The following is a 288,358-nucleotide window of genomic DNA, read 5'->3' as shown; positions in this document are numbered from 1 at the left end:
CCTGCCTCTCTTCACGCCTTGCTTGAAAATAGAAGAGATGGATTATATGTATGAACAGGGGTGGGCGGTATGGAATTGGCCTCTTTGATACAGGAGCAGAGTTAACATGCTTTCCGTCGGAATTCAAAAGGATATTTCCTTTGGATTACTATTAAACAATTAAAAGAACTAATCCTATGTCAATACAATTTGGTCCTCATGAATTAATTTCCCCAGTCTGGGTAGGCGAAGTGGATCAGGCCTTTCTGGGTTTGGATATTCTATCCCAACTGAATACTTCCCAAAGTTTCAAAGTGAAAAGTAGCATGGGCAGTTAGAACATTCAGGAAAGATCAGCCTTACGACCACCCGCTCTGGGCCAAAGGTAAGAATGATGTGGATTATTACTATGGAACCAGCATCATTCATTGGTAGCACTCCACCATGTACCAAACAATACCCTATCAACCCATCCTCAATTGAAGGGCATTTGCTTATAGTAAAACAGTTAGAAGAGGGGTATTGATCAAAATTACACAGTTCATCAAACAGTCCAGTTGGCCTGTGAAAAAGGCAAATGGCACATGGCGTTTGACTGTTGATTACCGAAAAGCAAATCAGTGTATTAATAAAAAAGCTCCTTTGGTAGCCAACCCCTTGACTATTTTCTATGTTCTAACGCCAGAACTTGAATGGTTCTTGGTTATTGATTTGGCTAATGGCTTCTGATCAGTAACAATAGCACAGGAAGTGCAACCTTGGTTTGCATTTACTATTGAACATCAACAGTACACCCGGACAAGATAACACTGGGTTTTCACAACAGTCCTATTGTATTTCATATAGCATTACAAAATAATTTGAGGGAATTACCTGAGATGCCGTCTACCATTATCCAGAATGTAGATGACATTGTGTTAGCCTCTATTAAGGAAGAAGATCATGAAAAGGATTTGCAAGGATGGCATGTGGCGCAGTGGATATCATTGGGACTGCGGCACTCATGACCCGGGTTTGAATCCCAGCCCTGGGTCACTGTCCGTGTGGAGTTTGCACATTCTCCCCATGTCTGCGTGGGTTTCACCCCCACAACCTAAAGATGTGCAGGTTGGTGGATTGGCCACGCTAACTAGCCCCTTAATTGGAAAAGAAAAATAATTGGCTACTGTAAATTTATTTTTTTTAAATGAAAAGGATTTGCATATGTTGTAAAACCATCTCAGTAAAAGGGGTCATAAAGCCAACATGGCCAAAGCACACATTGCTCAGAATGAACAGCATGGTAGCATGGTGGTTAGCATAAATGCTTCACAGCTCCAGGGTCCCAGGTTCGATTCCCAGCTGGGTCACTGTCTGTGTGGAGTCTGGCACGTCCTCCCCCGTGTGTGCGTGGGTTTCCTCCGGGTGCTCCGGTTTCCTCCCACAGTCCAAAGATGTGCGGGTTAGGTGGATTGGCCATGCTAAAATTGCCCGTTAGTGTCCTAAAAAGTAAGGTTAAGGGGGGGGTTGTTGGGTTAAGGGTATAGGGTGGATACGTGGGTTTGAGTAGGGTGATCATGGCTCGGCACAACATCGAGGGCCGAAGGGCCTGTTCTGTGCTGTACTGTTCGATGTTCTAAGTAATCTATTTAGGTCAGAAAATTTCAAAAGGCAAAAGAGAACTGACCCAAGATAGAACAGAAGCAATTTACATTGCAAAAAAAACCCACCAATATTGAAGAGTTAAGATCATTTTTGGGGTTATGTAACTTCAATAGAAATCAGATAGGCTCATATACCCAGTTGGCACAACCTCTCTTTGAGAAATTGAAGAGAAGCGGAAAATCAAAAGAGGAAATCACTCTTGCAACAGAATAGGAAAAACCCTTCAAGGATTTAAAGCAGGCCTTGTGTTCAGCACCAGCCTTAGGCATTCCGAATGGTGGAAAACCATTTCCCCTATTTGTTCATGAAAAAGAAGGATATATGACAGCAATTTTAACACAGGATCATTGGGATCAGCAGAGACCAATTGGGAACTATTTAGGAAGACTGGACCCAGTAGCCCTTGGATGGGTTAGTTGTCTGAGAGCTGTAGAAGCCACGTGTAAAGTTGTAACAGCAACTGCAGGCATTGTTCTGGACCAAAAATTGATTATTAAATGCCCACACATGGTTCATGCAATACTTTCAATAAATAGAGTCACAAAAATCACCTCCGACACCTTTGGCGTCTGGACGTGGGGTTGTTGGCTGATGAGGAGGTGTGTAGGAGGGTTCGGAGATGTATCGAGAGGTACCTCGAGGTCAATGACACTGGGGAGGTCCAGGTGGGGATGGTGTGGGAGGCTCTGAAGGCAGTGATTAGGGGGGAGCTTGATCTCCATCCGAGGCCCATAGGGAGAGGAGGGAGAGGGAAGAGACTGGTGGGGGAGCTTGTTGAGTGTAGATAGGAGGTACGCGGAAGGCCCCGTAGGAGGGATTGCTGGGGGGAGCGGCGTAGCTTGCAGGCCAAGTTTGATTTTATTGACCACCAGAAAGGCGGAGACACAGTGAGGAAGGCGCAGGGAGCGGTCTATGAGTATGGAGAGAAGGCGAGCAGGATGCTGGCGCACCAGCTTCGTAAGCAGGACGCAGCTAGGGAGATTGGTGGAGTGAAGGATAGGGGTGGGAATGTGGTGTGGCAGGGGGCAGAGGTCAATGAGGTCTTTAGGGACTTTTATAGGGAACTGTACCGGTCGGAGCCGCCGGCGGTGGGAGGGGGAATGGAGAGTTTTTTGGACAGGCTCCGATTTCCAAGCAGATGGAGCTTTAGGGAATAAAGATATGGGAATGGAGCTTAGATAGGGAATATTACTTGCAGTATCAGGAAATTAGAATCACCTGATACAGGAAAAGACTAATAAAATAGATGCATAAAAAGAAAAATTAAGATATAAAAACCGACTGGTAACTGGAGGAAATAGTGAAAGCAAAACTAGCAATAGAAAGAATGACACAGGGTTAACCAGCACACAATTCCAGCACACAATTCAGGGAAACCAACACAGGCCGTAAAAGCAATATCCCTTGACCAGAGGCGCCAAATGTGAGCTGGAGATAATGATCAAAGAGTTCAAACAGCAGGGAATCATTCAAGAAGTCACATATGCATGGACGAATAGCCCACTTCAGGCAGTTAGCAAGCTTGATCGTACATTTAGAATGGTAACGAATTACAAAGCATTAAACAAGGTCACAAAAAATAGGATGAACGGTATTTAATAAATTCACAAACTACATTGGAGAAGGTGGCAGGCAAAACTTATTTAACTACTATAGATTTAGCCAACGGTTACTGGAGTGTTCCGTTAGACCCAGACAGCAGGGAAGAGACAGTCTTTACCTTTGGCACTAAACATTGCGTATACTGTAAATCGCCACAAGGATATGTTAATTCCCCGAACCACTTTCAGGCAATAGTAAGGGAGCTGATTAAAGATGACTTGGCTTTAGTATATATTGATGATGTGTTAATTGGAGATGATGGTCAGGGGGACACATGTTGAAAGAGTGACCAAAATTATTAAAACATTTAGTGAAGTAGGATTTAAAATAGGGGTAAAGAAATGCCAGATTGGCAGGAGCGAAGTCGACTATTTAGGGTATTCAGTGTCAAAGGCAGGTAGGGAAGCCAGTGTTGGGATGAGAGAGAAAGTTACTAGAATCACAGCGCCCATTTCATGAAGTGGGGTTCAGCAAATCATGAGAAATTTGGGGTATGTGAGACCAGTAGTGGAAGACTTTAGTCTTTATGCTAGATCCATTTATGAAACTTTGGAAACGGGATTTTAGGTGGACCAGTGAAGTAGTTTGGACCAGTTAAAAACAGCTGTAGTAACATCCGGGCCATTAGAGGAGAGACATGAAGAGGACGATTTGAGCATTAAATTTGATCTGTACGCAAATGGATATGGTATGGTGTTTGCTAATCATAGTACTCAGTCACTTATCAAAGATTGATAGGAAATTGGGCAAGGGCTGAATAAAAGTTTTTGGACATCACAAAATGTCTGGCAGCCATAACAAAAAAGGATAGCAGAGGGTTACAACTGAATTTTAGAATTGACAAAGTCGACCAAGAGCCAGCAAGGCGCGAATACAGCTCGATGGGAAAGATGGGAAACCATTCTTTCACACCCTGTCTTAATGTTTATTCATAACATTACAAAGGGATAGAAACTTGATAAATCAGTTAGCAAAACAGAGTTGGTACGGATGGTGGTAAAGGTAAGGAGGACGAAAACAAGCTAGATGGGCATCCATTTTAAAAATTTCAGGAATGAAAATGGTGGAGAATTAGGGAGTAGCATAAAAACTGAGACACCGATGGAAGAATGGTCATGACAGTATGCAGGCCCTCTTTTTCCTAGGTGCAGCAAAAGTAATTTTAATCACTGCCGATAGAAGCACGGGGGAAGTTGCATTGGAGAATTGGTCCCCAGTTTAAAATGATTCATTATGAACATAATGAAACATCGTGTCAATGATGTGGCACGTCCTGTAGCCCAGTAGTTTGGTCAAGGAGTAATCATATGAAAGCTAGGAGAATGACAGATACAGCGTAGTCAGACGATTTGATATTGCATTTAGAACGATAGAAATGGGGAAATGCTTCGGCTCAAAGCAATACTGGTGATTGAAGTTTGTGACCGCAAGATACATTTTGACCATGGGATGATGTGCTAATGACAAATTGTAATTACTGCAGAGAAAACCTAGCTGACGGCAAGTGATTGGGAAAGGGTGTGCAAGCTTGTGGAGAAGTGACAAAGTTGTGCTATCGAATAGAGAGGGAATACGTAGTTTATGCTGTTGGGTGACCTGGGGACATAAAATTAGCCTAACAGTGCTTAGAGACTGTATCACTGCAATGATGCCGTGCCACAGGATCGATCATATCCCCAAACCGCTCGGACAAGGGAAAATGGAATATTTGGGTGTGGGTGTCAGGATGCCAGTGAATTGAAACCTGTTAGCAGCATCGATAGGGCAGGTGATACAGTGAAAATGTTATGTTCGGAACTTAGCTTCCAAACAAAATCCTGTCACAATCAGAATTAAAAACATTGAAGTAGATGCAGTAGGAATATCCGAAATGTATCAGGGAAAGTTTCGACCTGATTGAATCACTGAGTTAGAAAAAGAGGAATGGTGGCAATGGAAATCCAGAAGTCCTGGAGAGGGTACTTCTGGAATATCCAGGCAAGGATAGGAAGATAGGAAGATACAAATCAAGAAATAGGGCCCTCTCCGCCTTTGACCTGTTCATTTGGGTTTCAGATGAAGCAACAATAATACAGATGAAGAACCTGAACAACACTCCGGAGAAGAATGTTTCAGACAGTATGGTGGAAAAACTAATGAAACAATTGGCTACATATTTGAGGGAATTAAATGATAGAGCCCGGAAGAAAAACCTTACGGGTTAGAAACAAATCAAAATATCAAATTATTACTGAATAAGTGAAACCTCCAGTCAGACATCTCTAACTGGACGTTAGCTGATGGATGTCTGTGGTCTCCATGAGGCGCGTATTACGCGGTGGAGTTATTAAGGGTCTCGGCAGACAGCAGCGACTGACGAGGAACCCCCGTATTTTAAATGACAATAGTTTAAGAATCTTGGCAACTTGATGCCATGAGGGGAAATTTGTAACCAATGCAGCAACCAATATAGCATTGGAGAGTATAACAGTTATTACAGACGAAATGTCCTGTAAGTTGTTAGGGACTGTTATGTATGGATTCAATTGGGTTGTAACCCAAAATGTTAACTGCATTAAATGTGCGAGTAGTGTTATTGCAAAGTTTTAAAAAAGACACCAAACAAACAAATAATGGCAAGTATACACTTCATGCTGTAAGGAAAATGATAACGGACGAAAGGGGTTTGAAGAAAACTGAGCTATTGTCTCAAGTAAGCTAGGGCTGGCAAATTACATGGTTCAGTACAATGTTCGACGTTAGAGTAAGGAAGTCAGGAATAGAAACAGGATCGGTTGAAGCTCCTGCAATTAATAAAGCAAGTTAATCAGTGGATAATACATGATATCATAATTTGTCATTCCAATGAGAAACGGAAAGCACTTCCTAAAAAAATAACAGTGAGGGATGAAAGACCTTTTGGTCGCTGATGGACTGAGTTGTGTGCTGTTTCTAAGGGACATGAGGAAGCTTTTACAGTGCTGCTACCCCAAGGTAGTCAGATGCCTTGGAGGTAGTGGAACACACGGATATAGCTATTGTGTTACCTTCCTGAGCGGCGACAGCTAGGGTTCACGGTGATTGGACTTGAGGAAAGAACAATACAAAGGGTCTATCAACACTGGTCTGCGAGATGGATGCATTTACCATTGATTTCCGTGCACAGTTTACAAATCATGACATGTACATACGAATGACAAGGATGAGGGATAGTTGCTAGTCAGTACAACTATAAGAGGTGGCACAGTGGTTAGCATTGCTGCCTACGGCGCTGAGGACCTGGATATCGAATCCCGCCCTGGGTCACTGTCTGTGAGGAGTTTGCCCATTCTCCCCATGTCTGATTGGGTTTCACCCCCAAAGCCCAAAAATGTGCAGGTTAGGTGGATTAGCCACGTTAAATTGCCCCTTAATTGGAAAGAATAATTGGGTACTCTAAAAAAAAATTTTTTTAAAAGAACTGGACTCAGAAAGGGTTGGAGCCACAGTGAAAGGAGCCCTTCCAAGTTCTCCTTACCACCCCCACTGCAGTTAAAGTGGAGGGGCGGAGTGCTTGGGTCTACCTCCACCACTGCGAAAGGTCGGTCACTAACCTGCCTCCTTCTCCCAGTGCTGTTTTACAGGTGTGGAGCATGACGGATTGTGCTGTCCTCAGCTTCGCCTCACTTGGAACACCATCTATCCTGTAATCCCGACCAAACTACAAGGACATTTCACTTATGCAGAGGTGATGTTCTCCGCTGCCCCCATGTACGAGGGCATAGTATCGACTCATGGAAGGTTATCAAGTTAACGGACAATGAAGGACTCATGAAACAATTTATGGCCCCGGCGATGGAAAGGGAACATGCATGGACATTGCCTTGTTTTTGGAGTAAATGTACATTTGCTTTTGGATGTGATAAGACTGGTGCCATAAAGGTAAAATCAGACCATGTTGGGGGGGGGGGGGGGGTAGGAAAAGGTTGTAGGGGAGAGAGGAGGAATAGCAAGAGGACGGAACGAGTAAGAAGGGAGGCACGACGAGAAGGCAGGTTATCAGGAGGTATACTTACTTCACTTGGGACCCAGAACGAGGGAAACCTGGGCAGCATGAATCTCTTCTACTAAAATCTACCACCGCATGTATGGCCAGGGATGGGTTGTCTGCTACCCGAACCCCGCATCGGTGTCTAGGTTATTTTCCATCTCACCGCTTTGGGGAACTCCCCAAACGGTGGTTCACTGTCAGCGTTCCGAGCCACCGCCCGAGCAAGTTACTCTTACTTACGATCCGGGTTCGGCCCCACCAGCTATTTGCCTTCCCCTTCCTCAGGATAACTCCCATTCACAGTATGATAAGCTTCAACGGTGGAGGGCGTATATACCTAGCCACTTCACTCCCAATAGAGACCCCCAGTCGTACGAGAATTGTTTCAGCAGTGAGGGGTACGGCTGTTTGCTGGAAGAGATGGAAATGAATATAACATGTCTGTTCTCCACTTGTACTGATCGGAAGTGTCACATAACCCTGACATCAGGTCAATGCGTCTGTTACAACACTACCTGTGTCCCGCTGAAGGCAGGCCTCCAGCTCCTTTGTGGCTGGGCGAATGTCTCTCATATCACTGTTGGGACTAGGGTTCTCCGCATTGCTCGGAAGGCCGAATGGGCATTCCAAAGCTGGATAAACTGGGCTACTGAGGGATCCTTGCTCAACCGATATACTGATTGTGATGCTAGCCTGTATACGGATCAAGGATACTACTTCTTTAATGGCACAGCGACCAATGTTTTGTCACCTCCATTTGCCCGCAAATCGCCATCAGAACTCTAGTCCCTACCACAGTCCCCTGCCCCTCTGTGTGCGGGCAGTCTCAGAAGAATCCTGCGAGAGGGGAATCCTGAGCACAGCTAGGGATTGGACCAATAGGTTATCATGAAACGATAAAAGGAGGGAATGAGGAATTGAACAAATGAATGCGATACAAAATGGCTAATTGCTAGGATGAGAATGCTGAGTGAAAGGGGCCCCCCAAGGGCTGAAGAATGTGAAGTGAGCCCAGGGCTGAGGAATGTGAAATGAGCCAATCAGGATATATGGCCAGGTCAAGAAGTGTATAGGGATAGCCTATGGGAATTTTGCATTCATTACTGTTGCCTTATTTGGTCGTATGTATGTGAAATTTGATGCAACTTGAATGTATCTGTACAGAAATGTTTTGTGCCTTTGTGCACTCTGGCTGTTGAAGATTCAGGAGACTGGTTGTGTCCTGCTCTCCCAATAGAGTGAGTCACCCCAGCTAGCTGGTTAAAATAAACAATAATTGATACCTGCAAATCCGTCTCAAATTTTATTGAGACCAGACTGACAGCAAAAGAATCAGGATTGTCATTGAGACAACAGAGGAAATGGAGGAGGCACGTCTAGTAGAGGAAGAACCATTACATAACCCAGATCTAATATTATTTACAGGTGGGTCCTCTTTTGAGGAAAAGGATATTCAAAGGCAAGATGGGCAGTAACAAGTCTGTATACTATTAAGGCAAAAGAAAAATTACCCTCAGGAACCTCATCCAATAAAGGGGGCAGCACGGTAGCATTGTGGGGGCAGCACGGTAGCACCGTGGATAGCACAATTGCTTCACAGCTCCAGGGTCCCAGGTTCAATTCCAGCTTGGGTCACTGTCTGTGCAGAGTCTGCACATCCTCCCCATGTGTCCGTGGGTTTCCTCCGGGTGCTCCGGTTTCCTCCCACAGTCCAAAGATGTGCAGGTTAGGTGGATTGGGCATGATAAGTTGCCCATAGTTTCCAAAATTGCCCTTAGTGTTGGGTGGGGTTACTGGGTTATGGGGATAGGGTAGAGGTGTTGACCTTGGGTAGGGTGCTCTTTCCAAGAGCCGGTGCAGACGCGATGGGCTGAATGGCCTCCTTCTGCACTGTAAATTCTATGATGATCTATGAACAAGCTAAGTTGAAAGCCCTGGCTGAAGCATGTCAGGTGGCAAAGAATCAAACAGCTAACATTTATACAGACTCAAGATATGGCAGTGGAGCAGCTCATGATTCTGGTCAAATATGGAAAAAAAGAGGGTTCCTCACTGCTGTAGGGACACCTATTCGAAATGGAGATGAGGTACGGAATCTATTAGAAGCTTTAAAGTTGCCGAAAGAAGTAGCTATTTTAAAATGTAAGGCCACACCAAAGAAGACACGTCAGAAGCACAGGGAAATGCCCTTGCAGATCAAACAGCAAAAGAAACTGCTTCGTTATGCAATTCTTCAGAAAAGTTAAAACAAATCTGTTGACTCGGAGTACACCGCCTGATACAACATTTATGCAAAATGCAAAAAGATAGTCCACAAGAAGAACAATGGACCTGGAAGAAAAATACACCCCAGGGTTCTAAAAAAGATAGCTGAGGAGATTGTGGAGGCATTGGTGGTGATATTTCATGAATCACTGGGGGCAGGAAGGGTCCCAGAGGACTGGAAAGTGGCTAATGTAACACCACTGTTTAAGAAGGGAGGGAGGCAGAAGACAGGAAATTATAGGCCGGTTAGCCTGACTTCGGTCATTGGTAAGATTTTAGAGTTTGTTATTAAAAATGAGATCGCGCAGTACTTGGGAGTGCATGATAGAATAGGACTGAGTCAGCACGGCTTTGTCAAAGGGAGGTCATGTCTTACAAATCTGTTAGAGTTCTTTGAGGAGGTAACAAGGAAGTTAGACAAGGGAGAATCAGTGGCTATCATATCAAAGAATTTACAGTGCTGAAGGAGGCCATTCGGCCCATCGAGTCTGCACCGGCTCTTGGAAAGAGCACCCTACCCAAGGTCAACACCTCCACCCTATCCCCATAACCCAGTAACCCCACCCAACACTGAGGGCAATTTTGGACACTAAGGGCAATTTTTCATGGCCAATATGATTTATTTAGATTTCCAGAAGGCCTTTGACAAAATGTCACATAGGAGATTGTTAAATAAGTTAAGAGCCTATGGAGTTAAGGGTAAGATCTTGCCATGTATAGAGGATTGGCTGACTGGTAGAAGGCAGATAGTGGGGATAAAGGGGTCTTTTTCATTATGGCAGCCAGTGAGTGGTATGCCTCCGGGGTCTGTGCTGGGACCACAACTTTTGACAATATACATTAATGATCTGGAAGAAAGAACTGAAGGCACTGTTGCTAAGTTTGCAGATGATACAAAGATCTGTTGAGGGACAGGTAGCATTGAGGAAGCAAGGGGGCGCAGAAGGATTTGGACAGAATGGGCAATGAAGTGGCAGATGAAATCCAATTTGAAAAAATGTGAGGTTAAGCACTTTGGAAGGAGGAATTTAGGAATAGACTATTTTCTAATGGGGAAATGCTTAGGGAATCAGAAGCACAAAGGGACTTGGGAGTCCTTGTTCATGATTCTCTTAAGGCTAATGTACAGGTTCAGTCGGCTGTTAGGAAGGCAAATGCAATGTTAGCATTCATGTTAAGAGGGCTAGAATACAGGGCCAGGGATGTACTTCTGAGGCTGTATTAGGCTCTGGTCAGACCCCATTTGGGGTATTGTGAGCAGTTTTGGGCCCCGTATCTAAGGAAGGATGTGCTCGCCTTGGAAAGGGTCCAGAGGAGGTTTCACAAGAATGACCCCTGGAATGAAGAACTTGTCATATGAGGAACGGTTGAGGACTCTGGGTCTGTACTCGGAGTTTAGAAGGATGAGGGGGGGGGGGGGCTCTTATTGAAACTTACAGGATACTGCAAGGCCTGGATAGAGTGGAGTGGAGAGGATGCTTCCATTTGTAGGAAAAACTAGAAGCAGAGGACATAATCTCAGACTAAAGGGCTGATCCTTTAAAACAGAGGCGAGGAGGAATTTCTTCAGCCAGAGGGTGGTGAATCTGTGGAACCCTTTGCCACAGAATGTTGTGGAGGCCAAATCATTGAGTGTCTTTAATACAGAAATGGATCAGTTCTTGATGAATAAAGGGATCAGGGGTTATGGGAGAAGGCTGGAGAATGGGGATGAGAAAATATCAGCCAGGATTGAATGGCGGAGCAGACTCAATGGGCCAAGTAGCCTAATTCTGCGTCTTCGATTTTATGGAAAGCAATTGTTCATTTCTGTAAAGATGATATTTGGCGACATGCTGAGACTAATAAACCAGTCGCACCACAGTCACTAATGCTTTATTTAGGTCAGCAAATCCATTCATAGGGGCACCTAGCTCCTCAACAGATGATGGCTCGATTCCAAAGAGGTTGGTGGGGCCGAGGCTTTAAGAAACATGCTCAGATAGTAGCAGACCGTTGTGTCACTTGTCACATCTGCATTGTCTTTACCACCCACAATCATCAGGACAAGTGGAACGCATGAATGAACCCTGAAGGAACAATTATCAAATTATCGCCAAGAGGGAAGGCCATGGCCCCAGGCTTTTCCATTGGTCCTGTGTAGCATCAGAGCAGCACCAAACAGAACAGGCCTGAGTCCATTTGAAGTCATTATTGGCAGACCCATGTCCTTACCAGGAATTATTGACCCTGCGTAAAACTAATTGTCATTTAATGAATGATGAACTCCTCAAATATTGCCAAGGTCCAACAAATGCAGTTAGTTCTGCTTCCTTACAGGTATCAGCAGCGTGGGTGATCCTCCCGACGGCGGGCATGACCTTTTCGACATAAAGAAACTGTAGAAAGAACCACTGGGAGCCAAGTGGAAAGGACCCTACCAGGTGTTACTTACCACTCCAGTAGCTGTAAAGGTGCAGGAAAGAAGTCTTGGATCCATGCATCACATGTTAAAAGAGCTCATTATGGGCAGCACGGTGGCGCAGTGGGTTATCCCTGTTGCCTCACGGCGCTGAGGTCCCAGGTTCGATCTGGCTCTGGGTTACTGTCGTGTGGAGTTTGCACATTCTCCCGTGTTGCGTGGGTTTTGCCCCACCACAACCCAAAAGATGTAGTTAGGTGAAATTGGCCACTCTAAATTTCCCTTAATTGCAAAAATGAATTGGGTACTCTAAATTATTTCTAAAAGATCTCATTAGGGCAGCACGGTGGGCCTAGTGGTTAGCACAACCGCTTCACGGCGCTGAGGTCCCAGGTTTGTATCTCGGCTCTGGGTCACTGTCCGTGTGGAGTTTGCACATCTCCCCGTGTCTGCGTGGGTTTCACCCCCCACAACCCAAAAAATGTTTAGAGTTAGGTGGATTGGCCACGCTAATTGCCCTTAATTGGAAAAAATTAATTGGGTAATTAAATTTATTAAAAAAAAAGAAAAAAAAAAAGAGCTCATTTATGATTAAACATAGCCACTTAAAAATGTTTTTTGCCACCTTGATTTTTGGAAGTTTTATTAATCGGATGAATTATGGCCAGTTCACCCAGGCTCACAAGAGTTAAATGACAATACTTTTCTTCATATGTCTAGGGTATATGCGAAAATCTTACACTCTCCAAATGTTGGGTATGTATTGCAATTCCTACCCACTCAGGAGAGGGTATCCCTTTCTTATCTATTTTACACTTTCAGAAACAGCAGAATGGTATATTTTTTCAGAATCACCATCCGCTCTACACAGGTCCGTGAAGGAGTAAACACATTTTGAAAAACCAAGTATCAAGTTAATTTAAAGAAAAAGAAAGACATTATGGAAATCTGCAGGTTATTCATTAATACATTTTTAGGATGGTATCAGACAACTAACCATCATAGTAAAAAGTAGCTAATGATACCTTCTACTGCCCTAGTTAAAGTTTCTGCTGGGAAATGCTCGCTATCCATGTATTTATATCTCAGATAGTTCCAAAGAAACCACAGATTTGGCAACCACATCAAAGGGCAAGTTGGAAAAATTACGACAACCCGAGTCTAACACTCTTGGAGTTGGGCTACGGAGTGGTTGGGATCCTTGGGAGCCTCAGTGATGCAAGGTCTGGCTATATTTTGTGTACTGCTTTTGCTGTGTATCTTGTATTTGGGACAACCAAATGTAGTCTGTAAGAAAATGACAAGAAACGCTGAAATAGCAGTATCGTTACAGGGCATGAGAGGCACTTTTTATTGATTCCTTATTCCTGATATTATTTACTAAATCTATTAATATAAAGGTTTGTAACCCATTCCAATATTGAAGGACAGGGTCCATCAAAAATATAGAACATAGAACATTACAGCGCAGTACAGGCCCTTCGGCCCACGATGTTGCACCGTCCTGTGAAACCCTTCTAAAGTCCCTCGACACTATTCCCTTATCGTCCAATGACCATTTGAATGCGTTTAGTGTTGGCGAGTCCACTACTGTTGCAGGCAGGGCATTCCACGCCCTTACTACTCTCTGAGTAAAGAACCTACCTCTGACATCTGTCCTATATCTATCTCCCCGCAATTTAAAGCTATGTCCCCCTCGTGCTGGACATCACCATCCGAGGAAAAAGGCTCTCACTGTCCACCCTATCTAATCCTCTGATCATCTTGTATGCCTCAATTAAGTCACCTCTTAACCTTCTTCTCTCTAACGAAAACAGCCTCAAGTCCTTCAGCCTTTCCTCATATGATCTTCCCTCCATACCAGGCAACATTCTTGTAATCTCCTCTGTACCCTTTCCAAAGCTTCCACATCCTTCCTACAATGTGGCGACCAGAAACTGCACACATACTCCAAATGCGGCCGTACCAGAGTTTTGTACAACTGCAGCATGACCTCAGTGGCTCCGAAACTCAATCCCTCAACCATAAAAGCTAACCACACCGTACGCCTTCTTAACAACCCTCTCAACCTGGGTAGCAACTTTCAGGGATCTATGGACATGGACACCGAGATCCCTCTGCTCATCCACACTACCAAGAATCTTACCATTAGCCCAGTACTCTGTCTTCCTGTTATTCCTTCCAAAATGAATCACCTCACACTTTTCTGCATTAAACTCCATTTGCCACCTGTCAGCCCAGCTCTGCACCTTATCTATGTCCCTCTGTAACCTGCAACATCCTTCCGCACTGCCCACAACTCCACCGACTTTAGTGTCATCTGCAAATTTACTCACCCCTCCATCTATGCCCATCTAACGGCCCCAAAACGATCCTTGTGGTACACGCTAGTAACTGGACACCAGTCAGAGCATTTCCCATCAACCACCACTCTTTGTCTTCTATCAGCTAGTCGATTTCTGATCCAAACTGCTAAATCACCCTGAATCCCATGCCTCTGTAGTTTCTCTGCAATAGCCTACCGTGGGGAACCTTATCAAACGCTTTACTGAAATCCATATACACCACATCAACTGCTTTACCCTCATCCACCTGTTCAGTCACCTTCTCGAAGAACTCATAAGGTTTGTGAGGCACGACCTCCCCTTCACAAAACCATGTTGACTATCTCTAATCAAATTATTCCTTTCCAGATGATTATACATCCTATCTCTTATAAACCTTTCCAAGACTTTTCCCACAACAGAAGTAAGGCTCACTGGTCTACAGTTACCGGGGTTATCTCTACTCCCCTTCTTGTACAAGAAGACAACATTTGCTTTCCTCCAGTCCTCTGGCACTATTCCTGTAGACAAAGATGACTTAAAGATCAAAAGCCAAAGGCTCAGCAATCTCCTCCCCAGCTTCCCAGAGAATCCTAGGATAAATCCCATCCGGCCCAGGGGACTTAACTATTTTCACACTTTCCAGAATCGCTAACACATCCTCCTTATGAACCTCAAGCCCTTCTAGTCTAGTAGCCTGTAATCTCAGTATTCTCCTCGACAACTTTGTCTTTTTCCTGTGTGAATACTGACGAAAAATACTTATTTAGCACCTCTCCTATCTCCTCGGACTCTACGCACAACTTCCCACTACTGTCCTTGACTGCCCTACGCTTACCTTAGTCATTCTTTTATTCCTGACATACCTATAGAAAGCTTAGGGTTATCCTTGATCCTTCCTGCCAAAGACTTCTCAGGTCCTCGCTTGGCTCTTCTTAGCTCTCTCTTTAGAGCCTTCCTAGCTAACTTGTAACTCTCAAGCGACCCAACTGAACCATCACGTCTCATCTTCACATAAGCCTCCTTCTTCCTCTTGACAAGTGATTCAACTGCTTTAGTAACCCATGGTTCCCTCACTCGACCACTTCCTCCCTGCCTAACAGGTACATACTTATCAAGGACACGCAGTAGCTGTTCCTTGAACATGCTCCACATTTCCATTGTGTCCATCCCCTGCAGTTTTCCTCTCCAGGCGATGCATCCTAAGTCTTGCCTCATCGCATCATAATTGTCTTTCCCAGCAATAACTCTTGCCCTGCGGTTTATACCTATCCCTTTCCGGATCCATCTAAAGTACTCGAACTATAGTGTTTCCAGTCAATATTTGGAAAGTTAAAGTCCCCCATAACAACTACCCTGTTATTTTCGCTCCTATCCAGAATCATCTTTGCAATCCTTTCCTCTACATCTCTGGAACTTTTTGGAGGCCTATAGAAAAAGCCCTAACAGGGTGACCTCTCCTTTCCTGTTTCTAAACTCAGCCCATACTACCTCAGTATTCGAGTCCTCATCGAATGTCCTCTCAGCCACTGTAATACTGTCCTTGGCTAACAATGCCACCCCTTCCCCTCTCTTACCACCTTCCCTGAAAACACCGTGAATTCCGTGTGGAGTTTGTACATTCTCCCCGTGTTTGTGTGAGTTTCGCCCCCACAACCCAAAAATGTGCAGGACAGGTGGATTGGCCACACTAAATTGCCCCTTAATTGGAAAATGTAAATTGGGTACTCTAAAAAAATTTTTTAAACCACTCGTGAATGCGTTGTCCTTAGCTTATATTCCTTTCGCTTACAATTATTATTATTAATTTGTTAATTGATTATTTTATTAAATTTAAATAATAAAAGGGGGGGAGATGTTGGATTCAACAATTATAAAGGGGAGTCCTTCAAAATATCTTAAGATGATTCTTGAAAATTACTGCATTTGTAGAAATATGAGTAAGTTATAAAATTGGCTAATCTTTTGAATAATGTCCATGACTGTCTCAAATGTTGCGAATAGTGTACTGCTAGTACTCTTACTGATCTGAGGGTACATTCAACGTGTTTGAAACCATCTCGTAACTGAGACCAGATGTGATGTAGGGAGTTTGAACGTGGGACAAGAGTCGTGGGGCAAAAGTCGTGGGAAAGATGATTAATTAATTTGGAGTGATTGATTATTGTCTAATTAACCAATCGCCAGTTAAGACTGACACTTTCCTGAACAAATCAAGGGGGTCTCAGCTGAGAATTAGAACCAATGAACCTAAGTAAGGGGCTAAACCCAGATAAGGATTCCCTTAAGAATGTGAACCGTCTGACTGATTAGCAGAGGAATTTTAGCCGCCGGAGAATCCTTGAAGCACTGGTAAAAATTACTTCTTTTTTTAATGTTTTTATTTTCCATTTTCACATTTTCCTTCAAAATTTACACCCCACCCACAGACAGTAAACGGAAACAAATACAAAATCAATCCCCTTAACAATAACAATGATCCCATCCTCTCACCACCCCAAACAACGGCCCACCTGTCAATACATGCATCCAATAAAACGAACCCTCCCACGGAGGAAACAAAAAATAAAGGAGAAAAAGAAAAAAGGAGTCCGGGACCGCCCATGGTCACCATTGAGTCCACTCCCCCCCCCCCCCCCCCCCCAGCCCACTACACCACCCGCTTCTGCGTGGCCCAGCACAGGACCTTCTCCTTCACCCTGTACCTACGGAAGCACAGAGTCACTACCCTTGGCGGCTCACTCGCCTTTGGTACAGGCCTCCACAACCGATGAGCCTGATCCAGTTCATATCGGGAGGGATCCTCCCCCCTCCCCCAATAGTTTCACAAGTATCGCGGCAAAATACTCAGTTGGCCTCGGCCCTTCAACTCCTTCGGGCAGCCCCACAATCCTCAAATTCTGTCACCTGGATCTGTTTTCCAGGTCTTCCATTTTTCCTCGCAGATCCTTGTTAATCTCCATCACCTTCCGCATCTCCTTCCCCATCGAGGTAAGTTGATCATCGTGCTGCAATAATGTCTCCTCCACTTCCTTCAGCGCCTCCCCTTGCTCCCGCACCTCCCCCACTGCGGTTGCCACCGCCGTCGTCACCGGGAAATCGCCTCCTCCACCAGCACACTCAAAACCTCCCTCATCTCCTTCCTCATTGTCTCCATGTATTCTGTAAACTGCCTTTCCAATTCCGCAGCCATCACCTTAGTCATTTATCCAGCCGTAAGCAATGCGGCCTCCTCTGGTGCTCCAGCCTCCATTTTCCTTGGTGACCTTGCGGTGACCTTTCTACTCCCCGACGGACCTTCAGCTGTTTTTTACGGCCCCTTTTTTGCTCACCCTCTACATTTTTCTTTACTATCCCTTCACTGTGCCTCCTCTTTGCCTTCTCCCTGCTTTTGCTGCCTCCGTGGACCCTGGGACTGGGCTTAAAACCCCGAAAAAGACGTTCCCAAACAGAAGCCCTCCATTGTGCGGCTGCCTCCCGCCTGCCGTCACCAGAAGTCGCGGTAAAAATTACTTTTAAGGCCTTTGTTGAAATGACTTTTTTTTTAATTTAGAGTACCCAAATTATTTATTTATTTATTTTCCAATTAAGGGGCAATTTAGTGTTGTCAATCCACCTAACCTGCACATCTTTGGGTTGTGGGGGTGAAACCCACGCAGACACGGGGAAAATGTGCAAACTCCACACGGACAGTGACCCAGAGCCGGGATTAGAACCCGGGTCCTCAGCGCCGCAGTCCCAGTGCTAACCACTGTGCCGCATGCCGCCGAAATGACTTTTAATTTTGGAAATCTGAAGTCACCTTTATCTTGAAGTTTTTGCTTCAACTCAATGGTGTCTCAAGGACATTTCGAGACACACATGAAAAAGACTTTTCCAGTTAATTTTGTGTGAATGTACCAAAATAAATAAACATTACTAACATTCATTCAACCGAACTGAGTCCAGATAAGGCAAATCTTAATGCTGTTGTAATTAGCTTCCCCAGTCTAACACCATCACCTGTGGACCGCTCTTGTCCTTATCCATAAGCAGCTTACAACTTACAGAATTATGATCACTGTTCCCGAAATGATCTCCCACTGAAACTTCACCTGGCCGGGCTAATTTCCCAGCACCAGGCCTAATATGGCTCATTCCCGAGTTGGGCTATTTACATATTGTTTCAAGAAACCCTTCTGGACGGTCCTTACAAATTCTGCTCCATCGATGCCTCTCGCAGTATGTGTGTCCCCGTCAATATAGGAAACGTTCACATTACCCCACCACAAAAACCCTATTGTTTATGCATCTTTCCAAGATCTGTCTGCACATCAGCCTCTCTATCGCCCAGGCCTGAGGTGGTGGCAGCTGTCAACACGGGGAGTGTAACCAGGAGGACTGGCCTTCAGTGCAGGAAACAGGTCAACGATCTACACCAGGCAACACAAGTGAGTAAATGCAATGCAATGCCCCCCCCTCCCCTAATACCCCCATCCACCCCCCAACTCCCCTACAAACCCCAGCCCTTCCTTCACCCCCCTCAACCCGTCAACCCCTCCCTCACACCACCCCTCTCACCACTGTGAATCACACATGTGGCTAATGATGCCCTCTCTGTGTCTCCCAGACTGGCGGAAGGTTGCTGGATGTATAAATCCTCACCTCCTTTGAGGAGTGGTCCCTGGAAGTGACTGGGGCGGTCGAGGACAGATCGGTTAGCCACGCGGACGCTGGCGGATGCCACAGAGGTAAACACAACACAATTTACAGTGCAGAAGGAGGCCATTCGGCCCATCGAATCTGCACCGGCTCTTGGAAAGAGCACCCTACCCAAGGTCAATACCTCCACCCTATCCCCATAACCCAGTAACCCCACCCAACACTGATGGCAATTTTGGACATTAAGGGCAATTTATCATGGCCAATCCACCTAACCCGCACATCTTTGGACTGTGGGAGGAAACCGGAGCACCCGGAGGAAACCCACGCACACACGGGAGGATGTGCAGACTCCGCACAGACAGTGACCCAAGCCGGAATCGAACCTGGGACCCTGGAGCTGTGAAGCATTTGTGCCCCCCTTAGGAAGCACCTGGCTCCACCCGGAGGACCTGTCAAACGTGAGTAGTTATTGCCTTACTGACCGACCCATCCCTCCCACTGACCATTCTCCCGCAGGTCCTCCAGCCGCCTGGGCCCTAAGGGGACCAATCGGGTGCGGGGATGCCGGGTGCCAAGCCGGATCAGTCCCATGCATTGGGGATGTTGGCCACCCCTCTGATGAGGCTGTGTCTCAGCGTCAGCACACGGGACAGGGCAGCACAGCCATGCATGTGCCACAGACAAGTGAGCAGAAGGCCTCAGGCCCCAGAGGACACCCGCCATGGGCATCGAAGGCCACAGCCTCCACCTCTGATGTGCATCCTGGGTAAACACCAAGACATAGCGGTAGAGCTCGAAAGGCCAATACGTTGTGGTTCACTGAGGGCATCGGGGGAGGGAGGGGGGGTAGGTAGGGGGTGGGGGGAGAGGGGGTGGCACCATCGGGCATGGAGTTTGTACAGCGCATTAAATACCTTTTTACAAAACCATTATGATGCCTCTGTCACTTCCTTCCGCAATGCAGGCCGACCCCCGGACCCTTTGCCCATCTCTCCAAGCATTCCCCCCCCTGCCCTCCTTCCCATGGCGACCCACCCCTGTGGAGGGCCGCCCCCAACCCCTGGAGTGGCAAGCCCAGCATCCCCCGGGCCCTTTGCCCATCTCTCCAAGCAATCCCCCCCCCCTGCCCTCCTTCCCATGGCGACCCCCCCCGGTGGAGGGCCCGCCCCCAACCCCTGGAGTTGGCAAGCCCAGCATCCCCCGGGCCCTTTGCCTGTGAGTAAAGATGGCTGCTCACCTCCTCAGCTCCCCACTGAAACCCTTCTCAACCCTACTCAAAAGGAGTACTAATCGGCGCCAACGTGAGCACTTGCTGGAGGGCTGCTGAATGATAGGAGGCCGTTGGATAAGGGGTCGTTCTCGTTAATTGTTTGGAAATGGAGCTTAAGTGGTGATAATTGGTTTCTCACCACACTATGGCAAGATCCCGATTTGGCCATGGGAGTGGGCAGGTTGCATCGCAAACAGTTTGGCACTTGGCGCGGATCCTTATTATTGGCCTTTCCCACTATTCACTGGCCGCAATTCACTGGGCTCGTTACGCTTGAGCGGGAGCACAACGAGGCTGGCAAATCGCACCAATGTGGATGCTGAAAATCTGAAATGAAAACAGAAAAATGCTGGAAATTCTCAGCAGCATCTGTGAAGAGAGAAAGGTGCGTTACGTTTCTGTCAGGATTCCGTTCAGGTAGAGCTCATGGACACCAAGAGGCTTGTTCGGTTAGGTATGATCTTACACAGCAAACATTACTATGTAGCCCTCGCTAAGGCTGGGCCTATTTTCATCTGACATTCAGCAAGATTGTCACTGGATAACGGTCAGGTTTTCCTGCTCCCTGGCCTCAGAAGAACTGATTTACTCAGTCAGGAGAGCTAAAAGGGGTCACGAAGATCATTGGCAAATAGGGTTAAGGAAAATTCCCAGGGCGCGATTCCCCGCCCCCATGCCGGTGGGAGAATAGCGGGAGGGCCTCCCAACATTTTACAACGCCCTCCCGCTATTCTCCCCCCCCCCCACGCCCACCCACGCCACGAATCGCCCCTCGCTGTTTTAACGGCGGGCGGCGATTCTCCGAGGCCAATGGGCCGAGCGCCGGCCCTTCACGCCCGTTTCAACACGCAGCAAACACACCTGCTCACTTGCCGTCGTGAAACTGGCGCCAGGTTCCCGTTTGGGTCATCTAGAGGCCCGATTGGCACGGGAGCACCACGACTGTGCTCGGGAGGGACAGGCCCGCGATCGGTGGCCCACCGATCGTCGGGCCAGCGTCCAAACAGACGCACTCTTTCCCCTCCGCCGCCCGGCAAGATCAAGCCGCCACGTCTTGCCGGGCGGCTGAGGAAAAAGACACCAACTGCGCCTGGCGCGGTTGGCGTTGCCCAACCTGCGCAATGCGCGGCTGACGTCATCGGCCGCGTCAGCCGCCGTTGACTCTTGACGTGCGGCCTTGACGACCGTCGTCAACCACTGTGACGCACAGAGCCGCGCTCCTAGCCCCGCCCGGGGGAGAATCGGCCCCGGAAGTGGCCGTGAAGGCTGCCGTGGGTCACGGCCTGTCCCACGGCAGCCTTTACGATTCCCCGCATTTGCGGAGAATCTCGCCCCAAGGCTTTTTACACGTACATAAAAAACAAGAGGGTAGCCAGGGAAAGGGTTTGCCCAATGAAAGATGGGAGGGAATCTATGTGTGGAGCCAGAGGAAATGGGCGAGGTACTAAATGAATACTTTGCATCAGTATTCACCAAAGAGAAGGAATTTGTGGATGTTGAGTCTGGAGAAGGGTGTGAAGATAGCCTGGGTCACATTGAGATCCAAAAAGACGAGGTGTTGGGTGTCTTGAAAAATATTAAGGTGGATAAGCCCCAGGGCCTGATGGGATCTACCCCCAGAATACCAAAGAAGGCTAGAGTGGAAATTGCTGAGGCCATGACAGAAATCTTTGGATCCTCACTGTCTTCAGGTGATGTCCCGGAGGACTGGAGAATAGCCAATGTTGTTTGTTTGTTCAAGAAGGGTAGCAAGGATAATCCAGGGAACTACAGGCCGGTGAACCTTACATCAGTGGTCGGGAAATTACTGGAGAGAATTCTTCGAGACAGGATCTTCTCCCATTTGGAAGCAAGTGGACGTATTAGCGAGAGGCAGCACGGTTTTGTGAAGGGGAGGTCGTGTCTCACTAACTTGATTGGGATTTTCGATGCGGTCACAAAGATTATTGATGCCAGGTAGGGCAGTGGATGTTGTCTATATGGACTTCCGTAAGGCCTTTGACAAGGTCCCTCATGGCAGACTGGTACAAAAGGTGAAGTCACACGGGATCGGGGTGAGCTGGCAAGGTGGATACAGAACTGGCTCGGTCATAGAAGGCAGAGAATAGCAATGGAAGGGTGCTTTTCAAATTGGAGGGCTGTGACTAGTGGTGTTCCGCAGGGATCAGTGATGGGACCTTTGCTGTGGGTAGTATATTTATATATTTTTTAAAAATAAATTTAGAGTACCCAATTATTTTTTCCAAATAAGGGGCAATTTAGTGTGGTCAATCCACCTAGCCTGCACATCTTTGGGTTGTGGGGGTGAAACCCACGCAGGCACGGGGAGAACGTGTAAACTCCACACAGACAGTGACCCAGGGCCATGATTTGAACCCGGGTCCTCAGCGCCGTAGGCAGCAATGCTAACCACTGTGCCACCATGCTGCCCGTGCGTAGTATATATAAATGATTTGGAGGAAAATGTACCTGGTCTGATTAGTAAGTTTGCGGACGACACAAAGGTTGGTGGAATTGCAGATAGCGATGAGGACTGTCAGAGGATACAGCAGGATTTAGATCGTTTGGAGACTTGGGCGATGGCAGATGGAGTTTAATCCGGACAAATGTGAGGTAATGCATTTTGGAAGGTCTAATGCAGGAAGGGAATATACAGTGAATGGTCGAACCCACAAGAGTATTGACAGTCAGAGAGATCTAGGTGTACAGATCCACAGGTCACTGAAAGGGGCAACACAGGTGGAGAAGGTAGTTAAGAAGGTATACGGCATGCTTGTCTTCATTGGCTGGGGCATTGAGTATAAGAATTGGCAAGTCATGTTGCAGCTGTATAGAACCTTAGTTAGGCCACACTTGGAATATCGTGTTCAATTCTGGTTGCCACACTACCAGACGAATGTGGAGGCTTTAGAGAGGGGCAGAAGAGATTTACCAGGATGTTGCCTGGTATGGAGGGCATTAGCTATGAGGAACGGTTGAATAAACTCAGTTTGTTATGACTGGAACGAAGGAGGTTGAGGGCGACCTGATAGAGGTCTACAAAATTATGAGGGGGCATTAACAGAGTGGATAGTCAGAAGCTTTTCCCCAGGGTAGAGGGGTCAATTACTGTGGGGCATATGTTTAAGGTGTGAGGGGCAAGGTTTAGAGGAGATGTACGAGGCAAGTTTATACACAGAGGGTAGTGGGTGCCTGGAACTCGCTGCCGGAGGAGGTGGTGGAAGCAGGGACGATAGTGACATTTCAGGGCCACCTTGACAAATACATGAATAGGATGGGAATAGAGTGATATGGACCCCGGAAGTGTTAGAAGATTTTAGTTTAGACGGCAGCATGGTCGGCACAGGCTTGGAGGGCCGAAGGGCCTGTTCCTGTGCTGTACTTTTCTTTGTTCTTTGTTTTACGCCTATTGCCCTAGCCAAGAATAGCTCCTCGGGCATCACGGTGGCACAGTGGGTTAGGCCTGCTGCCTCACGGCGCCAAGGTCCCAGGTTCGATCCCGGCTTTGGGTCACTGCCCGTGTGGAGTTTGCACATTCTCCCCGTGTTTGCGTGGGTTTCACCCCCACAACCCAAAGATGTGCAGAGTAGGTGGATTGACCACGCTAAATGCCCCTTAATTCTAAAAATGAAATTGGGTACTCTTAAGTTTATTTTTTTTAAAAGAATAGCTCCTCAGCTGGAAGTTTCCTGTTCTATGTGTCAGGGAAAACACGTACTCCAGATCATAATTGCAACCACATCATTTCAGAAATGGCTGCTCTCAGTGTGACTTAAGGTGTCATTTTCAAAATATAAAATAAACTTTATTCGCTATGAAAGAAATATATAGGACTTCTGGTGGCGGGCTATGAGGAGTAGGTCGCACATTTGGTGGCTCCCGCTCGGGCGGACCTTTGGAAATTTTCTACCGGACTTGATTTGAAAAATTGATGGGTTGAGGCAATTGTTGATTGGATTCCCACATCGGTGCATGGAGAGGCGGACTAGAAGTGCTTGCAAAGGAAGAAACAGACAAACAGAGAAGGCTGGGCTGAAGCTGCAGTGGGAGAAAGCATGGCGGATGACCAGGGTCCTGGCTTGTTGACCCAGCAGATCGATCCGAGCAGTTGATGCAGTTTATTCAGAAGGGTTTCGCTAAGCAAGGAAGGCAGGAATGTTGGACCCGATTAAAGAATCAATTGCGCGGCTGGAACTCAGATTGGACGCCCAAGATCGGGCCATCCAGAAAGTAGAGAAGGCGTTGGCTGAGCAGGAGGAACATCAAACTGCGGTGGAGTTGGAGATGGGGATGCTGAGAGACCAGCAGAAAAGGCTCCTCGAGAAGGTGGAGGACCTAGAGAATAGGTCGCGCCGGCAGAACTTGAGAATCATCGGTCTCCCGGAGGGGTCCAAGGGAGCGGACGCTGGGGCATACATCGCAGATATGTTTGAGAAGCTGCTGGGGGATGGGGCATTCTCCAGACCCTTGGAGATGGACAGGGCTCACAGAGCACTCGAGAGGAAGCCACGAGTGGGGAAACCCCCGAGGGCAATGGTGGTGAGATTCCACAGATACTTGGACAAGGAGCGTATTTTACAGTGAGCCAGGCAGACATGGAGCTGTAAGTGGGAGAACAGTATCCTGCAGATCTATCAGGACCTGAGTGCGGAGGTGGCCAGGAGAAGATGGGGGTTCAATCAGATAAAGGCGAACCTTTTTAAGAAAAAGGTGAAGTTTGGACTGTTGTATCCGACCCATCTCTGGGTCACGTATGAGGAGCAATATTATTATTTCGAGTCGCCCAAGGAAGCGATGGACTTGGCTACAAGGAAAGGACTGGTGGCGGACTGAGGACTTTGAACTTTGCTGCAACGTTTACGTTTTAAAAAGTTTCTTGTTTTTCGTTTGTTGGACATTATTTGTAATGCCTTCTGTACTGATTTGGGGCCAGTTGCAAAGCTGAGTGAGTTAAACTTTACATTTGCACTGATGGGTGATGGAGATGTGTTTGTTTGATGCTGGATCATCTGTTTGATCTTTTCTTTGTTTGTCGTTTTTTTTCTGGGCAATTGGGTTGGGACTGTTTTTTCATTTGAATATGTGTGTATGAGCGGGGGGGGGGATTGGGGAGGGAACAATCGGTGGGAGAATGTATGTCTGGCGCCATGGGCAGGGGCCACCAAGCTAGCTGGGTGGGCAAGCTCACAGAAGCGTAGTGGGGGGTGAGCAAATGTTTGGCTTATCGAAGGGGTCGATTTACATTGTGCTGTTATTAGGGGGATGAGGAGGGGAAAATGTTCTGCTGACGAGGGAGGGACTTTTGCTGAGGGACAGAGAGGAGGTCGGGGGCAGAAATTGCCTGGAGGCGGGCTGCTGGTGGCGTGGGGCGCGGGCTGGAGACTGGCCCAAGAAAGGTGATGGCTGATCGGCAAGGGGGGGGGGGGGGCGAGGAGCCCCCTAACTAGGCTAATCACCTGGAATGTACGAGGGCTAAATGGGCCGGTTAAGAGGACACACGTGTTCACGCATCTGAGAGGACTGAAGGCGGACATAATGCTACAGGAGACGCAGCTTAGAGTAGCTGATCAGATCAGATTAAGGAAGCATGGGTTTGGACAGGTTTTTCACTCGGGTCTGGACTCGAAGACTAGAGGGGTTGTGATCCTGATCAATAAGCAGGTGGTGTTTGAGGCAAGTAGAATAGTCTCGGATGTCCAAAGATGTGCGGGTTAGGTGGATTGGCCATGCTAAATTGCCCGTAGTGTAAGGTTAATGGGGGGATTGTTGGGTTACGGGTATACGGGTTATGTGGGTTTAAGTAGGGTGATCATTGCTCGGCACAACATCGAGGGCCGAAGGGCCTGTTCTGTGCTGTACTGTTCTATGTTCTATGTTCTATGTGGGAAGTCGGTACATTATGGTCAGTGGGAAACTGGAGGGGGTGCAGGTGGTATTAGTAAATGTGTATGCGCCAAATTGGGATGATGTGGAGTTTATAAAGAGGATGCTGTGGAAGATACCGGACCTGGATTTGCATAAGTTGGCCATAGGAAGGGACTTCAACACAATTAACCCTGGGTTAGACCGGTTAAGGTCAAGGACAGGCAGGGTGCCAGCAATGGCAAAGGGGCTAAAGGGGTTTATGGAGCAGATGGGGGGGGAGATTTGGGAAGCTGAGGGTGAAGGAGTTCTCCTTCTACTCACACGTGCATAAAGTGTACTCCCGGATGGATTTTAGTATTTTGAGCAGGGCCTTACTGAACAGGGGTGGTGGACACGGGGTACTCGGCGATCACAATCTCAGACCATGCTCCGCACTGGGTTGACTTACAGGGTAGCAAGGAGAGTAGTCAGCACCCGCATTGGAGGCTGGACATGGGACTTTTAGCTGATGAAGAGGTGTGCGGGCGGCTGAGGAACTGTATTCAGAACTACCTGGAAGTCAACAACACGGGGAAGACTCGGCAGGGGTTGTCTGGGAGGCATTGAAGGCAGTGGTTAGAGGGGAGAAGGCAGATAGAGCAGAGATGAACCGACTGGTAAAGGAGATATTACAGATCAATAGGAGGTATGCGGAGACCCCAGGGGCAGAGCTTTTAAGGGAACGGCGGAGGCTATAGGCAGTTTGGTTTTGGACATCTATCAGGAACTACAGGAGGCGGAGGAAGCCCCAGTGGAGAAACTTAAGGGTAAATGGGAGGAGGAGCTAGGTGGGGAGCTGGACACGGGCCTGTGGGCGGACGCCTTAAACGGGGTAAATTCCTCCTCATCAGGCTTAGCTTAATCCAGTTTCAGGTGGTCCACCGAGCACACATAACGGCGACCAGGAAGAGCAAGCTCTTTGGGGTTGAGGATAAATGTACGAGGTGTGTGGGAAGCACTGCAGGCCATGTCCATATGTTCTGGGCATGCCCGGCTCTTAAGGGATTCTGACAGGGATTTGCTAAAGCAATGTCCAAGATCTTAGACACGCGGGTGGTGCCGAGTCCAGAGATAGCGGTCTTTGGTGTGTCAGAAGATCTGGGAGTTCAGGAAGCGAAAGAGGCCGACGTATTGGCCTTTGCCTCCCTGGTAGCCTGGAGGCGGATCCTTTTAATGTGGAGGGACTCGAAGCCCCCGAGTGTAGAGACCTGGGTTAGTGACATGGCTGGTGTTATAACCTGCCTGCTTACCACTGGCTGGGGACTAATGGAAATCCCACAATCCTTTGGGAGTTTGAGTTTCCCCAATGAGGGGGGGGCGGAGAAATCATTAGCAGATTCCCTGAGTAAATAAAGCTGGCCAGTTTGGAACCGGCTATCCGAGAGTGAGCAGCAAGGAAGTTGCTGCTGCTGTTGTATATATATGTTATTGTTAATAATGTTATTTCTTTCTATCCTTCAATTCGTGCTGGATTCTTCGAAGCCCTCACAAAACTGGCGACGAGGGTTAAAGTGAATAGCTGTCTACACTGCTGAAGCCACCTCCCTGGATTATTGTTGGACACAGGTTGGAAGTTGTTTTCTATTACACCATGCCTCTGTATGGACGTTTGGATGTTTTGATGCTGTGCTGGAAAGTTGGAACCAGTACGCCCAACGGATGCGTTACTATTTCCGGGCAAACAACATCCCCGAAAACGAGCGCCAGGTGGTCATATTGCTCACCGCTTGCGGCCCGCATACGTTTGGGGTGATCAGGAGCCTTATGTACCCAGCTGCGCCGGACACCAAAACGTTTGATGAACTTGTGAACTTAGTGGGGCAACATTTTAACCCAACCCCATCCACGATAGTCCAACGTTACCGGTTTAATACCGCTGAGAGGACCCCAGGAGAATCCCTTGCAGAGTTTCTATCCAGGCTACGCAGGATTGCGGAGTACTGTGACTATGGTGAGACCTTGTCAGAAATGTTACGCGACGGTTTGGTTTGCGGTATTAACAATGCGGCCACCCAGAGAAAGTTGTTAGATGAGCCAACATTGACTTTACAACAGGCCATTCAAATAGTATTGTCCCGAGAGAGCGCAGAACGAGGAGTGCAGGAGCTACAGGGAATGGAGGTGCATGTCTTGGGGCGCAACCCCTTCCGTCTGAAAGCGTCCCCCCACACCCCTGCGGTACCTTGGACGAGGCGACGTCCGGATCGATGGCAGTGGCCACCGGACGTTCCTCCCCGAAGGGAGCCTTCTCCAGAACTAATGGATGAGGAGCCATGTCCGTGTCGTGAACGCCGGTCCTGGAGGTACCAGAGGCGTCGCCGTTCCGACTGAAACTGGGGCCAGCCCAGGGGCCGTACCTTCCACCTGGATAAACCTGCGGCGACTACTCCCGAGGACCTGGAGACGGAGGACGACTGCCTGCAGCTGCATTGTGTGGCAGCTCCCCGTGTGGCCCCCATTAAGGTGACAGTACGGGTCAATGGTCACCCACTTGAGATGGAGTTGGACACTGGCGCAGCGGTCTCCGTGATCACCCAGAGGACATTCGACCGCATCAAACAGGGTATACAGACCCTTAACATTAACTGACACACAGGCCGCCAGGTTGGCCACCTATACGGGGAACCATTGGACATTGCAGGGACTACGATGACCCCTGTTGTTTATGGACACCAGGAGGGGGGTTTCCCACTTACCGTGGTGCGCGGCCATGGGCCCAGCCTGTCGGGTCGGGGCTGGTTGCGCCATTTGTGGTTGCAGTGGCAGCACATCCTCCAAACAGGTTCTGGAGGGTTGACTGAGGTGCTAAGACGGTACCTAGATGTATTCCAGCCCGGTTTGGGGAAAATAAAAGGAGCTGTAGCCCGTATCCAAGTCGAACCAGGAGCCACACCGCGCTATTTCCGGTCGTGCCCGGTGCCTTACACCTTGCTCGAGAAGGTAGAACGGGAGCTCACTCGTTTGGAGAATTTGGGTATTATCAGGCCCGTCCGTTTTGCTGACTGGGCAGCACCAATTGTACCTGTAATGAAGCCAGATACCACAGTTCACTTGTGCGACGACTATAAACTTACAGTGAATACGGCTTCCCGGCTCGACCGATACCCAATGCCTCGCATAGAGGATCTCTACGCGAAGCTTGCAGGTGGACCCTCGTTCACAAAATTAGATATGAGTCACACCTACGTACAGTTGGAGCTGGACCCTGCCTCCCGTCAATATGTAACTATTAATACATACCGGGGCCTGTATCAATATACACAGTTGCCCTTTGGAGTATCCTCTGCCTGCGCTATTTTTCAACGCGTCATGGAGGGCATCGTAAGAGGTTTACCGCGTGCCGCTGTCGACTTGGACAACATTTTGATTACAGGGACGCCAAGAGCAGGAACATTTGGAAAATTTGGTGGCTGTCCTTAGACGCTTTTCAGAGGCTGGAGTCCGTTTACGTCACACAAAGTGCGTTTTTCAGGTGAAGGAAGTAGTTACCTTGGTTATTGGGTGGACCGCGAAGGTCTGCACCCCATCGCAGAGAAGTTGCGCGCGATTCAACAGGCCCCGCCCTGACTGACACTTCGTATCTTTGTTCTTTTCTCGGCCTGGTAAACTATTACGGAAAGTTCCTTCCCAATCTGGCAACTGCGCTGGCCCCGCTGCACCTTCTGCTAAAGAAGAATCACACCTGGGTTTGGGGTCAGCCGCAAGAAACCGCTTTCCGGCGGGTAGAACAACTATTATCATCGTCTGGGTTACTAACCCACTATGATCCTGGAAAGCCTTTGCTCGTCACATGTGATGCATCCCTGTATGGTATTGGGGCTGTCCTGTCCCACAAGATGGAGAACGGGGCCAAGCGGCCGATAGCTTTCGCCTCCCGCACATTGACTGCAGTGGAAAAGAAGTACGCGCAGATCGAGAAGGAGGGTCTGGCGGTGGTCTTTGCGGTGAAACGCTTCCACCAGTATGTGTATGGCCACCACTTCACTATCGTGACTGATCATAAGCCTCTGCTGGGACTTTTCAGAGAGGATAAGCCAATACCGCCCATTGTTTCCGCACGGATCCAGCGCTGGCCTTTGTTGCTCGCGGCTTACAAGTATTCCCTGGAGCACAAATCAGGAACCCAGATAGCGAATGCCAACACACTGAGCCGATTGCCTTTATCGACCGGCCCCATGTCAACCCCCATGACCGGTGAGGTGGTTGCAACCCTAAATTTTATGGACACCTTGCCTGTCACAGCATCGCAGATCTGTGAGTGGTCCCAGATGGAGTCAGTCCTGTCAAAGGTTCGGCACATAGTCCTGTATGGTGGGCAACATAGACAGCTCCCAGGCGAGGTGCGGGCATTTTCCTCCAAGCTGTCCGAATTCAGCGTGGAAGACGGTATCCTCCTGTGGGGGATGCGTGTGATTGTCCCGGAAAAAGGCAGGAGCTGTTATTGAGAGACTTGCACAATAGGCATCCGGGTGTGACCAAAATGAAAATGTTGGCCCGGAGTTATGTCTGGTGGCCAGGCCTCGACACCGACATTGAGAAGGTGGCCCAGAACTGCTCCATTTGCCAGGAGCATCAGAAGCTTCCGCCGGCCGCGCCCCTACATCACTGGGAATGCCCAGGGCGGCCTTGGGCGCGCCTGCATGCGGATTTCGCCAGCCCTTTTCAAGGATCCATGTTCCTTCTATTAATCGATGCCCAGTCTAAATGGCTAGAGGTGCATAAGATGGTAGGCACAATGTCCTGCGCAACAATCGAGAAGATACGATGTCTTTCAGTGCGCATGGCCTCCCCGAGGTGCTGGTCACAGACAATGGCACTCTGTTCACAAGTGAGGAGTTTTTAAGGTTCATGAAGATGAACGGCATACGTCATATCCGCACCACTCCATACCACCCGGCTTCCAGTAGGTTGGCGGAGCGCGCAGCGCAGACATTCAAATGAGGCCTAAAGAAGCAGCCTTCCGGGTCGATGGACACGAGACTGGCTCGTTTTTTGTTTTCATATAGGACCACCCCACATACAGTGACTGGGGTAGCTCCCACGGAACTCCTAATGGGCCGGAGACTTCACACCCGCCTTAGCATGATTTTCCCGGACATTGGCGCAAAAGTACACCGCACACAAGAACGGCAGAGACATGGCCTTTCTCAGCATCGGCCGATTCGGCAGTTTGCCCCCGGTGACCCAGTGTTCGTTTGGAATTTTGCTGGTGGTGCCCAGTGGGCCCCTGGCGTTATCCTTTGCCAAACGGACCCTATCTCTTACCAGGTGCAAGCCCAGGGTCGTCTCCAGTGTCAGCATGAAGACCACGTTCAGTCCAGGAGACCATCTCTTCTAAAGATTCCCCGCCCCAGGAGCTCATTTCTACAGCCACAGAGACCAGACACAGTGGAGAGTATTCCTCACAATCTTCCTCTGGTGCCGCACTCAAAACCTGCGCAGGTCCTGACAGAACCGCGTGGAGATAGAGATGCCGAGATGACGGAGGCAGCGGACTCTGCCTCCGAGATGGAGACACAGGCTGCCTCAGAGGGGGACTCCTCGGGCCCACAGGCCGTGGATGTACAACCGTTACATCGTTCATCACAGAAGCGCCGTTTTCCGTCTCGTTACATACCGCCCGATCCAGCGCCTCATACAAATGGTGTCCGGCCTGCAGCAAAACAAGTTCCACGCCCTCCTTCGCCAGGGTCTTCAGTGGATTCCTTGGACTTTGGGGGGGGGGGGAGGGATGTTATAACCTGCCTGCTTACCATTGGCTGGGGACTAATGGCAATCCCACAATCCTTTGGGAGTACGAGCTTCCCCAATGAAGGGGTCGGAGAAATCATTAGCAGATTCCCTGCATCAATAAAGCTGGCCAGATTGGAACCAGCTAGAGAGGAGTGAGCAGCAAGGGAGTTACTGCTGCTGTTGTATATATATATATATATATATGTATATATGTTATTGTTAATAAATGTTATTTCTTTCTATCCTTCAACTCGTGCTGGATTCTTCGTGGCCCTCACAAAAGCTGGGTTTCTCAGTCTCGAGAAAATAAAGTTTGCCTTGAGAGGGTCCATGGCGGAGTTCTCTCGGAGCTGGCAGCTGTTCCTCGACTTTCTGGGAGAGCAGTAAAGATCAACAGCAGCAGCATCCCGGGAGGGGGGGGGGGGGGGGGGGGGGGGGGGGGGGGGTAATCGTTAGGTTGTATTGTTCCTTTCCTTGTACATACGGTTAACATTTTTTTCTTTTCTCTTTGTTCTGTTAATTGTTGCGAACGGTTATTCAAAAACTATGTTTTTCTGACAAAAAGTTGAATAAAAATAATTTTTTTTCAAAGTTCTCTGGGATATTGAGGCCGCTGTTGATGAGGACATTCAATGAGGCAAGGGAGCATGAGGTGCTTCTTCCCACGATGTCACAGGCCACGATTTCATTGATCCTGAAGCGGGACAAGGACCCGGGGCTGTGTGGGCCCTACAGGCCGATATCCCAATTGAATGTGGACAGCAAACTGCTGGCCAACATCTTGTCCTCTAAGATTGAGGATTGTGTTCCGGACGTTATTGGGGAGGACCAGACGGGGTTTGTTGAGGGAAGGCAGTTGGTGGCTAATGTAAGAAGGTTGTTAAATGTGATCATGATGCCCCCGGAAGGTAGGAAGTTGGAGGTAATGGCGCAATGGATTGCAGAGAAGACTTTGACTGAGTAGATCTGTAGGAGGTACTGGGGCGGTTCGGATTTGGGCGGGGCTTTATTGACCGGGTCAGGTTCTTGTATCAGGTTCCTGTGGCGGGCGTACGGACGAATAGGACAGCATTGGACTATTTTAGGCTACATCGGGGGATGAGACAGGGATGCCCCCTCTCCCCACTGTTGTTCGCGTTTGCTATAGAGCTGCTGGCAATTGCGCTGAGAGCCTCAAGGGGCTGGAATGGGCTGGTCCGGGAGGAAGTGGAACACAGAGTCTCGCTTTACGCAGATGATCTGCTCCTGTATGTATCGGACCCATTAGAGGGGATGGAAGAAATTATGAAGATTCTGGGGGAATTTGGCCGGTTTTCGGGATATAAACTAAATATGTGGAAAAGTGAGATGTTTGCAGTCCAAGCAAGGGGTCAGGAGGAGCGACTGGGGGAACTGCTGTTTCGAGTGGTAGGGGGTTGCTTTCGGTACCTAGGCATCCAGGTGGTGTGGGATTGGGAATGGTTGCACAAGCTAAATCTGATCTGACTAATAGACCATGTAGCCACCGAAGTTGGCCATTTCCCTGAATACAAAATGGAGGAACGCAAAGCATACAGGATAAAATGGACAATGTTTGCAGCCCCAGCAGGCTGCCCCTAGCAGGTGTGGATTCTGTCTGCTAAGAAAGCAGACAGCACCGAAACGAACATTCCGCATACTAATGAGGCAATCACCGGGATAATTAGCATGTTCATGGAACGATTCCAGAGACAATGGACACAATTGGGGAAGCAACTGCAACATTGGAAGGGATACCAGACACTCAGGCACCAGCAAGGTTCGAAAACAAAGAGCCTGAGAGCCTGCCCAGTAGCTAAGGAACAGCCTCAGTATTGGGGGGATTCAAACATATCGATTGGGAAGAGACCCAATCGATTCCAAGCAGGTAAGGGAGTCCGCCCAAAGGGGCGTGGATCCCTGGGACCTATAGAAGACAGGTCCCACACATGGTTCAGTCTTCTGATCCAGCCCTCCAGCCCTTCTCTCTCTTTGACCAACACTCCTCTGTGGACCAGCACCTCGACCAGCTTTTGCCAAGAAGACCTTGAACGAGAGAGAGGAGAGGGTTCGGACAGCAGCCGCCAGCAAGTAAGTGCCTCACAACGATCGCTACCAGAGATAGACACTCCTGACCCCTTTTAACTTATACCAACCTGAAGTCTGCAGACCAGAGCAGAGCAAGAGGCCTTGTTCCCTGACCCGGCAGTTCCTTCGAGATAAGTATTAGTTTATTTAGCGGTAGGAATAAGTTTAATCCTTTTAGCGTGTGCATGGGTAGTTATTATAATTGTATTATAATAACTCAGTTGTTTGGACTTACTAATTGGTGTATGGTTTTATTGCTTTGAACTTCACCTTGAACTTGTGGCGGTGTCTTAACGATACCTGGCAACTCCAGAGCTAAGTAAAGAAACAGAGCCAAATTGAGTGTTAAGCACACTCACCCAGAACGAGCAACAACCAAATGAAGGACGATTTTCAGAGGTGGTACGCGCTCCTGTTGTCACTGGCTAGGAGGGTGCAGACAGTGAAAATGACGGTCCTCCCGAGATTCCTGGTTGTGTTTCAGTGTCTCCCCATCTTTATTCCACGGTCCTTTTTTAAACGGGTCAAAAAGGTCATTACTGGCTTTGTATGGGTGGGTAAGACCCCGCAACTAAAAAAGGGGATGTTTGAGCAGAGCCGGGGAGAGGGCGGGCTGGAGCTGCCGAACTTCAGTAACTAGGCGGTGAATATAGCCATGATCAGGAAGTGGGTGGTGGGGGAAGGGTTGGTATGGGAGCGTGTGGAGGTGGCTTCATGCATAGGTACCAGCCTGGGGGCATTGATAACAGAGCCTCTGCCGTTCCCGCCGGCATGGTACTCCCCCAGCCCCGTGGTGGTGGCAGCCCTGAGGGTCTGGGGGCAATGGATGAGGCGTGTGGGAGCAGAGGGAGCATCGGTCTGGTCCCCAATCTCTAATAATCACTAGTTTGCAAGGAACTCATGAGGTCAGAGGGGACGCAGATGGAGGAGCTGAAGCCCAAGTGGGAGGAAGAGCTGGGAGGAGAGATAGAGGATGGTCTATGGGGAGACGCGTTGAGTAGAGTCAACGCGTCCACAACATGTGCCAGGCTCAGCCTGATACAATTTAAGGTCATTCACCGGGCCCACATGACAGTGGCCCGGATGAGCAGATTCTTTGGGGTGGAAGACAGGTGTGCAAAGTGTGCGGGAGGACCAGCGAACCATGTCCACATGTTCTGGACATGTCCGAAGCCTAGGAGATTTTGGCAGGGGTTTGCGGATGTCATGTCCACGGTGTTAAAAACAAGGGCAGCGCTGAGTCCAGAGGTGGCGATTTTCGGGGTGTTGGAAGACCCGGGAATCCAGGAGGAGAAAGAGGCAGACGTTCTGGCCTTTGCTTCCCTGGTAGCCCGGAGACGGATACTATTAGCTTGGAGGGACTCAAAGTCCCGACGATGGAGACCTGGCTATCGGACATGGCTGGCTTTTTCTGTTTGGAGAAAATCAAGTTCACCCTGAGAGGGTCACTGTTAGGGTTCGCCCGGAGATGGCAACCGTTCGGCAACTTCTTTGCGTAAAATTAACCGTCAGCAGAAGGGGGGGGGGCGGGGTTAGCTTAGTTTAGAGCAGGGTATTAGTAAAGATGGGACCTGTAAAGGAGTCAGATGGCTTTTGCATTATGTTTATAAAATTCATGTACATTGTTTATTTTGTTGTTGTTGTAAAACCATAAATACTTCAATAAAATGTCTATTAAAAAAAAAAGAAATATACAGAAGAACGGTCCAAATATCATGACCGTTACATATTGTACCTTAAGATCTCTAGGGGCAGCACGGTGGCGCAGTGGGTTAGCACTGCTGCCTCACGGCGCTGAGGTCCCAGGTTCGATCCCGGCTCTGGGTCACTGTCCGTGTGGAGTTTGCACATTCTCCCCGTGTCTGCGTGGGTTTCGCCCCCCCCAACCCAAAGCTGTGCAGGTTAGGTGGATTGGCCATACTAAATTGCCCCTTAATTGGAAAACATTAATTGGGTACTCTAAATTTAAAAAACATCTCTGAGGCGCAGAACTTGGCATGAATGCACCGCATTCTATCAACGGTGTTCGAAAGGATGCCACTTGTACATTTTAAGTGCAGTTTCTGTTGGTGTTCACGCTAATATATTGAATTTGAAACATGATACATAAGCAAACTAACAGCAGAACCATTCTCCATTCTCAATGGCAATCATTGAACCAAGCTTCACTGCATTCTTCAACACACAGTCAAGGACCATGAAATGTTCAACTCAGGAGCACTCACTCAGGGCAGGTCCTTGCACTGGAAGGAACATAGAACAGTACAGCACAGAACAGGCCCTTCGGCCCTCGATGTTGGGCTTGGGTAGGGTGCTCTTTCCAAGAGCCGGTGCAGACTCGATGGGCCGAATGGCCTCCTTCACTATAAACTCTATGAAATCCAACCCACTTGATGCAGTTTTGAGTAAAAGATGCTCCAGACTTGACTTCCGGTGATGGCGGGCAGGAGACAGCCGCGCATTGGAGGGCTCCCGTTCGGGAACGGCATTGTCTGGGGTTAACGCCCGGTCCTGAGAGCAGCGAAGGCAGTAAAAGCCAGGAGAAAGCACAGGGAAGGGATATGTCGAGGATCAATAAAAAAGCGGCCGTGAAAACAGCTGAAAGTCCGTCGGGGAGTAGAAAGGTCACCGCGAGGTCACCAAGGAAAATGAAGGCTGGAGCACCAGGGGAGGCCGCATTGCTTACGGCTGGAGAAATGACTAAGGTGATGGCTGTGGAATTGGAAAGGCAGTTTACAGAATACATTTCCTCCGGGTCCCCTTTGGCGTCACTAATGGGGTTTCGGTGTTCCAATGAACAATGGACCGAATGGTGGACCAGTACGGGCTGCGGGCCACGTTTCCATACTTGGACAATGTCACCATCTGCGGCTATGACCAGCAGGACCACGACGCCAACCTCTACCGTTTTCTCCAGACGGCTCAGAAATTAAACCTCACTTATAACAAGGAGAAATGCGTTTTCCGCACAAACAGACTGGCCATCCTCGGCTACGTCGTGGAAAACGGAGTCCTGGGCCCAGACCCGGACCGTATGCGCCCCCTCTTAGAACTCCCCCTCCCCCATTGCCCCAAGGCCCTCAAACAGTGCTTGGGCTTCTTCTCCTACTACGCCCAGTGGGTCCCTCAATATGCGGACAAAGCCCGCCCACTCTTTAAGGCCACACGATTTCCCCTGTCAGCTGCGGCGCGCCAGGCCTTCAGCTGCATCAAGGAGGACATCGCCAAAGCGGCCATGCGGGCGGTGGATGAATCCACTCCATTTCAGGTAGAGAGCGACGCCTCAGAGGTCGCTCTAGCAGCCACACTAAATCAGGCAGGGAGACCAGTCGCATTTTTCTCCCGTACCCTCTCCGCTTCAGAACTCCGACACTCCTCAGTCGAGAAAGAAGCACAAGCCATTGTGGAGGCGGTTCGTTACTGGAGGCACTACCTCACAGGTAGGAGGTTCACCCTCATCACCGACCAAAGATCGGTTGCCTTTATGTTTGATAACTCGCAAAGGGGCAAAATAAAAAATGATAAAATTCTTCAGTGGAGGATCGAACTCTTCACCTATAGCTACGATATTAAGTATTGACCCGGGAAGCTCAAGGAGCCTCCGGATGCCCTATCCCGCGGGACATGCGCAAGTGCGCAGATTGACAGACTGAAAGTCATCCACAACGACCTCTGCCACCCGGGGGTCACCAGGCTCGCCCACTACATCAGAGCCCGAAACCTGCCTTTCTCCAACGAGGAGGTAAAAGCGGTCACCAGGGACTGCCCGATCTGTGCGGAGTGCAAACCGCACTTCTATAGACCAGACAGGGCCTACCTGGTCAAGGCTTCTAGGCCCTTTGAACGCCTCGCGATTGATTTCAAAGGGCCACTCCCCTCAACTAACAAGAATGTTTACTTTCTAAACGTCGTAGATGAGTTCTCCCGTTTCCAATTTGCTATCCCGTGCCCCGACATGACCTCCCACACAGTCATTAGGGCCCTGCATAGTATCTTCACCCTGTTTGGTTTCCCCAGCTACGTGCACAGCGACCGGGGTTCATCCTTCATGAGCGACGAGCTGCGTCAGTACCTGCTCGACAAGGGCATCACCTCGAGCAGGACTACCAGCTACAACCCCGGGGGGAACGGGCAGGTGAAGAGGGAGAACGCGACGTTCTGGAAGACCGTCCTACTGACCCTCCGGTCTGGAAAGCTCCAAGTCTCCCAGTGGCAGGAAGTCCTCCCAGACGCGCTCCACGCTATTAGGTCCCTCTTATGCACAACGACCAATCAGACTCCTCACGAGAGGCTCTTCATTTTTTCCAGGGGCACTACCACGGGGGTCTCACTTACGGCATGGCTGAGGACACCGGGCCCGGTACTCCTGAGGAAACACGTCAGGGCGCACAAAACCGACCCCCTTGTTGAGAAGGTGCGCCTGCTCCACTCCAACCCCCAGTGTTCTTCCAGGGTTCTTAAACCCTTTGTTTAAGATGGGTAGCAGGGAAAATCCAGGGAATTACAGACCTGTGAGCTTGACGTCAGTGGTAGGCAAACTATTGGAGAAGATACTGAGGGATAGGATCTATTCACATCTGGAAGAAAATAGACTTATCAGTGATAGGCAGCATGGTTTTGTGCAAGGAAGGTCATGTCTTACAAACCTAATTGAATTCTTTGAGGAAGTGACAAAGTTAATTGATGAGGGAAGGGCTGTAGATGTCATATAAATGGACTTTAGTAAGGCGTGTGATAAGGTTTCCCATGGCAAGTTGATGGAAAAAGTGAAGTTGTTTGGGGTTCAGGGTGTACTAGCTAGATGGATAAAGAACTGGCTGGGCAACAGGAGACAGAGAGTAGTGGTGGAAGGGAGTGCCTCAAAATGGAGAAGGGTGACTAGTGGTGCTCCACAGGGATCCGTGCTCGGACCACTGTTGTTTGTGATCTACATAAATGACCTGGAGGAAGGTATAGGTGGTCTGATTAGCAAGTTTGCAGATGATACTAAGATTGGTGGAGTTGCAGATAGCGAGGAGGACTGTCAGAGAATACAACAAAATATAGATAGATTGGAGAGTTGGGCAGAGAAATGGCAGATGGAGTTCAATCCAGGCAAATGTGAGGTGATGCATTTTGGAAGATCAAATTCAAGAGCAGACTATATGGTTAATGGAAGGGTCCTGGGGAAAATTGATGTACAGAGAGATCTGGGAGTTCAGGTCCATTGTACCCTGAAGGTGGCAACGCAGGTTGATAGAGTGGTCAAGAAGGCATACAGCATGCTTGCCTTCATCGGATGGGGTATTGAGTACAAGAGTCGGCAGGTCATGTTACAGTTGTAGGACTTTGGTTAGGCCACATTTGGAATACTGCGTGCAGTTCTGGTCGCCACATTACCAGAAGGATGTGGATGCTTTGGAGAGGATGCAGAGGAGGTTCACCAGGATGTTGCCTGGTATGGAGGGTGCTAGCTATGAAGAAAGGTTGAGTAGATTAGGATTGTTTTCATTGGAAAGACGGAGGTTGAGGGGGGACCTGATTGAGGTATACAAAATTATGAGAGGTATGGACAGGGTGGATAGCAACAAGCTTTTCCCAAGAGTGGGGGGTCAGTTACAAGGGGTCATGATTTCAAGGTGAGAGGGGGAAAGTTTAAGGGAGATGTGCGTGGAAAGTTTTTTACGCAGAGGGTGGTGGGTGCCTGGAACGCTTTACCAGCGGAGGTGGTAGAGGCGGGCACGATAGCATCATTTAAGAGGCATCTAGACAGGTATATGAATGGGCGGCAACAGAGGGAAGTAGACCTTGGAAAATAGGAGACAGGTTTAGATAAAGGATCTGAATCGGCGCAGGCTGGGAGGGCCGAAGGGCCTGTTCCTGTGCTGTAATTTTCTTTGTTCTTTGTTTGTTCTAGTATGCCTTCGTCGAGTTCCCTGACGGCCGTCAGGACACAGTATCCCTCCGGGATCTGGCACCCGCCGGATCAAGTGCCCCCTCTACCCCCACAGAAGGACCCCTCAACCTACACCCCATGCTGCCGCCCCCTCGCGTTCCCGAGCCCACGAGCTCGCTCCACCAGTTCCGTGCACCCGCGCCGGCCAGCCGCCAGCGCCCTCAGTCCCCGGTCGAACCAGAAGAGTATGAAGCTCGGACACAACCCTCCCTGGAGTCCGCCATCATACCCCAGCACACAACAGCCATCCAGCCACCGCAAGAGGCTGCAACCCCGGTGCTCTGCAGATCACAGCGGACAGTTCGACCACCGGACAGACTTACGTTGTAGACCACCACCCCCGCCGGACTTTTTTTGCATGTGGTGAATGTAACTTAGTAATTCACACTGTAGTAATAGTCTATGGTTAGGGGGGGTAAATATTTTCATGTAAAAAATCTCTTCAATAAAAATTATTTTTAAAAAAAAGTAATTCACACTGTATTTACCAATACCATTGTAAGCGCAGTAGCGTTATCCGACCACTAGGTGGCGTAGCTATGGGAATGCTCAGGAGTTTGTACAGGGCTCCATCCTTGGCTCCGCCCATGACTCCTCCCCCTGGACTGCTGTATAAATTTCCTTGTCGAGAGCCAGCCTGCAGTTCATCGAGAGTTCAATGGTTAACAGGCTGGCTCTGTAGTAAGTAGATTAAAACCACTGTTCATATCTTAAAGCACGTGTCTCGTGAATTGATGGTTCCATCACCGTTGAAGTCCCTGAGGAATAGGTGCACCCGAGATGCTAGTGATCGTGGGTTTGGAAGGTGCTGTCAAAGGAGCCTTTGTGAGTTCCTGCACTACATGCTGTGCATGGCACACATCTGCTGCCCCTTTGTCAAGAAGCAGATTTATATTTGTATCGTTGAATTTTAGAAATAAGGTATAGGTTTATGTGGGTTTAATTTAGCAGTTCATGTTGGACAGGGTACAATTCTAGCTAAATTATTTTGAAACAAAGGTGTTGCATTATGGGGGTTTTGCTTTCAGTTCAAACTGTTTTTCTATTGTGCTTATAGAGAGTTTATAGAATGAAAAGTGAACATGAGCTTGAGGACAAAGTTGTTGTTTAGCAATCAGGGACCTTTAGGGTAGGAAGGTTTTTTGAGGTTTGTTTTAACTGGAATCCAGTGGAGAAAGAGCTTTGCAGCTAGAGAGCGCATATCTCTCTCAGCTTTGCTAGAAGAAAAGCTACAAAATGAAATAAGGAGCAAGCAAACAGATGCTGAAAAAATAGATAATAGCTAGTTAAGAGAAATTGTTAGGAAGTCCGAAGTTAAAGAAACAGAGAAAATTGGAACAGGTACTGTTCAAAGTTCTCAGACAGAGCTGAGAAGGAGTTGTCTAGTGAAAAGCCAGAAGGATTGGATTGGATTTGTTTATTGTCACGTGTACCAAGATACAGTGAAAAGTATTTTTCTGTGAGCAGCTCTACAGATCATTAAGTACATGAAAAGAAAAGTGAACAAAAGAAAATACATAGTAGGACAACACAAGGTACATAATGTAACTAGATAACACCAGCATCGGGTGAAGCATACAGGGGGTAGTGTTAATCAGGTCAGTCCATAAGATGGTTGTTTCGTAACAGCGGGGAAGAAGCTGTTTTTGAGTCTGTTCGTGCTTGTTCTCAGAATTTTGTATCTCCTGCCCGATGGGAGAAATTGGAAAAGTGAGTAAGCCGGGTGGGAGGGGTCTTTGATTATGCTGCCCACGTTCCCCCAGCAGCGGGAGGTCAATGGATGGGAGGCGGGTTTGTGTGAAGGACTGGGCTGTGTTCACGACTCTCTGAAGTTTCTTGCGGTCCTGGGCTGAGCAGTTGCCATACCAGGCTGTGATGCAGCCAGATAGGATGCTTTCTATAGTGCATCTGTAAAAGTTGGTAAGAGTTAATAAATTAAGTCCCCGTGTCTGCGTGGGTTTTCTCCGAGTGCTCCGGTTTCCTCCCACAAGTCACGAAAGACGTGCTGTTAAATAGTTTGGACATTGTGAATTCTCCCCCTGTGTACCTTGTGGTGAATGTAATATGATAATTCACACTATGTCTTTGTAAGCGCAGTAGCGTTATCCGACCACTAGGGGGAGTAGCTCTGGGAATGCTCAGGAGATTGTACAGAGCTCCACCCTTGGCTCCGCCCACAACTCCTCCCCCTAGTGCTGCTGTATAAATACCCTTGTCCAGAGTCAGCCTGCAGTTCACTGAGAGTTCATCAACGGGTAACAGGCTGGCTCTGTAGTAAGTCGATTAAATCCTATATTCACATCGGAAACACGTGTCTGGTGAATTGATGGTTCCATCAATTTAATCGACTTAAGAACAGCAAGATCGATCATGGAATCAGCCCTCAAGCCTGGACGCCTGGAACTCGACCCACAGGATGCAGAGGCAAAAGAAATCTTCTCCCACTGGCTGCAGTGCTTCAAGGCCTACCTGGCAGAAGCGAGCACAGCCAAAATGACAGAGGAACAGAAGTTGAGTCTACTGCACGCGAGGGTGAGCCACAGAATCTCTACACAACTAAACTCGGCCGGTTCATATACTGCGGCGCTAGCGATACTCGATAAGATGTATGTAAGGCCCATTAACGAAGTTTACGCTCGCCATGTGTTCACGACTCACCGCCAGCGGCCTACAGAATCACTCGCCGAATTTCTAAGGGAACTCAATAATTTGTCCAATTACTGTAATTATCAAGCGGTTACCGCGGCTGAACACAGAGAACTTGCTGTACGCGATGTTTTTGTAGCGGGCCTCAGGTCTAATTATGTGCGCCAACGATTGCTGGAAAAGTGGGCCCAAGACTTAGAAACGACTGTGGAAGCTGCTACCACGATGGAGGTCTCCTTCCGCAGCCTTAACTCGATCCCAGCGGGCCCCGCGACCCAATCATGGGCCCCCGACCAGCGACTCCCCCACGCCTGTGCTACGCGGCCGCACAGCCACCATGCTGCCCCAGCCAGCCACTATGCTGCTCCAGCCACTATGCTGCTCCAGCCTGCCACTATGCTGCTCCAGCCAGCCACCATGCTGCTCCAGCCAGCCACTATGCTGCTCCAGCCACTATGCTGCTCCAGCCAGCCACTATGCTGCTCCAGCCAGCCACTATGCTGCTCCAGCCAGCCACTATGCTGCCCCAGCCAGCCACCATGCTGCCCCAGCCAGCCACTATGCTGCTCCAGCCAGCCACCATGCTGCCCCAGCCAGCCACTATGCTGCTCCAGCCTGCCACTATGCTGCTCCAGCCAGCCACCATGCTGCCCCAGCCAGCCACTATGCTGCTCCAGCCAGCCACCATGCTGCTCCAGCCAGCCACTATGCTGCTCCAGCCACTATGCTGCTCCAGCCAGCCACTATGCTGCTCCAGCCAGCCACCATGCTGCTCCAGCCAGCCACTATGCTGCCCCAGCCAGCCACCATGCTGCCCCAGCCAGCCACTATGCTGCTCCAGCCAGCCACCATGCTGCCCCAGCCAGCCACTATGCTGCTCCAGCCTGCCACTATGCTGCTCCAGCCAGCCACCATGCTGCTCCAGCCAGCCACTATGCTGCTCCAGCCACTATGCTGCTCCAGCCAGCCACTATGCTGCTCCAGCCAGCCACTATGCTGCTCCAGCCAGCCACTATGCTGCCCCAGCCAGCCACCATGCTGCCCCAGCCAGCCACTATGCTGCTCCAGCCAGCCACTATGCTGCCCCAGCCAGCCACTATGCTGCTCCAGCCAGCCACCATGCTGCTCCAGCCAGCCACTATGCTGCTCCAGCCAGCCACTATGCTGCCCCAGCCAGCCACTATGCTGCCCCAGCCAGCCACTATGCTGCTCCAGCCACTATGCTGCCCCAGCCAGCCACTATGCTGCTCCAGCCAGCCACTATGCTGCCCCAGCCAGCCACTATGCTGCTCCAGCCAGCCACTATGCTGCTCCAGCCAGCCACTATGCTGCCCCAGCCAGCCACTATGCTGCCCCAGCCACTATGCTGCTCCAGCCACTATGCTGCCCCAGCCAGCCACTATGCTGCCCCAGCCACTATGCTGCCCCAGCCAGCCACTATGCTGCTCCAGCCTGCCATTTCTGCGGCCAGACCCAGCACCCGCGGCAGCACTGCCCGGCCCGCAATGCGACCTGCAGCAGCTGCGGGCTGAAAGGCCATTACGCAAGAGTGTGCCTCGCTAAAAGGGCCCCAGCTTCCAACTCCCCAGCTGCACGAAGTAACCGCTCCCCACACCCGCAGGCCCGGGGGGCCCGAAACGCTGCGGCCTATGCCCCGACTCCGCCCCCTCCAGCCACGTGCGATCCATGGGGTCCGCCATCTTGGCAAACCTCTACCACGCGGTCGGCCACGTGCGACTCATGGGGGCCGCCATCTTGGACGCCATCTTCCTCGACGCCCGCCATGTGCGATCCACGGGCCCAACCTACATCTCCGCGCTCGGACAACTCATCGAAAGAATACGACTATGAACTCAGAGGGCAGTCATCACGGAGCCACTCCAGCACAGCTGATCGAACCGCTGACTACCCGCAACTCAGCGCAGACACTCTGGACCAATCACGCCCGAAGCATCTGCGAAATTCGATGGCAGAGGTCCAAATCAACGGGTACAGAACGCCATGCCTCTTCGACTCTGGGAGCACTGAGAGCTTCATACATCCAGACCTGGTAAGACGCTGTTCGCTCTCCGTTTTCCCCATGCAGCAAACTATCTCGCTCGCTTCAGGCTCCCATTCGGTCCAGATCCAGGGGCGCACCGCCACAACACTCACAATCCGAGGCACTAGCTACTTAAAATTCAAACTCTACGTTTTGCCCGAACTCTGCGCGCCACTCTTATTAGGCCTAGACTTCCAATGTAACCTCAAGAGCCTCACCCTCAGCTTCGGCGGGCCCCTGCCCCCACTCACTATCTGCAGCCTCGCTACGCTGCGAATCCCCCCCCCCCCCCCGTCCACTCTTCGCCAATCTCACAAAGGACTGCAAACCCGTAGCCACGTGTAGCAGGCAATACAGCCTGCAGGATAGGGTATTTATCAGAGCAGAGGTCCGAAGGCTTCTCAGTGAGGGGTTTATAGAGGCCAGCAATAGTCCCTGGAGAGCTCAGGTGGTGGTCGTTAAGACCGGGGGAAAATTCCGCATGGTTGCCGACTATAGTCAGACCATAAATAGATTTACGCTCCTCGACGCGTATCCCCTCCCCAGGATTGCAGACATGGAAAACCAGGTCGCCCAGTACTGGCTCTTTTCCACGGTGGATCTGATGATCTGCATACCACCAGCTCCCAATCTGCCCGGAGGACCGCCACTACACGGCATTCGAGGCCGATGGCCGCCTCTTCCATTTCCTCCGGGTCCCCTTCGGCATCACAAATGGAGTCTCGGTGTTCCAATGAACAATGGACCGAATGGTGGACCAGTACGGGCTGCGGGGCCACATTTCCATATTTGGACAATGTCACCATCTGCGGCTATGACTAGCAGGACCACGACGCCAACCTCCACCGTTTTCTCCAGAGGGCACAGAAACTGAATCTCATGTATAACAAGGAGAAATGCGTTTTCCGCACAACCAGACTGGCCATCCTCGGCTATGTCGTGGAAAACGGAGTCCTGGGCCCAGACCCGGACCGTATGCGCCCCCTCTTAGAACACCCCCTCCCCCATTGCCCCAAGGCCCTCAAACGGTGCTTGGGTTTCTTTTCCTACTACGCCCAGTGGGTCCCTCAATATGCAGACAAAGCCCGCCCACTCTTTAAGGCCACACTATTTCCCCTGTCAGCTGAGGCACGCCAGGCCTTCAACGGCATCAAGGAGGACATCGCCAAAGCGGCCATGCGGGCGGTGGATGAATCCACTCCATTTCAGGTAGAGAGCGATGCCTCAGAGGTAGCTCTTGCAGCCACGTTAAATCAGGCAGGGAGACGAGTCACATTTTTCTCCCGTACCCTCTCCGCTTCAGAACTCCGACACTCCTCAGTCGAGAAAGAAGCACAAGCCATTGCGGAGGCTATCCGTTACTGGAGGCACTATCTCGCAGGTAGGAAGGTTCACCCTCATCACCGACCAAAGATCGGTTGCCTTCATGTTCGACAACTCGCAAAAGGGCAAAATTAAAAACGACAAAATTCTGAGGTGGAGGATCGAACTCTCCACCTACAATTACGACATTAAGTATCGACCCGGGTAGCTCAAGGAGCCTCCGGATGCCCTATCCCGCGGGACATGCGCCAGCGCGCAGATTGACCGATTGAAAGTCATCCACAATGACCTCTGCCACCCGGGGGTCACCCGGCTTGCCCACTACATCAGGGCCCGAAACCTGCCTTTCTCCAACGAGGAAGTAAAAGCGGTCACCAGGGACTGACCGATCTGTGCGGAGTGCAAACCACACTTCTATAGACCAGACAGGGCCCACCTGGTCAAGGCTTCTAGGCCGTTTGAACGCCTCGCGATTGATTTCAAAGGGCCACTCCCGTCAACTAACAAGAACGTTTACTTATTAAACGTCGTAGACGAGTTCTCCCGTTTCCCATACGCTATCCCGTGCCCCGACATGACCTCCCACACAGTCATTAGGGCCCTGCATAGCATCTTCACCCTGTTTGGTTTCCCCAGCTACGTACACAGCGACCGGGGTTCGTCCTTCATGAGCGACGAGCTGCGTCAGTACCTGCTCGACAAGGGCATTGCCTCGAGCAGGACTACCAGCTACAACCCCTGGGGGAACGGGCAGGTGAAGAGGGAGAACGCGACGTTCTGGAAGACCGTCCTACTGACCCTCTGGTCCAGAAAGCTCCAAGTCTCCCAGTGGCAGGAAGTCCTCCCAGACGCGCTCCACGCTATTAGGTCCCTTTTGTGCACAACGACCAATCAGACCCCTCACAAAAGGCTCTTCATTTTTTCCAGGGGCACTACCACGGGGGTCTCACTTACGGCATGGCTGAGGACACCGGGCCCCGTACTTCTGAGGAAACACGTCAGGGCACACAAAACTGGCCTCCTTGTTGAAAAGGTGCGCCTGCTCCACTCTAGCCTCCAGTACGCATTCGTCGAGTTCCCTGACGGCTGTCAGGACACGGTATCCCTCCGGGATCTGGCACCCGCCGGATCCAGCACCCCCTCTAGCCCCTCAGAGGGACCTCTCACCCTACACCCCATGCTGCCACCCCCTCGCGCTCCCGAGCCCGCGAGCTCGCTCCACCAGTTCCGCGCACCCACGCCGGCCAGCCCCCAGTGCCCCCAGTCCCCGGTCGAACCAGGAGTGTATGAAGCTCGGATACAACCCTCCCTGGAGTCCGCCATCGTACCCCAGCACACAGCACCCATCCAGCCACCGCAAGAGGCTGCAACCCCGGTGCTCCGCAGATCACAACGGACAATTTGACCACCGGACAGACTGACGTTGTAGACCACCACCCCTGCCGAACTTGATTTTTTTTGCAGGGGGTGAATGTGGTGAATGTAATATGATAATTCACACTATGTCTTTGTAATGCAGTAGCGTTATCCGGCCACTAGGGGGGGAGTAGCTCTGGGAATGCTCAGGGGATTGTACAGGGCTCCACCCTTGGCTCCGCCCATGACTCCTCCCCCTAGTGCTGCTGTATAAATACCCTTGTCCAGAGTCGGCCTGCAGTTTAGCTGGTTTAGCTCACCAGGCTAAATCGCTGGCTTTTAAAGCAGATCAAAGCAGGCCAGCAGCAAGGTTCGATTCCCGTACCAGCCTCCCCGGACAGGCGCCGGAATGTGGCGACTAGGGGCTTTTCACAGTAACTTCATTGAAGCCTACTCGTGACAATAAGCGATTTTCATTTTTCATTTCAGTTCACTGAGAGTTCATCAACGGGTAACAGGCTGGTTCTCTAGTAAGTCGATTAAAGCCTATAGTCATATCGGAAACACGTGTCTGGTGAATTGACGGTTCCACCATACCTGAACAGGTGCCGGAATGTGGTGACTCGGGGCTTTTCACAGTAACTTAATTACAGTGTTAATGTAAGCCTACTTGTGACAATAAAGATTATATTTAAAAATGTAAAAAAAGGATGGAGGCAATCTGGAACTCACTGCCTGAATGGATGATAGAGGCAGGACCCCTCGCAACCTGAAACGCCACAGCATATAGGGCTATGGGCCAAATGCTGGAAAATGGGACTAGGATCGGAGCTTGTTCGGCTGTAAAACTCTATGACTCTACCAATCGGATTGGTTTTTACAACAGTTGACCAAATTTTTGTCCTCTCCCCTTTAAGGTGAGATTTCTTTCCTCCTAGCGGGTCTTTAGTCTGTGGAATTCTCTTCCCCAGAAGTCTGATGGGGTCGGGTCATTGAATTTATTGAAGGCTGAGCTGATAGATTTTTATTGACAAGACCATCCAGGGTTAGTAGAAAGGGGGGGGGGGGGGGGGGTAGGGGGCAGACAGGAAAGGAGAGTTGAATGTTGGAGCAGATTCGACGGGTCAAATGCCTACTCCTGCACCCAAGTTCCAATAAGAACAAAGGAAAAACTCAGCTGGTCTGCCAGCATCTATGAGAAACAGAGTTAATGTTTCGAGTTCTATGTTGACTTGTTTGGATTATATGATACATTCCTGAGTGCATTGTTAAATTTTCTGAATAGATTCAAACATTGTTGGCACTCATTGAACTGACCCGTACAGGTACGATGGGCAGTCAGACCTCGTCCTTGCTGTAATCTGTATTCACCATTGAGGTGGCTGTGCCCAACCCCAGTCCTGGCTGGAGGGCAGCGCTGGAAAGGAGCAGCTCCAGCACCAATGGAAACACCGACAATGCGCAGGCGCAAGGGGAAACAGCCATTAGCCAATAGGAAAGCCGTTTAGGCCGGATTCCAGCCAATAGAAAAGCCGCTTATCCGGGCTCCAACCAATAGGAAAGCTGCTCCATTAGCAAAGCCGCTTAGCCGGGCTCCAGCCAATAGTATCCCTGGACGGTCCTGGCCAATTGTTTACCGACGACGCCCGTCCAATGGGATTCGAAACAGGCTTTTCCAGCCAATGGATGAGAGGTCCCTCAGCGGGCTCCACCAATCAGCGTGTGTGGCTGCGCGCACGCGTGGCCTGCAGCTCCGGCAGTCGAGCTCGAGCAGTCGAGAAAAAAAAAGCGGGCGGTTCGCGCGGCGGGAGCAACGGAAAATGCCGAATAAAAGCAAGAAAGACAAGGTAGAAAAATGCGGGGCTTGGCCTCGGCAGCGCCTGCAGCGGGTTTTACTGTGAGCGATATTCCCCCCGCGCCCCCTTCACTCCCACGGCCTGGACATCCACTCGGCGCAGCCTCTTTTCTTTATTTCTTTACCTGTCTCTCGCTCGGTTGACGGTCATTTTCTGTCTCCCACAGCAGGAGCCCAATAAACCCGGCAAGACTTCCAAAAGCGGCGGCAAGGATGGCGCCGAGAGCACTGAAGAGGTAATAAAAATGAAAGTCGGCACAGCGGCGCCCCGCCGCCCTCCCGCCCATCGCCCCTTCCTTCGTTCTCCCTCCGCCAACTCGCTGCCCTCCCTCTGCCCACCCTCCCACCTTCCCTCCCTCTGCCCACCCTCCCACCTTCCCTCCCTCCGCCCACCTTCCCTCCCTCTGCCCACCCTCCCTCCCTCTGCCACCCTCCCTCCCTCTGCCCACCCTCCCTCCCTCTGCCCACCCTCCCACCTTCCCTCCCTCTGCCCACCCTCCCACCTTCCCTCCCTCTGCCCACCCTCCCACCTTCCCTCCCTCTGCCCACCCTCCCACCTTCCTCCCTCTGCCCACCCTCCCACCTTCCCTCCCTCTGCCCACCCTCCCACCTTCCCTCCCTCTGCCCACCCTCCCACCTTCCCTCCCTCTGCCCACCCTCCCACCTTCCCTCCCTCTGCCCACCCTCCCACCTTCCCTCCCTCTGCCCACCCTCCCACCTTCCCTCCCTCTGCCCACCCTCCCACCTTCCCTCCCTCTGCCCACCCTCCCACCTTCCCTCCCTCTGCCCACCCTCCCACCTTCCCTCCCTCTGCCCACCCTCCCACCTTCCCTCCCTCTGCCCACCCTCCCACCTTCCCTCCCTCCCTCTGCCCACCCTCCCACCTTCCCTCCCTCCCTCTGCCCACCTTCCCTCCCTCTGCCCACCCTCCCTCCCTCTGCCCACCTTCCCTCCCTCTGCCCACCTTCCCTCCCTCTGCCCACCTTCCCTCCCTCTGCCCACCTTCCCTCCCTCTGCCCACCCTCCCCTCCCTCTGCCCACCCTCCCCTCCCTCTGCCCACCCTCCCACCTTCCCTCCCTCTGCCCACCCTCCCACCTTCCCTCCCTCTGCCCACCCTCCCACCTTCCCTCCCTCTGCCCACCCTCCCACCTTCCCTCCCTCTGCCCTCCCTCCCTCTGCCCACCCTCCCACCTTCCCTCCCTCTGCCCACCCTCCCACTGCCCACCCTCCCACTGCCCACCCTCCCACCTTCCCTCCCTCCCACCTTCCCTCCCTCTGCCCACCCTCCCACCTTCCCTCCCTCTGCCCACCCTCCCACCTTCCCTCCCTCTGCCCACCCTCCCACCTTCCCTCCCTCTGCCCACCCTCCCACCTTCCCTCCCTCTGCCCACCCTCCCACCTTCCCTCCCTCTGCCCACCCTCCCACCTTCCCTCCCTCTGCCCACCCTCCCACCTTCCCTCCCTCTGCCCACCCTCCCACCTTCCCTCCCTCTGCCCACCCTCCCACCTTCCCTCCCTCTGCCCACCCTCCCACCTTCCCTCCCTCTGCCCACCCTCCCACTGCCCACCCTCCCACCTTCCCTCCCTCTGCCCATCCTCCCACCCTCCCTCTGCCCATCCTCCCACCCTCCCTCTGCCCACCCTCCCACCTTCCCTCCCTCTGCCCACCTTCCCTCCCTCTGCCCACCTTCCCTCCCTCTGCCCACCTTCCCTCCCTCTGCCCACCTTCCCTCCCTCTGCCCACCTTCCCTCCCTCTGCCCACCCTCCCCTCCCTCTGCCCACCCTCCCCTCCCTCTGCCCACCCTCCCCTCCCTCTGCCCACCCTCCCACCTTCCCTCCCTCTGCCCACCCTCCCACCTTCCCTCCCTCTGCCCACCCTCCCACCTTCCCTCCCTCTGCCCACCCTCCCACCTTCCCTCCCTCTGCCCACCCTCCCACCTTCCCTCCCTCTGCCCACCCTCCCACCTTCCCTCCCTCTGCCCACCCTCCCACCTTCCCTCCCTCTGCCCACCCTCCCACTGCCCACCCTCCCACTGCCCACCCTCCCACTGCCCACCCTCCCACCTTCCCTCCCTCTGCCCATCCTCCCACCCTCCCTCTGCCCACCCTCCCACCTTCCCTCCCTCTGCCCATCCTCCCACCCTCCCTCTGCCCATCCTCCCACCCTCCCTCTGCCCATCCTCCCACCCTCCCTCTGCCCATCCTCCCACCCTCCCTCTGCCCATCCTCCCACCCTCCCTCTGCCCATCCTCCCACCTCCCTCTGCCCATCCTCCCACCCTCCCTCTGCCCATCCTCCCACCCTCCCTCTGCCCATCCTCCCACCCTCCCTCTGCCCATCCTCCCACCCTCCCTCTGCCCATCCTCCCCACCCTCCCTCTGCCCATCCTCCCACCCTCCTCTGCCCATCCTCCCACCCTCCCTCTGCCCATCCTCCCCCCCTCCCTCTGCCCATCCTCCCACCCTCCCTCTGCCCATCCTCCCACCCTCCCTCTGCCCATCCTCCCCCCTCCTCTGCCCATCCTCCCACTCTCCCTCTGCCCATCCTCCCACTCTCCCTCTGCCCATCCTCCCACTCTCCCTCTGCCCATCCTCCCACCCTCACCTCTGCCCATCCTCCCCACCCTCCCTCTGCCCATCCTCCCACCCTCCCTCTGCCCATCCTCCCACCCTCCCTCTGCCCATCCTCCCACCCTCCCTCTGCCCATCCTCCCACCCTCCCTCTGCCCATCCTCCCACCCTCCCTCTGCCCATCCTCCCACCCTCCCTCTGCCCATCCTCCCACCCTCCCTCTGCCCATCCTCCCACCCTCCCTCTGCCCATCCTCCCACCCTCCCTCTGCCCATCCTCCCACCCTCCCTCTGCCCAACCTCCCACCCTCCCTCTGCCCAACCTCCCACCCTCCCTCTGCCCATCCTCCCACCCTCCCTCTGCCCATCCTCCCACCCTCCCTCTGCCCATCCTCCCACCCTCCCTCTGCCCATCCTCCCACCCTCCCTCTGCCCATCCTCCCACCCTCCCTCTGCCCATCCTCCCACCCTCCCTCTGCCCATCCTCCCACCCTCCCTCTGCCCATCCTCCCACCCTCCCTCTGCCCATCCTCCCACCCTCCCTCTGCCCATCCTCCCTCCCTTCCTCCCTCTGTCCTCCCTCTGCCCATCCCCTGCCACCCTCCCTCCTGCCCACCCTCCCTCTGCCCACCCTCCCTCTGCCCACCCTCCCTCCTGCCCACCCTCCCTCCTGCCCACCCTCCCTCCTGCCCACCCTCCCTCCTGCCCACCCTCCCTCCTGCCCACCCTCCCTCCTGCCCACCCTCCCTCCTGCCCACCCTCCCTCCTGCCCACCCTCCCTCCTGCCCACCCTCCCTCCTGCCCACCCTCCCTCCTGCCCACCCTCCCTCCTGCCCACCCTCCCTCCTGCCCACCCTCCCTCCTGCCCACCCTCCCTCCTGCCCACCCTCCCTCCTGCCCACCCTCCCTCCTGCCCACCCTCCCTCCTGCCCACCCTCCCTCCTGCCCACCCTCCCTCCTGCCCACCCTCCCTCCTGCCCACCCTCCCTCCTGCCCACCCTCCCTCCTGCCCACCCTCCCTCCTGCCCACCCTCCCTCCTGCCCACCCTCCCTCCTGCCCACCCTCCCTCCTGCCCACCCTCCCTCCTGCCCACCCTCCCTCCTGCCCACCCTCCCTCCTGCCCACCCTCCCTCCTGCCCACCCTCCCTCCTGCCCACCCTCCCTCCTGCCCACCCTCCCTCCTGCCCACCCTCCCTCCTGCCCACCCTCCCTCCTGCCCACCCTCCCTCCTGCCCACCCTCCCTCCTGCCCACCCTCCCTCCTGCCCACCCTCCCTCCTGCCCACCCTCCCTCCTGCCCACCCTCCCTCCTGCCCACCCTCCCTCCTGCCCACCCTCCCTCCTGCCCACCCTCCCTCCTGCCCACCCTCCCTCCTGCCCACCCTCCCTCCTGCCCACCCTCCCTCCTGCCCACCCTCCCTCCTGCCCACCCTCCCTCCTGCCCACCCTCCCTCCTGCCCACCCTCCCTCCTGCCCACCCTCCCTCCTGCCCACCCTCCCTCCTGCCCACCCTCCCTCCTGCCCACCCTCCCTCCTGCCCACCCTCCCTCCTGCCCACCCTCCCTCCTGCCCACCCTCCCTCCTGCCCACCCTCCTGCCCATCCTCCCACCCTCCCTCCTGCCCACCCCGCCCTCCCTCCCTCCCACCCCCCTCCCTCCCTCCCTCCCACCCGCCCTCCCTCCCTCCCTCCCACCCGCCCTCCCTCCCACTCGCCCTCCCTCCCTCCCTCCCACTCGCCCTCCCTCCCACTCGCCCTCCCTCCCACTCGCCCTCCCTCCCACTCGCCCTCCCACTCGCCCTCCCACTCGCCCTCCCACTCGCCCTCCCTCACACTCGCCCTCCCTCCCACTCGCCCTCCCTCCCACTCGCCCTCCCTCCCACTCGCCCTCCCTCCCACTCGCCCTCCCTCCCACTCCGCCCTCCCTCCCACTCGCCCTCCCTCCCACTCGCCCCTCCCTCCCACTCGCCCTCCCTCCCACTCGCCCTCCCTCCCACTCGCCCTCCCTCCCACTCGCCCTCCCTCCCACTCGCCCACCCTCCCACTCGCCCACCTCCCCTCCCACTCGCCAACCCTCCCACCGCCCACCCTCCCTCTGCCCACTCGCCCCACCCTCCCTCTGCCCACTCGCCCACCCTCCATCTGCCCACTCGCCCACCTCCCTCTGCCACGCCCACCCGCCCTCTGCCCACTCGCCCCGCCCGCCCTCTGCCCACTCGCCCGCCCGCCCTCTGCCCACTCGCCCTCCCTCCCACTCGCCCTCCCTCCCACTCGCCCTCCCTCCCACTCGCCCTCCCTCCCACTCGCCCTCCCTCCCACTCGCCCTCCCTCCCACTCGCCCTCCCTCCCACTCGCCCTCCCTCCCACTCGCCCTCCCTCCCACTCGCCCTCCCTCCCACTTGCCTGCCCACTCGCCCACCCTCCCTCTGCCCACTTGCCTGCCCACTCGCCCACCCTCCCTCTGCCCACTCGCCCACCCTCCCTCTGCCCACTCGCCCACCCTCCCTCTGCCCACTCGCCCACCCTCCCTCTGCCCACTCGCCCACCCTCCCTCTGCCCACTCGCCCACCCTCCCTCTGCCTGCTTGTTGCCCACCCTTGCCTCTTTGCTACCCACCATCCCTCTGCCAGCTCACTGCCCACCCTCCCTCTGCCCAGTATTCCTCTGTCTGTCTGCCTCCCTCTGCCTGTCCAATGGTCTCTGATCAGCCCCTCCCTTTCCATGTGGTTCTGCTATGATTTTTTTTTTCTTCAGATCCAATTTTTTGACGTCATGGTTGAAACTGTCTTCACTACGCACATGGGCAGTGCATTTCAGATTCAAACCACTCACTTTTTTAATGCACTAAATCTGTGTTCTCTGGTTCTTAACCCATCTACCCATGGGAATTATTTCTTCCTATTTCCCCTCCTGATTTAAAACACTTCTGTCAAATCTCCTGTCAGTCTCCTCGAAGGAGAGCCACTCCAGCTTTATCCATGGAACTGAAGTCTCTCCTGCCTGGACCATTCCTGTGAACATTTTCTGCATAATTTCTACAACCTTCCTACAATATGGTGCCATTATTGGACACAATGCTTCAGTTGTGGCCAAGCCACTGTTGTGTAAAGGTTCTTTACATTTTAAAAATTCATTTGTGAGGTATGAGTGTCATTGGCAAGACCAGCATTTATTGCCCATTCCTTATTACATTTGAGTGTCTTGAACTGTCTTCCTGAATTGCTGCACTTATGGTGTAGGCACACCCATGGTGCTGATGGAGAGGTAGTGCTAAGGTTTTCACCCAGTGGGCACCCAGGATGCCAATTTCATTCCAGGTCAGGAAGATGAGTCACTTGAGAGAGGAACTTGCAGGTGTCTACTGTCTGTCTTGGTGGAGACCATGATTTTGGAAAGTGTTGTCAAAGGAGGCTTAGCAAGTTGTTTGAGTGCCTCTTATAAATACATATGAATTGGGAGGAGGCCATTAAACTCCTTGAGCCTACTGTGCCATTTTGTAAGATCATGCTGATCTAATTGTGTGTCCATGCTCTGAACCTTTTGATTTCTTTCCCTTAAAGGAATCAATGTAGCTCAGCCTTAAAATTATTCAATTATTTACCTTCCATTGGTCTTTGCGGAAGAGAATTCTACAGCGGCACGATAACACCGTGATTACACTTGCTTCATAGCGTGGGTTTCCTCCGGGTGCTCCGGTTTCCTCCCACAGTCCAAAGATGTGCGGGTTAGGTGGATTGGCCATGCTAAATTGCCCGTAGTGTTCTAAAAAGTAAGGTTAAGGGGGGGGGGTTGTTGGGTTACGGGCATAGGGTGGATACGTGGGTTTGAGTGGGGTGATCATGGCTCGGCACAACATCGAGGGCCGAAGGGCCTGTTCTGTGCTGTACTGTTCTATGTTCTATAGGCCCAGGGTTCGATTCCCCCTTGGGTCACTGTCAATGCGGTGTCTGTACGTTCTCCCCATGTCTGCGTGGGTTTCCTCCCACAAGTCCCAAAAGACATGCTTGTTAAGTGAATTGGACATTCTGAATTCTCCCTCTGTGTACCCGAACAGGCGCTGGAGTTTGGTGACTCGGGGATTTTCACAGTAACTTCATTGCAGTTTTCATGTAAGCTGACTTGTGACAATAAAGATTATTATTAGATTAAGGACTCCCTGAAGGGAAAATATTTTGTCTCTTGTTGTAAATCGGACACCCCTTATTTTTAAATTGTCCCATGTTCTAGTCTCTTCCACATGTGGAAATCCTTTCAGCGGGCACCCTGTCAAGTCCCCTCGGGATCTTTTATATGTTTCAATAAGTTCACCTCTCCTAAACACCAATAAATCCTTCACCCCAGGAATCAATTGAGTGAACCTTCTCTGGATGACTTTTAATGCAATTATATCCTTAAGTAAAGAGACCAAAACTATGCACAGTACTTCAGATATGGTCCCACCAACGCACTATACAGCAGCAAAAATTCCGTACTTTTATACTCTATTCCCCTGACAATAATGCCGACGTTCCATTCATTAAGCTTCATAATCACTTGCTGTATTTGCATAGTAACCTTTTGTGATTCATGTACCATGATGGCCAGATCCCTCTGTACTGCAGAGTTGTGCAATCTCGCTCCATTTAAATACATGCTGTTTTAAGTTTTCCTGCCAAAGTTGACAAGTTCACATCTTACCACATTACTCCATCTGCCAAATTATTTTCTACTCCTGTAACCTGTAGACTCCTTATATCCGCCTCACAATTTACTCTCCGACCCATGTGTGTCATCCACAAGTTAGCAACCAACTGTTCATCCAAATCATTGATCTAAATAGTTGAGACCCCAGCACTGATCCCTGTGGCACTCTACTCGTGCAGCTTGCCAACCCAAAACTGACCCAATTATCCATTTTCTCTGCTTCCTGTTAGCTAGCAAACCCTCAATCTCACTGTTTATGCAAGGAGGGAGAGAGAAAATGGGGAACTACAGATCTGTTAGTCTGCCATCAGTGGTAGGAAAAATGCTATGATCTATTATAAGGGATATGACACGTGAACAAACACCAGGAACCCCAGTTCATTTCTGACCTTGGGTGAGTCTGTGTGGAGTTTGTGCGTTCTCCCCATGTCTGCGTGGGTTTCCTCCCACAGTCCAAAGAGATGCAGGTTAGGTTGATTTGCCATGTTAAGAAATTGCCCCTTAGTGTCAAAGATATGCAGGTTAGGTAGGGTTTTGGGGATGGGGTGGGGGAATGGGCTGTTTTGGAGAGTTGGTTGAGACTTGACGGGCCAGATGGCCTCCTGCATTGTAGGGATTCTATGATTCTACTGGTAGGGGACACTGATTTGTCAAACATGTTGGGAGTATTTTTTTGAGGATGTAATTAGCAGAATCGTTGGGGGGGGGGGGGGGGGGGGGGATCTGAATTTTCAGAAGGCTTTTCACAAGATCCCACGCAAGAGGTTAGTAAGCAAAATTAGAATGCATGGGATTGGGGTAATATACTGGCATGGATTGAGAATTGGTTACAAACAGAAAACAGTAGGAATAAACTGATTATTCTCTGGTTCACAAGCTGTTACTACTGGGGTACAACACGGATCAGTACTTGGGGGCCCCAGCTGTTCACAATCTACATCAATGATTTAGATGTAGTGACCAAATGTAATATTTCCAAAATTGCTGATAGTGTAAAACAGGGAGGGGGTGATGCAAAGAGGCCTCAAGGGGATTTAGACAGACTAAGCGAAAGGGCACGAACATGGCAGCAGGAATACAATTTGAAAAAATGTGATGTTATCCACTCTTTGGAAAAACTTAAATAAATGCAGAGCATTTTTAAAAGGTGAGAGATTGGGAAGTGTCGATGTCCAAAGGGACCTGGGAATTCTTGTTCATAAGACTCTGAAAGCTAGCATGCATATTGAACAATTAAGAAGGTAAATGATATGTTGGCCTTCATCGCAAAGGGATTTGAATATAGGAGTAAAGATGTCTTTGCTCCAATTGTCTGAACCTGGGTGAGACCACACTTGGAGTACTGTGTATCGATTTGTTCTCCTTACCTAAGAAAGGATATATTTTCCATTGAGAGAGTGCAGCAGACGTTCACCAGACTAACCCCTGGGATGACAAGATTGTTCTACGAGGAGTGATTTGAAGAGTCTTAGCCTGTATTCTCTAGTATTTTGTAGAATCAGAGGTGATCCTATTCAAATGTACAAAATTCTTACAATGCTTGACATGATAAATGTAGCACAGATGTTTCCCCTGGCTGGGGCTGGGGGAGGCCTAGAACCAAGGGCAGGCCATTTATGTCCAAGTTTCCAAGTTGTGGAATTTCTTCACTTGGAAGGTGGTGAATCTTAGGAACACTCTGCCTCAGAGGGCTGTAGAGGTTCAGTCATTGAGTATCTTCTAGATTGGGATTGATTAAAATTTTTAGATAGTAAATACATCAAGGGGTATGGAGATTGCGTGGGGTGGGGTGATGAGGTAAAAGATCAGATAATGAATGGTGAAGAGGCTCGTAAGACCAAATTACTTATTCCTTCCCCTATTTCATATGTTTCTATCCATGCTGATATGTTGCCCCTTCGACCACGAGCTCTTATTTAGTGTAGTGACCTTTGATGTGACATCTTTTCAAATGCCGTTGGAAATTCATCTACGGGTTCCCCTTTATCCATGTTGTTTGTCACTTCCTCAAAGAACTCTTGATAAATTAGTCAAACATTTTTTCCTCTTCATAAAACCATGTTTGCATTATGATTTTCTAAGTGTGCTGCAAATACCTCCTTACTGATGGATTCCAGCATTTTCCCTAGGACAGATATTAGGCTAATATGCCTGCTGTTTTCTGTCTCTTCATTTCTTGAATAGAGATCATAAGACATGGGTGCAGAATTAGGCCATGCAGCTCATCTAGTCTGCTCCGCCATTCAATCATGGCTGATATGTTTCTCACCCTCATTCTCCTGCCTTCTCCCCTGATCCCCTTATTAATCAAGAACCTATCTATTACATTTGCCATTTTCCAATCTAATGAGATCTTCCCAGAATTCAGGAAAATTACAGCTAATGCATATAATGTCTCCATATTTGAGACCCGAGGTTGTAGGTCATGAGGTCCAGGGGGCTTGTCAGCCTTTGGTTCAAATAGGTTTCTCTAGTTAGTGTAATTGTTTTAAGCTCCTCCCTCCCTTTAACCTCTTGATTTACAAGTATTTCTGGGATGTTATTTGTCTTCTACAATCAATTTGGGCCCAAAATATCTGTTCAACGCTTATTCATTCCCCAGAACCACTCTTGAGAGGAACAATCCTTACTTTAGTTAATCATTTCCTTTTTTTCCCTAAATTTAGAGTACCCAATTCATTTTTACCGATTTAAAGGGGAATTTAGTGTGGCCAATCCACCTACCCTGCACATCTTTGGGTTGTGGGGGAGAAACCCACGTAAACGTGGAGAGAATGTGCAATCTCCACACGGACCATGAACCAAGGACCTCGGCGCCATCAGGCAGCAGTGCTAACCACTGCACCACCGTGATGCCCAATCTTTTCCTTTTTTAAATAGTTGTAGAAACTTGCTTTTATATTTCTCGCTTTCTCTCATTCACTAATTTCTTCATTTTTTAAAGTTCTTTTCTGGTTTTTAAATTCTGTCCTATCTTCTGCCCGACCACTAAGCATTGCTAAATTGTAGGCACTTTCTTTCAATTTGATACTTACTGTAGTTAGTCACAGTGCATCCATCCAGAGTCTTTCTTACTTGAATGTATCTTTGCTGAGTGTTGTGAAATACCTCCATAAACATCTGCCACTGCACCTCTACTGAGCTCGCCTGTAACCTAATTTCCCAGTTCACTTCCGCGAGCTCTGTCTTTGTGTCCTTGTAATTGCCCTGGTTTAAATTTAGAACACTAGTGTTAGATCCCCTCTTCTCAACACTGATGCAAAATGTAACTATGTTGCAATCACTGCTATCTGGAGGCTCACACCTACTATGAGGTCATTAATGAATCCTGTCTCATTGCATGCACATTGCCAGTCTAAAACGTTCTGTTCCTTGGTTTGTTCCAGAATGTATTCTACGGCACTGTCCCAAATTATCAGATCTCGAAAAGCCTGCTCTCTCATTGGTGCTAGAATGTGCTGCCCTAAAAAACTGTTCAGAAAACACTCCCATAAACTCATCTTCCAGGCTACTTATTCCAGTCAGATTTGCTAATCTATATGTAGGTTAAAATGACTTGTGATTCATTGCAGTGATTTATTTTTCTCTTAAATAGTCCTCATTATTCCTTCCTACATTTGGGGGACCTATAAATTACTCCTACAAGTGGCTTCTTACTGTTGCTATTTCTTACCTCTACCCAACTGATTCTACATGTTGATTGTTAGAGCTAAGGTTCTCTCTCACTGATGTCATCCTTAATTAACAGTGCTACCCCACCACCTTAGCTTCCTGTCGTTCTGAAAGTGGATGGTACACCCAGCTGTCACTGTGCGAGCCGTGGGGAGGGTGATGGATGGGGTGCCAATCTAGGAGGTTGCTTTGTCCTGGTTGGCAGAGCTTTTTTTTTAAAAATTTAGAGTACCCAATTATTTTTTCCAATTAAGGGGCAATTTAGCATGGCCAATTCACCTAACCTGCACATCTTTGGGTTGTGGGGGCGAAACCCACGCAGACACAGGGAGAATGTGCAAACTCTACACGGACAGTGACCCAGGGCCGGGATTCGAACCCGGGTCCTCAGTGCCGTAGGCAGCAATGCTAACCACTGTGCCACCGTGCAGCCCTGGCAGAGCTTTTTAAGTGTTATTGGACCTGCACTCATCCAGACAAGTGGAGAGTATTCCATCATACTTTCTTTATTCTTTCATGGGATATAAGTATAACGGGCAAAGCCAACATTCAAAATTTAACAGGAAGGTTTAAGAGTCAACCACATTGCTGTGGGTCTGGACTTTCATGCAGGCTAGACTGGGTATGGATGACAGATTTCCTTCCATAAAGGACATTTATGAACCAGATGGGTCTTTAAGTAAATCAATGATTGTTGTCATGGTCCCGTTACTGAAACTAACTTTTTTCTATTTGAGATTTATGAATTAAATTTAAATTTCACCAGCTGCCGTGGTGGGATTTGACCCAAGGTCCCCAGATCATTACCCTAGGCCTTGAGATTTCTAGTTTAGTGACATGACAGGTTGAGTATCTTTTATCTCAAACCATTGGGGGCTGAATGTGTTTTGATATTCAGTTATTTTCAGATCTGTATATGATGGCCTAGGTCTACTTAGTCACAAAGCAAGCTATAGTTCACAAATACTAGCTTGTGTCTCCATTTGCCAGCTTTGTCTCACTCTATTTCTAGCTTGTTGATACTAAACCTGTATCGTATGATGTTGCTTTATAAACATACAAATTAATTGCTCAGGCATGGAAATGTTCAATTTTTGGAGGTGTTTGGTTTTCAGGTGTGTTGTTAAAGAATATTTGACTTGTACCATTATACCACCTTCTCTCCATTAATGCCTTGTAGATGGTGGATAGACTTTGGGGAGTCAGACGGTGGGTGATTCTATGTAATTCCCAGCCTCTGACCTGCTCTTGTAGCCATTGTATTTGTATGACTGGCCCAACTCAGTTTCTGGTCATTGTTAACCTACAGCAGGTTGATATTGGAGTATCAGACCAAAACTGAATACTTGAGCTGGCAGACTGCCTCAGTAACTGTGGGAATGTTTGCTTTTGCACTCTCAGACTCTGTTTATAAAGTCTAGCATTCAGTATTCCCTTTTAATCGTTTTAGTAGAGTTGACCAGAGAGAGCCAGTGGATCTGGTTTATATAGACTTTCAAAAAGTTTTTGACAAGGTCTCACAAAGCAGATTACTATGTAAACTTAAAGCGCATGAGATTGTGTTTAGTGTCTTAAGATGGATTGAAAGGTGGTTAGCAGACAGGAAGGAAAGATTGAAATAAATGTATTTTTCTGATTGGCAGGCAATGACTAGTGGGGTACAATGTTGTGCTGACCATTTATCCTAATCCAAGATCAACCTAACCTACACCCCTTCAATTTCCTGCAGTCCATGGGCCTGTCTATGAGTCGCTTAAATGTCCCTAATGACTCTGACTCCACCACCTCTGCTGGCAGTGCATTCCACACACCCACCAATCTCTGTGTAAAGAACCAACCTCTGATATCTCCCCTATACCTTCCTCCAGTCACCTTAAAATGATGTCCCCTCGTGACAGCCATTTCCATCCTGGGGAAATGTCTCTGGCTAACCACTCTATCCATGCCTCTCATCACCTTGTACACCTCTATCAAGTCACCTCTCTGCCTTCTTCGCTCCAGTGAGGAAAGCCCTATCTCCCTCATCCTTTCTTCATAAGACATGCCCTCCAGTCCAGGCAGCATCCTGGTAAATCTCCTCTGCACCTACTCCAAAGCATCCACATCCTTCCTATAATGAGGCGACCAGAACTGGACACCATATTCCAAGTGTGGTCTAACTAGAGTTTTATAAAGCTGCAGCAAAGTCTCGCGGCTCTTAAACTAAATTCCCCTGTTAATGAAAGCCAACACACCATACACCTTCTTAACAACCCTATCAACTTGGATGGCAACTTTGAGGGATCTATGAATGTGGACCCCAAGATCCCTCTGTTCCTCAACACTTCCAAGAATCCTGCCTTTCACCCTGTATTCAGCATTCAAATTCGACCTTCTAAAATGAATCACTTTACATTTATCTAGATTGAACTCCATTTGCCACTTCTCAGCCCCGCTCTGCATCCTGTCAATGTCCCAATGTCCTGCTGTAAGCTGCAACAACCCTCAACACTATCTACAACTCCCCCAATGTTTGTGTCATCGCAAACTTACAAACCCACCCTTCCACTCCCTCATCCAAATCATTTATAGAAACCACAAAGAGCAGAGGTCCCAGAACAGATCCTTGCGGGACACCGCTGGTCACCGACCTACAGGCGGAATACTTTCCATCCACTACCATTCGCTGTCTTCTTTCGGCCAGCCAATTCTGTATCCAGACAGCGAAATTTCCCTCTATCCCATGCCCCCTAACTTTCTGAATGAGCCTATCATGGGGAACCTTATCAAATGCCTTACTGAAATCCATATACACCACATCCACTGCCCGACCTTCATCAATGTGTCTCGTCACATCCTCAAAGAATTGAATGAGGCTTGTGAGGCATGACCAGCCCCTCACAAAGCCATGCTGACTATCTTTAATCAAACTATGTTTTTCTAAATAATCAAAAAACCTAGCTCTCAGAATCCTTTCCAATATTTTGCTCACCACAGATGCAAGACTGACTGGTCTGTAATTCCCAGGCATTTCCCTATTCCCTTTCTTGAACAGGGGAACAGCATTCGTCTCCCTCCAATCATCCAGAACTACTCCAGTGGAGAGTGAGGACACAAAGATCATCGCCAACGGCGCAGCAATCTTCTCCCTCGCTTCCTGTAGTAACCTTGGGTATATCCTGTCAGGCCCAGGGGACTTATCTATCCTGATGCTTTTCAAAATTTCCAGCACATCCTTCTTCTTAATATCAACCTGTTCGAGTCTATTAACCTAGTTTACACTGTTCTCATGACCTACAAGGTCCCTCTCTCTAGTGAATACTGAAGCAAAGTATTCATTTAGGGCCTCCCCCATCTCCTCAGACTCTAGGCTCTAGGGGCTTGCTCTAAGATTCCACCCTAGCTCCCTGAATACCTGCCTAACATCCCCATCCCTTTTCCTACCTATGTCGTTGTGCCGATGTGGACCACGACTTGGGGCTGCTCCCCCCTCTCCCTTAAGGTTCCCGAAAACACGATCCGAGACATCACGGACCCTGGCATCTGGGAGGCAACACACCAACCGCACGTCTCTCTCATTCCCACAGAATCTCCTATCTGTCCCCCTGCTATGGAGTCCCCAATCACTAATGCTCTACTCCTCCCCCCCTTCCCTTCTGAGCAACAGGGACAGACTCTGTGCCAGAGACCTGTACCCCATGGCTTACCCCTGGTAAAAGCTAACGGTGTGTTAGCTTTTATTGGTAGAGGAATTGAATTTCGGAGCCATGAGGTCATGTTGCAGCTGTACAAAACCCTGGTGCGGCCGCATTTGGATTATTGTGTGCAGTTCTGGTCGCCGCATTATAGGAACAATGTGGAAGCATTGGAAAGGGTGCAGAGGAGATTTACCAGGATGTTGCCTGGTATGGAGGGAAGATCTTGTGAGGAAAGGCTGAGGGACTTGAGGCTGTTTTCATTAGAGAGAAGAAGGTTAAGAGGGGACTTAATTGAGGCATACAAGATGATCAGAGGATTAGATAGGGTGGACAGTGAGAGCCTTTTTCCTCAGATGGTGATGGCTAGCACGAGGGGAAATAGCTTTAAATTGAGGGGAGATAGATATAGGACAGATGTCAGAGGTAGGTTCTTTACTCAGAGTAGTAGGGATGTGGAATGCCCTGTCTGCAACAGTAGTGGACTCGCCAACATTAAGGGCATTTAAATAGTCATTGGATAAACTTATGGATGATAATGGAATAGTGTAGATGGGCTTTAGATTGGTTTCACAGGTCGGCGCAACATCGAGGGCCAAAGGACCTGTACTGCGTTGTAATGTTCTATTGTTCCATTGTTCTTGACGCCTACTCGTGACAATAAGCGATTATTACTATTATTATTATTATCTAGAGCCGAGCCAAATCCTTGCTTCCTCAGCCTTACGGAAGCTTCCTTCTTCCTCTTGACTAGATGCTCCACTTCTCTTGTCATCCAAGTCTCCTTCACCTTACCATTTCTTCCTCGTCTCAGTGGGACAAAACAATTCAGCACTCGCAGCAAGTACTCCTTAAACAATCTCCACATTACTGTTGTGCATTTCCCCAAGAACAATTGTTCCCACTTTATGCTCCTCAGCTCCTATCTAATAGCAGTATAATTTCCCCTCCCCCAATTAAATACCTTCCCATACTGTGTGTTCCTATCCCTCTCCATGACTATGGTAAAGGTCAAGGAGTTGTGGTCACTGTCACCGAAATGCTCTCCTACCGAGACATCTGACACCTGGCCTGGTTCGTTGCCGAGCACCAAGTCCAATATGGCCTAGTCGGCTTATCTACATATTGAGACAGGAATCCTTCCTGTACACACCTGACAAAATCTGCTCCATCCAAACCATTTGCACTAAGGAGGTTCCAGTCAATATTAGGGAAGTTGAAGTCACCCATGACAGCAACTCTGTTACTTCTGCACCGTTCCAAGATCTGCCGCCCAATCTGTTCCTCTATCTCTCTGGTGCTATTGGGTCTATAGAAAACTCCCAATAAAGTGACCGCTCCTTTCTTGTTTCTAACTTCCACCCATACTGACTCAGTAGACAACCCCTCCTCAACTACCTACTTTGCTGCAGCTTCATTGCGCCACATTCCAGCACCTGTTGTGGAGGCTGGTACGGGAATTGAACCCGCGCTGCTGCCTTGTTCTGCATAACAAGCCAGCTGTTTAGCCCAGTGTGCTAAACCAGCCCCTTGTTTAGGGCATTGGTGAGGCTACACCTGCAGTATTGTGTGCAGTTTTGTTGTCCTTATCTGAGGAAGGATGTTAATTATAAACGTGTTGCATTCTGGTATTAAAACATACCAGGAGTGTGTTTGATGCCAACCGGCCATATCTTGGTGCACTCCTCCTGTTTTACCTCCCTCCCTATTCTTCTGAAAACATCTAAACCCCGGAACACCTAACAACCATTCCTGCCCCTGTGAAATCCATGTCTCCATAATGGCCACAACATCGTAGTTCCAAGTACTGATCCATGCTCTAAGTTCATCTCCCTTATTCCTGACACTACTTGCATTGAAACAGACACACTTTAACCCATTCCACTGAGTGCAACTTTGCCCTATTAACTGTCTATCCTTCCTGACAGAATTGCTGAATCCTATTTCTGCCTGTTCAACAGCTACCCTATCCCGGGTACCGCAGGGATCTGTGCGAGGGCACCAACTGTTCACATTATATATTAATGATTTGGACGAGGGAACTAAATACCAAATTTGCACATGATACAAAGTTGGGTGGGAGGTTGAGCTGTGAAGAGGATGCGGAAATCCTTCAGTGTGATTTGGATAGGTTGAGTGAGTGGGCATATGCATAGCAGTATAATGTGGACAGACGTGAGGTTATCCACCTTGGTAGCAAAAAATAGGAAGGCGGGTTATTATTTGAATGGGCTTAAATTAGAGAGGTGGATACTCAGCAAGAACTCTGTGTCCTCATGCATCAATCACTGAAAGTAAGTGCACAGGTACAGCAGACAGTAAAGAAGGCAAATGGTATGTTGGCCTTCATAGCGAGAGGATTTGAATGTAGGAATAGAGATGTTTTACTGCAACAGGCTTCAATGAAGTTACTGTGAAAAGCCCCTAGTCGCCACATTCCGGCACCTGTTCGGGGAGGTTGGTACGGGAATTGAACCCACACTGCTGCCTTGTTTTGCAGTACAAGCCAGCTGTTTAGCCCAGTGTGCTAAACCAGCCCCTTGTTTAGGGCAATGGTGAGGCTACACCTGCAGTATTGTGTGCAGTTTTGTTGTCCTTATCTGGGGAAGGATGTTAATTATATACGTGTTGCATCCTGGTATTAAAACATACCAGGAGTGTGTTTGGTGCCAACAGGCCGTATCTTGGTGCGCTACCTTCAGTGATGTGTGCATAGATATTCTCAGGATTCTGTTCCTGCCCCTTTCCCACTCCAGAGGTGAGCTGAGCAAGAATATGGATAGCTGCTGAAAATGAAGATAGAGTCCTGACTGCTTTTGTGCCGAAAAGTATAAATTGAGCTTTACTTCTGGTCACCATGCTTTTCGGTGCAGAAGCGTTTTACCAGAATGGTTCCAAAGGATTATGCAAGAGTTTTAATTACAAGGTTAGGTCGGAAAGGCTGGGCTGTTTTCTTTGGCGAATAGAAGATTGAGGGGAGATTGGTGTGGATCATGACAGGTTCGCATAAGGTAGATGAGGAAAAACTCTTCCCATTAGCTAATGGTACCAGAGCTAGGGATCAATCACAGGTTTGATTGAGGGGCAGAGATGCAGGCAGTATGAGGAAGAACGTTTTATGTTTCATGGGTGGTGGTGGAACACTCTGCCCATGAGGAAGAGCAAATAAACAGTGATTTTGAAAGGAAATTGGGTGCTTGAAGGAAATAAACCTGCAAGGCTACAGGAATTAAACATAGAACATAGAAAAATACAGCACAGAACAGGCCCTTCGGCCCACAATGTTGTGCCGAACTTTTGTCCTAGATTAAGAACAAATTAATTTACACCCATCATTCTACCGTAATCCATGTACCTATCCAATAGTCGCTTGAAGGTCCCTAATGTTTCCGACTCAACTACTTCCACAGGCAGTGCATTCCATGCCCCCACTACTCTCTGGGTAAAGAACCTACCTCTGACATCCCCCCTATATCTTCCACCATTTACCTTAAATTTATGTCCCCTTGTAATGGTTTGTTCCACCTGGGGAAAAAGTCTCTGACTGTTTACTCTATCTATTCCCCTGATCATCTTATAAACCTCTATCAAGTCGCCTCTCATCCTTCTCCGTTCTAATGAGAAAAGGCCTCGCACCCTCAACCTTTCCTCGTAAGACCTACTCTCCATTCCAGGCAACATCCTGGTAAATCTCCTTTGCACCTTTTCCAAAGCTTCCACATCCTTCCTAAAATGAGGCGACCAGATCTGCACACACTACTCCAAATGTGGCCGTACCAATGTTTTGCACAGCTGCATCATCACCTCACGGCTCTTAAATTCAATCCCTCTGCTAATGAGCGCTAGCACATCATAGGCCTTCTTCGCAGCTCTCTCCACTTGAGTGGCAACTTTCAAAGATCTATGAACATAGACCCCAAGATCTCTCTCTTCCTCCACATTACCAAGAACCCTACCGTTAACCCTGTATTCCGCATTCATATTTGTCCTTCCAAAATGGACAACCTCACACTTGTCAGGGTTAAACTCCATCTGCCACTTCTCAGCCCAGCTCTGCATCCTATTTATGTCTCTTTGAAGCCGACAACAGCCCTCCTCACTATCCACAACTCCACCAATCTTCATATCGTCTGCAAATTTACTGACCCACCCTTCAACTCCCTCATCCAAGTCATTAATGAAAATCACAAACAGCAGAGGACCCAGAACTGATCCCTGCGGTATGCCACTGGTAACTGGGCTCCAGGCTGAATATTTGCATCCACCACCACTTTCTGACTTCTATCCGTTAGCCAGTTTGTTAACCAACTGGCCAAATTTCCCACTATCCCATACCTCCTTACTTTCTGCATAAGCCGACCATGGGGAACCTTATCAAATGCCTTACTAAAATCCACATACACCACATCCGCTGGTTTACCTTCATCCACGTGCTTGGTCACCTCCTCAAATAATTCAATAAGACTTGTGAGGCAAGACCAACCCCTCTCAAATCCGTGCTGACTATCCCTAATCAAGCAGTGTTTTTCCAGATGCTCAGAAATCCTATCCCTCAGTACCCTGTCCATTACTTTGCCTACCACTGAACTAAGACTAACTGGGGCCTCACGGTAGCATGGTGGTTAGCATCAATGCTTCACAGCTCCAGGGTCCCAGGTTCGATTCCCGGCTGGGTCACTGTCTGTGTGGAGTCTGCACGTCCTCCCTGTGTGTGCGTGGGTTTCCTCCGGGTGCTCCGGTTTCCTCCCACAGTCCAAAGATGTGCGGGTTAGGTGGATTGGCCATGCTAAATTGCCCGTAGTGTAAGGTTAATGGGGGGATTGTTGGGTTACGGGTATACGGGTTACGTGGGTTTAAGTAGGGTGATCATTGCTCGGCACAATATCGAGGGCCGAAGGGCCTGTTCTGTGCTGTACTGTTCTGTTCTGTTCTGGCCTGTAATTCCCAGGGTTATCCCTATTCCCTTTTTTGAACAGGGGCACGACATTCGTCACTCTCCAATCCCCTGGTACCACCCCTGTTGACAGTGAGGACGAAAAGATCATTGCCAACGGCTCTGCAATTTCATCTCTTGCTTCCCATAGAATCCTTGGATATATCCTGTCAGGCCCGGGGGACTTGTCTATCCTCAATTTTTTCAAAATGCCCAACACATCTTCATTCCTAACAAGTATCTCCTCAAGCTTACCAGTCTGTTTCACACTGTCCTCTCCAACAATATGGCTCCTCTCATTCGTAAATACTGAAGAAAAATACGCTTTCAAGACCTTCCCTTCAGACTCGATACACAATCTCCCGCTACGGTCCTTGATCGGACCCACCCTCGCTCTAGTCATTCTCCTATTTCTCTCACATGTGTAAAAGGCCTTGGGGTTTTCCTTGATTCTACCCGGCAAAGATTTTTCATGCCCTCTCTTAGCTCTCCTGATCCCTTTCTTCGGTTCCTTCCTGGCTATCTTGTCTCCCTCCAGCGCCCTGTCTGAATCTTGTTTCCTCAGCCTTACATAAGTCTCCTTCTTCCTCTTAACAAGACATTCAACCTCTTGTCAACCATGGTTCCCTCACTCGACCATCTCTTCCTTGCCTAACAGGGACATACATAACAAGGACACGTAGTATCTGTTCCTTGAATAAGTTCCACATTTCAATTGTGTCCTTCCCTGACAGCCGATGTTGCCTCCCCTCTGGTCGGACAATCTACATACTGTGTTAGAAAAGCTTCCTGGACACACTGCACAAACACTACCCCATCCAAACTATTTGATCTAAAGAGTTTCCACTCGATGTTTGGGAAGTTGAAGTCACCCATGACTACTACCCTGTGACTTCTGCACCTTTCCGAAATCTGTTTTCCAATCTGTTCCTCCACATCTCTGCTGTATTGGGGGGCCTATAGAAAACTCCCAACAAGGTGACTGCTCCTTTCCTATTTCTGACTTCAACCCATACTACCTCAGTGGGCAGATCCTCCTCGAACTGCCTTTCTGCAGCTGTTATACTATCTGTAATTAATAATGCAACCCCCCCCCCCACCTCTTTTACCACCCTCCCTAATTTTATTGAAACATCTATAACCAGGAATACACACTTCAACCCATCTCCGTGCCTGCAAGTACTCTCCTTTGTCAGTGTTACCTTCCCCACTGCCTCACTACACGCTTTGGCGTCCTGAATATCGGCTACCTTAGTTGCTGCACGGCAAGTCCAGTTCCCATTCCCCAGCCAAATTAGTTTAAATCCTCCCGAAGAGTACTAGAAGACCTCCCTCCCAGGATATTGGTGCCCCTCTGGTTCAGATGCAACCCATCCTGCTTGTACAGGTCCCACCTTCCCCAGAATGCGCTCCAATTATCCAAATACCTGAATCCCTCCCTCCTACACAATTCCTGCAGCCACGTGTTCAACTGCACATTCTCCCTATTCCTAGCCTCGCTATCACGTGGCACCGGCAACAAACCAGAGATGACAATTCTGTCTGTCCAGGCTTTTAACTTCCAGCCTAACTCCCTAAACTCGTTTATTACATCCACACCCCTTTTCCTACCTACGTCGTTGGTACCAATGTGCACTGCGACTTCTGGCTGCTCCCCCTCCCCTTAAGGATCCTGAAGACACGATCCGAGACATCCCTGGCCTGGCACCCGGGAGGCAACATACCTTTCGGGAGTCTCGCTCGTGACCACAGAATCTCCTATCTATTCCCCTAACCATTGAGTCTCCTATCACTATTGCTTTTCTATTCTTAACCCCCCCTTCTCTTCTCAGCCCCAGAGCCAGACTCCATGCCAGAGACCTGGCCGCTAGGGCCTTCCCCGGCAGCCCCCCCCCCCCCCTCACCCCCGCAAAAGCATGCAAAACGGTATACTTGTTTTGAAGGGTAACAGCCACGAGGGATCCCTGCAATGTCTGCCCATTTGTTTACTTTGCCCTGACTGTAACCCAGCTACTCTTGTCCTGTACCTTGGGTGTGGCTACCTCCTTGTAACTCTTCTCTATTACACGCTCTGCCTCCCGGATGATCCGAAGTTCATCCAGCTCAGGATGAACAGGAAAATGTGGCTGACTGGATTATTCCTTGGAGAGCTGGCATGAACTTGATGGGTCAACTGACCTTCTTGGCTCTAAATGATTCTCCAATTTTCACTTGGGCTGAACAGGAAATGAGAGCGAAATTGGCAATTTATAAGAACTATTTAAAATGTGTTCTGTTTGTGGATCTGGCTTTGTTCAGTGGTTATTTCACAAAGAGTGTGGAAAACTGGCATGGTGGCAGATTATTTTGTACCTGGCTTCTAATTACCATATTGATGAGATCCCAAGTTAATGGAGAATGTGTGATATTTGATTTGCAGAATATCCGATGTTTGTCAGCCTTGTTTGCTTTTGGCTGGGAAAAGTTTATGACAAGTTCATAAGATAAATACAGATGGGGAGACAATTTTAGCTCCCCATCCAGAATAAAAGATGTACAGCTGCCACCGACTAACTGAAAATCATTGTTGACAAGCCAGATATTAATCTGCTGAAATTAATTTGCCAGCCAGTAGATTCCGAATAACTTTCAGTTGGAGCTGTGTTTTTTTTTGTTCTCACCAGTGTGTAAGCATTGAGGCTTATTGTATCGCTCAGCTGCTAATGGCTAATTCAGACAGCCAGTAAATGTGAAATTTCACAGCTTGGCTCTCAGGAGACAACCTGCCTGCACCGCCATGTTTTCTTGTATCCAATACAGAATTCAGGAGAAAACTTTTTTACCAGAGAATGGTTAGAATGTGGAAATCGCAACTGCAAGGCATCCATCTAGGTCCATTTTCTAACTTCACGAGGTTGGCACCTCATTTTTCGATATGCTTTGTGCTGTTGCTCTCCTGCACTCTTCAATGAACCAGGGTGGTAAAGTAAGGGATATGCTGGGCCAGAAGATTGGAGGTCTCTTGTGAAATACAATTCTGTGGATGGTCTGCAGCATTTGGAGCTGCTGGATCTGTTCTGAATGTATACATTTAGTACAATGGCACTGTCACACAACACAATTTGAGGATATTCCGAGTGTAAAGATAGGACTTCCCCTTGACGGGGTTGTGTTGGTGGTCACTCCTACCAATATTGCAACAGATTGGGGAGAATCTGAGTCTGACAGATATGACCTTCAGGACTGGCCTTCAATATTGCTACCGAGTCACTGTTGGTGATAGATGTTGAAGTCCCTCACTCAGAGCACATTCTGTGCCCTTGAGCGACTTGATGCTTTTTTCCCTAGTAATTTGGGTATCAAACATGCACAAATTCCTAAAAGCTTTGGGAGGATATTGGACTTGAAGTGGGTACAGCACTGCCTTAACAATGATTTGAAGGGTTAAATTATTATTTTTTTAATATAAATTTAGAGTACCCAATTCATATTTTCCAATTAAGGGGCATGTCCAATCCACCTAGCTTGCATATCTTTTTGGGTTATGGGGGTGAAACCCATGCAAACACGGGGAGAATGTGCAAACTCCACATGGACAGTGACCCAGAGCCGGGATCGAACCTGGGGCCTCGGTGCTGTGAGACTGCAGTGCTACTCGTTGTGCCACCATGTTGCCCGCGAAGGGTTAAATTATTGAGATGTTTGGTCTGTATTCACTTGAGATAGGCTTTTAATCGATAAACAGGGCATATACAGGAAAGCTATTTTCTCTGATATGGGAATCCAGACAAAGACCTAATCTTAAAATTAGAGCAAGGCCATTTAGGAAGGAAATCAGGATGCTTTTTTTTCACATGCACGATACTGGACATCCTTCCAAAAGAATACAGATGCTCGGCTGCAATTTGAATTTTCAAGACTTTGATCAATAGATGTTTCCGGGATTTTGATTATTGAGACAGGTTATTTGGTACAGATTAACTGAGGGGCTGGTTTCGCACAGGGCTAAATCGCTGGCTTTGAAAGTAGACTTAAGGCAGGCCAGCAGCACAGTTCAATTCCCGTACCAGCCTCCCCGAACAGGCGGCGGAATGTGGCGACTAGGGGCTTTTCACAGTAACTTCATTTGAAGCCTACTTGTGACAATGAGCGATAGTTTTTTTCATAAATGGTAAAACTCATTAATTGGGAATAGGCCACACGTCTTTTCAAGCCTGCTCTGCCATTCAGTATGATCATGGGTGATTTTTGCCTTCAATACCATTTTCCTACCTACTCCCAACATCCCTTGATTCCCTGAGACACCAAAAATCTGTCTATCCCATCCATTTATCCTCCTCCCCTCCACCTTAAATGATCAGCCCCATATTACATAGAACATAGAACAGTACAGCACAGAACAGGCCCTTCGGCCCTCGATGTTGTGCCGAGCAATGATCACCCTACTCAAACCCACGTATCCACCTATACCCGTAACCCAACAACCCCCCTTTAACCTTACTTTTTAGGACACTATGGGCAATTTTGCATGGCCAATCCACCTAACCCGCACATCTTTGGACTGTGGGAGGAAACCGGAGCACCCGGAGGAAACCCACGCACACACAGGGAGGACGTGCAGACTCCGCACAGACAGTGACCCAGCCGGGAATCGAACCTGGGACCCTGGAGTTGTGAAGCATTTATGCTAACCACAATGCTACCGTGTTGCCCCAAAAATATTGTTTTGGATTCCTCAGACCAATGGCAGCAACAGTGTCTACCCCATCAGAAATTTATAGGGTGACTTCCTGTGACGGTGATGTGCTGAGAGGACGCTCATCAAGTGGTTCTCCTCTGAACCGGGACAAAAAAGGCACTTTTAGTTGAATTTTGCCCAAATTGCAAGGGGTAAAAGTCCTCAACAACTTAAGGAGGGTAACCGAAGAAAGATGCCAGTGAACGGGAGCTCGAGGGTCCGAAGAAACAGCGGAAAGTTGCATGACCATCTGGCAGACAAGGTAGCACTGTTAGATGTGAAAAGCTGGAAGAGTATACAAAGAGGAGAGAGCACAGAATTTCACTCTATGTGGATGATAATCTTTTATTGTCACAAATATGAAGTTATTGTGAAAAGCCTCTAGTCACTACATTCTGGGGCGGATGACCTGCTCTTCTACGTCTTGGACCCACAGAATGGCCTGAAAGCAATCATACAACTTCTGAGAGAGTTCAGCCTGCTCGGGCTACAAACTCAGCCTCGGCAAGAACGAGGCATTCCCGATAAACTTGAGTGGGGGAGGGACAGAGCTCAAGGGAGTGTGTGTGTGGTGTGTGTGCCTCTGAGCACTCGCCATTGCAGCTCTCCCATCCATAAGAAGTCTTGTAAATACCATGTGCCTTACACGTCAAACTGTTATACTGCTAAAGTTGAAAACTTTATTCTGCCATTTTACATGTGGCTATTTCAGCAAGAAAAATATTTTTAAAAGAACTTTGTAGGCTTCGGTGAGGTCGCCTCTCATTCATTGAAACTTCAGACAATATAAGCCCAATTGAGCGCCTCAACATAAGACTGCTCTATCATCCCAAGGGCCAATCTATTTTGTGTGTATGGCACCAGTCATACCGGTTGGAAAAATACTGTTGAGGACAGAAATCGGAGGAATATCGAAACTGCACATGGGCGACCGTGAACAAAATGTCTCATGGGCTGCAGGTTGCCCACCACTGCTCTGGATAAACAGCCCGGGTGGCACAGTGGTTAGCATTGCTGCCTCAGTGCCAGGGACCAGGGTTCAATTCTGGTCGTGGTGATTGTTTTGAGTTTGCATGTTTTCCTGTATCTGTGGATTTCCTCCGCAGTCCAAACGCTGTGAAGGCTAAGTGGGGTTAGGGCGGGGAGTGGGTCCAGATGGAGTGCTCTATTAAAGGTTTGGTGTAGACTTAATGGGCTGAATGGCCTCCTGTAGGTATTCCATCGGAGATGAATTTAGGATATTACAGTGGTGGAAGTAGGCGGTCTTTTCAGTGGAGAATATAGAGTATTAAGATTAACCTTTTTTTTTGTAAACTGGGTGGATTCTACCCAAGAGGAAAATACACTTGCATTATTTTTGGAATTAACATTATTCTATCATTTTACATGTGGCTATATCAGTAAGAATTTATGGGAGTTGATGCTTTACATATCTGGTTGTCTCTAATGGTTGGACAATGTGGTGGTAATTGATTTTGGAGCAAAATGTGCTTCTGTTTTGTCCAAACTGAAAACTGCAAAATACAAGTATCCCTCTATACCCTTCCTATCTATGTATTTGTCGCGATGCCTTTTGAACACTTTTAATGTATCTGCTTCCACAACCTCCTCAGGCAACGTGTTCCAGGTACTCACCACCCTCTGTTTAAAAAAGAAACCTGCCTCGCACATCTCCTCTAAACTTTGTCCCATTGACCTTAAACCTATGCCCCCTAGTGACTGGCCCCACCACCCTGGGAAAGAATGCCTGCTCATCCACTCTATTCATGTCCCTCAGAATCTTGGAGACCTCCATCAGGTCGCCCCTCAACCTCTGTCGTTCTAATAAAAACAGTCTTGAGTCTATTCAGCCTCTCCACATAGCTAACACCTTCCAGACCAGGCAACAACCTTCTCTGCACCCTCTCCAAAGCCTTCACCTTATTCTGATAGTGTGGCGACTAGAATTGTGTGCAATATTCCAAGTGCGGCCGTACCAAGGTTCTACAATGTAGCATGACTTGCCAGTTTTTACACGATGCCCGGCAATGAGGGCAAGCATTCTATCTGCTTTCTTTTTTAAAAAATTTAGATTACCCAATTATGCTTTCCAATTAAGGGGCAATTTAGTATGGCCAATCCACCTAGCCTGCACATTTTTGGGTTGTGGGGGCGAAACCCACGCAGACACGGGGAGAATGTGCAAACTCCACACGGACAGTGACCCAGAGCCGGGATCGAACCTGGGACCTCAGTGCCGTGAGGCAGCTGTGCTAACCACTAGGCCACCGTGCTGCCCTCCTATATGCTTTCTTGACTACCTTGTCCACTTGTGTTGCCACCTTCAAAGATCTGTGGACATGCATACTAAGATCTCTCTGACTTTCTATATTCCTGAGAGTTTTGCCATTTATGGTATATTTCCCCGTGAGACCTACCAAAATGCATTACCTCACATTTGTCCCCTTGTACTTGCTAAAAGCTTCTCTTTTCCTTCTTATTGTATCCTGAATGTCTCTGGCCAACCACGGTTCTCTGGGCTTGTTCCTCCTTCCTATTACCCTAGAGGGAACACATTGGGGCTGGTTTAGCATGGTGGGCTAAACAGCTGGCTTGCAATGCAGAATAATGCCAGCAGCGCGGGTTCAATTCCCGTACCTCCCTGAACAGGCGCAGGAATGTGGCGACTGGGAGCTTTTCACAGTAACTTCATTGAAGCCTGCCTGTGATAATAAGCTATTATTATTATTATTATTATTGGGCTTGTACCTTCCCCGTTTCACTTTGAACGCCACCCCCACTGCCCTTCTGTAGATTTCCTCACAATTAACTCTTCCAGTAAATAAAATACGTTTTTAAAACAAAAATCTTCCAGTCTACCTTGGCCAGATCCTGTCTTATTTAACTAAAATCCACTCTTCCCCGAATCCAAAAGTTTTTTTGCAACTTGTCTGTTCTTTGTCTGTAACAGGCTTAAATTGTACCATGTTGTAGTTGCTGTCACCGAAATGCTCTCCCATCGATGCATCAACCAGCTGTCTGGCTTCATTCCCCAGAATTAGGTCGAACACCATGCTGTCCCTTGTTGGACCCTCTACATGTTGACCTAAAAAGTTCTCCTGTAGACATTTTAAGAACTCCTTTTCATCTGATGACTATGACTATCCCAATCAATGTTGGGAAAATTGAAATCTCATAATATAATTACCCTGTTGTTTAATGTGCCTCCGTGAATTGTGCACATATTTGCTCCTCAATATCCAATTGACTATCTGGGGGCCTATAATAAGCACCCAGCAATGTAGCTGTCTCTTTTTAAAAGTTCCTTTTTGTTATTTAAAATACCCAATTCCTCTTTTCCAATTAAGAGGCAATTTAGCGTGGCCAATCCACCTATCCTGCACATCTTTAGTTGTGGGGCTGAGACACGGAGAATTTGCAAACACCACATGGACAGTGACCCGGGGCCGTGATCGAACCCAGGTCCTCAGCGCCATGAGGCAGCAGTGCTAACCGCTGTGCCATCAAGCCCACTCCTTTTTTTATTCCTAAACTCTATCTACAAAGCTTCATTTGAAGCCCCCTCACAAGATCTCTCACTGCAGTAACTGACTCCCGAACCAGTAATGCTCTTCCTCTTTTACCCCCTCCTCTGTTTCACCTGAAGATTCTATATCTCGGGATGTTGAGCTGCCAATCCTGCCCATCCCTCAACCACATCTGTGAGCTACAATGTCACATTTTCTCCCCCTGAACTCAATAATTTTACCTGTAATACAACTGGCATTGAAGGAGAGGCCATCCAGCTGTGCTGTACTCCCTAAAACTTAATTCAGCTGTATTCCCTCTGACTTGATTGTTTTACTGTATTATGCTGTGTCCTTATTCTGTTAACTGTCCTTGTCCCCTCCACTTGCCAAATTGGTTTAAACTCCTCCCAGCAGCGTCAATAAACCTCCGCCATGGATGTTAGTCCCGCTCTGGTTCAGATGTAGACCGTATCCCTTGTGTAGGTCGCACCTGCCCCAGAAACGCTCCCAGCGATCCAGGAATCTAAAACCCTCCCTCCTGCACCAGCTCTTAAGCCACACATTCATTTGCACTATTCTCCTACTTCTGTACTCGCTCGCATGTGGCACTGAGAGTAATCCAGAGATTACAACCTGAGAGGTCCTGCTTTTTAGTCTACTGAATTCTTTAGCTCCCTGAATTCTTGATGCAAGACCTCATCCCTTTTTCTACCCATGTCATTGGTGTCAACATCCAATATCCTGGGCGGGAGGTTTGCTAGAGCACTTTAGGAGGGTTTAAACTGGTTTGGCAGGGGATGGGAACCAGAGCTATGGATCAGAGGATAGGGTAGCTGTTGAACAGGCAGAAATAGTATGCAGCAAATCTATGAGGAAGGATGTTGTTGTGTTGGGCAGCACGGTAGCATTGTGGATAGCGCAATCGCTTCACAGCTCCAGGGTCCCAGGTTCGATTCCGGCTTGGGTCACTGTCTGTGCGGAGTCTGCACATCCTCCCCGTGTGTGCGTGGGTTTCCTCCGGGTGCTCCGGTTTCCTCCCACAGTCCAAAGATGTGCAGGTTAAGTGGATTGGCCATGATAAATTGTGTCCAAAATTGCCCTTAGTGTTGGGTGGGGTTACTGGGTTATAGGGGATAGGGTGGAGGTGTTAACCTTGGGTAGGGTGCTCTTTCCAAGAGCCGGTGCAGACTCGATGGGCCGAATGGCCTCCTTCTGCACTGTAAATTCTATGATAGACAGTTGATAGGGCAAAGTTGCACTCAGTGGAATGGGTTAAAGTGTGTCTGTTTCAGTGCAAGGAGAGCCAGGAATAAGGGAGATGAACTTAGAGCATGGATTAGTACTTGGAACTATGATGTTGTGGCCATTACAGAGACATGGATTTCACAGGGGCAGGAATGGTTGTTAGATGTTCCAGGGTTTAGATGTTTTCAGAGGAATAGGGTGGGAGGTAAAAGAGGAGGGGGAGTGGCACTGTTAATTAGAGAGTGCATCACAGCTGCAGCAAAGTAGGTAGTTGAGGAGGGCTTGTCTACTGAGTCAGTTTGGGTGGAAGTCAGAAACAAGAAAGGAGCAGTCACTTTATTTGGAGTTTTCTATAGACCCCCCAATAGCAGCAGAGGATAGCAATTGTTATTGGGGAAATGCGCAACAGTAATGTGGGGGTTGTTTAAGGAGCACTTGCTGTTGGTGCTGGATAGTTTTCTCCCACTGAGACGAAGAAGGAATGGTAAGGTGAAGGAGCCTTGGATGATAAGAGAAGTGGAGCTTCTAGTCAAGAGGAAGAAGGAAGCTTACGTAAGGTTGAGGAAGCAAGGATCTGGCACGGCTCTAGGGGGTTACAAGGTAGCCAGGAAGGACTTGGGACAGCTAGAAGGGGGCATGAGAAATCCCTGGCGGGAAGGATTAGGGAAACCCCAAGGCGTTCTACGCTTATGTGAGAAATAAGAGGATGATCAGAGTGAGAGTAGGGCCGATCAGGGGTAGTGGAGGGTAATTGTGCCTAGAGTCTGAGGAGATAGGGGAGGCCCCAAATGAATATTTTGCTTCAGTATTCACGAGACAGAGGGACGTTGTTGCTCATGAGAACAGTGTGAACCAGGTTAATAGACTCTAGCAGGTTGATATTAAGAAGGAGGATGTGCTGGAAATTTGAAAAGCATCAGGATAGTTAAGTCCACTGAGCCTGACGGGATATACCCAAGATTACTGTGGGAAGCGAGGGAGGAGATTGCTGAGCCATCTTTGTGTCCTCACTCTCCATTGGAGTAGTACCGGATAATTGGAGGGAGGCGAATATTGTTCCCCTGTTCAAGAAAGGGAATAGGGAAATGCCTGGGAATTACAGACCAGTCAGTCTTGCATCTGTGGTGAGCAAAATATTGGAAAGGATTCTGAGATAGGATTTATGATTATTTCAAAAAACATAGTTTGATTAAAGATAGTCAGCATGGCTTTGTGAGGGGCTGGTCATGCTTCACAAGCCTCATTCAATTCTTTGAGGATGTGACTAGATACATTGGTGAAGGTCGGGCAGTGGATGTGGTGTATATAGATTTCAGTAGGGCATTTGATAAGGTTCCCCACTGTAGGCTCATTCAGAAAGTTAGGGGGCATGGGACACACGGAAATTTGGCTGTCTGGATACAGAATTGGCTGGCCGAAAGAAGACGGCGAGTGGTAGTGGATGGAAAGTATTCCGCCTGGACGTCGGTGACCAGTGGTGTCCCGCAAGGATCTGTTCTGGGACTTCTACCCTTTGTGGTTTTTATAAATGACTTGGATGAGGAAGTGGAAGGGTGGGTTAGTAAGTTTGCCGATGACACAAAAGTTGGTGGAATTGTAGTTGGTGTTGATGGTTGTTGCAGGTTACAACAGGACACTGACAGGATGTAGAGCTGGGCTGAGAAGAGGCAGATGGAGTTCAACCTAGATAAATGTGAAATGATTCATTTTGGAACGTTGAATTTGAATGCCGAATACAGGGTTAAAGGCAGGATTCTTGGAAGTTTGGAGGAACAGAGGGATCTTTGGGTCCATGTACAATAATTCCTCAAAGTTGCCACCCAGGTTGATAGGGTTGTTAAGAAGGCGTATTGTGTGTTAGCTTTCATTGACGGGGGTTTGAGTTTCAAAGCCGCGAGGTTTTGTTACAGCTTTATAAAACCCTGGTTAGACCACACTTGGAATATTGTGTCCAATTCTGGTCGCCTCATTATAGGAAGGATGTGGATGCTTTGGAGTGGTGCTGGCCCGCTGCTGCTGGCCCGCTTGGTCTGCTTTCAAAGCCAACGATTTAGCCCTGTGCTAATAAGCACTGGTTGCTGAAATACCATCTTCTGCAATCACTCACTAAAGCGTATGTTGGCCATCTAAGAAACTCGGTGTTACTGGTCATGGGATCTGTGGGTCCTTGCATGGCTGCTGTGCCTGACCCTAGAGCCGCATCTTCGACTCGCACACTTGGTGCACATTCCCAGGAAGTGGGATTGATCCGGGCACTCTAGATTGCTTTCTATTCCTTTCTCAGGCTCCTTTTCTGGGCCATCTCTTGCCGTTGGGTGTCCTCAAAGAATTATGTCCCTTCAATCAGGAGGTTCCTCTAAATAGGTCTTCTGAGTAATGATCTCCCAGGCATTGGCACAATGTTGTTTTGCTTGAGATCAGCCTTCAGGATGTCTTTCAAGCGCTTCCTCTGTCCTCTTCTTGTTTGGAAGGCTTCCTTGGGCAAAGAAAATATTATTTGGCAGTCGGAACTCTGACATCCGAAACACATGGCAGGTTCAAGGGAGTTGATTTCAGATGATCATGGCCTCAATGATGGTGCTCTTGGCCCCTTTGAGGACACTGATGTTAGTACACCTGTCCTCGCATCTATGAAGCGAATATGGCTCAGACAGTGTTGATGGTACCTCTCCAGTGCCTTAATGTGGCGGCTATACGTAGTTCAAGTTTCTGAGCCGTATAGAATAGTTGGGAAGACGTACACTAGGATTTCGATGTCAGCACGGATGTCACGGTTCTCAAAGCCTCTCCGAAGGAGGTGTCCTTGGATTGAAGATGGTGGCGATGACAGTATCCCTGAGGTCGGCAGGAATTTTGTGTTTCCCAGATTTTCAGCAACAGCTGATTTGAGATGACAGGTGATCTCACCTGCCAAGTTTGAAAATCTCCACTGGAATCGCATCTGCTCCTGCGACTTTTCCATTCTTCATGTATTTAATAGCGAAACACCACAAGAAATAAGACTGGGTCCATCACCAGTGTTTGGCATGATATATGAGGATGTTGAATATTCTTTTTTTAAAAATATTTTTATTGAGAATTTTGATTTTATACAACAATAACGCACCTTAGTAAAATACCGAATATAACAATAATATTAACAATCATATACAGTCGCCCCATCCCCATGAACAACCCAGCATTTTAACAACAACGCAATTAACACACTATAAAGTTACAGAATAAACACTACAATAATGCCCCCCCCCCCCCCCCCCCCCCCCCCCCCCCCCGGGGTTGCTGCTGCTATTGACCCAGTTACCTATCTCTGAGCCAGGACGTCCAGAAAAGGCTGCCATTGTTTATAGAACCCTTGTATTGATCCTCTCAGGGCAAATTTGACCTTTTCCAATTTTATAAATCCCGCCATGTCACTGATCCAGGTCTCCACGCTTGGGGGCCTTGCATCCTTCCATTGTAACAGAATCCTTCGACGGGCTATTAGGGACGCAAAGGCCAGGACACCGGCCTCTTTCGCCTCCTGCACTCCCGGCTCCACCCCAACCCCAAAAAATCGCGAGTCCCCACCCTGGTTTGACCCTGGATCCAACCACCCTCGACACCGTCCCCGCCACCCCCTTCCAGAATTCTTCCAGTGCTGGGCATGCCCAGAACATATGGGTGTGGTTCGCAGGACTCCCCGAACATCTGGTGCACCTGTCCTCACCCCCGAAGAACCTACTCATCCTAGTCCCGGACATATGGGCCCGGTGCAGCACCTTAAATTGGATGAGACTAAGCCTCGCACATGAGGAGGAGTTGACTCTCTCCAAGGCCTCCGCCCAAGTCCCATCCTCTATCTGCTCCCCGAGTTCCTCCTCCCATTTAGCCTTCAGCTCCTCCACTGACGACTCCTCCACCTCCTGCATTACCTTCTAGATGTCAGACACCTTCCCCTCTCCTACCCACACCCCCGAAAGCACTCTGTCCATCGTCCCCTGCGAGGGCAGCAAAGGGAATCCCTCTACCTGTCGCCTAGCAAACGCCTTTACCTGCAGGTATCTGAACATGTTCCCCTGGGGAAGGCCAAATTTATCTTCCAGTTCCCCCAGGCCCGCAAACCTCCCGCCAATAAACAGGTCCCTCAATTTGCTGATGCCCGCCCTTTGCCATCCCCTGAATCCCCCATCCGTATTCCCCGGGATGAACCGATGGTTGCCACCCAGTGGAGCCTCCATCGAGCCCCCTGTTTCCCCCCGATGCCGTCTCCACTGTCCCCAGATTCTTAGGGTCGCCGCCACCACCGGGCTCGTGGTAACCCTCTTGGGGAGAGCGGCAACGGTGCCGTTACCATGGCACCCAGGCTTGTACCTCTACATGACGCCATCTCCATTCTTTTCCACGCCGCCCCTCCCCCCTCCATCACCCATTTACGCACCATTGACACATTGGCTGCCCAATAGTACCCCAGAAGGTTGGGCAGCGCCAGCCCGCCTCTATCCCTTCCTCGCTCCAGGAATACCCTCCTCACTCTCGGAGTCCCATGTGCCCACACAAAGCTCAGAATACCGCCGGTCACTCTCCTAAAGAAGGCCCTGGGGATAAATATGGGCAGGCACTGAAAAAGGAACAAGAACCTCGGAAGCACTGTCATTTTGACGGACTGCACCCTCCCCGCCAACGACAATGGCAGCATGTCCCACCTCCTGAACTCCTCCTCCATCTGATCTACCAGTCTGGTAAAGTTATGGTAAAGTTATGCTGATGTTGACTATTCTTAACTGCACAGACATATGTTGTGAAGTCACCACAAAACCTGTTAAGATGGCTACAACTTAACATATGACTATACAGTATTTGATCCTGTGGCCAATATTTAGTTAAATGAGGACCCGAGCAAGAGCGCTTCATTACAACCTGTGAAGTTTAAATGTCTCATTGTGTGGGCATAAAATAGCATTTGAAGGTGGTACGGTGGCACAGTGGTTAGCACTGCTGCCTCACAGCGCCAGGGACCCGGGTTAATTCCGGCATCGGGTGACTGTCTATGTGGAGTTTGCCCTTTCTCCCCTTGTCTGCGTGGGTTTCCTCCAGGCCATCCTAAATTGCCCTTAGTATTTAAAAAGGTTTGGTGGGGTTACTGGGTTACGGGGATTGGGTAGGGCTCTTACTGAGGGTCGTTGCAGACTCGATGGGCCGAATGGGGTCCTTCCGTACTGCAGGGAATCTGAGTCTGTGAACATGGGTTCTCTAGACTGTTGGTCTGACTGCTTAGATTTGCTAGCAATAAAGAGTATCGGAAGTAGCATTGATTAATAATGAAGAAAAATTGATTAACGCATACTAAAAATAGCAGGTTGACTGCCGAATGTGGGAGCTCCTGAATGCTGGTGTGATCCAGAGCAAACACATCTGCAGTGTCTATGGCTTGAGGAGCTTAGCTCAAGGAGGCTGAGCTGCAGACACTGCAACATTTGGGAGGGTGGAAGTTACATCGGTGTTTTGTACCTGGAGACTGTCACACACCTTGCGATTGGGTCTTTTGATTTTGGGTCAGGGCTAGGAGAGCGTGACTACAAGGGAAGCAGGTAAGAGGACCGAGAGGGTAGACGTGAAAGAGCCTCAGCCTTTACAATTGTCCACAGGTTAGAGGTACTTCCAGCTTGTATTACTGAAAAGTTGGGGTTGCAAGGTGAATGAGTGAACTTACCAAGGCACCATGGTACAAGAAGCCATTCAAGTGGGGAGAGTAGACGGGAATGTAGCCATGTTGGGAACAGTGTCGTGAGGAGGATAGACACAGTTCTCTGTAGCAAAGAGCAAGAATCCAAATGGCAGTATTCCCTGCCCGGTGCCGGGGTTCAGGACACCTGCTCTGCTGGAGAGGAACTGACCGTGGGAGGGGGAGGACCTAGTGGTCCTGGTTCGTGTACCAACGACCTAGGTAGGATGAAGCAAGAAGTCCTACTTTGGGAGTATGAGCAGTTGGGGGCTAAATTAAAAAGCAAAGACTCAGATGATAATCTGGATTATTAGCTGAACGAAATTTGGCGTGTGATCAATAAGACGAGTGTTAATGTGTGGCTCAGAGCTTAGTGTAGTAGCATAGGTTTTGATTCATGGGGCAGTAGGAGCTTTACATTTGGGATAGTCTTCACCTGAACCACGCTGGGACCAGTATTTTGGTGATTCATATAACTCTGGCAGTTGAGAACGATTCAAAACTGAATAGCAGGGGCAAAGAATGAAGTGTGGGAGGACCAGACAAGAGTGATAATCAGAGTGTGATTTGAGTGTACCAGCAGATAAGGCCAGAAATGCAAAAATGGTAAAAAGACTGAATGGTTTTGTACCTGAATGCACATAGCATTCGTACGCAAAACGGATGAATTGACAGCTCAAATAGAAATTTTAAAATGGCCATTACAGAGACATGGCTGCAAGATGTCAAACGCTGTGACCTGAATATTCAGGATACATGACATATCAGAAGGACAGGAAGTTGAGGATGGCAGTAGTACAGTAGAAAGAGATGACCTTTGTTCTGAAGATGTAGAATCACTTCAGGTAGAGAGGAGAAATAGTGGAAGAAGTCACTTGTGGGAGTGGTTTAGGACAGGGTATACAGGAAGCAATAAAATGGAATGAAAATGAATGAAATGAAATGAAATCGCTTATTGTCACGAGTAGGCTTCATGAAGTTACTGTGAAAAGCCCCTAGTCGCCACGTTCCGGCGCCTGTCCGGGGAGGCTGGTACCGGAATTGAACCGTGCTGCTGGCCTGCCTTGGTCTGCTTTAAAAGCCAGCGATTTAGCCCAGTGTGCTCAACCAGCCCCAATAATGGGGGCTTGTGAGCTTGTGAGAAAGATATATATCTACAAATTTATTGGGAGAGCAGATTGACAACGGTCGCCGATAAGAGGATTTGAGTGTATTTGGGATATCGTCTTAAAGCAACACATACTACAGATAAGTAGACTACAGTCTATCCCTAGGTAGCAGTGATCATAACATTTTGAATTTTGCATTCAGTTTGAGGGAGAGAGGGAGTGGGTCGAAGATTAGTATTTTTAATAAAAGCAAATTACTGCGGATGCTGTAATCTGAAACGAAAGGGACAATGCTGGAAAATCTCAGCAGGTCTGGCAGCATCTGTAGGGAGAGAAAAGAGCTAACGTTTCGAGTCCGATGACTCTTTGTCAAAGCTGTATTTTGAACTTCAGTGCAGGAGCTGGCTAAAATGAACTGGGAAATTGGTAGGATCTCATAGGGGCCTCACGTAGCATGGTGGTTAGCATCAATGCTTCACAGCTCCAGGGTCCCAGGTTCGATTCCCGGCTGGGTCACTGTCTGTGTGGAGTCTGCACGTCCTCCCTGTGTGTGCGTGGAGTTTCCTCCGGGTGCTCCGGTTTCCTCCCACAGGCCAAAGATGTGCGGGATTAGGTGGATTGGCCATGCTAAATTGCCTGTAGTGTAAGGTTAATGGGGGGATTGTTGGGTTACGGGTATACGGGTTCGTGGTTTAAAGTAGGGTGATCATTGTTCGGCACAACATCGAGGGCCGAAGGGCCTGTTCTGTGCTGTACTGTTCTATGTTCTAGTTTCTAATAAGAGACGGGGTCCGGTGGTAGTTTGAGATTGAGTTCATTGCAAAACTTGGTTCGTGCACTTGCAAATACCAGTGCAAAAGAAACAAAAGCCCAGCAGGGCAAAAGAAACAAAACAATGGAAAGAGAACAAAGAAGTGAGAGTGAGAGAGACATGGTGCCCAAGAGCTTTTTACCTGCAAATTCTGGTAGTGGGCCCCTCTCTGCACCCTATTGGTTTAACAAGCTTTGAATTGTGACTTCTGAATTGTGTTTCACACCATGCCTTCACACTGGCATCTAACTTACTGGCTGTGCACATTTGAGGTCTGGATCCTGAAAGGCTGTCGTAACATTCACTTTTATCACCACCAAAATGTAAATGTATAATCTGACCTTGACTCGGAACAATACAAGCTTGTATTTTATCGACAACCCACTGTAAGAGAATCCTACGCCGTCCTCTCTTGCCTCCTGCACTCCTGGCTACGATGCTACCACCAAAGATCGCGAGCCCCAGCCTGGCTCCACCCTGGAACCGACCACCTTTGACAAAGTCCCCGCCACCCCCCTTCCAAAACCCCTTCAATGCCGGACACGCCCAGAACATGTGGTGTGGTTCGCCGGGCCTCCCGAACACCTCCCACACCTGTCCTGTCCTCCAAAGAACCGGCTCATCCTGGCCCCCGACATGTAGCCCTATGCAGCACCTTCAGCTGAATTAAGCTGAGCCGTGCGCAAGGAAGAGGACGAGTTCACCCTCCCCAGGGCATCGTCCACGTCCCTCATCATCAATCCTCCCCCTTCCCTCGCTTGCTCCTCCTCCCACTTCGCTTCAGCTCCTCCACCGAGACCTCCTCCTCATCCTGCGTCACCTGATAAATTGCCGAGATCCTCCCCTCACCGACCCCATGTCCCCGAGAGCACCCTATCCTGCACCCCCCTAGGCGGCAGCAGCGGGAACTCCGCCACCTGCCGCTTAACAAACGCCCTAATCTGCATATACCTGAAAGCATTCCCGGGGGGAGGCCCCACTTCCCCTCCAACTCCTCTAAAGTCGCAAACTTCCCATCGAGGAAAAGGTCGCCCATCCCCCTGATGCCTGCCCTATGCCAACTCAAAAAACCCACCATCCATTCTCCCTGGTGCAAACCGGTGTTTGCCCGTAAGAGGCCCACACTGAGGCCTTCACTTCCGCCCCTATGCCGCCTCCACTGCCCCCAAATTTGAGGGAAGCCACCACTACGACTCGTAGAGTACCTTGTCGGGGGGAGTGGGAGCGGGCCGTCATCAATGCCTCCAAACTCGTACCCACACAGGACGCCACCGTCCAACCTCTTACATGCGGCACCCTCCCCCTCCATCACCCACCTACGAATCATTGCCACGTTCGCAGCCCAGTAATACCCACACAAGTTGGGCAATGCCAAGCCGCCTACCTCCCTGCCTCGCTCAGGAATACCCTCCTCCACTCTCGGGGTCTTCCGCGCCCAAGCACGTAACCCAGAATACTCCTTAGTTACCCTCTTAAGAAGACCTTCCGGAATCGATAATGGGGAGGCACTGGAAAAGAAACAAAAAATCTCGGGAACACTGTCATCTTAACTGGACTGGACCCTACCCGCCAAAGAGAGTGGCAGCGCATCCCACCTCCTGAACTCCTCCATCTGTTTCCACCAGCCTCGAAAAGTTTAAGCCTATGCAGGGGCCCCCCATCTCCTAGCTATCTGGACCCCAGATATCTAATAGCTCCTCCGCCCTCTTCAACCTTCAATGGGAGCTTTCCTATCTCCCTCTCCTGGTCCCCCACTTGCAGCCAACAGATCACTCTTCCCCACGTTGAGCTTATAGCCTGAAAAATCCCCAAACTCCCCAAGTATCTTCAACACCTCTGGCATCCCCCCAGCTAGATCCGCGATGTACAACAGGAAATCATCTGCGTACAGCAACAACCGGTCCCCCCCCCCAGTTCTTAAAATCCTCAGCGCCATGGCCAGGGCTCAATCGCTAACGCGAAGAGCAGGGGAGACAAGGGCACCCCTGCCTCGTCCCCCAGGACAGGCGAAAGTCCTCCGACCTCCCATTCGTCACCACGCTCGCTACCGGGGAGCTATACAGCAGCCTCACCCAGCTAATGAATCCCTCACCAAAAGCAAACCTCCTCAGCACTTCCCACAGGTAGCTCCACTCCACCCTGTCAAAAGCTTTCTCCGCATCCATCGATGCTACTATTTCCGCCTCCCCATCCGGCGACGCCATCATCATAACATGAAGAAGCCGCCGCACATTGACATTCAACTGCCTCCCCTTTACAAACCCCGTTTGGTCCTCATGGATAACCATCGGGACCACATCTTCCACCCTCCTGGACAGTATCTTAGCCAATAACTTTGTGCCAACGTTGAGGAGCGAAAATGGCCTGTAAGACCCACACTGAAGGGGGTCTTTGTCCCGCTTCAGGATCAAATAAATAATTGCCCTGGACATCGTCGGGGGCAGAGCCCCCCCCCCCCCCCCCCCCCGCCTCATTCAGGGTCCTCACTAGCAGCGAGCCCAGCAGATCTGAAAGCTTCGTATAAAACTCCGCCGTGAACCCGTCAGGTCCCGGTGCTTTCCCTGTCTGCATGCTCCCCAGTGCCTCCATCAGCTCCTCCAACTCGATTGGGGCCCCCAGACCCTCCACCCGCTCATCCTCTACTCTTGGGAACTCCAGCTTATCCAGAAAGCTGTCCATCCCCCCCACCTCCCTAGGGGGCACCGCCCGTGGTAAAAGGATCTGAACACCCCATTAATGTCCCTGCCACTCCGCACCAAGTTCCCTCCTGCATCTGTGACTCCCCCTATCTCTTTCGCTGCCTCCTGCTTAAGGAGCTGGTGGGCCAGCATCCGACTTGTCTTCTCCCCGTACTCGTATACCGCCCCCTGCGCCCTCCTCCACTGCGCCTCCGCCTTCTGGGTGGCCAGTATATCGAACTCCGCTTGGAGACTGCGACGCTTCCTCAAAAGCCCCCCCTCCGGGACATCCGCATGCCTCCTGTCCACCCTTACCATTTCTTCCACCAACCTCTCCCTCTCAACCCTCTCCCCCGTCTCCCCGTGCGCCTGAATGGATTATCCATTCTATTCTATTATTAGTTGGATATCCCCTCTAACCACCGCCTTCAGGGCTTCCCAAACCACCACAAATTGCACCTCCCCGTTATCATTAGCTTCCAAATACCCCTCTATACCCCTACGGACCCGCCCACATACTTCCTCCTCTGCCAGAAGCCCCACATCTAACCTCCACAGCGGGCGCTGATCCTTCCCCTCCCCCAGCTCCATGTCCATCGAATGCGGAGCATGGTCATGGACTATCGCCCAATACTCCGCCCTCACCACTCTCGGGATTAGCGCCCTACTGAGAACAACAAAGTCAATCCGGGTGTAAGCCTTGTGAACATGGGAGAAAAAGGAGAACTCCCTACTCCCTGGCTTCAAGAACCTCCAAGGGTCCACCCCTCCCATCTGATCCATGAACCCCCTCAGCACCGAGGCCGCTGCCGGCCTCTTGCCCGTCCTAGACTTCAAGTGATCCAGAGCCGGATCCAGCACCGTATTAAAGTCCCCACCCAGGATCAAACCCCCCATCTCCAGGTCCGAGATCAGGCCCTGCATGAAGCCCGTATCGTCCCAGTTGGGGGTGTACACATTAACCAGAACCACCCGCTCCCCTTGAAGCCTACCACTCACCATTACGTATCTACCTCCACTGTCTGCCACCACACTTGACGCAACAAACGACAAGCTCTTGCCAACTAAAATCGCCACCCCTCGATTCTTCGCATCCAGCCACGAGTGAAACACCTGCCCAATCCAGCCTCTTCACAGCCTCACCTGATCCGCCGCCTTAAGGTGCATCTCCTGGAGCAGAGCCACATCCGCTCCCAGCCCCTTCAGGTGCGCCAAGACCCGGGACCGCTTCACCGGTCCATTCAGCCCCCTCACGTTCAATATGACCAGCCGAATCTGTGGGGTCCTCCCCCTCCCTCCGCGCCGATCAGCCATAGCTCTCCCTCAACCCACCGCGTGCCCAGGGAACGCCCCATGCTCGCTCCCCACGGTGGCAGACCCCCCTCTTCACCAGCCGTTTCCTTACAGCCCCTACAACACAAGGTAGGGTCCCCCCCTAGCTGCGTTACCCCTAACATTGTACTTCCGTAAATCAGCCGACTCCTGCTGACCCCGGCTACTCCCACCATGCCAGCAAAGATGGCGCCGGAGCGAGGCAACTCTCTGCAAGCTCTCCCCAACAGATCCACTTTTAACTTAACTTATACTCGTTCTAACCTTTTAAAAATTAATTCTAAAGCTATTCTCATGTATTTTGTTTAATTCCCTTTTCTTCCATGTACTGAATGATCTGTTGAGCTGCTTGCAGAAAAATACTTTTCACTGTACCTCGGTACACGTGACAATAAACAAATCCAATCCAATACCAACAATCCCCCCCCCCCAACTCCTCCGGCAACACAACCACAAATCCCCCCTCCCAGTGCCGACCCCGCCCCCAACTCCTCCGGCGCGGGAAGAAAGCCCGCGCTTCCATCCTGAACCCCGCCCCCCCCCCCCCCCCCCCCCCCCCAACCCAACACGCGGGAAAAAGACGGGCACATGACCCAGCGGGACCTCAAACTGCTCCCCAACCCCCCACCAGTGGAAAAAAAAATCAAATAGCGCCACGGTAAATAAATAACAGCCCCAAAAGACGAAAACTCAGAGCAATGAAAAGGCAACATCAAACACAGCCAATATAAGCAAAAGGACGCCAAGGACGACAGAGCCTCCAAACAATGTAAAGTGCGACTCCACCTTCACTGCCAGGCCCTGGAGCTCGTCCTCGTTCTCCGAAGCCTTTTGCTGCAGCTTTCGAATCTCCGCGGCCTGAGCCGCCATGAGCTTGTCCAGCGAGGCCTTAAACGGCTCCAGGATCTCTGCTTTTAGCTCCCTGAAGGAGCGCTGAAGCAGCTCCTGCTGCTCCCGCGCCCACTGCCGCCACGCTGCCGGTGCCCCACCCGCCGCCATATTTTTTTTTCTGCCTCGCACCTTCTGCTGCAAAGTCGACTTTTTGACCGCTCCATTTCTAGTCCAGCCCATCCACCGACCACTGAGCACAGTGGCTGCGATCCCACCCGGGGAAAAGCCGAATCAGCGCCGTTGCGGGCCCTTAAAAGAGCCTGAAAGTCCAAAAATAGCGGGAGCCACCGAACGTGTGGCTTAGCTCCTCATCGCCGCAACCGGAAGTCGAGCTGGCGGTCCTTGTAAATGACGCAGAGGCGAGCCGGCTGTAGCAGGCCAAACTTCACCCCCTTCCTGTGAAGCACTCCCTTCGCCCGATTGAAACCAGCCCTTCTCTTCACCACCTCCGCGCTCCAGTCCTGATCCTGATCTCTGCATTCTCCCACTTGCTGCTCCTTTCCTTTTTCGCCCATCTCAGCACGCACTCACGGTCAAGGAAGCAGTGAAAACGGACCAGCACCTCCCTAGGCGGCTCGTTTGGCCTGGGCTTCCTCAACAGCACTCGATGGGCACCCTCCATCTCCAAGGGTCCTTGGAACGACCCCGCGCCCATTAACAAGTTCAGCATCACAGCCACGTAGGCCCCCAAATCCGAACCTTCCAGCCCCTGCGGGAGGCCCAGAATTCGCAGGTTCTTCCGACGGGAGTGGTTCTCCATCTCCTCCATCCTTGCCAGCCATTTCTTGTGAAGCGACTCGTGCATCTCCACCATCACTGCCAGGCCCAGGAGTTTGTCCTCGCTCTCTGAGGCCTTTTGCCGTAGCTCTCGGATCTCTGCACCCTGAGCCGTCTGAGTCGCCATGAGCTTGTCCAGCGAGGCTTTAAACCCTATTTACTGCTTTTTAAACGTTTTTATGCACTGTCCCTTCCTGTCACAATCTGGGCATCGTTACCTAAATAGCTGCCTTGCAATGCAGCCATATGCTTTTGCTTTGTACGTCTGCGTATCCCCTCTCCAGAACCACCACCTCTATTTAGTTTAAAGCCCCCTCCACTTGCCTAGTTATGCGTTTTGCAAGAACACCGGTCCCAGCACGGTTCAGATGGTGGCCGTCCCAATGATACAGCTCCCGCTTCCCCCGGTACTGATGCCAGTACCCCATGAACCGAAACTCACACCAGTCCTTGAGCCACTTATTCATCTCTAATTTTATGTGCCCTCTGCCAATTTTGTTTTTGTTTATTGAATGTTTATTGGAATGATATATAAAAGTCTGGATGTTTTGCCACAGTTGTATAAGATATTAATGAGACCATATGGATAACACTATGTTCAGAGTTCACTTAAGCAAGGATATCATTGCATTAGAAGCAGTTCAGAGGATGTTCACTCAACTGATTCCTGGAATGAAGGGGTTCTCCTCTGAGGAAAAGTTGATCAGGTTGAGCCTGTATCCATTGGAGGTGAGAAGAATGAGAGGCGATGGTGGTTGCTCAAAGGGCGGTTGCAGGAATCCTGGAGTCTGGAATCCTCTTCCCCAGAGAGCAGTGGAGGCTGGGCCCTTTAATATTTTCAAGACTAAATTGGATAATTTCTGGATTGTCTAGGGAGTTGGAAGAAAAGTAAAGTTGAGGCCACAATCGATCAGCCATAATCTTATTGAATGGTAGAGAAGGTTCAAAGGTGCCTACTCCTAATTCTTAAGTTCATATGCATGTTTTTCTTTTGAACAAAGGAGAATATTTGAGCTAATGTTTGGCCAGATGTGGGTGTGGCTTGAACCCCAGAAGTGTTAACCCTGCAGTCATGCAGGTGAAACTAACTTTCAGGAACTACAGGATAATGCAACCTCAACAAAGCAAATTCAGGAGAGGAACATCTGTGACTCAAAAACAGCTGTAAGTCTTCTAATGCAGCCAAAGTGTTGTCCTTGTTCAGCTTCCAAATCTACCCATGAACCACAAATGAATGTGCATGAAACAAGTGAATGAGACATCACATTTAAAGCATCCCGGACAAATATGTGTGAATAACCACTTTTATTTTTTAAATCACCAAAATCCTGCTGCTTTAATTTTTAAATTGGGGAAAAGTCACCAAGGGTCAGTAAGTGTTACATCTTACACACAAACATCCCGTCGATGAACCAGAAGAGTGCACACATTCTGGCCGTACCAAGATATGAAATATCAGAACTAAGCTGTTGGATAGCTTTATTAGAGGAAGAGAAATGGGGTTAAGTTTGCGGACAGTGTCAGTAAATGAAAGACCGTTCGAAGTGATAGCTGTGGGTAGACTTGTAGGAACATAGAACAGTACAGCACAGAACAGGCCCTTCGGCCCTCAATGTTGTGCCGAGCCATGATCACCCTACTCAAACCCACGTATCCACCCTATACCCATAACCCAACAACCCCCCCCCCCCCTTAACCTTACTTTTATTAGGACACTACGGGCAATTTAGCATGGCCAATCCACCTAACCCGCACATCTTTGGAAATTCGTGAAATTCTGCAATCCTGATGGTTAATTGCAAGGTGGTGCCGATTATTAAGTCTGCACTTTTTGCTGGCCACTTGCTTTCACCATGCACAAAAGGACAATTTGGATCAAGATCCTTGCCTCTTCCTGATCCTCTTCACTGTATATCATAATGTATCTTGGCTTTCCTGGGGTGGGGTAGGAAGTGTGAAGTTTATAAAATTGGAGTAAAACTATATGGTTAGTTAAAATACATGTTGTTGGTGTGGACTATGTAATTGTTGTAGGATTTGCACTCTTGATGTTGCACTGAAATACTGCCCAGATGTCAATCGTGAACAGTTTGTAAATCAGAAAACCCAAAATGGTGATGGTTTTGGGCACACATTGTCAATCTTCTTGAGTCAGGTGTAGGACAATGTGGATGAGTAAAATTCTGGCTCCAATTGGTGTTTCCCGTTGTTGTGAATGGCCTGTTCCAGTCAATGAAGGATACCTTTACATTGTTTTGCACTGCCAAGGAGACACCTTTATCTTCAATGGGTGAGTGACCTGCATGATGCTTTCTTGGTTGTTGCATACATGTGCATCTTAAAGGGAACTTTAGCCCCGATCATAATGAAATGTCACTGCAACCGTCAAATGTTTTTTTTTTCCCTTTTCCCACACTATCCATTACTGACATCTCTAGCTTGGTGAACTTTTTGGTGATGTTGCAAGATGTGGATCAGCTTTGCCATTGCTCTCTCACTGCATTACAGTGCTCTGTGATTAGGTGGGATACAAGTAATGGAGACAGCCCTGCATGATGCTGATCAGAAAACTTGCTCTGTTTTCCCATTATGGAATTTTTTGTAATGCTGTTCTGTGCCTTTATTTACTGCTTAATCCAAACTTTTTACATTGAATATAGTCATTTAATTAGTTGTACACCTCTCCGATGTATAATTAGTTTTTAAAAAAAGCTACAGCAATCAGCACTTTATCTGGATATACTTTATCTGGATATACTATTCTGTACCAGTCCAAAATCATAAGATAACGCTTTGGCCCAAGTCTAACTTAAAAGCAAAAGTTTCTACAAACTTCTAAAACGAAAAGTAGTGGCTAAGGTCAACATTGGTCCTTTAAATGATGGGAAGGGGGAATAAATAATGGGAAATGATGAAGTGGTCAAGGCATTGAGCAGGTATTTTGTGTTGGTCTTCACAGTGGAAGACACAAATAACATGATGATAATTGTTGGCAAGGAGGCTGTGGCAGGACCTAGAAACAATCATTTTCACTAAGGAGGTAGTGTTGGGCAAGCTAATGGGGCTAGCGGAATGCATCCCAGGGTATTAAAAGAGATGGTAGGGGAAATAGCAAATGCGCTCCTGATAATTTAGCAAAATGCGCTGGACTCTGGGGCTGTTCCAGCAGATTGGAAAACAGAAAATGTGATGCCATTGTTTTAAAAAGGAGGTAGACAAAAGGCGGGTAACTATAGGCCTGTATGCTTAACTTCTGTAGTGGGGAAAATGCTTGAATCCATCATCAAGGAAGAGATAGCGAGACATCTGGATATAAATTGTGTTCATGTAAGGCATGGGTTCATGGGCAGCACGGTAGCATTGTGGATAGCACAATAGCTTCACAGCTCCAGGGTCCCAGGTTCGATTCCGGCTTGGGTCACTGTCTCTGCGGAGTCTGCACATCCTCCCCGTGTGTGCGTGGGTTTCCTCCGGGTGCTCCAGTTTCCTCCCACAGCCCAAAGATGTGCAGGTTAGGTGGATTGGCCATGATAAATTGCCCGTAGTGTCCAAAATTGCCCTTAGTGTCCAAAATTGCCCTTAGTGTTGGATGGGGTTACTGAGTTATGGGGATAGGGTGGAGGTGTTGACTGTGGGTAGGGTGCTCTTTCCAAGAGCCGGTGCAGACTCGATGGGCCGAATGGCCTCCTTCTGCACTGTAAATTCTATGTAATTCTATGTTAGGCAGATCATATTTAACTAATTTACTGGAATTCTTTGAGGACATTACGAGCACAGTGGACAGCGGGGGACGGTGGATGTGGTGTATTTGGATTCAAGAAGGCACTTGACAAGGTGCTGCATAAACGGCAGCTGCATAAGATAAAGGTGCATGGGGGAGGTCCGGGTGGGGATGGTCTGGGAGGCTCTGAAAGCAGTGATCCGGGGGGAGCTGATCTCCATCCGGGCCCATAGGGCAAGGAGGGAGAGGAAGGAGAGGGAGAGACTGGTGGGGGAGCTCCTGGATGTGGACAGGAGATACGCGGAGGCACCGGAGGAGGGGTTGCTGGGGGAACGGCGTAATTGCAGGCCAAATTTGACTTGTTGACCACCAGAAAGGTGGAGACACAGTGGAGGAGGTCGCAGGGCGCGGTATATGAGTATGGGGAGAAGGCGAGCAGGATGTTGGTGCATCAGCTCCGCAGGCGAGATGCGGCTAGGGAAATTGGTGGGAGTGACGGATAGGGGTGGGAATGTAGTGCAGAAGGGGACAGAAGTAAATGGGGTCTTTAGGGACTTCTATGAGGAACTGTACCGGTCAGAACCTCCGTTGGGGAGAGGGGGGATGGAGAGTTTCATGAACAGGCTATGGTTCCCAAGGCTTCAAGACGAGCTGGTAGAGGGGCTGGGGGCGCCGATAGAGTTGGAGGAGCTAGTCAGGAGGATTGGACAAATGCAGTCAGGTAAGGCCCTGGGGCCGGATGGGTTCCCGGTGGAATTTTATAAAAAGTATGCGGATCTGGTGGGCCCCCTGTTGGTGCGAGCCTTCAATGAGGCATGGGAGGGGGGGGCTTTGCCCCCGACAATGTCGCGGGCACTGATCTCTCTGATCCTGAAGCGGGATAAGGACCCTTGCAGTGTGGATCATACAGGCCTATCTCGCTCCTCAATGTTGACGCTAAGTTGCTGGCGAAGATCCTGGCCACCAGGATAGAGGACTGTGTGCCAGGGGTGATACATGAGGATCAGACAGGATTTGTCAAGGGACGGCAGTTCAACACGAATGTGCGGAGACTGCTAAATGTTATTATAATGCCGGCAGTGGTGGGGGAGGCGGAGATAGTGGTGGCGCTGGATGTGGAGAAAGCGTTTGATAAAGTTGAGTGGGGGTACCTGTGGGAGGTGCTGGAGCGGTTTGGATTCGGGGAGGGATTCATCAAATGGGTGAGGCTGCTCTACGCGGCTCCGATGGCAAGTGTAGTTACCAATGGAAGGAGATCGGAGTACTTTAGGCTCTACCGTGGGACCTGGCAGGGGTGCCCCCTGTCCCCCTTGCTCTTTGCACTGGCGATTGAACCTTTGGCTATGGCGTGAGGGAGTCGGAGATGGATGGGGTCTGGTGCGGTGTGGGGAGGAACATCGTGTATCGCTGTATGCGGACGACCTGCTGTTGTATGTGGCGGATCCATAAGGGGAAAACCGTGGGTGATGGAGCTGTTAGCGGAATTTGGGGGCTTCTCGGGCTATAAGTTAAATTTAGGCAAGAGTGAGGTATTTATAGTACACCCGGGTGATCAGGAGGAGGGAATTGGGAGACTCCCATTTAAGAGGGCAGTGAAGAGTTTCAGATACCTGGGGTGCAGGTGGCCAGGAGTTGGGGGACTCTCCATAAGCTTAATTTTACCAGGCTGGTGGAGCAGATGGAGGAGGAATTAAAAGGTGGGACGTGGTGCCGCTATCGTTGGCGGGTAGAGTGCAGTCGTCAAAATGACAGTTCTCCCGAGGTTCTTGTTCCTTTTTCAGTGTTTGCCCATCTTTATCCCTAGGGCCTTTTTTAGAAGGGTGACTCGCAGCATCATGAGCTTGTTTTGGGCGCAATGGGACCCCGAGGGGTGAAGAGGATCTTCTTGGAGCGGGGTAGAGATGGGGGGGGGGGGGGCTGCTGGCGTTACCCAATCTTTCGGGTTATTATTGGGCAGCCAATGTGTCGATGGTGCGCAGGTGGGTGATGGAGGGGGAGGGGGCAACATGGAAACGGATGGAGAGGGCGTCCTGTGGAGATACCAGCCTGGGGGCCCTGGTAACGGCGCCGTGGCCGCTCCCTCCTACGAGGTATACCACGAGTCCGGTGGTGGCGGCTGCCCTCAAGATTTGGGGGCAGTGGAGGCGACATAGGGGAGAAGTGGGGGGCTCGATGGAGGCTCCGTTAAGGGGGAACCATAGGTTCGTCCCGGGGACATTGATGGGGGATTTCAGGGTTGGCACAGAGCGGTGCATCAGACAGCTGAGGGACCTGTTTATTGATGGGAGGTTTGCGAGCCTGGGGGAGTTGGAGGAGAAATTTGGGCTCCCCCCGGTGAACATGTTCAGGTATCTGCAGGTAAAGGCATTTGCTAGGCGGCAGGTGGAGGGATTCCCTTCGCTTCCCGCGAGGGGGGTGAGCGACAGGGTGTTTTCGGGGGTGTGGGTCGGAGAGGGGAAGATTATCTGATATCTACAAGGTTATGCAGGAGGCGGAGGAGGCGTCAGTAGAGGAGCTGAAGCTAAGTGGGAGGGGGAACTGGGGAACAGATCGAAGACGGGAAATGGGTTGATGCCCTGGAGAGGGTTAATTCTTCCTCCTCGTGTGCGCGGCTTAGCCTCTCCAATTCAAGGTGCTGCACCGGGCCCACATGACTGGGACGAGGATGAGTCGGTTCTTTGGGGGTGAAGACAGGTGTGTCAGGTGCTCGGGGAGTCCAGCGAACCATGCCCATATGTTCTGGGCATGCCCGGCACTGGAGGAGTTCTGGAAGGGGGTTGTGAGGACAGTGTCGAGGGTGGTGGGATCCAGGGTCAAGCCAGGATGGGGACCCGCGATTTTTGGGGTTGGGGTGGAGCCGGGAGTGCAGGAGGCGAAAGAGGCCGGTGTGCTGGCCTTTGCTCCCTAGTAGCCCGGCGAAGGATCTTGCTACAGTGGAAGGATGCGAGGCCCCCAAGCGTGGAGACCTGGATCAATGACATAGCGGGTTTCATTAAGCTAGAGAAGGTCAAATTTGCCCTGAGAGGGTCGGTACAAGGGTTCTTTAGGCAGGGGTGGCAACCTTTCCTCGACTTTCTGGCTCAACGATAGGGTATGGGGACAGTAGCAGCAGCAACCCGGGGGGAAGGGGGAGGGAAAAAGGTGGGAGGGGGTGCGGACGATGACTATGTTTGTTATTTAATTTAAATTTATTTTTAAGTTCTTTTGTTGTTCATTGGGGTGGGGGGTGGGGGATGTGATACATGCGTCGATACGGTCTGGGGGTGTTACAGTTATTATCGGTTATTTTGTTGCATTTCATGTTTGTCGTTATGTTTTTATATTTTCTGTAAAAAATTCCAATAAAAATTATATTAAAAAAAAGATAAAGGTGCATGACGATACGAGTAATGTATTAGCATGGATAGAGGATTGGTTGAGTAATAGAAAGCAAAGGTGGGGATAAGTGGATGGTGTATTTCTTTTTTAAATTTAGACTATCCAATTAATTTTATCCAATTAAGGGGACAATTAACCTATGTAAATCTTTGGGTTGTGGGGGGCGAAACCCACGCAAGCACGGGGAGAATGTGCAAACTCCACACACACACTGACCCAGAGCCGGGATCGACCTGGGACCCTCGCCACCATGAGGCAGCAGCACTAACCACTGTGCCACCGTGCTGCCCGGGTGGTGTTTTCTGGGTTGGCGATGTGTCAAGTGGTATGCCTCAAGGATCAATGTTTGGACTGCACTTGTTTACACTTTACATTGATGATTGGTGTTGGCACCAATTATAAGTGTTAAAGTTCACAGATGATGCTAAGATGAGTGGTAGAGCCAAGTGTGCAGAGGACACTGAAAGTCTGCAGAGGGATATGATAGTTTAAGAGTAGGCAAGGATCTGGCAGATAGGAGTAAATGTGAGGTCATCCATTTTGGTAGGAATAACAGCAAAATAGACTATTATTAAACGGTAAAAAACTGCAGCATGCTGCTGTGCAGAGGGACCTGGGGGTTCTGTACATGAATTGCAAAATGTTGGTTGCAGATGCAGAAGGAAATTAAGAGGCAAATGGAATTTGTCCTTTACTGCTAGAGGGATGGAGTTTAAAAGCAGGGAGGTTACGGGTTATGTTGCAGCTGTATGGTGGCTGGTGAGCCATACCTGGAGTACTGTGTACAGTTTTGCTCTCCTTACTTGAGAAAAGGATTACTGGCATTGGAGGGGTTGAGGGAGATTCACTGGATTGATTCGGGGAAGTTGAGAAGATTGGCTGATGATAGAGACTAAGTAGATTGGACTAAACTGATTGGAATTTAGAAGAATAAGGGGGGAATCTTATAGAAACATATAAAATTATTAAGGGAATAGATAGGATAGAAGCAGGGAGGTTGTTTCCACTAGTGGGTGAAACTAGGACTAGAGGGCATAGTCTCAAAATAAGGGGAAGCAGATTTAGGATTGAGTCGAGGAGGAACTTCTTCCCTCCAAAGGTTGTGAATCTGTGGCATTCCCTGCCGAGTGAAGCAGTTGGGACTACCTTGTTAAATGTTTTTAAGGCAAAGATGAAGGGTTATAGTGAGCGGGTGGGTAAGTGGAGCTGAGACCACAAATTATCTCATTGAATGGCTGAGCAGGTGCAAGGGGCCAGATGGCCTACTCCTGCTCCTAGTTCTTATGTTATGGTAATCTCTATACCCGTGAGACAGTTGTATTGTGATGGGAAAGGAGATCTTCGACCAGCAGCAGGGGTATGTACTTTTTTTGATGAGGGGGGGGGGCTGTAGCAAACATTGAATATTTGAAGCAAAAATGCACACTATTGGAGCAGGTGACTTGGTCACATCTGTTGGGAGCCTGGGATTGGGGGTTGTTTGGTTGCAGGACGTTTTATACTTCCTGCAAGAACAGTTCCTCTTGTTATACAAATTGTTTAGTCTTATGCTATGATTGTGTGTCTATGCAAATGCTGTTGTAAAGTTAAAAACCAAACTAATGGATGTTCAACAGTGAAGTCGTAGCCTCCAGATATTTTCACAATTCATCATGGGCAGCACGGTAGCCTTGTGGATAGCACAATCGCTTCACAGCTCCAGGGTCCCAGGTTCGATTCCGGCTTGGGTCACTGTCTGTGCGGAGTCTGCACATCCTCCCCGTGTGTGCGTGGTTTCCTCCGGTGCTCCGGTTTCCTCCCACAGTCCAAAGATGTGCAGGTTAGGTGGATTAGCCATGATAAATTGCCCTTAGAGTCCAAAATTGCCCTTATGTTGGGTGGGTTACTGGGTTATGGATGATAGGGTGGAGTTGTTGAACTTGGGTAGGGTGCTCTTTCCAAGAGCCGGTGAAGACTCGATGGGCTGAATGGCCTCCTTCTGCACTGTAAATTCTATGATCATGTGCACAGGATTTTTCAGCATCCTGAGATCATAATTTCCCTGACAAGAGTTTGTTTGCCACAATAAACCCCACCACAATGCCTGCTTCCAATGTTCTGCAATGCTGGACTACTTGCCAGCACTTCATTTTTTGGCAGTCACTTTTCTTAAAACTAGTTTAATTGTAATGTGAGTTTACCCTTTTTGAATACTCATCATAAAAGGTCTTCAAATGGCAGCAGTTTGGGTTGTACTGTTCAATACCATTACTGTGTTTACATTGTACTTGACTGACGTGCTTTAATGTTTCAAAGCACTCATGAATTGATCATCTCCAATCAGTTCCATGGTTACCACCACCAATGAGTGATGCTGTATGTTCTGAGGTTATTGTTTAGTGATGAGTTAGCAGATTTCAGCTAGAACAGCAGCTCCTACAATAATAGGAGGTAATAGCACAAAAACAGGTCAATTGACCAATAAAGAATGCGCGCTTATTTTTCTCCGTACTTTAATTCTGTTATAGAATGCACTTTAATTCTGGTGATCCAGTTGAGCGTCTGAAAATGGCATCTGTCCTACTGGGCTATTGGGAAGGATCTGCTCTGCATCTTGACACAAAAGTAGAAGGAGCTGTTGTGATGGGCATCCGACGACCAAAGTTCTGGGCTCGGACATGTTGCCTGCCAGGATTAGCTATTTGGACAGAGTACTGGGGAGCTGCTGACACCTAGAACTGTTAATGTGCTATTGGTCAGGCCACTTTGATATTTGTTTATAAAGAGCCAGAGCTAGGGTGCAGGGAGAGTTGGATTCTGCAGTGATCTGATGGCACCTCCTTGGTTTCTTGTAGTACCCAAGGATATTTCCTGCTTTTAGAAAGGTGAATGAATGCTTTGACAAAGCTTCCAACTTTGACAGAGAATCATCCAGACTCGAAACGTTTGCTCCCTTCTCTCTCCACAGATACAGTCAGACCTGCTAAGATTGTCAAGTGTTTTCTGTTTTTGAATGACTGCGTGGTTTATGTTGCATCCTCTCTGCTTGTTTCTTAGTTTGGAGCTTGATGTGATTGAGTGCTAGATGTTGATCGGCAACCTGGCAATTTAGGAAATCACCAGGCTCTAGTGTACAGCAGAACGTGTTTTTAAAAAATAATTTAGAGTACCCAATTCTTTTTTTTTCCCAATTAAGGGACAATTTAGCGTGGCCAATTCACCTAGCCTGCACATCTTTGGAGGAGAATGTCTAAGTCCATGCAGATAGTGACCCAGGGCCGGGACCGAACCCGGGTCCTTGAGGCCATGAGGCAGCAGTGCTAACCGCTGTGCCACCACAGAACTTGGTTTTAGAAGCATTTCCTCTTGCTCTGCTAATTGTGCTTTTTTTGTAGAACATCAAAATCCATAAGTAACAGTGTAAGCAAAGTGAGTAACGAACTGCTTTTTGTAAGCCTAACCTCACATTTGTAACTCTGGTTTGAACTGCAATGACAGAATAAGCTAAGTTATGGTGCATCGTACCAGTGAGTCAAGATTCACTTTAATTACTCTTTGCAGCTATCTGATTTGTGAGGTGTGGAAGTAGTTCATGCTGATCAATTATTTCCACTGACTGGGTAGGCCTGATCCTTTGTTGGGTGTGGTTGTTAATATGAATGGAAATGGGGAAAGTGTCTCGAACTCCAAGCTGTACCTGCTCACCTGTTATTTGGATTCTGTTTTCTGATGGAAATTGGGAATCAAATTGACTGAAATTCCCATCTTGCTGCTGAACCTGACCTGACTATTTGCAAGTTTTCTGGTCAACAAAATGCAGTGATAAATATACCTCTAGTTAGGTAATTTGAAGTACATAGAGTGTAGAGAGATAGGTGGACTTAATCTGGAACGGCTGGCTCGCTGGACAGCATTTAAAAAAAAATACAATTCTCAAAAAATAATGTCCAAGTCACTGTGGATGGGATACTGAGATGGTGAAGTGACTCCCAATGAAGCGCCCTCCTCCACCTCTATCAATTCTGTGTCAAGAGAAACGTTGGCTCATATCCCTTAATATCTTAGCGTAACAAAAATCTACCTTCGATTTAAAATGAACAACTGATTGAACTTCAACTGCTGTTTGTTGGGAGAGAGTTGTAAACCTCTGCCACCCTCTGAATGAAGTTCTTGATGGCACCTCTCCTGAACGGCCTAGCCCTAAATTTTTAAATTGTTATAATTTTATTTACAGAGAACATCTCACTGAAAGATTGACAGCAGAGATTCCCACATGATGATTTAAGCTGCTCAGCAGACTCACACAACAGTTGAGATGGAGTCCCACTGAATAACGTTGTCTCATTTCTTGAGCATTTGGTGCCAGGCTAAAACAAATGGGGCAGCGAAGCCAGAGCCAAAGAATACTGCCATCTTTGCCAACAGCCACCACTTCTCCACAGAAAATTGCCATTCTTTCCCGGGCCTTCCTCATAGTGGGAACCTGCAGATCAAGGAAGTGCTGAAGTTACGGATTGTGTGTGCCAACAACATGTCTTCTGATTGCAGCCACTCGAACCGTCTTCCGAGCCCTAATTTTTAGACGATGCCCCTAGTTTTTAGAATCTCCAGGTCAGCACGGTTGCGGAGCGGTTAGCACTGCTACATCACACGCCAAGGTCCCCATGTTCGATCTGGCCCTGGGTCACATTGTCCCATGTGGAGTTTTGCACATTCTCCTCTCCCGTGTCTGTGTGGGGTCTCCGCGCCCCCACAACCCAAAAGATGTGCAGTGTAGATGGATTGGCCTTGATAAATTGCCCCTTAATTGAAAAAAAAATAATTGAAAACTCTAAATTTTAAAAGAAATTCTCCAACCATGGAAATAGTTTAACTTTATTCTACCCTGTCCTTCCTTGTTAATACCTTGAATGCTTCGATCACCCCTTAACCGTCTAAATTCTAGCAAAAAACCAGTCTAATTTGAGTAATCTCTCCTCGTAACTCTACTTCTAGTCCAGGTTTCAGTTTTGTAAACCTACGTTGCACTTCCTCTAAGGCCAAAATATCCTTCCTCCTGCGGTGTGCTTCCCAGAACTGCTCACAGTGCTCCCAGTGGGTTCTAAACAGGGTTTTGTAAAGCTGCAGCATAACCCTGTTTTTATATTCCGTCCTCTAGATATAAATGATCAAAAACACGAATTCTATTAGCCTTTTAACTTATTTCCTTCTGCACTTGTTCGTGGCATTTTAATGGATCTATGCACTTGACCCCAAATCCCCAAGTCTCTTTGGACATCCATTGTACCCGTCTATTCTTCCCATTTAGGAAGTGCTCTAACCATTTTGGTCCAAAATGGAGAACCTCACACTTTCTTACATTAATTCCAAACCAGCGAAATCAAGAATTGTCCTCTGTAGATACTTGATTAAATAGCAGATAGCCAGTTTTTGTGCTGAGCCTAGATAGCACTCAGGGACTTGCATCAGGGACTAATAATCTTCATTATTGTCACACATAGGCTTACATTAACACTGCAATGAAGTTACTGTGAAAAGCCCCTAGTTGCCACACTCCTGCACCTGTTTGGGTACACTGAGGGAGAATTCAGAATTCTCAGCTGTTACGGAAATTGAAGTGTATTCATTTGCACACAAGCTGCATCAGTGGACCAGAGATACGATTTATGGAGGATTGTTTCTCTTGACATCAGGGTAATCGAGTACAGTCATAGTTTTTAATAGCGTGATCTCTTCAACCCCATGCTTCATAAACTATGGGCGGGATTCTCCAACAATGGGGCTATGTCCCACGCCCACGGGAAAAACGGGTGCGAATCATTCCAGACTTTTTTCCATAAAGTCCAGAGTGATTCTCCGTTTTAAGGGGCTGGCAGGGCCCCGAGTGCTCCATGCAGCTTCGGCTTGCCGATACAGGTCCCATGCACATCCGTCCGCAGCATGTGCGCGGCACCGGCCACGCGCGACATGGCAGACCCCCGCAGCAGGCCGTGCCGAAAAAAGTAACCCCCCCCCCCCCCCCCCCCCCCCCCCCCGGGACTGTGCGCTCCCACCCGCCGATTGGTGACCGCTGATCGCGGGCCTGGCTGTCGTGGAGGCCCCACCCTGTGACGGACCCCCCCCCCCCCCCCCCCCCCCGGTCCCCACACCAGGACTGCCACCGCAGCGTGACTCCGAGCTCCCGCCGGGTCTAACCGTACGTGAAACATGGCGGCGGGGAATTGCTGAGGGGGCCTCTTTCAATGGACCCCCGACCGGCGCTGTGCTGTGCGCAACTGGCGCCGATTCTTGGGTCACTATAGAATCACGGGAAGGCGTTGGACCTGATCGCGGGTCCGGCGCCCCATTCTCTGCCCCCACGCCAGCGCGATTGGCGCGGAGACTCTGAGAATCCCGGCCCTTATGCCACGAGAGGAATTTCCTGATCCAGTATTTGGAGACGTTCATTCTGCATTGATCATCCTCTTGTCCATCCATGGACAGTGGCTAGCCACCTTAACCAGTCACCGAGTTTGAACGTGCTCAATGTTGAGTCTTCCTTTCTTCACTTGTGTTGCATTTTATATAACAAATAGCCCAACAGTCTTGTAGCTTATTTATGAATATCTAATGATAAAGTGATACTGAGCAGATCATGAAGGTATCAGATTCAAAAAGCCAGATGATGACAATGCTCAAATGACCTTCCTTGCTGTGGGGCAACAATTAAAAATTCAAGCTTGCAATCCTAGCCACAGTACCGTCGTCCCTAGCGGTGCACTTGGATGAATACAAGATCAAGCTTGTATGTCTGGCCCCCTCTCACTCCGAAGTGATGTCTTGGCAATTTGAAAGTTTTTTGTTTTTTAAATTATTTTTTTACCAAATAAGTGGCAATTTGGCCAATCCACCTACCCTACACATTTTTGGGTTGTGTGTGGGGGTGAAACTCACACAGACACGGAGAGAATGTGCAAAATCCACATGGGGCTGGGATCCTCAGTGCCGTCCTAGCGAGGGTGAAAGTTATAGGTTTAAAAAAAAAAAAAATTGTTCATGGAATGTGGGCGGCGCCAACATTTACTGCCATAATTGCCCTCCATTCAACCACATGTAGGCCCAGACCAGAAAGCAAGTTTCCTTCCCTAAAGACATTGGTGAACCAGGTGGGTTTTTACGACAATGGTTGGTCATCATTGGACTTTTAATTCCAGATTTTTATTGAATTCAAATTTCACCATCTGCGGTGGTGGGATTTGAACCCAGGTCCCCAGAGCATTACTCTGGGTCTCTGGTTTACTAGTCCAGTGACAATACCACTATGCCACCGCCTCCCCATGAGATGCTGGATGTTTCTGGCTTTGCTGAATATAATTTGGAGTCCTAAGTTTGTCATATTTTGCAACCTACCAAATGTGCAGACACGTCACCCAGAAGTCCTCGGTATAAAATATAGTGCTGTTAATTTGGTGTAAAAATTAGTCTTCCCATTTAGGTGTTTTGTGATTTTTCCATTCCAATCTGTCACTGCTATCCGTGAAATGTTTTGTGCTTTTAAAAAACTGGAAAAAGAGCCTGATGTTGTTTTAGCACTTGAGTCAGCAGCACTCCCTTTGATGTACAGCTTTGGAGTCCAGGCTGCAGCTTCAAGAACCACATTCCTAATGGCACTGCATATTGTGCACTGCTTAATGTGGTACTGAGCCAATCGCTTCAGAAACATCAGGAATTGTTCACTTGTCTGCACTGAGCTACCTCTTGTCTAAATATTGCAACTGACATCCATGTTGGATGAAGGTGAGATTGGATGCAGCTGTAGGTTGCAGAATTATAGACTAAGGATTATCTTTATTAGTGTCACAAGTAGTTTACATTAACACTGCAGTGAAGTTACTGTGAAAATCCCCTTGTGGCCACACTACAGAGGGAGAATTCAGCATGTCCAATTCATCTAACAAGCACATCTTTTGGGACTTGTGGGAGGAAACCTGAGCACCTGGAGGAAACCCACGCAGACACGGGGAGGACGTGCAGTCTCTGCACAGAGTGACCCAAGCCGGGAATTGAGCCCGGACCGTGGCGCTATCGAGCAACAGTGCTAACCACAATGCTAACGTAACGAGTTGATCAACTCGAACAAACCAGATTCTAACCTGCCTAAAGTGCTAACACCTTTAAATAGTTGATCCCTGCTAAAATGATGGCAATGGCCACTGTAGATTGCTTAGAAGGTAGCTCAACAAACACCAGTTATAGAGGCCTCTTGGCATAATAAGCAAGTCAGATTCACCCATAATTCTTACATAATAATACTATGGTAGCAAAGCTCTCCCAGTCACCATCACTCCTGCCAATCTACTGAAGTAGTAGTAACTAGGGGCTGGTTTAGCACAGTGGGCTGTGTAATGCAGAACAAGGCCAGCAATGCGGGTTCAATTCCCGTACCAGCCTCCCCGAATAGGCGCCGGAATGTGGCGACTAGGGGCTTTTCACAGTAACTTCATTGAAGCCTACTTGTGGCAATAAGTTATTATTATTATTATTATTGTAAACAAGCAGGATGGTTGTAAAACCTCTTACCGTTAGTCGTTGGTGGTGTGATGTGAGCTTTTGATGGAGGTCATTGTGGTAGCCAGTATATTTGGGTTGGCTTTGATCTTTGGGTCCTCACTGTCCACGGGATAGTGCCAGAGGACTGGAGAGTGGCGAATGTTGTTCCTCTGTTCAAGAAAGGCAATAGGAATGACCCTGGTAATTATAGGCCAGTTAGTCTACTTTGGTGGTCGGTAAGTTAATGGAAATGTCCTGAAGGATAGGATTTATGACCATTTGGAAAGATGCAGCTTAATCCGGGATAGTCAACACGGATTCATGAAGGGTAAGCCTTGCCTCACAAATTTAATTGATTCCTTGAGGAGGTAATTAAGTGTGTAGATGAAGGTAGAGCAGTTGATGTCGTATACATGGATTTAGTAAGGCGTTGATAAGGTTCCCCATGGTCGGCTCATGAAGGAAGTAAGGAGGTGTGGGATGGAGGGAAATTTGGCCAATTGGATAAGTAATTGGCTGTCACATAGAAGACCGAGGGTGGTGGATGGAAAATTTTCAGACTGGAGACCAGTTACCAGCGGTGTACCACAGTGTACCATCAGTGCTGGGTCCTCTGCTATTTGTGATTTTATTAATGATTTGGAGGAGGGGCTGAAGGGTGGGTCAGTAAATTTGCCGATGACACCAAGATTGGTGGAGTAGTGGATGAGGTGGAGGGCTGTTGTCGGCTGCAAAGAGACATTGATAGGATGCAGAGCTGGGCCGAAAAATGGCAGATGGAGTTTAACCCTGATAAGTGCGAGGTGATTCATTTTGGTGGATTACAGGGTCAACGGCAGGGTTCTGAGGAATGTGGAGGAACAGAGAGATCTTGGGGTTCATGTCCACAGATCTCTGAAGGTTGCCACTCAAGTGGATAGAGCCGTGAAGAAGGCTTATAGTGTGTTAGCATTTATTAACAGGGGGCTTGAGTTTAAGAGCCGCGGGGTTATGCTGCAACTATACATGACCCTGGTGAGACCACATTTGGAGTATTGTGTGCAGTTCTGGTCATCTCATTCTGGGAAGGATGTGGAAGCATTGGAAAGAGTGCAAAGGAGATTTACCAGGATGCTGCCTGGTTTGCAGGATAGGTCTTTTGAGGAAAGGTTGAGGGAGCTAGGGCTTTTCTCTTTGGAGCGGAGGAGGATGAGAGGCGACTTAATAGAGGTTTATAAGATGATGAGGGGGATAGATCGAGTGGACGTTCAGAGACTATTTCCTCGGGTGGATGTAGCTGTTACAAGGGGGCATAACTATAAGATTCAGGGTGGGAGATATAGGAGAGATATCCGAGGTAGGTTCTTTACTGAGAGAGTGGTTAGGGTGTGGAATGGACTGCCTGCTGTGATAGTGGAGTCAGACACTTCAGGAACTTTCAAGCGGTTATTGGATAGGCACATGGAGCACACCAGACTGACAGGGAGTGGGATAGCTTGATCTTGGCTTCGGACAATGCTCGGCACAACATCGAGGGCCGAAGGGCTTGTTGTGTGCCATACTGTTCTATGTTCTATGAAATCATTGAAAGATGATTGATCGTGTGAGCTCTAATGGGGATAGACGTGTTGATCCAAGTGAAATTAGGGATTTTGCAATTTTACCATTGGAGAATGTGACTATGTAGATTGAAGCTGACCACATACCTCGCGGATCTTAGTTAGGAACAGTAGATCCAGAGGAGACACTCAGGACAAAGGTAGATCCAAAGCCGTTTTTTGGAACTAACTGATGTTTACCATTCAAGGCAAAGTTGACCATTTCCATCATCTGCAGTGTTTGGTTGGGTTCTGGTGGGTATATAGGTAATTGTGAAGGTCAATCTGCACCCAGAAGGTTCTGCAGCAAACTGGACAGGATACTGCAGACGATGTGTTTTTGTCAAGCTATTGGCTTGGGATTTTCTCTCCTGGCTGTTTCTCTCTACCTCTGATATGCACTTGCTTTTGAAGGAGATTGAACCCCCCTTTTAATTTGGTTGGGTCTGGTGGCATCATTCCGGGCCAATCTTCTTCCGGGCTTGAAGGCAATATTAACTCCCAGGTGGAGATTTCAGAATGTCTTTGCGGCACTTCCTTGCACTGGCTTGAGAGCGCACCCTTGACTTGAACTCTCCAGAAGATTCACTTTAGTAAACAAGTGTCAGACATTCTGACAATATGCTCAGCTCAATTGTGACTGACTCAATATGTAAATGAAAATCGCTTATTGTCACGAGTAGGCTTCAATGAAGTTACTGTGAAAAGCCCCTAGTCGCCACATTCCGGCGCCTGTCGGGGAGGCTGGTACGGGAATCGAACCGTGCTGCTGGCCTGCTTAAAAAGCCAGCGATTTAGCCCAGTGAGCTAAACCAGCCCCTAAACCAATATGGTGTGGATGCTTCACATGATAGCTTGAGGAAACATTTCAGTGACTGGTATTTCGTTCTATCTGTTCATCAACTTTGTGGCACGACCAGAACGTGTACACATGGTTTGCAGGCCCGCTCGAATACCACTCGCACCTATTCTCAACCCCCTCAAAAAACAACTCATTCTGGCCTCGATGAGATGAGCTCTGAACACCACCTTGAGTTGTATCAAACTTAACCTCGTGCAGGATGAAGTACCATTTACCGCACTCCACACCTCCTCCAAAATGGGACCCTGCTCCTGCTCCAACATAGCCTTCATCTCCTTCACCGAGACCTGCTCCTTTCCATGATCCGTCCATATATCCCTGGTGCGCTGCCCTCCTCCGACCCTGCACAGGAAACTGTCCTTTCCAGCAAAGTGGATGGTGGCGCCGCCGGGAATGTCAAAAAGCTCGCCAACACCCAATTGCGCACCTGAAATTATCCACCCAACGAAGGCCTGCTTTTTCTCCCTTAGCTCCTCCCAGTCAGAAAACTGACTCTCCAAAAATAAATACTGTATCCCAGCCCCCTACCTTTCCAACCCCTAAATGTGGTATCAAATTTCCCCGGCTGAAACAAATGATTCCCGCAGATGGGGATCACCATGACCCTGAGAATGGTTCCGGAGATGAAAAACTTCAGTTGTCTAGATAGGATGAAAAACTGGGACTGTTCTTCTTTTGAAGAGAAGATTGAGAAGAGTAGATGGTGAGGAATTGTTTCCATCGGTGGAAAAATTGAAAGGAATTTGGATCATTGCAGGGCTACATGGAAAAGGTAGTGGTGGACGGATGGGCATGTACCTCCTGTGCTGTAACCATTCTAATTCTTGTTGAATTTAGGGTGCTTCCCGTGTAACCAGAAGCAGTGGAGGAGATGTTAATGCAATTTCTCGTATCTGTCTAGACTCTCCTATCTGTCACCAATATAAAGATCCGTTCTCAACAGCAGTACAGGAACGTGGAGGTCTTCAGTGTAAAACACTCACTGCTGTACCTAGTTAGAAGGCTAAGCGATACAACTGATCTGCTGTTCAATCTCCTCATCAATGCTGACCTTTTGAGAGAGGTGATTGCCAAGATATGGTCATTGCTCGCCATATTCGAGTCTTTTTCAGTGGACATGAAAAATGGAATATTTGTCTAAGTGTGGGTTAATATGAGTTTTAATTTGAGATAGAGAGTGGCTCGCAAATTTGGTGTATTGGGCAATGATATTGCAGTCACCTGCAAACTGTAGATCATGTATGCATATGTGATTGGTTTGGTTTTGGCACAGGAGCAATTGAGGTTGGAGTTTTCCATCCAGGCAAGATTTGATGCTGACACCAGAAGGCCCCTGATCCTTTGAGGTGAATACCGGCAATCAGATTATCAATAGTTTAGTGTCCTTTAAGTCATTTTGAAGCATTGAGCAAAACTCCTGCAAAATCAGCTTTGATGGACTGGATCCTGTGTTCAGTTGGCCAGAAAATTTCTCTTTTTGCCAGTTTGATTGGGGAGCTGGGGATTTTTCTTTGGGGGGGGTGGCAGACGGCAAACTGGAGTTGACAAACAACCAGATCCACCATGATCTTATTGCATGACAGAAACAGGCTCGAAGGGCTGAATGGCCTACCTTCCCACGTCTTTTGTTTTCAACTCAAATGGCCAACGTTCCGGGAAAATAAAGGAAAAGCTTGAAAGACGTTCTGAAGCTCTCCTTGAATTGTGCTGTCATTGACATTAAGAATTGTTGGCAATTTTTTGAAATGGCAAGAACAGTCCATCAAGCTCCATCATGCGCTCACCTTATGATGAGGCAGAGAAACAGCAGAGAAGGAAGGAAATCCTGCACTTTGGATGTCAACCTGGTGGGACTTCTGCCCCATGTGCCTAAAGATCTTTGGGTCACAAATCGGCTATTCAGTCACATAAGATCCATGGCAGAAACTGCTTGACCCTTAGTAGACACCATCCTCAAATTGAGTGATGGCTCTATGGTATATTACTAGGACAATGAGAGAAGGCATACTACTCGCATACACCGTCACCAGGCTTCATTTGAATACTGTGTCCAGTTTGAAAATGAAATGAATGAAAATCGCATATTGTCACGAGTAGGCTTCAATGAATTTACTGAGAAAAGCCCCGAGTCGCACATTCCGGCGCCTGTCGGGGAGGCTGGTACGGGAATCGAACCGTGCTGCTGGCCTGCTTGGTCTGCTTTAAAAGCCAGCGATTTAGCCTGGTGAGCTAAACCAGCCCCTGTAGTTTGTGGTCCACTCACATGGTGGTCAATATTATGGCTTTGGAAAGAGTTCATTGAAAGGCCACTGAAATCCGCTATACAAGGCATCTTGATTATCAAGATAGGCTAATGGATTTGGAACTCGAGAAGTATAGCCTTAATGGTGGTCTGACTTGAGGTTTCTAAAATTGCAAAGGTAATAAGATTGTATCCTAGTAGGCTGTACAATTAAATAGATAAGGAATGATCAATTTGTGTAAGGCCAGAATAGGTTAGATGTCAAGAGATTGTTCCTTTCCTAGAAAATAGTGGACTTCTATGGTGGGTCATGGGGTTTCTTAAGAGAGGGATGGACCCGTTCCATTTGGAAGCAGGCAAATTCAACAAAAGATGGGCAAACCATTGCCCAGAGTGACCTCCTGGACTAGTTTCAATCATCCAAATGGGTCGGAGAAGCATTTCTCAGATTTTTCTTTTTTAAATCAGATGAGGTTCTCAATCTGGTTCTTTGCTTCTCTCAAATGATCACACAATTTTGGGTGAGGTACGGAGTGCATATATTAAGTTGGATGGTACGTTTTACAGCATGGAAAGAGACCCTTTGGCCCATTGTGTTTGCACCAGCCATCAAGCATCTCTCTTAATCTAACTTTCCAGCACTTTACCAGTAGCCTTGTATGCAGTGGCGTTTCAAGTGCTCCTCTAAATATTACTTAAATGCTGTGAGGGTTCCCAACCCTCTGCGTTGAAAAGTTTTTCCTCACACTAAGCTGTCTGCCCCTTACCTTAAATTTATGCCGCCTCTTTATTGACCCTGCAAATCAGGAGTACAGCTGCTTCCTACTCGTCCTGTTCCATACCCTTCAATCTTATGCACCTCAATCAGCCCCCCCCCCCAATCTGCTTTCTCTGCTCTGAGGAAGCAACCCCACCTATCCTGTATCTCCCTTCATAGGATTGGATGGGTTCATTGTCATGTGTACCGAGGTGCAGTGATAAGTATTGTTCTGTGTGCAGCTAAGACAGATCATTCCGTACATGAAAGAAAATACATAATCGTGCAAACATAAAATACACAATATAATACATAGACCCAAGCATCGGCTGAAGCATACAGGAGTGTAGTACTTTTCGGTAGAGAAGATGTATGAAGAGATCAGATCAGTCCATAAGAGGGTCCTTTACGAGTCTGGTATCAGCGGGGAAGAAGCTGTATTGAATCTGTTAGTGAGTGTTCTCAGACTTTGTATCTCCTGCCCAAAGGAAGAAGCTGGAAGAGTGAGTAAGCCGGGTTGGGTGTGGTGGTGGTGGTGGTGGTGGGGGGGGGGGACTTTGATTATACTGACCGCTTTCCCAAGGCAGCGGGAGGTGTAGACAGAGCCAATGAATTGGTGGCGGGTTTGTGTGATGGCTTGGATAGTGTTCGCAACTCTCTGTAGTTTCTTACGGTCTTGGGCCGAGCAGTTGCCATACCAGGCTATGATGCAGCCAGATAGGATCCTTTCTATGGTGCATCTGTAAAAGTTGGCAAGAGTCAATATGGACATTCCGAATTTCCTTAGTTTCCTGAGAAAGTATAGGCGCTCTTGTGCTTTCTTGGTCGTAGCGTCCAGGTGGGTGACCAGGACAGATTTTTGGTGACGTGCACAGCTATGAATTTGAAGCTGTCAACCATCTCCACCTCAGCCCCGTTGTTGCAGACAGGGGTGTGTACAATACTTTGCTTCCTGAAGTCAATGACCAGCTCTTTCGTTTTGCTGACATCAGGGAGAGATTGTTGTTGTTACACCACTCCGCTAGGTTCTCTATCTCCCTCCTGTGTTCTGACTCATCGTTGTTCAAGATATGACCCACTACAGTCGTGTCTTCAGCAAACCTGTAAATAGCTGAAACACTTGAGCCCAGACAACATCCTGGTGAACCCGTCTGCACCCTCTCCAGTGTAATTGCTTCCTTTCTGTAATGTGGAGACCAAAACTGCACTTAGTACTCCAGCTGGGGCCTAAACAGCATTTTATACAGCTCCATCATTGACCTCCTGCTTTTATATTCAATGCCTTGGTTAATAAAGGCAAGTATCCCAAATATCTTAACCACCTTATCTACCTATGAGCCCTCACAGTTCTGTGCGACTGGCTGTATGGACCACAGGGTCTTTAACTGACTAACCAGTAGTTTTATATCTCTTTTGAGCCAAAGATCCCATATTTTAAAAAGTATTTTCAACTTTCCCTATCACCTTTTATATACATACACCCCTAAGTTTCTGTTCCTGCATATCATTTCCTGCGTATCAATTAACTTCTATTGCTTCGCCTCTATTCTCCCCAGCTAAATACATCACATCACACTTGCTTTCATCTGCCATTTGTTTATCCTCCAGTCTACTGCCATTTTCTTTGCTGTTCAATGTATTTCAATGTTCACGTCCTCTGAAGGTTTGTCATTTTTGTCCTATATACCCAAGGGCAAGGTCACCAATGTAATATGTATATTAGTCACAGCTGTGCTTGCATGATAATATAACTCTTAAAAGTAGTTTTTTAAAAATTACACATTAAAAGGTGGAATATCAAGTTGGCTCTGAGAGCAACCCAATAGATTTGTGCATCAGACTGATTATTTTTTGAGAGAACAAAGACAATCTTTCATCTGATATTGACTCATGTTTGTCAAACCAGGAGATAATCAAAACTCCACTGATACATTCATTGTTAAAAAAGGTATATTTTCCATTTCAAGGACCAAAACGTTTCAGTGCATTGAAATCACAAGTGGGAGATGAATCGAACTGTCTAATAGGGTTACTGCAATACTTTTATTTGCACCATGACTCATGATACAGCAGCCATCTTTGTTCCCTGCGAACAGATATTAACAAAATTTTAAACTGACTTGAAAGAGACATCTCCAGGGAGGGACCAAGAGACGAACAAAGCCATTGGACTGCTGCAATCAATCAGGCGGTTAAAGGGTCTCACACACACTATCTTGAATGAGAAACAAAAAACCTCGATCTTCTCTACAGGACCAACATTGCTGCTGAGATATTTTTGCCATTTCAAAGCCTTCACTTCAGACAACATAACACGGCAACTATGAAACAACAGGCCTTCTCTGAAACAGACCGAGTTAAATTACATTTTCCTGTGTGTGTGTGCATGTGTGTGTATGTGAGTGTACATGTCATTGCTGCAAGGTTATTTAAAATTGACATGCACACTCTGGTTAACAAATACATTAAAAAAAAATACATTTAGAGTACCGAATTATCTTTTTATAATTAAGGGGCAATTTTAGTGTGGCCAATCCACCTACTCTGCACATCTTTTTAGATTGTGGGGGTGAGACCCGCGCAGACACGAGGAGAATGTGCAAACTCCACATGGACAGTGACCCGGGGCCGGGGTCGAACCCAGGACCTCAGCACTGGGAGACTGCAGTGCTAACCACTGTGTTACCGTGACGCCAATAAATACACACATTGCCCGTGATGAAATATATTTATAACACATTGAAAAGTGTCTTTGACTTGTATAATATATCTATCTAATATAAAGCAGTGACCTTAATCAGAAATATCTCTCTTCGCCAATCTAAAAAAATGTTTATTGCTACTCCTTTCTGTACTGCTTCTTTGCATCCCTTGGGTTTAAAGGATCCCCATATCCCTTGGAGTCCAAGAGCCATCAGTCTCAGCATTGGACATGGTCTCTAATGTGGCATCTGCCTTCTGATCAACAGAGTACATCAGGGGAAACTGTTCCTATTCTTGAAGGGATCAAGAGCAAGAGGGTACAGATTTTGTGATTTGCCAAAGTAAATATGATACCACTTTGAGTGAGTGGTTCAAGTCCGGAATTAACTGCCTGGAATTATGGTGGAGGCAGGTTCCATCAATATATTCAAGAGGGTATGTGCAGAGATATGGGGAAAAGGCAAGACAATGGCATTAAGTCATAATGCTCATTTGTAGAGCCGATCTGGACCCAATGGGCCGAATGGCCTCCTTCACTAACAATTCTGTTAAATTCTGAAGATTAACAATCCTCCAATTAAGGAAATATCTTCTCACCCCAGTCTTAAAATAGATGACCTCTTATCCATGCTCCCTAGTTCCAGGCTCTCCAGTGTGATGAATGTAGGAATTCCGGATACATTGTATTATAGGTATTTGAATGAATGAAAATGAAAATCGCTTATTGTCACGAGTAGACTTGAATGAAGTTACTGTGAAAAGCCCCTAGTCGCCACATTCCGGCGCCTGTTCGGGGAGGCTGTTACGGGAATCGAACCGTGCTGCTGGCCTGCTTGGTCTGCTTTCAAAGCCAGCGATTTAGCCCAGTGTGCTAAACAGCCCCAGCTATTTGGTGCAGCAAGGGTGAAACGCCTGTGTATGACTGCAGCTGTTGTGTTCTAAAAGAATCCTGGTTGAAACGGCAAATATTCTTTAGGGATCAGAGGTGCAATTAGGGCATCGTAAAAAGCTTGGACTAATACAGTTTTGTTTGGATTAAAGAGAGTTCGTTGTGGAGTTAATTAGATTTCAGCTTGGTAAGATGATGTAGTTATTGGATGGAGCTAAGGTACCAGGCATTTTGTGGAAAAGCAGAGTTTCAGTTGAGAGTTGAATGGAAAAATAGAAAATACTGGACAATCTCAGGCCTGACAGCATCTGCAGAGAGAAAAGGGAAGTAACGTTTTGAGTCTGGATGACTTTGTCAAAAGCTGTCAGACCTGCTGAGATTGTCCAGTATTTTCTGTTGTTTCCGATTCCAGCCCCCGCAGTAATTTGCTTTTATATTGGATGAAGTTAGAGTTGGATGGAGCTGTGAGCAGAAGTCAAGCGTTTTGCTCTCACTGCAGTTCCGTTAAAGATGTGTCTGTAGACAGACTAGCAGTCTTTCCAAGCAGTTCAGACTTGTCTGATTAGGAGGTGGGCTGAAACAAGTTGAGAAGCCACTTCCGGAGGAATACAACCAAAATTTCTGCATGGTTTTGACGTGTTTCAGGTCTTTTCTTTAAAGCAGTGTCAAATGATCTCTCTTTCCAAAGAACATCTTTGTAAAGCAGGTATCCCTGAGTATTAAATTTTGTTTTTGTTTGGGAATAAAGCTAGCAGTTCAGGGTTATTGTGCCACTGCATTGATTAACATTGTTTAAGGGGTAACTGTAGGTCATTTTCTGGTGTGATGTTAAAAATATTTTATACTGTGTTCGGAATAAAGTTTGTTTTAATATACCATTCATTTCACCATTGTTTCTTCATGAAATCACTCCTGGAGCGCAAGGTATCCTTTCCTCAGTCATACAAAATTAAAATTAAATACTGGGGTTTCTAATAATAATCTTTATTGTCACAAGTAGGCTTCATTCACACTGCAATGAAGTTACTGTGAAAAGCCCTAGTCGCCACATACCTGTTCAGGTACACAGAGGGAGAATTCTGAATTTTCAGCTGGTTATGGGAATTGAACCCGCGCTGCTGGCCTTGTTCTGCATCACAAACCAGCTGTCATGCCCACTGAGCTAAACCAGCCCCATTGTCCAGTGTCATAGCCACTGTTGGGGTCTGGTCTGGAATAGTAATTCCAGCCAAGGCGAATAGTCTCTTGGCATTTGCCTTGTGTTGTTTTGCAGAACCGTCCTTCATTCCTATTCACCCATCGCCACCACATCCCACAAAAAGATTTGATATATAATTCTACATGACTTGGAGAGAAACCATGAAATGACTGTGTAACTGTGGGAGCCTGGGAGGTACTATCATTATAAGCTTGGTGCATGTCGTGGATAGGACATATTTCAACCATAGCGTCACAGTGTAGGATATGGAAAATCAACCCAATTTGCTGGGGTGCTCATTGAGTGAACTACTTTGTTCTTGCTCTTGTCCTGCAGCTCAACCTTAGTAGAGAAGCTTTGAGGAGTCAGGAAATATGCCACTTTTGCAGAGCATCTAGACCTTGCCCCACCCCACTGTGTAGCATGGTATTCACATGGCTTGTTAAGTTACAGGATGGGGCAACTTTCAAATGTGGCGGTTTTGAAGGTCAGGGTACTGATTGTGCATTTTTGTTTTGTTGGTTAGAGTCTTTATCTGGTAGTTATGTTGTGGATGCTAACTGCCAGTTGTCATCCCGGTATGGATCTTGTTCAAATACTGTTTTAGACAAGCATGGACTGCTTTGTTATCAGAAAAGTTGTGAATTGAGCTGAATGCTTTGAATTATCAGCAAACAGCTCCACTGTCGGTTAGTGATGGAAACAGTTGAAGGTGATTGCTGGATTGAAGGTGATTCACCTGGGGAATTCCTGCGCTGATGTAGTAATTGACGGTCCATAACCATGGCCTGATTCCTGTTGTCAGGCATGGCTCTAACTGGGGAAAGATTATCCCATTGATCTTTATTGACCTAATTTGCTTGGCATCCACATAAAATCTGGCTTTTACAGCATTTTTGTTGTGCTTATTAATTAAACCTGTTCAGTTGTCTTAATGCTTAATAATTGAATTGGAGCAAATCGAGGAGGTGCTTTTCTATACTCAATAAAATTTTGATGTCAATTTGTTGGAAAAGAGAGACCCCTAAACCAAATTGGTCCATTATAATGAAATTCAACAAGCTTAATGAGGCAATGAGTAAGTATATCATATGTCTTAATCACTATATCCACCTGCTCTTAAGGGACTAGTGTACATGCACGCCAAGGTCCTCGGTGCTTCCCACGGTCCTGCTGTTTATCGTGTATTCCCTTTCCTTGTTTGACATGCACAAGTGCATCACCTCGCACTTATCCAGATTGCAATTTCCACCCTCCGTATTCTCAAATTCATCTGAATCTGTTCCTAGTCATTATCAACTTTATTCACAGCCAGCCTTTCTGTTACCATCTCTTTATCGATTTTTAGACCATGTTTGGAGACCAGGTGCAGGCACAAAGGGCCAAATGGCCTCCCGCACCATAACAATTCTGTGAATTTTCATGGTCATTTTAAAATGATGGTTGCTGGTTAGTGAGTTCCCAATCAGAAGGAATAGTCTTTCCCTCTTAATCATAGAATCACTACAGTGAAGAAGGCCATTCGGCCCATTGATTCTGAAAGGGTGCCCTACCTGGGGTCAAGCCCCCACCCTATCCCCTTAACCCAGTAACCCCACCTAGCCTACACATTTGGACACTAAGGGACAATTGATCATGGCCCCTGAACCTGCACATCTTTGGACTGTGGGAGGAAACCGGAGCACCCGAGGAAACTCCTGCAGACACGGGGAAGAAATTACAAACTCCACAAAAACAATCACTTGAGGATGGAATTGAACCCGGGTCCCTGGAGCTGTGAGGCAGCAGTGTTAACCACTGTGCCACCATGCTTTGAAAAATCCCTAATTTTAAAAATCGCATTGCATCTTGATCCTGTTGTCCCATTGGCTCAATCCTATCCAAATTACTATTAGTTGCCATCTTTGGCAAAATTTAGTGCTGTCAGCATGGGTTGTTGGTGCAGAGACACTCAATTCACACCATCTAATCTGTAAAATTAACCAATCACTTATTTGCAAGGTACTACTGTGACCATTTTTAAAAGACGTTTGCATTCTGTATATTTCTAAACTATTAAACCACAGACTTTAACTTCTAAAGCCTGACTTGTCGAGTCTAAAATGAGAGGTTCTTAGAAAAAATTGCATCATTATCTGTTACAAAAGCAAAATATGAGGATGCTGGAAATCTGAAATAAAAGCAGAAAATGGTAGAAACACGCAGCAGGTTTGGCAGCAAAAGAGAAAATGCTGGAAAATCTCAGCAGGTCTGACAGCATCTGTAAGGAGAGAAAAAAGTTAACGTTTCAAGTTCAGATGACCCTTTGTCAAAGCTAAAAGACGTAGAAAGTGGAAGATGTTTATACTGTAGGTGAGGGAATGAAAGATGAGTCATAGCCACAGAAACCAAGGGAAAAGAGTGACAATAGCCACCCAAACCAAGGGGAAAGAGTGACAATAGCCACCCAAACCAAGGGGAAAGAGTGCTCATGGCAGTCCCCAGAGAGAACAAAAGGTGTGAAAGGCCAAACAACAGAGAAACTAAAATCAGGTCTGGCAACATCATGGAGAGATTCAGTTAACATTTCAGGTTGATGGCCATTCATCAGAACTGGATTTTTATTTATGTTGTGTTGCAGTTAGGGGTACAGTAACAAATCCCATCTCGGCAGCTGGGGAATTTAAATTGAGTTAATTAGCCCTTGTTTTTACAATGGAATCTCTCAGCATCCTTGAATGATCCAGGAGGGAAGGGACTTCAGGAAGAGCGGGCAGGTTGTTGACACTTCCTGTTTCCTTTTCTCAAAGGGTGACAGGCATTCCATCTTCCACTTACTCCTTCATGTAATGTGTGGTTTAAAAAAAAAAAAATCTCCCCTTTCTTTTTCTTTTTCCACACACAATAAAGTGTTGTTTTCCTGCTTGTTCTCTTTCTGTTTATAGTATTTGTGCAACTCAAAAGATTGACACCAACTTTATGATAAGTTATAACAGTTCAATCCATCCATCAAAAATATTACTTGTGCATTAGTGACCCATTACTTAATGCCTAAAAACTTTAATCTAAAAATTCATACAAGTATGTATGGTATATGTGACTGCAGACTCGAGCATGGGTTGACTCTTAAGTGCCTTCAGAAATGGCCCAGCAAACCATTTGGTTTTGGAGGGAAGCATAATAAACACTGACCTTGGCAACGACGCCCACAGTCTGAATGAATTGTAAGATTTACAATGCAATAGTTTCTTAATGCACGTTTGCTGGGTTTAGCAGCTTTCATAACTATTAATTCAGGCTTTGAGGATTGGAAGGGAAATTTAAGTTATGAAATCTGTTCATCTGCCAGAAAAATACCAACCAAAAAAATCAGTGTTAAAAAGTTTTTAAAAAAGCAAACCTGCAGATGCAGGAAAATCAAGCCAGAAAAGGTTTAATTGCTGTTGATGCGGAGCAAATAGAGAATCATTGAATGGTTGTAGCACAGTAGGAGCCAATTCAGCCCATTGTCTCTGCTGGCTCTCTTCATGAATGTTCATCCTCTCTCCTCTTCTCTCTCTCTCTCTCCCTTTCCTCTTCTCTCTCTCTCTCTCCCTTTCCTCTTCTCTCTCTCTCTCTCTCTCTCTCTCTCTCTCTCTCTCTCTCTCTCTCTTCATTTGAAGTCACAATTGAAATCCTGTCTCCATCACACACACATTCCCAATCTTAACAGTTGCTGCGTTTAAAAAGAAAAAAAATCTTCATGTCCCTGTTGCTTCTTTTGCCACTCACCGTAAATCATTGTCCTCTGGTTCTCAACTCATGTGCGGGAAGTGTGTCCAGCTGCAGCGCCTATTAGACCGCATGACGGCTCTGGAGCTGCAGATGGACTCACTTTGGAGCATCCGCGATGCTGAGAAGGTCGTGGATAGCACGTTCAGTGAGTTGGTCACACCGCAGATTAGGATTGGTGAGGGAGACAGGGAATGGGTGACCAAAAGGCAGAGAAAGAGCAGGAAGGCAGTGCAGGTGTCCCCTGCGGTCATCTCCCTCCAAAACAGGTATACCGTTTTGGACACTGTTGGAGGAGATGACTCACCAGGGGAAGGCAGTAGTAGCCAGGCTCATGGCACCGTGGCTGATTCTGCTACACAGAAGGGCGGGAAAAAGACTGGCAGGGCTATAGTCATAGGGGATTCAATTGTAAGGGGAGTAGACAGGCGTTTCTGTGGTCGAAAACGAGACTCCCGAATAGTATGTTGCCTCCCGGGTGCACGGGTCACGGATGTCTCAGATCGGCTGCAGGACATACTGAAGGGGGAGGGTGAACAGCCAGTTGTCATGGTGCATATAGGCACCAACGATATAGGTAAAAAAACGGGATGAGGTCCCACAATCAGAATTTAGGGCGTTAGGAGATAAGTTAAAAAGAAGGACCTCAAAGGTAGTAATCGCAGGATTGCTACCAGTGCCACGGGACAGTCAGAGTAGAAATTCAAGAATAGTCAGAATCAATAGGTGGCTTGAGAGATGGTGCAGGAGGGAGGGGTTCAGAATTTTGAGATATTGGAACCGGTTCTGGGGGCGATGGGACCATTACAAACCGGATGGTTGACACCTGGGCAGGACTGGAACCAATGTCCTAGGGGGTGCTTTTGCTAATACTGTTGGGGAGGTTTTAAACTAATGTGGCAGGGGGATGGGAACCAGATTAGGAAGTTAGAGGTCAGTAAAGAGGCAGCAACTAAAGCCAGTAAGGTACTAGATAATAAACTCCATGTGACTAAGGGGAACAGTAGACAGGGAAGAGATGATGAACGCAAAGGGACAGGTGGTCTGTCGTGCATTTGTTTTAATGCGAGAAGTGTAGCAGGTAAGGCAGATGAACTTAGGGCTTGGATTAGTACCTGGGAATATGATGCTATTGGTATTACTGAGACTTGGTTGAGGGAAGGGCAGGACTGGCAACTGAATATCCCAGGGTATAGATGCTTCAGGAGGGATAGAGAGGGCGGTAGAAGGGGTGGAGGAGTTGTATTACTAGTCAGAGATGATATCACAGCTGTGATTAAGGAGGGCACGATGGAGGATTTGAGCACTGAGGCAATATGGGTGGAGCTAAGAAATAGGAAGGGTGCAGTAACATTGTTGGGACTTTACTACAGGCCTCCCAAAAGCGAGTATGAAGTAGAGGTACAAATATGTAGACAGATTATAGAAAAATGTAGGAGCAATAGGGTGGTTGTGATGGGAGATTTTAACTTCCCCAACATTGAATGGGACTCGTGTAGTGTTGGAGGTGTAGATGGAGCAGAGTTTGTAAGGAGCATCCAGGAGAGTTTTTTAGAGCAGTATGTAAATAGTCCAACTCGGGAAGGGGCCATACTGGACCTGGTATTGGGGAATGATCCCGGCCAGATGGTTGAAGTTTCAGTCGGTGATTACTTTGGGAATAGCGATCACAATTCCGTAAGTTTTAGAATACTCATGGACAAGGACGAGAGTGGTCCTAAAGGAAGAGTACTAATTTGTGGAAAGGCAGAGTATAACAAAATTCGGCAGGAGCTAGGGAATGTGGATTGGGAGCAGCTGTTTAAGGGTAAATCCACATTTCAAATGTGGGAGTCTTTTAAGGAAAGGTTGATTAGAGTGCAGGACAGACATGTCCCTGTGAAAATGAGGGATAGAATTGGCAAGATTAGGGAACCATGGATGATGGGTGGAATTGTGAGACTAGCTAAGATGAAAAAGGAAGCATACATAAGATCGAGGCAACTCATAACTGATGAAACTTTGGAGGAATATCGGGAAAGTAGGACGAATCTCAAACGCGCAATAAAGAGGGCTAAAAGGGGTCATGAAATATATTTGGCTAACAGGGTTAAGGAAAATCCCAAAGCCTTTTATTCGTATATAAGGAGCAAGAGGGTAACTAGAGAAAGGATTGGCTCACTCAAAGACAAAAGAGGGAATTTATGCATGGAGTCAGAAGAAATGGGTGAGATTCTTAATGAGTACTTTGCATCGGTATTCACCAAGGAGAGGGGCAGGAAGGATGTTGAGGCTAGAGATGGATATTTAAATACTCTAGGTCAAGTTGTCATACGGAAGGGGGAAGTTTTGGGTATTCTAAAAGACATTAAGGTGGACAAGTCCCCAGGACCGGATGGGATCTATCCCAGGTTACTGAGGGGAGCGAGGGTCGAAATAGCTGGGGCCTTAACAGATATCTTTGCAGCATCCTTGAGCACGGGTGAGGTCCCGGAGGACTGGAGAATTGCTAATGTTGTCCCTTTGTTTAAGAAGGGTAGCAGGGATAATCCAGGGAATTATAGACCTGTGAGCTTGACGTCAGTGGTAGGCAAACTATTGGAGAAGATACTGAGGGATAGGATCTATTCACATCTGGAAGAAAATAGATTATCAGTGATAGGCAGCATGGTTTTGTGCAGGGAAGGTCATGTCTTACAAACCTAATAGAATTCTTTGAGGACGTGACAAAGTAAATTGATGAGTGAAGGGCTGTAGATGTCATATACATGGACTTCAGTAAGGCGTTTGATAAAGTTTCCCATGGCACGTTGATGGAAAAAGTGAAGTCGTATGGGGTTCAAGGTCTACTAGCTAGATGGATAAAGAACTGGCTGGGCAACAGGAGACAGAGAGTAGTGGTGGAAGGGAGTGTCTCAAAATGGAGAAGGGTGACTAGTGGTGTTCCACAGGGATCCGTGTTTGGACCACTGCTGTTTGTGATATACATAACTGACTTGGAGGAAGGTATAGGTGGTCTGATTAGCAAGTTTGCAGATGATACTAAGATTGGTGGAGTTGCAGATAGCGAGGAGGACTGTCAGAGAATACAGCAAAATATAGATAGATTGGAGAGTTGGGCAGAGAAATGGCAGATGGAGTTCAATCCAGGCAAATGCGAGGTGATGCATTTTGGAAGATCAAATTCAAGAGCGGACTATATGATCAATGGAAAAGTCCTGGGGAAAATTGATGTACAGAGAGATCTGGGAGTTCAGGTCCATTGTACCCTGAAGGTGGCAACGCAGGTTGATAGAGTGGTCAAGAAGGCATACAGCATGCTTGCCTTCATCGGACGGGGTACTGAGTACAAGAGTCGGCAGGTCATGTTACACTTCTATAGGACTTTGTTTAGGCCACATTTGGAATACTGCATGCAGTCTGGTCGCTACATTACCAGAAGGATGTGGATGCTTTAGAGAGGGTGCAGAGGAGGTTCACCAGGATGTTGCCTGGTATGGAGGGTGCTCGCTATGAAGAAAAGTTGGGTAGATTAGGATTGTTTTCGTTGGAAAGACGGAGGTTGAGGGGGGACCTGACTGAGGTCTACAAAATTGAGAGGTATGGACAGGGTGGATAGCAACAAGCTTTTTCCAAGATTGGGGGTGTCAATTACAAGGGGCACGATTTCAAGGTGAGCGGGGGAAAGTTTAAGGGAGATGTGCGTGGGAAGTTTTTTTACGCAGAGGGTAGTGGTTGCCTGGAACGCTTTACCAGCGGAGGTGGTAGAGGCGGGCACGATAGTATCATTTAAGATTCATTTAGATAGATATATGAACGGGCGGGGAACAGAGGGAAGTAGACCTTGGAAAATAGGAGACAGGTTTAGATAAAGGATCTGGATCGGCGCAGGCTGGGAGGGCCGAAGGGCCTGTTCCTGTGCTGTAATGTTCTTTGTTCTTTGTTGTTCTTTGATTTTGAAAAATAAATAAATCCAAAGGGATGAGAAATTGTGTAACAAGGAAACATAGAAAATAGGTGCAGGAGTAGGCCCTTCGAACATATGTTGCCATTCATTTTTTAAAAATTATAGTTTTAGAGTACCCAATTCACTTTTTCCAATTAAGGGGCAATTTAGCGTGGCCAATCCACTTACCCTGCACATCTTTGGGTTGTAGGGGCGAAACCCACACAGACACCCTATCCCCGTAATCCAATAACCCCTCCTAACCTTTTTGGACACTAAGGGCAATTTATCATGGACAATCCACCTAACCCGCACCTAACTTTGGACTGTGGCAGGAAACCGAAGCACCCGCACGAAACCCACGTAGGCACAGGGAGAACATGCAAACTCCACACAGACAGTGACCCAGAGGGGAATCGAACCTGGGACCCTGGTGCTCTGAAGCCACAGTGCTAACCACGTGCTGCCCATAAGTTCATGGATCTCACGGAAATATTCAACACCATCAGCAAGACATAATTACAAGATTTTGGAGAAAATTGGCTCATCCATGACGACATGCATTGCACTGTACATTTTGATGGAACCCTTCCTCTAACTGGTGCAGGTGCAATGGGCCAAAGGGCCTTTTCTGTGCTGTTGAAGTTTGCAGCTCTAGTTAGGGCAATGGAGAAGGCTTTTGGCCTACTGGCCTTCATCAGTTCGGGCATTGAGTACTGAAGTCAGGACGATATGTTACAGTTGTACAGGATGTTGGTGAGGCCACACCTGGAGCATTGTTTCATTTTGGTCGCCTTGCTATAGGAAAGATGTTATTAAATTGGAGAGGGTGCAGAAGATATTTACAAGGATGTTGCTAGGACTCGGGGGACTGAGTTGTAGGGAAAGATTGGACCGGCGAGGACGTTTATCTTTGGAGTGTAGGACGCTGAGGGATGATCTTATAGAGATGTGTAAGATCATAAGAGGCATGGATAGGGTGAATGCACTCCGTCTTTTTCCCAGGGTTGGGGAATCGAGAACTAGTGGGCATAGGTTTAAGTTAAGGTCACAAGCGATAGGAGCAGAATGAGGCCATTTCGCCCATTGAGTCTGCTCCGCCATTCTATCATGGTTGATATGTTCGCCATCTGTTACATATAATGCCACAGACCAAGAGCTGGATTGCAAAATCAGCCAGAGCATCAACCCCTAGAACACATGACCTAGGAGCGGGAGTAGGCAATTTAGCTCCCAAGCCTAAACAACGTCACTGTGCTCATGGCTGATCCCATCCTGGCCTCAACTCCACTCTCCTGCCCATTCTCCATAGCCCTTCAACCCATTACTAATTAAAAATCCATCTAACTCCTCCTTAAATTTACTCACTGTCCCTGCATCCACCGCACTCTGGGGTAGCGAGTTCCACAGATTCACAGCCCTTTGGGAGAAGTAGTTTCTCCTCATCTGTTTCAAAATTTTCTACCTTTTATTCTAAGATTTTGACTTCTCGTTCTAGAATGCCCCACAAGAGAAAGCATTTGCTCCACGTCTACTTTATCCATACCTTTTAGCATCTTGTATACCTCAATTTGATCTCTCCTCAATTCAAGGGAAATAATTAATGGGTACCTGAGGGCCAAACGTTTTGCACAGAGGGTGGTATGTATGTGGAATGAGTTGCTGGATGAAGTGTTTGAGGGACATTGACGACATGTAAAAGGCATTTGGATAGATACATGGAGAGGAAAGGTTGAGAGGGATTTGGGCCAAATGCAGGCAAATGGGGTTAGCTTCAATGGGCTTTTTGGTTGGCAGGGACCAGTTTGGGCTGAACGGCCTGTCTCTGTGCTGCAGATTCTATGAAGTATTGCTGCTTGTTTTTATCTGATGAATGATTTACTTTGTCCTGGTATGAATTTTTGTACTTTGTTTCTAGTATAAATAGCACATTACTAATGTTCCCTGACAGAATCTGTATGGTGTATGCATGAACAGTCTTGGTTTACCCAGTGCCTTCTGAGGTGTGTTGGTTGGAAAAGGTTTATTCTGGTCGGAATAAGGTTTCCACACCTTTTTTATGGTCCTGTAACAGGAAAACATTTTTGTTTATTCCAGGTCCAACAACAACCAGCTGCAAACAAACGTCCTAGTAACAGTGCTCCTCCTCAAACCCAACTCAATAAAATCAAATACTCTGGAGGGCCGCAGATTGTGAAGAAAGAGAGACGCCAGAGTTCATCTCGCTTCAATCTGGCTAAAAATAGAGAGCTTCAGAAACTGCCAGCACTTAAAGGTAAGGCAAAATCTCTTTTAAAGCCTTGTTTTAAAATCATGGTTTTTTCTCTCCCCTGAATGGTTGCTGTTAATTTGGTCTGTGGCCCCCTCCTGCAATAGTTGTGAAGGAGGAAGACGTAACAGATTCATGAGAACACACAGACTGGTGAGTAGGACCAACACGTGGCAGGTTTGAATTTAATGCAGAGAAGTTTGAAGTGATTAATTTGGGTAGCAAATGGGAAGAGGCAAAGGAATAGACAAGCCTGGGAAATGTATGTACACGTGTCTTTGAAAGTAGCAGGGCTATTGAGAACGCTGTAAAAAGAAAAAGGTCATACACAAACCTTCGTTTTATAAATAGGTATAGAGCACAAAAGCAAGGAATTTATACCAAATCTTTTATCAATCTTGTGGTCCCCTGCTGGAGCATTATATCTGTTTCTGGCCTCAGGACGGACAAAGAAGGTAGATTCAAGATTCATTCAAATTGTATGACGATATATGGAGAAACTGGGATTATCTTTGGAGCAGTGAAATGTAACGGGAGATTTGATAAAAGCATTCTAAGTCATGAAGAGTTTTGATGAAACAAGTAGAATGTTACAATCCTGATCAGAGATGATAACTTTAAAAAAAAAAACAAGTGAATTTTCCAAACACAAAGAAATGAAGGTTAAGATTTCATATTTTAAGATTTTTACTGTAGCAAATAAACTAAAGTCAACAGATCAAACATTATTTAACAGGTAACTGGAATGTCCTTTGAAGTCCTTTTAACTTTTTTGGATGAGAGTGGGGGCTGCAGGGTGGATGAGCTGACTGACCATGGCAGCGAGATACAGGAATCCATTCAAGTCGGTCGAGCACAGAAGAACTTAGCTGTGGTAGGGGACACTATAGTGAGGAGGATTAACCGTGTTCTCTGTAGCAAGGAGCAACAGTCCAGACAGTTATGTTGCTTGCCTGGTGCCAGGGTTCAGGACGTTTGCTGTGGGCTGGAGAGCAACTTGCAGTGGGAGGCGGCAGATCCAGTAGTTATGGTCCATGTAGGTATCAACAACATAGGCAGGAAGAGGAAGGGAGTTTTGCATAGTCGTAATGGGAAGCTAGGCACCAAATTAAGAAACAGAACCTGAAAGGTAATAATTGATGCATTATTACCTGAGCCACGTGCAAATTGGCATAGAACAAATACATTAAGAGAATGGGTGCATGGCTCCAAGGTTGGTGTGGGAGAAGTGAGTTCCGGTTTGTGGGGCATTGGCACAAGTACTGGGGAAAGTAGGATCTGTATCGTCGGGATGGTCTATGCCTGAACCGTGTTGCGCTGAAGTTCTCATGAGCTGCATAACTGATGTTGCACCTGTTTCACTGTTAATCCAGGAAATAAGAACTTTATGTGGTGTCAAGTGCTTGGTCATGCAATAGCGACAGAGAAAATACCACTCTGTAATGTTATGTTTAAAATGCGACAGGATTTTTAGGAAGGGTGTAAAACTATATGCACAATCTTACTCCTTGCATAGTACAGTACCACCGTTTACATGGAGGTGATCAGTCTCCTATTTTCCAAGTTCGGCTGGTATACTGAGTTCCAGACTCAAGGCCTTATTGCCTCCAAAGTTTGGTCCTAAGTTCTTCCTACGGAGCTGACCCTTTTTTTATACCCCTTTAGAGAGACCCCCCTGAATCAGCTGAAACGCGCAGGATCCTTCGTCGCTGTTCATTAATTTAAAGCACAGCTTAAACACATAAAACATTCCCCCCCCACTGCATCTTGCAGCTCTTGATTAAATTAAGCAATCACGTTGTCGAGTTATTCAAAGAACAGTGCAGCACAGGAACAGGCCCTTCGGCCCTCCAAGCCTGCGCCGATCACGTGTCCTATCTAGACCAACTGCAGTATCCTTCTATACCCCGTCTGTTCATGTGCCTACCCAGATAAGTTTCAAAGGTTGCTATCGAATCTGCCTCAACCACCTCACTTGGCAGTGCATTCCAGGCCGCTACCACCCTCTGTGTAAAAAAAAAACTTAGCCCACACATCTCCACTGAACCTTTCCCCCCTCACCTTGAACTTGTGCCCCCTTCCAATTGTCATTTCCACCCTGGGAAAAAGCCCCCAACTGTTCACCCTATCTATACCCCAACTGTTAACCCTATCTATACCCCTCATAATTTTATAAACTTCTATCAGGTCGCCCCTCAGCCTCTGTCTCTCTAGGGAGAACAATCTCAGTTTATTCAATCTCTCCTCATAGCTAATACCGTCGATACCAGGCCATATCCTGGTAAAGCTTTTCTGTAGTCTCTCCAAAGCCTCCACGTCCTTCTGGTAGTGTGGTGACCAGAATTGGACTCAGTATTCCAAATGTGGCTTAACCAACGTTCTATATAACTCTAACATAATTTTCGAGCTTTTATACCTGTCCTATGAAGGCAAGCATGCCATATGCTTTCTTTACCACCATTTCCACCTGTGCTGCCACTTTTAAGGATCTGTGGACCTGCACGCCCAGATCTCTGTGTCTATGCTCCTGATGGTTCTGCCATTTATTTTATAGCTCCCACCTGAATTGGATCGACCAAAATGCATCACCTCACATTTGTTCGGGTTAAATTCCATCTGCCATTTCTCTGCCCAATTTTGCAGCCCATCTATATCCTGTTGTATTCTCTGACAATCTTCATCACTATCCACAACTCCTGCAATCTTAGTATCATCCACAAACTTGCTAATCAGACCCGCTACGTTTTCTTGCAAGTCATTTAGATATATATTACAAAGAACAGAAGTCCCAGTACTTATCCCTGGGGATCACCACTAGTTACAGACCTCCAGTCAGAAAAGCACCCTTCCATTGCTATCCTCTATTCTATGGCCAAGCCAGTTCTGGATCCATCCAGCTAGTTTACTCCTGACCCCGTGTGAGCTAATCTTTTGCACCAGACTGCCATGAGGGACCTTATCAATTGTTTTACGAAAGTCAATGTAGACAACATCCACAGCCCTTCCCTCGTCAATCATTTTTGTCACCTCCTCAAAAAACTCAATCAAATTAGTGAGACATGACCTCCCTCATACAAAACTATGCGGTCTGTTGCTAATAAGACCATTCACTTCCACATGTGTCTCGATCCTATCTCTGAGAATCTTTTCCAACAATTTCACTGTCACTGACGTCAAGCTCACTGCCCTATAATTAACTGGGTTATCCTTGCAACCCTTCTTAAATAACGGTACAACATTTGCTATCCTCCAATCTGGAGCCTTTACTGTTTCCATGGTACAACTTACCGTAACATTGCTTATAAAACACACATGGGTTCACATTGGACATGAACAAATTACAATACCATCACTTGATTCACACTGTGAAAGTGAAGTTCCAATCGTATTTCCATCCTTGATTATCAAGAATGGCAACTTATCATGAAACCTGACATGCTCCTCTCTTTTAATTCCAATATTTTCAACCTGATGCATCTCCATACCTTTTGTGTCTTCTCGGGCAATGGGAATTCCCAGAACTAACCCAGTACTAAATTTTCTCACGTTACTACTATTCTCCATATTTTAATCAAGCTCCTCAGCTGACAGGTGGATTTTCATTATTTTTGATGTTGTTAAATCTCCGAATTGAGTGTTATTTAGCCACACTGGAAATGTTCCATCCTCAATTTCCCTCTATCTGCTCTAACGTTCATGCCCCATAAGTACTGCATACCCTTTTATTATAACCGCTTTCATTATACCCTTTAGATTGCTTATGGTTTGGTTGGTTGATTTTTGCATGGCCTTCCAGCAGGGTAATTTCCTTTCCCACAATGCAAGTCAAGCTCACTCCTGTTCCCGCAGTTCTCTGTTTGTTCTTATTTCAATTATAATTTGCTGTAACTGATTTGATAGGGTCCTTACCTTTTGGTCTACAACTTCCAAATCTAACATATTTGCACCTGAGGTCACTGTGTTAAATAAAGTACCCACATCATTAATTATACCTCATTCCCTTTTACTCTCATTTCCCGCTTGTTTGTTGTCCATTACTTCATCTAGTTCCTGTCTCGTTAATTGTTTAAACAAAACACTGTATAACTTCTCCATTCAGGTAACTGAACATCGGATTTGTTTGATGTTACTGGCACCATTTCTTATTCAACATTACCATGCACCATTTGACCTAGCAAGTCCATTCTTGGGCCTTGGCGTTGGTTCATGGCACCGTAGGTCTTTTGGTTCCTTTATGGCTCTTCCCATTATTTCCAAGGTAGACAGGCCAGAAGTTGGTGGCGGGTCATTGAAGCAGATTATGGCCATTGGTACCCTGTATACCTCAACATCTCCTCTGTTTTTATGGCACTATTATCCACTGTTGGTCACTGCACGCCCCCTTTTGACAATTTGCATGTGATCCCAGTTCCACGGCTGAGTTGTCTGTAACGCACTGTGGGGAAACCGCGATCCATTGACCCTGCGTTGTACACCGACCAGTGTCACTCCATGGTGAGAGTATACTTGTTAATTTTGGCATTCCCCATCTGTGAGGTTAAACAGTACTCCAAGGGAGGAGTTGCAATTGTTCTATCAGTCAGTCGGCCTGGCCCTCATCACTGCCACAAGAATAATTGCTGGCCCTTGTATATAATAATCTTTATTGGTGTCACAAGTAGGCTTGCATTAATACTGCAATGAAGTTACTGTGAAAATCCCCCAGTCGCCACATTCCGGCGCCTGTTCGGGAACACCGGGGGTGAATTCAGAATGTCCAATTCACCTAACAAGCACGTCTTTTGGGACTTGGGGGAGGAAACCGGAGCATCCGGAGAACGTGCAGACTTCGCACAGAAAGTGACCCAAGCCAGGAATTGAACCCGGGACCCTGGCGCTGTGACAACAGTGCTAACCACTGTGTGGAAGCAGAAAGCTGAGCTCAATGGAGGAGAACGACATCTCCAAAGAAAGGGCAACACCATGTTATATTCAATGTGGCCAGCCTGAAATGCCTCACTTCTAATCACAAGTTGTTAGAAACAGCATTCAAAAATACATCCATTCCCTACCTCCGTTCGGGAAGAATGGAAGAGCGCAGGGCAAAAAAGAATATTTAAGTATATGCAAGTATATTTGCAGTTTCATTCTTCCAAATTGTTACCTGTGGATCAAGTGTAGTGTCTGTTATTATATACATGCATTCAATATTTGACACTTATTGTTGAAAGATATTGATTCCACATGAGGTCCCAATTTTTGCTACCGGGCCTCACAGATTGTGGGGTTTTAACATAATCGCTTTTTGTCACAAGCAGGCTTCAATGAAGTTACTGTGAAAAGCCCCTAGTCGCCACATTCCGGCACCTGTTTGGGGAGGCCGGTATGGGTATTGAACCCGCGCTGCTGGTCTTGTTCTGCATTACAAGCCAGCTGTTTGGTCCACTGTGCTTTTTATCACCTGATCCTAGGTCTGGCCTGTACCAAGCACATTGTAAACGATCTGGGTTTTTGGAGTAATCCCATGAAAGAGCTAACTTCGATCAGTAGGTTAAGGCCGCATTAGGCGCCTCCTGTTTTCCTGACAACTCTCTGAATATCAGATTTAGGCCCAAAGACAGATTGTCCCAAATGTCAGAGATCCAGACTGTCAATCATTACGTGGTGAGAATGGTTGTGTTGTCTTCCATACTGTTTCAGTTAATTAGCGTTCAACCATTTTGTGCCTCCCATGTCCAGCAGGACTTTATATATTGAGGGCTGACCTTATTTACAACACTATCTGGCCAGTGAATCGGAGTGACAGGAAGTTTCTTGTCTGATTTTGTCAGACCATGACTTGTTGTCCTATGTCTAGTTCATGGGGATTTACTTTACCATCAGAATAAACTTTGCTGACCTGCTTCCTCTTTCCCATGTTTATCGCCACTGTAATTTTCATGGCTTCCAAATTATTCACTAAGTTTCTGATCACGCACTCGGCTCAGGGCATTAATTGTGGGTTCTCAGAAATCCATTCCCAGTAAACTTCCGATCCCCCTCATATCTCCGCCTGTCATGAACTGGAAGGGTGTATATCCTGTAGAACTAGGAATATTTTCTAATCGTCATGCAAGCGCATGGCAGGATCATATTCCAGGTGGAATGTGCTGTTGAACAGTTTTCCTCATCCTATTCTTGAGCATTCAATTAATTCTTTGCACAATACCGCTGGACATGTGGGATTTCTGCTGGATGCCCAATAATTTTCTAACTTTCTGCATGACATTATCAGTGATGTGGGATCCTTGTTCTGACTCAATGCTCCGGGTTAGTCCCCATCTCGTTCAATAAGGATTTCTGCTGTATTGTGGACGTTATTAGTTTTGGTTGGGAATGCCTCTATCCATTTAGTAAATTCATCAACGATGACCAGGATGTATTTATAACCACCCTTACATTGTGGTAAGGGTCCTACAGAATCTATTTGTAGGTTTGCCAAGGGTCCATCTAATTGCCTAGTGTGTCTCAACTCTTTAGTTGGTGAATTCTGCACTGTAAATTCTATGTTCTATGAATAGGTCTGGGTTGTTTTGTGCGCACACCAGACAGTTCTAATATTTTGCATCCTCTCCATGTTTAACCACCAACACAAATATGATACGGGGTACAGTCATCCATGTTTTGAAAATGAAAAATGAAAATCGCTTATTGTCAGGAGTAGGCTTCAATGAAGTTACTGTGAAAAGCCCCTAGTCGCTACATTCCGGCGCCTGTCCGGGGAGGCCGGTACGGGAATCGAACCGTGCTGCTGACCTGCTTAGTCTGCTTTAAAAACCAGCGATTTAGCCCAGTGAGCTAAACCAGCCCCTGTTTTCCTCCAACAGTACTGCAGGTAACAAAGTGGGACCCACTGCTATTTGTACTACAAAGGACAGAGAAGGGAATGCCGGGGACATAGCCATTGCCTGCTTGAGTTCGGCCATGACATTCATGCATTTGGGGGTTCATTGCTACTCCTGTTTTTTTCTTTAGCAACTCATGCAATGGGGCAGCATAGGGTACGAAACTCTCCTATTCAATTCCTGCAGTAACTTACAATCTGAGAAAGGATCGTAGTTCCCTGGTATCACAGGGCAAGGGAAGGTCACCCATTCCCTTTCTGCCTGTGGAGTCTGAGCCTGAGGTGTGACCACCTCTCTATAAGTGCTATCCACGACACACTCCGCCCCACAGATGCTGCAGTGTCACCAATTTCCTCTCCAGCTCCGATTCTCGGGCTTCCAGGAGTTGCAGCAGGAGACACTTCTGGCACACGTGCTGGTCTCGGACACTGGAGATGTACCTGGCCTCCCATGTGGAGCAAGAGGAGCAAACCAAGCTTTTTAATTTTCCTACTGTGACTTGCCCTTTTAATTTAAATCAGAAATTCTATTCCTGATAGTCAATAGTTAATTGCCTAGATCAGCCTGGCTTGCGCACTGACCATAGGGATAAGTATTAATGGAGGCTACTGGTCAGAGTACTCCTTGATCCATGAGACACTCAACGACAGGGCAGCACGGTAGCATAGTGGTTAGCACAATTGCTTCACAGCTCAGGGATCCCAGGTTCAATTCCTGGCTGGGTCACTGACTGTGTGGAGTCTGCACGTCCTCCCCGTGTCTCTGGGTTTCCTCTGGGTGCTCCGGTTTCCTCCCACAGTCCAAAGATGTGCACGTTAGGGACTTCTGGTGGCGGCTATGAGGGAGTAAGTTGCGCATTTGGTGGCTCTTGTGGTCAGACTTTAAGACCCTTTTCCCTGACTTTTTTGAACTTTTGAGCGCTGGAGTGAAAAACAATAGCTCTCTAGATCTGAATCCATACAGAGTTGTATGGACTTAAGGAGCAGAAGGGAGCCAAAACAGGTGAAAAAAGGGGCTGAACAAAGGTGGTGTGGAAGCTCAAGTGGGAGGAAAGATGGCCGATGAACGGACCACGGAAAGGACGGTCCAGACAGCACTGGACAACATGCTGCAGGTCATGAAAGAGAGCTTCACAGCACTGAAGCGGGATAATTTGGAACCGCTCCAGAAAGCGGTGGAGCGACTGGACCAGAGGCTGGATGCTCAGGATAAGAAGGTCCAAGCACTGGAGAAGACAGTGGAAGAGCAGGCGGATTTCCAAACGGTAGCGGACGTGGAAATTAGTAAGTTGAAGGAGCAGCAAGCAAGGCTGATGGACAAGCTGGAGGACCTGGAAAACAGGTCTCGCTGGCAGAATCTGAGAATCATTGGGCTCCCGGAGGGGGCCGAGGGAATGGATGCCACGGCATATGCTGCAGAAGCTGGTGGGGGATGATTTCTTCCCGCGTCAGTTGGAGCTGGACAGGGCACACAAGAGTGCAGGCGAGACAGCTGCGAAAGGGGGGGGGGGGGGGGGGTGGGGGGGGGGGGGCGGTCAGGTTCCATACGTTCGTGGACAAGGAGCGGGTTCTACAGTGGGCCAAGAGCACAAAGAGCTGCTCATGGAACAACAGTGTCCTGCGCATCTACCAGGATCTGAGCCAGGATGTGGCCAGAAGGAGGGCAGCCTATAAACAAATTAAAGAGATCCTGTTTAAAAACAAGGTCAAGTTCGGGCTACTTTTCCCGGCGCGGCTTTGGGTCACATACCGGGAACAGCAACATTATTTTGACGACCTGGAGGAAGCGATGGACTTCGCTAAGGGGCATGGACTGGTGCCGGACTGACGACCCATGGACTCAAGTTAGAGTGTATTAAGGGATGTTTGCATTTGTTCGCAGATTGCCCTTCGTGTTAGCGATGTCGTTCGGCATGCTCTTTTACTTACAACTGGGGGTGTTCTTGTGTTTGTGTTTGCCTGTTTGAAAGTTTTAAAGTTAAAGCCAAAGTTATAGTTAAAGTTTAAGTTGTTGGGTGCTGGGGGGCTGTTCAGGTTCTTTCTGGCTTTTATTTTTCTGGGAATGTTGGGAGGGGGGTGGGTGGTAGTGTCCACCTCATTACACAGTCTGAATTGCACTAGGGTGGGGGAGAGCTTTGTTCTTTGTTTGTTTTCTCTCTGTTTTGGTCCCAGAGCAATAGCTCGAACAGGGCTGTTCTGGGGAGGTGGTGTTGATGGGCGGGGGGGACAATAGGTGGGAGATATGGTGGCGCCGGAGTTGAGAGCCACCAGGCTAGCTGCTTTGAGCTAGTCAACGGGAGCGAGGTGGGGTGTGTGTATGCAGCCAGTATATGGTAGGGGTTAGGTTACACCTGGAATGTTGGAGGATTAAACTGGCCGGTCAAGAGGGCACGTGTGTTCGCGCACTTACGGGCTCTGAAGGCGGATGTAATGTTGCTTCAGGAGACACATTTGAAAGTGGCGGACCAGATTAGATTACAGAAGGGCTGGGTTAGCCAGGTCTTCCATTCGGGGCTTGACGCTAAGACCAGAGGGGTCGCGATCATGATTAACAAACGGGTTAAATTTCAGGTGGACAGCACAGTTGCAGATGGGGGTGGTAGATTTCTCATGGTCCGGGGCAAGCTTGAAGGGGTGAAGGTGGTCCTAGTGAATGTTTACGCTCCAAACTGGGATGATGTAGATTTCATCAAAAGGCTATTGGGGAAAATCCCCCGACTTGGATTCGCACAAGTTGATTATGGGTGGGGACTTTAGTCCTCGATCCCGACCTGGACAGGTCGTGCTCCAGAATGGGCAGGGTCCCGGTAATGGCAAGAGAACTGAGAGGGTTCATGGAACAAATGGGGGGGGTAGACCCCTGGAGAATCAGCCGGCTGACTGGGTAGGAGTTCTCATTCTATTCACATGTTCACAAGGTTTATTCTCGTATTGACTTCTTTGTTATAAGTAGGGACTTTTTGGAGGGGGTGAGGGATACAGAATACTCGGCGATCACTATTTCGGTCCATGCTCCACGTTGGGTCGACCTGCTGGTCTGCAAAGAAAGTTACCAACGCCCACAATGGAGGTTAGAGGTGGGATTGTTGGCAGAGGAGAGGGTGTGTGAGAGAGTGGGGAAATGCATGCAGGACTACCTGCAGGTCAACGATACCCGGGAAATCTCCGCTGCGGTGCTCTGGGAGGCGCTGAAGGCGGTGGTGAGAGGGGAACTGATCTCAATCCGAGCCCATAGGGACAGAACGGATAGGGCGGAGATGGACAGACTGGTGCAGGAGATGATACGGATGGATAGGGAATACGCGGAGTCCCTGAGGGCAGAACTACTTAGGGAACGTCGGAGACTGTAGGCGGAACTGGGGGCGCTATCCACCGGGAAGGCCGTAGAGCAGCTCAGAAAGGCCAGGGGCGCGGTGTATGAGTTTGGGGAGAAAGCCAGCAGAATGCTTGCACAGCAACTTAGGAAGAGGGAGGCAGCCAGGGAAATAGGGACGGTAGTGGACAGGGCAGGGAACCGGGTGGGAGACCCGGCAGGATTGAACAGGGTATTCAGGGACTTTTACAGTAAGCTGTATACCTCAGAACCCCCCACGGGGCCGGAGGGGGATGGGGCGCTTCTTAGATGGGCTGACCTTCCCAAAGGTGGGCAGGGGGATGGTAGAGGGGCTGGGGACCCTGATTAGAGCTGAAGAAGTAATGGGGGGCCTGAAGGTCATGCAGTCGGGTAAAGCCCCCGGGCCAGACCGGTATCCAATGGAGTTCTACAAAAAGTTTGCGGGTATACTGGGGCCGGTGCTGGTTAGGGTGTTTAACGAGGCGAGGGACAATGGGGTGCTACCCCCGACGATGTCGCAAGCCACCATCTCGCTGATATTAAAACGGGATAAAGATCCGGAAGTTTGTGGGTCCTATAGGCCAATCTCCCTGATTAATGTGGACGCTAAACTGCTGGCCAAGATCCTGGCGTCCAGAATCGAAGACTCCGTACCGGACATGATTGTGGAGGACCAAACGGGGTTTGTTAAGGGCAGGCAGCTGGTAGCCAATCTAAGAAGGCTACTCAATGTGATTATGATGCGCCCGGAGGGCAGAGAGGTGGAGGTAGTGGTGGCAATGGATGCCGAAAAGGCTTTTGACCAGGTGGAGTAGGACTATTTATGGGAGGTGCTGGGACGATTTGGGTTTGGAGAAGGCTTTGTGGACTGGGTTAAACTGCTATATCAGGCCCCGGAGGCTAGTGTAAGGACGAACAGGACGACATCTGAGTATTTTAGACTACACCGTGGGACAAGACAGGGATGCCCCCTCTCTCCACTGCTGTTTGTGTTGGCCATAGAACCGCTGGCAATTGCTCCAAGAGCGGCAAGGGGACAGAAGGGAATGGTCAGGGGGAAGATAGAGCACAAGGTCTCGCTATACGCGGATGACCTGCTTTTGTATGTCTCAGATCCAGCGGCAGGGATGGACGGGAGTATGGAAATCCTAGGGGAATTTGGCTTGTTTTCGGGCTGCAAGTTGAACATGGCAACAAGCGAGATGTTTGTGGTGCAGGCGAGGGGTCCGGAGAATAGGCTGAGGGAGCTACCATTTAGGCTGGTTGGGGAATGTTTTGGGTATTTAGGGATACAAGTGGCGCGTGACTGGGGTAAGATGCACAAGTTGAATTTGTCTACGCTGGTGGAGCAAATGAGGAGCCAATGCCAAAAATACCTCAATAATGTGGGGCCTCACGGTAGCATGGTGGTTAGCATCAATGCTTCACAGCTCCAGGGTCCCAGGTTCGAGTCCCGGCTGGGTCACTGTCTGTGTGGAGTCTGCACGTCCTCCCCGTGTGTGCGTGGGTTTCCTCCGGGTGCTCCGGTTTCCTCCCACAGTCCAAAGATGTGCGGGTTAGGTGGATTGGCCATGCTAAATTGCCCGTAGTGTAAGGTTAATGGGTTAAGGGTATACGGGTTATGTGGGTTTAAGTAGGGTGATCATTGTTCGGCACAACATCGAGGGCTGAAGGGCCTGTTCTGTGCTGTACTGTTCTATGTTCTATGTTCTAACATTGTTTTTAAAAAAAAGATGTGCGGGTTAGGTGGGTTGACCATGATAAATTGCCCTTAGTGTCCAAAAAGGTTAAGTGGGAGTTTGCTGTGTTACGGTATAGGGTAGATACGTGGTCTTGAGTAGGGTGCTCTTTGTAAGGGCCGAATGGCCTCCTTCTGCACTGTAAATTCTATGGTCTATCAAGTTCACGTCTTCTTTTGCCTCTCTGGGGGGAAAATTAATATTATTTCTGGGGCTTGGGGTGGGGTCCTTCTCTCAGGACCTCTCCCTCTTCTCCCACAATCATGTTTGGTAGTAGCAAACCTGTCTTCTTCGCTCTGCAGTAGGTGTTGGACAGCCTCATCCGAAATCGGGTCTTCGGGCTTCAGTTGCAATGGGGCGAGGGTACAAACTCTTGAGTATGACCCACTCTGCGCATTTTCACAGTAACTTCATTGCAGTGTTAATGTGAGCCTACTTGTGACAATAATAAAGGTTATTAATAAAGATTGTTACTCTGGACTCGCCCTGAGGTAGATTCGTTCTCATTCCCAACCTTCCAAATACCACAATTAACCGTATCAGAATTCTGTCCATGTTCCCTCATGAAATTGATGATATTTTCGCTACTAAGTAGCTACTGATTTCCCCTCAGAAGGATCCCCAAGGCTACTGTAAGGTGTGCATCAAGGTAACTATCTCTGGAAGGCAGGAACGGAAGATCCCACCTGATGTCTCCAGTCACTACACCAAGACTATACCCTGCACGAGGCAGCTACTAAGGCATGCGTGTTTAAAAGAACAGTTTCCCATGATGGTGTTGTAGCCACCTATAATGCTGCTGAGGATTATGCACTCTTCGGTTAATATTAAGCAGTCAAGTGGTCCTTGTTGGTTTAACACCGTTCTGGATCATCCAGTATCCCATATGATTGTCCCAGCCCCCTCGTGCAGGGTATAGTCTTGGTGTAGTGACTGGAGACATCAGGTGGGATCTTCCGTTCCTGCCTTCCAGAGATAGTTACCTTGATGCACACCTTACAGTAGCCTTGGGGATCCTTCTGAGGGGAAATCAGGGTGAGCTTCTGGGCGCTGCAGTCGTGAGCATAATGTCCCTCTTTCGTGCAGTTATAGCATCCAGATTCGCTGCACCTTGCGGCCCTGAAGATCCCGATGATTGTCTTCTATCTGCTGGATTATTAGGGATGTACCTGGGTGGTTTCCTGAGGGACCTGTCTTTTGGGAGTACGTTGGTAGACCGCTAAGAAAGGGTCTTCCATGACCTCTTCCTTCAATTCTCCAAGGCTGGCCACTTGCGTGATGGCATGGACCTTTCCGTGGGAATTGTACGCTCTACCTCGCCATTTTGCTGTGTTAATCTGCCAGATTCTCATCATTCGACAAAGCGTCCATTGTTCCATGTGAGTGGAGTCATCAGGTTCGTATACTTCAGAGGCACGATGTCTAGTGTCACTAGAGTGGGAGACAAGAGGGTTCCAACCCATTTTGCGTTGCTGACGGGCAAGTGCTGTCTGATTAACCCAGGCCTATACACCTGATCAAAATTAGCCCAAAAGCAACTGGCGCATGCCGTTGGAGATTTGCCCAACCTCTGCCAACCCTAGGCCCTCGGTTGGGTCATCCCATGTACTCTTGACACCTCCATTATGGCCATTTTTAATTTACCTACTGTTCCTCCTCCATCTTGTTGTATCTGGCATAAGGCCATGAAGAAGACTCACTGTATATCCACCTCTCTCAATTTACACACATTCAAATAATAATCTGCATATTTTTGTCACCAAAGTGGATAACCTCCTATTTATCCACATTATACTAAGACAAGGCTGAGGCATTCGCAACAATCTTCAGCCAGAAGTGCCGAGTGGATGATCCATCCCAGCATGGCAGATGCGAGTCTTCAGCCAATACGATTCATTCCATGTGATATCAAGAAACGGCTGAAGGCACTGGATACTGCAAAGGTTATGGGCCCTGACAATATTCCGACAATGTGACCCGGAACTTGCAGCGCCCCTCGTCAAGCTGTTCCAGTACAGATACAACACTGGCATTTACCTGGCAATGTGGAAAATTGCCCTGGTGTATCCTGTACACCAGAAACAGGACGAATCCAACCGGACCAGTTACCGCCCTATCAGTCTACTCTCCATCATCAGCAAAGTGATGGAAGTAGTCATCAACAATGCTATAAAGCACCACTTACCTGCCCCAGCCGATGAAGGCAAGCATGCCATATGCCTTCTGACTACCGTCTCCACCTGAGTTGCCACTTTCAGTGACCTATCCACCCAGATTGCTCTGCCTGTCAATACATTTTTAAGGGTTCTGCCATTTATTGTATATTTCCCAACTGTATTAGATCTTCCAAAATGCATTGCCTCATATTTGTCCGGATTAAACTTCATCTAGCCGATGACTTTCTGTGACCCCTTTTAGCCCTCCTGACTCCTTGCTGAAGTTCCTACTTTCCTTAGATTCCTCACGGGCTTTGTCTGTTCCCAGCCGCCTTGCCCTTCCAAATGCTTCCTTTCATTTTCATTTGTCAACCAGATTCTGCACAAGGTAGAAAGGTTAATGCAGTAACAAAACTTACCAATTCCCCCATTTAGAAGATTGTAATGCCAGGGCAGCATTGTAGCATAGTGGTTAGCACAATTGCTTCACAGCTTCAGGGTCCCAGGTTCGATTCCCGGCTTGGGTCACTGTCTGTGCAGAGTCTGCACGTTTTCCCCGTGTGTGCGTGGGTTTCCTCCGGGTGCTCCGGTTTCCTCCCACAGTCCAAAGATGTGCGGGTTGGGTGGATTGGTCATGCTAAATTGCCCTTAGTGTCCAAAATTGCCCTTCGTGTTGGGTGGGGTTACTGTGTTATGGGGATAGGGTGGAGGTGTGGGCTTGGGTAGGGTGCTCTTTCAGGGAGCAGGTGCGGACTTGATGGGCCGAATAACCTCCTTCTGCACTGTAAATTGTATAAATAACAGGGTTGGCAGTGCCACTTGCCGTACTAAAATAGATTTATTGTAAGGTTACTGGCAAATACCTTTAACACCACAGCTAAGGCAATATCAGCTTTTGTTATGCTGAATGAGCTGTACCAAAGCCCAGTGATGCCATTCAGGCTAAAAAATGCCCCAGCCACTTTCCAAAGCCGAATGAATCAAGCTGTAACCAGTATTCCTAACCGTGCAGTTTACTTGGGTGATGTATTGATTCACAGCAGCACCTGCAATGATCATTTAAAACAATTGGAAACCCTATTTAAACAATTACAGTAATGAGCCTTACCAAGAATGAGTTCATGGAAGCATGGGAAACCTATTTGACATGTTGTCGGGCAGGGGCACTTGTTGCCAAGAAAGTGAAAGTACAGGTTTTGATGCAAGTCCCTGTCCCTTCCGACTAAACAGGAAATTGAGGCTTTTGGGGATGCACAGTTTCTGTCGTACATTTGTGCCAAACTTCAACACAATAGCTGCTCCATTAGATGATTAATTATAAAAGAAAGCAAAGGCGGTATGGTAAAGATGGGCTTTTTAGTTGGCATGGACCAGTTTGAACTGAAGGGCTGTAGGTCCTATAATATTGTTGGGAAGGATAACATATTTACTGATGCATTATTAAGAATTTAACTTTTGAAGAATCTGAGAATCAAGAAAATCACGACTGTACAGATTGACTTCACGGGAGTGAATGACGTGAGTGCATGTTGGAATATTGTTTCATATATATTGTACATATCTTTCCCTGCACTGTTCGTGATGGAGCGCATTTGGAAATGGCATTTCATTTTTTAAGGGCAGTGACACGTTGAGAAACATATCTTCAAGAACTGTGAGCACAATTCAAAGAAACAATTTCAAAGTCTGGTTTTGGCCACGTTTAGAAACATCAAATCATAGAATTTACAGTGCAGCAGGAGGCCATTCGACCCATCGAGTCTGCACCTGCCATTGGAAAGGGCACCCTACCCTAGCCCACACATCTACCCTATCCCCAAAATACCACCCAAGCTTTTTGGACACTAAGGGTAATTTAGCATGACCAATCCACCTAACCTGCACATCTTTGGACTGTGGGAGGAAACCGGAACACTCGGAGGAAACTCACGCAGACACGGGGAGAATGGGCAGACGCCGCACAGACAGTGACCCAAGCCGGGAATCGAACCTGGGACCCTGGAGCTGTGAAGCAACTGTGCTAACCACTGCTACCGTGCTACCCGTTGGCGGGATTGTGCCCTGTATTCAACGGCACTTGTGTCGTAAATGAGCCCCCACGAGATTCTCGACATTACTGTCACTCTCGACATCTGATTTGACTTGTGTGGCAGCAGCTTGCCGCTAACCAGTGGGATGAGTGGCATGGCACCCTATATTCCTGTGGGAGGACTAGCAGCAGGCTGAGCAATGCTACCTGGGAGGTAGAGGCAGCGACTGTCAATGCAGGCAGCATGACGAGGAGGACCGCTGTCCAATGTAACAAGAAGACAAACTTCCCCAATACACTGGTTGAAACCTCGCACCCTCCCCACATCCAGTCTTTGTTCTTCAGAACCCCCTGGCACCCACCAGCGCAGCCCCTTCTTGTCCAGGTGTGGTGCCCAATCCACCTGCTATCAGCCCCCCCTGACCTATCAAGCATGCGGCTATGAATGCCAGGCTACCAGGGAGGCAAAGGCCAAAACGTCAGCCCCTCTCGACCCCTGGACTCCTGGCTCTTCCGACACTCTAAAAGATCGCCACCTCTGGACTCGGCACCACCCTTTGCACCATGGACATGACATCAGCGAAACCATGCCAAAATCCTCTATGCTTCGTGTATGCCCAAATCATGTGGACATGATTTGCTGGCCCTCTCACACACCTGTCCTCTATCCTAAAAAACTTGCTCATCCGGGCCACCGTCTGGTGTGCCCGGTGGACTACCTTAAATTGTATCAGGCTGAGTCTGGCACACGATGAGGATGTATTAACTCTGCCTAAGGCATCCATCCACAAACCCATCTCTATCTCTCCCTCGATCTCATCTTCCCACTTGCCCTTTAGCTCCTCTATCTGAGTTTCTTCCACTCAGTAAGCTCTTTGTAGATATCCGATACCTTCCCCTCTCCCACCCCCGTTCTGGAAACTACCCTGTCCTGTATCCCCTGTGGTGGCAGGAGCGGAAAGGCCGGAACCTGCTATCTCAAAAAGTCCCATTCCCTGCTAGCAGTTCAAATTTCTTCCCTAAATCCTTCAAATAGGGGAAGCTCCCTTCTATAAATAAATCTCCCATCCTCTTGATCCCTGCCATCTATGAAATCCTTCATCCAGCCTTCCCGATACAACCGATGATTATTGTAAATCGGGGCCCAGACCAATGCTCCCTCCACTCTTACATGCTTCCTCCACTGCCGCCAGACTCTCGGGGGTGCCACCACCACCGGGCTTGTGGAGTCGGGGCTGGCGAGAACGGCAGAGGTGCTGTTATCAGTGCCCCCAGACTCGTGTCCTTGCATGATGCAGCCTCTACATGCTCCCACACCGACACATACACACACACCCCCCACTACCCACTTCCTAATCATGGCTATATTAGCCGCAGAGTAGCAGAACCCCTCTGAAATAGGAAAGGAGCAGTCACCTTGTTGGGAGTTTTCTATAGGCCCCCAATAGCAGCAGAGATGTGGAGGGGCAGATTGGGAAACAGATTTTGGAAAGGTGCAGAAGTCACAGGGTAGTAGTCATGGATGACTTCAACTTCCCAAACATTGAGTGGAAACTCTTTAGATCAAATAGTTTGGATGGGGTGGTGTTTGTGCAGTGTGTCCAGGAAACTTTTCTTTTTTAAAAAAAAATAATTTTTATTGGAATTTTTTATATAAAATATAACGACAAACAATGAAATGCAACAAAATAACCCATAACAACTGTAACACTCCCCAGACCGTATCAACACATGTATCACATCCCCCCCCACCCCCCAACCCCAATGAACAAGAGAACTTAAAATGAATTAAAATTAAATAAACAAACATAGTCATCGTCTGTCTCCCCCCCTTTTCCCTTCCCTCCCCCCTTTTCCCTCCCCCTTTTCCCTCCCCTTCCCTTCCTTCCCCCCCCCCCCCCCCACCCCCCGGGTTGCTGCTGCTACTGTCCCAGTACCCTATCGTTGAGCCAGAAAGTCGAGGAAAGGTTGCCACCGCCTAAAGAACCCTTGTACTGACCCTCTCAGGGCGAATTTGACCTTCTCTAGCTTAATAAAACCCGCCATGTCATTGATCCAGGACTCCTCGCATCTTTCCATTGTAGCAAGATCCTTTGCCGGGCTACTAGGGATGCAAAGGCCAGCACACCGGTAGCCGCCACCACCGGACTCGTGGTATACCTCGTAGGAGGGAGCGGCCACGGCGCCGTTACCAGGGCCCCCAGGCTTGTATCTCCACAGGACGCCCTCTCCATCCGTTTCCATGCTGCCCCCTCCCCCTCCATCACCCACTTGCGCACCATCGACACATTGACCGCCCAATAGTACCCCGAGAGATTGGGTAACGCCAGCCCCCCCCCCCCCCCCCCCCCATCTCTACCCCGCTCCAAGAAGACCCTCTTCACCCTCGGGGTCCCATGCGCCCAAACAAAACTCATGATGCTGCTGGTCACCCTTCTAAAAAAGGCCCTAGGGATAAAGATGGGCAAACACTGAAAGAGGAACAAGAACCTCGGGAGAACCGTCATTTTGACGGACTGCACTCTACCCGCCAGCAAATACCTCACTCTTGCCTAAATTTAACTTATAGCCCGAGAAGCCCCCAAATTCCGCTAACAGCTCCATCACACCCGGCATTCCCCCTTCTGGGTCCGCCACATACAACAGCAGGTCGTCCGCATACAGCGATACCCGATGTTCCTCCCCACCCTGCACCAGACCCCTCCATCCCCCTGACTCCCTCAACGCCATAGCCAAAGGTTCAATCGCCAGTGCAAAGAGCAAGGGGGACAGGGGGCACCCCTGCCTGGTCCCACGGTAGAGCCTGAAGTACTCCGCTCTCCTTCCGTTGGTAACTACACTCCCCATCGGAGCCGCGTAGAGCAGCCTCACCCATTTGATGAATCCCTCCCCGAATCCGAACCGCTCCAGCACCTCCCACAGGTACCCCCACTCAACTCTATCAAATGCTTTCTCTGCATCCAGCGCCACCACTATCTCCGCCTCCCCCTCCACTGCCGGCATCATAATAACATTTAGCAGTCTCTGCACATTCGTGTTGAGCAGCAACTTGGCGTCAACATTGAGGAGCGAGATAGGACTGTATGATCCACACTGCTTATCCCGCTTCAGGATCAGAGAGATCAGTGCCCGTGACATCGTCGGGGGCAAAGCCCCCCCCTCCCATGCCTCATTGAAGGCTCGCACCAACAGGGGGCCCACCAGATCCACATACGTTTTATAAAATTCCATCGGGAACCCATCTGGCCCCGGGGCCTTACCTGACTGCATTTGTCCAATCCCCCTGACTACCTCCTCCAACTCTATCGGCGCCCCCAGCCCCTCTACCAGCTCCTCTTGAACCCTTGGGAAACATAGCCTCTTCATGAAGCTCTCCATCCCCCCCTCTCCCCAACGGAGGTTCCGACCGGTACAGTTCCTCGTAGAAGTCCCTAAAGACCCCATTTACTTCTGTCCCCCTCTGCACTACATTCCCACCCTTAGCCGTCACTCCACCAATTTCCCTAGCCGCATCTCGCCTACGGAGCTGATGCGCCAACATCCTGCTCGCCTTCTCCCCATACTCGTATACCGCGCCCTGCGCCCTCCTCCACTGTGTCTCCGCCTTTCTGGTGGTCAACAAGTCAAATTTGGCCTGCAAACTATTCCGTTCCCCCAGCAACCCCTCCTACGGTGCCTCCGTGTATCTCCTGTCCACATCCAGGAGCCCCCCCACCAGTCTCTCCCTCTCCTTCTTCTCCCTCCTTTCCCTATGGGCCCGGATGGAGATCAGCTCCCCCCGGATCACTGCTTTCAGAGCCTCCCAGACCATCCCCACCCGGACCTCCCCCGTGTCATTGGTATCAAGATACCCCTCAATACTTCCCCGGACCCTCCTACACACCTCATCAGCCAGCATCCCCACATCCAGGCGCCAGAGCGTGCGCTGGTCCCGCGCCTCCCCCATCTCCAGATCAACCCAGTGCAGAGCATGGTCTGAAATCGCTATGGCCGAATACTCGGCATCCTGCACCCTCGGGATCAATCCCTTGCTCAGGACGAAAAAATCTATTCGGGAATAAACCCTATGGACATAAGAGAAAAAGGAATACTCCCGCGCTCTCGGCCTCCCAAACCTCCAGGGATCCACCCCTCCCATCTGGTCCATGTATCCCCTCAGCACTTTGGCCGCCGCCGGTCTCTTACCCGTCCTTGAGCTGGACCGGTCCAGTGGGGGATCCAGCACTGTGTTAAAGTCTCCCCCCATGATCAGGCCCCCTGCCTCCAGGTCCGGAATGCGGCCCAATAAGCGCCTCATGAAGCCAGCATCATCCCAATTCGGGGCATATACGTTAACCAGCACCACCTTCTCTCCCTGCAGCCTACCCTTCACCATAATATATCTGTCCTCCTTGACCGACACCACCTCAGCCGCCTCGAACGCCACCCTCTTCCCCACCAGAATCGCCACCCCCCGGTTCTTCGCGTCCAATCCTGAGTGAAAAACCTGCCCCACCCACCCCTTCCTCAGACGAACCTGGTCCGCCACCTTCAAGTGGGTCCTCTGGAGCATAGCCACGTCTGCCTTCAGATGAGAAAATACCCTAGTTCTCTTAACCGGCCCAGGTAATCAGCCGGATCAGAGGGCAACCCCCCCCCCCCCTGCCGGCAAGCCATAGCTGATCGACTGCTCGCCCCAGGCCAGCTCGCCCCGCCCGACCCATTCCCCATGGCGACCCCCCCCCCCCGGCTAGGACCCCTCCAAGCCGTGACGCACCCTCCATGGTACTTCTGTGAGTCAGCTGACTTCTGCTGACCCCGGCAGCTCCCGCCAGAACCCATCCCCTCCCGGCCTGTGGTCATCCTCCTCTTACCATGGGGATTGGACAAATGGGGCATTGGGACCGGTTCTGGGGGAGGTGGGACCAGTATAAACCGGACGGTCTGCTCTTGGGCAGGACTGGAACCGATGTCCTGGGGGGGTGTTTTCTAGAGCTGTTGGGAGAGTTTAAACTAATGTGGCAGGGGGATGGGAACCGATGCAGGAAGTTGGAAGGTAGTAAAATAGGGACAGAAACAAAAGGAAGTAAGGGGAAAAGTGCAAGGCAGAGAAGACATAGTCAGAAATCTAAAAGGGCGACAGTACAAGGTACGGTGACTGAGGGGAGCACAGTGAATAGGCCCAGTAATAACAAAAGGAATAAAACTGGAGATGTTAAGATTCAAAACAGAGGTAAAAAAAACCAACATAAGTGTACTTTACCTGAATGCTCGTAGTATTCGGAATAAAGTAAATGAGTTGATGGCGCAAATAATCGTAAATGACTATGATTTAGTGGCCATTACTGAAACATGGTTAAAGGATGGTCACGACTGGGAGTTAAATATCCGAGGGTATCAAACTATTCGGAAGGACAGAGTGGTGGTAAGGGAGGTGGTGCTGCTCTGTTATTTAAGGATGACATCCAGGCAATAGTAAGGGATGACATCGGTGCTATGGAGGATAAGGTTGAATCCATTTGGGTGGAAATCAGGAATAGTAAGGCGAAAAAGTCACTGATAGGAGTAGTCTATTGGCCACCAAATAGTAACGAGATGGTGGGGCAGGCAATAAACAAAGAAATAACTGATGCATGTAGAAATGGTACAGCAGTTATCATGGGGGATTTTAATCTACATGTCGATTGGTTTAACCAGGTCGGTCAAGGCAACCGTGAGGAGGAGTTTATAGAATGTATCCGCGATAGTTTCCTAGAACAGTATGTAATGGAACCTACGAGGGAACAAGCGGTCCTAGATCTTGTCCTGTGTAATGAGACAGGATTGATTCATGATCTCATAGTTAGGGATCCTCTCGGAAGGAGCGATCACAATATGGTGGAATTTAAAATACAGATGGAGGGTGAGAAAGTAAAATCAAATACTAGTGTTTTGTGTTTAAACAAAGGAGATTACAAGGGGATGAGAGAAGAACTAGCTAAGGTAGACTGGGAGCAAAGACTTTATAGTGGAACAGTTGAGGAACAGTGGAGAACCTTCCAAGCGATTTTTCACAGTGCTCAGCAAAGGTTTATACCAACAAAAAGGAAGGACGGAAGAAAGAGGGAAAATCGACCGTGGATATCTAAGGAAATAAGGGAGAGTATCAAATTGAAGGAAAAAGCATATAAAGTGGCAAAGATTGCTGGGAGATTAGAGGACTGGGAAATCTTTAGGGGGCAACAGAAAGCTACTAAAAAAGCTATAAAGAAGAGTAAGATAGAGTATGAGAGTAAACTTGCTCAGAATATAAAAACAGACAGTAAACGTTTTTACAAATATATAAGACAAAATTGAGTGGCTAAGGTAAATATTGGTCCTTTAGAGGATGAGAAGGGAGTTTTAATAATGGGAAATGAGGAAATGGCTGAGGAACTGAACAGGTTTTTTGGGTCGGTCTTCACAGTGGAAGACACAAATAACATGCCAGCGACTGATAGAAATGAGGCTATGACAGGTGAGGACCTTGAGAGGATTGTTATCACTAAGGAGGGAGTGATGGGCAAGCTAATGGGGCTAAAGGTAGACAAGTCTCCTGGCCCTGATGGAATGCATCCCAGAGTGCTAAAAGAGATGGCTAGGGAAATTGCAGATGCACTCGGGATAATTTACCGAAATTCACTAGACTCTGGGGTGGTCCCGGTGGATTGGAAATTAGCAAACGTGACGCCACTGTTTAAAAAAGGAGGTAGGCAGAAAGCAGGAAATTATAGGCCAGTGACCTTAACTTCGGTAGTAGGGAAGATGCTGGAATCTATCATCAAGGAAGAAATTGCGAGGCATCTGGATAGAAATTGTCCCATTGGGCAGACGCAGCATGGGTTCGTAAAAGGCAGGTCATGCCTAACTAATTTAGTGGAATTTTTTGAGGACATTACCAGTGCAGTAGATAACGGGGAGCCGATGGATGTGGTATATCTGGATTTCCAGAAAGCCTTTGACAAGGTGCCACACAAAAGGTTGCTGCAAAAGATAAAGATGCATGGCATTAAGGGTGAAGTAGTAGCATGGATAGAGGATTGGTTAATTAATAGAAAGCAAAGAGTTGGGATAAATGGGTGTTTCTCTGGTTGGCAATCAGTAGCTAGTGGTGTCCCTCAGGGATCCGTGTTGGGCCCACAATTGTTCACAATTTACATAGATGATTTGGAGTTGGGGACCAAGGGCAATGTGTCCAAGTTTGCAGATGACACTAAGATGAGTGGTAAAGTGAAAAGTGCAGAGGATACTGGAAGTCTGCAGAGGGATTTGGATAGGTTAAGTGAATGGGCTCGGGTCTGGCAGATGGAATACAATGTTGACAAATGTGAGGTTATCCATTTTGGTAGGAATAACAGCAAACGGGATCATTATTTAAACGATAAAATATTAAAGCATGCCGCTGTTCAGAGAGACTTGGGTGTGCTAGTGCATGAGTCACAGAAGGTTGGTTTACAAGTGCAACAGGTGATTAAGAAGGCAAATGGAATTTTGTCCTTCATTGCTAGAGGGATGGAGTTTAAGACTAGGGAGGTTATGTTACAATTGTATAAGGTGTTAGTGCGGCCACACCTGGAGTATTGTGTTCAGTTTTGGCCTCCTTACTTGAGAAAGGACGTACTGGCGCTGGAGGGTGTGCAGAGGAGATTCACTGGGTTAATCCCAGAGCTGAAGGGGTTGGATTATGAGGAGAGGTTGAGTAGACTGGGACTGTACTCGTTGGAATTTAGAAGGATGAGGGGGGATCTTATAGAAACATTTAAAATTATGAAGGGAATAGATAGGATAGATGCGGGCAGGTTGTTTCCACTGGCGGGTGACAGCAGAACCAGGGGACATAGCCTCAAAATAAGGGGAAGTAGATTTAGGACTGAGTTTAGGAGGAACTTCTTCACCCAAAGGGTTGTGAATCTATGGAATTCCTTGCCCAGTAAAGCAGTTGAGGCTCCTTCATTACATGTTTTTAAGGTAAAGATAGATAGTTTTTTGAAGAATAAAGGGATTAAGGGTTATGGTGTTCGGGCCGGAAAGTGGAGCTGAGTCCACAAAAGATCAGCCATGATCTAATTGAATGGCGGAGCAGGCTCGAGGGGCCAGATGGCCTACTCCTGCTCCTAGTTCTTATGTTCTTACCACACCTCCTTAGCACCGCTTCAGCGCGGGAAAGAAAACCAGTGGAGGCCACGCCAGCTCCGCCCCCCACCCTGTGGCGCGGGAAACCAGAGGAAAGCCCGCGCTTTCACACTGCCACACCCCACCCTTCTGACGCAGCTCCCCAAAATCCAGTTTCACCCCAACCCCCAGCTCCGTACAGAAGAGAACATATAAAACACAAACCGCCAACATTCCCCACACCCATACCCAACAGACAGACCCACCCGGAAACAGAGCAAAAAGAAAACCAGCATAAAAAACACACATGTCAAAGTTGAAGAACAGCAACAGCGAAAACAGCAACGGCCATAGTGTGTCCCCAGACCCTAGTTCGAGTCCAGCTTCTCAGTCTGTACAAAGGCCCACCCCTCCTCCGGGGAGTCGAAGTAGTGGTGCCGGTCCTTGTATGTCACCCACAGGCGCGCAGGCTACAGCATTCCAAATCTGACCTGCTTGGCATGCAGCACCGCCTTCGTCCGGTTGAACCCGGCCCGCCGCTTAGCCACCTCCGCACTCCAGTCCTGGTAGACTCGCACTACCGAATTCTCCCACTTGTTGCTCCTCTCTTTCTTGGCCCAGCGCAGCGCACACTCCCGGTCGCTGAATCGATGGAACCGCACCAGCACTGCCCACGGGGGCTCATGTGTCTTGGGCCTCCTGGCCAGCACTCTGTGAGCTCCCTCAAGCTCCAGGGGCAAATGGAAGGACCCCGCCCCCATCAACGAGCTCAACACCGTGGTCACATACGACGGGTGATCCGACCCCTCCAGCTCCTCCGCCAGGCCCAGGATCCTCAAATTCTTTCGCCTCGTGCGAACGTCCAGCTCCTCCAAGCGGTCTTGCCACTTTTTGTGAAGTACCTCGTGGAACTCCACTTTCCCCACGAGGACCACGGCCTCCTCTTCCTGCTCAGCGGCCTGCTGCTGCAACTCCTGAATGGACGCCTCCTGGGCCGCCTGGGCCCCAAGCAGCTTGTTGGTAGTCGCATTCATGGAGTCCAGCAGCTCAGCCTTCAGCTCCGCCAAACAGCTCAGAAGAGAGGCCTGCTGCTTCTGCGCCCACTTCCACCAGTCCTCGGGTGTTCCGCCGGTCGCCATTTTGTCCTTCTTCCCTCGCTTTTCTTGGGGAGCTGCTGCAGCTTTTTCCTTTGCCCCCCTCCGGGTGAGCACCATAAATTATGGGGCATGCTCCTCTGGACACCTTCCCCAACCGGGATTCGTCGAAATAGTGCCGTTTGGGGCCCTGAAATCGGCCCAAAAGTCCTTTAGTAGCGGGAGCTGCCGCACGTGCGGCTTAGCTCCGCATAGCCGCAACCGGCAGTTCCAGGAAGCTTTTCTAACACAGTATGTAGATTGTCCGACCAGCGGGGAGGCCATATTGGATTTGGTACTTGGTAATGAACCAGGGCAAGTGATAGATTTGTTAGTGGGGGAGCATTTTGAAGGTAGTGACCACAATTTTGTGACTTTCACTTTAGTAATGGAGAGGGATAGGTGCGTGCAACAGGGCAAGGTTTACAATTGGGGGAATGGTAAATACAATGCTGTCAGACAAGAATTGAAGTGCATAAGTTGGGAACATAGGCTGTCGGGGAAGGACACAATTAAATGTGGAACTTGTTCAAGGAACAGGTACTGCGTGTTTTTGATATGTATGTCCCTGTCAGGCAGGGAAGAGATGGTCGAGTGAGGGAACCATGGTTGACAAGAGAGGTTGAATGTCTTGTTAAGAGGAAGAAGGAGACTTATGTAAGGCTGAGGAAACAAGGTTCAGACAGGGCGCTGGAGGGATACAAGACAGCCAGGAGGGAACTAAAGAAAGGGATTAGGAGAGCTAAGAGAGGGCATGAAACATCTTTGGCGGGTAGGATCAAGGAAAACCCCAAGGCCTTTTACACATATGTGAGAAATATGAGAATGACTAGAGCGAGGGTAGGTCCGATCAAGGACAGTAACAGGAGATTGTGTATTGAGTCTGAAGAGATAGGAGAGGTCTTGAACAAATATTTTTCTTCAGTATTTACAAATGAGAGGGGCCACATTGTTGGAGAGGACAGTGTGAAACAGACTGGTAAGCTCGAGGAGATACTTGTTAGGAAGGAAGATGTGTTGGGCATTTTGAAAAACTTGAGGATAGACAAGTCCCCCGGGCCTGACATGATATATCCAAGGATTCTATGGGAAGCAAGAAATGAAATTGCAGAGCTGTTGGCAATGATCTTTTCGTCCTCGCTGTCAACAGGGGTGGTACCAGAGGATTGGAGAGTGGCGAATGTCGTGCCCCTGTTCAAAAAAGGGAATAGGGATAACCCTGGGAATTACAGGCCAGTTAGTTAGTCTTACTTCGGTGGTTGGCAAAGTAATGGAAAGGGTACAGAGGGATAGTATTTCTGAGCATCTGGAAAGACACTGCTTGATTAGGGATGGTCAGCACGGATTTGTGAGGGGTAGGTCTTGCCTTACACGTCTTATTGACTTCTATGTAGTGTACATGGATTTTAGTAAGGCATTTGATAAGGTTCCCCATGGTAGGCTTATGCAGAAAGTAAGGAGGCATGGGATAGTAGGAAATTTGGCCAGTTGGATACCGAACTGGCTAACCGATATAAGACAGAGAGTGGTGGTGGATGGCAAATATTCAGCCTGGAGCCCAGTTACCAGTGGAGTACCTCAGGGATCAGTTCTGGGTCCTCTGCTGTTTGTGATTTTCATTAACGACTTGGATGAGGGAGTTGAAGGGTGGGTCAATAAATTTGCAGATGGTACGAAGATTGGTGGAGTTGTGGATAGTGAGGAGGGCTGTTGTCGGCTTCAAAGAGACATTGATAGGATGCAGAGCTGGGCTGAGAAGTGGCAGATGAAGTTTAACCCTGACAAGTCTGAGGTTGTCCATTTTGGAAGGACAAATATGAATGCTGAATACAGCGTTAACGGTAGGGTTCTTGGCAATGTCGAGGAGCAGAGAGATCTTGGGGTCTATGTTCATAGATCTTTGAAAGTTGCCACTCAAGTGGATAGAGCTGTGAAGAAGGCCTATGGTGTGCCAGCGTTCATTAGCAGAGGGATTGAATTTAAGAGCCGTGAGGTGATGATGCAACTGAACAAAATCTTGGTCAGGCCACATTTGGAGTACTGTGTACAGTTCTGGTCACCTCATTTTCGGAAGGATGTGGAAGCTTTGGAAAAGGTGCAAAGGAGATTTACCAGGATGTTGCCTGGAACGGAGAGTAGGTCTTACGAGGAAAGGTTGAGGGTGCGAGGCCTTTTCTCATTAGAACGGAGAAGAATGAGGGGCGACTTGATAGAGGTTTATAAGATGATCAGGGGAATAGATAGAGTAAACAGTCAGAGACTTTTTCCCCGGGTGGAAGAAACCATTACAAGGGGACATAAATTTAAGGTAAATGGTGGAAGATATAGGGGGGATGTCAGAGGTACGTTCTTTACCCAGAGAGTAGTGGGGGCATGGAATGCACTGCCTGTGGAAGTAGTTGAGTCGGAAACGTTAGGGACCTTCAAGCGGCTATTGGATAGGTACATGGATTAGGGTAGAATAATGGAGTGTAGATTAATTTCTTAAGGGCAGCACGGTAGCATTGTGGATAGCACAATTGCTTCACAGCTGCAGGGTCCCAAGTTCGATTTCGACTTGGGTCACTGTCTGTGTGGAGTCGGCACATCCTCCCCGTGTGTGCGTGTGTTTCCTCCGGTTTCCTCCCACAGTCCAAAGATGTGCACGTTGGGTGGATTGGCCATGATAAATTGCCCTTAGTGTCCAAAATTCTATGATTAACCTAGGACAAAAATTCGGCACAACATCGTGGGCCGAAGGGCCTGTTCTGTGCTGTATTTCTCTATATTCTATATTCCTCCATACCCTCTCCCAACTCTTCCTCCCACTTTGCTATGATCCCTTCCAGTGGTACCTTCTCCTCTTCCAAAATAGCTCCGTAAACCGCCGAAACTACCCCCCTTCTCCAGTCCCCCTGTCGTCAGCACCTCCTCCAGCAATGTGGAGGCCGGCTTTACTGGGAAGCTCTGTATCTTCTTTCTGGCAAAATCTTGAACCTGCATGTATCTAAACATTTCCCCCTGCTCCAGCCCATACTTCGCTTCCAGCTCCTTCAATCCTGCAAACCGACCCCCAAGAAACAAATCTTTTAGTGTCTTAATCCCCTTCTCCTCCCATTTCCAAAAATTTCCATCCCACTTCCCTGGCTCAAATCTGTGGTTTCCTCCGAATCTGCATTTCCCAAAATTGGTGAGTTAATAGTGGAGAACACACAAATAGCAGAGATGCTAAATCAATACTTTGCCTCAGTATTTACAGTGGAGGACACTATAGGAATGGGCAATTCAGAGGTCATAGAAAGGGTGGAATTTGGAACCATCAGCATCAATAGGGAAACGGTATTCAACAAATACTTGGGATTGAGGGCAAATAAGTCCCCAGGGCCCGAAGGCCTACATCCCAGGGTGTTAAAGGAAGTGGCAGCAGAGATAGTGGATCCATTGGTTATGATAGTCCAAGATTCCATGGACACGGGAAAGATATGGATAAAGTAGATGTGGAGCTGATGCTTACTCTGGTGGGACATGATCACATTGAGGGAGTTAGGCTCTGGAGGCTAAATTGCCGACTCCTGCTCCTCGGTCATGTGTTCGACAGAGGAGAAGCTCTGGCTGCAGGAACAGTGAATTTCGTATGGACTGAAGCCTGGTATAATTAACAGGCCTATTGGTCTGACAAATAACTTTCACGAGTTGAACCTTCGTGTTTGCTGCTCGCAAGCACACAAGTGTAATTTGCGCTTTGCATTTCACAGTAGATGTGTCATGATTTAGAAAACTCCAGTTGCGCTCTGGACAGATTGATGCTCCTATTTCTGTCTGTTGGGATGACAGCTAACTCGAGCAGTGTTGAATTGTTTTTTTACACGTGAAGTAAATTGAATTAAATATAGACTGTTTCTGCATGCCATGTAGCTCTTTTTTTTACCTTTCGCTTAGGTTTGTGAATGTAAGTGAATGGTAGTTACCTGCTCGTACCTTGTGTCACCTTTTGTTGTTTTGTCCTGCTACTTGTAATTGCAATAAAAAGCATTTGTGCTATAGATTTCTCCCAATAGTTAAATTAAGTCAAATTAGAAAACCTTGGGGCGGCACCCTGGCGTAGTGGTTAACACTGCTGCCAACTGTGCTGAGGACCCAGGTTCGATCCCGGCCCCGGGTCTTTTCTTTTCTATTTTAATGTGGCTATGTCAGTGGAAGTGAGAGGGTAACTAGATCACCTCTTTAATCAAAATAGAAAGCTGTGATTAGACCGTTAATGATCTAGGTTGTGGGGGGGGGGAAACACTGCTTTCTGGGGAAAGGTTTGACCGTCTGCAGGTTAACAGCCCATCCTATAAATAGGCCAGAAAGTGGTTCTGGACTGGTGATACTGAAGCGATTTGTATCTTAATCTTCCAAATTGGATTAAGAATGAGTGTATTTTTAAAAAAAGGACCGTTTCAGTCAATTACACGCATAGCAATGTGTTTAAACTGGACCAGTGACGAAAGGAGAGGGCATATAATTTTGGGAAGTCTCATTGCAGTGAGGACGGACATCAGCTGCATTGCAGATCCTTGTGTATGATGAATGAGATCACCTTTATAAATCCTTTAATGTATTGAATGCTCTTTGCGGCTTTCAAAATGAGAAACATGAGCCAAGGTGATCTATTTGTGGTCAAACACTGCTGTGTGCCTCAATGTGTTGTAGAATACAATTTCCCACTTCTAACTATGAAAAAACTGTCGAAATAACAAAATAATCAATCTCTAGATTTACATTTCTCGTCCAGATCCTTCAGTCTGATAGCCTCAAAGCAAGATATTCTGAAAAGGTGCAGGAAACCTATCTTGATCACAAATAGTAAACTGTTAAAGATGGCGTGACCTTGTGCACTATCCTTCCCTTGACATGAGTCATGTTAATTAGTTGAAGGTAAAAAATAAATGTATCAATTTTGTCGTCCTCAAGGCGTAAACATAATCTTGGTGATCATAAATTGCCTGTGGTTTACAGTTCGGCATACAACGGCCTCCCCTCGATATCCTCAAACTGACCTCCAAATAAACAAAAAAGTTATTGATCTCTCGGGGCAGTCCAAAAGGTTACACTTTTCATACCCCACTTGTCATTCATTTCTTTCAGGCTCTCAACCAAAATGATCAATTATAACACTTCAAGTTGTAACTTCATCTACTTGGGCTGTTTACCCATCCCACTTCATTCACAGAACTATTCCAGTGCAGGAGACCATTGGGCCCGTCATGTCTGCGCCACCTCTTCGGATGAGCAATTCACCGGGTGCCATTCTCCCACCTTCTCCTTGCACATTCTTCTTTTTCCGATAACAGTCTAATTACTTTTTGTATGTGTCAATTGACCTGCTTCCCACTGCATTCAGTCAGTGCAGTCTCGACTATTGCCACTCACTGCATGAGAAGGTTTTTCTTCGTGCCACTTTTTTGCTTCTTTTGCCAATTACTTTGAATGCGTGCTCTTTTGTTCTTGATCATAACGACAATAGTTAAGGTACGATGATATATTTCCAAGTCAGGATGGTGTGTGGCGCGGAGAGGAACTTGTGTGTGGTGCTGCTCTTGTTTTTCTAGGCGATGGTGGTTGTTGGTTTGGAAGGTGCTGCCGAAGAAACCTTGGTGAGTTCCTGCAGTGCACCTTGTAGATGGTACACACGGCTGTTACTGTTCGTTGGTGATGGAGGAAGTGAATGTTTGTGGAAGGAGTTGCAATCAAGCCTGATGCTTTGTCCCAGATGGTGTTAAGCTTCCTTTTTTAAAAAAAAAAAATTTTTTTATTGGAATTTTTTACAGAATGACAAACAATGAAAAGCAACAATATAGCCCCATAATAACTGTAACACTCCCAAGATCGTATCAACGCATGGATCACGCCCCACCCCCCCAAACCCAGTAAACAACAAGAAAACCTAAAAATAAATTAAAATTAAATAAACAAACCTAGTCATCGTCTCTCTCCCCCCCCCCCCCCCCCCCCCCCCCCGGGTTGCTGCTGCTGCTGACCCCCGTACCCTATTCGTTGAGCCAGAAAGTCGAGGAAAGGTTGCCACCGCCTAAAGAACCCTTCTACCGATCCTCTCGGGGCGAATTTGACCTTCTCTAGCTTAATAAAACCCGCCATGTCGTTGATCCAGGTCTCCACGCTTGGGGGTCTCGCATCCTTCCACTGTAGCAAGATCCTCCGCCGGACTACTATGGACACAAAGGCCAGCACACCGGCCTCTTTCGCCTCCTGCACTCCCGGCTCCACCCCAACCCCAAAAATCTCGAGTCCCCAGCCTGGCTTGACCCTGGATCCTACTACCCTCGACACCGTCCTCGCCATCCCCTTCCAGAACTCCTCTAGTGCCGGGCATGCCCAGAATATATGGGCATGGTTCGCTGGACTCCCCAAACACCTGACACACTTGTCTTCGCCCCCAAAGAGCTTAATCATCCTAGACCCTGACATGTGGGCCCGGTGCAGCACCTTGAATTGGATGAGGCTAAGCTGCGCACACGAGGAGGAGGAATTAACCCTCTCCAGGGCATCAGCCCATGTCCCATCTTCGATCTGTTCCCCCAGTTCCCCCTCCCACTTAGCTTTCAGCTCCTCTACTGACGCCTCCTCCACCTCCTGCATTACCTTGTAGATATCAGATACCTTCCCCTCCCCAACCCAGACCCCCGAAAGCACCCTGTCACTCACCCCCCTCGCGGGAAGCGAAGGGAATCCCTCTGCCTGCCGCCTAGCAAACGCCTTTACCTGCAGATACCTGAACATGTTTCCCGGGGGGAGCCCAAATTCCTCCTCCAACTCCCCCAGGCTCGCAAACCTTCCATCAATGAACAGGTCCCTCAGCTGTCTGATGCCCGCTCTGAGCCAACCCTGGAACCCCCCCATCAATGTTCCCCGGGACGAACCGATGGTTCCCCCTTAACGGAACCTCCATCGAGCCCCCCACTTCGCCCCTATGTCACCTCCACTGCCCCCAAATCTTGAGGGTAGCCGCCACCACTGGACTCGTGGTATACCTCGTAGGAGGGAGCGGCCACGGCGCCGTTACCAGGGCCCCCAGGCTTGTATCTCCACAGGACGCCCCCTCCATCCGTTTCCATGCTGCCCCCTCCCCCTCCATCATCCACTTGCGCACCATCGACACATTGGCCGCCCAGTAATACCCCGAGAGATTGGGTAACGCCAGCCCCCCACCATCTCTACCCTGCTCCAAGAAGACCCTCTTCACCCTCGGGGTCCCATGCGCCCAAACAAAGCTCATGATGCTGCTAGTCCCCCTCCTAAAAAAGGCCCTAGGTATAAAGATGGGCAAACGCTGAAAGAGGAACAAGAACCTCAGGATAACTGTCATTTTGACGGACAGCACTCTACCCGCCAGCGATAGCGGCACCATGTCCCACCTTTTAAATTCCTCCTCCATCTGCTCCACCAGCCTGGTAAAGTTAAGCTTATGGAGAGTCCGCCAACAGCTACATCACCCCCGGCATTCCCCCATCTGGGTCCGCCACATACAACAACAGGTTGTCCGCATACAGCGATACCCGATGTTCCTCCCCACCCCGCACCAGACCCCTCCACCTCCCTGACTCCCTCAACGCCATAGCCAGAGGTTCAATCGCCAGTGCAAAGAGCAAGGGGGACAGGGGACACCCCTGCCTGGTACCACGGTAGAGCCTGAAGTACTCCGATCTCCTTCCATTGGTAACTACACTCGCCATCGGAGCCGCAGAGAGCAACCTCACCCATTTGATGAACCCCTCCCCGAATCTGAACCGCTCCAGCATCTCCCACAGGTACCCCCACTCAACTCGTATCAAACGCTTTCTCTGCATCCAGCGCCACCACTATCTCCGCCTCCCCCTCCACCGCTGGCATCATAATAACATTTAGCAGTCTCCGCACATTCGTGTTGAGCTGCCGTCCCTTGACAAATCCTGTCTGATCCTCGTGTATCACCCCTGACACACAGTCCTCTATCCTGGTGGCCAGGATCTTCACCAGCAACTTAGCGTCAACATTGAGGAGCGAGATAGGCCTGTATGCTCCACACTGCAAGGGGTCCTTATCCCGCTTCAGGATCAGAGAGATCAGTGCCCGCGACATTGTCGGGGGCAAAGCCCCCCCCTCCCATGCCTCATTGAAGGCTCGCACCAACAGGGGGCCCACCAGATCCGCATACTTTTTATAAAATTCCACCGGGAACCCATCCGGCCCTGGCGCCTTACCTGACTGCATTTGACCAATCCCCCTGACTACCTCCTCCAACTCTATCGGTGCCCCCAACCCCTCCACCAGCTCCTCTTGAACCTTTGGGAAACAAACCGCGACCTGCGCCCTCCTCCACTGTGTCTCCGCCTTTCTGGTAGTCAACAAGTCGAACTTGGCCTGCATGCTACGCCGTTCCCCCAGAAACCCCCCCTCCGCGTACCTCCTATCCACATCCATGAGCTCCCCCACCAGTCCCTCTCCCTCCGGGCCCGGGTGGAATTCAGCTGCCCCCCCCCCCCCCCGGCATCACTGCATTCAGAGCCTCCCAGACCATCCCCACCTGGACCTCCCCCGTGTCATTGGTATCAAGATACCCCTCAATACTTCCCCGGACCCTCCTACACACCTCCTCATCAGCCAGCATCCCCACATCCAGGCGCCATAGCGGGCGCTGGTCCCGCGCCTCCCCCATCTCCAGATCAACCCAGTGTGGAGCATGGTCTGAAATTGCTATGGCTGAATACTCGGCATCCTGCACCTTCAGGATCAATCCCCTGCTCAGGACGAAAAAATCTATTCGGGAATAAACCCTATGGACATGAGAGAAAAAGGAATACTCCCGCGCTCTCATCTCCCAAACCTCCAGGGATCCACCCCTCCGATCTGGTCCATAAATCCCCTCAGCACTTTGGCCGCCGCCGGTCTCCTACCCGTCCTTGAACTGGACCGGTCCAGTGTGGGATCCAGCACTGTGTTAAAATCTCCCCCCATGATCAGGCCCCCTGCCTCCAGGTCCGGAATGCGGCCCAACATGTGCCTCATGAAGCCAGCATCATCCCAATTCGGGGCATATACATTAACCAGCACCACCTTCTCTCCCTGCAGCCTACCCTTCACCATAATATATCTGCCCTCCTTGTCCGACACCACCTCAGCCGCCTCGAACGCCACCCTCTTCCCCACCAGAATCGCCACCCCCCCGGTTCTTTGCGTCCAATCCTGAGTGAAAAACCTGCCTCACCCATCCCTTCCTCAGACGAACCTGGTCCGCCACCTTCACGTGGGTCTCCTGGAGCATAGCCACGTCCGCCTTCAGCGGCCCATTCAGCCCCTCACGTTCCAGGTGATCAGCCGGATCAGAGGGCAAACCGCCCTCCTCCCCCGTCGGCTAGCCATAGTTCATCGACTGCTCGCCCCAGGCCAGGGTCCCCCGCCCGACCCGTTCCCCATGGCGATAACGCCTCTCCTCTACCCCACCCGGCCCATACCAGCTCCTTCCTGGCCATTCCAGCAGCAACCCGGTATCCCCCCCACCCCTCCAGGCTAGGACCCCTCCTAGTCGCGACGTACCCTCCATGGTACTTCCGTGAGTCAGCTGACTTCTGCTGACCCGGCAGCTCCTGCCAAAACCCATCTCCCGGCATGGGGTCATCCCCCTCTTGCCACACCTCCTTGGCACCGCTTCAGCGCGGGAAAGAAAACCAGTAGAGGCCACGCCCCCACCGCCAGCTCCGCCCCCACTGCCCCGCGGCGCGGGAAACCAGAGGAAAGCCCGCGCTTTCACACTGCCACACCCCACCCTTCTGACGCAGCTCCCCAAAATCCAGTTTCATCCCAACCCCCAGCCCCGTACAGAAGAGAAAATAAAAAACACAAACCCCCAACATTCCCCACATAACCCAAAAACCATACCCAACAGACCCACCCGGAAACAGAGCAAAAAACCAGCATAAAAAAAACATGTCAAAATTACAAAGCAGCAGCAGCAAAAACAGCAACGACCATAGTGTGCCCCCAGACCCTAGTTCGAGTCCAGCTTCTCCGCCTGTACAAAGGCCCACGCCTCCTCCGGGGACTCGAAGTAGTGGTGCCGGTCCTTATATAGGGGCTGGTTTAGCTCACAAGGCTAAATCGCTGGCTTATAAAGCAGACCAAGCAGGCCAGCAGCACGGTTCGATTCCCGTACCAGCCTCCCCGGACAGGCGCCGGAATGTGGCGACTAGGGGCTTTTCACAGTAACTTCATTGAAGCCTACTCGTGACAATAAGCGATTTTCATTTTCATATATGTCACCCACAGACGCGCAGGCTGCAGCATTCCAAATTTGACCTGCCTGGCATGCAGCACCGCCTTCGTCCGGTTGAACCCGGCCCGCCGCTTAGCCACCTCCGCACTCCAGTCCTGGTAGATTCGTACTACTGAATTCTCCCACTTGCTGCTCCTCTCTTTCTTGGCCCAGCGCAGCACACACTCCCGGTCGCTGAATCGATGGAACCGCACCAGCACTGCCCACGGGGGCTCATGTGTCTTGGGCCTCCTGGCCAGCACTCTGTGGGCTCCATCAAGCTCCGGGGAAAATGGAAGGACCCCGCTCCCATCAACGAGCTCAACATCGTGGTCACATAAGACGGGAGATCTGACCCCTCCAGCCCCTCCGCCAGGCCCAGGATCCTCAAATTATTTCGCCTCATGCGAACGTCCAGCTCCTCCAAGCGGTCTTGCCACAAGTGCCTCGTGCAACTCCACTTTCCCCACGAGGACCACGGCCGCCGCCTCCTGCTCAGCGGCCTGCTGCTGCAACTCCCGACTGGACACCGCCTGGGTCTCAAGCATCCTGTTGGTAGTCGCATTCAGGGAGTCCACCAACTCAGCCTTCAGCTCCGCAAAACAGCGCAGAGTGGCAGCTTGCTGCTCCTGCGCCCACTTCCACCAGTCCTTGGGTGTTCCGCCGGCTGCCATTTTGTCCTTCTTCCCCCACTTTTCTTGGGGAGCTGCTGTAGCCTTTTCCTTTGCCCCACTCCGGGTGAGCACCATAAATTTCAGGGAATGCTCCTCCAAACACCTTCCCCCACCGGGATTTGTCGAAACAGCGCCATTTGGGGCCCTCAAATAGGCCCGAAAGTCCTTTAGTAGCGGGTGCTGCCGAACGTGCGGCTTAGCTCCGCATAGCCGCAACCGGAAGTCTGGTGTTAAGCTTCTTGAGTGTTGTTGAAGCTGCACTCATTTAGGCAAGTGGAGAGTATTCTATTTGTACCTTGTAGATGGTGGACAGGCTTTGTTGGGGGGGGGGGGGGGAATATCAGGAGAGGAGCTTCTCACCGCTAGCCTTCTTACTCTGGTAGCCACAGTATTTATATGGCTTGTCCAATTCTGGTTACTGTTACTGGTCAATGATAACACCCAGGATGTTGATAGTGGTGGATTCAGCGATAGTAATGCTATTGAATGTCAAAGGGCGATGGTTAGATCCTCTCTTAGAGCCATAGAAGTCTACAGTACAGAAAAGGCCCGTGGGTCCATTGTGTCTGTGCTGGTCAAAAACAACCAGCTGACTGTTCTAATTCTATTTTCCAGCACCTACAAGGCACAGCCTTGTATGCCTTGGCACCGCAAGTACACATCTCAAAACTTTTAAATATTATCAGTGTCTGCCCCCACCATCGTTTTTCAGGGAGCGAGTTCCAGACTCCCACTACCCTCTGGGTGAAAAGGATTTTCCTCGCATCCCCGTAACCCCCCTTCCCCTTGCCTTAATCTTAGACAACACCTTCCAAACCCATGAGCACTACCATCAGGAAGGACAAGAGCAGCAGATACCTGGGAACACCACCACCTGGAGGTTCCCCTCCAGTCAATCATCATCCTAATTTGGAAATATATCGCCGTACTTTCTCTGTAGCTCTGAGAGGGAACACCTCTCTAACAGCACAGTTGGCGTACCTACATCACAGTGACTGCAGCAAATCAAGGAGGCAGCTCACTACCACCTTCTGAAGAGCATCTAGGGACAGGCAATAAAGACTGGCCGAGCCAGTGACACCCACATCCGGTAAATGAATTTTTAAAAAATTGATTGGTTTATTTCTGGTTCCTGTTTTTATCCCTACTCTTGAGCTCTCCTGCTTCCGTTCACCCAGGTCAATCTTCTTTTCCAGATATGGATATCTAGGAACTGTTTCTTTACTGTCAGTGGAACTTATACGTTCATAATAAGATATAGGAACAGAATTAGGCCATGCGGCACACCGAGTCTGCTCCGCCATTCTATCAGGGTTGATATGTTCCTCATCTGCTACCTACAATGCTATCGACCAAGAGCTGGATGGCAAAATCAGCCAGAGCATCTCCTCCCTAGAACACGTGACCTAGGAGCGGGAGTAGGCAATTTACCCTCCTGAGCCTCTCACCCTCAATGTGATCATGGCTGATCACATCCTGGCCTCAACTCCACCATCCTGCCTGTTCTCCATAACCCTTCAACCCATTACCAATTAAAAATCCATCTAACTCCTCAAATTTACTCACTGTCACTGCATCCACTGCACTCGGGGTTAGCGAATTCCACAGATTCGCAACGCTGTGGGGGAAGTAGTTTTTCCTCAAATCTGTTTAAATTTGCTACCTCTTATTCTTAGATTATGACCTCTCATTTTAGAATGCCCCACAAGAGGAAGCATCAGCTCCACGTCTACTTTATCCATACCTTTTAACATCTTGCATACCTCGATTTGATCTCCCTTCATTCTTCGAAACTCTGGAGAGTATAGGACTAAACTGTTCATAGAATTTACAGTGCAGAAGGAGGTTATTCGGTCTGCACTGGCCCTTGGAAAGAGCACCCTACACAAGCCCACATCTCCACCCTATCCCCGCACCTCCACCCTATCCCCGTAACCCCAACTAAACTTTTTTTTGGACAGTAAGGGCAATTTAGCATAGCCAATCCACCTAATCTGCTCATCTTTGGACTGTGGGAGGAAACTGGAGCACCCGGAGGAAACCCACGCAGACACGGGGAGAATGTACAGACTCCGCACAGACAGTGACCCAAGCCAGGAATCAAACCTGGGACCCTGGAGCTGTGAAACAACTGTGCTAACCACTGTGCTACCGTGCTGCCCTTGCAGGTTAGGGGAAACATAGTTGCAGCAACACTTCCTTACCTTTATACTCCATTCCTTTTGCTATAAATGCCAACATTTCATTTGCTTTCCTTATTATCTGCTGTACATGCATGCTTGTTTTCTGTGACTCATTCACGAGGGCACCCAGATTCCTCTTCATCAGAGCACCCTGAAATCTCTCCCCATTTAGATAATAAGTTGCCTTTCCATTTTTTTGATCAAAATGCATGACCTAGCACTTGAAAGAATGGATTCGATTGTGTCAATCTCAGTCTTGAAAAATTAATTTGTCCGTCAGACTTTACCAGATATATTTCTTTGTATGAAGAATTGGTCCTGTGTTCCTGAATGGCAGAGGTCTAATTTGAAGATTATACCTATGGTTATCACCAGCTCACCAGGACGACGATCCATGTCTGTGTGGGAGTTGCCTTCAGTGCTGTTTTGAAGTTTTCTCCTAACCTGTAAGCTGCCATCGATAAACACGCTTCAGGATGAAATGTGGTTGACTCTTAATTACCCTCTGTAATGGCCTAACAAGTTACTCAGTTTAAGGGCAATTAGGGATGGTTTACAAATGCTGGCATTGCCAACAATGCCCACTTCCTTGAATCTTTTTATAAAACTGCAGAAAAAGACCCATTTACGCAGAATCTCTCGAAACTGTGAAACAACTTTCCTTGGTTTTTCTGCAATATTTCTCAACACCGAGCAATGACAATTTTTTTATTCTTTCGTGTGATATGAGTGTTGCTGACATGGCTAATTTCTTGAACTGCTGCTGTCCATCTGGTGTCGATAAAGCCACAGTGCTGTCAGGAATGGAAATTCCAGGTCTTGACCCAGAATTATCCCTTTTATTTTTTTTATGTTTCCAATTGACTCGTGCTTTGACTGATTTTAGTAGTGTGGGTTTTATAAATTTACCACAAAAAAATGATTGGGTTATTTCAGATGGCGAGATGGAGAAGATTTATTGTAAGGGAGTAATCATCCTGAGATGAAGGATAATTGTGCACTTCAAAGCAGTCCGAATCCCAGAACCAGATTACAGGCTTGTAATGCTGCTGCACATCTGTTAGTTTTGTAATGTCAACTGAAGTTCATGATGGTTTTATTCTACTTCGGATATAATGGCAGCTCTGAGCTGTTGAAATGTGACAGTGTTCTCACCGAAGAGTTTAGACAATGAAATCATTCTTTAAGGATGAAAGTTCAGTAATGTCACTGTGTACTCTTTGGCCAGAGTTCAGTCTCTTGGGTTTTGCTGATCCTTGGATTCATGCTGGCACTTTGAGCATCAGACTTTGACACCAAATTGTTTTAGTTCGCACCAGCTTCCCATTATATACTTGCTAACTCCAAAAGAGCAACTCGTTTATTGTGAAATTTTGTCACCCAACATTGTCAGTTGTTGACCACATACGTTTTCTGTCTGCTGCTTAATATTATCCAGCCCACTGTCTCTCTCCTCCTCTCACCCACTCCCAAGCGGCTGAGCTTCATGTGTACACTTTGACATTGAGTATTGGCATCCTCTTTATTTGAGAGAGGGGTTTACAGCTGGGCTCAATTCTTTGTTCACCTGTTGTCCACATGTGCATTATTATTATTGACTCTGATAAGGAGTCCAAATGTGGAAAAATCAGAATCGCTAAATATACACACTGGGTGTATCTTTTTATTCCTCTGCGTTTCAAATTGATGCAAGTATATCACAACCCTGGTTGTTACTGTGTTTCACTGAGGTCCTGGTGAAAGCACCAAAGAGAATGATGGAGCTAAAGAGTATTGTTTCTTTCATAATAGAAGCTGGTGAGCAGCTGATTTCCTAATGGGGTTTTCTGAAGTGTAGCTAATATAAAGTCTGAAAAGATGCGAATGGAAAGGAGTGAGAGGAGGTGTGCAGACGACAAAGATCTTGGTGACTTCAAAAGACTCGCGGCCTCCAAAAAACTGACGAGAATTAAATGTTTTTTGTTTCAAATGGCAGATTTACTCCTGACACAGCACAATCCTGCTATGCAGCATGTTGGATTGAGTGAAAGTTTCTCCTCTCTATATTCATGCATCAACAAGATGACTCCACCAGTTTTGATCATGGAACAGATCTTATAATAATCTTTATCTTTATTGTCACAAGTAGGCTTACATTAACACTGCAGTGAAGTTACTGTCAAAAGCCCCTAGTCACCAGATTTCGGCGCCTGTTCAGGTACACGGAGGGAGAATTCAGAATGTCCAAATTACCTAACGGCATGTCTTTCGGGGCTTGTGGGAGGAAACCGGAGCAGACACGGGGAGAACATGCAGACTCCACATAGACAGTGACCCAAGCCGGGAATCGCACCTAGAACCCTGGTGCTGTGAAGCAACTGTGCTACCGTGCTGCCCACCTTCGAACTGTGGGAGGAAACAACTCATGATAACATAACAAATTTAGTGATTCTGCCAATTTTAATTTCAATTTTGCTGGACAACATTTTGAGCTATGTGTGGAAAACTCCCATCTGGGACTAGGTCTTTTGGAGGGATGTGGCATGTTTCCCATGGCGGAGGTTGGTGGGAAAACATGCCAGATCTTCCAGTCCTGATCTCATTAATTATGCACATGGCGGAATTTACTGTGGCGGGTCGGCATGAACGAATGGACCACACCATCATATCTTGGTGCCATATTGCAACCGTGCCCAACAACACTGACTCCACCATTGAAGAAAGAAGATGGGACTGACTTGAGACAGAAGATGGATCCCAAGTATCACTCAGAGGTTGGAACAAAAACCTCCTCGATGACACTAAAGCTGGAAGATCCACCTGACTGCTCCCGCCAACCACTGCAGTGATGTTACAGAGTGCAGGGTTGCTGGCGGCCTCCACCCCGAACTCCGGAGGCAGCTGCAGGCATTGTTCAGGTTGAGTGCCAACTTCTACACGCCACACTGTTCCACCCGTGTTCTGGACTCGCATGTTTTATTGCTGGTGTCGGGGTGAATCAGGCCATGGAAAAATTCCATCCTTTGTCATAAGATTGAGGTATTGGTAGGCCCCGCTGCGGGGGAACCACCGGTTTGTCCCAGGGAACATGGATGGCGGGTTCCTGGGATGGCACAGGGCGGGCATAAGGAAGTTGGGAGACCTGTTCATTGACGGGAGGTTTGCGAGCCTGGGTGAGTTGGAGGAGAAGTTTGAGCTCCCCCCGGGGAATATGTTCAGGTACCTTCAGGTCAAGGCGTTTGCTAGGCGGCAGGTGGAGGGGTTCCCTTTGCTGCCCCCGTGGGGGGCGAGGGATAGGGTGCTTTCGGGGGTGTGGGTCGGGGATGGGAAGGTGTCTGACATCTACCAGGTGATGCAGGAGGTGGAGGAGGCGTTGGTAGAGGAGCTGAAGGCTAAGTGGGAAGTGGAGCTGGGGGAGCAGATTGAGGAGGGGACATGGGCAAACGCCCTGGAGAGGGTGAACTCCTCCTCTTCATGTGCAAGGCTTAGCCTCATCCAGATCAAGGTACTGTACAGGGCTTATATGTCCGGGACGAGGATGAGCAGGTTTTTTGGGGGTGAGGACAGGTGCATTAGGTGTTCGGGGAGCCCAGCGAACCATGCCCATATGTTTTGGGCATGCCCGGCACTGGGTGAATTCTGGCAGGGGGTGGTGAGGACGGTGTCGAGGGTGGTAGGGTCCAGGGTTAAGCCAGGCTGGGGACTTGCGATATTTGGGGTTGGGGTGGAGCCGGGAGTGCAGGAGGCGAAAGAGGCCGGTGTTTTGGCCTTTGCGTCCCTAGTAGCCCGGCGGAGGATCTTGTTGCAATGGAAAATGCGAGACCCCCAAGCGTGGAGACCTGGATCAATGACATGGCGGGTTTCATTAAGCTAGAGAGGATCAAATTTGCCCTGAGGGGGTCGGTATGACAGGGAACTAGGTCAGCAGCAGCGGCAACCGGGGGGGAGGGGGGGGGGAAGAGAGAGGGGAGGTGGGGGGGGGGGAGAGGAGAGGGGGGGGGAGAGGAGAGGGGGGGGGGAGAGGGGGGGGGGGAGAGGGGAGGGGGGGGGGAGAGGAGAGGGGGGAGGAGGGAGGGGGGGAGGAGGGAGGGAGAAAGAGAGGGGAGCGGGGGAGAAAGAGAGGGGAGCGGGGGAGAAAGAGGAGGGGAGCGGGGGGAGAAAGAGAGGAGGGAGGGGGAGGGGGGGGAAGGGAGGGGGAGGGGGGGAGGGAGGAGGAGAGGGGGAGGGGCGAGGGGAGGGGGAGGGAGGGAGCAGGAGGAGAGGGGAGGTGGGGGGGGTATTGTTTATGTTACTTTAATTTATTTTAAATTTATTTTGTTGATCGGGGGGGGGGGGGGGGGGGGGGTTCGTTATATGCGTTGTTACGGTCCGGGGGTGTTTATGATTGTTATTATTATTGTTCTGTTATACATTTTTCAAAAATTTCAATAATGTCCTTTAGGGAAGGAAACTTGCTTTCTGGTCTGACCTACATGTGGTTGACTCGAGGGCAATTATTCACATTCCATGAACAATTTGGGGCAGCACGGTAGCATGGTGGTTAGCATAAATGCTTCACAGCTCCAGGGTCCCAGGTTCGATTCGATTCCCGGCTGGGTCACTGTCTGCACGTCCTCCCCGTGTGTGCGTGGGTTTCCTCTGGGGTGCTCCGGTTTCCTCCCACAGTCCAAAGATGTGCGGGGTTAGGTGGATTGGCCATGCTAAATTGCCCGTAGTGTCCTAAAAAATAGTAAGATTAACGGGGTGGGGGGGTGGGGGGGGTTGTTGGGTTACGGGTATAGGGTGGATACGTGGTTTTGAGAAGGGTGATCATTGCTCGGCACAACATCGAGGGCCGAAGGGACTGTTCTGTGCTGTACTGTTCTATTCTATAGTCTTGGTGGCTCAGTGATAATCCGTGCATTAATAAATCAGGAAGATTTCTTGTTTTACCCTTATCTTCTGAATTTAGCTAATCTCAGCCAGAGTGGCAGTGTGGGTGCTACATCTGTACTGGTTTTCACACCTACGGAGCATCCCGCCGGTGGAGAATCCAGCCCCATACCCTTCGAGTTGAGGTGGGGATCAGCCGTGATCTAATTTTAATAGTGGAACAGCTCGAGCAGCTGCATGGCCTATTTCTATTTCTGTCACATTGGATAATGCTTACCTGAGCAATTTGCTGGATGGCAGCCACTATCCATGGAACTGTAGCCCAGTGAACGTTTAGCCATGGATAGTGTAGGAGCGTTGTGCTGAATGGGGATTTGGTATTTAAAAACAAAACATTGTTATTAACACAACTATTATCAACACACCTGAAAATAGCTGACAATTACCGTAAACAATTCTACTAAATACAGGAAATACTTAATTGCTATCTCTATTCCCAATTAAACAACAAGAAAAAACACAGCTCTCAATGCATCCCACATCTCAATGGCACGGAGTAATACTTGTTTTCCAGAATGAATTTTGTTCCTGTTGGAACCCATGCAGACTCTGGCTGGATGTCTTCAAAACCTATTTCAATTGATTTGTTTCAGCTTCTTCCTCAGACAAGTCTGCTCAGCTTTAAATACTATTACTCTTTTTAGCTATCCGACTATAAGAGCAGAAGACCTTACTTGTGGTCTAAAGGATGGCCAGATCAGAACTCAACTCAAAAAAGCTTTCTCAAAATGTCTGAATACCTTAGCTCCACCCGGCAAAGACATCATCTCCCCAAGCTGAAAACAAAGTAACTTCTCAGGTTGGAAACACATGGACTCCCCGTAGTCAAACAATAATGCATTAGCCCAGGCGATTGACTGGTCAAGGAAAATGAAATTTTTAAAAAATGAAATGAAAATCGCTTGTTGTCACAAGTAGGCTTCAATGAAGTTACTGTGAAAAGCCCCTGGTCGCCACATTCTGGCACCTGTTCGGGGAGGCTGGTACGCGAATTGAACCCGCGCTGCTGGCCTGCTTGGTCTGCTTTAAAAGACAGCTATTTAGCACTGTGCTAAACCAACTTCACCTCTGGCTCCTAAAAGCTTTCTGGTCTTGCAAATAAGATTATTTTAAAAACATGCCCACTGTAAAGACAATCTAACCCCTGAATTTTAACTCTTAAATTGCCAAATATTTGCAATCCAATACATCCAATCTTGGTGGCACGGTAGCACAGTTGTTAGCACTGTTACTTCACAGCTCCAGGGTCCCAGGTTCGATACCCGGCTTGGGTCACTGTCTGTGCGGAGTCTGCATGTTCTCCCCGTGTCTGCGTGGGTTCCTCTGGGTGCTCTGGTTTCCTCCCACAAGTTCCGAAAGACATGCTGGTTAGGTGAATTGGACATTCTGAATTCTCCCTCGGTGTAACCGAATAGGCACCTGAGTGTGACATCTAGGGAATTTTTACAGTAACTTAATGTAAGCCTACTTGTGACACTAATAAAGATTATTATTATTAAAATCTTGCATTCGGCCCAAATTTCCTTTGCAGTATCCAGTGCATTCAGCTGTTTCTTGATATCACGTGGAGTGAATCGAATTGACTGAATACTGGCATCTGTGATTCTGGGAATCTCCAGCGCAGACCGAGATGTATCAAAAACTTGGCACTTGTGGCAGTAGATTGCAGCAAACACCTTATCTTGTCTTTTGCATCAATGTGCGTGACTTCCCCATTATTGACTATGAGGTTATTTATGAAGCCGTGTTGTTTAATTGTCAATCACCATTCACTGCTGGGTGTGGCGGATTGCAGAGCTCAGATCTGATTCATCCGGGGCTGTTTAGCACAGGGCTAAATCGCTGGCTTTGAAAGCAGACCAAGCAGGCCAGCAGCACGGTTCGATTCCCGTAACAGCCTCCCCGAACAGGCGCCGGAATGTGGCGACTAGGGGCTTTTCACAGTAACTTCATTTGAAGACTACTCGTGACAATAAGTGATTTTAGGGGCTGTTTAGCTCACTGGGCTAAATCGCTGGCTTTGAAAGGGCATGCCAGCAGCACGGTTCGATTCCCGTAACAGCCTCCCCGAACAGGCACCGGAATGTGGCGACTAGGGGCTTTTCACAGTAACTTCATTTGAAGACTACTCGTGACAATAAGTGATTTTAGGGGCTGTTTAGCTCACTGGGCTAAATCGCTGGCTTTGAAAGGGCATGCCAGCAGCACGGTTCGATTCCCGTAACAGCCTCCCCGAACAGGCGCCGGAATGTGGCGACTAGGGGCTTTTCACAGTAACTTCATTTGAAGCCTACTCATGACAATAAGCGATTTTCATTTTTTCATTTCATTAGTTGGGATTGCTTAGCTCTGTCTGTCACTTGCTGCTTTTGTTTGGCATACAAGTAGTCCTGTGTTGTGGCTTCACCAGGTTGACTCCTTATTTTTAGGTGTGCCTGGTGCAACACCTGGAATGCCCCTCTACAATATTATATTTACTTTTTAAAAGAAATTTAGAGTACCCAATTTTTTTTCTTTTCCAATTAGGGGTCAATTTAGCGTGGCCAATCCACCTAACCAGCACATCTTTGGGTTGTGGGGGTGAAGCCCACACAGATGCGGGGAGAATGCAAACTCCACATGGACAGTGACCCGGGGCCAGGATTCGAACCCGGGTCCTCAGAGCCGTAGTTTCAGTGCTAACCACTGCGCCATGTGCCGCCCCACTACATTTATTTTCATTGAACCAGGGTTGATCCAATGTCTTGGTGATAATTGTAGAGTGGGGAATATGCCGGGCCAGATTGTGGTTGTCAAAGCATGCTAAGAGGCCCTTCGGTCCGTTGTGTCTATGCCGGCTGTCAAACACCTATCTACTCAAATCCCTTTTTCCAGCAATTGTCCCGTAGCCTTATGTGCTGTGGCGTTCCAAATGCTCATCTAAGTGTTTCTTAAATGTTTAAGGGTTCCTGCCCCTCCCACCGTTTCAGGCAATGAGTTCCAGATTCCCCCATCCTCTGGGTGAAAAACATTTTCCTCAAATCCCCTCTAAATCTTTTGCCTCTAATGTATCCCTTGGTTATTGACCCCTCTACTAAGTGGAAGATTTTGCTATCTACCCTATCTTATCTATGTCCTTGATAGTTTTGGACCCGCCCCTCTGAGGCTGCTGTTGCCCTGAGTGCATTTAAGAGTTAACCACATTGCTGTAGTCACATGTATACAAAGAACAATACAGCACAGGAACAGACCCTTCAGCCCTCCAAGCCTATACCAACCTTTGCGAAAACCCTCAGCAATTCCTTGTGCCGTATCCCTCTATACCCATACTATCAATTTGATTGTCAAGATGCCTTTTGAACGCCGTTAATGTATCGGCTTCCACAACCTCCCCTGGCAACGCATTCCAGGCACATACCACCCTCTGCGTAAAAAAAACTGCCTCACACATCTCCTCTAAACTTTGCCCCAACGGACCGTAAACCTATGCTCTCTGGTGACTGACCCCTCCACCCTGGGAAAAAGTTCTTGCCCATCCACTCTATCCATGTCCCTCATAATCATGTAGACTTCTCAACCTCTCAACCTCCGTCTTTCCGTAGGGGCTGGTTGAGCACAGGGCTAAAGAGCTGGTTTTAAAGCAGACCAAGGCAGGCCAGCAGCACGGTTCAATTCCCGTGCCAGCCTCCCGAAACAGGCGCCGGAATGTGGCGACTAGGGGCTTTTCACAGTAACTTCATTTGAAACCTACTTGTGACAATAAACAATTTTCATTTTCATTTCATTTTTTCATTCTAATGAAAACAGTCCGAGTCTATTCAGATTCTCCACATAGCTAACACACTCCAGACCAGACAACACCCTGGTAAACCTCCTCTACAGTCTCTCCAAAGCCTTCTGGTAGTGTGGCGACCAGGTAAGGATGACACATTTCCTTCCCTAAAGGACAATAGAACATTACAGCGCAGTACAGGCCCTTCAGCCCTCGATGTTGCGCCGACCTGTGAAACCACTCTAAAGCCCACCTACACTATTCCCTTATCATCCATATGTTTATCCAATGACTATTTAAATGCCCTTAATGTTGGCGAGTCCACTACTGTTGCAGGCAGGGCATTCCACGCCCCTCCTACTCTCTGAGTAAAGAACCTACCTCTGACATCTGTCCTATATCTCATCTCCCCTCAATTTAAAGCTATGTCCCCTCGTGCTAGCCATCGCCATCCGAGGAAAAGGCTCTCACTGTCCACCCTATCTAATCCTCTGATCATCTTGTATGCCTCTATTAAATCACCTCTTAGTGAACTAGATGGGTTTTTACAACAATCGACAATGATTTCATGGTCGTCATTAGATTTTTAATTCCATATTTTAAATTATTTTGACAGAATTCAAATTCCACCATCTGTCCTGGTGGGATTTGAACCCATATCCCCAGAGCATTACCCATGGTCTCTGGATTACTAGTCCAGGGACAATGCCACTGTGTTCTCTCCTTACTTATCTTGACCTGCTGCCTTCATAGATTTTTGGCCCGACACCTCATGGCCCTCTGTACTTCCTAGTGTCCTACCATTCTTTGTGTATTGCCTTCCCTTGTTAGTCCTCCCAAAATGCCTCACCTCACACTTTTAAGGGTTAAATTCTATTTCTTTTCTTTACATTTATCTATCTACTTTTTGTTTTTTGGCATTGTAGTTGAACAAGTTAACCACAGGGTTAAGACCTGGCAGGAGATCCCAGGCCCATGTCATGCTCCTCTTGTGCGATGTGGGAGTTCAGGGACACGTTCTCTGTCTCCAGCTCCTTCACGTGCAAGAAGTGTGTCCAGCTGCAGCTCTTGTTCGACCTTTTGACGGCTCTGGACTCACTTTGGAGCATCCACGACGCGGATGAAGTTGTGGATAGCACATTTAGCGAGTTGGTCACACCGCAGTTAAAGAGTACTGAGGGAGATAGGAAATGTGTGACCAACATACCGAGGAGGAAGAGGAAGGCAGTGCAGAGGTCCCCTGCGGTCATCTCCCTCCAAAACAGGTATACCCTTTTGAATACAGTTGGGGAGATGGCTCACCAGGGAAAGGCAGCAATAGCCAGGTTCATGGCACCGTGGCTGGCTCTGTTGCGTAGGCGGGCAGGGAAAAGAGTGGTAGAGCTATAGTGATAGGGGATTTGATTGTAAGGGGAGTAGATAGGCGTTTCTGCGGACGCAAACGAGACTCCAGGAAGGTATGTTGCCTCCTGGGTGCAAGTTATTAGCAGTAACGTGCTAGTCAGAGTAGGAATGACAGGATGAATGCGTCGTTTGAGAGATATTGGAGGAGGGAGGGATTCAGATTTTTGGGATATTGGAACCGGTTCTGGGAGAGGTGGGACCATTACAAATTGGACGGTTTACACCTGGGCAGGACTGGAACCAATGTCCTTTGGGGAGGGGGGGGGGGGGGGGGGTTGTTTGCTAGCGCTTTTGGGGAGGGTTTAAACTGATGTGGTGAGGAGGATGGGAACCGATGCAGTTGGTAGTAATGAAGGGATAGAAAAAGCCAGTAAGGAGAAAAGTGGGAGGCAGAGAAGAACAGATTGAACTGCATTTATTTCAATGCAAGTGGCCCAACGGGCGAGGCAGATGAACTCAAGAGCATGGATAGGTACATGGGACTGGGATATGATGGCTATTACTGAAACATAGCTAAAAGCGGAGCAGGACTGGCAGCTCAATGTTCCGGGGTACAGATGCCACAGGAAAGATAGACTGGGGGATAGAAGAGGAGGGGGAGTTGCACTTTTGATTAGGGACAACATCACCGCAGGATATATCCACGGGTTCACACACACAGTCTATATGGGTAGAACTAAAAAATAAGACGGGTGAGATCACTTTGATGTGACCCCAAATATCCAGTGGGAATTGTAGAGGACTTTAACTTTCCCAACATTAACACTGGGGGTTTGGATGGAGAGAAATTTGTTGAGTGTATTCAGGAAGAATTCCTCATTCGGATGGCCAGACTAGAGAGGGGACAAAACTTGACCTCCTCTTGGGGAATAAGGAAGGGAAGAAGATAGAAGTGTTAGTGAGAGATCACTTTGAGATCGGTGACCATAATTCCATTAGTTTTAAGATAGCTATGGAGAAAGAAAAAAATGAAATGAAATGAAAATCGCTTATTGTCACAAGAAGGCTTCAAATGAAGTTACTGTGTAAAGCCCCTAGTCGCCCCATTCCGGCGCCTGTTCGGTGAGGCTGGTACGGGAATTGAATTGTGCTGCTGGCCTGCTTTGGTCTGCTTTCAAAGCCAGCGATTTAGCCCTGTGCTAAACAGCCCAAATGATAATTCTGGCCCAAAAGTTAAAATTCTAAATTGGGGCAATGCTAATTTCGATGGTATTAGGTGTGAACTTTCGAGGAGCCTATTTACAGGCAATGGGGCAGCTGGTAATTGGGAGTCTTTCAAACGTGTGTTAACTAGGATTCGGGGTGAGCACATTCCTCTTAGACTGAAGGGTAAAGCTGGTAGAAAGAGGGAACCCTGGATGACTTGGGATATTGAGGCCATGGTCAAAAGGAAGAAGGAGGCAGATGACATGTGAGAGAGAAGTCAGGAGGGCAAAAAGGGGACATGAGATTATCTTGGCAGATAAGGCAAAGGAAAATCCAAAGAGCTTTTACAGATACATAAAGGGCAAAAGAGTGACTAGCGAGAGGGTTGGGCCTCTTCAGGATAAACAGGGTCATCAATGTGCATATCCACAATGGATGGGAGAGGTCTTAAATGAATATTTCTCGTCAGTATTTACTGTTGAGAAAGGCACTAATGTTAGGGAAATTGGGGAAATAAAAAGTGATGGCTTGAGTCGTGTACATATTACAGAGAACGAGGTGCTGGAGGTATTAAAGCGGATCAAGATAGAAAAATCCCCGGGACCTGATATGTATCCCAGGACGTTGTGGGAGGCGAGGGAGGAAATTGCCGGCCCCCGAGCTGCGATATTTAAATCATCAACAGCCACAGGAGAGGTGCCTGAATATTGGAGGGTAGCAAATGTTGTGCCCTTGTTTAAGAAGGTCTGTAGAGAAAAGCCCGGGAACTACCGACCAGTGAGCCGTACTTCTGTAGTGGGTAAGTTGTTGGAAGGTATTCTGAGGGACAGGATCTACAGGCATTTAGACAGGCAAGGGCTAATTAGGGATAGTCAGCATGGCTTTGGAAGGGGAAGTCATGTCTCTCGAATTTGATTGAGATTTTTGAACGGGTAACCAAGAGGGCAGTGCGACCAAAGTTGTCTACATAGAAGTCTTACAACACCAGGTTAATGTCCAACAGGTTTGTTTCAAACACGAGCTTTCGGAGCGCCGCTCCTTTCTCGGGTGAATCTGAGGAAGGAGCTGCGCTCCGAAAGCTCGTGTTTGAAACAAACCTGTTGGACTTTAACCTGGTGTTGTAAGACTTCTTACTGTGCTCACCCCAGCCCAACGCCGGCATCTCCACATCATACATGGATTTTAGCAAGGCCTTTGTCAAGGTCCCGCATGGTGGGTTGTTGCAAAAGGTTAAATCTCTCGGAATCCAGGGCGAGGTAGTGACCTCTACGACGCATGCCGGCTGACCCCTGCGACCCGCGCCGGCTGCCCTCTGCGACCCGCGCCGGCTGCCCTCTGCGACCCGCGCCGGCTGCCCTCTGCGACCCGCGCCGGCTGCCCTCTGCGACCCGCGCCGGCTGCCCTCTGCGACCCGCGCCGGCTGCCCTCTGCGACCCGCGCCGGCTGCCCTCTGCGACCCGCGCCGGCTGCCCTCTGCGACCCGCGCCGGCTGCCCTCTGCGACCCGCGCCGGCTGCCCTCTGCGACCCGCGCCGGCTGCCCTCTGCGACCCGCGCCGGCTGCCCTCTGCGACCCGCGCCGGCTGCCCTCTGCGACCCGCGCCGGCTGCCCTCTGCGACCCGCGCCGGCTGCCCTCTGCGACCCGCGCCGGCTGCCCTCTGCGACCCGCGCCGGCTGCCCTCTGCGACCCGCGCCGGCTGCCCTCTGCGACCCGCGCCGGCTGCCCTCTGCGACCCGCGCCGGCTGGCCTTCAGATTAATTCTGAATCCTGATTTGCAGTGGCACAATTAACTAACCCACACCTCAAGTAATCATCTTTGTTCCTGTATTTAGCTTTTTCTTCATGGGTTGTTCACCAGAACCCTGAAGTTCACACCAGCACTGCTGGCAGCTACAGTAAAGGAATCTCTTTCGAGCCCAGAACTCAAGACATCAGCGGAAGGGGCACGAGGTCTGCACTCTGCTGCCGCTCCAGCGATTTTTAGTTTTTAAAAATCTGTCCCCAAGACAGTACGCTGACATCTGTAGGAGGCGTTCTGCTCCGCTGGGCTCTGGGCCTCTCACTGCTGAGCGGGCATGCAAGCAAGGAACGGCAGGCATTCTGAAAGCCGGCTGCCGTCGGCATTTTTAAAAGCCGGAAATGGCGGTTGGCACTTCTTCCCACGATCAGGAATGACCGGCGCATGGCCCTGCGACCCTCCCGACACCCACGACCCACCTGCAGGTCACGGCCCTGGGTTTGAAAATTACTGGTATACAGATTCTTGGGTATTGTTGGGAATTGAACCGGAGTCGCTGGCCTGCTCTTGTAGCCACAATATTAATGTGGCTGGTCCAATTTGGGTTCTGGTCAGTGATAACGCCCAGGCAGAGTGACCCTGGCAGAACCCAAATTGAGCGTCCGTGAGCAGATTATTGTTAATTAAGTGCCACTTGACAGCACTGTTGATGACTCCTTCCATCACTTTACTGATGATTGGGAGTAGGCTGATGCAAGTAATTCGGCCGGGTTGGATTTGTTCTGGTTTTTGTGCACACCTGGGCATTTTTCCGCATTGCCGGATAGATGCCAATGTTGTATATCTACTGGAACAGCTTGACTTGGGGCATGGCAAGTTCTGGGGCACAGGAGGTTCCCTCAATCGTTAGACTTTGTAGCAGTTTGATACAAGGAGTGGCTTGTTGGGCCATTTCAAAGGGCTGAGAGTCTGAAGTCACATATTGGTCAGACCAGGTGAGGCCTGCAGATTTCCTTCCTAAAGGACATTAGTGAACCAGATGGGTTTTTTACAACAGTGGACAATGGCTTCATGGTCATCATTACATGATATTTATTGGATTCAAGTTCCCTATCTGCCGTGGTGGGTTTGGACCCGGGTCTCCAGATTATTACTTACCCTGGGTTTCTGGATCACCAGTCAGTGACGATACCTCTCGGCTACCGCCTAGCTTTGATGGCAAGTACAAACATTTAAATTTAAGCCAATGCATTTTAACGCAATATAACGTATTGCCTCGTGCAGAGGATGGTGAAAAGGATGCTGGGTAACAAGAGGCCCAGGGTTGAGGAATGCGAAGTGAGCCAATCAGGATATATGGCCAGGTCAGGAGGTGTATAGGATGGCCTATGGGAATCTTGTATGTGAAATTTGATGCCATTTGAATGACATGCAGAGATCTCTTTGTATTCGGCCTCACTCGGTTCTGGGAGCTTCAGGAGACTGTATGTGTTCTGAATCTCTATAGAACGGGGCAGCCTTGCAGGTTGTTTAAAAAATAAATAATACTATACCTACAGATCCCTCTCGAGTTTTATTGAGACCAGACTGACAGCAAAAGAATCAGGATTATCACTGCTGCTAGTAGCGATGACAGACCTATAATCACCGATGTTTCACATGCCAGCCTGAAATGTTTTTCCTATTTAATCTAATTTTGGAAGGACAACTTTTGGGACACTTAATGGATTTTTTTCTTTTGTTTTTCTTTCATTGGGTTCATTATGCACATTCACTCTTTATGATTGGATTTGATTTATTGTCACGTGTACTGAGGTACAGTGGAAAGTATTGTTCTGCGTACAGTTCTGACCGATCGTTCCATATATGAAAGAACATAGGACATACATAAATACACAATGTAAATGCATAGACACCGGCATCGGGTGAGCAAACTGAAGTGTGGTACTACTCAGTGGAGAGGATGTGTGATGAGATCAGTTCAGTCCATAAGAGGGTTGTTCAGGAGTCTGGTAACAGTGGGGAAGAAGCTGTTTTTGAATCTGTTAGTGCGTGTTCTCAGACTTTTGTATCTCCTGCCCGATGGAAGAGGTTGGAAGAGAAAAAACCCGGGTGGGAGGGGTCTTTGATTATGCTGCCCATTTTCCCAAGGTCGCGGGAGGTGTAGACAGAGTTAATGGATGGGAGTCGGGTTTGCATGATGGACTGGGCTGTGTTAACGACTCTCGGAAGTTTCTTGCAGTCTTGGGCCGAGCTTTTGACATACCAGGCTGTGATGCAGCCAGATAGGATGCCTACTATGGTGCATCTGTAAAAATTAGTAAGAGTGAATGTGAACTTGCTGAATTCCCTTAGTTTCCTGAGGATGTATAGGCGCTGTAGTGCTTTCTTGGTTATAGCGTCGATGTGGGTGGACCATGTGCTGCAATTATCCATCATTCAAGTATTTTACAAAACTAGTTTATACGCCTATTTTCATCAAGGTATTGTACAGATTTGGATGTTTTAAAATCATGTTTTTTTAAAAAATAATTTTTATTGAAAAATTTTGAATTTATACAACAATAACGCACCATAGTAAAATACCAAAAATAACAATAATATTAACAATCATAAACATTCGCCCCACCCCCATGCACAACACAGCATTTTAACAACAACGCAAATTAACACAATATAAAGTTACAGAATAGAAACTACAATAAGGACCCCCCCCCCGGGTTGCTGCTGCTATTGACCCAGTTACCTATCTTTGCGCCAGGAAGTCCAGAAAAGGCTGCCATCGTTTATAGAACCCTTGTATTGATCCTCTCAGGGCAAATTTGACCCTTTCCAGTTTTATAAATCCCGCCATGTCACTGATCCAGGTCTCCACACTTGGGGGCCTTGCATCCTTCCACTGTAGCAGAATTCTTCGTCGGGCTACTAGGGACGCAAAGGCCAGCACACCGGCCTCTTTTGCCTCCTGCACTCCCGGCTCTACCGCAACTCCAAAAATCGCGAGTCCCCACCCTGGTTTGACCCTGGATCCAACCACCCTCGACACCGTCCCCGCCACCCCCTTCCAGAATTCTTCCAGTGCTGGGCATGCCCAGAACATATGGGCGTGGTTCGCTGGACTCCCCGAACATCTGGTGCACCTATCCTCAGCAAAGGGAATCCCTCTACCTGTCGCCTAGCAAACGCCATTACCTGCAAGTATCTGAACATGTTCCCTTGGGGAAGGCCAAATTTATCTTCCAGTTCCCCCAGGCCCGCAGACCTCCCACCAATAAACAGGTCCCTCATTTTGCTGATGCCCGCTATTTGCCACCCCCTAAATCCCCCATCCTTGTTCCCCGGGATGAACCGATGGTTGCCACCCAGTAGAGCCTCCATCGAGCCCCCTGTTTCCCCCCTATACCGCCTCCACAGTCCCCAGATTCTTAGGGTCGCCGCCACCACCGGGCTCGTGGTAAACCTCTTAGGGGAGAGCGGCAACGGCGCCGTTACCATGGCACCCAGGCTCGTACCTCTACATGACGCCATCTCCATTCTTTTCCACGCCGCCCCTCCCCCTCCATCACCCATTTACGCACCATTGGCACATTGGCCGCCCAATAGTACCCCAGAAGGTTGGGCAGCGCCAGCCCGCCTCTATCCCTCCCTCGCTCCAGGAACACCCTCTTCACTCTCGGAGTCCCATGCGCCCACACAAAGCTCAAAATACTGCTAGTCACTCTCCTAAAGAAGGCCCTGGGGATAAAGAATGGCAGGCAGTGAAAGAGGGACAAGAACCCCGGAAGCACCGTTATTTTGACGGACTGTACCCTCCCCGCCAACGATAATGGCAGCATGTCCCACCTCTTGAACTCCTCCTCCATCTGATCTACAAGTCTGGTGAAATTATGCTTGTGAAGAGTCCCCCGCCACCTGCACCCCCAGGTACCTAAAGCTCTCCCCTGCCTGCCTAAGCAGGAGCCTACCAATTCCTTCCTCCTGGTCTCCAGGGTGCACCATAAACACCTCACTCTTGCCTAAATTTAATTTATAACCTGAAAAGGTCCCAAACTCAGCTAGCAACTCCATCACCCCCGGCATCCCTCCCACCTGTCCCGCCACATACAGTAACAGGTCATCGGCATACAACGACACCCTATGTTCCTCTCCACCTCGCACCAAGCCTCTCCACCTCTCTGAATCCCTCAACGCCATCGCCAGTGGCTCGATTGCCAGTGCAAACAGCAAGGGGGACAGGGGGCAACCCTGCTTGGTCCCTCGGTAAAGCCGGAAGTACTCCGGCCTCCTCCTATTCGTGGCCACGCACGCCATCGGGGCCTCATATAGCAGCATTACCCATCTAATGAACCCTTCACCAAATCCAAACCTCCCCAACACCTCCCATAAGTACCCCCACTCCACTCTATCGAAGGCCTTCTCCGCATCCAGCGCCACCACTATCTCTGCCTCCCCCTCAATCGCCGGCATCATGATGACATTTAACAATCTCCGCACATTCGTGTTCAGCTGCCTTCCCTTCACAAAACCTGTCTGGTCCTCGTGCACAACCCCTGGCACACAGTTCTCTATCCTGGTGGCCAGGAGTTTTGCCAGCACCTTAGCATCCACGTTGAGGAGAGATATGGGCCTGTATGAACCACACTGCTGGGGGTCCTTGTCCCTCTTTAAAATTAACGAGATCAGCGCCCGCGACATCGTCGGGGGTAAAGTCCCCCCTTCCCACGCTTCGTTGAGTGTCTGCACCAGCAAGGGGCCCACTAGGTCCACAAACTTTTTATAAAATTCCACCGGGAACCAATCCGGCCCCGGTGCCTTCCCTGACTGCACCTGCCCGATCCCCTTACCTAGCTCCTCCAGCTCAATCGGCTGCCCCTCCACCTTCTCCTCCTGCACCTTCGGGAAAGAAAGCCCGTCAAGGAACCTCTCCATTCCCCTCCTCTCCCCAGTTGGCTCCGACCGGTACAGTTCCCCGTAAAAGTCCTTGAAGACCTCATTCACCTCTACCCCCTTCCGCACCACATTCCCACTCTTGTCTCTCACTCCAGCAATTTCCTTAGCCGCATCCCCCTTGCGGAGCTGATGAGCCAGCATCCTACTCGCCTTTTCACCATGTTCGTACACTGCCCCTTGTGCCTTCCTCCACTGTGCCTCCGCCTTTCTAGTGGTCAGCAAATCAAACTTAGCCTGCAGGCTGCGCCTCTCCCCCAACAGCCCCTCCTCTGGTGCCCCTGCATATCTCCTGTCCACCTCCAGCATATTTCCCACCAATCTATCCCTCTCTCTCCTCTCACTCCTCTCCCTGTGTGCCCGGATGGATATCAGCTCCCCATGAATCACTGCCTTCAGGGCTTCCCAGACCATCCCCACCTGAACCTCCCCCGTATCATTCACCTCGAGGTACCCCTCAATACTTGCCCGGACCCTCCTACGCACCTCCTCCTCCGTCAACAACCCCACATCCAACCGCCACAACGGGCGCTGGTCACACACCTCCCCCATCTCCAACTCTATCCAATGCGGAGCGTGGTCGGAGATTGCAATGGCTGAATACTCGGCCTCCCTCCTCCACTCTCGGAATCGGTCCCCTACTTACCACGAAGAAATCTATCCGAGAGTAGACCCTATGTACGTGGGAGAAGAAAGAGTACTCGCGTGCCCTCGGCCTCACAAACCTCCATGGATCCACCCCACCCATCTGGTCCATAAACCCTCTCAGTACCTTGGCCGCCGCCGGCCTCCTACCCGTCCTAGAGCTGGACCGATCCAGTGAAGGATCCAACACCGTATTAAAGTCCGTCTCCCCCCCCCCCCCCCCCCCCCCATGATCAGACCTCCCGCCTCCAGATCCCCCAACATACGCCTCATAAAGCCCGCATCGTCCCAATTTGGGGCATACACACTAGCCTGTACCACCTTCTCTCCTTGTAGCCTGCCCCTAACCATAACATCATCCCCCCCCCCCCCCCCCCCCCCCCCCCCCCCATCCGCCACCACCTCCGATGCCTCAAACGACACATTTTTCCCCACCAGAATCGCCACTCCCCGGTTCTTCACATCCAACCCAGAGTGGAAACCCTGCCCCACCCATCCCTTCCTCAGGCGGACCTGGTCCGCCACCTTCAGGTGGGTCTCCTGAAGCATTGCCACATCTGCCTTTAGCCCCTTCAGATGAGCCAGTACCCTCGACCGCTTCACTGGCCCATTCAACCCTCTCGCATTCCAGGTGACCAACTGGATCAGAGGGCGTCCCGCCCCCCTCCCATGTCGACTAGCCATCGCCCGTCGACTGCCCGCCCCAGGCCAGCACCCCCTGCCCGACCCAGTCCCCACAGCGACAACACCTCACCTCTGTCCCACCAGCTCCTTCCTGACCCTACCAGCAGCAACCCGGTATTCCCCTTTCCCCCCCTCCCTTCCCCCCCAGGCTAGGAACCCTCCCAGCTGCGAACCGTCCTCCATTGTACCTCCGTGGGTCAGCTAACTTCTGCTGACCCCAGAAACTTCCGCCAATAACTCGACCCCTCCCAAAGTGGGATCATCCCCCAATCTATCCCTCCTCCAGGCACCGCTCCAGCGCGGGGAAGAACCCGCCTCCCCCTGTCACAGTCTCCGCCCCGCAGCGCGGGAAACCAGAGGAAAGCCCGCGCTTTCGCACTGCCCCACCACACCCTTCTGACGCAGCTCCCAAATACCAGCCCCACTCCATACCCCCAACCCGACATAGAATACAACAAACCCCCCCGACCCTCCCCGCAAGATACACAACTCGAACAGTGCCCCACAGCAAAAAAAAATAGCAGAACACCCCCGTAAATAACCATATCAAAATTGTAAAAGTACAAAAAACAAAGAGAACACAGCAACAGCAGAATCCAGCACTAAAATATTACAACCAACCCCACAACCCCCAACCCCTAGTTCAAGTCCAGTTTCTCCGTCCGCACGAAGGCCCACGCCTCCTCCGGGGAATCGAAATAATAATGCCGGTCTGAATAAGTTACCCACAGGCGCGCGGGCTGCAACATTCCGAACTTTATCTTTTGCCTGTAAAGCACCTCCTTCGTCCGATTAAATCCGGACCGCCGCTTAGCCACTTCCGCACTCCAATCCTGGTAGATCCGTACTACCCCATTCTCCCACTTGCTGCTCTTCACCTTCTTGGCCCAGCGCAGCACACACTCCCGATCACTGAACCGGTGGAACCTCACCAGCACCGCACGCGGGGGTTCATCTTCCTTAGGCCTCCTGGCCAGCACCCTGTGCGATTTTAAAATCATGTTGTGTGAAGATGTCACGTGCTACCATTACACTTCAATGAAATATTAGTGACAACATTGGAGACGTTCTGGAGGCAAATAATGAATGTTTTCAAACTGTTACGCTGGATAACTGCTTAAACTGCTGTGTATTTTCTCCTTTCCCAGATGCACAGACTCATGAGAGAGAAGAGCTGTTTGTTCAGAAGTTACGACAATGCTGTGTCCTCTTCGATTTTGTCTCTGACCCCCTCAGTGACCTCAAATACAAAGAGGTGAAACGGGCAGGTTTGAACGAGATGGTGGAGTACATCACACACAATCGGGATGTCATTACAGAGGCTATTTACCCTGAGGCTGTTATTATGGTATGCTGTGAGGATATCTGTTTTGTACACATTGTAGAGAGAACAGACTAGTTTTTTAGGCTGATCTAATTAATATTTCAGTTCTCGGCCTAGGCTCAGTGGTAGCAGTCTTGCAACTTGATCAGAATTCAAGCTCCTCTGCACCAGCATGAGTGCATAATCCAAATTAGTAGCTCTGTTCTGGTCGAGCACCAGTCTTTTCGTTGAGACGTTAAGCCAAGTCACAAGTGGATGCTTAAAATCCATGATGTGGAGATGCCGGCGTTGGACTGGGGTGAGCACAGTAAGAAGTCTTACAACACCAGGTTAAAGTCCAACAGGTTTGTTTCAAACACGAGCTTTCGGAGCACGGCTCCTTCTTCAGGTGAAGAAGGAGCCGTGCTCCGATAGCTCGTGTTTGAAACAAACCTGTTGGACTTTAACCTGGTGTTGTAAGACTTCTTACTAAAATCCATGGCACTATTTGAAGAAGAGCAGGGAAATTGTCCCCTGTCAGTTTGGGAGTCACAAGGCTGTGAAAGGTAAATTATTTTTTTTATCTTTGTAGCTATGATGTTGCCTGGTAATACTGAAAATTCAATAAGTAATGCATTTATATGTGAAACCCTTAAGGGTTTAGCGAGTTCAGACCTTGCTTTAAAGAGTGATGGTGACAAACGGCTAACTGGGAGAGACGGGGGAAACTGAAAACACACTGGTTGTGGTCTCTCGGCTGCCCTAATTGTTCTGGATGAAAGGTGTGGGATTTGTTCTGCTTAAAAAGTTTAAAAGGTACTAAGACCGTATTGAGAAAGGCAAAACTGCAACTGATTGAAAAACCTATCTTGAGAAATTACACCCTTTGTCCCAAAGGCTATTAGAGACAGCTCTCGGCTAACTACCTTCCATAACTGGAAACTTCCACATCTGGAGTTTGTCAAGTTCGTCTTTAATGAACTGTAATGACTACATTCCAATCTGTAGTAGGTAGGCTGTTTCAGAAGGTACTGACTGGGTAAAATAGTGTTTGGTATCTAACTTAGCTCTAACATGTGGATTTTATATGTTTCTAGTCCTAGCATCGCAATTCTTCTCAAATCCCCTCATTGTTGTCTAAACTTGAATCATATGCCCTTTTGAGTCTTGTAGCACTGGCCCTATAAGGCTATGCCAGTGTTTGTTTCACAGAAGCCTCCTCCTACCTCTCTTCATCTAAGCAACATATCCATCTATTTCTCTCTCCCCCCCCCCCCCCCCCCCCCCCCCCAAATGTTGGAAATAAGGTATATATTTAAATGGGTTTAACTCAGTGGTCGTGTGTAAGAATTAAACTCTAGTTAGATTCATGGTAGACAAAAGGTGTGAGGGTTTTGGGCATTCAAACTGTATTTCTGTTGTGCTTACGGACGATAACGGTGTAAAATGTAAATAAAAGCTTGAGAAGAAAATAGATGTTTCTGAGAAACCAGGGGAACCTTTAGGGTAGGAAGGCTTTTTATGATTGTTTTTAACTGAATTCATAGCAATTGATGACAGAAAGCTAGAGGGTGAGCAGCTCTCAGTTTTGCTATAAGAAAAGCCATGCAATGGAGTAATGTTGAAGAAAGCCAGAAGTGCCAGAAATCTAAAGGGTAGCTAGCTAAGGAATCTAGAGAAATTAATCGGAGTTTCCAGGAAGCCTGATGTTAAAGGAATAGAGGAAACGGGGACTGGAATAGGGTACGGTTCAGTCAAGACAGACAGCTGAAAAGGAGTTGGCTAGTGAGAAGCCAGAAACGTACCCAAAGTGGTTCGAAGGTTTGTGATATCTTACTATAGTTTGTGAGATGTTAATTTAAATAAATGTGGAGCAATCAGTGACTGGATCCCTGAATTTGTGGAAAAGCATTCAAGAGAAAGGAATCCTGAAGGGAGAGTTGGAAAACCTGGAGGCAGATCCGTTGGAAATATTTGGAAAACCCAGAGGTAGATTATTGATGAAAACAGCTTTTTGAGAGTGCTGTTTGGACGCACTTGTGTGACAATCATCTGGGGGAATTGGAGAAGAAATCCACGCTAGATTGATTGAATAGTTTCTTCCATTTGGTTTCCGAAATCCACATCAGATTGATTGAATGGTATCTGCTATTTGGTTTCCGAATGGGGTGTTATCCTTAAAATCTGTGTACATTTATGAAGATAAGGGGTATTTAAGGAGTAAGGTATTATAATCTCTTTTCATGTTTAATAAATGTTTTTTTTCTTGTTAATAAAACAAATTGACAGTTCTATGATTCTGTTCTCCGCATTTTCTAAAAAAAAGGTTACAATCTTGTGAGCCAGTGTTCCAGTCTGAGATCTTCCCATCCAGTAATATCATTAACTGAAATCATTACAATAGTGTATTATGTTGCATATTCTCCAGATAAAGATGTTTCTTCTGAATTGCTTTTGGATTTATTTGTGAACATCTTAAGGTCCCTTGTTCTGGTCTTGCAACTGCAAACATCTCGGGCGGGATTTTCCATTGGCCAACGGCAAATTGGGAAAGCCATTGGGTGGAGAATCTGTTCCGATGCCAAAACCGCAGCAGGCATCTATTTCACGGCAATTCTCCGTCACCTCAACAGCGGCGTCAATGCGTTGCGGAACGCGTGTACAGTAGACACAGTTTGCACGTCATTAGCGGGCCCGATCTGGTATTCTCCCTGGCCTCCGTGATTCTCTGCCTCTGATGGGCCGAGTTCCCGACGGCGCGGTTCACTTGTGCTTTTAAAAATCGTGAAACCAATGTTTTGGCTGCTGAGGGAGAGAGAGAGAGAGGAGATAGGACCCAGAGAGGAGCAGCTGCCGGCTGGCAAGGGTGGGGGAAGCCCTGCCAGGGGATGGGGGCACAGGCCGAGAGGCCAGGGTGATCTTCATTCAAACAATGCTTTCACCCGGTGTCCAGGAATGGGCCACCATTACCCCAACCATCTTGCTGCACACCCACTGATCACCCATCTTGGCCCCTGGTTCTGCAGTGTGACACTGGCTGTATGCATGCCCTCACCCCCGCATGCCACTCCCCAACCCTGTCGCCACCCACCGATGGCCACAGTAGCCCCTGGTGAGGACAGTGCCAGCCAACGGTAACCCTGACATCAGGGACAGGCGCCAGTGCCAGAAGATTCCACGGTGCCGGGCACCGACTGGGCCAGGGGTGCGGGAAGGGGTGGGGAAGGGACATGCAGGGGCAGATTCCACAGTGCCAACCGAGGCCACCATGAAGGATCCAACAGCCTCTGCCACCTGCGCCCAGGCACGACAAACGACGGCAGCTGGCAGCCTCCACCACGTCCAACAGGGTCTCTAGCTCGGCGTCTGTGAACCTCGGGGCTGCTCTCCTCGCCCCCATCATGCTGGCCTCACGGTAGCATGGTGGTTAGCATCAATGCTTCACAGCTCCAGGGTCCCAGGTTCGATTCCCGGCTGGGTCACTGTCTGTGTGGAGTCTGCACGTCCTCCCCGTGTGTGCGTGGGTTTCCTCCGGGTGCTCCGGTTTCCTCCCACAGTCTAAAGATGTGCGGGTTAGGTGGATTGGCCATGCTAAATTGCCCGTAGTGTAAGGTTAATGGGGGGATTGTTGGGTTACGGGTATACGGGTTACGTGGGTTTAAGTGGGGTGATCATTGTTCGGCACAACATCGAGGGCCGAAGGGCCTGTTCTGTGCTGTACTGTTCTATGTCTATGTCTATGTGTGTGGGGGGGAGAATTTTTAAATATGCGGTTGCAGCTTGTCAGTCTTTGGGTGTCAATCGCGAATCCGGCACCGTTTCCCATTAGAATTGATTGTGTTCTACGTGGCGCCGGTGCTAGCCCCTTAACGGTAACAGAATCGGTCCAGGTGCAGCGACGGTTTTTCTGTCCACCGATTCTGTATTGCCGTCAACACTTAGTCTCAGAAACGGAGAAACCCGCCCCTCATCTATGTCTACCCTTTATAAATATAGATTTTTATTAGTGTTTTTCCATTTTTACAAACAATGTAACAGATCCTTAGAATCGGTACAGCACAGCATAAATTTCTCAGTATGCATGAATACCGAAAAAGACAGGAGTACAACAATACAGTTGGTTCAGCTTAATCACTAAACTCGGTGCCTCTTTATGTACCAACGATACACTAGAGCAGTGTTTATCCAGGGATTCATCTTTACCAAACGGCCGACCTTGGCGACCCACGCGCCGGCCGACCTTGGCGACCCACGCGCCGGCCGACCTTGGCGACCCACGCGCCGGCCGACCTTGGCGACCCACGCGCCGGCCGACCTTGGCGACCCACGCGCCGGCCGACCTTGGCGACCCACGCGCCGGCCGACCTTGGCGACCCACGCGCCGGCCGACCTTGGCGACCCACGCGCCGGCCGACCTTGGCGACCCACGCGCCGGCCGACCTTGGCGACCCACGATTTTCGCTTACCTTTAATGCGACAGGTTAGCCTGCTTGGTCCTCGCAATCTCACTTGGTTTGTCATTTAACGTTGCATTTCTGTATGGGTTGTTCCATCAGAGGTAATGGAGCTCACACCAGCACTGCTTTGTCCTTCTGTGGATTCACCTGAACCACTCACTCCAGGTTTGGTTCTGAGATCCTGGCCTGTTTGTGTCTCTGGCCCTCTCTCTTTCTTATTTCAAAACGGTCCATTTTAAATTTTTCAGTCCTGTTGCTGGTTTACTGCTGACAAAATGGAGGAATCGCAATCGCGCCCAGAGCACGGGACGTTAGTGTTCGAGGTGCGTGACCTGCTCTCTGCCTCACTTCAGGCAGGCAGACTGATTGAAGTTTTAAAAAAAAAATTTTCTCTTGGGTCAGGGCGCTGACATCAGGAGGAGGCTGTGCTTCTCGCTGAGCTCCGAGCATGCACACTGATGAGCGGACGTGTATGTGCAGTGCCTCCCCATTTTTAAAGCCGCTCACAGCCGGCATTTTTAAAAGCCGGCTGCTGCGGCCGTTGCGCATTAATTCCCATGATCGGGAACGCCGCGATGGATGGCTCCATGATCCTCCCGACACCTGCCCGAACTCACCCGCGGGTCGTGACTTTGAAAATGACTGAACTGGAGAATGAGGGAGAAGAGGATAAGACCATAAAAACATGGTCCCACTATGCTTGCACAGCCGACGAGAATTGGGCATGCTCTCTCCCAACCTCTCTCCCAACTCCAATCACACCAGTTGCACCAATAACACATTATGACACCCTTTTCTCACATACAATATCTGTCCGTACCTTTGCAGGAACCAGTCAACGATTCTTTCACCCCAAAATAACAAAAGACAAAATCTTGCGAGGATATTTTACATTTCACCACCAAAAGCAATCAATTCCCAAAATCCAGTACAGTACAGAGCAATCATCATTCCACACATTTACAAAGAACAAAGAAAATTACAGCACAGGAACAGGCCCTTCGGCCCTCCCAGCCTGCGCCGATCCAGATCCATTATCTAAACCTGTCTCCTATTTTCCAAGGTCTACTTCCCTCTGTTGCCGCCCGTTCATATACCTGTCTAGATGCCTCTTAAATTATGCTATCGTGCCCACCTCTACCACCTCCGCTGGCAAAGCGTTCCAGGCACCCACCACCCTCTGCGTAAAAAAACTTTCCACGCACATTTCCGTTAAACCTTCCCCTCTCACCTTGAAATCGTGACCCCTTGTAACTGACACCCCCACTCTTGGAAAAAGCTTGTTGCTATCCACCCTGTCCATACCTCTCATAATTTTGCATGCCTCAATCAGATCCCCCCTCAACCTCCGTCTTTCCAACGAAAACAATCCTAATCTACTCAACCTTTCTTCATAGCTAGCACCCTCCATATCAGGCAACATCCTGGTGAACCTCCTCTGCACCCTCTCAAAAGCATCCACATCCTTCTGGTAATGTGGCGACCAGAACTGCACGCAGTATTCCAAATGTGGCCTAACCAAAGTCCTATACAACTGTAACATGACCTGCCTACTGTTGTACTCAATACCCCGTCCGATGAAGGCAAGCATGCTGTATGCCTTCTTGACCACTCCATCAACCTGCGTTGCCACCTTCAGGGTACAATGGACCTGAACTCCCAGATCTCTCTGTACATTAATTTTCCCCAGGACCCTTCCATTGACCATATAGTCCGCTCTTGAATTTTATCTTCCAAAATGCATCACCTCGCATTTGCCTGGATTGAACTCCATCTGCCATTTCTCTGCCCAACTCTCCAATCTATCTATATTTTGTTGTATTCTCTGACAGTCCTCCTCGCTATCTGCAACTCCACCAATCTTAGTATCATCTGCAAACTTGCTAATCAGACCACCTATACCTTCCTCCAGGTCATTTATGTAGATCACAAACAACAGTGGTCCGAGCACGAATCCCTGTGGAACACCACTAGTCACCCTTCTCCATTTTGAGACACTCCCTTCCACCACTATCTGTCTCCTGTTGCCCAGCCAGTTCTTTATCCATCTAGCTAGTACACCCTGAACCCCAAACGACTTCACTTTTGCCATCAACTTGCCATGGGAAACCTTATCACACGCCTTACTAAAGTCCATTTATATGACATCTACAGCCCTTCCCTCATCAATTAACTTTGTCACTTAGGTTTGTAAGACATGACCTTCCCTGCACAAAACCATGCTGCCTATCACTGATAAGTCTATTTTCTTCCAGATGTGAATAGATCCTATCCCTCAGTATCTTCTCCAACAGTTTGCCTACCACTGATGTCAAGCTCACAGGTCTATAATTCCCTGGATTATCCCTGCTACCCTTCTTAAACAAAGGGACAACATTAGCAATTCTCCAGTCCTCCGGGACCTCACCCGTGCTCAAGGATGCTGCAAAGATATCTGTTAAGGCCCCAGCTATTTCGACCCTCGCTTCCCTCAGTAACCTGGGATAGATCCCATCCGGTCCTGTGGACTTGTCCACCTTAATGTCTTTTAGTATACCCAAAACTTCCCCTCTCCGTATGACAACTTGACCTAGAGTATTTAAACATCCATCCCTAGCCTCAACATCCGTCTTGTCCCTCTCCTTTGTGAATACCGATGCAAAGTACTCATTAAGAATCTCACCTATTTCCTCCGAGTCCACGCATAAATTCCCTCTCTTTTCTTTGAGTGAGCCAATCCTTTCCCTAGTTACCCTCTTGCTCCTTACATACGAATAAAAGGCTTTGGGATTTTCCTTAACCCTGTTAGCCAAAGATATTTCATGACCCCTTTTAGCCCTTTTTATTGCGCGTTTGAGATTCGTCCTACTTTCCCGATATTCCTCCAAAGCTTCATCAGTTTTGAGCCGCCTCAATCTTACATATGCTTCCTTTTTCATCTTAGCTAGTCTCACAATTTCACCCGTCATCCATGGTTCCCTAATCTTGCCATTTCTATCTCTCATTTTCACAGGAACATGTCTGTCCTGCACTCTAATCAACCTTTCCTTAAAAGACTCCCACATTTCAAATGTGGATTTACCCTTAAACAGCTGCTCCCAATCCACATTCCCTAGCTCCTGCTGAATTTTGTTATACTCTGCCTTTCCCCAGTTTAGCGCACTTCCTTACGGACCATTCTTGTCCTTGTCCATGAGTATTCCAAAACTTACGGAATTGTGATCATTATTCCCAAAGTAATCACCGACTGAAACATCAACCACCTGGCCGGGATCATTCCCCAATACCAGGTCCAGTATGGCCCCTTCCCGAGTTGGACTATTTACATACTGCTCTAAAAAACTCTCCTGGATGCTCCTTACAAACTCTGCTCGTCCTACGCCTCCAACACTACACGAATCCCATTCGATCTTGGGGAAGTTAAAATCTCCCATCACAACCACCCTATTGCTCCTACATTTTTCTATAATCTGTCTGCATATTTGTACCTCTACTTCATGCTCACTTTTGGGAGGCCTGTAGTAAAGTCCCAACAATGTTACTGCACCCTTCCTATTTCTCAGCTCCACCCATATTGCCTCGGTGCTCGAATCCTCCATCGTGCCCTCCTTAATCACAGCTTTGATATCATCTCTGACGAGTAATGCAACTCCTCCACCCCTTCTACCTCCCTCTCTATCCCTCCTGAAGCATCTATACCCTGGGATATTCAGTTGCCAGTCCTGCCCTTCCCTCAACCAAGTCTCAGTAATACCAATAACATCATATTCCCAGGTACTGATCCAAGTCCTAAGTTCATCTGCCTTACCTGCTACACTTCTCGCATTAAAACAAATGCACCTCAGACCACCTGTCCCTTTGCGTTCATCATTTCTTCCCTGTCTACTCTTCCCCTTAGTCACATGGAGTTTATTATCTCGTACCTTACCGGCTTTAGTTGCAGCTTCTTTACTGACCTCTAACTTCCTAATCTGGTTCCCATCCCCCTGCCGCATTAGTTTAAAACCTCCCCAACAGTGTTAGCAAAAGCACCCCCTAGGACATTGGTACCAGTCCTGCCCAGGTGTAGACCATCCGGTTTGTAATGGTCCCACCACCCCCAGAACCGGTTCCAATGTCCCAAAAATCTGAACCCCCCTCCCTCCTGCACCATCTCTCAAGCTACGTATTCATACTGACTATTCTTGAATTTCTACTCTGACTGTCCCGTGGCACTGGTAGCAATCCTGAGATTACTACCTTTGAGGTCCTTCTTTTTAACTTATCTCCTAAAGCCCTAAATTCTGATTGTAGGACCTCATCCTTTTTTTTAACCTATATCGTTGGTGCCTATATGCACCACGACAACTGGCTGTTCACCCTCCCCCTTTAGTATGTCCTGCAGCCGATCGGAGACATCCCTGACCCGAGCACCCGGGAGGCAACATACCATTTGGGAGTCTCGTTTTCGACCACAGAAACGCCTGTCTACTCCCCTTACAATTGAATCCCCTATGTCTGTAGCCCTGCCAGTCTTTTTCCCGCCCTTCTGTGCAGCAGAGCCAGCCACGGTGCCATGAGCCTGGCTACTACTGCCTTCCACTGGTGAGTCATCTCCCCCAACAGTATCCAAAACGGTATACCTGTTTTGGAGGGAGATGACCGCAGGGGACACCTGCACTGCCTTCCTGCTCTTTCTCTGCCTTTTGGTCACCCATTCCCTGTCTCCGTCACCAATCCTAATCTGCGTTGTGACCAACTCACTGAACGTGCTATCCACGACCTCCTCAGCATCGCGGATGCTCCAAAGTGAGTCCATCCGCAGCTCCAGAGCCGTCATGCGGTCTAATAGGCGCTGCAGCTGGACACACTTCGCGCACATGAAGGAGTCAAGGACACCGGCCGCGTCCCTAAACTCCAACATTGAGCACGAGGAGCACAACATGGGTCTGGGATCTCCTGCCATTTTTACCCTTTACCTTAACTGACTACAAACTATACTATCAATTAATTAATAAGTGAAAGGAACAAAGATTTCACTTGCCAATCACAATACTTACCAACACACGAAGAGTTAAATTTCTCCCAGCTGCTGCTAATTGGAGCACTTTCCTTACCAGCCAATCAGATCTCTGCTTTGCTGTGATGTCGCTCTTCCAGTTAAGTTTTTAAAGTTTTAAAGAGGTAAACGTACCTTCGAAGTCTCGCCCCTGTCTCTCTGCTCTTTAATGAAGTCTCGCCCCTGTCTCTCCGCGCTCTTTAATGAAGTCTCGCCCCTGTCTCTCTCCGCTCTTTAATGAAGTCTCCCCCCGTCTCTCCGCTCTTTAATGAAGTCTCGCCCCTCTCTCTCCGCGCTCTTTAATGAAGTCTCATCCCTGTCTCTCCGCGCTCTTTAATGAAGTCTCCCCCTCTCTCTCCGCGCTCTTTAATGAAGTACAAAGAAGACCAGCAAATCTTCATTCAGTTCGTTCAGATTATAATCAATGTGGTCAGCGTCTCCCAACACACTAACAAATGACAGGATACAAAAATACTACCAAGAGCAGAGGATCTCAGAATAATAGGGTACCAGGACAAAGACAGGAGCACATGGTCCCTAGGTGCACACCCGTCACCATAAGACAATAAAGGAAAAAGCTGGCCAATCAAAATTTCATTCGCCCCACTCATGCTACGGAACAAGGGCTAGGGGGTAGCATTATTAATTAGCAAAAGGACGAGGTTTACGGGAGCCAAGACAGTTACTGACCCAGGGGGAAGGTACTTTATGGTCAGCGGTGTCCAGGAAGGGGCACCGGTCGCATTGGTAAATGTGTATGCTTCCAACTGGGATGACTCAGAACTCAAAGAAAACCATGGCGGAAATCCCCGACCTTGACACACACTGACGGATCAAACCCCAGAACGGGGAAAAGTCTGGCATAGCTAGGGGCCTTCATGGAACAGATGGGGGCGGTGGACCCATGGAGGTTCCTGCACCCGGGAGAAAAGGAGTTCTCGTACTTTTGGCAGGTGCACAAGGTATACACGCGTATCGACGACTTTGCAGTGGGGAAATCGGTGCTTCCAGGGATCACGGGAATGGACTACTCCGCGATCGTTATCTCCGATCACGCTCCACATTATATGGATGTGAGTTTGGAGATGGGCCGGGTCCAGCGCCCCACATGGAGGCTGGACACGGACCTCCTGGCCGACAAGGCTTTCTGTCAAAAAATATCGCAGGCCATAGGCGATTACGTTAGTAACAACCGAAACGGGGAGGTCTCACCCTCCACGTTTTGGGAGGCACTGAAGGCCGTGAGGAGAGATCATAGCCTACAAGACAAGTAGAGATAGGGAAGAGAGGGTGGCCAGGCAACAGCTAGTGGACTCCATTCTGGAAGTCGATAGAAAATATTTCGAGGCCCCGACCGTAGGGCTGCTGACGTGGAAAAGAGGAAAAAGCTGCAAATGGACTTTAACCTGCTATCCACTAGGAAAACAATGTACCAACTCCACCAGATATAAGGGACCTTCTATGAACACTGAGACAAGGCTGGCCGCCTATTGTTCACCAGCTGAGAAAGCAGGCAGCCACGCGGGAAATAGTGCAGGTTAAGAATAACAGAGCCAAAGGAGGTCAATAAGGCATTTGAGACCTTCTACCGGGGACTGTACACCTCCGAGCCCAACGACGGGGATGCGGGAATGAAACCGTTCCTAGGCAGACTGGAACTACCAGTGGTGGGGGAAGACAGATTCGGGGAGCTGGAAACACCAATAGACCTGGGAGAAATCATGGAGAGCATCAGCTCCAAGCAGGCGGGGAAGGCACATTTGCACCAGTCCTGGCCTACACCTAAGGGACATGTTCGCGGACTCACTGGCAGGGGCACCCTGCCCCCCACGCTAGCGCAGGCCACAATCTCACTGATACCCAAAAAAGATAAAAGATCTGACGGAATGTGGATCATACAGACCCATTTCACTGCTGAACATGGTCGCGAAGTCATGGCCAAAAGGCTGGAGGGCTGTGTACCAGAGGTGGCCGCAGAGGACTAAACGGGCTTTGTCAAGGGTCGGCAGCTCACAGCGAACATCAGACGGCTGATGAATGTGAGAACACCAGAGGCGATCATCTCCCTGGACGCAGAAAAGGCCTTTGACAGAGTCGAATGGAGCGGTTTGGGCTTGGAGCGGGATTCACCGCCTGGGTAGGGCTCCTGTACAACGCTCCCAAAGCGACTGTCCGAACTAACGCCTGCTCCGAATACTTCCAGCTACAGAGAGGAACAAGATAGGGCTGCCTCCTGTCCCCACTCTTGTTTGCGCTAGCAATCGAACCCCTGGCAATAGCCTTGCGGGACGCAAAAAGCTGGAAGGGAATCCGGAGAGGAGACAGAGCAGAGTCTCACTCTATGCAGATGACCTGCTCCTCTATGTCTCGAAGCCACAGGAGGGACTGAAGGCAATACTGCAAATACTGAAAGAGTTTGGAACCTTCTCGGGCTACAAACTTAACCTGGGAAAAAGCGAGACATTCCCAGTGAACCCAAAAGTGAGAGGGACAGAGCTCCCGTTCAAAACGGCCCAGAACAAATTCCGTTACCTGGGGATCCAAATAGCCGGAGACTGGACACAGATCCACGAGTGGAACCTGACCAGCCTGGTGGAGGAACTAAGAAAAGATGTTCAACGGTGGGGTTCACTCCCACTCTCCCTTGCGGGAAGAGTGCAGACAATCAAGATGTGCGTACTGCCAAGATTCCTTTTCCTGTTTAGATCCACCCTGATCTTCATCCGCAAGGCCTTTTCCCAAAACGTAGACAGCCTAATCATGGCGTTTGTGTGTGGGGGGGGGGGAAGAACCCAAGAATTCCCAAACCGACACAGGAAAGTCAGAGGGGGCCCGGCTCGACCGAACCTACAATACTACCACTGGGCAGCAAAGGCAGTAAAAGTGAGGGGATGGGTATAAGAACCCAACACAGATTGGGTACAAATGGAGGAGGCATCCTGTAAAGGAACGACCCTCCGGGCCCTGGCCACAGCAGCACTCCCATCCTCCTCAACAAGGTACACAACGAGCCCAGCAAATCAGCGCAGGCAAGAAAACTAATGTATACAAACAACTACTGTTTATAAATACAAGAAAAGCCAATAAAAATATTTTTTTTAAAAAGGGTAGAACTTGGGGAAGGGAAACCCACTCCACCTCCCAACATACACTCGACCCAGGTAAACATAGTTACTCATGCCGTAACCTACTCAATCAAGTGACCACTATCAATACCTATGCAGCCAAGAGAATATTGAAGAAGAGAAGTCTCTCTTGCTCTCTCTCTTTCTCGCTCCCCACCCCTCCTCCCCACCCACACCTCTGAAAACTCCCAACAACTCCAGAGATGCCAACTACAAAGAAGAATCACAAAAAAAACAGTCCTCTCCAGGGTACAAGATCTGTCCGGACCTTCATACACGATGAGCACTGATTCTATAATTCCAAAATAACAAAAGTACCAAAGGAAAACTAGACTGATATTTCTAACTGGGTGCTTTCCTCTCTCATAACAAAGATTTACATAGCCTTGCCACCCACCACCACACCAACCATCCAACCGCCACCCTACCGTCTTCTCTGTAAACAAAGTGAAGCTTATCTAAAATGTGCTTCCTCTTTGTAAATGCAAGGATCGCAACACATTTATTGTAAAAAGGCAAAACTGGGTAGATACTGCACAAACTTAATGTCACACTGCCGACTCAGTTTTGCCACAACAGGAGACAACCACCTCTTTGCTCGACCCAGGCTTTGAAGACCGTCAAGGAGACTACCTATATTGAGTCACAGGATTCTCTGCTCTGCTTCATTCTGATATTTTGCAGTTCATCAAAGTGAGCACAAACAACCTGCGTCAAGGAGTCGAGACCATCATCCAAAACATCATTCACAATGGCAGCCAGCAATTCTAAAGTCACAACCTTTTCAGTTTTTCGTAATGATAGATATACCTCATTATAATTCTAGTAAATCTTTTAGGCACCTTCTCCGTTGCTTCTCAACTGTGCACACTCCACGTATGCTCTAACCAAGTAATAACCAAGCTGGAGCTGGATGAACTTCGGATCATTCGGGAGGCAGAGGTGGTTATTGAGAGGAGTTATAGGGAGGTAGTCACACCTCAGGTAAAAGAAGAAGGTAGATGGGTTACCGTCAGGGGAGGGAGAGGGAACCGCAGGCAGTGCAGGGATCCCCTGTGGTCGTTCCCCTCTATAACAAGTATACCGTTTTGGATACTGTTGCGGGGGACGACTTACCAGGGGTAAGCAATGGGGCACAGGTCTCTGGCACAGAGTCTGTCCCTGTTGCTCAGAAGGGAAGGGAGAAGAGGAACAGAGTACTTGTCATTGGGGACTCCATAGTTAGAGGAGCAGACAGGAGGTTCTGTGGGAACGAAAGAGACTCACTGTTGGTGTGTTGCCTCCCAGGTGCCAGGGTTCGTGATGTCTCTGATCGTGTTTTTGGGATCCTTAAGGGGGAGGGGGAGCAGCCCCAAGTCGTGGTCCACATAGGTACCAACGACATAGGTAGGAAGAGGGATGGGGATTTGAGACAGAAATTCAGGGAGCTAGGGTGGAAGCTGAGAGCTAGAACAAACAGAGTTGTTATCTCTGGGTTGTTACCCGTGCCACGTGCTAGCGAAGTGAGAAATAAGGAGAGAGAGGAGTTGAACACGTGGCTACAGGGATGGTGCAGGAGGGAGGGTTTTGGTTTCCTGGATAATTGGGGCTCATTCTGGGGTAGGTGGGACCTCTACAAACAGGATGGTCTTCACCTGAACCAGAGGGGTACCAATATCCTGGGGGGGAGATTTGCTAGTGCTCTTCGGGGGGGGGGGGGGGGGTTTAAACTAATTCAGCAGGGGGATGGGAACCTAAATTGTAGTCCTAGTGTACAGGATGTTGAGAGTAGTGAGGTCAGGGATAGGGTTAAAAGTTCAAAAGAGGGCACCGGCACGCAAGACGCTGGTTTGAAGTGTGTCTACTTCAACGCCAGGAGCATCCGGAATAAGGTGGGTGAGCTTGCAGCATGGGTTGGTACCTGGGATCTCGATGTTGTGGCGATTTCGGAGACATGGGTAGAGCAGGGACAGGAATGGTTGTTGCAGGTTCCAGGATTTAGATGTTTCTGTAAGAACAGAGAAGATGGTAAAAGAGGGGGGGTGTGGCATTGTTAATCAAGGAAAGTATTACGGCGGTAGAAAGGACATTTGAGGACTCGTCTACTGAGGCAGTATGGGCCGAGTTTAGGAACAGGAGAGGAGAGGTCACCCTGTTGGGATTTGTCTATAGACCTCCGAATAGTTCCAGAGATGTAGAGGAAAGGATTGCAAAGATGATTCTCGACAGGAGCGAGAGTAACAGGGTAGTTGTTATGGGGGACTGTAACTTTCCAAATATTGACTGGAAATACTATAGTTCGAGTACTATAGATGGGTCAGTTTTTGTGCAGTGTGTGCAGGAAGGTTTTCTGACACAGTATGTAGACAGGCCAACAAGGGGCGAGGCCACATTGGATTTGGTACTGGGTAATGAACCTGGCCAGGTGTTAGATTTAGATGTAGGTGAACACTTTGGTGATAGTGATCACAACTCGGTTATGTTTACTTTAGCAATGGGCAGGGATAGGTATATACCGCAAGGCAAGAATTTTAGCTGGGGGAAAGGCAATTATGATGCTATTCGGCAAGATTTAGGATGTATAGGATGGGGAAGGAAACTGCAGGGGATGGGTACAATCGAAATGTGGAGCTTTTTCAAGGAACAGCTACTGCGTGTCCTTGATAAGTATGTACCTGTCAGGCAGGGAGGAAGTTGTCGAGCAAGGGAACCGTGGTTTACTAAGGAAGTTGAAGCACTTGTCAAGAGGAAGAAGAAGGCTTATGTTGGGATGAGACATGAAGGCTCAGTTAGGGCACTTGAGAGTTACAAGTTAGCCAGGAAGGACCTAAAGGGAGAGTTAAGAAGAGCGAGGAGAGGACACGAAAAGTTGTTGGCGGATAGGATCAAGGAAAACCCTAAGGCTTTCTAAAGGTATATCAGGAACAAAAGAATGACTAGAGTAACATTAGGGCCAATCAAGGATAGTAGTGGAAAGTTGTGTGTGGAATCAGAGGAGATAGGGGAAGCGTTAAATGGATATTTTTCATCAGTGTTTACACTGGAGAAAGACAATGTTGTCGAGGAGAATACTCCGGTTCAGTCGACCAGGCTAGATGGAATTGAGGTTCAAAAGAAGGAGGTGTTATCAATTTTGGAAAATGTCAAAATAGATAAGTCCCCTGGGCCAGATGGGATTTATCCTAGGATTCTCTGGGAAGCCAGGGAGGAGATTGCAGAGCCTTTGTCCTTGATCTTTATGTCGTCTTTGTCGACAGGAATAGTGCCGGAAGACTGGAGGATAGTAAATGTTGTCCCCTTGTTCAAGAAGGGGAGTAGAGACAACCTTGGTAATTATAGACCTGTGAGTCTCACTTCGGTTGTGGGTAAAATGTTGGAAAAGGTTATAAGAGATAGGGTTTATAATCACCTTGAAAAGAACAAGTTGATTAGCGATAGTCAACACGGTTTTGTGAAGGGTAGGTCATGCCTCACAAACCTTATTGAGTTTTTTGAGAAGGTGACCCGACAGGTGGATGAGGGTAAAGCGGTTGATGTGGTGTATATGGATTTCAGCAAGGCGTTTGATAAGGTTCCCCACGGTAGGCTATTGCAGAAAATAAGGAAGTATGGGATTGAAGGTGATTTAGCGGTTTGGATCAGTAATTGGCTAGCTGAAAGAAGACAGAGGGTGGTGGTTGATGGCAAATGTTCATCCTGGAGTTCAGTTACTAGTGGTGTACCACAAGGATCTGTTTTGGGGCCACTGCTGTTTGTCTTTTTTATAAATGACCTGGAAGAGGGTGTAGAAGGATGGGTTAGTAAATTTGCAGATGACACGAAGGTCGGTGGAGTTGTGGATAGTGCTGAAGGATGTTATAGGATACAGAGGGACATAGATAAGCTGCAGAGCTGGGCTGAGAGGTGGCAGATGGAGATTAATGCGGAAAAGTGTGAGGTGGTTCACTTTGGAAGGAGTAACAGGAATGCAGAGTACTGGGCTAATGGCAAGATTCTTGGTCGTGTAGATGAACAGAGAGATCTCGGCATCCAGGTACATAAATCCCTGAAAGTTGCCACCCAGGTTAATAGGGCTGTTAAGAAGGCATATGGTGTGCTAGCCTTTATCAGTAGGGGGATTGAGTTTCGGAGTCACAAGGTCATGCTGCAGCTGTACATAACTCTGGTGCGGCCGCTCCTGGAGTACTGCGTGCAGTTCTGGTCACCACATTATAGGAAGGATGTGGAAGCTTTGGAAAGGGTTCAGAGGAGATTTACTAGGATGTTGCCTGGTATGGAGGGAAGGTCTTACGACGAAAGGCTCAGGGACTTGAGGTTGTTTTCGTTAGAGAGGAGAAGGCTGAGAGGTGACTTAATAGAGACATATAAGATAGTCAGAGGGTTAGATAGGGTGGACAGTGAGAGTCTTTTTCCTCGGATGGTGATGACCAACACGAGGGGACATAGCTTTAAATTGAGGGGTGATAGATATAGGACAGATGTCAGAGGCAGTTTCTTTACTCAGAGAGTAGTAGGGGTATGGATCGCCCTGCCTGCAACAGTAGTAGACTCGCCAACTTTAAGGGCATTTAAGTGGTCACTGGATAGACACATGGATGAAAATGGAATAGTGTAGGTCAGATAGGCTTCAGATGGTTTCACAGGTCGGCGCAACATCGAGGGCCGAAGGGCCTGTACTGCGCTGTAATGTTCTATGTTCAATTCTGTTAGTGTGTCAGCTGTGGCTCAATTCACAGCACATTTGCCTCTGAATCACAAGGCTCAGGATTCAAGTCCACTTCAGGGCTTGAGTACAGAAGTCGAGGCTGACACTCTAATTCAGTACTGAGGGAGCATTACACTTTTGGTGGTGCTGTCTTTCAGATAACTGAGGTCCTGAGTAGCTGCTGTGTTTCCTACATTACAACAGTGACTACACGTCAAAAAAAAGTACTTCATAAACTGTAATGCACTTTGCAGTGTCGTTGGTAATGAAAATGCAAGTCTTTCTTTCCATCCCTCTGGAAATAAACCCCATTACTTGGTGGTTTTTATCTGTCTTACTGATTTACTTTGCTAATTTTAGTGTTCTGTGTATCCCCAAATCTCCCTGTTCTTCCCATGTCGGCACTTATTGCCAAGGTGTATGTGGCCGCATTCTCCCTACATATTCTCCCTACCAAAATTTATTACGTTTCACTTATCTAGATTGAAATCTGGACAAGCATGATGTATCATTTGAAATCCATCTATATACGTCTCTGAAGATAATTCTTCGAACCATCCTGATAGCTGGTCATGCCACATACTCTAAAGCCTATTTCCCTGTGGCCAACTCCTGTTGCTTGTGCACCTTTTTGATGAATTATTAAATATTACCAGTCATTTTCATGATTGGTGACATTTTAAAGGCGTTCCTCGTTATAGAAATACACTGGGAGGAATAGCAGCAACATGTACTGGTTGTTCCAATCAGCCTGCTTCCAAGTTGTAATATCTTAAGTTATGTTTAAAAATGAGTGGCATGAGGACCACACTGGCTAGTGCCCTATCTTATCTAACTAGGTCTGCAAACTATTGATTTTGCTAATAATTTCTGGGTATGTTTTTGTATCTTCTATGAATATAAAGATGGAGATAAATGGTTTTATCCAAATTATTAATGTAAATACATCTCAGTGCCTAAACATTGAGCCCGACAGGACTCCATTGTTACCTGGCCTCGTACAATTCTACTCTCATTGATGGCAACCCTTTTCCTATCTGACTTTAACGATTTGCTATTAGTGTAGTGTTAAGCTCCAATGGTAACTCAATAATAAGAACTAGAAAGCAATTCTTAATCTTTTTGACTCCCAAGTTCATTGTATTCAGCAATGACTTCAACAACAACACCACAGTGTCACTCGTTGCCCCTTTATATTTGGTATGGTCTATTAAGCAATAAGTGCAGTCTATTAAACCATTAAAACCCCAATTCCAATTTAAGTACTAGGGAACATTAACTCTTTTTAAAAATAAATTTAGAGTACCCAATTAATTTTTCCAATTAAGGGGCAATTTAGCGTGGCCAATCCACCTACCCTGCACATCTATGAGTTGTGGGGGCGAGACCCACGCAGACATGGGAAAATGTGCATACCCCACACGGACAGTGAGCCTGAGCCGGGATCGAACCTGGGACCTTGGCCTCGAGAGGCAGCAGAGAACATTAACTCTTAACAGTGGTATCTGCCATAAGAAACCATCTGGCTCTCCCAAAAACATATGCTGAATAAACTGTATCCCAAACATTGGCTCCTCCCACTTTCCAGAACTTTTCCAGAACATTTGACCTTTCCCCAAATCACGTATTGTGCTAATCTGGGATGTTGCGCTCCTTCGCCTTGGTTAGTAACTTTCAGCTAAAAAAATCTAAAAATAACTAACTTGGGTCCTTCTGTTACAGGACTTCAAATGTTCAACTGTTTTCTTTTTATCTCTTGTCTCTAACTGTAAGATTTTTGTTCTTTCCAGTTTTCAATAAATCTGTTCAGGACATTGCCACCATCATCTAACCCCACTGGGGCGGAATTTGATCCAGAAGAAGATGAACCCACACTTGAGGCTGCTTGGCCACATCTTCAGGTAAGATCCAGTATTGCTGAGACTGGTAGAGGTCACCGATATGTGACATTACAAAGCAAGTTTTTTTTAAATTTAGAGTACCCAATTATTTTTTCTAATTAAGGGGCAATTTAGCGTGGCCAATCCACCTACTCTGCACATTTTTGAGTTGTGGGGGCGAAACCCACGCAGACACGGGGAGAATGTGCAAACTCCACACGGACAGTGACCCAGAGCCGGGATCGAACCTGGGACCTCAGCGCCGTGAGGCAGCTGTGCTAACCACTAGGCCACCGTGCTGCCCATTACAAAGCAAGTTGGTGTGGATTTCTTTAAAACTAGGACAGTATTCAAGAGTTAATAATACAGAAGGTTACAGGTAAACATGCCCCTGTAATACAGCATTTAAATTTAGAATACCAGCATTTACACGGCTCTTGATTTTAGCTTCTGACAAGATCAACACTGAATAGGAGAAGGAGGGCACCCCCGGGAAGTGCTGGTCACATGCAACCATGAAGGGACGCAAACGGCCATACCTTTGCCGAAGAGTCACATAAATGTAATGAGTTTGAGCAATCTTGATCGTGCTCATCAAGATTAATGTGTGGACTAGAATGAGTTTCATCCTCTGTCTAACCCTACCTGGCAGTACCACACCTGGCAGTACTCAAAGACAGAGCTAAGTACCACAAGTGGAAAAGTGTTCTGTTTTCTGCCCATATAATCCTTCCTCTTTGTAAAGAAGTAAGCATTTAAAAAGCGGGGGAGTCTTGGCTTCTGGCTTTCTACAGCAGGCAGATTGCTGGCTGTAAATCCAGCGATGACCTTGTCACAGTGTAAAAATCATGCTATCCATGCAGGCAAAAGGCTATTTTCACACAAAGGCCTATCTTTTTAAAAATAATGCTGCACACGCACTCATTTTAGAATTTATTTTCAGTCAAGGAATGGGAAGGCTGATTTATGTTGATGTCTTCATTCTCCTTCTAGCTGGTCTACGAATTTTTTCTGAGGTTTCTGGAGTGTGCAGATTTTCAACCAAATGTAGCAAAAAAGTATGTTGACCAGAAATTTGTTCTATCGGTGAGTAGACTCATTATTACTTGCCGTGAAAAAACAAAAACTTCAGATGGGTAGCAGGATGGTGCGTTGTTGGGTGGTTTATGTCATCAGATGTGCAACTACTGTCTCTTAACTTCAGCAAGCAATAAAAGAATTGACAACTAGCGCGGATTTTCCGTATTTTATACAGAATATCTATTTGAATATGGAAATACGCTTTCTCTCATTGAAATATGGAAAAGTAAACAGTTTCTCTCATTGAAATATGGAAAAGTAGACAGTTTCTCTCATTGAAATATGGAAAAGTAGACAGTTTCTCTCATTGAAATATGGAAAAGTAGACAGTTTCTCTCATTGAAATATGGAAAAGTGACTGTGCAGGGCCCTGTGGCCAAGGAAACCAATAAGCACCTCAATGTTTCATGTGTGAGATCGTGCAAAGGTCAAGAACATCTGGCACTGTCAGGTGATCCTAACCTTTACGTGGTCTCTGAGGCATCCAGGTACCTGGATTTTATTGGGATAAAAAAAATCATGTTGAGGGAGGGTGGACTACAATAAGTAGACTCAACATTATCTCTATCACTGATCTTTGTAGAGCGCTCCTATGTATTTAAAGAAAATAAATTGCTGGAAATACTCGGGTCAGGCAGCATCAATGGGGAGAGAAGCAGAGTTAACATTTCTGAATTTTTGATAAAGGTAATTTATCTGAAATTTTAACTCGACTTCCCTCTTTCTATACTGATGGAGTGCAGCTGATAATACATGGCACATTATTAATTTTCAGCAGGATTTAGTTCATGAATCCTTGTTTTACTCAGTGTTCAGGACAATTTTGTACTTCATGTAAAAAGGTGAATGTTTGGTTCACATTTTTCATTCTTAGATTTACTGAATGTTTGAAACTTAATTTGAAAACACCCACTCAATCATGTACATGTATGAAGTATTGGATTTGAATTTACCATTTGTGGTTTAGTTTTCTGCAGTAAAGATGGAAAGCTATACTTCAGATTGGTGGCATTTTTCCATTGTAATGAAAATCCAGATTTTACTGCCAAAGTACTGATTTTTTGTATCTGGAATACTGATTTCTGTTGGGAAAGGTTGGCACAATGCCAATCTGGGCCATACTGTTAAGAGTTGTGGAGCTTCAGCCACAGTCTTTTCACCATGCTGTGAGAGAGAGGGGTGGTTGATCCATCTGACAGACGATCCTGGCGTGGTTTCGACAGAGCCTTAGAAGTGAAGTGATTGCCTAATCCAAAGGCCCAATTCACAGCCTCAAAAATTTTATTTGTTTTTTAAAAATAAATTTAGAGTACCCAATTCATTTTTTCCAATTAAGGGGCAATTTAGTGTGGCCAATCTACCTAGCCTGCACATCTTTGGGTTGTGGGGGCGAAACCCACGCAAACACGGGAAGAATGTGCAAACTCCACACAGACAGTGACCCAGAGCTGGGATCGAACCTGGGACCTTGGCACTGTGAGGCAGCAGGGCTAACCCACTGTGCCACCGTGCTGCCCCACAGCCTCAAAAATGATTTGTTCTATATAATTGGTGCAAAATGTTCTGTTAATAGGCTGTGGTCCAAGACAATGTGCTTAGACTGACACTGTCACTGAGCAAGTTTCTGTTTCCACTTTGGCCATTTGAATATTTACAATCTGAAGAAAAACTTTGTAGTTTTGTTGCCGAGCGCTGTCCTGTGTAAAAATGCAGTTTCCACTCACTTTTGATTTTGTATTGAAATTACAGAGTCATAGACATAGACATAGAACAGCACAGAACAGGCCCTTCGGCCCTCGATGTTGTGCCGAGCATTGTCCAAGATCAAGCTATCCCACTCCCTGTCATTCTGCTGTGCTCCATGTGCCTATCCAATAACCGCTTGAAAGTTCCTAAAGTGTCCGACTCCACTATCGCAGCAGGCAGTCCATTCCACACCCTAACCACTCTCTCAGTAAAGAACCTACCTCGGACATCCCTCCTATATCTCCCACCCTGAATCTTACAGTTATGCCCCCTTGTAACAGCTACATCCACCCGGGGAAATAGTCTCTGAACGTTCACTATCTATCCCCCTCATCATCTTATAAACCTCTATTAAGTCGCCTCTTATCCTCCTCCGCTCCAAAAAGAAAAGCCCTAGCTCCCTCAACCTTTCCTCATAAGACCTATCCTGCAAACCAGGCAGCATCCTGGTAAATCTCCTTTGCACTCTTTCCAATGCTTCCACATCCTTCCCAGAATGAGATGACCAGAACTGCACACAATACTCCAAATGTGGTCTCACCAGGGTCATGTATAGTTGCAGCATAACCCCGCGGCTCTTAAACTCAAGCCCCCTGTTAATAAATGCTAACACACTATAAGCCTTCTTCACGGCTCTATCCACTTGAGTGGCAACCTTCAGAGATCTGTGGACATGAACCCCAAGATCTCTCTGTTCCTCCACATTCCTCAGAACCCTGCCGTTGACCCTGTAATCCACCAAAATGAATCACCTCGCACTTATCAGGGTTAAATTCCATCTGCCATTTTTCGGCCCAGCTCTGCATCCTATCAATGTCTCTTTGCAGCCGACAACAGCCCTCCACCTCATCCACTACTCCACCAATCTTGGTGTCATCGGCAAATTTACTGACCCACCCTTCAGCTTGAGTCATTTCTCAAATCTTTTATTTTAATTTAAGATTACTAACAAGTGGCTAAAAATGGTGAAATACAATGTATTCTGAATGAAAATACTGGTGGAACTGACACTTTGTAAAATGGCACAATACATTACCCTTGAAATACAGGCTAATGCTGTTGGAGCACACACATATTATGTAAAAGAGTACATGTCAAGCAATCACAACAAATTTTGTATGTGTTTATTCCTTCTCCTAGCTGTTGGAATTGTTTGATAGTGAGGATCCAAGGGAGAGAGATTTTCTCAAGACTATTCTTCATAGAATCTATGGCAAATTCCTGGGATTGAGGGCATACATCCGGAGACAAATCAATAATATCTTTTACAGGTAATTGAGTCCTTTCATTCGCTGGAGAGGAGCAAAGAGGGATTGTTGTGGAAAGTAGTAAAATCAGTTTTGAGTATATTTCACACTTGTAGAATGACATGAGTTTTTACTTTTTCGAACCAAAGTTGGCATGTCTCGCTGGGTCCTTGAAGGAAACATGTTGAGTTCTGAATACATTGCCTGACAAGGTAATGGAAGCAGGCACAATAATAATTCTCAGGTGGGAAAGGGATAAATACTTGAATGGAAACTTTTCCAGGGAGAAAGAACAGGGAAGTGGAACTAATTGATTGGCTCTTTCAAAGAAGCAGGACAATGGGCTATATGGCCTGTTCCTGGCCTCATTGTTTTCAACAATCTACAGGTGACAATCTTGCACGTTTCACCAACCACTTTCCAGCCCATTAGTGGCATCAGAAACAGTGGACCAGTGTTGGGTTAATGCACTCGGTTGACCGCTTCCCACGTGCTTCTTCTATCCTGTGGGTATTAGCTTATACTGATACAGAGCTTAATATCTCTAGGTTGTTGTGCAATGTACTAATGGTGCTGCAGTTTATTCATCTAGTTGCTTTCTCCCATTAATGAAATGCCAACTTCAGTTGCAATCTAATCTTCTTAAAATAAATGCTGGCATAGCTCCACCTCCTTTGTTTAACATTAATATTCAGCATGGAATTGTTTCAGTATGTTTGTATCATTTTAAACTATCAACATCCTGAGGGTCAGCATTGACCGGAAACTGAACTGGATCAGCCATATAAATGCTGTGGCTCCAAGAGCAGCTTAGAGACAATGGGCGCGATTCTCCCAAACAGGGAGAAATCGTAAGGCTGGCGTCAAAAACGGGCGGGTTTGACGCCAGCCTCCCCCTCCCCGACCGGGAACCGATTCTGGTCCCCGGTCAGGGCTAGCATGCCGCGGCCGTGAACTCCGGCATCGCGGGCTTAACGAATTTCGTTAAGCCCGCTTGCCAGAGTTTGCGACGGCTGACGCATCACATGTCATCAGCCGCGCATGCGCGGATTGGAAGACTCCAACCAGCGCATGCGCGGATGACGTCATCGCGCATTTGCGCGAAACCCGCGCATGCGCGGGCCGGGATGCCCCTCAGCCGCCCCGCGAATTGATACAGCGGGGCGGCCGAAGGACAAAGAGTGTGCGGGAATCGGACCTGCTGCCTGCGATCGGTGCCCACCGATCGCGGGCCCATGGCACGGCTGTGGTACTGCCGTGCCAATCGGTGCCATGGTTGCCAAGATCCGAACTTTACGGCCGTTTTTACGAACGGCCAGACCAGGTGTGTTTGCCGTTCGTAAAAACGGCCGTAAAGGGCTTGGACTTCGGCCCATCGGCCAGCTGAGAATCGCTGCTCGCCGTAAAAAAACGGCGGCAGCGATTCGTGTCGTGAGTCGGGCGTGGGAGGGGGGGAGAGAATAGCGGGAGGGCGTCAGACTAGCGTGGCCGTAAATATTTACGACCCCCGCTATTCTCCGCACCATCGTGAGTGCGGAGAATTGCGCCCAATGTATTCTGCAGTGAGTAACTCACCACTGCACTCCCCAAAGCACGTCCACCATGTAATGCTGTCATGTTAGGGTCCCGGATGAGAACCCAACTATTTACAATTTGTAAAATTGTGAGGAAATGTTACTGCACCACAGGTGGGATGACACTGACCCGTAGGTATCTTTTATGTTTCAACTTTAATTTAAACAAATAATTAACCACATTAACAACAGAGAAATAACTTGACAGTTCATAGTTACAACAGTTCTTAAGTTAAAGGTGAAACTTTTATTTATTTTTTTAAACCTAACTCTCTATTCCAATTAAGAAAATCTATACAATCAAATACTACTCATGAATAAAGTTTAGAAACTAGGTTTCCACTTTCTGTCTGTGCAGTATCTTTGGACAGTCAACCTTTCAGCACCAAAACTGAAACGTTTCCGTTCGGATTAAAATCTGAGGAAGGACTAACTTTTCAGAAGACCTGACTCCTCCCCTGAATTACATCACCATAGTGACTCTTAAGGGGCATCTTGAGAATACATGAATAGGATGGGGATAGAGGGATATGGCCCCCGGAAGGGTAGAGGGTTTTAGTTCAGACAGGCAGCATGGTTGGTGCAAGCTTGGAGGGACGAAGGGCCTGTTTCTGTGCTGTAATTTTCTTTGTTCTTTGTTCTATCTGATGTCCCATGATCTGTTTAGCCAGGACCAAACACAATACCCCTCATAGATTATTTACACACCAGTTGTCCTTTAATCGTAAGAAATATTCCATTCACAGAAGACATCACCTGAAAAATCAATGATAACCTCACTTTTAAGAACCCTTAATTGCAGGTTTAGCAGCAATATTGTCTGTATGCATCTTAACCCAGGTTTTAATAACATTACTGGAAAAAAATATATAAAATAAGTCAATTTCTTACATTCATCACAGTAATGAGGATGTTGTAATGCAATGCTCTTCAGTTGCCTGGACCAAAGCATCTCCAACAATATTCAAGAAGCTCGACACCATCCAGAACAAAGCCGTTCACTTGATTGGAATCCCATTCACCACCACCGACATTCAGTCCCTCCACCACCAATACACAATGGCAGCCACGTGTACCATCTACAAGATGCACTGCAACAACTCATCAAGTCTACTTTGGCAGCACCTTCCAAGCCCACAGCCTCTCCCAGCTAGAAGGACAGAAGCATGGGAACACCCTGGAATTTCTCCTCCCAAGTCACACAACATCCTGACTTGGAAATAATCGCTGTTTCTTCACTGTCGCTGGGTCAAAATCCAGGAACTCCCTCTCTAACAGCACTGTGGGTGTACCCACACCACATGGCCTGCAGTGGTTCAAGAAAGCAGCTTGAGAGCAATTAGGGTGGGCCATAAATGTTGGCCTTGTCAGTGAAGGTCACATCCTATGAAAGAATAAATAAAAAACAAAGGCGCACAGAAGCTAACCCTCAGGTGTTGCCAGACCCTGTGAACATTTTCAGCATTGTCTGTTTTAACAAAGAAAAGTACAGCACAAGAACAGGCGCTTCGGCCTTCCAAGCCTGCGCCGACCATGCTGCCCGTCTATATTAAAATCTTCTACACTTTTGGGATCCGTATCCCTCTATTCCCATTCTATTCATGTATTTGTTAAGATGCCCCTTAAACGTCACTATCGTCCCTGCATTCACCACCTCCTCCGGCAGCGAGTTCCAGGCACCCACTACCCTCTGTGTAAAAAAAAAAAAACTTGCCTCATACATCTCCTGTAAACCTTGGCCCTCACGCCTTAAACCTATGCCCCCTAGTAATTCACCCCTCTACCGTGGAAAAAGTCTCTGACTATCCAGTCTGTCTGTGCTCCTCATAATTTAATTTCACTCTTTCTGCGAATATGGACAGGATCAAACTGAGCTAAGTACTGATGAGGTGTCCTAGAGTGCCACCTTCAGGAGAGAAGGTGAAGCGTTGAAGGAATCTTTTGACTGTTAAAGCTTCATGTTCCATTGTCCACACTAAATTTTGAGGCTTTTCATTTTCTTCCGTAAACAGTAACTCCTCTTGAACGTTTGAAAACTTGTTGGTTGCCCTAGTAGGCTTCTCCTAAATTACTTATTTGAGGCTGGCTAGATGCTGGCTGTTCAGTGCATTTCCAACACTTCATCTCCATCAGATTTGCAGCATTCATAGTTTCTTGTTCTGTTTTACAATGGGTGATTTTCTGCCAATTAACTGAATGATTTTCAGCATGCGTATGACTGTGTCTTTGACATTTTAAATAATATATAAAATCCTGAAGGGAGTGGAAAATGTTTGGTAATTTGGTGTGCATTTACAAGGTGTGTATTTGTAAAGCAGAAATTGGCAAGGCAACAGAAAGAACAGGGGAGTGGGATTAATTGAACAGCTATTTTAAAGTTGCCAATGGCCACCTCCCATCCTGTGATGTTGATTGTTGTTAAAACTTCCATTTTTCCTCACTTTATTAGGTTTATATATGAAACTGAACACCACAATGGGATTGCAGAACTTCTAGAAATTCTGGGCAGGTAAGTGGTGTTCTGATTTGTATAGCTAATAAATGTAAAAGAATATTCACTGTAGATTATTACTGGTTGTGTCTGAACAAAGTTACTGGTATCAGAGACTATGGGGAAAATTCAGTTCAGAACATTGTTCTTCGCTGAGGCAATCCATATTGCATGTGTCTGCTAAAAAGAGAAAATTATCCATCATATGTTTTCAAAATGTATTCCAGTCAAATGAATCTGTATATGGAAAGTCGGGCACCCAGTGTACAAATCTGGTGTTACACTTTTCAAAGCATCACATGTTTATGGGAGGGTAGCATGATGGCCCACAAATCGGGGAGGGTGGAACTGTGAACCCGGGATTGGGGAGGGTGGAACAGGAATCGGGAATATAGAACTATAGACCCAGGGATCGGGGAGTGTGCACCCGGGATCGGGGGGTAGAACCTGGGAATGGGGAGGATAGAACTGTGGGCCCATGATCGGAGAGGCTGGAATCGTGGCCGCGGTATTCAAATAAGCAACAAGCATTCCATCACATTCCTGACTTATGCCTCATAGTTGGTGGAGAGAATTTGAGGATTCAAGAGGTGGGCTATTTGCTGCCACTTGGTCTGTATAAGTTTGTGCTCAGTGGTGAACGGCAGCATAATAATTGTTGAAACCCAGCAAAGCCATATGGGGACATGATTAAACTCATGTTGATGGTCATCGCCTGGCTTACTTGCAAATGTTACTTGCTCTTGTGAGCCCAAGCTTGGATGTTTTCCAGGGCTTGCTATTGATAAACATTTAGATAAACACTCTGAGGAGTGGAGAATGGTATTGAGCACTGCAATCATCAGTGAACATCCCCACTCCTGACCTTGAGGTGAAGTGAGAGCCTTTGATTAACATAAAGCATTTGAATTGGGTGCAGCTGTTGGAAGGTAAAATCAACATCGGACACGTGGAGTCTTTCAAGCGACAGTTGATTAGGATTCAGGAAAGGTCACGTTCCTGAGAGAACAAAGGATAAGTATGGGAAATTTAGGGAGATATTGTGAACCTCGTTAAAAATAAAAAGGAGTCTTTTGTACAGTCTAGAAGGGTGGGGACAGTCGAAGCCCTTGAGGAGCATAAAGAAAGTAGAACGGTACTTAAGTGGGAAATTAGGAATTTGTGTTGAGGCAGAGGAAATGGTGAGGTACTAAATGAATACTTTGCATCAGTGTTCACCAAAGAAACGGACTTTGTGGAAGATGGATGTATGGACAGTCTAGGTTATGTCGACATGAGAAGGAGGATGTATTGGGTGTTTTAAAAGACATAAAGGTCGATAGGTCTCCTGGGCCGGATGGGTTTTACCCCAGAATACTGAGGGTAAGCAAGGGAGGAAATTGCTGGAGCCTTAACTGACATCTCTGTATCCTCATTGGCTACAGGTGAGATCCCAGAAGACTGGAGAATAGCTAAAGGGGTACCGCTGTTTAAGAAAGGTAGCAGGGATAATCCAGGAAACTATTGGCCGTTGAGCCTCACGTCGGTAGTGTTTAAATTATTGGAGAGAATTCTCGGACAGCATTTATACCCATTTGGAAACAAATGGATTCATTAGCATGGTTTTGTGAAGGGGAGGTCGTGCCTCACTAACTTGATCAGGTTTTTTGAGGAGGTGACAAAGATGATTGATGAGGGGAGGGTGGTGGATGTTGTTTACATGAAATTCAGTAAAGCCTTTGACAAGGTGCCCCATGGCAGACTGGTACAAAAGGTGAAGTCACACGGGGTCAGAGCTGAGGTGGCAAGATGAATGCGGAACTGGATTGGTCACAGAAGGCAAAGTGTAGACCGGTGTTTTTCTGAATGGAAGGTTGTGACTAATGGTGTTCCACAGGGATCTGTGCTGGAGCCTCTGTTGTTTGTAGTGTGCATAAATGATTTGGAGGAAAATGTAGCTGGTCTGATTAGTAAGTTCGCGGATGACACCAAAGTTGGTGGAGTGGCAGATAGTGTTGAGGATTGTCAGAGGATACAGGAGGGCATAGATAGTTTGGAGACTTGGGCAGAGAAATGGCAAATGGAGTTTAATCCAGACACATGTGAGGTAATGCATTTTGGTAGGTCTAACATAGAGGGGAAATATACCGTAAATGGCAAAACACTCAGGAATATAGAAAGTCAGTGAGATCTGGTGGTGCAGGTCCACCGATCTTTGTGGCAACACAAGTGGACAAGGTATTCAAGAAAGCATATGGAATGCTTGCCTTCATTGGATGGGGAATCGAGTATAAAAACTGGCAAGTCTTGCTACAGTTGTATAGAACCTTGGTACGGCCGCACTTGGAATTTTGCGCACAATTCTAGTCGCCACACTATCAGAATGATGTGGCGGCTTTGGAGAGGGTGCAGAGGTGGTGTACCAGGATGTTGCCTGGTCTGGAGGGTGTTAGCTATGCGTAGAGGCTGAATAGACTCGACTGTTTTCATTAAAACGGTGGAGGTTGTGGGTTGACCTGGTAGAGGTCTACAAGATTGAGGGGCGTGGATAGGGTAGGTACTCTTTCTCAGGGTGGAGGGGTGAGTCACCGGGGGGCATAGGTTTAAGGTCCGCGGGGCAAAGTTTAGAGGAGATGTGCGAGGCATGTTTTTTTACACCGAGGGTAGTAAGTGCCTGGAACACGCTGCCAGGGGAGGTTGTGGAAGCAGATACATTAATGGCGTTCAGAAAGTATCTAGACAAATACATGGATAGGATAGGTATAGAGAGATATGGCATGAGGAAGTGCTGAGGGTTTTGGCCACGGGTGGTATCATGACCAGTACAGGCTTGGGGAGCCGAAAGGCCTGTACCTGTGCTGTATTGTTCTTTGTTCATTGCACATGCTGACGGTACTCCCACAGTGCTGTTCGTTATCAAGAATTTTGACCCAGCGACTATGAAGGAACAGCAATATATTTCCACGTCAGGTTGGTGTGTGATTTGGAGGTGGACCTCCAGGTGGAGGTCACAGATTTGGACGGTGCTGTCAAAGAATCCCTGGTGATTTGCTGCAGTGCATCTTGTGCCATGGTGTGCCATTGGTAAAGGGGTTAAATGTTTACAGTGGTCAATTTTGTGCTGGTCAAGTGCGTTGCTTTTTTTCTGGCTGGGATCTCGAGTGGAGAGAATTCCATCAAACCTATTTGCATCTTGTAGGTGATGGACAGCCTTGGGGCGTCCAGAAATGAGTCACTCACCACCGAATACTCAGTTTCTGGCCTGTTTATGTGGTCACAGTGTTGCTCGTTCTGGGTGAGTGTACTTAACACTCAATTTGGCTCTGTTTCGTTACTTAGCTCTGGAGTCGCCAGGTATCGTTAAGATACCGCCACAAGTTTCAAGGTCAAGTTCAAAGCAATAAAACCATACACCAATTAGTAAGTTCAAACAACTGAGTTTATTATAATACAGTTATAATACTACCCATGCACACGCTAAGATGATTAAACTATTCCTACCACTAAATAAACCAATACTTATCTCAAAGGGAACTGCCGGATCAGGGGACAAGGCCTCTTGCTCTGCTCTGGTCTGCAGACTTCAGGTTGGTACGGGTTAAAAAGGGGTCAGGAGTGTCTATCTCTGGTAGCGATCGTTGTGAGACAGTTACTTGCTGGCGGCTGCTGTCCCAAACCTCTCCTCTCTCTCGGTCAAGGTCTTCTTTGGTAAAAGCTGGTCGAGATGCTGGTCCAGAGAGGAGGGCTGGTTAAGAAGAACAAACTAAGTGTGGGACCTGTCTTTTATAGGTCCTAGGGCTTCGCGCCCTTTTGGGCGGACCCTTTACCTGCTGGGAATCGATTGGGTCTCTTCCCAATCGATTTGTTTGAATCCCCCCCAATACTGAGGCTATCTCTCGGCTACTAGGCGGGCCTTCAGGTGCTTTGTTTTCGAACCCCACTGATGCCGGGGTGTCTGGTTTCCCATACACTGTTGCAATCACTTCTCTTTGTGTCCATTGTCCCTGGGATCGTTCCATTGCTATGTTAACTAACCCGGAGATTGCCTCATTAGTATGCGGAATGTTCGTTTCGGCGCTGTCTGCTCTCTTAGCAGACAGAATACACATTGGCTTGGTGCAGCCTGCTTGTGCTGCAAACATTGTCCATTTTAACCTGCAAGCTTTGCGTTCCTCCATTTTGTATTGAGGGAATGGCCAACTTCGGTGGCTACAACAGGATTTATGTTACGTTTCTAGTTGATAGTGACGCTGCCCCGCCAGAATGTTGATTGGTGGGCAATCAACGATACATTGCTATTGAATGCCTCCTGGTGATTGCTTGATACTGGTGTTATGAATGTTTCTTGCCACTCACCAGTCCAAGGCTTCATGTGTCTAGATTGGCAAGGACTTCTTCAGTATCTGAGGAGTTGCAAATGGTACTTAACATTGCAATAAGCTCTGACTTCAGTGCATGTGTGTGACGGCATTGATAAAGCTGCTTAAGATGCCTCACCCTGAGGACATTACCCGTAGGAACTCATTCTGGGACTGAGATGATTGACCAACAACAACCAGAACCATCCTTAGTGTGTCCTGTTGAGGACAGTTGAGAGTCAACCACATTGCTGTGGGTCAGGTTGGTAAGGACAGCAGAATACAGGCAGCATGGTGGCACAGTGGGTTAGAACTGCGGCCTCACGGCGCCGAGGTCCCAGGTTCGATCCTGGCTCTGGGTCACTGTCCGTGTGGAGTTTGCACATTCTCCCCGTGTTTGCGTGGGTATTTCCCCCACAACCCAAAAATCTGCAAACTAGGTGGATTGGCCGCGCTAAATTGCCCCTTAATTGGAAAAAATGAATTGGAAATTTAAAAGACAGCAGAATTCCTTCCTGAAAAGACATTAGTTTGGGCTTTTATGACAATTGACCATTGTTTCATGGTTATCATTAGACTTTTTAATTGCAGATTGTATTGAATTTAAATTTTGCCATCTGCCGTGGTGGGATTCAAATCCGGGTCCCCAGAGCATTACCCTTAGTTTCTGGATTACTCATCGTGACAATACCACTATGCCAGCACCTTCCCTATTGAAATAACCTCCTCCTATTTCTTGTTTTTGAAGAAAATCTCATTTCATTTACTTAGAAAAATGTAGTCGGTAAACTGAAGTCCATGTGTAGGTTCACTGTTGAGTGCACATACCTGAGTTGTCCAATATAGATGTACACCAGATTCAATCCTTGCTGAGCTAGTAGCTGTTGGAGCTAAAGGGCATATTTGCCAGAATTTTTGCCTCAGTACCTCTTACTTACTGGACTGTGCACAGTGCCAGAGTCATTCCTGTTCCGCCTTGGTAATTCCTTGTCTGCTTCCCCTTTTATTTTCTGCCATTACATTGTTGGTCCATAGTTGATTTATGGACATATGTCTTTCAGGCAGCCTGCCACCTTTATTTAACCAGAAGAAAGCGGTAGCCTGTGCCTTTAATTCAAATAGAAGGATCCAGATGGCTGTGCTGATTTAAATTGTGCACCAAAGATTTCTGGAATTTTATCAGAATTTTTGGTTTATTCACTTCTGTTGTGACTCCGGGGTACGAAAGGCCGGAATTGACCGCACACTTGCCCAGGGTGGCATAACAACAGGCAAAGACAAGATTAGGTTGGTTGTTAATTTCCTCCAGAGCTCTGATACAGCACAGCTTCTTGGGTAAGCACAGTAAGAAGTCTTACAACACCAGGTTAAAGTCCAACAGGTTTGTTTCAAACACTAGCTTAGGTGAGGAAGGAGCAGTGCTCCGAAAGCTAGTGTTTGAAACAAACCTGTTGGACTTTAACCTGGTGTTGTAAGACATCTTGCTGTGCTCACCCCAGTCCAACGCCGGCATCTCCACTTCTTGGGTAAAGTAGTAGACAGCTGGTAGCAGTTGTGACAAGAGTCAGCAGCTTTGAGAGAAATGGGCAGTAAGTTACCATGTGGACACATAGAACATTACAGCGCAGTACGGGCCCTTCGGCCCTCGGTGTTGCGCCGACCTGTGAAACCATCTGAAGCCTATCTGACCTACACTATTCCATTTTCATCCAAATGTCTATCCAGTGACCACTTAAATGCCCTTAAAGTTGGCGAGTCTACTACTGTTGCAGGCAGGGCGTTCCATACCCCTACTACTCTCTGAGTAAAGAAACTGCCTCTGACATCTGTCCTATATCTATCACCCCTCAATTTAAAGCTATGTCCCCTCGTGTTGGTCATCACCATCCGAGAAAAAAGACTCTCACTGTCCACCCTATCTAACCCTCTGACTATCTTATATGTCTCTATTAAGTCACCTCTCAGCCTTCTCCTCTCTAACGAAAACAACCTCAAGTCCCTGATCCTTTCCTCGTAAGACCTTCCCTCCATACCAGGCAACATCCTAGTAAATCTCCTCTGAACCCTTTCCAAAGCTTCCACATCCTTCCTATAATGTGGTGAACAGAACTGCACGCAGTACTCCAGGAGCGGCCGCACCAGAGTTATGTACAGCTGCAGCATGATCTTGTGGCTCCGAAACTCAATCCCCCTACTGATAAAGGCTAGCACATCATATGCCTTAACAGCCCTATTAACCTGGGTGGCAACTTTCAGGGATTTATGTACCTGGATGCCGAGATCTCTCTGTTCATCTACACTACCAAGAATCTTGCCATTAGCCCAGTACTCTGCATTCCTGTTACTCCTTCCAAAGTGAACCACCTCACACCTTTCCGCATTAAACTCCATCTGCCACCTCTCAGCCCAGCTCTGCAGCTTATCTATGTCCCTCTGTAACCTATAACATCCTTCAGCACTATCCACAACTCCACCGACCTTCGTGTCATCTGCAAATTTACTAACCCATCCTTCTACACCCTCTTCCAGATCATTTATAAAAATGACAAACAGCAGTGGCCCCAAAACAGATCCTTGCGGTACACCACTAGTAACTGAACTCCAGGATGAACATTTGCCATCAACCACCACCCTCTGTCTTCTTTCAGCTAGCCAATTACTGATCCAAACCGCTAAATCACCTTCAATCCCATACTTCCTTATTTTCTGCAATAGCCTACCGTGTGGAATCTTATCAGACGCCTTACTGAAATCCATATACACCACATCAACCGCTTTACCCTCATCCACCTGTTTGGTCACCTTCTCAAAAAACTCAATAAGGTTTGTGAGGCATGACCTACCCTTCACAAAACCGTGTTGAGTATCGCTAATCAACTTGTTCTTTTCAAGGTGATTATAAACCCTATCTCTTATAACCGTTTCCAACATTTTACCCACAACCGAAGTAAGGCTCACAGGTCTATAATTACCAGGGTTGTCTCTACTCCCCTTCTTGAACAAGGGGACAACATTTGCTATCCTCGTCTTCCGGCACTATTCCTGTCGACAAAGACGACATAAAGATCAAGGACAAAGGCTCTGCAATCTTCTCCCTGGCTTCCCAGAGAATCCTAGGATAAATCCCATCTGGCCCAGGGGACTTATCTATTTTTACACTTCCCAAAATTGATAACAGCTCCTCCTTGTGAACCTCAATCCCATCTAGCCTGGTCGACTGTACCTGAGGATTCTCCTCGACAACATTGTCTTTCTCCAGTGTAAACACTGATGAAAAATATCCATTTAACACTTCCCCTATCTCCTCTGATTCCACACACAACTTTCCACTACTATCCTTGATTGGCCCTAATCTTACTCTAGTCATTCTTTTGTTCCTGATATACCTATAGAAAGCCTTAGGGTTTTCCTTGATCCTATCCGCCAACGACTTTTCGTGTCCTCTCCTCGCTCCTCTTAACTTTCCCTTTAGGTCCTTCCTGGCTAACTTGTAACTCTCAAGTGCCCTAACTGAGCCTTCATGTCTCATCCTAACATAAGCCTTCTACTTCCTCTTGACAAGTGCTTCAACTTCCACCAAAAGGAAAGGTTTTTTTCAGCTCTTTCGTGCGATGAAATGAAAATGAAAATCGCTTATTATCACGAGTAGGCTTCAATGAAGTTACTGTGAAAAGCCCCTAGTCGTCACATTCCGGCGCCTGTCCGGGGAGGCTGGTCCGGAGAGGCGATGTGGGAAGGGCCAGCATTTGTTGCACACTCCTGTTACCTTTCAACTGAATGGTTTGTTCAGTCATTTCAGAGGTCAGTTAAGATGTGGTTGCTGTGGTTTTAGACTCGCATGTAGGCCAGACCAGGTAAGGACAGCAGATTTCCTTCCCTGAAGGACATTAGTGAGCCAGATGGGTTTTAATGACTATCAATAATGGATTAATTGCCACCATTAATGAGACTAACTGTATATTTCAGATTTTAGATTCCAGATTTTATTAATTGCATTTAAACTCCACTAGTAGGATTCAAAACTGTGTCCCCAAAACATTAGCCTGGGCGTGGCATTATCACCTTGATAGTCTCCACTTGAAATAAACTGTTTAATCATTTTTGAAGCTTTTAATCTATGCTCTGTGCAGGGTTTATATATTGATATGACATTCATGAGGGATAGGTGATTTTGGAAGTGTGGTTCCTAAGGCACTGGATTTTAATGTGCATACTTTCTAGGTCTACTGTATACCAATTGTTAGTGTTGAATCATGATGAGTCAATAACTATTATTGATGTATCATGCCACCATCTGGGCAGTCGAAGGTGAACTCGGGGGGCCTCTATGGGAATTGCTAGACAAATAAACCTCCAAAAGCATTCAATGTCAAACTCAGTGAATAATTTATACGCAGTGGAATTTTGAATACTCCTGTTAATTGTCAAGGTTTTAATTTCTCTACCTTCTCCTCTTTCCTTGTCCAGTATCATCAATGGATTTGCATTACCTTTGAAAGAAGAGCATAAAATGTTCCTGATCAGAGTATTACTACCATTGCACAAAGTGAAAAGTCTCAGTGTCTACCACCCACAGGTAAGGAATATTTCACCCGCTCATAGCAATTCAAACCTACAATATGTTTGGTGGAAATGCTCCGAAGGATTTGTGACTTTGGGTTGATTTGGGGGTAGGGGGTGGTGTGTGGTGATAGTGGTCAATACAGCTGGATATGCTGTTGTGGCCCTTTTGAGCATTGGGGGTTTTGGTGCCTCAAGCAGCTAGTGTTGGGGGCCTCAACAAGGTTTTGTTCCAGCCAACACCAGAGTGGGTGGCACAGTGGTTAGAACTGCTGCCTGCCAGGGACTGGGTTTGATTCCAACCTTCAGTGACTGTGCGGAGTTTGCACGTTCTCCCCATGTCTGCGTGGGTATCCTCCGGGAGCTCCCATTTCCTTCCACAGTCCAAAGATTTCTAGGTTGCGTGAATTGGCCATACTAAATTGGCCTTTAGTGTCCAAAGGTTAGGTGAGGTTACAGGGATAGGGTGAGGCATGGACCGAGGTAGAGTGCTCTTTCAGAGGTTCAGTGGAGACTCAATAGGCTGAATGGACTCATTCTGCACTGTAGGGATTCTACAGTGTCTAGTGAGTGAAGATTTTTATTGACTGGAACTGAAGGAATGGTACTACATAGTCTAGTCCCCACATTTACCTTGTAGCTGCTGTGAGAGTAAGGGAATGCCCTCTCAACGTACAAACGTCTGGATCAGGAGCAGGAGTAGGCCACTCATCCCTTCGAGGCTGCTCTGCCATTCAGTAAGATGATGGCTGATCACAATTCCACATTCCTGCCTTCCTCTCCAACCCTTCCCCCACCCCGATAACCTTTCACCGTTGCTTATCAAAAAAACTATCGAGTTCTGCATTTAAAATATCCAAGAATTCTGCTTACACTGCCTTTTGTGAGTTCCAAAGACTGAGAGAAAAGACTGTTGAGAGAAAAAAATTCTCATCACAGTCTTAAATGGGCAACCCCTTACTTTAAACAGTGACCATAGTTCTAGAATCAAGATTCTCCAAAAAGAAAAGTTAGCCTCTCCACATCCACCCTGTAAAAAGACCCCTCAAGATCATATCTTACTCTTCTAAACTCCAGTGAATACAAGCCTAGCCTGTCCAACCATTCCTCATAAGATAAACCTGCCTTTTCCTACTATTGTCTAAACCTCCTCTGAACTGCTTCTAACGTATTTCCTTAAATAAAGAGATGAATGCTATGCACAGCACTCCAAATGTGCCTCTATACAGCTAAAGCACAACCAATGCATAATCTCTACTTTTTTATTTAGTTCCCCTCACAAATAAATGATGACATTCGATTAACTTTGCTAATTACTTTCTGTACCCCTCCCGGTTCAGCACCTCTTCTCAACTTTGTGCTGTTCCTGATTAAATAGTAGAGTCTTGAAAATTGCTCTCTGTACTTGTTTGTCATTGGAGGTTGCTTTTTAAGTTTTTAAGATAAAGATAGTTTTTTGAACAATAGAGGGTTTAAGGGTTATGGTGTTCGGGCCGGAAAGTGGAGCTGAGTCCACAAAAGATCAGCCATGATCTCGTTGAATGGCGAAGCAGGCTCGAGGGGCCAGATGGCCTACTCCTAGTTCTTATGAGCCTCAACTGCTTCACTGGGCAAGGAATTCCATAGATTCACAACCCTTTGGGTGAAGAAGTTCCTTCTAAACTCAGTCCTAAATCTACTTCCCTTTATTTTGAGGCTATGCCCCCTAGTTGTGGTTTCACCCGCCAGTGGAAACAACCTGCCCGCATCTATCCTATCTATTCCCTTCATAATTTTATATGTTTCTATAAGATACCCCGCATCCTTTTAAATTCCAATGAGTACAGTCCCAGTCTACTCAACCTCTCCTCGTAATTCAACCCCTTCAGCTCTGGGATTAACCTAGTGAATCTTCTCTGCACACCCTCCAGTGCCAGTACGTCCTTTCTCGGGTAAGGAGACCAAAACTGAACACAATACTCCAGGTGTGGCCTCACTAACATCTGATACAATTGCAGCATAACCTCCCTAGTCTTAAATTCCATCCCTCTAGCGATGAAGTACAAAACTCCATGTGCTGCCTTAATCACCTGTTGCACCTGTAAACCAACTTTTTGCTATTCATGCACTAGCACACCCCGGTCTCTGCACAGCAGCATGTTTTAATATTTTATCATTTAAATAATAATCCCTTTTTGCTGTTATTCCTACCAAAATGGATAACCTCACATTTGTCAACATTGTCTTCCATCTGCCAGACCCTAGCCCATTCACTTAACCTATCCAAATCCTTCTGCAGACTTCTGGTATCCTCTGCACTTTTTGCTTTACCACTCATCTTAGTGTCATCTGCAAACTTGGACACATTGCCCTTGGTCCTCAACTCCAAATCATCTATGTAAATTGTGAACTATTGTGGGCCCAACACTGATCCCTGAGGGACACCACCTGCTACTGATTGCCAACCAGAGAAACACCCATTAATCCCAACTCTTTGCTTTCTATTAATTAACCAATCCTCTATCCATGCTACTACTTTACCCTTAATGCCATGTATTTTTATCTGATGCAACAACCTTTTGTGTGGCACCTTGTCAAAGGCTTTCTGGAAATCCAGATATTCCACATCCATTGGAGCCCCGTTATCTACTGCACTGGTAATGTCCTCAAAAAATTCCACTAAATTAGTTAGGCATGACCTGCCCTTTATGAACCCATGCTGCGTCTGCCCAATGGGACAATTTCCATCCAGATGCCCCCCTATTTCTTCCTTGATGATAGATTCCAGCATCTTCCCTACCACCGAAGTTAAGCTAACTGGCCTATAATTACCCGCTTTCTGCATAACTCCTTTTTTAAACAGTGGTGTCATGCTTTCTAATTTCCAATCTGCCGGGACCACCCCAGAGTCTAGTGAATTTCGGTAAATTATCACTAGTGCATTTGCAATTTCCCTAGCTATCTCTTTTAGCACTCTGGGTTGCATTCCATCAGGGCCAGGAGACTTGTCTACCTTTAACCCCCATTAGTTTGCCCATCACTACCTCCTTTAGTGATAACAATCATCTCAAGCTCCTCACCTGTCATAGCCTCATTTCCATCAGTCACTGGCATGTTATTTGTGTCTTCCACTCTGAAGACCGACCCAAAAAACCTGTTCAGTTCCTCAGCCATTTCCTCATCTCCCATTATTAAATCTCCCTTCTCATCCTCTAAAGGACCAATATTTACCTTAGCCGCTCTTTTTTTGTTTTATATATTAGTAGAAACTTTTACTATCTGTTTTTATATTCTGAGCAAATTTACTCTCATAATCTATCTTATTCTTTTTTATAACTTTTTTAGTAGCTTTCTGTTGCCCCCTAAAGATTTCCCAGTCCTCTAGTCTCCCACTAATCTTTGCCACTTTGTATACTTTTTCCTTCAATTTGATACTCTCCCTTATTTCTTTCGATATCCACGGTCGATTTTCTCTCTTTCTACCGTCCTTCCTTTTTGTTGGTATAAACCTTTGCTGAGCACTGTGAAAAATCGCTTGGAAGGTTCTACACTGTTCCTTAACTGTTTCACCATAAAGTCTTTGCTCCCAGTCTACCTGAGCTAGTTCTTCTCTCATCCCATTGTAATCTCCTTTGATTAAGCACAAAACACTAGTGTTTGATTTTACCTTCTCACCCTCCATCTGTATTTTAAATTCCACCATATTGTGATTGCTCCTTCCGAGAGGATCCCTAACTATGAGATCATTAATCAATCCTGTATCATTACACAGGACAAGATCTAGGACCGCTTGTTCCCTCGTAGGTTCCATTACATACTGGTCTAGGAAACTATCGCAGATACATTCTATAAACTCCTCTTCAAGGCTGCCTTGACCGACCTGGTTAAACCAATTGACATGTCGATTAAAATCCCACATGATAACTGCCGTTATCGTGCATGCATCAGTTATTTCTTTGTTTATTGCCTGCCCCACCATAATGTTACTATTTGGTGGCCTGTAGACTACTCTATCAGTGACTTTTTCGCCTTACTATTCCTGATTTCCACCCAAATGGATTCAACCTTATCCTCCATAGCACCGATCCCTTACTATTGCTCGGATGTCATCCTTAAATAACAGAGCAACACCACCTCCCTTACCATCCACTCTGTCCTTCCGAATAGTTTGATACCCTTGGATATTTAACTCCCAGTCGTGACCATCTTTTAACCATGTTTCAGTAATGGCCACTAAATCATAGTCATTTACGATGATTTGCGTCATCAACTCATTTACCTTATTCCGAGTACGACGAGCGTTCAGGTAAAGTCCACTTACGTTGGCTTTATATCTCTGTTTTGAATCTTAACACCTTGGTCAGTAACCTCTCCTAAGTCAATCTCCTGATTAAGCCATGGTTGGGGAACGTACGTACTACTTTCTTTGGCACGCAGTCTTCTCCACATTTGCTGATAAAGTCTGTGATGGTGGTGGCATATTCACTTAGGTTGGTCGTTGAGTTCTTAAATATGGACCAGTCCACTGACTCCAAGCAGTCCCGTCGGAGCTGTTCTGTAGCCTCAGACCAGCACTGCACGAGCATCTTAGCTGGATTCTCCCGCTTAAGTTTCTGCTTCCTGTCCCTGGTTCCCAAGTTCATAAAATATAGGAGTAGAATTAGACCATTTAGCCCATCGGGTCTCCTCCACCATTTGATCATGGCTGATCTCACCCAGGCCTTAACCCTACTGTCCTGCCCGTTCTCCATAACCTTTCAACCCATTACCAATTTTAAAATCTGAATAACTCCTTCAATTTACTCACTGTTCCAGCATCCACTGCATCCTCCTCATCTTTGGAATCAACCCAGTGAACCTCCTCAATGGCGCTACATCTTTCCTCAAATAAAGGGACCAAAACTGTGCACAATACTCCAGGTGTGGTCTTACCAGTGCCTTGTACAGTTGCAACAACACATCCTTAACTTAATACTCCTTTTGTTTAGCTATAAATACCAATAGGGGCTTGTTTAGCTCACTGAGCTAAATCGCTGGCTTTTAAAGCAGACCAAGCAGGCCAGCAGCACGGTTCGATTCCCGTAGCAGCCTCCCCGAACAGGTGCCGGAATGTGGCGACTAGGGGCTTTTCACAGTAACTTAATTGAAGCCTACTCGTGACAAGCGATTTTCATTTCATTTTTCAACATTCCATTTGCTTTCTTTGTTATCTGCTATACCTGCATGCTAGTTTTCTGTGACTCGTTCACGAGGATCCCCAGATCCGTCTGCAGTGGAACGTCCCAAGTGTCTGACATTTAAATAATAATTTGGTTTCCCATTCTGACCTCCCACCTATTCATGTTAAACTCCCAACTGCCAGATTTTGGCCCACTCTCCTCACCTTTTATGCAAACATTTTGTTCACTTGTGTCTCTAGTACTTGCTTTGGGAAGTCACTTGACAAGTATGATGAAGGAAGAATGACTGTTTGCCTCACCATTTTTTCAGCTGTCAGTCTTATTTGTTGTCCTTCTCTATCATTTAAATGGTTATAGACGGATTCAAAAACCATGCAAAAGTCCGAATGCCATTAATTTGGTAACAATTGCACAACTCCTAATAACTTTTCTGAAGTTGTGATGGGGCATATCAGACAGCAATGGTGAGGTCTTTCAGCAAGATTACAGAAAAGCCTGTTTTTGTCTGGACAACCTTGTCATCTAAATGATGATTTCAACTCGGTGCAAGTTAGAAGTCAGTAAAATTTTCTAACAATAGTCCAGTACGCCTGAACGCCAATGGAAGTTTCAAAATAAATTGGTCTTTTGGACTAGGTACACAGCCACTTCTTCATATGCCACAGCTATTAATTCAGTCCGGCTCCTTTAATTTTCCATGCCCTCTGCTTCCTAAGTGAACTTTCTCACCAGTCTGGCTAAGATTGGCAATGCTGTGAGTGGCTATTTGAATTTGTGCTCACCAAAGTGGGGGTTGCTTGTGTTGGCGAATGGAACACTGTTCTTGGAGTGAACCCATTATCTGTACCAAGGAACCAAGTCACACATATTGAGGCAAATGCAGAGTAAACATCTCTCACTTTATCTTGCCATTATAGCAACAGTGTGACAGTCTTGCTTTGGGTTTTATTTAATTAATTTATTGTCACGTGTACTGAGTTATAGTGAAAAGTATTGTTCTGCGTACAGTCTAGGCAGATCGCTCCATACGTGAAAAACATAGGCATACGTAAATACACAATGTAACTACGTAGACATAACACTATACAGAATATAGTGCTATACCTGTAGAGAAGATGCATAGAAAGATCAGTTCAGTCCATAAGAGGGCCATTCAGGATTCTGGTCCTACCGTGTCGGGCTGTGTCATGTGGGTTGGTCGAAGAATCTCCAGGCCTGGAAGTTAATGCAAAAGAACATGGCTAGTGATTTTATTATTATTAGAATTAAGATTTAAACGGTTAGAATGATAGAATATACAGTGCAGAAGTAGGCCATTCGGCCCATCGAGTCTGCCCCAGCCCTTGGAAAGAGCACCCTATTTAAGCCCATGTCTCCACTCTATCGCAGTAACCCTACCCTCCTTTTTGGACACTAAGGGCAATTTAGCATAGCCAATCCACCTAACCAGCACATCTTTGAGGGCATGTAAAAAGGCAGTACATTAATCATGGGTGACTTCATGTGGATTGAGAAAATCTGATTGAGCAAGAATTCAGAGAGTGAAAGAATTCGGGACAGTTTCCTCAAACAATATGTTGTTGACCCAGCCAGGATCAGACTATTTTCAACATAGACCAGGTGAGTTAAGGGCATTTTCCTCCAAGCTGTCTTGAGTTCAATGTAGAGGATCATAGAATCTACAGTGCAGAAGGAAGCCATTCAGCCCATTGAGACTGCACCGGCCCTTGGAAAGGGCACCCTACAGAAGCCCACACCTCCACCCTATCCCAGTAACCCCACCCCACCTTTTTGGAAATTAAGGGCAATTTAGCATAGCCAATTCACCTAACCTGCACATCTTTGGACTGTGGGAGGAAACCGGAGCACCTGGAGGAAACCCACGCACACACACGGAGAAAGTGCAGATTCCGCACAGACAGTGACCCAAGTCAGGAATCGAACCTTGGACACTGGAGTTGTGAAGCAACTGTGCTAACCACTGCTACCGTGTTGCCCGGTATCCTGTTGACCTTAAAAGACCTTCACAACCTTCAGGCATGTCCACTGTGAAAATGCTGGCACTCAATTACATATGGTGGCTGGGCCATGGATGTTGAGAAGATGGCCCAACAATGCTCCGTTTGCCAGGAGCATTAGGTGCTCCTGCCAGCTGCGTCCCTGCATCATTGGAATGGCCAGGCTGGCCGTGGGCGCAGTTGCATGCCAACTTTGCCCGTCCATTTCAGGAGTCCATGTTCCTCTTGTTGATCGACACCCATTCGAAGTGCACATGATGGCGGGAACCACGTTCCAGGTGACTATTGAGAAGCTGCATTTATCGTTTTGCAGGCACGGCCTCCCTGAAGTACTTGCCACTGATAATGGCACTCCTTTCATGAGTGAAGGATTTTCTGGGTTTATGAAGGCAAATGGGGTGCAGCTTATTCGTACCGCCCCATACCACCCGGATTCTAATGGTTTAGCGTAGTGAGCGGTGCAAACATTTAAACGGGGCCTCAAGAAACAGTCTTCTGGATCAATGGAAGCTAGGCTGGCACGCAATTGTGTGGGCAGCATGGTAGCAGAGTGGTTAGCACAGTTGCTTCACCGCTCCAGGGCCCCATGTACAAATCCACGCTCGGTCACTGTCTGTGCGGAGTCTGCATTTCTCCCCGTGTGTGCGTGGGTTTCCTCCGGGTGCTCCGGTTTCCTCCCACAGTCCAAAGATGTGCGGGTTAGGTGAATTGGCCATGCTAAATTGCCCGTAGTGTCCTAAAAAGTAAGGTTAAGGAGGGGGTTGTTGGGTTACGGGTATAGGGTGGATATGTGGGTTTGAGTAGGGTGATCATTGCTCGGCACAACATCGAGGGCCGAAGGGCCTGTTCTGTGCTGTACTGTTCTATGTTCTATGTCCCTGTGTCTGCGCGGGTTTCCTTGGGTGCTCCGGTTTCCTCCCACAGTCCAAAGATGTGCAGGTTAGGTGGATTGACCATGATAAATTGCCCTTCGGTTAGGTGGGGTTGCTGGTTCACGGGGATAGGGTGGAGGTGAGGGCTTAAGTGGGTTACTCTTTCCAAGAGCCAGTGCAGACCCGATGGGCCAAATGGCCTCCTTCTGCACTGTAAATTCTATGATCTGTGATCTAGGCTGGTTCATTTCCTGTTTTAGTATAGGACCACTCCGCACACAGTTACTGGGGCATCCCCCGCAGAACTATTGGGCCGAAGACTTCGTACCCGCCTCAGCACAATTCTTCTGCACAACCAGGAGCAGCACGGGCATTGCCCCACTCGACATCAATCTGCCAGACACTTTGTACCAGGTCACTTTGTACAATGGCACCCAGTGTATCTCCGGCATTGTCCGCCAGAAAGGGCTAGTTTCTCACCAGTAGACAGCACCTGCACCATATTTGGTCCAGGCAAACGCTTCTTCAGAAAATTCCTCGTCCTCTGAAGCCTTTTCTACAACCGCATCTGAAATGAAAATGAAATGAAAATCGCTTATTGTCACGAGTAGGCTTCAATGAAGTTACTGTGAAAAGCCCCTTGTCGCCACATTCCGGCGCCTGTTCGGGGAGGCTGGTACGGGAATTGAACCGTGCTGATGGCCTGCCTTTGTCTGCTTTCAAAGCCAGCGATTTAGCCTTGTGCTAATCGGGCCACAGCGGACCTCCAAGGGAGTCAAGACGCCGAGATGACTGATCTTTGACTCAGATCCGGAGATGGAGACGCAGGCGGTCTCCAATGGGGAATCCTCAGATCCACAACATTGGGAATTGCAGCCGCTATGTCGTTCACGTCAGAAGCGGTGTTCATCTTCGAGATACATGCTGTCCGATCCAGCACTTCGGGTTCATGGTGCCCAGCCAGATGCCAAAAGCGTCCATCGTGCTCCTTTGCCACGGTCTTCATAGGATTGTTCGGACTTTGGGGAGGGGGGGATTGGTGTTATAACCCGGACGGGTCTTACGGGTGAGGATGATTAATGTAAGCCTACTTGTGACACTAATAAAGATTATTGTTGTATTCCCTGGAATTTAGAAGATTAGGGATGATCAAATGTTTCAGATATTTGGGGAACAGATAAGGTAGATGGAGAGAAAATATTTCTGCCGGTTGGTAAATCTAATACTATAGCACATGGTCTAAGAATTAATAGTTAGATCAACTAAGATCAGAGAACCTTTGCAGAGTAGAGGGAAGCTGTTTGGCCCATCGAGTCTGCACTGGCTCTCTGAAAGAGCATTCTACCTAGTCCCACTCCCCTGCCTCATCCCCGTAACCTTGCAAATAGCAGTCTCATTTCCTTTTGACTACCTCGATCAAACCTGCCTCCACCGCCCTCTCGAGAACTTTGTTCCAGACTCCAACCACCCTCTGGGTGGATAACTGTTTCCTCACATCACTTCTACTTCTTTTGGCAATTATTTTGAATCTGTGCCCTCTAGTTCTTGGTGCTCTCTAGAGTGGGAACAGTTGCTCACTTTTTACCCTATCCGTGCTCCTCTGGATCTTGAATATTTCTGTCAAGTTTCCCCTCAGCAGAGGGCAGCACGGTGGCACAGTGGTTAGCATTGCTGCCTACGGCGCTGTGGACCTGGGTCACTGTCTGTGAGGAATTTGCACATTCTCCCCGTGTCTGCGTGGGTTTCGCCCCCACAACCCAAAGATGTGCAGGTTAGGGTGATTGGCCACATTAAATTGCCCCTTAATTGGAAAAAATAATTGGGTACTCTAAATTTATATTTAAAAAAGTTTCCCCTCAGCCTTTTTCCAAGGAAAACAATCCCAACCCCAGTCTATCCTCACATCTACAGTTCTTTGTTCCTGGAATTATTCTTATGAATCTCCTCTGCACTATCTCCAATGCCTTTACATCATTCCTCAAGTATGGCACCCTAAACTGGATGCAGTAGTGCAAATAATACCTAATTAATGTCTTATAAACTTTCAACATGACCTCCTAAGATACCATATGCTTTATTAACAGCTTTCTCAGCCTGCCCTAACACCTTCAATTACTTGTGTACGTATACACCTTCCATTTTCTCCCTTTCTTTTATATGTCCGTTTCAACTTCAAGACCATCCCTATCACAGTTTCCAATCTTTTTACCATCTACAGATTTTGAAATCATGCCCTGAACATTGCAGTCTAGCTCATTAATATATATAAGGAAGAGCAAGGATCCCAACACTGACCCCTAAGGAACTCTACAACAAAAACCCTACTACAAACTTTCCCTCCAATCTGGAGAAACTGCCATTTATCACTGCTCTCTGCTTCTATCACTCAGCTCATTTCCTGTCCAAGTGCCTGCTTTCCTTTTATTCCATTTGATAGAATTTTGCTCTCAAGGTGGTGCAGTGGTTAGCACTGATGTCTCGGTGTTGAGGACATGGGTTCGATCCCGGCCCCAAGTCACTGTCCATGTGGAGTTTACACATTCTCCCCGTGTTTGCGTGGGTCTCACCCCCACAACTCAAAAGATGTGCTGGCTCGGTGAATTGGCCACGCTAAATTGGCCCTTAATTGAAAAAACAATTTGTTACTCTGAATTTAAGAAAAAAATAATTTTTCTCACAAGTCTGTTGTGTGGCACTCTTATCAAATGCCTTTTGAAAATCCATATATATCACATCAATAGTGTTGCCCTTATCAACCTTCTTTGTTATCTCCTCAAACAAAAACAAGTTAGTTAAACATGATTTACCCTTAATGAATCCATGCTAGCTTTCCTTAATTATCCTGCAATTATCTAAGTGATTATTGATTTTGCACCAAGCATAGTTTCCCAATCACTGAAGTGAGACTAACTGGTCTGTAGTTGGTCTCACTGCATGCCGACTATCTAGCCAACTGTGGCAGGGCCTACACAAGATCACAGGCTATAAAACAAGGCCCGGCGGAATATCTGGGGCTGGAGCATCCCTACCCGATGATTTGAACAAGTTCTATGCCCGCTTTGAGCAGTCAGCCAATATATCAGTGCCACCTACCCCAACAGCCGTGGACGCATCCATACCCACTATTATAGCCTCAGAGCTAAGTGCTGCCTTCTTGAAAGTGAATCAGCAGAAAGTGACGGGCCCCAACGGAGTCCCTGGGTGAGCACTCAGAGCCTGCGCGGACCAGATGGCGAGTGTTTTCGCAGATATCTTCACCACCTCACTCCTCCGCTCTGAGGTCCCCACCTTCTTCAAGAAGACCACCATAATAATAGTACTGAAGAAGAACAAGGTGGCCTGCCTCAAAGACTACCGACCGGTAGCCCTAACGTCTGTTATCATGAAATGCTTCGAGCGGCTAGTCATGAGACGGATCACTGCCAGCCTCCCAAACGGTTCCGACCCACTGCAGTTTGCCTATCACCGCAACCGGTCCACAGCAGATGCTTTCTCACTGGCTCTACAATCAACACTCGAACAGCACGTCAACTAGGATGCCTATATAAGACTGCTGTTCATCGTCTACAGCTCCGCCTTCAACACCATTATCCCGACAAGACTAATAACCAAACTCCGCAATCTTGGACTTGACCTTTCCCTGTGCAGCTGGATCCTCGACTTCCTCACCAACAGACCACAATCTGTCAGGGTAGGCAACAGCACCTCCTCCACAATAGTCCTCAACACCGGAGCCCTGCAAGGATGTGGGCTCAGTCCTCTACTGTACTCCCTATACACACATCACTGTGTGGCAAGATTTAACTCCAACTCAATCTATAGGTTTGAGGATGATACGACTGTGGTGGGCCTTATCTCAAACAACGATGAACCCAGGAGGGAGATAAATCACTTGGTTGCATGGTGTACCGAAAACAACCTCTCTCTAAATGGAAAGACCAAGGAACTGATCATCGACTTCAGGAAGCGCAGCACGACACACACTCCCGTCTGCATCAATGGCTCCGAAGTGAAGATGGTCGATAGCTTTCAGTTCCTGGGGGGGTCACCATCACCAACAGTCTGTTCTGGTCCACTCACGTTGATGCAACAGTCAAAGCCCAACAACGTCTCTACTTCCTACAGAAGCTAAAGAAATTTGGCATGTCTGCATAGACTCTCTCAAACTTCTACAGATGTGCGATAGAGAGCATCCTATCCAGCTGCATCATAGCCTGGTATGGCAACTGCTCGGTCCAAGATCGCAAGAAACTGCAGAGTGTGGTGAACTCAGCCCAACGCATCACACAAGATTGCCACCCTCACATTGATTCTGTCTACACCTCCCGCTGCCTCAGGAAGGCAGACAGCATTATCAGAGACCACTTCCACCCAGGCTTTGCCGTCTTCCAGACCCTTCCATCAGGCAGAAGATACAGAAGTCTGAAGACTCGCACATCCAGACATAGGAACAGCTTCCCCACAGCTACAAGACTCCTCAACGACTCCCCCCCGGACTGATCTGTTCCCTGTAAGAACACTATTCATGACGCCCTATGCTGCTGTTGCTCATGTGTTTGCTTCGTTTGGCCCCTTGTTTTGCACTGTTTGTCGCTGTACCATTTGTCAATGTTCTCTGTTGATTGTTCTTTTGTCTACTATGTACATACTGTGTACGTTCCCTTGGCCGCAGAAAAATACTTTTCACTGTACTTTGGTACATGTGACAATAAATCAAATCAAATGCCGCAAAACAGGCTCAAGGGGTGAAACGGTCATCGTTTGTTCCTGTTTTAATTTTGAATTTTGTTTGATGCACTCCTGTAATGTGATTTGGGATGTTTTGCTACATTACAATGCGATCTGGGATTTCATCCCAACAGTCTGAACTGGATTTGAAACCAATTCTCAGAAGTGAAAGACCAGTGACCTAATATCTGCACTGCTCGATCTTCAAGTTATCTACTGTAGGCTTCGTTGGGAGATGGGTAATGTGTATACTTAAGGACCATGGTCTCCTTTCTGTCTCTGCAGCTGGCCTACTGTGTGGTGCAGTTCCTTGAGAAAGACAGCAGCCTTACAGAGCCGGTGAGTAGAAAGCAATTGACGTCTTGTTGGTCTGACATAACTGTTCTGATACTTGCATGTTTTCTTTGTTAAATATTTTTCACCCCTGTCCCTATACTGGGTGACCTTGTCTTGCACATTCAGATCTAAATTGCCCAGTTTCTCCATTTTGCTTCCCGTAGAACCACCTTGGGCTCTGCTGGCAGTTGAAAGAAAATCATTTACCATTTTCTCAGTCTGCCCCGCCCCACAATATTGATTTCATGAGTGCCTCCTCTATATCTCCGCTTAGTTATTAATGCAGAAGCTTAGACTTAATATGGGTCTGGAAAGATGCTTCTTCACAACCCTATAATTTCACAGCTGCAATTCAATAGCTATAGTTAAAGATGCTTCTGGAATCTTTTTGGGGGGCTTCAGTGCTTTGTGTGGAGACTGATTTTTGATCATCAAACTGCGTTGTGTTGATACAGATCTAACTCTCGTGGTCACTAATGGATGCCTGTGATATCGTTCTGACTGATGGTTACTGATTGTGGCTTTCTGTTTATGCAGCTCTGATTATGACATGACTTCCTTCTGGTCTTGTAAATTGGGTAGAATATATATTGACCTCACTTCTGATACTCACCCGATTGAATTATTTTTCCTAAACCAGCAGGTACTATTCTAAGCCTGATTAAATGGGCGTGTCCTGCTTCTTTCCGTCTTATCACCACAAGGGCAGCACAGTGGTGAGCACTGTTACTTCACAGCGCCAGGGGCCCAGGTTTGACACCCGCCTTATGTCCCTGTCTGTGCGGAGTCTGCACGCTCTCTGTGTCTGCGTGGGTTTCCTACAGGTGCTCCGGTTTCCTTCCACAAGTCCAGAAAGATGTGATGTTAGGTGAATTGGACATTCTGAATTCTCCCTCTGTGACCCGAACAGGCGCCGGAATGTGGCGACTAGCGGATTTTCACAGTAACTTCATTGCAGTGTTAATGTAAGCCTCTTTGTGATAATAAAGATTATTATTTATTAGACTAACTTCACAGTCAGATGAATCATTTTTAAAAATAAAATTTTCTCCAATTCACATATATTCAGAAGAAAAACTCGCTCAAATGCATGACATTAGAAGAATAAAAAACTGCCAGCAATGTATGTGGGGAGGAATGTTGAAATCACAGTACCGCTGTCTCACCCAGTGTATAATCCTGTTACTGAACCACCTGCTGTCCACACGCCTATCCCAGGTTTCCAGTCTATTACTTCTAATGTGAAAAGATGTTTCATAGCTGCCTTGTTTCCATCCCAGGTGATCGTAGGTTTGCTCAAGTTCTGGCCGAAAACACATAGTCCAAAGGAAGTGATGTTTCTGAATGAACTGGAAGAAATTCTCGATGTCATCGAACCCTCCGAGTTTGTGAAAGTAATGGAGCCACTTTTCCGACAACTCGCTAAATGTGTTTCCAGTCCACACTTTCAGGTAACCCCAGCATTCCCAGAAACTCTCTTATTCCGGAATTTCCTTACTGATGAGGGTAAAATGGCCACTTTTGTTTTCCTTGATGCTTTTGAATTTCTTGTGTGCCCCTTCCCTCTTCCACTTCTGCCAAATTACGGTGTCCTTTCCATTGGTGCAATTAAAACTCTCCACTTCTACCCTGTGCAGCAGAGCCTGGCAGCATCTACAGTCGTGTGTGGTGATTGTTAGTCCAATTCATGCACATCCTGCATCTGTCTTTATCCTTCCCTATTGCCTGACCTTTGTTTAACTGAAAGGCTTACACGGTAGCACAGTGGTTAGCACTGTTTCTTTTGTTTAACCGCGCCAGGGTCCCAGGTTCTATTCACAGTTTGGGCCATTGTCTGTGCAGATTCTTCACATTCTTCCTGTGTCTGCATGGGTATTCTCTGGGTGCTCTGGTTTCCTCCCACAAGTCCCGAAAGATGGCTTGTTAGGTGAATTGGACATTCTGAATTCTCCCTCTGTGACCCGAACAGGCACCGTAGTGTGGCGACGAAGCGATTTTCACAGTAACTTCATTGTATTATTAATGTAAGCCTAAGTCTGACAATAAAGGTTATAATTAAAGATTATTATTAGAAGTTGCAGTAACTCTCCAGTTGTTGAGGGAAGCCCTCCGTGATAAATGTTGTGAAGCAGGTTTTTTTAATTATACTGATGTCCTGTTTCAGGTGGCAGAGCGCGCTTTGTATTATTGGAACAATGAGTATATCATGAGTTTGATCAGTGATAATGCTGCCAGGATTCTCCCGATAATGTTCCCTGCACTCTATAAAAACTCTAAAAGTCACTGGAACAAGTAAGTCTGCCTTCATTTACTGTTTTGCAGCCGATTGTGTGGCTTGACGTGTGGGATAATGTGGGAAGTCATTTGGGGCACCTTACTTAGCCACGGTGGGTCCACAGCCTAAAGAGCCGAGAAAGTGAGGCTGGGAGATGTAATAATTTCAGCGAATCCTTCAGTGTTCACTTCTGAACCCATGTTAGGCAGTTTGGGCGTTGGGAACTTTTGGAGGTTTAGTCGTTGAGTGTAATAGCTGGTTGTCAATTCCTCTGGTAAACTGAAGTGAGTATCTTCTTAGTACATGGTTTTGGTTAAAATCTTTGTAAAATGTAGATTAATGTACATTGAAGCGAGCTGAATTGTATTAAATCTACAGCAAGCTCTCCTAATGTTAAAATGTCTTGTCTCTATTCAGGACAATCCATGGATTGATTTACAATGCATTGAAGCTATTTATGGAGATGAATCAGAAGTTGTTTGATGATTGCACTCAGCAGTACAAAGCAGAGAAACAGAAGTAAGAAAGTTTTATTGGATTTAAAGGGTATATTGTGTAGGAGACAGGAGGGAATTTACACTGGCATTGGTGCCAGTACTGGGGAAAGAGGGAGCTGTGCCTTTAGGCACCGACGGGCCGAATGGCCGCCTCCTACACTGTAAAGATTCTGTATCCTTGCTGGTCGACATGCGAATTGAAGTGGGTCAAGGCATTCCGGGAGTATGGAGCTGATGCGCTTCATGATCAACCTCTCGAAATACTTCATTACAACTGACGTCAGGGCCACCGGGCGGTAGTCATTGAGGCATGTTGTCTGGTTCTTCTTTGGTACCGGTATGATGGTGGTCTTCTTGAAGCAGGTGGGGACCTCGGAGTGGAGTAGGGATAGGTTAAAGATGTCTGTGAATACCTCTGCCAGCTGGTATGCGCAGGCTCTGAGTGCACGACCAGGGATCCCGTCCGGACCCGTCGCCTTCTGTGGGTTCACTTTCAGGAAGGCCGATCTGACTTCGGAAACTGTGATGGTGGGAATGGGTGAATTATGGGCTGCTGGGGCACTCGACAGCGGATTGTTGGTTCCCTGCTCAAACCGAGCATAGAAGCATTAAGTTCATCGAGGAGGGGTGCGCTGCTGCCAGAGATACTGCTCGGCTTCGCTTTGTAGCCCGTTATGTTGTTTAGTCCTTGCCACAACTGCCGAGAGTCTGTCTGTGACTCTAGCTCAGTTTGATATTCTCTCTTGGCATCTTGGATGGCTTTGCGGAGGTCGTACCTGGATTTCTTGTATAGGACAGGGTCGTCTGCCTTGGACGCCTCAGATCTGTCCTTCAATAGGGAGTCAATCTCGCGGTTGAGCCATGGTTTCCGGTTGGGGAACATGCGTACTGCTTTCTTTGGCACGCAGTCGTCCACACATTTGCTGATGAATTCTGTGACGGTGGTGGCATACTCATTTAATTTAGTCGCTGAGTTCTTAAATCTGGACCAGTCCACTGTCTCTAAGCAGTCACGTAAGAGCTCTTCCGTCTCCTCGGACCAGCACTGCACAACCTTCTTAGCTGGATTCTCCTGCTTGAGTTTCTGCTTGTAAGCCGGGAGAAGGAGCACCGTCTTATGGTCTGATTTCCCAAAGTGCGGTCGGGGGATGGAACGGTAGGCGCCCTTGATTTTTGAATAGCAGTGGTCAAGAGTGTTGTCGCCCCTGGTGGGACAGGAGATGTGCTGGTGGAATTTTGGCAGTACACTCTTGAGGTTGGATTTGTTGAAGTCTCCGGCCACAATGAACAAGGCCTCCGGGTGTTCTGTTTCATAGTTGTTTATGACTGTGTACAGTTCATCCAGCGCCTTCCTCTCTTCTGCCTGGGGTGGGATGTAGACCGCTGTGATAATGGCTGAAGTGAACTCGCGTGGAAGATAGTATGGGCGGTACTTTACGGTCAAGTATTCCAAGTCTGGGGAGCAGTAGGTCGCCAGGGTCACCACATCCAAGCACCAGGAGGAGTTGATGAGGAGGCAAACCCCTCCACCCTTCGCTTTGCCTGAAAATGCCGTGCGGTCTGCCCGGTGAATAGAGAAGCCTTCAGGTTGTATGGCACAGTCCGGTGAGGCGGGGGGTGAGCCATGTCTCTGTGAAACAGAGCACACAGCAGTCTCTTACTTCCCTCTGAGAGGTAAGTCTGGCGTTAAGTTCATCCAGCTTGTTTTCAATCGCTTCGACATTTGCCAGGAGTATGCTGGGGAGAGGGGTCTTGAAACCGCGTTGCTTCAGTCTAACCTGCAGACCGCTGCGTTTCCCTCGCTTCCTCGGTCGGCGGCTGCTGCTGGATGATCCAGGGATCCGATGGGAGACGTCAGCCCTTGTGGAAGGTAGGTGGTTGCGTCTGGCGGGGTCCAGGGTGCTAGCGTGGTCCAGGGCGCTGTTTACGTTTCCGGGGTCGTGTCTGGCAGGGTCCCGGGCGCTGGTTGAGGTAGAGGGGTTGCTGGGGGGGCGAGTTTGCGATCCGGGTGGGTCCCATCGTTCTGCGGGCGCGGGAATACCTTGCAGCGTGTTCGGGTCCTCGCGCACGGTCTCCGTTGTTTCTGGGGTCGTGGGCGGGTTCCTGGGGCAGGTTGGAATAGGTCCCATGGTCTGTTCCCTCCCTGGGCGCTCCTGGGGTCGGATCTTGAAGTCGGCGGTGGGGCCTCCATGTGGGTTTTTCTTTCTTCCATCACCAGGTAGGTCGGGTTGCTGGGCGGGCCTCTCCGGGTCGGGTCGCTGGGCGGGTCTCTCAGGGTCGCGTTAGGCCGGGTCTTGCCGTCGGGGGTCGGGTCGGGAGCTCCGCGGACTAGGCCAGGTGATCCGGGGGGCTGGCGTCGGTAGTTAGGCCTGGTTTGGAGCTCCGAGGCCCGGGTCGGCTCCAAATCGAGGTTGGGGCCTCACTTCCGGTTTGGGCCCGATCTTCTTCCAGGTCACGGAGGTCAGGTCGGGTCGGGTCAAAAGGTCTCCAAGGGCCTCTGAGGATCTTCAGGCCTGCAAGAGAAGATAAAAGAGAGAGGTTAGTAATAATGTTAGCTTTAGAATTAATTTTTAAAAGGTTAGAACGAGTACAAGTTAAGTTAAAAGTGGATCTGTTGGGGAGAGCTTGCAGAGAGTCGCCTCGCTCTGGCGCCATCTTCTGCTAAGGAGCCTCAACCAAAGAATTTCCTACCCCACAGATTTCATACACTTTATTTTGGTCTCGCCTCAGCTTCCTCTCCCAAAGAAAACAGTTCCAACCTATACAATCATTGCTCAGAATTCAAATTTTTCACTTCGGGCAACATCCTTGAAAGTCCCCTTTGTACTCTCTCCAAAGCCCGTCTGATCTTATTGTGACCATACCCATTTTCCTGCCTGTTTCTTATAACTCTTGAGTCCCTTATCGATCAAAAATCTAACTAACTCAGCCTAAAATATATTCATTGGCTCAGTCTCCAATGCTTACTGTGGAAGAGAGTTCCAAACGCAACTGCACTGCAACTGGATCATCGAGTTTCTAACCCACAGACAGCAATCAGTAAGAATAAACAACAACATCTCCTCCACTATAGTCCTCAATACCAGGGCCCCGCAAGACTGCATACTTAGCCCCTACTCTACTCCCTGTACATACACGACTGCGTGGCAAAATTTGGTTCCAACTCCATCTACAAGTTTGCTGATGAAAAGACCATAGTGGGCCGGATCATGAATAATGACGAGTCCGAATACAGGAGGGAGATAGAGAACCTAGTGGAGTGGTGCAGCGACAACAATCCCTCACTCAATGCCAGCAAAACTAAAGAGCTGGTCATTGACTTCAGGAAGCAAAATACTGTACACACTCCTGTCACCATCAACGGGGCCGAGGTGGAGATGGTGAGCAGTTTCAAATTCCTAGGGGTGCACATCTCCAAAATCTGTCCTGGTCCACCCACGTCGACGCTGCCACTATGAAAGCATAACAGCGCCTATAATTCCTCAGGAAACTAAGGAAATTCGGCATGTCCACATTAACTCTTACCAACTTTTACAGATGCACTATAGAAAGCATCCTATCGGGCTGCATCACAGCCTGGTATGGCAACTGCTCGGCTCAGCACCGGAAGAAACTTCAGAGAGTCGTGAACACAGCCCAGTCCTTCACACAAACCTGCCTCCCATCCATTGACTCCATCTACACCTCCCGCTGCCGGGGGAAAGCGGACAGCATGATCAAAGACCCCTCCCATCCGGCTTACTCACTCTTCCAACTTCTTCCATTGGGCAGGAGATACAGACTTCTGAGAGCACGCACGAACAGACTCAAAAACAGCTTATTCCCTGCTGTTACCAGACTCCTAAACGACCCTCTTATGGACTGACCTCATTAACACTACACCCCTGTATGCTTCAGCCATGCCAGTACTTATATAGTTACATTGTGTACCTTGTGTTGCCCCATTATGTATTTTCTTATGTTTCCTTTTCTTTTCATGTACTTAATGATCTGTTGAGTGACTCGCAGAAAAATACTTTTCACTGTACCTCAGTACACATGACAATAAACAAATCCAATCCAATTCAAAGACATGACATAATCCTCTTGAGAGAAGAAATTCCTCATTTCCATCTCAAACGGTTGACCTCTTATTTTTATACTCTGTCCCTTACTTCTAGGTTCTACCACAAGAGGAAACATCCTCTCAGCATCTGCCTTGTCAAGTCCCCTCAGAATCTTAAGTTTCAATAAGATTGCATCTAATTCGTAAGTCCAATGAGTATTGGCCCAACTTGATCAGCATTTCTCATAAGACCATCTCTGGAATCAGCGTATTGAACTATCAAACTTCTTCCAGTACAAGCACATCCCTCCTTAAATAAGGAGACCAAATCTGTACAGTCCTCTAGGTGTGGCCTCACCTATGCCCTGTACAGCTGTAGCAAGACTTTCAACTTTTATACTCCATTCACCTTGCAACAACACCAGCATTCCATTTCTCTTCCTATAAACATGGCATACCTGCATGCTAATGTTTTGTACAAGGACACCTAGATCCCTCTGTACTGCAGCATTCTGCAGTCTGTCTCCATTTAAATAGTGTCCTACTTTCTATTCGTCAAAAAAAAACAACCTCACATATTCCCATATTATATTCCATCTGCCAAATTGCCCACTCGGGTATCATCGGCAAATTTGGCTCCAGTTTATTAACATAGATTGTAAATAGCTGAGGCCCCAGCACTGATCCCTGTGGCATTTCACTTGTCACAGTTTTCCAAACTGTAAATGACCCCCTCATCCCACCTCTCTGTCAACCAGTCCTCTGTCCATGCTAGTATTTCACTCCAAAAACCATGAACAACTCTTCTATTTTTTTTACATAGACATAGAATTTACAGTGCGGAAGGAGGCCATTCGGCCCATCGGGACTGCACCGGTTCTTGGAAAGAGCATCCTACCCAAGGTCAACAACTCCACCCTATCCCCATAACCCAGTAACCCCACCCAACACTAAGGGCAATTTTGGACACTAAGCTCAATTTATCATGGCCAATCCACCTAACTTGCACATCTTTGGGCTGTGGGAGGAAACTGGAGTGCCCGGAGGAAACCCACGCACACACTGGGAGGATGTGCAGACTCCGCACAGACAGTGACCCAAGCCGGAATCGAACCTGGGACCCTGGAGCTGTGAAGCGATTGTGCTATCCACAATGCTGCCGTGCTATTGTGAAATAACATTTTATGTGGCACCTTATGAAATGCCTGTTCAAACTGCATATGCAGAATATCTCTTGGTTCCTGCTTGTTGCATCCTCAAAGAACTCGAATAAATTTGTCAGACATTATTTCCCTTTCATAATACCTTATTAACACTGCCTGTATTATAATTTTCTAAATTTCCCGCTTTAGCCTCCTTAATAACATTTTCCCAATAACGGGTGTGGCCTATAGTTTCCTGCTTTCTGTCTCGCTGCTTTCTTGAACTGAGGTGTTACATTTGTGACTTTCCAATCCGCTGGACCCTTTCCAAAATCATGGGGATTTTGAGAGATTACAACCAATGCATCCACTATTTCTAAAACCACTTCATTTAAGTCCCTTGGATGCAGGCCATCGGGTATGGGGGACGTGTCAGCATTTAATCCTACTCGTTTTCCGAATATTTTTCCTCGTGTTCATACAGCTGGATACAGCAGAACGAGGCGCCTTCTCCCATTTGGCCACTGGAAAACCATGATTTTGTTTCTGTGGAAAAATTCAACGTCTATCTCGTTAGAAAGGAAACTCTGAAAGAGTAGTTTAGTTCTCGAGGGAATAAATTCCTGCAACTTCTTTGTCACAGGAAATGAAAGGTTATGACATTGATCAAAATTCAGTCTGTCCAACTTTCTTGTCTTCTGAAGATGTGACTTCCCTGTGGACTCTGGAGGGACCCTGCAGTGTGACAGAAAGTACTCAATTAAGCTCTAAATGAAAAGCTTCTGGCTGAGCTTTGAAACCATGGAGTTTCAGAACTGGCTGAAGGATAGGAGATGAAGCGTACTGATTCAAGAAGTTGAGTGTGGGGGGGGTGGGATGCCCCAGCTGCGACTGTTACTGTTTCTAGTTGGTATCAGTGATTTTGATTCAGATTTGCAGTGAAAATTTGTTTAATTTTTAGGAAGCACTGTGGAACTGTAAGAAATCAGCTTGGGAACTACAAAATAAATTGGACAATGTATAAGATGGTGAAACAGGCAACTGAAATTTAAATTAAAAATGACTAAATGTTGGAAACAGTTAGCTTGTCTGACACCATCTGTGGAGAGAAATTAATGTTTCAAATATGGACCCGTCATTAGAACTGGGCAATTAAAAGTTCAAGTGGACAGGTATAAGATGTTCCACAGGAAAAGGAAGAACGTGAGGCAGTTTCTCATGTAAGATATTGAACTAGCTAAGGATGATACTGAGCGATCTAAAGATCTTGGTGGGGGTCGGTGCTTAACATGTCCGAACATTGCTAAGCATTGAGAATTTGGATCAGCCAGGGCCACTCAGCTTCTGACTCATTACAGCCTTGATCCAAACGTGGATAAATCAAATGAACTCAGGAGGCGAGGTGACTGAATGATTGAATTAAGACAGCATTTTATCTGGCATCAAGGAACCCTAGCAAAACTGGAATCAATGGAAATTGTGGCTACAAGAGCAGGTCAGAGGCTGGGAATTCTTCAGAGAATAACATAGAAAATTCGGGAGGCCATTTGGCCCTTTCAGCCTGCTGCACCATTATGATCACAGTTGATCATCCAATTCAAAAGCCTAATCCTGCTTTCCTCCATATCCTAGAAACATAGAATTTACAAGTGCAGAAGAAGACGTTCCAGGGCATTCAGCCTCTGAGCTTTGGGTAAGCGGTCTCCAAGGCGGCCTTCAGGACGCACGACAATGCAGAATCGTCGAGCAGAAACCTATAGCCAAGTTCCGCACACAAGATTCATGTCGCTTTACATTCGCCCCCCACTATCTGGCCTGGGCTTGCAAAATCTTACCAACTGTCGTGGCTTGAGACAATTCACACCTCTTTAACCTGTGAATATCCCTCTCTCCAGTCGCTCCACCTGGACCTGTAAAGACTTAATTACCGGCAAAGACTCGCATTCAAAGTATCGTCTTGCATCATTGACTTTGTCTATATATGTTTTCTGGAACCCACCTCTTCATTCACCTGATGAAGGAGTTGTGCTCCGAAAGCCAGTGATTCGAAACAAAACTGTTGGACTTTAACTTGGTGTTGTAAGATGGTCCTACCCCAGTCCAACACCGGCATCTCTGCATCATGATACAGGTTAATAAGAGCACAGACTTCAACTTTACACATGCCCTAGGATTTCACAGAGAGATTAAAAGCTTGGAAACTGCTGTTAAAGTATTCTACCATAACAATTTGTCCACAGCATGGTGGCAGAGTGATTAGCACTACTGCCTCAGCGCCAGGGACCCAGGTTACATTCCAACCTCAGGCCACATTCTCCTTGTGTCTGCGTGGGTTTCCTCCGGGTGCTCTGGATTCTTCCCACATCCAAAGATGTGCAGGTGAGATGGATTGGATATGTTAAATTATTCCTCGGTGGGATTACAAGGATAGGTGGTGATTGTGCCTGGGTTAGGGAGCTTTTTCAGAGGGTCGGTGCAGACTCGATGGGCCGAATGGTGGTCTGCATTATAGGGATTCTACAATTCTATTGTCCTTTCAAATCTATTGAAACATTTGTTGGCCTTCTGAATTGCAGAATCTTCTACCTTTGTCCTCCGAGGAGTTACAAACCACAACAGTGTTTGTTTTTATATTTCAGGGAGAAATTCAAACTTAAAGAGCGTGAAGAGATCTGGCAAAAGATCGAGAATCTGGCTCAACATAATCCTCAGGTATCAAAATATCATTAATTCCCTCCTCTCTCCTCCCACCACCACCTCTCTTCTCTTCTGCCCTCCTCAGTCCCCCTTCTCAGACTGTTAACTGGTCAACAGTGCGGAGCAGTGATATCCTGGGGGCCCTAGTTTTTTTTCCAATCATTTTTGGAACATGGATGATGTTTTGAAGGCTGGTATGTATTACCCATCCAGCTTCCCTCAAAGACAGCAATGAACTACCTTCTTGTGGCACAGTGGTTAGCACTGTTGCCTTGTGGCACTGAGGACCCGGGTTCGATCACAGCCCCAGGTCACTGCCGGTGTGGAGTTTGTACATTTGCCCGTGACTGCGTGGGTCTCACCCCCACAAACCCAAAGATGTGCAAAGAAGGTAGATTCCCCGTATTAAAGAGTATATCTGGAGAGGAGTAGACTGGGGTGGTGGCCTGGCTTGTCCTAATTTTCAGAGTTACTACTGGGCTGTCAATATTGTCATGGTCCTGAAATGGGTGTTAGATCAAAGGTCGGTTTGGCATAGGGTGGAGGGTGCCTCGTGTAGACAGACCTCCTTATGGGCACTGGCTTTAGCTCCTCTACCATTCTCACCAGGTAGCTACTCATCAAATCCAGTAGTAGTTTCCACTTTGAGGGCGTGGAATCAGTGGCAGCTACATTTTGGCCTGGAGGGCATGTACAGAAAGGCCCAGATCTGTGGTAACCATAGATTTGTCCCAGCGAGATTGGATGCCAGGTTTAAGCAGTGGGACCTTTGGGGGATCAAATGCTTCGAGGACCTGTTTCTGGATGGGAAATTTGCGGACCTGAGCTGACAGAGGCTTATCAATTGCCCAGTGGTAACGAGTTCAGATACCTCCAAATTAAGAGCCTTTTTCAGAGGTGGGTTCGTTCCCAATGTTGTCGCCCTTTGGTTTTCAGGACAGGCTCCTCTCGGAGGATGATATTGTGTACATCAAGTTGGCCAGGAAGGACGAAGTTTCAATGATGACAGTGCGGCAAAAATGGGAGGAGGAATTGGGAGGCATGATGTGAGGTTGGATTTGGGAACAAGCACTGTTTAGGATTAATGCATCCTCGTCATGAGCTAGATTTAGTCTTCTTCAGCTTAAAGTTGTACATAGAACAAGAAGAACCAGAACAAAGAAAATTACAGGAACAGGCCCTTCGGCCCTCCCAGCCTGGGAGATCCAGATCCTTTATCTAAACCTGTTGCCTATTTTCCAAGGATCTACTTCCCTCTGTTCCCCGCCCGTTCATATATCTGGCTAGATGCATCTTAAATGATGCTATCGTTCCCGCCTCTACCACCTCCGCTGGCAAAGCGTTCCAGGCACCCACCACCCTCTGCGTAAAAAACTTCCCACGCACATCTCCCTTAAACTTTCCCCCTCTCACCTTGAAATCGTGACCCCTTGTAATTGACACCCCCAATCTTGGAAAAAGCTTGTTGCTATCCACCCTGTCCATACCTCTCATAATTTTGTAGACCTCAATCAGGTCCCCCCTCAACCTTGCCTCGTTAAAGGTCCGAACCAACAGGGGGCCCAACAGGTCCCAGCGCCTTCCCCGACTGCATGTGGCCAATCCCTCTGACCAGCTCCTCCAACTCGATCGGCGCCCCCAGTCCCTCCACCTGCTCCTCCTGCACCCTTGAAAATCGCAGCCTGTCCAAAAAGCTCTCCATTCCCCCTCCCACCACCGGCGGCTCCGACTGGTACAATTCCCTGTAGAAGTCCCTAAATACCCCATTGACCTCTGCCCCCTGCTGCACCACATTCCCATCTCTATCCTTCACTCCACCAATCTCCCTAGCCGCGTCCCGCTTGTGAAGCTGATGCGCCAGAATCCTGCTCGCCTTCTCTCCATACTCGTAGACCGCTCTCTGCGCCTTCCTCCACTGTGTCTCCGCCTTTCTGGTGGTCAATAAATCAAACTTGGCCTGCAAGCTACGCCGCTCCCCCAGCAATCCCTCCTCCGGGGCCTCCGCGTACCTCCTATCTACACTCAACAGCTCCCCCACCAGTCTCTCCCTCTCCCCCCTCTCCCTATGGGCTCGGATGGAGATCAGCTCCCCCCTAATCACTGCCTTCAGAGCCTCCCACACCATCCCCACCCGGACCTCCCCAGTATCATTGACCTCGAGGTACCTCTCGATACATCCCCGGACCCTCCTACACACCTCCTCATCAGCCAACAACCCCACGTCCAGACGCCAAAGCGGGCGCTGGTCCCGCACCTCCCCCATCTCCAGATCCACCCAATGCGGAGCATGGTCCGAAATCGCTATAGCCGAATATTCGGCCTCCTCCACCCTCGGGACCAGTCCCCTACTCAGGACAAAAAAATCAATACGGGAATAAACCCTGTGCACATGGGAGAAAAAAAGAGTACTCCCGAGCCCTCGGCCTTCCAAACCTCCAGGGATCCACTCCTCCCATCTGGTCCATAAACCCCCTTAACATCTTGGCCGCTGCCGGCCTCCTGCCTGTCCTTGAACTAGAACGATCCAGTAGGGGATCCAGCACCGTATTGAAGTCCCCCCCCCCCCCCATGATCAGGCCCCCCACCTCCAGGTCAGGGGCGTACACATTTACCAACACCACCCTCTCCCTCTGCAGCTTACCGCTCACCATCACAAATCTGCCACCACTATCAGCCACCACCTCAGACGCTTCAAACGCCACCCTCTTCCCCACCAGGATCGCCACCCCCTGGTTCTTCGAGTCGAGCCCTGAATGGAAAACCTGCCCCACCCATCCCTTCCTCAGACGGACCTGGTCCGCCACCTTCAGGTGGGTCTCCTGGAGCATGGCCACATCCGCCTTCAGCCCCTTCAGATGCGAAAACACCCGGGCCCGCTTAACCAGCCCATTCAACCCCCTCACATTCCACGTGATCAGCCGGATCAGGGGGCACCCCGCCCTCCTCCCCCGTCGACAAGCCATGGCCCATCGACAGCTCGCCCCTGGCCAGCACCCATTCGGCCCGTTTCCCACGGTGATAGAACCTCACCCCGACCCACACCAGCTCCTCCCTGGCCAATCCAGCAGCAACCTGGTATCTCTCATTCCCCCCCACCCCAAGGCTAGGACCCCTCCTAGCCATGACGCTCCCTCCGTAGTACTCCCGTGAGCCAGCTGACTTCTGCTGACCCCGGCATCTCCCGCCCTAACTCCGACTCCTCCCGATATGAGGTCACCACTCCCCCCGCTGCATCAGCTCCTTGGCACCGCTTCAGCGCGGGAAAACGGATCTGATATCCATGCCCCTTGCCACCAGCTCCACCCCCCTCGAAACCAGAGGAAAGCCCGTGCTTTCACACTGCCCCACCCCAGCCCCTAACGCAGCTCCCAAACAGCAGTCCCAACCCATCCACCAACCCCGTACAAACAAAAACAGATCAACCACAAACCCCAATACCCCGCTTAAGACACAAAACCATAACCAACATCATCCGAAAGCGAGAGAAAAAAAACCAAATAGAATAACCAGCAACAGCATAAACAGTGATACCAAAAAAACCTCCCACAGCCCCCAATCTCTAGTTCAAGTCCAACTTTTCAGCCTGCACAAAGTAATGTCGGTCCTTGTAGTTGACCCGCAGGCGGCAGCATGCCGAACTTCACCTGCTTGCCGTGGAGCACCGCCTTCGTCCGGTTGAACCCGGCCCTCCGCTTAGCCACCTCCGCACTCCGGTCCTGGTAGACACGCACTACCGAATTCTCCCACTTGCTGCTCCTCACCTTCTTGGCCCATCGCAGCGCACACTCCCGGTCACTGAACCGATTGAACCGCACCAGCACCGCCCACGGGGGTTAATTCGCCTTAGGCCGCCTGCCCAGTACTCTGTGGGCCCCCTCCAGCTCCAGGGGCAGATGGAAGGATCCTGCTCCCACCAGCGAGTTCAGCATCACGGCCACATAGGCCGAAAGGCCAGACCCCTCCAGCCCCTCCTCATGGCCCAGGATCCGCAGGTTCTTCCTCCTTGATCGAAACTCCATCTCCTCTAAACGATCTTGCCACTTTTTGTGGAGCGCCTCGTGCACCTCCACCTTCCCCACGAGGGCCGAAACCTCATCCTCGCGCTCAGAGGCCTGCTGCTGCAACTCATGTATCGCTGCACCCTGAGTTGTCTGGGTCTCCAGCAGCTTGCTTGTCGTTACCTTCAGGGATTCCAGCAACTCCCCTTTCAGCTCCGTAAAATAGCGCAGAAGGGCTGCCTGCTGCTCCTCCGCCCACTGCCTCCACTCCTCAGGGGCTCCACCGGCTGCCATTTTGTCCACTTTCCCCCGCTTTTCCAGGGGAGCTGCTGCCGTTTTTCTCCTCGCCCCACTCCAGGTCCGCACCATAAATCCCGGGGGGTTTTGCTCCACCGGGAATCGCCGAATCAGCGCCGTTTGGGGCCCTTAAAAGAGCCCACAAGTCCAATTAAAGCGGGAGTTGCCGAACGTGCGGCTTACCTCTGCATAGCCGCAACCGGAAGTCCCAATCTATCTATATTTTGCTGTATTCTCTGACAGTCCTCCTCGCTATCTGCAACTCCACCAATCTTAGTATCATCTGCAAACTTGCTAATCAGACCACCTATATCTTCGTCCAGATCATTTATGTATATCACAAACAGCAGTGGTCCGAGCACGGATCCCTGTAGAACACCACTAGTCACTTTTCTCCATTTTGAGGCACTCCCTTCCACCACTACTCTCTGCATCCTGTTGCCCAGCCAGTTCTTTATCCATCTAGCTAGTAGACCTTGAACCCCATACGACTTCACTTTTTGCATCAACCTGCCATAAATCTTTACTAATACTAATAAAACCTATATAATAAACTGTATTTTTTTTAATGGGCTCACTAGCTACTTCTTTTAGTCCCTAACTTTGAAAAGGGGGAACCCACTGGAAATACTGATTGGCCGATCACCTCACGCCGTTCCTGTACTAACACCATTTGATAATTTTTTTCCCCCCACTTGTTTTCAAATTCAAGGGCACCCCAGAAATGCCTGCTGCTGCTGTAGGTAAGTGTGAGGTTCTGATGCTGGCTCTCAATTTTAACATTTCTGTTTTCATCTTTTTCAGTCCAATGCGTACATTGAGTGTTTAGCTATCAGTCCTGTGTTCTCCATGGAGACAGAGACTCCCACTACTGAGGATATCCAGCTGCTGAAGAAGGCTGTGGAGACTGAGGCTGTTCAGGTAATGTCACAGCTTCTACAATCTAACAGAGTAACATGATTTTTACACTCCTGGCTGCCTCACTTGGTATACACAACTCAAGAGCATGAAGGTCACACATTTGATCCCTCGTCTCTGCTGCATCAGCTGATTGCTAATCTCTAGGTTTGGTGGGGAAAGTAATCACACAGGATTTCTGTTACTGACGTCTGATAAGGATTCCGCGTCCATATGTCATGGACTTGGTAGAACAGGATGCTTGTGATACCACAGAAAAATTGTGCTTCAGAACTAGTCTGCCCCCATCCAAGCTTTTCCAGTACAGTTGCAATACTGGTTCCTACCCGAGAATGTGAACACTTGGCCAGTATGTCCTGGCCAATTACCACCCCATCAGTCTATTCTCCATCATCAAAGTGATAGAAAGTGACTCTGACAGTGCTCTCAAGCAGCAGTTACTATGAAATAACAACATCGTGGGCCGAAGGGCCTGTACTGTGCTGTACAGTTATATGTTCTATGTAACTTTATCAATGGTGTTCAGTTTGGATTCACTAGGGCCACTCAGCTCCTGACCTCATTACAGCCTTAGTCTAAACATGGACAAAAAAAGCTGAACACAAGAGGTGAGAGTAACTGCCATTGATGTCAAAGCAGCAACAATGAAGAAACGGCGTTTTCATTCCAAGTCAGGATCAGGGGTGGCATTGAAGGGAACTTTCAGGTGGTGGTGTACCCATGTGCCTGCTGCACATGTCCTCCTTGATGATGGGGTCGCGGGATTGGAAGGTGCTGTTGAAAGACCCTTGGTGAGTTGTTGTAGTGCCTCTTGGAGCTGGTAGACGCTGTTGCCACTATGCTGGTGGTAAAGAAAATGAATATTGAAGGTGGTGGATGGGTAGCCAATCAAGCAGGCTGCTTTTTCCTAGATGGTGTGAAGTTATTGAGTGTTGTTGAAGCTGCACTCATCCAGGCAAGTGGAGAGTATTCCATTACCCTCCTGACTTGTACCTTGCAGATGCTGGACAGGCTTTGGGTAATCAGGAGATGAGTAACATGTTGCACAATTCTGAGCCTCTGACTTAGTCCTGTAATCAAAGGTAGACATTTCCTGGCTCCGCCATGGCAGGACCTGCTGTGCAGGAAGTGATGGGCTAGCAAAAACTCCATTGTTTTTCGGCGAACTAGAATGTCCAAGTGGTGGGCAGGGTCGAAAAATCCCAGCCATAGGATTTATATGGCTAGTCCTGTTCAGCTTCGAGGTAATGGATGTTGATAGTGGGGGATTCAGCGATATTAATGCCATTGAATATCACGTGGAGATGGTTAGATTCTCCCTTTTGAGATGGTCATTGCCTGGCACTTGTGTGACGTGCTTGTTACTTGCCCCTTATCAGCCCAAGACTGAATATTGCCTTGCTGCATTTGGGTACAGACTGTTTCAGTATCTGAGGAGTCATGAATGGTGTTCGAAATTCTGCAGTCATCAGCGAACATCCCCACTTCTAACCTTATGATTGGAGTTCTTTAATGAAGCAGCTGGGGCAGCACGGTCGCGCAGTGGTTCTATTGCTGCCTCACGGCGCCGAGGTTCGATCCCGGCTCTGGGTCACTGTCCGTGTCGAGTTTGCACATTATCCCCGTGTTTGCGTGGGTTTCGTCCCCACAACCCAAAGATGTACCAGCTAGCTGGATTGGCCACGCTAAATTGCCCCTATATTTGGGAAAAAAAATGAATTAAAATGAAAAAATGAAAATCGCTTATTGTCACAAGTAGGCTTCAAATGAAGTTACTGCGAAAAGCCCCTAGTCCCCACATTCCGGCGCCTGTTCGGGGAAGCTGGTACGGGAAATGACCGTGCTGCTGGCCTGCCTTGGTTTGCTTTCAAAGCCAGCGATTTAGCCCAGTGTGCTAAACCAGCCCTTGGGTACACAAAAAAAAAATTTTAATGAATGAAGCAGCTGAAGGTGGTTGGGCTTGGATACCACTCTGAGGAACTGCTGCAGTAATGTTCCAGGGCTGAGATGAGCCACTCTTGGTGATGGACAGAGAAGTCCCCCACCCAGAGTACATTCTGTGCCCTTGCCATCCTCAGTGCTTGTTCCAAATGGTGTTCAACATGGAGGAGAACTGATACATCAGCTGAGGGGAAAGATGCATGGTAATAAGCACATTTCCTTCCTCAGGTTCTTTCTGGTGCTATGAGACATCGTGGGGTCTAGGGTCATGTTGTAGACTCCCATGGCAACTGGATCCTGACTGTACCACTGTGCCACCACCTTTGTTGAGTCTATCCTGTCATGGGATGGGACATGATCTGCAGGGTATGATTCCATGAGTACGGCTGTTGCTTGACTAGTCTGGGTGACACCTCTTACAATTTTGGCACATGCCCCCAGATGTTTATAAGGAGCACTTCGCAGGCTTGATTTTACCGTTGTCATTTCCGGGGCCTATGTTGTTGCTGGGTGGTCAATCCATTTGAGGGTCAACTACATTGTTGTGGGTCTGGAGTCATATGCAGGCTAGACCAGGTAAGGATGGCAGATTTCCTTCCCGAAAGAACATTAGTGAACGAGATGGGTCTTTATGACAATGGTTTCATGGCTATCATTAGACTTTTTAATTCCAATATTTTTTTGGTTGAGTTTAAATTCCATCACCTGCTGTGGTGGGATTCGAACATGGGTCCCCAGATTATTATTCTGGGTCCCTAGATTACTAGTCCACGGACAATACCACAATGCCACCTCCTCCAGTGATCAGTAGTTCAACCTAGAGTATTAACACGCGCTGTATGTTGACTTTAACATCAGCTCTCACGTTACCTGACTATCACTCACGTATTGAGTCACTTTGGTGGGTTCAGGGCCGTAGTGCATAGGGTCCTGTTTAATATTGATGGGCAGCTCGGGTCCTGCCCTGGTCCTGTTTAATATTGATGGACAGCTCGGGTCCTGCCCTGGTCCTGTTTAATATTGATGGGAAACCCGGGTCCTGTTTAATATTGATGGGCAGCTCGGGTCCTGTTTAATATTGATGGGAAACCCGGGTCCTGTTTAATATTGATGGGCAGCTCGGGTCCTGTTTAATATGGATGGGAAACCCGGGTCCTGTTTAATATTGATGGACAGCTCGGGTCCTGCCCTGGTCCTGTTTAATATTGATGGACAGCTCGGGTCCTGCCCTGGTCCTGTTTAATATTGATGGGAAACCCGGGTCCTGTTTAATATTGATGGGCAGCTCGGGTCCTGTTTAATATTGATGGGAAACCCGGGTCCTGTTTAATATTGATGGGCAGCTCGGGTCCTGTTTAATATGGATGGGAAACCCGGGTCCTGTTTAATATTGATGGACAGCTCGGGTCCTGTTTAATATTGATGGCCAGCTCGGGTCCTGTTTAATATTGATGGCCAGCTCGGGTCCTGTTTAATATTGATGGACAGCCCGGGTCCTGTTTAATATTGATGGACAGCTCGGGTCCTGTTTAATATTGATGGACAGCTCGGGTCCTGTTTAATATTGATGGACAGCCCGGGTCCTGTTTAATATTGATGGCCAGCCCGGGTCCTGTTTAATATTGATGGGCAGCTCGGGACCTGTTTAATATTGATGGGAAGCTCGGGTCCTGTTTAATATTGATGGCCAGCCCGGGTCCTGTTTAATATTGATGGCCAGCCCGGGTCCTGTTTAATATTGATGGGCAGCTCGGGACCTGTTTAATATTGATGGGAAGCCCGGGTCCTGTTTAATATTGATGGGCAGCTCGGGACCTGTTTAATATTGATGGGAAGCCCGGGTCCTGTTTAATATTGATGGGCAGCTCGGTACCTGTTTAATATTGATGGGAAGCCCAGGTCCTGTTTAATATTGGTGGACAGATCGGGACCTGTTTAATATTGATGGGCAGCCTGGGACCTGTTTAATATTGATGGACAGCTCGGGTCCTGTTTAATATTGATGGGCAGCTCGGGTCCTGTTTAATATTGATGGACAGCTCGGGTCCTGTTTAATATTGATGGCCAGCTCGGGTCCTGTTTAATATGGATGGGAAACCCGGGTCCTGTTTAATATTGATGGACAGCTCGGGTCCTGTTTAATATTGATGGCCAGCTCGGGTCCTGTTTAATATTGATGGCCAGCTCGGGTCCTGTTTAATATTGATGGACAGCCCGGGTCCTGTTTAATATTGATGGACAGCTCGGGTCCTGTTTAATATTGATGGACAGCTCGGGTCCTGTTTAATATTGATGGACAGCCCGGGTCCTGTTTAATATTGATGGACAGCCCGGGTCCTGTTTAATATTGATGGGCAGCTCGGGACCTGTTTAATATTGATGGGAAGCTCGGGTCCTGTTTAATATTGATGGGAAGCTCGGGTCCTGCCCGGGTCCTGTTTAATATTGATGGGCAGCTCGGGACCTGTTTAATATTGATGGACAGCCCGGGTCCTGTTTAATATTGATGGACAGCCCGGGTCCTGTTTAATATTGATGGGCAGCTCGGGACCTGTTTAATATTGATGGGAAGCTCGGGTCCTGTTTAATATTGATGGGAAGCTCGGGTCCTGCCCGGGTCCTGTTTAATATTGATGGGCAGCTCGGGACCTGTTTAATATTGATGGACAGCTCGGGTCCTGTTTAATATTGATGGACAGCCCAGGTCCTGTTTAATATTGATGGACAGCTCGGGTCCTGTTTAATATGGATGGACAGCCCGGGTCCTGTTTAATATTGATGGATAGCTCGGGACCTGTTTAATATTGATGGACAGCTTTGGTCCTGTTTAATATTGACGGACAGCTCGGGTCCTGTTTAATATTGACGGACAGCTCGGGCCCTGTTTAATATTGATGGGAAGCTCGGGTCCTGTTTAATATTGATGGGAAGCTCGGGTCCAGTTTAATATTGATGGCCAGCCCGGGTCCTGTTTAATATTGATGGACAGCTCGGGTCCTGTTTAATATTGATGGGAAACCCGGGTCCTGTTTAATATTGATGGACAGCTCGGGACCTGTTTAATATTGATGGGCAGCTCGGGTCCTGTTTAATATTGATGGACAGCTCGGGTCCTGTTTAATATTGATGGACAGCTCGGGTCCTGTTTAATATTGATGGGAAGCTTGGGTCCTGTTTAATATTGATGGGAAACCCGGGTCCTGTTTAATATTGATGGACAGCTCGGGTCCTGTTTAATATTGTGGGGCAACTCGGGTCCTGTTTAATATTGATGGGAAGCTCGGGTCCTGCCCGGGTCCTGTTTAATATTGATGGGCAGCTCGGGTCCTGTTTAATATTGATTACCAGCCCGGGTCCTGTTTAATATTGATGGCCAGCCCGGGTCCTGTTTAATATTGATGGGCAGCTCGGGACCTGTTTAATATTGATGGGAAGCTCGGGTCCTGTTTAATATTGATGGGAAGCTCGGGTCCTGCCCGGGTCCTGTTTAATATTGATGGGCAGCTCGGGACCTGTTTAATATTGATGGGAAGCCCGGGTCCTGTTTAATATTGATGGGCAGCTCGGGACCTGTTTAATATTGATGGGAAGCCCAGGTCCTGTTTAATATTGGTGGCCAACTCGGGTCCTGTTTAATATTGATGGACAGCCCGGGTCCTGTTTAATATTGATGGGAAGCTCGGGTCCTGTTTAATATTGATGGGAAGCTCAGGTCCTGTTTAATATTGATGGGAAGCTCGGGACCTGTTTAATATGATGGGAAGCTCGGGTCCTGTTTAATATTGATGGACAGCTCGGGTCCTGTTTAATATTGATGGACAGCCCAGGTCCTGTTTAATATTGATGGACAGCTCGGGTCCTGTTTAATATTGATGGGCAGCTCGGGACCTGTTTAATATTGATGGGAAGCTCGGGTCCTGTTTAATATTGGTGGACAGATCGGGACCTGTTTAATATTGATGGGCAGCCTGGGACCTGTTTAATATTGATGGACAGCTCGGGTCCTGTTTAATATTGATGGGCAGCTCGGGTCCTGTTTAATATTGATGGACAGCTCGGGTCCTGTTTAATATTGATGGCCAGCTCGGGTCCTGTTTAATATGGATGGGAAACCCGGGTCCTGTTTAATATTGATGGACAGCTCGGGTCCTGTTTAATATTGATGGCCAGCTCGGGTCCTGTTTAATATTGATGGCCAGCTCGGGTCCTGTTTAATATTGATGGACAGCTCGGGTCCTGTTTAATATTGATGGACAGCTCGGGTCCTGTTTAATATTGATGGACAGCTCGGGTCCTGTTTAATATTGATGGACAGCTCGGGTCCTGTTTAATATTGATGGACAGCCCGGGTCCTGTTTAATATTGATGGCCAGCCCGGTTCCTGTTTAATATTGATGGGCAGCTCGGGACCTGTTTAATATTGATGGTAAGCTCGGGTCCTGCCCGGGTCCTGTTTAATATTGATGGGCAGCTCGGGTCCTGTTTAATATTGATGGCCAGCCCGGGTCCTGTTTAATATTGATGGCCAGCCCGGGTCCTGTTTAATATTGATGGGCAGCTCGGGTCCTGTTTAATATGGATGGGAAACCCGGGTCCTGTTTAATATTGATGGACAGCTCGGGTCCTGCCCTGGTCCTGTTTAATATTGATGGACAGCTCGGGTCCTGCCCTGGTCCTGTTTAATATTGATGGGAAACCCGGGTCCTGTTTAATATTGATGGGCAGCTCGGGTCCTGTTTAATATTGATGGGAAACCCGGGTCCTGTTTAATATTGATGGGCAGCTCGGGTCCTGTTTAATATGGATGGGAAACCCGGGTCCTGTTTAATATTGATGGCCAGCTCGGGTCCTGTTTAATATTGATGGCCAGCTCGGGTCCTGTTTAATATTGATGGACAGCCCGGGTCCTGTTTAATATTGATGGACAGCTCGGGTCCTGTTTAATATTGATGGACAGCTCGGGTCCTGTTTAATATTGATGGACAGCCCGGGTCCTGTTTAATATTGATGGCCAGCCCGGGTCCTGTTTAATATTGATGGGCAGCTCGGGACCTGTTTAATATTGATGGGAAGCTCGGGTCCTGTTTAATATTGATGGCCAGCCCGGGTCCTGTTTAATATTGATGGGCAGCTCGGGACCTGTTTAATATTGATGGGAAGCTCGGGTCCTGTTTAATATTGATGGGAAGCCCGGGTCCTGTTTAATATTGATGGGCAGCTCGGGACCTGTTTAATATTGATGGGAAGCCCGGGTCCTGTTTAATATTGATGGACAGCTCGGGTCCTGTTTAATATTGATGGGCAGCTCGGGACCTGTTTAATATTGATGGGAAGCCCAGGTCCTGTTTAATATTGGTGGACAGATCGGGACCTGTTTAATATTGATGGGCAGCCTGGGACCTGTTTAATATTGATGGACAGCTCGGGTCCTGTTTAATATTGATGGGCAGCTCGGGTCTTGTTTAATATTGATGGACAGCTCGGGTCCTGTTTAATATTGATGGCCAGCTCGGGTCCTGTTTAATATGGATGGGAAACCCGGGTCCTGTTTAATATTGATGGACAGCTCGGGTCCTGTTTAATATTGATGGCCAGCTCGGGTCCTGTTTAATATTGATGGCCAGCTCGGGTCCTGTTTAATATTGATGGACAGCCCGGGTCCTGTTTAATATTGATGGACAGCTCGGGTCCTGTTTAATATTGATGGACAGCTCGGGTCCTGTTTAATATTGATGGACAGCCCGGGTCCTGTTTAATATTGATGGACAGCCCGGGTCCTGTTTAATATTTATGGGCAGCTCGGGACCTGTTTAATATTGATGGGAAGCTCGGGTCCTGTTTAATATTGATGGGAAGCTCGGGTCCTGCCCGGGTCCTGTTTAATATTGATGGGCAGCTCGGGACCTGTTTAATATTGATGGACAGCTCGGGTCCTGTTTAATATTGATGGACAGCCCAGGTCCTGTTTAATATTGATGGACAGCTCGGGTCCTGTTTAATATTGACGGACAGCTCGGGCCCTGTTTAATATTGATGGGAAGCTCGGGTCCTGTTTAATATTGATGGGAAGCTCGGGTCCAGTTTAATATTGATGGCCAGCCCGGGTCCTGTTTAATATTGATGGACAGCTCGGGTCCTGTTTAATATTGATGGGAAACCCGGGTCCTGTTTAATATTGATGGACAGCTCGGGACCTGTTTAATATTGATGGGCAGCTCGGGTCCTGTTTAATATTGATGGACAGCTCGGGTCCTGTTTAATATTGATGGACAGCTCGGGTCCTGTTTAATATTGATGGGAAGCTTGGGTCCTGTTTAATATTGATGGGAAACCCGGGTCCTGTTTAATATTGATGGACAGCTCGGGTCCTGTTTAATATTGAGGGGCAGCTCGGGTCCTGTTTAATATTGATGGGAAGCTCGGGTCCTGCCCGGGTCCTGTTTAATATTGATGGGCAGCTCGGGTCCTGTTTAATATTGATTACCAGCCCGGGTCCTGTTTAATATTGATGGCCAGCCCGGGTCCTGTTTAATATTGATGGGCAGCTCGGGACCTGTTTAATATTGATGGGAAGCTCGGGTCCTGTTTAATATTGATGGGAAGCTCGGGTCCTGCCCGGGTCCTGTTTAATATTGATGGGCAGCTCGGGACCTGTTTAATATTGATGGGAAGCCCGGGTCCTGTTTAATATTGATGGGCAGCTCGGGACCTGTTTAATATTGATGGGAAGCCCAGGTCCTGTTTAATATTGGTGGCCAACTCGGGTCCTGTTTAATATTGATGGACAGCCCGGGTCCTGTTTAATATTGATGGGAAGCTCGGGTCCTGTTTAATATTGATGGGAAGCTCGGGTCCTGTTTAATATTGATGGGAAGCTCGGGACCTGTTTAATATGATGGGAAGCTCGGGTCCTGTTTAATATTGATGGACAGCTCGGGTCCTGTTTAATATTGATGGACAGCCCAGGTCCTGTTTAATATTGATGGACAGCTCGGGTCCTGTTTAATATTGATGGGCAGCTCGGGACCTGTTTAATATTGATGGACAGCTCGGGTCCTGTTTAATATTGATGGCCAGCTCGGGTCCTGTTTAATATGGATGGGAAACCCGGGTCCTGTTTAATATTGATGGACAGCTCGGGTCCTGTTTAATATTGATGGCCAGCTCGGGTCCTGTTTAATATTGATGGCCAGCTCGGGTCCTGTTTAATATTGATGGACAGCTCGGGTCCTGTTTAATATTGATGGACAGCTCGGGTCCTGTTTAATATTGATGGACAGCTCGGGTCCTGTTTAATATTGATGGACAGCTCGGGTCCTGTTTAATATTGATGGACAGCCCGGGTCCTGTTTAATATTGATGGCCAGCCCGGGTCCTGTTTAATATTGATGGGCAGCTCGGGACCTGTTTAATATTGATGGTAAGCTCGGGTCCTGCCCGGGTCCTGTTTAATATTGATGGGCAGCTCGGGTCCTGTTTAATATTGATGGCCAGCCCGGGTCCTGTTTAATATTGATGGCCAGCCCGGGTCCTGTTTAATATTGATGGGCAGCTCGGGACCTGTTTAATATTGATGGGAAGCTCGGGTCCTGTTTAATATTGATGGGAAGCTCGGGTCCTGCCCGGGTCCTGTTTAATATTGATGGGCAGCTCGGGACCTGTTTAATATTGATGGACAGCTCGGGTCCTGTTTAATATTGATGGACAGCCCAGGTCCTGTTTAATATTGATGGACAGCTCGGGTCCTGTTTAATATGGATGGACAGCCCGGGTCCTGTTTAATATTGATGGATAGCTCGGGACCTGTTAAATATTGATGGACAGCTTGGGTCCTGTTTAATATTGACGGACAGCTCGGGTCCTGTTTAATATTGACGGACAGCTCGGGCCCTGTTTAATATTGATGGGAAGCTCGGGTCCTGTTTAATATTGATGGGAAGCTCGGGTCCAGTTTAATATTGATGGCCAGCCCGGGTCCTGTTTAATATTGATGGACAGCTCGGGTCCTGTTTAATATTGATGGGAAACCCGGGTCCTGTTTAATATTGATGGACAGCTCGGGACCTGTTTAATATTGATGGGCAGCTCGGGTCCTGTTTAATATTGATGGACAGCTCGGGTCCTGTTTAATATTGATGGACAGCTCGGGTCCTGTTTAATATTGATGGGAAGCTTGGGTCCTGTTTAATATTGATGGGAAACCCGGGTCCTGTTTAATATTGATGGACAGCTCTTGTCCTGTTTAATATTGAGGGGCAGCTCGGGTCCTGTTTAATATTGATGGGAAGCTCGGGTCCTGCCCGGGTCCTGTTTAATATTGATGGGCAGCTCGGGTCCTGTTTAATATTGATTACCAGCCCGGGTCCTGTTTAATATTGATGGCCAGCCCGGGTCCTGTTTAATATTGATGGGCAGCTCGGGACCTGTTTAATATTGATGGGAAGCTCGGGTCCTGTTTAATATTGATGGGAAGCTCGGGTCCTGCCCGGGTCCTGTTTAATATTGATGGGCAGCTCGGGACCTGTTTAATATTGATGGGAAGCCCGGGTCCTGTTTAATATTGATGGGCAGCTCGGGACCTGTTTAATATTGATGGGAAGCCCAGGTCCTGTTTAATATTGGTGGCCAACTCGGGTCCTGTTTAATATTGATGGGCAGCTCGGGTCCTGTTTAATATTGATGGGCAGCTCGGTCCTGTTTAATATTGATGGGAAGCTCGGGTCCTGTTTAATATTGATGGACAGCTCGGGTCCTGTTTAATATTGATGGGCAGCTCGCGACCTGTTTAATATTGATGGGAAGCTCGGGTCCTGTTTAATATTGATGGGCAGCTCGCGTCCTGTTTAATAATGATGGACAGCTTGGGTCGTGTTTAATATTGATGGGCAGCTCGGGTCCTGTTTAATATTGATGGATAGCTTGGATCCTGTTTAATATTGATGGGCAGCTCGGGTCCTGTTTAATATTGATGGGCAGCTCGGGTCCTGTTTAATATTGATGGGCAGCTCGGGTCCTGTTTAATATTGATGGGCAGCTCGGTCCTGTTTAATATTGATGGGCAGCTCGGTCCTGTTTAATATTGATGGGCAGCTCGGGTCCTGTTTGATTTGATGGACAGCAACTTCCGGTGGCGGCAATAAGCAGTTAAGCCGCACATTCGGCGGCTCCCGCGGAGAACAGTCTTTGGGGCTCTTTTCAGGGCCCCCAACGGAGTTGTAGCGGCGAATCCCAACGGGGGAAGAGGACGTGAGTCGACCCCAACGGTCCCATGGTCCGGACCAGGAGCGGGGCAGAGAAAAAAAACGAGGAAAGCGCCTCTGAAAAAACGGGGGCAGGACGAAAAAATGGCAGCCGGCGAAGGCCTCGAGGAGCTGACAAAGTGGGCCCATGAGCAGCAGGCGATTCTGCTGCGCTGCTTCCAGGAGCTGAAGTTGGAGCTGCTGGAGTCCCTGAAGGTAACCAACAGGGAACTGATGGAGACCCAGACAGCCCAGGGGGCTGCGATCCGGGAGCTGCAGAAGCAGGCCTCCGAAAGGGAGGACGAGGTCGTGGCCGTGGCGGGGAAGGTGGAGATGCACGAGGCGCTCCATAAAAGATGGCAGGAGCGGTTCGTGGAGCTGGACAACTGGTCGAGGAGGAAGAATTTGCGGATCCTGGGCCTCATGGAGGGGTCAGACCTAGCGGCCTATGTGGTGATTATGTTAAACTCGCTGATGGGGGCTGGGTCCTTCCGGGGGGCCCCTGGAGTTAGAGGGGGCCCACAGAATTCTGGCTAGGGGGCCCAAGCCGAACGAGCTGCCGCGGGCGATGTCGGTTCGTGGATCGTGAGTGTGTGCTCCGGTGGGCCAAGAAGGAGCGGAGCAGCAAGTGGGAGAACACGGAGGTGCGGATCTTCCAGGACTGGAGTGCGGAGGTGGCGAGGCGGAGGGCCGGGTTTAACCGGACGAAGGCGGTGCTCCACAGACGGAGTGTGAAGTTCGGCATGTTGCAGCCGGCGCGTCTGTGGGTCACCTATAAGGATCGGCACCACTATTTGGAGTCCCCGGAGGAGGCGTGGGCCTTTGTGCAAGCCGAGAAATTGGACTCAAACTGAGGGTCTAGGATGGGGGATGTTGTGTAATATTGTATTTGCATTTGCTTGGTTTAGTGTAAGAATGTTGTACTGTTTTTTCTATAGGGGTTTTTAAGCAGGGGTCGGGTGGACGGGTTCGGGCAGAGGGGTAAACGGGGAGTTCGGGGAGCTGGTGGGGGGGACTGATAATGGGAGTGGCCCTGGAGGAGGCGGGGCCCTGGCAGGGCAAAAGCGCGGGCTATATGCGGGTTTCCCGCGCTGTGAGATGGTGGGGGCAGAGCTGGGGCTGAGAAGTGCGGGTCGTTGCTGGCTGTTTTCTTTTCCCGCGCAAGAGCGGGGGGAGGGTGGACCCGTTGACTGGCACAATGGAGGAGGGGCAGTCCCACATGGGGAGGGGCGGGAGTCGCCGGGGTCAGCAGAAGTTAGCTGGCTCACGGGAGTGCTCTGGAGGGAGGGGTTCGGCTAGGAGGGGTCCTAGCCTTGGGGGGGGGGGGGGGGGGGGGTACCGGGTTGCTGCTGAAACGGTCAGGAAGGAGCTGGAGGGCGCAGGGGGTGCTGGAGGGGGGGAGTTGCCGCCGTGGGAAACTGGCAGAGCGGGGGACGCTGGCCGGGGGTGGGCAAGGGATGGGGTATGGCTAATCGGCAGGGGAAGGGGGCAGGGAGCCCTCGGATCCGGCTGATAACCTGGAATGTGAGTGGGCTGAATGGGCCGGTCAAACGGGCCCGGGTATTTGCGCAGCTGAAGGGACTGAAGGCGGATGTGGCCATGCTCCAGGAGACACACCTGAGAGTGGTGGACCAGGTTCGGCTGAGGAAGGGGTGGGTGGGCCAAGTATTCCACTCCGGGCTGGATGAGAAGAGTAAGGGGGTGGCGATCCTGGTGGGGAAGAAGGTGACGTTTGAGGCTTTAAATGTGGTGGCTGACAGTGGCGGGAGATATGTGATGGTGAGTGGTAAGCTGCAGGGGGAGCGGGTGGTGTTGGTGAATGTTTACGCCCCAAATTGGGACGATGCGGGGTTTATGCGGCGTATGTTGGGCCGCATTCCGGACCTGGAGGTGGGGGGCCTGATCATTGGGGGGGACTTCAACACAGTACTGGATCCCCCATTGGATCGATCCAAGTCCCGGACAGATAGGAGGCCGGCGGCGGCTTAGGTGCTGAGGGGATTCATGGACCAGATTGGGGGGGGTGGACCCCTGGAGGTTTGCGAGGCCAAGGGCCAGGGAATACTCGTTTTTCTCCCACGTACATAAGGCCTACTCGAGGATTGATTTTTTTTGTCCTGAGCAGGGGGTTGGTGTCGAGGGTGGAGGATATGGAATACTCCGCCATTGCCGTTTCAGATCATGCCCCACACTGGATGGACCTCGGGCTGGGGGAGGAGAGGGACCAACGTCCGCTCTGGCGCATGGAGGTGGGGCTGTTGGCAGATGAGGAGGTGGCCGAGAGGGTTCGGGGGTGTATCGAGAGGTACCTTGAGGCCAATGATAACGGGGAGGTTCGAGTGGGGAGGGTCTGGGAGACATTGAAGGCGGTGATGAGGGGGGAATTGATCTCCATCCGAACCCATAGGGAGAGGGGGGAGCAGAGGGAGAGGGAGAGACTGATAGGGGAAATGGTGCAGGTGGATAGGAGATATGCGGAGGCCCCAGAGGAGGGATTGCTGGGGGAGAGGCGTAGCCTTCAGGCCAGATTTAACCTATTGACTACCAGAAAGGCGGAAGCTCAGTGGAGGAAAGCACAGGGGGCGGTGTATGAATACGGGGAGAAGGCGAGCAGGATGCTGGCGCACCAGCTCCGGAAGAGAGATGCGGCCAGGGAGATTGGGGGAGTGATGGATAGAGCTGGGAAGGTGGTGCGGAGGGGGGTAGATGTTAATGGGGTCTTCACGGACTTCTATGGGGAACTGTACCGGTCTGAACCCCCGGTGGAGGGGGGTGGAATGGGGCGCTTCTTGGACAAGCTGCGATTCCCGAGGGTGGAGGAGGAGCAGGTGGAGGGACTAGGGGCGCCGATCGAGCTGGAGGAGGTGGTCAAGGGGATAGGGAGTATGCAGTCGGGGATGGCGCCGGGGCCGGATGGGTTTCCGGCGGAATTTTATAAAAGGTATTTGGACCTGTTGGGCCCCTGTTGGTCCGGACCTTTAACGAGGCAAGGGAGGGGGGGGCTTTGCCCCCAACTATGTCACGGGCGCTGATTTCCTTGATCCTGAAGCGGGACAAGGGCCCTCTGTAGTGCGGATCGTATAGGCCGATTTCCCTGCTGAACGCCGACGCTAAGCTGCTGGCAAAGATCCTGGCCACTAGAATAGAGGATTGCGTGCCCGGGGTCATTCATGAGGACCAGACGGGGTTTGTGTAGGGAAGGCAGCTGAATACAAACGTACAAAGGCTCCTCAAAGTTATTATGATGCTGGCTGTGGAAGGGGAGGCGGAGATAGTGGTGGCATTAGATGCGGCGAAGGCCTTCGATAGGGTTGAGTGGGAGTTTTTGTGGGAGGTGTTGGAGAGGTTTGGGGAGGGGTTTGTCCGGTGGGTGGGGTTGCTCTATGAGGCCCCGATGGCGCGTGTAGCCACAAATAGGAGGAGGTCGGAGTACTTTCGGCTGTACCGGGGGACGAGACAGGGGTGCCCCCTGTCCCCCTTGCTCTTCGCGTTGGCAATTGCCCCTGGCCATGGCGTTGAGAGAGTCAGGGAACTGGAGGGGCCTGGTGCGGGGTGGGGAGGAGCATCGAGTGTCGCTGTACGCGGACGACCTGTTGCTGTATGTGGCGGACCCGGTGGGGGGGATGCCGGAGGTGATGAGGATTATTAGTGAATTCGGGGTTTCTCGGGGTGCAGGTTGAACCTGGGCAAGAGTGAGGTGTTTGTGGTGCATCCGGGGGATCAAGAGGAGGGGATTGGCAGGCAGGTGGCGGGGAGTTGGGGGGCCCTGCACAAGCTCAACTTCACAAGGTTGGTGGAGCAGATGGAGGAGTTGTTTAAGAGGTGGGATATGTTACCGCTGTCACTGGCGGGGCGGGTGCAGTCCGTTAAGATGACGGTGCTCCCGAGGTTTTTGTTCCTGTTCCAGTGCCTTCCCATCCTTATCCCGAAGGCCTTTTTTAGGAGGGTTAACAGGAGTATCACTGGATTTGTGTGGGCGCATGGGACTCCGAGGGTTAGAAGAGTGTTACTGGAACGAGGCAGGGATAGGGGGGGCTGGCGTTGCCCAACCTCTGTGGGTACTATTGGGCTGCCAACGCAGCGATGGCGTGTAAGTGGGTAATGGACGAGGAGGGGGCAGCATGGAAGAGGATGGAGGCGGCGTTCTGTGTGGGCACAAGCTTGGAGGCGCTAGTAACGGCGCCGTTGCTGCTCCCTCCAACGAGGTATACCACGAGCCCGGTGGTGACGGCTACCCTCAAAATTTGGGGGCAATGGAGACGGCATAGGGGAGAAATGGGGGGCTCGATGGAGGCCCCGATATGGGGGAACCATCGGTTTGTTCCAGGGAGCTTTGATGGCGGATTTCTGGGCTGGCACAGGGCAGGGGTTAGGAGGTTGAGGGACCTGTTTGTGGAGGGGAGGTTCGCGAGCTTGGGGGAGTTAGAGGGGAAGTTTGGGCGCCCCCCCGGGGAACATGTTTCGGTACATGCAGGTTAGGGCGTTTGCCAGGCGGCAGATGGAGGGGTTCCCCTTGTTGCCCCCACGTGGGGTATGGGACAGGGTGCTCTCGGGGGTGTGGGTTGGAGGAGGGAGGATTTCGGACACATACCGGGTAATGCAGGAGGTAGACGAGGCCTCGGTGGAGGAACTGAAGGGGAAATGGGAAGAGGAGCTGGGTGAGGAGATTGAGGAGGGGACGTGGGTGGATGCCCTGGAGAGAGTGAATTCCTCCTCTTCCTGTGTGAGGCTTAGCCTCATACAGTTCAAGGTGCTGCATAGGGCCCACATGACTGGGTCGAGGATGAGCAGGTTTTTCGGGGGAGAGGACAGGTGTGCTAGGTGCTCAGGGAGCCCAGCGAACCACGCCCATGTTTTGGGCATGCCCAGCATTGGGGGACTTTTGGAAGGGGGTAGCAATGACGGTGTCGAGGGTGGTGGGATCCAGGGTCAAGCCAGGCTGGGGACTCGCAATTTTTGGGGTGGCAGTGGAGCCGGGAGTGCAGGAGGCGATAGAGGCCGGTGTTCTGGCCTTTGCGTCCCTAGTAGCCCGGCGGAGGGGGGGGAGGGGAGGAGAGGAGGGGGGGGGGGGGGGGGGAAGAGGGGAGGGGGGGGGTTTGGATTGGGGGGTGGAAGAACTGTGTACATGGGTCCGTGGGATGTGGCGGGTGCGATCTCTTTCCCTTTTGTTGTTTGGGTGCTTAGAACTTAGAACAGTACAGCACAGAACAGGCCCTTCGGCCCTCAATGTTGTGCCGAGCAATGATCACCCTACTCAAACCCACGTATCCACCCTATACCCGTAACCCAACAACCCCCCCCTTAACCTTACTTTTTAGGACACTACGGGCAATTTAGCATGGCCAATCCACCTAACCCGCACTTCTTTGGAGTGTGGGAGGAAACCGGAGCACCCGGAGGAAACCCACGCACACACGGGGAGGACGTGCAGACTCCACACAGACAGTGACCCAGCCGGGAATCGAACCTGGGACCCTGGAGCTGTGAAGCATTTATGCTAACCACCATGCTACCCTGCTCTTTTGTTTTTTTTCTTTTTCCTTTTGTTTGAAGTTGCTCTTGAGGTTGGGGGGTATTGTTTTTGGGGTGTTACCGCGGTTGTTTGTTAATAGAGTTAAGATGTTTATATTTTGTAAAAATTTCAATAAAAATTATTTTAAAAAAAAAAAGATATTGATGGACAGCCCGGGTCCTGTTTAATATTGATGGGCAGCTCGGGTCCTGTTTAATATTGATGGCCAGCTCGGGTCCTGTTTAATATTGATGGACAGCCCGGGTCCTGTTTAATATTGATGGACAGCTCGGGTCCTGTTTAATATTGATGGCCAGCCCGGGTCCTGTTTAATATTGATGGACAGCCCGGGTCCTGTTTAATATTGATGGACAGCTCGGGACCTGTTTAATATTGATGGGCAGCTCGGGACCTGTTTAATATTGATGGGCAGCTCGGGTCCTGTTTAATATTGATGGGAAGCCCGGGTCCTGTTTAATATTGATGGGCAGCTCGGGTCCTGTTTAATATTGATGGGCAGCTCGGATCCTGTTTAATATGGATGGGCAGCTCGGGTCCTGTTTAATATTGATGGGAAACCCGGGTCCTGTTTAAAATTGATGGGAAGCTCGGGTCCTGTTTAATATTGATGGGCAGCTCGGGTCCTGTTTAATATTGATGGGAAGCTCGGGTCCTGTTTAATATTGATGGGCAGCCCGGGTCCTGTTTAATATTGATGGACAGCTCGTGTCCTGTTTAATATTGATGGACAACCCGGGTCCTGTTTAATATTGACGGACAGCTCGGGACCTGTTTAATATTGATGGGAAGCTCGGGACCTGTTTAATATTGATGGGAAGCTCGGGTCCTGTTTAATATTGATGGGAAGCTCGGGACCTGTTTAATATTGATGGACAGCTCGGGTCCTGTTTAATATTGATGGACAGCTCGGGTCCTGTTTAATATTGATGGACAGCCCGGGTCCTGTTTAATATTGATGGACAGCTCGGGTCCTGTTTAATATTGATGGCCAGCTCGGGTCCTGTTTAATATTGATGGACAGCCCGGGTCCTGTTTAATATTGATGGACAGCTCGGGTCCTGTTTAATATTGATGGACAGCTCGGGTCCTGTTTAATATTGATGGTCAGCTCGGGTCCTGTTTAATATTGATGGGAAACCCGGGTCCTGTTTAATATTGATGGACAGCCCGGGTCCTGTTTAATATTGATGGACAGCCCGGGTCCTGTTTAATATTGATGGACAGCTCGGGTCCTGTTTAATATTGATGGGAAGCTCGGATCCTGTTTAATATGGATGGGAAGCTCGGGTCCTGTTTAATATTGAAGGGAAGCTCGGGTCCTGTTTAATATTGAAGGGAAGCTCGGGTCCTGTTTAATATTGATGGGAAGCTCGGGTCCTGTTTAATATTGATGGGAAGCCCGGGTCCTGTTTAATATTGATGGGAAGCCCGGGTCCTGTTTAATATTGATGGGAAGCTCGGGTCCTGTTTAATATTGAAGGGAAGCTCGGGTCCTGTTTAATATTGAAGGGAAGCTCGGGTCCTGTTTAATATTGATGGACAGCTCGGGTCCTGTTTAATATTGATGGACAGCTCGGGTCCTGTTTAATATTGATGGAAAGCTCGGATCCTGTTTAATATTGATGGACAGCTCAGGTCCTGTTTAATATTGATGGGCAGCTCGGGTCCTGTTTAATATTGATGGACAGCCCGGGTCCTAGAACAGTAGAACATAGAACAGTACAGCACAGAACAGGCCCTTCGGCCCTCGATGTTGTGCCGAGCAATGATCACCCTACTTAAACCCACGTAACCCGTATACCCGTAACCCAACAATCCCCCCATTAACCTTACACTACGGGCAATTTAGCGTGGCCAATCCACCTAACCCGCACATCTTTGGCCTGTGGGAGGAAACCGGAGCACCCGGAGGAAACCCACGCACACACGGGGAGGACGTGCAGACTCCACACAGACAGTGGCCCAGCCGGGAATCGAACCTGGGACCCTGGAGCTGTGAAGCATTGATGCTAACCACCATGCTACCGTGAGGCCCAAAATATTAAATATCCTGTTTAATATTGATGGACAGCTCGGGACCTGTTTAATATTGATGGACACCTCGGGTCCTGTTTAATATTGATGGGAAACCCGGGTCCTGTTTAATATTGATGGACAGCCCGGGTCCTGTTTAATATTGATGGACAGCCCGGGTCCTGTTTAATATTGATGGACAGCTCGGGTCCTGTTTAATATTGATGGGAAGCTCGGATCCTGTTTAATATGGATGGGAAGCTCGGGTCCTGTTTAATATTGAAGGGAAGCTCGGGTCCTGTTTAATATTGAAGGGAAGCTCGGGTCCTGTTTAATATTGATGGGAAGCTCGGGTCCTGTTTAATATTGATGGGAAGCCCGGGTCCTGTTTAATATTGATGGGAAGCCCGGGTCCTGTTTAATATTGATGGGAAGCTCGGGTCCTGTTTAATATTGAAGGGAAGCTCGGGTCCTGTTTAATATTGAAGGGAAGCTCGGGTCCTGTTTAATATTGATGGACAGCTCGGGTCCTGTTTAATATTGATGGACAGCTCGGGTCCTGTTTAATATTGATGGAAAGCTCGGATCCTGTTTAATATTGATGGACAGCTCAGGTCCTGTTTAATATTGATGGGCAGCTCGGGTCCTGTTTAATATTGATGGACAGCCCGGGTCCTAGAACAGTAGAACATAGAACAGTACAGCACAGAACAGGCCCTTCGGCCCTCGATGTTGTGCCGAGCAATGATCACCCTACTTAAACCCACGTAACCCGTATACCCGTAACCCAACAATCCCCCCATTAACCTTACACTACGGGCAATTTAGCGTGGCCAATCCACCTAACCCGCACATCTTTGGCCTGTGGGAGGAAACCGGAGCACCCGGAGGAAACCCACGCACACACGGGGAGGACGTGCAGACTCCACACAGACAGTGGCCCAGCCGGGAATCGAACCTGGGACCCTGGAGCTGTGAAGCATTGATGCTAACCACCATGCTACCGTGAGGCCCAAAATATTAAATATCCTGTTTAATATTGATGGACAGCTCGGGACCTGTTTAATATTGATGGACACCTCGGGTCCTGTTTAATATTGATGGACAGCTCGGGTCCTGTTTAATATTGATGGACACCTCAGGTCCTGTTTAATATTGATGGACGGCTCGGGTCCTGTTTAATATTGATGGCCGGCTCGGGTCCTGTTTAATATTGATGGACAGCCCGGGTCCTGTTTAATATTGATGGCCGGCTCGGGTCCTGTTTTATATTGATGGGCAGCTCGGGTCCTGTTTAATATTGATGGGAAGCCCGGGACCTGTTTAATATTGATGGGCAGCTCGGGTCCTGTTTAATATTGATGGACAGCTCAGGACCTGTTTAATATTGATGGGAAACCCGGGTCCTGTTTAATATTGATGGCCAGCCCGGGTCCTGTTTAATATTGATGGCCAGCCCGGGTCCTGTTTAATATTGATGGGAAGCTCGGGTCCTGTTTAATATTGATGGACAGCTCGGGACCTGTTTAATATTGATGGACAGCTCGGGACCTGTTTAATATTGATGGACAGCTCGGGTCCTGTTTAATATTGATGGGCAGCCCGGGTCCTGTTTAATATTGATGGGCAGCTCGGGTCCTGTTTAATATTGATGGGCAGCTCGGGTCCTGTTTAATATTGATGGGCAGCTCGGGTCCTGTTTAATATTGATGGGCAGCTCGGGTCCTGCTTAATATTGATGGACAGCTCGGGTCCTGTTTAATATTGATGGGAAACCCGGGTCCTGTTTAATATTGATGGACAGCTCGGGTCCTGTTTAATATTGATGGGAAGCTCGGGACCTGTTTAATATTGATGGGCAGCTCGGGACCTGTTTAATATTGATGGACAGCTCGGGTCCTGTTTAATATTGATGGGCATCCCGGGTCCTGTTTAATATTGATGGCCAGCCCGGGTCCTGTTTAATATTGATGGCCAGCCCGGGTCCTGTTTAATATTGATGGGAAGCTCGGGTCCTGTTTAATATTGATGGACAGCTCAGGACCTGTTTAATATTGATGGACAGCTCGGGTCCTGTTTAATATTGATGGGCAGCTCGGGTCCTGTTTAATATTGATGGGCAGCTCGGGTCCTGTTTAATATTGATGGGCAGCTCGGGTCCTGTTTAATATTGATGGGCAGCTCGGGTCCTGCTTAATATTGATGGACAGCTCGGGTCCTGTTTAATATTGATGGGAAACCCGGGTCCTGTTTAATATTGATGGACAGCTCGGGTCCTGTTTAATATTGATGGGAAGCTCGGGACCTGTTTAATATTGATGGGCAGCTCGGGACCTGTTTAATATTGATGGACAGCTCGGGTCCTGTTTAATATTGATGGGCAGCTCGGGTCCTGTTTAATATTGATGGGCAGCTCGGGTCCTGTTTAATATTGATGGGCAGCTCCGGTCCTGTTTAATATTGATGGGATGCTTGGGTCCATTTGACTACTAACGTAAACTCCTGTTCCTCCAGGTGAAGAAGGAAATAAAGAAAGAGAAGACTTTACTGCGTCGAAAGTCGGACCTGCCTCAAGATGTGTACACTATAAAGGCCCTGGAGGCACACAAGCGGCCAGAGGAGTACCTTAGCTCGAACCAAGAGGCTCTCTGACGGGATCCGAAGTCAGGATGCTGGATGAGGCGCCCTCTGTCAGTGTAAAGCAGAGAATGAACTGTTGATCAGTGTTTATGTAAAGCTGCATTCATTCTTTTGTCATCTGCTTATTTTGAGTTTCCCTCCATTGCTGTTGTTGCTCCCCTACCTCTCCACCCCCTCCTTTTCTGTCTGTTTCTTGGATTGGTTTGTATTTCACACAAATGGAAGATAGGAAGCCGAACACATCCAGAGAGAGGAGGAAAGAAAATAGCTGCAAGTACCCATAGAGATGTCCCTGTGACTGTGTCCAGCCTGGAGTGCTCTGCACTGTCCCTGTGACTGTGTCCAGCCTGGGGGTGCCCTGCACTGTCCCTGTGACTTTGTCCAGCCTGGAGTGCCCTGCACTGTCCCTGTGACTGTGTCCAGCCTGGAGTGCCCTGCACTGTCCCTGTGACTGTGTCCAGCCTGGAGTGCCCTGCACTGTGACTGTGTCCAGCCTGGAGTGCCCTGCACTGTGACTGTGTCCAGCCTGGGGGGGACCCACACTGTCCCTGTGACTGTGTCCAGCCAGGAGTGCCCTGCACTGTCCCTGTGACTGTGTCCAGCCAGGAGTGCCCTGCACTGTCCCTGTGACTGTGTCCAGCCTGGAGTGCCCTGCACTGTCCCTGTGACTGTGTCCAGCCTGGAGTGCCCTGCACTGTGACTGTGTCCAGCCTGGAGTGCCCTGCTCTGTGACTGTGTCCAGCCTGGAGTGCCCTGCACTGTGACTGTGTCCAGCCTGGGGGGGACCCACACTGTCCCTGTGACTGTGTCCAGCCTGGGGTGCCCTGCACTGTCCCTGTGACTGTGTCCAGCCTGGAGTGTCCTGCTCTGTGTCTGTGTCCAGCCTGGAGTGCCCTGCACTGTCCCTGTGACTGTGTCCAGCCTGGAGTGCCCTGCTCTGTCCCTGTGTCCAGCCTGGGGGGACCCACACTGTCCCTGTCCCTGTGTCCAGCCTGGGGGACCTACACTGTCCCTGTGACTGTGTCCAGCCTGGGGTGACCTGCACTGTCCCTGTGTCCAGCCTGGGGTGACCTGCACTGTCCCTGTGTCCAGCCTGGGGGGACCCGCACTGTCCCTGTGTCCAGCCTGGGGGGACCCGCACTGTCCCTGTGTCCAGCCTGGGGTGACCCGCACTGTCCCTGTGTCCAGCCTGGGGGGACCCGCACTGTTCCTGTGTGCAGCCTGGGGGGACCTGCACTGTCCCTGTGTCCAGCCTGGGGGGGCCCTGCTCTGTTCCTGTGTCCAGCCTGGGGGGACCCGCACTGTCCCTGTGTCCAGCCTGGGGGGACCCGCACTGTCCCTGTGTCCAGCCTGGGGGGACCCGCACTGTCCCTGTGTCCAGCCTGGGGGGGACCCACACTGTCCCTGTGTCCAGCCTGGGGGGACCCGCACTGTCCCTGTGTCCAGCCTGGGGGGACCCGCACTGTCCCTGTGTCCAGCCTGGGGGGACCCGCACTGTCCCTGTGTCCAGCCTGGGGGGACCTGCACTGTCCCTGTGTCCAGCCTGGGGGGACCCACACTGTCCCTGTGACTGTGTCCAGCCTGGGGGGACCCGCACTGTCCCTGTGTCCAGCCTGGGGGGACCTGCACTGTCCCTGTGTCCAGCCTGGGGGGACCCACACTGTCCCTGTGACTGTGTCCAGCCTGGGGGGACCCGCACTGTCCCTGTGACTGTGTCCAGCCTGGGGTGCCCTGCACTGTCCTTGTGACTGTGTCCAGCCTGGGGTGCCCTGCACTGTCCTTGTGACTGTGTCCAGCCTGGGGTGCCCTGCACTGTGACTGTGTCCAGACTGGGGTGCCCTGCACTGTCCTTGTGACTGTGTCCAGCCTGGAGTGCCCTGCTCTGTGACTGTGTCCAGCCTGGAGTGCCCTGCTCTGTGACTGTGTCCAGCCTGGAGTGCCCTGCACTGTGACTGTGTCCAGCCTGGGGGGACCCGCACTGTCCCTGTGACTGTGTCCAGCCAGGGGTGCCCTGCACTGTCCCTGTGACTGTGTCGAGCCTGGGGTGACCTGCACTGTCCCTGTGTCCAGCCTGGAGTGCCCTGCACTGTCCCTGTGTCCAGCCTGGGGGGACCCGCACTGTCCCTGTGTCCAGCCTGGGGGGACCCACACTGTCCCTGTGACTGTGTCCAGCCTGGGGGGGACCCGCACTGTCCCTGTGTCCAGCCTGGGGGGACCCGCACTGTCCCTGTCCCTGTGTCCAGCCTGGGGGGACCCGCACTGTCCCTGTGTCCAGCCTGGGGGGACCCGCACTGTCCCTGTGTCCAGCCTGGGGGGACCCGCACTGTCCCTGTGTCCAGCCTGGGGGGACCCGCACTGTCCCTGTGTCCAGCCTGGAGTGCCCTGCTCTGTCCCTGTGTCCAGCCTGGGGGGGACCCACACTGTCCCTGTGTCCAGCCTGGGGGGACCCACACTGTCCCTGTGTCCAGCCTGGAGTGCCCTGCTCTGTCCCTGTGTCCAGCCTGGGGGGACCCACACTGTCCCTGTGTCCAGCCTGGGGGGACCCACACTGTCCCTGTGTCCAGCCTGGAGTGCCCTGCTCTGTCCCTGTGTCCAGCCTGGGGGGACCCGCACTGTCCCTGTGTCCAGCCTGGAGTGCCCTGCTCTGTCCCTGTGTCCAGCCTGGGGGGACCCCCACTGTCCCTGTGACTGTGTCCAGCCTGGGGGGACCCACACTGTCCCTGTGTCCAGCCTGGGGGGACCCGTACTGTCCCTGTGTCCAGCCTGGGGGGACCTGCACTGTCCCAGTGTCCAGCCTGGAGTGCCCTGCACTGTCCCAGTGTCCAGCCTGGAGTGCCCTGCACTGTCCCAGTGTCCAGCCTGGAGTGCCCTGCACTGTCCCTGTGTCCAGCCTGGGGGGACCTGCACTGTCCCAGTGTCCAGCCTGGAGTGCCCTGCACTGTCCCAGTGTCCAGCCTGGAGTGCCCTGCACTGTCCCTGTGTCCAGCCTGGGGGGACCCACACTGTCCCTGTGTCCAGCCTGGGGGGACCCACACTGTCCCAGTGTCCAGCCTGGAGTGCCCTGCACTGTCCCAGTGTCCAGCCTGGAGTGCCCTGCACTGTCCCTGTGTCCAGCCTGGGGGGACCTGCACTGTCCCTGTGTCCAGCCTGGAGTGCCCTGCACTGTCCCTGTGTCCAGCCTGGAGTATCCTGCACTGTCCCTGTGTCCAGCCTGGGGGGACCCGCACTGTTCCTGTGACTGTGTCCAGCCTGGGGGGACCCGCACTGTCCCTGTGTCCAGCCTGGGGGGACCTGCACTGTCCCTGTGTCCAGCCTGGGGGGACCCACACTGTCCCTGTGTCCAGCTGTGTTAAGACTGAAATGTAGATTTGCAGAGCTGGCATTGAGTCCCTCCAGTGCACTGGGAATTTCTGTTGTGCTTCTCTCAGGTTTCCCTTCCTCTCCTAAAGGGTTTTGACTACTGCTGTGGTATGATTCTCTAGGTGCCTGCTATCCTCCAGCCAAGTGTTAAAGCAACCATTTAGTGCAGTTAGGCTGTTCGACCATCGAATGCATTGCAATCTGCCCCTGTCCATTGCAGCACTTTTTGGGATAGCAAACAGGAGTATGGTTGATGTACCCATTCCTAACCCAGGAAAAGCCAGTTGTTTCTACCCAACCGTAGATTCACCGCAGAGGGAATTGATATCTCAAAAGCATACCTGTCAATGCACCTTGTCTGACTGAACAGGGTGAAGTTCCATTGTTCGGGTGACACTCTGGCATACAGTTCAATCTGTTGCCCTGTAATTTGTGTCTTACCATGATGTTTATTTTTTTACCCTATTTGTGCAATCAACAGCTATGTAACATTCAATGAGTGACAGATATATGAATATAACATTGAAATACTTCAGTGTGTGACAATGATCATCCTTGAAATCCAGCACCAGTCCTTGCATTGAAGTGCTGTACTATCAAAGCGCCAAGCTATCCCTATGGCGACACTAACACAAAGTGGATTTGTGGGTTTTTTTAATTTTGTGTTTTGACAAGCAGTCGTTAAGATGAGGATTGTACACTCGGACATTGCTGGTGTGAGCAGTCTTGCCAGCTTCTTCCAGTATGTCGAGTTGTCACATTCCTTTCCCACAAATGAAAATAAAACACTTGGTATTATGCGATTTTTCCTCTTGATAGAATCATGTCAAAGTATTGAATGGAGTGACAAAGACTGTTTAATTTGGTAACACCATATTGATGCCTGGCTGGAGCAGAGGCTGCAGACATCCAATTGTTGCAGAGTCCCTGGGGATTGGTGTAAAAATCCAGATACACAGACTGCCACAGAGTGAGGGATTGTCCTCATCAGCCAGTCGGAGGACCTGAGCTTCTCCGTATAATGGGAATAACGTCCATTTCTGCATTGGTATGTAGAAGTGGGATTTCCAGAACTCTCTGATGTTTTATACATGTGGAGCCAATAAAATGAAGTGTGCAAAAAATAAAATCAAGTTACTGCGGATGCTGGAATCTGAAACCAAAGAGAAAATGCTGGAAAATCTCAGCAGGTCTGGCAGCACTTGTAGGGAGAGAAAAGAGCTAACGTTTCAAGTCCAGATGATCCTATGTCAAAGCTGAGATTTTCCAGCATTTTCTCTTTGGAAAATGGAATTAATGCATTTCACTGGCAGAAACTGAATGGGAGTCTTGGGTTTGTGCTGCGGTGGAGGTGGTATCTCTCGGATTAGCGTGTCCGAGGCCCACACACTTTCCCCTCCCACATTGGCACCAGGGTCTGTTAACTTGCTTTCTGAGAATCATGAGGTGTGAGAGCAGACAGTCAATATGGCAGGCAGTAGTGCTGTCTTCCCCATCCCTGACCTGGCCATTGAGATCAGCTGTCATACTCTTTACTCTTTCATTAATTTTCTGTAAAACTAATAAGCCTACCGTACAACTGGTGATGTTTTCCCATCAAGTAGAACATTCAAGCCCAGTAAAATTAATACATGCTTTGTTATAACACAGGCAGTATGTATTTTAAATTAAGGACTCTGCACCACGAGGTATGATAGAGTTATAGACCAGGAAGGAAATAGACTCCATTCTTTGGGTGAATAATTGTCCCAGTCAGGCCATCCATACAGTATTCAGCATCCATAAAGATGTTTATTAAATAGTACAGCACATCTACAAACCACATTGCTTTACCAGATTTTCTTCATTTTGATCGCATTATCCATTGTGTATGTTGGATATAGGAATTTATACTGCTCGCAATCACTGAACATTAGTGACAGCCTGATTTCATTGCTAATGCTTTGTCAGAGTCAGACGGTTGTGGTTTCAGGGCCGGTTTCATTGCTGGTCCATTATTGGTATTGGGGGTGTGTTATCCGTTAGCACCTTAGTGTTGGGGCAGTAATGCACTGTCAGTGTTGCTGTCTTTCAGAATTGATAAAATGAGGTCCTATCAACTTATTCAGATGCATGTTGAAGATTCCATGACACTAAGAGGGACAAGACATTTCTTAGTGTCTGACTCTACATTACTCGGTCAACACCACTGCAGGAAGATGATGTTATTTATTTGCATGCTTGGAATAGGAAATGAATTGGAATATTTGATCAGTAGGAAATGGATTAGGCAGTGATATAAATACAAGACACTAGTGTTAATGGGAAAATGCATGAAGGAGACTAAAACCATCAAAAAAGGGAAATGGAATGATGTAGGTTGTCCTCTGGATCTGTGCTGGTGCCTCTGTTTACCATGTGTTCAAAAATGATTTGGCTACGAGCATGGGAAGAATTATCTCTCAAGATTGCTGGTGCCAAATTAGAGGCCAGGTAAATTATGGAAAGAATACAGGCAGAAATAGGCTAGCAAAGTGGGCAGGCAGGTGACAAGAATACAGGCAGAAATAGGCTAGCAAAGTGGGCAGGCAGGTGACGAGAATACAGGCAGAAATAGGCTAGCAAAGTGGGCAGGCAGGTGACGAGAATACAGGCAGAAACAGGCTTGCAAAGTGGGCAGGCAGGTGACAAGAATACAGGCAGAAACAGGCTAGCAAAGTAAGCAGGCAGGTGACAAGAATACAGGCAGAAACAGGCTAGCAAAGTGGGCAGGCAGGTGACAAGAATACAGGCAGAAACAGGCTAGCAAAGTGGGCAGGCAGGTGACAAGAATACAGGCAGAAACAGGCTTGCAAAGTGGGCAGGCAGGTGACAAGAATACAGGCAGAAACAGGCTAGCAAAGTGGGCAGGCAGGCGACAAGAATACAGGCAGAAATAGGCTAGCAAAGTGGGCAGGCAGGTGACAAGAATACAGGCAGAAACAGGCTAGCAAAGTGGGCAGGCAGGTGACAAGAATACAGGCAGAAACAGGCTTGCAAAGTGGGCAGGCAGGCGACAAGAATACAGGCAGAAATAGGCTAGCAAAGTGGGCAGGCAGGTGACAAGAATACAGGCAGAAACAGGCTAGCAAAGTGGGCAGGCAGGTGACAACAATACAGGCAGAACGAAGCTTGCAAACTGGGCAGGCAGGTGACAAGAATACAGGCAGAAACAGGCTAGCAAAGTGGGCAGGCAGGCGACAAGAATACAGGCAGAAACAGGCTAGCAAAGTGGGCAGGCAGGCGACAAGAATACAGGCAGAACGAAGCTTGCAAAGTGGGCAGGCAGGTGACAAGAATACAGGCAGAAACAGGCTTGCAAAGTGGGCAGGCAGGTGACAAGAATACAGGCAGAAACAGGCTAGCAAAGTGGGCAGGCAGGTGACAAGAATACAGGCAGAACGAAGCTAGCAAAGTGGGCAGGCAGGTGACAAGAATACAGGCAGAAACAGGCTAGCAAAGTGGGCAGGCAGGTGACAAGAATACAGGCAGAAACAGGCTTGCAAAGTGGGCAGGCAGGTGACAAGAATATGGGCAGAAACAGGCTTGCAAAGTGGGCAGGCAGGTGACAAGAATACAGGCAGAAACAGGCTTGCAAAGTGGGCAGGCAGGTGACAAGAATACAGGCAGAAACAGGCTTGCAAAGTGGGCAGGCAGGTGACAAGAATACAGGCAGAACGAAGCTTGCAAAGTGGGCAGGCCGGTGACAAGAATACAGGCAGAAACAGACTAGCAAAGTGGGCAGGCAGGTGACAAGAATACAGGCAGAACGAAGCTTGCAAAGTGGGCAGGCAGGTGACAAGAATACAGGCAGAAACAGGCTAGCAAAGTGGGCAGGCAGGTGACAAGAATACAGGCAGAACGAAGCTTGCAAAGTGGGCAGGCAGGTGACAAGAATACAGGCAGAACGAAGCTAGCAAAGTGGGCAGGCAGGTGACAACAATACAGGCAGAACGAAGCTAGCAAAGTGGGCAGGCAGGTGACATGCAAAAAAACGTAAAGTTTAAATTCGGGTAAAAGACTGATTAAAAAATCCAGCCTAAATGATGAGATTATTTAGGGTGGTAAACTTAGAATAAGGGATGCAGAGAGAAAGTAATATTTAGATATGGGCAAAAGGACAAATGTAATTCTGGGTTTTAGATATGACTGTAAAAGGAAGTGATATGAATTCATGCAGGAGGTTGGTTCGGTCACAGCTGGAGTATTGTGTGCAGATTGAGCATCCCATTATAAGATGGATATTCAAGGTAAAGGGAACAATAGTGTTTCTAGAATGCTCCAGCCTCCTCTTCACCAGGATCATGAGGAGATGGGGGTGACCCAGCTTTCACAGTCTAGGTGAAAGAACCTGATCCATTGCTCCATTTGTAATACATTGGACCATTACTGTGTAAATGTGGCACCAACAATAGTTTGAGGTTGTAGCCCTAGTTAGTGCATAAGAAAGGTACCAAGAGCAACCACTGACCTGAGGGAACCTGGGGTAGAAGTCCTCTTACTGCCTTGTGGTGCAGCTTTACTGGCCTGGGTGTAGAGTCCATCCTGCGTTCTGATGGTGAAACTTCACTGCTGTCTCCAGTCTGCCGTCAGATAATTGTTGTATCCCGTATTTCCATATTAGTTGCACCAGCCTTTCCTTTCTGGGTAATTATTCAGCAATCCAGTGCAGTTATTTGAGGTTTATGCTGCTCGTGCAGAAGACGGGTTTGGAAATTAGGCCATTTTTCTTGTTATTTCAAAGGGGAATGGCTCATCACTAAAGATGCATGTACTTGAAGTGTCCTGATGGTGTCTGGAATCAATCTGACAAACCTTTTCTTAAATACTCATACAGTTTGTAATTTTCAGTCACGGATTCCAATTATATCCCCTCTTATTAGGGGCGGAGTAGCCCTGTTTCCTCCCACGCCTAGCTTGCTCCCTGCCTCTGACTGCCATTCATTCATTGTTGATACTTGGCATAACCAACATACAGGAATCGGAAGTTCATTTTCACTGATAAATGCCTTTTGCTCCCCAGTGTCTTCCTCTGGTGAATGTAGAGATTTCTTGCTGCAGCATCGGGCTCGACAACAGTTTGCTACCTCAGCAGGTAGCTATTTCTTGTTCAGTAATCTAGACAGGCAGGTATTTGGTTGTGGGCATCACACACCCTGCTCCAGATTACCAGCTCCAACAAGTAGAGCACATTGCTAGGCACCAACCTATTTTCTTGGAAGTTGGCCACAGTGATTAGCACTGCTGCCTCAGTGCCAGGGACCCAAGTTCAATTTCAACCTTGGGTGACTGTGTGAAGTTTCCACGTTCTCCCTGTGTCTGCTTGTGTTTCCTCAGGGTGCTCCGGTTTCCTCCCACAGACCAAAGATGAGCAGGTTAGGTGGATTGGCCATGCTAAAGTTGCTCCTTGGTGTCCAAAAGGTTAGGTGTTACTGGGTTGCATGGATCGGCTGGGGCACTCTTTCGGAGGATCAGTGCAGACTCGGTGGACTGAATGGCCTTCTGCACTGTAGGGATTCTGTGATCCTGGTTTTTGGAATGTGCATCAATTCCAAAGCATTGACATGGCTGAAATCCCATTATTGAACCCTGGTCCTAGATAAACCTGCAACAAGATCCAAAGACTCGCTCTACTGACCCTGGTAAATCTGTACTGATGCAAAATGCTGAACTGTTCCTCCAGAATAGTCCAATGAGAATGTAGCTTGCCTTCTAGGAATCTTAAAATTGTAGAATCTTTTTGAAGACTTAGCCAGGAGCTGTGAAGTGGTTCACATTGAACAAAGCCATTGGAGATGTAATTGGGATGTAAAATGAACAGGAAATTCTGCTAGGAAAGCTGAACGGGGCAAGGTGAGAAGTGTCGGGGATGTTGCACTTTTTCAAAGAGGTTTACGGGGTGTTCTTGAAGTGTCCTCAAGGCATACATTATACTCTAGTACTTACACCCCTGGAGGCAAGTAAGCATGTGGCAACTGCTTTAGAAAAACAAATCTAAAGAAGTGATTGGGGCAGCAGCTGTGGTCCTCAGCCCAGAATGGCTGAGAAGCCACCACAATACAGATTTCTTTAATCATATAGATGTTTTGAAAATCCCCCAGTGAGGTGACAGCAGGGCTCTCTGTGGAAGTGCAGTCTGAAAGAACAATGAACCTGCCCTCCCCAAACTCCCTGAATTTAGCACTCTGTGGCACAAACAACAGGTTTCTGGCACTGGTTTTCAAATCTGTATCCATTTGACAGTGAAGTAAATATTCCAGCCTCTTCCCATTTAACTACAAATTAAAGTTTCTGAAAAGAACGGTTTGTCAGCCTCTGTGTCCAGTCATGGATAGTGAGTGTTAGAGTTTGCCAGTCTCTCCACCTCAATGTAATTTTATGCTTACCTTGTTTTAAGTACAATGGAAACGAAGCAATATGTTATAATTTGATATCTCTTGGAGCATACACAATGTCAGTGAATCCTTACTCGGACTGTAATTTTAAAACAATTTTAAGATTCAGGCTTGTTCAGGGAGCTTGTATTCAATGTTGCACATATTCATGTACTGTATACTGTTGTATCACTGAGGGTTGGAAAAGAAAACCCCTTCTTGCCTCAGTCTCCTCCCATCCTACCACCAAATACAAGTGTAAAGCCTGTGACAATGCAGCTTTTTTTCTCATTCCAGCAGCTTCTTAATCATTCCAGTCTTAGTTTGGGTCATCTTGGATCCAATTGCACCATGGTATTGCTGTTGATAAGATTTGGCAGCTAAGGGTGTACTAGACCATAATACCTGCTGGATTCAGGCCTTTAGGTAACTTTGTCCCTACTTAGTTTTCGCTCACATTTAGTGCAGGCAAGGGTTGGAATAATTCATTCAATATGTTGAGGGCACAAAAGTCTTCTTGTATGTTAGGACCAATTATTCCTCATCCTAACTCCATTGCAACATCAATGTTTTTATAAATTCACAGGATGCGGACATTGACGGCTACACCAGCATTTATTGCCCATCTGCAATGATACCTGATTTTATGTAATTATTTTTGCCTCCATCAAGATTTTATTCCAAATGTTGATCACCCCTACCTCTTGGTAATTTGCAAGATTTTAATTTTCCAAACTGCTTTCTGTAATCTTGGTTTGTTCAAGCACCTCCTAGGAATTGTTTCAAATATCTTTTTTGTCTGCCCAGTAGAATGTTTTTGTAGAATGTCTAACCTATTAAGAACCATCTGCCCCTTGAACTAAAGTGGGATTGACCAATTAATTAGCAATGAAATGGCCACCATCCTGTCGAGCAATGTAGCTAATAGCATCAGGTAAATTACCTTGAGAACTTAGAATGTTTGTGGGCAGAGTAAGGCTGCTTCTCTGGTCCTTTGATGAGAGAGTTTAACCCCCCACACACCATCCTGGTATTCCAAAAGCCATTTCTAGACCCAGTGTTGGTGAGAGCCTATAAGCTACCAGCCTGCTTTCTGTTCTAGAGCAGTATGCATCACTGTAAAGAGAAACGCAAAAAGACAAGCAACCCAAGCAATATCTTGATAAACTGCCATTCAAGACATCTGTGGACCAGTAGTTCCATTGCTAACTAAAACTGTTGACACTGAACCACACCCTGTTTTGTAGCATTCCCAAGAGTGATAGCCCCTCTAGCAGCAGAGACGCTGATATTTTGGCAGTTTAAATATTTTGTTGAATATTCATGGAGCACTTCTGGAAGGAATCAAAGTCAATTTTAAAACACTTATGAACTGATTTCAGGACAAGCTCATTCATTCTGTTCCACAGAAGTGGTTAGCTTTTTTTAACTGCTTTCCCTGAGCAAAGATATCACTTTCAACTGTTGTGAAAAGTGCACAGCTGCACCCAGCATTGACTGCTGTCAGCAATATTAAATTGAGTTGGTGAGAGTAGAAAGAGGGCAATTTCTCTGGACTGGGACATGATTTCACTTCTGAAGGAAGCCTTTAATCATTGCCTGAATGGTGAAGTAGATGGAAATGTAGCAGTTTCCATTTTGCAGCACATAGGCACCATTTTAAACTACTTGCTCAAGCTAGAACATTGAAGAGTTAACAATGGACTTCTGTACCACAAATCTTCAACTCACTGAAAGGGGTCAATTCTGTGCAATGAATCATCAACACCTGATCATGGAGTTTTGTATATGGAATTTTTTTTCATTTATGGAATTAAGCATCCTCAAAACTAGAGGCAAGGGTTCATTATATGAATGAGTAACTGAGGGTCTCCCAGGGAGCTGCTGTGGCATTGGACTCTGCTAGCTTCCTCAACCCTACTGCAATTGGTACATGATGAAAGGGGGGGGGGGGGGGGGGGGGGGGGGGGGAGGAGAAAGAGGGAGAAGGGATTCCCAAAAGTAAAATGTCTCAATTTTCTGACTGACACTAAGCTGCTTACAGTTAATATTTGTACATATGTTGTACTTTATTTTAGGTAGAGTATTACATAGTATTGAACTGTCATTTTGTACAGATGTTCATGTATGTACAGAACAAATAAAATGGGTCTCAAAACAATTTTTTTCCCTGAATGCAGTCATGCTACAGTGTGTTAAAGAAGATACTGCAAACAGCCAGATACCCAGGATTAGCCTTAACACTGCTCTCACCCTCCCTCTTAGAAAGGAAAGGAGTGAATCAAACACAAGAACAGTTATGGTAGGAGAGAAAGTATGCTTCAGGTTTGAGGGTTTGCACTCTCTGCTGCCAGCCAAAATGAAAATCATCCCCAGTCCATCTTACTTGCAAGCAGGCGGCACAGTGGACTGCTACCTCAGCACCGAGGGCCCAGGTCACTGGAGTTTGCGCATTCTCACCGTGTCTATATGGGTCTCACCCCCACAACCCAAGATAAATTGGCCACGCTAAAATTGACCCTTAACTGGAAATTTTAAACAAATTCTTGCTAGCAAAGTGGCTGTCAAAATCAGCCTCTAGATCTTTGAGTTCATGGGAGAATAAACTGACGTTCCTGTACTCACTAGTTGCATACTTGAGAATACAAACCATGTTTATCTAACCTACACTGTGTTAAAGGAGATACAGCTTGGAGGCAGATACCATAGCTGTTTACATTGTCAGACAAACAGAAAACTGGGCATCACCACATGTATGGTGATGGTAGCTCACCAAGTGAAGGCCTTCTGAATATGGTTTTAATGTTTTTGGATTTACAGAGCAGATAAATACAGACAGGCAAAGTTTGGCACAAACACCAAGAAATCACAGCTTGTTAAATGGGCTGGCATTACAAACATTCAGAATTACAGTTAAGTATGGAGCAGGGACACAAAAAAAATGTTCTTTTGATTCTGAACCTTTATCATCGGGGCCCAAACTTCTCAGTCAGACCAGAAACAACATCTCAGCAGCAGTCGGGTTTGAAGATTGACCTAGACACAGGCAGGGAGCTGCTGGCAGCATTTACTGCCCATCGTGGCAAACATGTTTCATTAAGCTCAACAGCGAGGAATGCTAACAATGAAACACATAACAGTGTCGGCTGCAAATATTCGCAGGATAGGTACAGCACTGGCTTTGATACAGAGTAAATGCCGCCACAGTCCCAGAGGAGCATAGGCTGCTCTCCCCTTTGATGTGGAGATGCCTTCTTACTGTGCTCCCCTTTGAGTGTGCGCTGACTGGTAATGATTTAACCCGAGGGTCACCATACCACAGACAAGGAGAATGGGTGAGATGGCCTTTATGAATCACCACAGCCAGTCCAAGAAATTAATCTACGTTGTTGGCATCACTCCGCGTCACGAACCAACTGTCCAGCCAAATGAGCTTTACAAGTAAAATACGTCCCGGACAGATAAGAGTAAAACCTTTGTCCCTACCTCAGAACAGGGCCTCCCCTTTATCATCAGTGTGACATATAATTTTCCCATACCAGCTATCCTGTGATGTGTCTCATATTTCCAATTTCAGGTGTTACTATGCTCCGGTCTACACACCAGCCAGCCTCACTACACGGCCACTTTCATCCCACCAAGCTGCAATAGGTATGAGCTCAAAGATACAAAACCACAATCAAAAATGTTCAGAAACTGCTCGTCCCCCTTGAGAGCTGTGAAGTCAATGTGAACTTGCCCCAAACAGCAGTTTAAACTGTTAATGCTTATAAAATGGCAGGATTAGCACAGTACAATGAGCAGGGTGTGGGATTAACCTAATTTGAGGAGGTGGTGGGTAATTCTACAGGTTAACTGGGATTGGTTAATTTTTCTCAGTCAGAATTTAAATAGATTCCTGCTGGACTGCCCTGTGACAGCTGCCACTTAGCAGCCTGAAGCCAGGAAACAACCTGGGAACAGGGCACCCAAAAGCCAGCAAAAACACTGGAAACAGTGCCCCTATCACTCTTTCAGTTAGATCCAATCGTCTTTACAATTCATCGCCACTTATAACTTGTTCTTTATTATCATAAGGCAAGGAGATGGCAAAGTGAACACCTGCAGAATGATCATAGCCAGGTTGTCTTTACCAGTGGATCTTCCAGCAGTGGATGGGCTATATACTAGTTCAGCCCTGACGTCTGGGTGTTTCAGTTTACATCCTCCAGTCTGGCAAATTCTCAACCTCAACTCAGACACAGATCTAGTCTTGGGCTAAGGAGAGAGCTGGCGCTGCACAAGGCTGGTTAGCCTCTGATTGGGGAAGTGATCAACTGATAAGTGAACGATCGGAACAAGTCAAGAATGGGCTCAACAACAAACACAAACAGCTGGAAAGGACCATGGCCCTAGAGAATGAGGACCATTTCCAACATCTGTGGCTTGTTGCAGGAGAATTTGCAGAATGGAACCGGGGTTATTGCTGCCCCGCCTCCTTCACTGCCACTGTTGACCGCCTGGTTTCTATTGTTTGTCGAACAACAGACTGCCACTGTTCATCAGAGATCTCTTGAGCCCAGGATGGGACCCCCAGGCTGGGGATCTTGATTGCAGCCATGGTCCTCTTCACCAATTCCACATGTTCTGCAAGAGAAAGATATGAACAAGGACTGGAGAAGAAATTATAATAATCTTTATTATTGTCACAAGTATGCTTACATCAACACTGCAATGAAGTTACTGTGAAAATCCCCTAGTCGCCACATTCCAGCACCTGTTCGGGTCACAGAAGGAGAATTCAGAATGTCCAATTCACCTAACAGCACATCTTTCAGAACTTGTGGGAGGAAACCGGAGCATCCGGAGGAAACCCACACAGACATGGGGTGAACGTGCAGACTCTGCAGAGACTGAACCAAGCCGAGAATCGAACCCGGGTTCCTGCCGCTGTGAACCAACAGTGCTAACCACTGTGCTACCGTGCCACCCATTGATGTGGACAGAGAAAACGTGCAGGAGGAATAATTTGCCTAGTTACCACTCCCCTCCTGCACATTCTTCCTCATCAGGTAATAATTCAATTCCCTCGAGTGCCTCGTTTAAACCTGCCGCCACCAAAACACATTCCACACCGAAACCACGAACTGTAAGGTAGATGAGGACAGTGCAGTCGACAATGTCTACATGGACTTTGGCAAGATATCGCATGGTAGGTTGTTGCAAATCTCATGGGATCCAGGGTGAGATGGCCAATTGGATACAAAATTGGCTTGACGACAGAAGACAAAGTTGTGGAGGGTTGTTTTTCAAACTGTAACCAGCAGTGTGCCTCAGGGATCGGTGCTGGGTCTACTGTTATTTGTGATATTGGATTGGATTGGATTTGTTTATTGTCACGTGTACCGAGGTACAGTGAAAAGTATTTTTCTGCAAGCAGCTCAACAGATCATTCAGTACATGGAAGAAAAGGGAATTAAACAAAATTCAAGAAAATACATGAGAATACATAATAGGGCAACACAAGATATAAAATGTAACTACATAAGCACTGGCATCGGATGAAGCATACAGGGTGTAGTGTTAATGAGGTCAGTCAATAAGAGGGTCATTTAGGAGTCTGGTGACAGTGGGGAAGAAGCTGTTTTTGAGTCTGTTCGCGCGTGTTCTCAGACTTCTGTATCTCCTGCCCGATGGAAGAAGTTGGAAAAGTGAGTAAGCCGAGTGGGAGGGATCCTTGATTATACTGCCCGCTTTCCCCCAGCAGCGGGAGGTATAGATGGAGTCCATGGATGGGAAGCAGGTTCACGTGATGGACTGGGCGGTATTCACGACTCTCTGAAGTTCCTTGTGGTCCTGGGCCGAGCAGTTGCCATACCAGGCTGTGATGCAGCCCGATAGGATGCTTGCTATAGTGCATCTGTAAAAGTTGGTACGGGTTATTGTGGACATGCCGAATTTCCTTA

General features: G+C 48.4%; 1 protein-coding gene across 3 annotated transcripts; it reads left to right on the top strand.

Moving 5' to 3' along the window:
* The first annotated feature begins 48,900 nt into the window (after positions 1-48,900).
* On the top strand, positions 48,901-282,681 carry LOC119966971 (serine/threonine-protein phosphatase 2A 56 kDa regulatory subunit delta isoform). 3 transcript variants are annotated; one of them, XR_005460886.1, is made up of 17 exons: positions 48,901-49,008; positions 49,184-49,252; positions 126,926-127,103; positions 185,961-186,160; positions 205,189-205,299; positions 206,272-206,364; positions 209,245-209,375; positions 213,375-213,434; positions 222,221-222,329; positions 235,376-235,429; positions 236,707-236,877; positions 237,591-237,718; positions 238,119-238,220; positions 246,025-246,097; positions 251,182-251,298; positions 272,536-279,144; positions 279,191-282,681. XR_005460886.1 is itself a non-coding variant. In XM_038798936.1 (16 exons), exons 1-16 carry the CDS (start codon positions 48,982-48,984, stop codon positions 272,671-272,673), a joined length of 1,761 nt encoding a protein of 586 aa, XP_038654864.1. In that variant the 5' UTR covers positions 48,901-48,981; the 3' UTR covers positions 272,674-282,681. The 3 variants fall into 3 exon arrangements, 2 of the variants coding, with proteins under 2 accessions (XP_038654864.1, XP_038654865.1); XM_038798936.1 differs by having other exon boundaries at positions 272,536-282,681; XM_038798937.1 differs by having other exon boundaries at positions 48,906-49,008; positions 49,187-49,252; positions 272,536-282,681.
* Positions 282,682-288,358: the final 5,677 nt, after the last annotated feature.

Source organism: Scyliorhinus canicula, chromosome 6 (assembly GCF_902713615.1).
Source record: "Scyliorhinus canicula chromosome 6, sScyCan1.1, whole genome shotgun sequence".
Taxonomy (NCBI): domain Eukaryota; kingdom Metazoa; phylum Chordata; class Chondrichthyes; order Carcharhiniformes; family Scyliorhinidae; genus Scyliorhinus; species Scyliorhinus canicula.
The sequence above is the reverse complement of the archived record's forward strand: the minus strand, read 5'-3'. Positions and strand labels throughout refer to the sequence as shown.

Coding starts and splice junctions, on each gene's coding strand:
- LOC119966971 (XM_038798936.1), top strand. CDS start 48,982: ATGCCGAATAAAAGCAAGAAAGACAAG. Junction 49,253..126,925: donor GCGCCGAGAGCACTGAAGAG/GTAATAAAAATG, acceptor TGTTTATTCCAG/GTCCAACAACAACCAGCTGC. Junction 236,878..237,590: donor TTTCCAGTCCACACTTTCAG/GTAACCCCAGCA, acceptor GTCCTGTTTCAG/GTGGCAGAGCGCGCTTTGTA.